A 288,358-nucleotide genomic window follows, 5' to 3' on the forward strand; every position below is an offset into this window, starting at 1 on the left:
TGTTATATGACATTTACTCTCTCTCTCGGGCACTCGCTGCGATGGGGCACAATGATGATCACACTTAGGCCACTATGATTTTGTGCTAATCATCTACAAAGCGCTGCCATTCCAACAAGTTCTGTGCTGCTGCTGCTGCTCTCTCTCTCCTGCTCATTCTAAGCATCTGAACCCGAGTGTTTCCAAGTGCTTTTTGAGTTGTATAATCAGCCCCCTGATACCTGCCAGACTACCATGCCTAGTGCATACCCTATATGTTGACTGACTTGTGAGAGTGCACACGGAGGGAACACAAGGAGCCTCCACCTCTTGTGTCACAATCAGAGCGTTTGCTCCTTCCATGTATCCCATGGTGTCCCAAAGGGATTCACACTCCTGTGCTGGGGCGTGGGGAGAACAGTTCAGCTTTGCATTGCTGCTAACATAGGATGGTGCCTCAAAGGTAATAGCTTATTAAAACAGTTAATTTAATTAGTACTGGGTTTATACATAGCCATGTAGCTTTCCTATAAGCCCTTATGGAAAAGTCATATAGCATTTAACAGAAAAACATACATTTGCTCTATTTTTAACCATCTTAAAGTCCTGTTATAGAATTCCATAGGATGAATCAAAAACTTTATAGCAATATATAGTAGCACTATCATTATCAAATCTACACATTATTTTCTATAGAACAGGGGGTAAGCAATCTTTTCAAACCCAAGAGCCAGAGTAAACAAAACTCAGAACCAGTTGTCAACAAAGAGGTGTATAAGAATGCCCATGTGCATGGCTGAAAATATACAACTTAATATGATTGATAATTGACATGATGATAGCATAAATAAAACATTGTACTCATAGACTTTATTTAATGGGATGTCTGCTGCTGCATCTTTTCTCATATTTCTTTGAAATTCACATCATAACTGGTCATATCCATCTTCATGCATGCATTCAGGTTGCTTTCTGTAAATGTTATGGCAGGGGCTGGAGATGTGGGGTGCAGGAGTCTGAGTTGGGATATATGAGGGACTCAAGGTAGTGGGATGGGATGTATGAGGAGCTGAGAGCAGGAGTTTTGAGTTTATGATGGACTCAGGGCACAGGGTTGTACTGTTTGGGAGTGGGGGTGAAGGTATGGAGGATAAGAAGGCGGGGTTGGTCCTCCAGTGGCCTAATGGATAAAACCTTATTGGTTCCATCCCTATTCATTATATAGGATTTTTTCATAAAGGAATGTATTTAAAGTGTGTAGCTAGTATTAAATGCTGAAAAACAATAGTATGATTGAGATTTTTCAAATACACATAAAGACATTCAAATGATAAGGTGAGTGAGGTAATATCTCCCATTGGATCCATTTCATGATTGTGTATTCCAAACATGTAAGAAATTTCAGATCTTCAACCAGGTGTACCATTTCAGATTTTGGTATGGGGAGGGGCGGTACCTGTGCATGTGCAATAGTGGGGGGAAAGCAAGTGAGGGCATGGTTGGGAGACTTAGGACAGTAGCTTTAGCAATGTTACTAAGTATGCTTAGCACTAGCCAAAGAGCAAATCAGGATAACAGGGACCAACCCTGTCTGTCCCCCCACAACACATCACCTCTTTCCAGGGGTTACTAAGGCACTTGAAAACTCTTATTTTTGACAGATAACTTAGCAATAAGCTGACAAGAGCATGATATCTAATTCCTATACAAAAGAAAAAAACTTAAATAAATATTAGAGCCACTCAGCTCCAACACTAACATGTTCTGACATCTTATGGCAAGTCACTTAAAAATATAAGCCTACCCTGTACCTCTTAATATATATTCTTACTTTGCTACCAACTCTGCAGTGCGAGGCAGACACTGTCAGGACTCTTAGGCTCTATCTCAGTTCTGGAAGGAGAGTGGGATCTGTTGGGTTACTGCATGGGACAGATACATCCGGGTTCTATATAAGAACATCAAAATGGCCATACTGGGTCAAACCAATGGTCCATCTAGCCTAGTCCATCTTCCAACAGTGACCAATGCCAGGGGTTTCAGAAGGATTGAACAGAAGAGGTAAATAAATAAATCAACTGATCCATCCCCTACTGCCCATTCCCAGCTTCTGACAAACATGCTAGGGACACCATCCCTGCCTATCCTGGCTAATAGCCATTCATGGACTGATCCTTCTTTAACTTATTTCATTCTTACTGGAACCCTGTTATAGTTTGGGCCTTTCTATCATTCCCCTGGCAAAGAGTTCTACAAGCTGACCATGAACAAATAATTTTTTGTTTTAAATCTGCTGCTTATAAAATTCATTGGGTGATCTTCTTGTGTTATGTTAGTGAAAGAGCAAAGAAAAAATCCTTATTCAATTTTTCCACATCATAATTTTTAGACCTCACCGCCCTTTAATAATTCCTTTTCCAACCTGAAACATCTGAGTCTTTTTAATCTCTCCTCATATGGAAATTGCTTCTTACCCCTAATCTGTTGCCCTTCTCTGTACCTTTTCCAAATCCAATATATCTTTTGTTAGATGGGGTGATCAGATCTGCATGTAGTATTCAAGAGGTGGACATAACATGACATTATATAAAGGCAATATGATATTTCTGTCTTATTATCTATTCCTTTCCTAACGATTCCTAATATTCTGTTGGCTTTTTAGATTGCCACTGCATATGGAACAGATGTTTTCAGGAAACTATCCACAATGTTTCCAAGATCTCTTTTTCTGAGTGGTAACAGCTAATTTAGATCCCATAATTTTGTATGTATAGTTGGAATTGTGTTTTTCCGTGTGCATTACTTTGCCTTTATCAACACTAAATACCAGCTGCCATTGTGCTATCCAGTCACCCAGTTTTGTGAGGTCCCTTTGAAATGCTTTGCAGTCAGCTTTGGACTTCAATGGATTCATAAAAGATTTTGAAAAGGGAGTAAACAGTGAGGTGAAAAAATTACTCAAAATAGTGAACTGCACTGGTCTCAGTACAGATCCTTGGAGCATACCACTATTTTATTACTCTTTGTTTCCTATCTTTTAAGTGAAATATCCGGCAATGATCATCTAAGGATCCTTCAGTTACAAGAATGACAAGCCTTTTTTATCTTAATCATCCTGCCTCCCTCTGTTTATAAACAGACGCCCTGGTACAAAGCAAAGCTGGGAGCATCACAATCTCTGTAGCAGTTAAGAGCTGCCTCTAGAGTTAGGGCACGTACTTTACGCAGATCTTAAGGATGAAATTCAAGGGTTCAAATGTCAGAGGGCTATAGCCTCCCTAAATGTCCCTGTCTTCAACACACCCCAGATTGCACCTCGAGACTTTATGCAAGTTGGGATTAATTGGAAAAGAGATGATGGTCCACTCCACCAGTTGAGCTGCATGAATGGGCCTTAATGCCAACACAGAATCCCAGTAAACTTGACGTGGAATTGCCAAGGTCTCCATCCATGCAGGGCAGCTGACAGGATTGAGATTCACATCCAGCTCACCATGAATGACTGTAATTTTAAATATTCAAAATCTATTTAAACAGATCAAAATACTATAAAGGGATCTCTGTGTGAAGATTTTCATTAACACATGATGTCTCAGGACTCTGAGTGGGAATAAGGTCCACATATACAGAGCTGCATGAAGGATCAGAGCTTGGTTTTTATGCCTTCTGAAAAGAGCCATGCGAAGGATTTGGTGCTCCTCTGAGCAGGGGGACATTGAAGAAGAAGAAGAAATATGAAGACATCAGACAACTCACATGCAGCAGAAATTGCCAATTGTGGTGACTGGCTGGAAAAGAAGGGAAAAATTAGGGTTTAACTAAGGAATCATGGGAATCCCTGGATCCATCTCCAGGAAAGAGATGTCTGCACTAGGAGTGAGAAAAAACTGGGCAGAAAAAGAGGCAATGGAGATGTCGAGTGTTGGGTTCTTATTTGTAGATTTGCAGACTCTAATTATCATGGCAATTTTGAATCCTGGACTCAGTAACTGATTCAGTGTGGGGGATGAAAACCTTAGAAATGCCTATAACACTAGTAAACCAGGAAAGCCGTATTGTCCAGAAATTGAATTATTAGGGCCTACATTTATATATAACATTTTTAAATGCATGAGAACTTTGGAGGAGTTCTTGCTGGGTCACGTAACTATTAATGGGCTACACAGTCTTTTGCCTCTAGCGCAAAAATTTGACTGTAGGTGAGGTTGGTACTGAATGGAAGTTATAATTATTTAATACACTAACAAACATTCTGTATATTAAATATATGATGGGAAAATACATGAGTGTTTTATAGTTTAGAAAGAACAGTTTGAACTTGTCCCTCCTTACAAGAAACTTGAAATCACTACTTATTTTCTATCAAACATTTAAGCTAAGATTTCACCTCTGGTGCATTTAGAACGTAGCTTACCTTGTCCAGTAGAAAGGCTTCTAAGTTAGAATGTTAGGAGGACTCCTCAAAATTTGGTGGCTCTAGCTCTTACCACTTAGGAAGAGTTCTTGAACAAATGGATTCACAGATGGATGGACATACAGACAGAAAAAGTTTCTAAATTATATAATAGAAGATACATTGATCTTTCATGCCATTAAAAAGAGTTGAAACATATTTGGAAAGACATATCAAACAAAAACATTCATACTGCTTCTTCTGAATACCCACGATTTTCATTTAACTGATGAGATTTAAAAACTCTGAAGTATAATACTTACTTTGCAAAATAATGGGTACCTATTGTTTCGGTGTATGGATGGAAGTAGGAAAAAAAGTATTTGAAAACATACACACAAGCAGATTTAGGACACAGTTCTTGCTATTCTTTCTCCTATTGGCTGGTAACTTTCTCTGAAATCATCAGGTCTACTCTCAATGTGCTTCTTGTAAGGTACTCTGCAATGTGCTGCAGAATCTGGCCACTGGTGAATTAAAGAGCAATACATAAAAATATTTAAATTCCACTATTTTTTTTTAATGCAGCATTTTCTTGAGCATGACTTCACTTTGGAATCATAACACGTTTTAATTGGAGCCTTTAGTGTCAATATGAAATTTTCCCTATGTAGCACTGTAGGAATAGGACAAAATTTTCTTTTAAGTATCAACCATATAAAAATTATGGGATTCCACCTTTTCTAACCAGTATTTATCAACATGAGATACTGCTTGTCTTCATTCAGTATTGATAAATACGATGCTCATCCTACTATTTATCCAATATATCAATTGAAAGATTAAATAAAATGTAAGTAGTGCAGTGGTAGGAAAAAGAACTTGGGCAAGAAACACAATGAGAAATGATTAATGAGTAAAAACGGAGCACCTTTTGGAACAGCAGGTGAGTATATTCCATCAATCCAGGCTGTTGAATTCCACTCAGAAGACTATATGTAGAAGAGCAGTCTCATAGTCAACATGCAAAGATTTTTAACTATAAAAATGAAAAGTTGGACAATTGCTTTAAATTAGCAGACTTGCCCAGCATTCCCCAGGACAGGGAGCTGATAATGATGGGGGGGGTGCAGGAGTCAGGGAAGGGCCTTGGGATGTGGGGGGCTCAGGCCAGGAGGCTGGGCATGTGGGAAGTGTAAGAGTGATGGTTGTGATGGTAGTGGGTTGAGGAGAGGCTTAGGGCAGGATATGGGAATGTAGAAATTAGGGCAGGATGTTGGATGGAGGTGGAGCCAGGGAAGAGAGGCTCAGTGCAGAATGTGGGAGTGACTACAGCTTTTTCTGGGGGCCATGCACCCCTCCCACTGGCTTGTCTTCGGGAGCTGGGTCAGGGTGGGACTGCACAGGCTGATTCCTCCACTTTCTCTCCCACCCAGTCCAATGGGTCTTCTCCCTCCCCTCTGGACCACTGGGCCTTTCTCCATCCGGCAGTGCTTTCTCCCTTCTTCCGGCATCTGGTTATGCTTCCGCCCTCTTCTCTCAGTCTGGTGGAGCTCCTACCCTCCCCGCTGCTGTGACCAAGGGTGGGAGGAAGGGGTTTGCGGCAGGTAGACCACTTACCCAGTCCAGTGGCCAGCAAGATGGCAAGCCCCAGCCCCAGTTGGTACCTGTCTTGATGGTGTGGCTGCCTCCACTAGTCACTCTGCAGTATCACTTTCCTCCAGTCAGCGTCTTCCCTTTCCATGGCATGGAAAGCATTCCCATTCTGGGCAGATCCTCTTTTCCTAGCATAACCAACCCTGACCTTGCTTTAAGTTAGCCTAGCAAACTTTGTGGTACTAGCTCTTATCATTTAGGAGGAGTTCTTGAACAAATGGACTCATAGATGGACAGGCAGACAGATGCCCATTTCAAAAATATATATATAGATTATATACAAACATCAAGTTCTTCAACATTAGTTGTAATTTCCTTCATGCACCATCTTTTTTTCAAAAGAAACTTATTTGTTATGACAAATACAATGCTGCAGCAAATATGGAAAGTTTGATTCTCTTTCAATACCTCAATTTTCCTGTGCCACTCTCATATTAGGACCTCCGGGTCATATTTAAAGAGTGCTTAGAAATCATGTGCCACTTATTGTAGATAGAAGGTAGGAAGTGAGTATCCAGTGCAATGGAGAGATTGTTTATGTATTATAAAAATTCTATTCTTGTGGTCCCTTATTTTAGGTTTTCAAAACATCTACTAAATCCTATGTTTCTCAAGAACTATGCATTAGAGGTCAAAAAGTTACATATTATATTAAGCAGTTTAAATAATATAGATGGAAGAACAGGGGGAGAGGCAGAAAATCAATGTTTTGGCCCCCATGGCCTTCCTTGGACTATACTTCCTCCTTGAAAAGTATGTGTTCTTTTAACCAGTCTCATGTCTATAATTTTAAGCAACTTAATAGGATACATAAGTATTGAGCTTGAACTTCCATGTTCAATTCTTGGAATGCCATATGATTTTGATATCTAGGCTGAAGATTTGTAACTCTATGAGGAATATTCCTGATTCAGCCCTGCAATGCAGTAGGAGCTGTGAACTAATATCACATTTTTTTTAATGGATGGAAGAATGGGTGTTGAACTTCTTTTGATATTTTGGGTATTTTTTGCAGACATTAAGAATGTGTTCCTTTCCAGTAGGAACAATAGCCAGGGATGTGAAGGCAGATGATGCAGGAGAACGAAAAGTGGCAGCATCTAGAGCGATATTATTCTGTAATAATAAAGAGCTGTTGTCTATCCTGTCTTACAGACTTTATAATGTTGTACACAATAACCAGTGTGCATATACCATGTGAAGGAACTATTCTTGGATGTGTGAGGAACTATTCATTCATGGAAATAAGGGGTTCGTAGTTGATCCTTGGCCCATCTGGAAACTAAATTAATGAAAATGTACACAGGGGCTGTATTTAGAAAACACCAGTATGGTATGATATGGTGACTGTACAAGGTTGCAATTCCTCAAACTGATAATTCACTAATATACAAGTTATTTAAACTGAGCATGTTGGCAATGTAAAAATGGAGTTACAATGATGCAGGTTAATCCTATCTTTTTCAAAATGACTTCATTATAACTTTGTGTTATAATAAAAAACAGACTAAAAGTTGAGTGCCAGCTTTTTGTTTTGTTTTAGGCTTTCATGTTGACCTCTGCTCTACAAAAACTTTAAATCTGTTTTACATCAGAAGCTGCAGGGATATGAGAGTACATGGGAAATGGACAGGTCTGGGAATCTATAGAGAACCTGTTAAGTTGGTTGAACTCCAGTGGGATTGATGACATAGTCAAAGAGCAACAAACAGCAGGTAATAGGAAAGATTTAAATATAAATAACGATTCTTTGAAGTTTCAGGTTTTTATTGCTTGTGTGAATATTTTCAAAACAAAGTTGCTGTTTCTAAAAATGAATATAACTAAGTAAATACCCAAAAGGCGAGATAGGAAGAAAAAAGGTATTAGAAGAAAATAAGTACACAGAAGTGCTCAATAATGTTCATATTTATGCACTATTCAAGTAACTGAACTAAATTACCCAATTTTCTCTTGTTAAAAATAACTTAGTTTTTTAAATGTCAGATTATTTAGTTAAATGAAATCCCTAGGACACCCATTAATTTTGATGAGGGAGAACCACTGGCTGGTGGGATTAATACTGGGATCTGCATGTGCAGATCTACTTGCAGAGTCTAAATTTAAGTTCATAAATAATCACATCTAACTTTTAAAATCACTGATGCCACTATGCTGCAAACAATTATCCATTTGTCCCGAAGTGTCTTTTTAAAAATAATATTTAAATATTTGAATTCATGAGTCATCCTTTATTAGCTGATTAGGAATGCAGTCTTTTTCACAGCATTCAATATACAACAGAGGAAGATCATTTGTTTTATCTGGGCATGATTTAACATTGATAATGTTAACCACTCTTTTACCAGTGCTGATGTTTCCCAGTTAAGGTGCCTTTTATTAAATTCTGTCAACTGAGGTCCGAGCTCATGCTTCAATGAATTGTCTGAAAAAAGGGGGTGTTTACAGTGGCAATTAACAAAAGTTGAAGACAACAATCTGAAAAGCTAAAGCTAGTGAAATAAAGTGGTTTGCTGTTAGATCATTTTAAGAGAAACACAGATATTTTCTATCACACCACCAAGCATGGAAAATAAAAATCCAATACGAAGAAATAGAGTGGCAACTCTCTGAAATGCAAGGGAAGAAATCCAACTTAGCTGAACTGAAATGTCACTGTTCAAATGAGGTTCCTTCCTATCTGTCATTCAGATAATTTATTTAAAGATCAATTTAATTGCATATTACAAACCAATCATGCAAATGTAACCACCACAAAGGTTGCTTGAACCTGGGAAGCTGACTAGAGGAGCCTCTACCCTCTTAGCTAAAAGCCAGCTAGCCCCTAGCCAATGCTGTAGAGGTCTCTTGATCTTAACTGTTGCAGTGGTCTAGGTGCCACTTGCAGTATTCAGTAACCACACTAGGTGTGTGGGTTACACAAACACTTAAGCATGAGTATAATTTTATTTAAAGGTACAGGCCCATTCACTGTGAAAAAAAGTTACAGGTTAAAACAAAATGTCCTGTAATAGGAATGTGCAGCAACATATGAATTAATTGTTAAGGCATGATATTTCTAAGAAGGCAACATATTTGCCACTGAAATTAAATTTGTCTGATTCCAATGGTTACTGAAGCTATCAGATGAAAAGCTGGAGGTACCTGTCTTCTCAGAAAGGCAAATTCAAGCTGCTAGTGGTTTGTGTAAAGTAGAAGCAGCCTGAAATTACTTAAAAAAATATACGAAGTGATAAACAGAATTGTTTCATCATGAAGATACTGAAAGCAATATAGGCTGGATTCTACATAGATCATGGTGTGGAGTATTACATATCTAAGCACATAAAAATGGTGAACAGGACAAGAAGAACATGTATGTAAAACAGTAAGAGGCCAACAGATAATTTCTTAAAAAAACAACAAATAATTTGGTAGCACTTTAAAGACTAACAAAACATATAGATGGTATCATGAGCTTTCATTGGCACAGCCCACTTCTTCAGATGACCAGAGTGTTGCATGTCCAGAACTAAAATGGTTTAGTTACAGGAGGCAGGCCTTAAAAAAACTGGAACATTATGGGTTACAAGGCATGAGAAATGGCCTTACACAAAGGGAATGGAAAGTGGATTAAAGTGAATTGAATTCCCATCCTGACATGGTGTACCATACTTCCAAATTTTCCTCCCTAAAATATACAGCTTTCATGAAGTCTTTGAATATCAATTAATTAAAAGATATTACTTTTACCTTATAAAAGCCCTAATGATTCTGCAATGTAATATGACACTTCCACACTTCTGAGCATTTCTAGGTATTGGTTTCTGCCTCTCTCCTTAGGTCTCAGTTCTGCCTTCAATTACAAGGGTACAATTACAAGGGAGGTTGATAAGAGCAAGAGGTGCACCTGTGTAAACAAGGGAAGAATTGACCCTCAAATTCTAAGCTCCCTGGGGGAAAGAAGACCATGTTCTCCCAGTGGATCAGGGATCCAGGGAGTACCAGGAGTGATTAGGACTTCTAAACTGATTCTGTGGTCTTCCTAGGATGTCCCAAAATCCATACCCGACATCAAGGCATCTGTAGGACATAGCACCCACCTTCTCCATGAGTGGTGTCCTTGCATGAAACTGAAAACCCATGGGCTACATCTAGGGTACGTCTAGACTACAAGGCTATGTCTAGACTGCAAGCCTCTTTCGAAAGAGGCTCTTTCGAAAGATACTTTCGAAAGAGCCTCTTTCGAAAGAGAGCGTCTAGACTGCACATGGAACTTTCGAAAGAGCAAGCCGCTTTTTCGAAAGAAAGCACCCAGTGAGTCTGGATGCTCTCTTTTGAAGAAGCCCTATTTACATTCAAGAACGCCTTCTTTCGAAAGAAGCACTTTCGAAAGAAGGCGTTCTTCCTCGTGAAATGAGGAAAGAAAAGCCGTCGAAAGAAAAGCCGTGTTCTTTCGATTTAATTTCGAAAGAACGTGGCTGCACTCTAGACGCAGGTGAAGTTTTTTCGGAAAAAGGCTACTTTTCCCGAAAAAAACCCTGAGTCTGGACACAGCCCAGGGTTTTGTCAATGGAAGTTTTGTCGACAAATACTGTCGACAAAACTTCTGTCGACATAGAGCATCTAGACACATTCAGTTCTGTCGACAAAGCAAGCTGCTTTGTCAACAAAACCCTGTAGTCTAGACGCAACCCTACAGGCAATAACACCTTCTGTCGACAGAACTCTGTCGACAGAAGGTGTTATGCCTCGTAAAATGAGGTTTACCAGCGTCGACAAAACTGCTGAGTTCTGTCGACGTTATGTCGACAGAACTCAGCGGTAGTGTAGACGCTGGTATAGTTTTGTCGACAAAAATCCACTTTTGTCGACAAAACTCAGTCAACACCCCTAGAGTGGCATGATTTTCCGCAAATACTTATAACGGAAAAGTTTTCCGTTAAAAGCATTGGCGGAAAAGAGCATCTAGATTGGCACCAACGCTTTTCCACAAAAGCACTTTTTGCGGAAAAGCGTCCGTGCCAATCTAGACGCGCTTTTGCACAAAAAAGCCCTGATCGCCATTTTCGCGATCGAGGCTTTTTTGCGCAAAACAAATCTGAGCTGTCTACACTGGCCCTTTTGTGCAAAAGCTTTTGCGCAAAAGGACTTTTGCCGGAATGGGAGCAGCATAGTATTTCCGCAAGAAGCACTGATTTTTTACATGAGATCGTCAGTGTTCTTGCAGAAATTCAAGTGGCCAGTGTAGACAGCTGGCAAGTTTTTCTGCAAAAGCAGCTGCTTTTGCAGAAAAACTTGCCAGTCTAGACACAGCCATGGAGTTTCAATCTGGGAACTTTGAATATCTCAGGTCTTTTGGTAGGTTTTCCAAGAGATGATGTGATCTGGTACATATTCATCTGTTAAAAGAATAAACAAGAGGAAAAGATAGTTAATTACCAATGAGTGTAGGTCTGAGTTTCTTAAACTTCATTGCACACCCACACTCCTCCATTTCCTATCTCCTATGTACCAATCAGTAGAACTGATCACCATGTTAAAGTAATAAATTGAACTTCTATAAAGGAAGGATGTGACAGCAGGCACTCTGTCTCTGTACATGCTTGATTGTGCCTTGCCAGAATTTCTTCCACAGCTTCTAAGACAAAAGCATGATTTTCTAGTGTGAAGAGAGTGGTGTTAAATAGAGCTGTCCAAGACTGTAACCATTTTCTCATGAAGTTGGACACCTCTTTCTCAAGTGATTTTTTTCAAGCTATTTTGTTCCCCACAACACTGGGATTTTTATTTACATTTTAACAGGTTTGTGCTTCAAAACTTGAGAAAAATCTAATTATCTATGATTAGATGTTTGAGTAGAATTGTATTTATTATGAATGTATTTATTTCTGCCAAGCAAATGTACTGGTTTTGGGTAGGCAGAAGCAGAATTTCTCCAGTTCTCCATGAGACTAAGCCAATTTCGTGAAATTGCAACCAAAAATAAAAATCTGATGCCAATTTTATTGTCAATATTTTCTATTAATAGTAGTCATAATAAAAAATAACAACAATAACTGATTCAGTGGAAACATATCCATGTCTCTCTAGTAAATTTAATTCTGCTTTTTATATAAATTCTGTAAACATAAAATTTGTTTTATAATTTTTTGGAAGGTGATAACATTCTTATTGGTATTTCAAAATAAAGTTTGATCCATCTTAACTTTCATCATGAGTTGTCATCAGCCCATACTACATTAATAAATCATCAGAGAAGAATTGATCTGCTAACTTATTTAACAGAGTACAAGCAACAGGAACTTGTTTTGGACCTCAAACTTCTATGAAATATTTACTTTTAAAATATTTTATAATTTTACAATTATAGGTTGTCCAGCTACCCAAAGATGCTACAGGAAGAGTTCCTATGCAGGGGCTTTATGCTTTAGTAATAGCTCTGGTTGATATTTATGTTATTTGCAACCACAAGTAGGATATTTTCCCTAAAGGAGTTATTGATAATCTAGTCTAGTTCATATCATAGACCATTTAGCCATAATGGGAGAAAGTCATCCACAGTGAAGGGGAAAACGCATGACCTCTCCTCAAAAAACGCATGTTCCAGTTGCATTGAGGAACTGCAGCTGTCCACATTTGGGCTAGTGAGGAGGGCTTTCATAAGGATAGGCTGTAGATAGGCTAAGGAGAGACAATGGGATTTATGTTTATACAAAGCTAAAATCCTCAAAACTCTGCAGGAATTAGATGGATGGTCTCTGGCCATCACTTAAGCCTGAATGCTTTTGAGTCCTAGTTGGGGGAGTTGGGATGGATTTCACCACCTGAAATTACCCACATTTCTCCTTCCTTGGACTAAGTTATGTTAGTGAAGTGGATTTCACTCAGTGAGTGTAAGAGGACCTCAAAATAATTTGTGAAACAGATACAGAGATAGTATTTCTGCTCCTATAACCAATAGTTAATCCCCATGCTCTGTTGACACTCTCTTTTGCTGATGAATACTTCACTATGACCCTCACAGGGCAATTTATGGTTACTCACTTTCCAAGGTATGAAAGTGACCCCAAAACTAGTGGAGGGCACAGAAGGAATCTCTCTCCGTTCCTGTACAGACATGTCAGGTCTGCTCACTGTGGGCAGACAGCAATGAAGCATGTGCCCTGTAATGGCACATCAGGACAGCCTGTGTTATAATATGCAGCCAATCACCATAGGCAGATGAGGCACTTTAGCTTAAGTTGATATCTCATCTAGCTAAGATAATGCCTAGCACAAATCTTGCATCTATGTCAACTGCCCTGCTTGTGGCATTTATGGCAAAAGTGTGGCAACAGCTACTTGGGTGAAAGAGTGCAAAAGCTTCCATACAAACTTCTCTCACTAATGTTCATTCATAGTCTATGTTGATCAGCCATCAGCAAATTAAACTAATTTGACCTAATCGATTTACCACACTCCTGTCTGTGGTCATCGGGGCAAGCAGATGATGATACTATCAGTCCTACGTCACAACACTGCACTCAGGTGGCCTTGAAAATGATGGTTGTTCTCTATAGAGTAGTGTAGATATGAACCTTCTAGACACCTGAGATAACAGTATGTTTTTCTTCCTACTCTGGAGAAAAGGGGTCCACAAAGGAAACTTACACTTCTTCTGGTACTGGTGAAGGAGATGAACACAGCTGGGAGAAGGTGGAGCAGAGCAGCCTGGAATGGTCACTATGCTTCTCATGGCTCCCGCCACCATTGATAATTGTCAGGGTAGGGCCTAAACTGAGCCAGAAATCCAAATGCATTGCTCCATTACCCAACATACAATATTTATGTGTTTGGTAAATTGTAAGCTCTTGCATAACAAGAATTGGAATGGTGTTACCAATAAGCTCACAAAAACTCACACTGGGACACTTTGGATCAGGTATCTTAACCTGCAAACTAATAGCAGTTCAAGTGCCTCATTCTCTTTTACTAGACTGTTCTCACCTACATTACTGCCCATTGTCTTTTGCGCTTCCCTTTGCTTTTGTCTTTCTACCTTAGGTTACGGTGATGTCACAACCTAGGATAAGTCCCTTCTTGTTTGCCACTTGCCCTCTTTTTATTCATCTCTCTCCTTTAAACTCCTCTTTTCAAGTGCTTATTCCTATATTGTTCTTGGTGGTCATCATCTCACCTAATATAATCTGAGCAGTTGTCTCTTGTCAGTATAACTTGCATTTGTCTGTCTTGTCAAGCTTTTTGGTGCAGGAAGGGTATTTTGTTTGTTTAAATATAAGCATTTTATATTTGTTTCTCGAGTTTATTTTGTGGCTTCCTAGTGTGTTACCAGAACAATTTTATGTTATGATTAAAACAATAGGGTATAATAATGGGAGAAAGTGTCAGAAGTCTGAAGTCCTTTATTTATTTAATGTATCATAATTTATTATAGAATTTGGTGTGTATAGCGTGTACAGTGTATATTGCTGCTTCATAGGAAGTTTCCTGAAAGGCTAACTCCCAAACTACTACATGGAAAATTATGCTAAGAACACAGAAACTGTTGAGTTTAGGCATTGTAACTTTGCTGCCCTTAAGGATGTAATCATGTGGGTGATCGAATACCTGGTACAGCAGTTCTTCTCTACTCAATTATTAAACAAAGCCTATTTTCATTGATGAAGCTGTGAAGCAAAGCAAAGTTCAGATGAAAGAGAAATGACAGAATTTTCATGAATGATATTAGATGCACACCTATGAGGGACTCCAGATTTCTGTATTGATTAGTTGCTTGATTCTGAACTTCTGTCCTCTGCCTCCTAATAATATAAACTTTTTTTTCTTCCACGGATGAAGTTCCCAAAATATAGTCTTCATCCACATTGATTCAACACATCAACACATAATAAAGCCTGTATTTATATCTGCCAAGGGACCTACTGTAGATGATGAAAACAGTCATCACCAAATGGCATAATTCTCTACCATGGTATGTATCAGTATTTTTCTTAATTATTTCTGACATTTTATCTATTACTCACTGAGCTTTCTCAAAGGAATGATATAAAGAGAAAAAATGGTTTACATGCCACAGATAAGGAATATATCTTCTTTCAGTAACTCCCAGTAGAAATCTTAGAAATCTTACAGGGTCAAGAAAGATGCAACGTGGTAACATTTATTACCCTAATGTTTTGGTCATCTAAATTTACAATAGCAGCTGAAGCTGAGAGTCTGTCCTGATTCCCATTAGTCTATAAGAAGTGGAGACAAAGGCAGTGTAGGAGAGGAAAAAGTGTGGTGGAAGTTAGTAACATCTGGAAGATTACCTTTCCAATGTTTCTTATTTAAATGGAGGTCAGTCCCCAAACTGCCTGCACCCCAGACCAATCCAATATCCACTCACTTCTATTTCTGTTCATTGTTTGCTTCAAAAACAACAAACCATGAAACTAGGGTTATAGAGTTATTTACATGAAAGTTATCACCAGACGATGAACACCCAGGACAGGATAGTGAAAATTTCCCACATTAAATGATACGTGAATGTAAAAAATGTGTCTGTTGAGACAGTTTATTTTTGGAAGCCAGGAGGAGTCAGTGACAGCACAGTTAAAATGAAAAGATTTTCCATAGGATGGTTCTGAGTCATGGTTTCTGGTAGTGGTTTACTAGAGACATCAGAGGGGTTAAGTAGAGACCTATGACACTGACCTATGACAATGACCCTGCAGACATTCAGGCTAGGTGAAGTTTTTTCGAAAAAAGTCTACTTCGAAAAAGTAGACTTTTTTCAAAAAAACCCTGTAGTCTAGACACACCTTCAGGGTGTGTCTAGACTACATCCCTCTTTCGACAAAGGGATGTAAATTAGGCACTTCGAAACTGCAAATGAAGCCAGGATTTGAATTTCCTGTGCTTCATTTGCATAATCGCGTCATGGCACTCTTTCGAAAAACTGCTAGTTCGAAAGTGAAACCTCTTTTTTCAAAAGATCTTGTAAACCTCAAGCGTGTCTAGACTACAGGGTTTCTTCTGAAAAAAAATAGCCTTTTTTTGAAAAAACTTCACCTGTGTCTAGACTGCAGCTGCGTTCTTTTGAAAGTAAATCAAAAGAATGTGGCAGTGTTTTCAATCGTGGTAAACCTCATTTTACGAGGAATAACGCCTTTTTACAAAAGTACTCTGCTTGTAATCTAGACGCTTTCTTTCAAAAGAGGCTTGTAGTCTAGACATAGCCTTTCAAAGGTTTACAGGATATTTCAAAAAAAGCTTCTATTTTCGAAAGAACCACGTCTAGACTGTGGTTTCACTTTCGAAATAGCGCTTTTTTGAAAGAGCACGATGATGCAATTATGCAAATGAAGCATAGGAAATTCAAATCCTGGCTTCATTTGCAATTTCAAAGTGCCCAATTTAAATCCCTTTGTCAAAAGAGAGATGTAGTCTGGACGTACTCAGAGAGCATTTGAAACAGATATAGTGACTGGCAACAGTACAAAAGTCAGAACACAGGTTACAACAGACACTGTCATTCTGCTGCATCCTCCAGGTTACCTCTCCAAATCCACCCAGAACCACAGACTTCTTCTGCAGTGCACCCAAACCAATACACAAAAAAATTCAAATCCAGTTCATAGATCCAAAGCATCTCAATACACAGCCTGCTCACTCCCTCCAAATTTTCACCACCATCTGCAGAAGGGGAAAACAGACCGCATTAGTTTTTCTTAAAGTTACAGCCCCCAATTTAGCTCAGATGCAGAGGTGACTCAAATGCATGCCACACTGTGGAAGATTATATCACCAGGTGCATATTAACCTCAACACCGTCAAAGTAATTTTGATAAGAGTAATATAGACAGACACGCTGGGTGCCTATGATTTGTTCTGTATTGTGTAGCATGCAGTACATGACTCAAAGATGACCTTTGGTAGGATGATTTGTCCTTTGAAAAAATCAGTATTATTATTGTATTGTCTACACAGTGGCCTGACTCTAAGAAGGAATTTGTTGCTTACCTCCAAGACACAGGAAAAGAAGGGTGAGTGCTTTTCATGCTCCAGCACTCATTCCAAGCTGTTTAATTTCTCAGGACTGCCAGACCATGGTTTTGTGCTTTGATAGGTTTTGTTATTCCTGCTAATCCCAATTCTGTTGAGCAATGTGCATGACAGCATCTGATGACAATAGAACACCTAATTGTGAATGAATACAAAGTGCCCTGTGCTGTCACATTGCCATTTGCATTATTTTTATATTTTGATGGCTGAGGGGGGGTGTTCAAGTGTTGCAAAGCAGACAGCCCATCTGAGTTATCAAATTTATTACGTGCATGTGCTGGTGCTCTGTGGCTTTCTGCATTGCTAAAGTATCAGCATTCCTTTGGTGTGGATTTCTATACTCCTCTGAATGGTAGGGATGAGCTTTGCTATTTTTAAACATCCTCCATTTACTTTAATGAGGCAGGTTGCAATGTAAAACTGTGGCCTGACTCATGGCTGTGCAGGTTTGTGCACATTTTTGGGAGCCCTTGCAGTGGCTAAGGTCTGGAATGGCCCCTATTCAGTATTTGAGGGATTACTGCTGATACGCTTCAGCGAAAGGCTGTGTCCCATTGTTGAGTAAGCATAGACCATTGTCTACGGCACTACTTCAGTGTGGAACCCAGAATGAGTTTTTGGACCAAGATGCTAAGCACCTTTCATTTCTTAGAACTCAGTACCTGACACCTTATACTGCCTCATATCCATCACCCACAATGCTCACTTTGGGTATGTCTATACTACAAAGTTAATTCGAACTAACGGACGTTAGTTCGAATTAACTTTCATAGGCGCTACACTAGTGCTCCGCTAGTTCAAACTTAATTCGAACTAACGGAGCGCTTAGTTCGAACTAGGTAAACCTCATTGTACGAGGACTAAGCCTAGTTCGAACTTACTAGTTCGAATTAAGGGGTGTGTAGCCCCTTAATTCGAACTAGTGGGAGGCTATCCCTCCCCAGCTTTCCCTGGTGGCCACTCTGGCCAACACCAGGGAAACTCTATTGCCCCCCTCCCGGCCCCGGACCCCTTAAAGGGGCACGGGCTGGCTACGGTGCCCGTGCCAGGTGCAAGCCTGCCAGCACCCAGCCAGCAGACCCTGCACCTGGCACGGCTCGAGCCAGCCACCCGATGCCCCCCAACCCTCCCCCTCTACCCGGGACCAGGCTGGCGGCTCCCGAGCTTGCCCGGGACCACAAGAGGCGGGTACCCGCCCGGTCTAGTGCGGATATCGTGGACCTCATCCACGACCTCCGCACTAGGCACAGGAAAGTGGCCGTCTAGGGCAGGAGAGCTGCCAGCCTGGCCACCCAGGAGCAGGTGTGCATGAAAATCAAGGGGGTCCACTGAGACCCCCGACCCTGAGCCCTGAGCTTACAATGGCCGTACTGGGTCAGACCAAAGGTCCATCTAGCCCAGTAGCCTGTCTGCTGACAGCGGCCAACCCTAGGGACCCTGGAGGGGATGGACCGAAGACAGTGACCAAGCCATTTGTCTCATGCCATCCCTCTCCAGCCTTCCACAAACTTTGGGTAGGGACACCACTCCTACCCCCTGGCTAATACCACTCCATGGACCCAACCTCCATGACTTTATCTCACTTCTCTTTAAACTCTGTTCTAGTTCTAGCCTTCACAGCCTCCTGCAGCAAGGAGTTCCGCAGGTTGACTCTTTGCTTTGTGAAGAACAACTTTCTGTTACTAGTTTGAAGCCTGCTACCCATTCCTTTCCTTTGGTGTCCTCTAGTCCTTCTATTATGGGAACTAATGAAGAACTTTTCTTTATGCACCCTCTCCACTCCACTCATGCTTTTATAGACCTCTATCCTATCCCCCCTCAGTCTCCTCTTTTCTACACTGAAAAGTCCCAGTCTCTTTAGCCTCTCTTCATATGGGACCTGTTCCAGACCCCTGATCATTTTAGTTGCCCTCTCCTCTCCCACCCTCTCTCTTCCCCTCTCCCACCTCCTTTTCCTAGTCTCCCCGAGTTTTGTTCAATAAAGAGAGATTCTATTTTTGACCACACGTTTTCTTTATTTTGTACATCAGGAAGGAGGGCTAGGGAAGGGTAAGTGGAAGGAGGTGAGGGAGGAATGGGGTACGAGCCCCCAATGGGGAGGACTGGGCTGGCTCTGCGGGCTTCTGGGGGTGGAAGCTCTCCTGCAACCCCCCAATTGCCCCCTCTCCCCAGATGGCAGCCTGCGGCAAGTGCAGCCGGTCTGATGGCCAAGTGCTGTGATGTGCCCAAAACGCTAATTCGAACTAGTTTTTTAGTCTGGATGCGTTAGTTCGAATTAGCGCTGTAGTGTAGACATACCCTTGGAGTGATGAGCAACCACATTTCAGTGAGTGTGATTAATAGACAAGAGCAAGTCTTGCTGAGCATTGCCTTGTGGTTTGAACAAACATGGTCAGCGTTTTGCATGAATGAACCCAATGAGAATAAGAACATTCTGAAATTTGCATTGAAGGATGCCCTCCAAAGGAGTGAATAAAATAAATAAAAAGAGTGTTCGAATGAATTTTTTAAAAACTCATGCCTTCCAAAAGTTTCTAGCCAAAGAGCATGACAATTATTTGCTGATTTACTCAAAAGTTTGTTAAAAGTATTCTCATGGTGGGATGGAGCCTTATCAAAATGTTACATGGTGTGGTTTTGGATTCCCCAAATGCCTGATTCTGATTCATCAAAGTCAATATCATAGTTCCTGTCGATGGCAATGACGCAGAATCAAGCCACTAATTACAGGGGAATTGTTTAAAAGCACCCATTTACAAGGACATTTGCTACAGCGTTAACAATGGAGAGATGTGCCATCTCTCCATAATATTGCTAACTTAGAATGTAAGACTATTACACTACAATTCAGGAATATTTTGATTGTGATGGTAAGCCTTTTTGTCATGATGGCAAATAGTTAATCTGTAGGTAAAATCTTAGCCCATATTTGTAACAACTACAAGAACAAGCATTGGTGTCAAAAGAAACAAGACATTGCACATATCAGTTTTGAAAGAGTTTCAAAAACATATTAATCAAGTTGACCCTGTATAAAGCCAAAGACTTGATCATGTATAAGTGCTAAAATCACAGACAGAGCCTCTCAGGTTTAAATCTTACTGTAATTCTCATTTTAAAAACTTTTAAAATTAAAAAGTATTATTTCTATAACATCTTCCAAAAATAATAAAAGAGCCAAACACAGAATCTAATGTACAAGGCCAGTAGAAAAGCTCTGAAGTTGGCACAAAATTGAACTCATTATTGAAATAATTTTTATCAGTTTTTTTCATCTCTTCAAGAACCACCGAGCATACAAAATGTGATCAATTTTAGGTATATCAGATGATAGTAAATATTGACATTGCTGATTAAACTCATTTCAAGGCTGAGTCATGAATTAGTGTATAATCTATGTGGAACAAAGATCTTGTCTTATGCTGCTTATTGTCCATTGTAGGCACAATACTACAGTGAGTTCAAAGAATACTGATGCTATTCTTGACACTTAAGATAGACCAAGAAAAGTTGTAGTGCTTGTCTAAGAGCAAAAGAGCTATGGTGTTTTGCATTTAGAATCTCACCAACATTGTGTGTCTAACAAAGAATGGAATTTCATTCTTAACCTATTGTGAGAGATCTTTTTTTGTAATGTATTTACCACAAGATGTATAGTGGATAAAATTAACAATGAGCATAAAAATTGACTAAGCACCAGGCCGTAGTCCAACTGAGATAGTTGAAAAAGTACAATGGATCTTGAAACGCTGGACATAATCTAAGATAAGGAGAAATGTGTACCAAACACAGGAAATAGATAAGGACCAGAATGATACACAACAAGTGTAAAAAGGGAATAATTACCCCTAAATCACAGGGTAAGTAAGACCATTGGCAGGCTGGACGCAGTCTGTTGGAAACTACAGGGAATGTCTTCCACAGCTGTTTGTAATTGTATGCCTCTCTGTTTATGTGCTGTCTTTACCAACTAGTTGATTAATAAATCCAATCAATGTTGACTTATCTGTGGTTTGTTATTAAACTAATTCAAACTGGAAAGCACACTTCCCACTAAACATATAATCACAGTCAAAATTCCTGCCAATTATTGGCTACTGAATAATAAGCTTTGATTATTCAGAAATTATTGATCTCTGATCATTGATTAGCAATAAATGGTACTCGGACAGGAATCTTGATAGGCAACTATTGATTGGTCTGGCACCACCTTTTGGTCTTGCCCTTGTGCTAGAGGTGTCAGTGTGGAAGCCAATGTCAAGTCTGTCATTACCAGTGCTGAATCAGTGCGTCAGTATTGGTATAATGGCAGCTGGTGTGATCAAATTAAATTAAATTAAATTAAAAGAATTAATTAAGATAAGAAGGAACTATGAACTTAGTCGAGAAGATAAGTCTAAAGCTCAACAAAATACCAATCAGACACTGGCCAGGTTTCTGGCTTGCTACCATGTGTATTAAGAGCAAACTGAGGGTGTTTCTCAGTCTCCCTGCCTTTTATGCCCAAGGAAGCATGAGTCGGCACAGGGTGCATGTCTGACAGCCATCCAGAAAAATCCAGTCTCCATACACATCTATAGTGGGATCCACTCTACTACATGTGCATTACAAGAACAATGTGATTTTAAATATCATCCTTAGATTTTAGTGCACAGTTCTGCACAAAAGGGGTAGTTTATATTGCAAAATCCATGGATAGAGAATCAAAGATTAAATGGGTGCCCATATATAAGATTTAAAACTACTATTTTATATGAATTTAGTGTTTATGGTCATTCATGGATTTACATTCCTAAAGAATGGGACTAACTAGATAGCTTATAGGACTAGTCTGTTGGGGCAATATTGGTATAAATTTCCCACTCTGCACTGCTAATATGCTGACCTAGAGGGATCACATCTAACAGTCTCTTTGTCCATTCATTCCTTTGCTGAGACCACCAAGAAAGGTGCCAGCTACTGTCAGCGTGACGGTGCTTTTGGAAACTGGACACATCCCTGTTGGGAACTGTACTGAGCCCACAAACTCATTTCTTGAGTTGAAAGCCATCAAACAGCAATTGGACTGAATAATAGTTTTTAAAAATTAGTGCAGGAAATGGCAACTTCTCTTGTATAGTCCATTGAAAAGTCATAGAAATTAAAGGTATGGAGAAATAAAACCACCCTGATACTTATGATAAAAACTTTAAACCTGCCTACTGTATTTAAATGAAATCTGTTTACCTTTTATACAGTGTGAATAGATGCTTTTTAATTATTGCTAATTGTTTAAGATATTGTTGTATGCCCCTGAAGATTTAAGCTGAACAAATTTAATTCCTTTAAAACCTCCTTCAGTTACAAGCAATACAGTAAGAAGCCCCATAGGTATGGCAGTAAAAATAACCATAAAAAGTATAAGCATTTAAATGAGAAGAGCATGAAATTCTTCCCACTACAGTGGGGGTTGGGAGTGGGGGTGAGAGAGAAAAAAAGCTGTGTGTTTTGGAGACACAAGAACTAAACCATGAAACAGTTGAAACATTTAGGATGACTGTGAAAAATGTCTATGTTCACTTGTTAAAGAATGCGCTAGGGCAGACTAAAGCATATGAATAGGCCTTTCACAGGTCACAGATCCTATTCAGTCCTTGGACATTGTTATTGTCCGACAGAAATAGATGGGCCTAATTAATATTCTGAACATACCTGAGAGAACATTCTTCAGGAAATCATCCTCTGGTGGCTTAGGGTTGTTTTTTTTTAAACAGCAGACATTAAAAATTGTGTCTAGTTAACATACTCTAAACACAATGAGAGTGTTAAAAGTTTAATGAAGAGCCTACTACTAAATAGACTCTTGCTTATGAAGATTTTTTTGTTTGTTTTGTTTTTTAATTTTAGTAAACAGTTGTGCCATGCAGATTAAAACTGAACTGTACAATCATTTTGCATGTCATTTTATTCCTGGTACTTTCTGAACATAGTTTAACACTTACCATAGCAATTGTAGATTTTATTAGACCCCTCCAAGCAAGCAACAACATCAGTGTTCTACAATTTTAAGTTCTACGATTTCTCAGATGCTAAATCTTTATCCAATTTCAGCAGTCTCTGATCAAACTGGATCATATGTGTTGAGGATAATATGGTTATGCAGGCCCAGATCTTGCATTGTGATCCATGTGGTTGTACTGTGTACTCATGCAGAACCCCATTAAATTTAATGGGACTGTGAGCAGTCACAGCAGTTCACAAGTGTGATCACAATGCAGCATCTGTAGTAAGGAAAATGAACCGTTGATTACAGAGTTAACACTCAAGGGACGGGGCGTGGTCTAGCGGAGAGAAAACAGGGCTGGAACTGTAGAAACCTTGGTTGTTTTCCTAACTCTGCTGTGTAACGGTGGGCCAGTCTTGGTACTTCTGTATTCCTTTTGAACAGTTGTCTATTTAGCTTGTAATCTCATGTAGGCAGGGCCTGTCTCTTACTACATGCTTTGCACAATAGGGCCTCAGGGCATTATTATATCACCAAGTATAATAAATAACAACAACAATACTGGAGCTTAAATCTGCTTTTAAATGTGTCCAATTTGATTTAAAATATTTGAATTTATTAATATCAGCATGAAAGCTCAGCTGGAACTAACACTGCTTTTTGAGTGCCTGATCTTACAGCTTTGAAGTCAATGGAAGTTTTGCCATTGGGTAGAGTTTTTCTGGAAAAACTATACTTACGTCCACACTGCTATTGCATTCTTTCAACAGACAGTTGAAAGAAAGGTGGGTTTTTTCTGACAGCAGTAAATCTCTTTCTATGAGGAAGAAGCCTTTTTCCAAAAAAGTTTTTTCAGAAAAAGGTATGTGTAGACGCGGAAGAGAGTGTTTTTTCAAAAGAAGAGGCCTCCAGAAAAAAGCACAGGTGCTCTGGTGGCCACTCCATCCACAGTAATCACAACTGAAATGCAAGATTGCGTCCAATGAATGTGGAGGCTATCTTTCGAAAAAGCACATGGCTTTTTCATTGTGCTTTTTCTGTGTAGACACTGTCTTTCAAAAATAGTTTTTCCAGAAGATCTCTTCCAGAAAAGCTTCTTCTGAAAGAAGCCTGCAGTCTAGACATAGCCATTGACTTTACAGAAAACAGAAGCAGGCCCAGAATACGGTTTGTCATCAGTTCATCATCCAAGCTGCCTTACATTTTGCCATTGAGTCCTGATCTACACTAGGCAGTTATTTTGAAATAACCCTCCTTATTTCAAAACAATAAGCAGAGTGTCCACACTACCAAATCCATTATTTCAAAATAACAGGCTGTTTATTTTGAAATCTGTACTTCTGCTTTCCTTGGGGAATAATGCTTATTTTGAAGTAGCATTAGTGTGGATGCTCTGCTGCTGCTATTTCAAAACAACTACTCCCCAAGGTATTTCGAAGTAATGCTTCCTGGGGGTCTAAGTCAAGGTAGCACTTCCACAATAACAGAGCCTGCCTTGGACTAATTTCAAAGCTTCCCTGTAGTGTGAACACACTATTTTGATTTTGTAAAATAGGGAGCCAGTAAGTCGAATTTAGTTATTTTGAAATAGTTTCCTAGTGTAGACATGGTCTTACATTCAGGACCTCTCTCACTGCAATGACTTTTTCTTACCTTAAAATGTCTGTTGCACACACATAAAGATAAAAGAAAATGACTAATTACCACACTTCCTCTTGTGACAGGAGAGCATAGACTCTGCTTTAATCAATTGAATAAAGTTGTTTTATAACAGCAATCAGCTAAAACAGAAAAAACTATTAAAGAAAGGTAAATATTTAAATACCTGCAGGTAGTCAAGCAATTCAGCCAAATAGCATGCCCTAAAAAAGGAGCCATGTTTGTACTCAAGCCTCAATATGGCATATGTGTAAAAAAATCCCATTGAAATAAATAGGGCCATTCATTTCAAAGACAGAGAGACTAACTTTCTTTGGCTTGCTACTTTAGAGCCCCTTGATAGCATTTTTCCTTTTCATTGTCTTTTAGATATAGATTGCCCCTGCTTTAAGTATCACAAAAGCTACTAGTAACAAACACCTAAATATATAACAGATGTATAAGTGCATCTTGGGATAAATACATTATGGACAATTAACTGTCATCATACCCCTCAATTACGTTTTCACTCGCTTATGTAGTGTACACCTGTGGCTTGTTAGCGATGCAGTAAGTGTTGTAAAGCAACTCCAAAGTTCAAAGGTAGCTCAGCAAAATCTGTTTTTCTCTTTTTTTAAATGTACTTTACATAAATGTAGAAATAAACACAGACAAGAAAAAAAAACATTATCAAGTATTCCTTGAACCACTAGCACTAATGATCAAATGGAAGTGTTTAATATTCCTATTATAGCATATGTGAAGAAACTTTTGCATTACGTACAGGTCTAGAGTCTGATATAAGTTATAATGGCACAGATTTACAATAAAAGACTATGCAACTAAGCCTGGCCCATAGTGTTTAACATCATTTGAATGTCACATTCCTTAATCATTGGGGGATAATCTAGGAATCGCAACAGCACAAATGTTATTTGACTGAAGCTTTTTAATGTGCATCATTTTTAGTCAAACATTTGGGAAGTCATTAGAAGCAAACTAAAACAGATAGAGAGCTAGGCTACAGTATAATTAACTCTGCAGCTTTGCACAATGGATGCTTATATAAATTAAAGAAGCTATTGGATAGCCTTACTATAATCACACTTAAATCTGTAATAGCTTCTGGAAGGATTATTTGTTATTAAATATGTGAGTGGCATAATTCAGTAAACTTTACATTTGGCATTCTAGAGAAAAATATTACAAATAAAAATAGATTGGCCAAATGGTATTATATCTAATTGTGGTTAGAAAGCAAATCCAGCATAAAAAAAAGTATTTTGTAATTACTATTCAAGTTACATTAATACATTTGAATTGCTAGTCTATTTGTTTATTCATGAGACTATATCCTGTATGTATTAGTATTTTCCTATAGTATATACTTTTTCCAATCTTAGTTATTACATCACTTTTATTAGTATATCCAGTTTCTCCAATACCTTATCCAAGAAGGGGAAAATCAGCAGTAACTGCAACATTTAAAAAAAAAAGTTACTGTTCCTTGAGCTCCAGCTGGAATGCTGCAAACTTCAAGGTGGGGTTATCCCTCTGAAGGTGACACCAATTCTTCCACTAGCCCAAGTATCCTATGACTTTCATAAAGCATATGAAAACCAGAACAATTTCATATAAGGGGCACAGATGTATTTCTGTGCTTTAAGGACCTCTGGTTGGTTAAGGAGATCAAATGATACCAAGGAAGTTGTATCCATCACCCACTGCTCTGATTTTTAGTTCTATCCAGCACACATTGATATGAGTGGAAGTCTTACTATTGACTTGCCACCATGAGAAACCAGAAACAGAAAGCATAATGCTTCTGGTTTTCAGTTATCTTTAAACACCCAGTAAATGTGAATGATTCCAGATAGTCATCCAAACTTTCGGTGATGATCCAAGCTAGACTAAGTCATCAGACTTTTGGCAGCTCACTTTTGGCAGATATTTTATATTTGAGTTAAGAATCATGTATTGACTTAGAGTGATGTTCAACTGACTCACAAAACAAGACTTCCTTTTTGGCCCAATGGAAGTTTTGGAGTTGTGTGTGGGGGGGGGGGGGTTGGGCGGGGGGAGGAGGAAAGTTGTCTTTTTTGACTCAGCAACTAATTTCCAAATAGTTTTCAGCCAAAATCTTCAAAATGAATATGACCTTCTTTGGAAGTATACAGGACATAAATCCATACAAATCTTTAAACAAGTATTCCCTGTCTATTTATACACTTATTACAATGCTCACAACTGTTACTCCCGGAAATGTGTCGGCCATCCCTTTACCTTTTTAAACTTTCTTCTTAAAAACAGACTATAAAGAAGAAGTCACATCACAGGTAAGACAGCCCATCTCTATATAACTCTGCTGCAAGTGGAATATTGCATCTGTGCTAAGCACTGCATGTCCAGAAAGATATCAACAGATTGGAAGGCATTCAGAGATAAGCAATGAAAACATCCAGGGTATTGATTTATAAAGAAAGATTAAAAGATTCATACATGTGTTGCTTGGCTAAGAGATTATTAACAGATTGTCTACAGGACAAACATTTCAATGTGTTCAAACAAAACGGCAAAAGAGTTGAGCTAGCTGCCACAACTGACCAATCAGCATAAGACAGGGCAAGCTATGTCAGATAATCTTGATTAAATGCTGGCCCCAGAACAGTTCAATCACAGCTGAAGTGATTCCAAATACAATTTGCCCTGGTCTACAGTGACTGCTCAGTCATGTCAGGCAACTTTTCACTTTTCATGTTTGAACAAAGTGAAATTTCATCATGCAGACAAGTAAGGAGTGGAAGACAGAGAACATGAATACAAATAATTGACAATTGTGAGCTCCAAGAATAGAATGGAATTATTTAACAGAAAGGGATATAGTTAAAAATAGGCATGCTGTTAAGAAAGTACAAATTTAGGTTAAATATCAGGAAAACTTTCTTGACACATGTGATGTGTTAGACTGTAGAATAGTTTTCCAGCAGAAGCTCCATTCCTTGAGACTTATAAAACTAAAGTGGACACAATATTAGAAAAAATAAGTAACTGTGAACAATTCTACACTAGTTGAGAGATGGTCTGTATGATGTCTTCTGTACTTCTAGCACCTATTATTATTATTATTATTATACCAGCTGAAAAAATTGATGAGTGTTCTACATAGAAAAGTTCACATTCCACTTATCTCAAACCCTTACTCTTTATACAGTAATTGCAATATTAATAAAAACATCTTAAAAGAAAAGCCTCTCAATATTTCAATTGCTTTAATAAACATCTGTATGTGCATTAAAGTACCTTGGGATTTAAAATTGTATACTGATGGTAAAAATCATCTTAATGACTATTGTCTAAGCAATGCCATTGACTACTCAGGGCAAAATTAGTTTCAGTAGCATCTACATTGTTCTATAAATGGTCTGTGGGAAATCCCAAAGCAAATTCACAGGGTAGGTGAAATTCATCTGCTGTTTGTACTTCCTATTTTGCAGATGAGGCAGTCTCAAGAGGCAGAGTAGGCTGAAGACTGGTTGGACAACTCTATACATGAAGTCTCAAGACTCTTGTCATTCTAGCTGTCTAAATTACTTAAACAGGACTCAGAGGGATTTAAAGGGGAGAAACGACATGACAAACAATTATATTCTAACACACTATTTATAACAATGCCCTTTCAGATTATTGTTCCACTCAGACTGACACATCACTGTAATCCCAGGGATGAATCAAGGGACTTAGAGCTAGATCGTGCACAGCTTGTAGGCATTAAAAAAAAAGAAAAAGAAAAAAGAAAAAAAAAGAATAAAGAGCTGACATTCAGGAAATATAGAGCGACTCAAGGATAAATTCTGCAGGGATGAGCTTAATTTATCAATGTCAATAACAACGGTGAACACATAGCAAGAATACATGCATATTAATTGAAAATAATTCAGATTAAATCACTGCAGTTTGACATTTTGAGATAGGCACTTTATCTTTTCAAGAAAGAGAGCACTATAAAATCTTTAATCTGAAAACACATCTTAATTGCATGTTATCACCTCCTAATTGCTTCTATATTATATTAAACATTTTGCTAATTACTAGCCTGATCATGGTGTAAATAGCTCCAGGCTAGAGCTCATATCCAGCTGAAGACAATTGGGCACAATGAAGGCCAGAATGAAGTTTATAACTTTGGTGTAGAATCCTGGACTTTCATCATTATCGCTGCCTATCACTCTTTATCACAGGTTCCCTCATGAGACAGAAAAAGAGAGGCAATAGTGTAGATGAGAGGTTGGGTTGCTTTTCAGTTAATCCATCTATTTCTAGCTCTAGATTTCTAATATTCCTCAGGGACAAAACTTGACTGCCTGCTTCCATCACTATTCCATTGCTCAAAGACGGAGGCCATTGGCTCCACCACAATGCTCAATAATGGCCGTGCTTCTGGACAGCGGGGGGTGCACTCTGCATCTGAAACTAGGGGACAGATGCATGAACTGTGTTGCTGTGAGCAATCTACCTACTTACCTTCATACCCTGAGTAACGTACATGTAATATGTAAGGAAAACAGAGGTTGTACATTGTGAATTCATTTGTTTTATGTTTAAAAGTACTCAAACAAAAAACGCAAGGTGACCTTATAATGAAAACAGCCATAAAGCAACAACTAACAATTTAAGTATCAGAGGGGTAGCCGTGTTAGTCTGAATCTGCAAAAGCGACGAGGAGTCCTGTGGCACCTTATAGACTAACTGAAGTGTAGGAGCATAAGCTTTCGTGGGCAAAGACCCACTTCGTCAGATGCATGTAGTGGAAAATTGCCTCTGGAAATTTCCACTACATGCATCTGATGAAGTGGGTCTTTGCCCACGAAAGCTTATGCTCCTACACTTCAGTTAGTCTATAAGGTGCCACAGGACTCCTCGTCGCTCGAACTAACAATTTAGGCAGTCACAGCAAGCTTAAAACCATTTACACCCTTCATTGTCTAAGGGTGCATCTACACTGCTCCATTTTCCCAGAATAACAGCAGTTATTTCAGAAAAACAATACTAGTGTCCTCAAAGCAATTGCGTTATTTCAAAAGAAAATTGAAATTACTGAGCGCTTTTTCCAACATTGGTAAACCTCATTCCATGAGGAATAACACCTCTTCTGAAAAAGCTCTTTCGGAAGACGGTGTGTGTGGACGTTCCACTGCTGCTGGGTTGAAATAGCTCCTCACCAGGCCCATTCTAAGTTATTCCTCCCCAGTGCCTCCTGGGGCTCTACATCAAGATAGCACATCCACGTTAGGGGAGCTTGCCTCAGACTAATTTTGAGGCTTCCCTGTAGTGTGGATGCTCTATTTCAAAATAAGCTATTCCGGAAGAGATCATCCAAGATAACTTTTTCTGAAATAAGCTTGCAGTGTAGTATACCCGTTGGCTGTGTCTACATTGGCACCCTTTTCCGGAAAAGGGATGCTAATGAGACAAGTCAGAATTGCAAATGCCGCGGGGGATTTAAATATCCCCTGCGGCATTTGCATGAACATGGCTGCCGCTTTTTTCCAGCTTGGGGCTTTGCCGGAGAAAAGCGCCAGTCTAGATGGGATCCTTCGGAAAATAAAGCCTTTTCCGGAAGATCCCTTATTCCTGATTTTAAGAGGAATAAGGGATCTTCCGGAAAAGGCTTTATTTTCCAAAAGATCCCGTCTAGACTGGCGCTTTTCTCTGGCAAAGCCCCGAGCCGGAAAAAAGCAGCAGCCATGTTCATACAAATGCCGCGGGGGATATTTAAATCCCCCACGGCATTTGCAATTCTGACTTGTCTCGTTAGTATCCCTTTTCCGGAAAAGGGTACCAATGTAGACACAGCCTAATAGTATAAGAGAAGCATAAACTTTTACTGAAAGAGGTAGGAAAGACATGATTTTATGGCATTCTGAATTCTGAAGTATGCTAGAGCTTCTCAAAAAGTTAGCATGCTTTCCGAAAAAAATATATTCTGCAGGGACAAATCACTAGCCCAGGATACAAAGTGTGTAACCATTAAGCTCCTCCCACAGCCCATCCTTAGGCAATGCAAATCCTATGAGTGCATTCAGTAGCTACAGAGGCTGCAGCATGGATGTCCTTCATTCTGCACACCATATTAGAAACACACCCCTCTGCTTAGTCTAAGCATTCCCTCAGGGAGGAAGTAGGCAGATTTTTCTCATAACAGGAACACTTTGATGTGTTATTACTTGTATTGTGGGTTGCACCCAAAGGATGCAATCAGGACAGGATCCCATTGTAAAGGGTATTGTACAAATTGCTAGGAAGAAATGGGAGCAAACTGTCTCTAGAGGCTAAATCTAGACTGTAGGCTTCTTGCGCAAGAAGCTCTTATCGGAAGAGATGTGCTTTTGCGAAAGAGAGTGTTCAGACTGCATGGACACTCTCTCGAAAGTAAGCTCTGATTGCTATGCACAGAATGGACAGCAGAGCACCTGTCCTTTTTTCCTCTTTCTTCTTTTTGCACAAAAAAACCCTCTTCCCCATCCACAAACACCTTTTTGAGAAAGAGCTTTTTCGCAAAAAGGTGTTCTTCCTCATGGAATGAGGAATACATACGCCAGAAAATTCTTATGTTCTTTTGATTTTTTTGCAGAAAAACATGCTTGAGGTGTGGATGCTCCATGAGTTTTTTCAGAAAAACGGCCGTTCTTCCGAAAAAAACTCTGTAGTGTAGACATAGCCTTTATGCTCCCAGGACCTGTAGATTATAATTCTCTTCATAAATCATCCCAGGGTTACATAACTCTCACTGCTCCCAAATGTGTGTCTTCCAGGGTTTTACGTATCAAAGGGGTAGCCGTGTTAGTGTGAATCTGCAAAAGCGGCGAGGAGTCCTGTGGCACCTTACAGACTAATCGAAGTGTTGGAGCATAAGCTTTCATGGGCAAAGACCCACTTCGTCAGATGCATGCACTATATGCATCTGACGAAGTGGGTCTTTCTCCATGAAAGCTTATGCTCCAACACTTTGGTTAGTCTATATGGTGCCACAGGACTCCTTGCTGCTTTTGCAGGGTTTTATGGTGATCCTGAGAGAAAGTGGGTAAAACTAAATTATGAAAGGGAGTAATTTCTTTTTTAAAAAAGTGAATTGTGCCCACTTTTCCCCTTTGCATTGTCAATGTTGGGTCTGTCTACAATCACCCTTCCTCTGCACCCCTTCTACTTCATATTGTCTCTTCTCTCCTTGGGTTTTACATGAATCTCTCTCCCATCCAGGTCCTACATCATGCTGCCCTGGAAACCTGATCATTTTGGCATGCACCAACAACAGCATGCAACTGGCAGAAATCTTGCTCTCTGAAATGCTCTATGCCAAGGCTTCAGAAACTGGGCTTCTAGATGATTTTTTTCTGCTGCTAGTATACCCAGGAATGGTATACAACACAGGAAACCTAAAGAAAACAATGCTGCACAGCTCCACGGTTGCCTGGTACATTTCAAAAGAATAGGCCGCTGTCTTTCAGTGAGCGGATAGTATAAGGCCTTGGATTTCTCTCTGCTTCAGAATCATCTCGTCCTTTGCTTCATGTTTCCTCTTTATTTCTATTTCCCTTTCAATTGTTCACTTTTGAATATTTGGGTCTAGGATATGCTTATCCTCCTTTGCCTTTTCTTTCACTATCAGCTTTTAGGGTCTTGCCTATATTAATGAGTCTCAGACCCCTCTCTAGTCAGGATTCCTCCACTCCAAATCCAGAATTTGCCACCTTCTCTACCTTTTAATGATGCCAATTCCTAGGCTATGTCTTCACTGCAATTATCTATCAGAAAAAGGTACACAAATTGCGCTCTGCAATTTGTGTACCTTTTTCTGATAGTTTTTTTGGAAGAGGCTTTTCTGAAATTTGGCCCAGTAAAGATGGGCCAAATTTCAGAAAAACCTCCTCTTTTGGAAGAGCCCTTCTTCCTCATGGGAGCAGGAAAACAGGGCTTCCGAAAGAGTGCGTCTGCTCTTCTACAAAAAAAAGTAGAAGAGCAGATGCTTTCCCTGGATGTGGCGGAGTTTTTACGGGATACCTCCAGAATCCCCATAATGTAGACATAGCACCAATAGCCACCTAGGCTGCATTCTCACTCAAACAGCAAGTAACCCAAGTGGAGGGAAAGGGAGATTTTTCAGCAGACTCAATGTTCTACTATTGTGGATTGGTTTTAAGTACACACAGGAGGCAAAAGTGGCATTAAGAGTATTTATCCATATTATCTTTGAGCATTGGTGATATACACAATTTGAAGGAGATTCACTTATAGGACACAGAATTTTTCCAAATGTTCGTTTCAGTGAGCACATTTTAAACCTACACTATAAACAAGTGCAGTGACATTTGTTTGTATGTGTTATTTCATCCATATTCAAATATATTATCACAACAACCAGTAATTCTTGATATAAATGATGCTAAACCATAAAATATGGTCCATTAACTTGATTTTAAAAAGTATCTAAAATTTATGTAGTGATTTAAACAATAATATAAATTATATTAAATATGTGAGGCAGCAGAGGCTATTGCCTCCTGAACAGAATGAATTTCCCCTTGGAGGAAATTATGATTAGTTCATTTTTCCTAATGAAGCTTTCATTACCTTCAGAAGTTTCTTAGTTATAAAGCAGGTTTTGTCTGTTTGAGAGAACTAATAATCCACAAGTTTGGTTTAGGTGAAATTTCCATTTTGATTCTTCTTCTGTAGACTGACAAGAAATCTACATATGCTAATTATGACCAGTTCTTATTAGCATATTTCTTCCACAAGTATCAAAGCCAAGCATAATAGAACCAGGCTGGTGAGAGGTAGCCCTCTCCTCAACCTTCTTGTACACAATGGAAATATTGAGATGATCTGATGTAATATTTCTGTCCCTACAATATTTCACGGAGGCATGCACAGGGGGAGAAGAGGAGGGACTTAGAGGTGAGCATGGAGCAGCCACATGATACATGACCTCCGGCTGGAAGCTGAGGAGGAAACAGGAAACAGGTGGTTTAAGGGAGGGGACAGGACTTGGCTCATGTATGCCAGCTGCTGGGGTGAGGGGCAGGCAGGCATCGGTATAGATTACACCCCACACTGAATCTTAGTATTCCCTTCCCTGTCCCCTTCCCCCACTCAAAGCCTTTTACAAACAAGGAAAACATCATTATCTATATTTATACTTGAGGAAACTGAGACACAGGTTGCCCAGGGTCATAGACAACTGGTGCCTGCTAGGGTGGGGGTACAGGGAGGGATATCCAGAGGAACAGGCAGAGGCATGAAGGAGCACCCCATTTAGAAACCAAAATTTTGGCAGAGTCACAGTGCATCTCCTGGGTGCTACCATGAGTCGCCTATGCCCAAAGGCACCAGCAATGGCAGATCCAGGAATAGAACCCAGATCTCCTGAGATCTGCTCTAGTTCTCTGTCCACAGGTAGGGTTGTCAACTTAGGTATATTTAAAAATTGGACACTTCAGCAACCATGCTGGACCCTGCCTTATCCTGCTTGCCCCAGCCTAGCCTCCATCAAGGCCCTGCCCCATATTCATTCTTTTCCCTCCCCTTCTACCTGTTGTTTGCTTCTCTTCCCCTCTTCTCCCTTCTTCTCCATGCCCATCTAACTCAGAAGGGACTCACCTGCAGAGCTGGGGCTAGGAGCTGCAGGCTCCCAGAGAAGGTACAAGTTGGCCCTGGGTAAGTAGGGGCTGGTTTAGCTGATGACCTGGCACCCACTGCCTCCACCACCTACAGCAACAGGACTTTTGGTGTCTGGTCAGTAGATCTGAGTGGACATCATCACATCCTATTTTTGATCAGACTTTCCTATCCTCCATGAATCCACACTGCCTCAGATTATGTAATCCACTCCTCCTCTCACTCAAAGCAATGAGAGTATTAACATTGCTGACAATCACAAGGTAATGTTCATTAGACCTGAGATGGCACTTGCTACCCTCCATAACAACATACCACATACTCTCATATAGTTCCAGCCGTCATCCACAAGCTACAGCCCATATACCTTCTTCCCCCTTTGGACTGTCTAGAGCTGCTGCCACTGCTTATTCTCTTGCATACAGTGCAAGTACGTAATCCTACTTTTTCCCCTGTGCAGGCATGTGCAAAAAAATAGAGTTCTCTGCAACCTCTCTCATATACCTTGCACACTCACACAAGAGTGGTCAGAAACTAACAGATTTTGGGGTGTATAGTGGAAATGAAATGAACTGTTTTTAAGATAACTCTCCTTTTACTTGAAAATTTGAGGTTTCTTTGGCAGTTATTTAATACTACATTGGTCATTTACACTATAGTTTAAGAAGTGTCTGCCCCCACACAGAGACAGTATTGACATAGATAGTGCTTTCCACTAAGTGGACTCAATTCATGCTAAATTACCACAGAACTCCCATGAAATTACATCCACGTGATCTCTGATAGAAATCATGATATAATTTATATGTACATGTTGATGAGAGATTCATAATTTAGTAAATTAGTAGAGATTTATGTACTAATAATATTGTTGTGCTCTAAGATCCAGATGAAAATTACCTAAGTGATATTGTATTGACAACCAGTTTTATGTTAGGGCATTTTAAGGAGAAAGCAATATTTCCACAACATCAAAACAGTTTAGAGTGCACATTACTTAGTTAGTAAAAGTTCTTAAATCTGTCCCTAAGGCATGAACCAGGAGTAAAATCTCATCCCTCACACCCACCCACACATGCCAAAGAGGAAATTTAGGCTGGATAAACTCAAGGTATTTGAATAAGTGATTTTAAGTTCACAGTATATGCACAATGAAGTTAGATAAAAACAAGGACAACAAAAACCTCTAGCTGGAAAGTTGCAATATAACACCATGCTACTTCTTAGAATTCAGAAAGATGAATACAAAAGAACTGAACAGCAAGCTACTCCATTAAATGGAGAGGCACAACTCTCCCCACCTTACACTATGGCTGGTTTTCTCCAGACTCACTTTGATGTATGCTTCCCTACAGAGGCCCCCTAGTCTGAAAGCAGGAGTAGGAACCAAGCCCCCATTTCTCTCCATTCAACACTCTAATCATTAGAGTTTAATGATAGCCTTACAATTCACTGTCCTGACTACATCACACTGGATCGTACACTAACACAAATGGCTGAGGAATTGTTCAGTAAGTTGACCTGCTCTGTTACTTGTGTTACTGAAGTATACAAGTCCTATGAAGTCTGCAAGTAGAATTCAGACCCCCTAACATCTGTATGGGGGTGTACAGCAGTAGGTACTTCTTCCATATAAAAATATCACTATACAAGTTGTTTATTTCATTGACAATATGGCCTGAAATATTATGGTAATTGGGTGTGCTAAATGCGGGGGTATTTTTATGACTCTTTCAAAAAGACTTAGCCCATGCGGAAGGGAATATGTACTGTGACTCTAACAGTGACATCTTGTTTTATTTTCTGACCTCAGATACTCAAAGGGAGAAGAAAGTAAGTGAATCCATAATCTGGACATTTTAGCAATTTATTTTACATTAGTTATTAAAGGAAACATTTATGAAATGAGTCTTGGAGAATGAAAATCACTGACAAGATAGAGATTTTAAATAGGAAATAAATACAGGTAATAAAGTGTCAGAGGGCTTCTCTATGTGTTGGGCTAGTGCTCTCCACAAGGCTCTAGTTTCTAAAACTCACTAACCTTTTTACACATTAATTGGTTCATACCAGGCCTTCCAAAGGAATAGGGGGAGAGAAGGGAGCAAGGGGGCAGTTACTTCAGGGCCTGATGATTCAAAAGGGCCCAGGGCTTCCTGACACTATTGTCACTACCACAGCAACAGTGGGGGCCAGAGCCCCAGGGCCTTTAAATTGCCATTGGAGCGCCTCACACCGTGTTCTGGGCAGCTCTCAGGGCTGGCTGGAGGATGGGCGAGGGCATAGAGCACACTCTGTGCAGTGCTGAGGGCTGGCTACTCACCCCGCCCCTTCCAGCCGAAGGCCCATCCCTTCCAGGAGCACAGAACAGCCCCACACACCTTGCCCTGAGGCTCAACAAGTCTGTCAGTCACACTGACCCATGTAGACCATGCTGTTGTGCTCTGAAGGTTCTCTAATATTGTTTGAAACAACACTACATTAGAGAATTCTAAAGCACACTAGCAGGATCTACTCAGACCAATCTGTGTGCAATATTTTGGTGCACTTTAGAAATCACATGCATGCAGAATCCCACCAGGTAGACAAGCCCTTAGATTGCTATTAAGATGTTTGTGTTTTGGATGTTTTTCCCATTTGATTTGGTTGATAAGACTCTTCTGATATTATAACTTAGCCAAATTAGTGCTCATTGTTTCTTGTTTTATTTATTTACTGGGATATAAGATCCTGAATGCATACAGCACTTTAAACATGAAAAAGACAAAGTTCCTGCCACAACAAGCTTGCAATACAATTTATAAATAACCTCACTTAGAAAATCTACTGGGTTATCGGAATGAGTCAGATTGTTTGGAGGATTTAACCAGTGAAATAATTGTTACTATGTGTTAGTTTACGTACTTACTGAGATCCAAAATGCTTCCCCTTTGAGTATTCCTGTTTAGATTAGAAAGGAGACATTAATTTTTTTTGCTGACACATCTAGAATTAATTGTATACCACTAAGTCAAATAGAGAGCAGACTTTTAAGTACTGTACAATTTGGGGTATATTATCTACTAACAAAGCATGACGGAGGATTAACTCTATTCTAAAGAGAACCAATGCCAAATCTGCAAGGCAAAAATTACTGATAGTAATATTGCTAACGACAGCCAGCATGTTTCCAAGCATTTTACCTAGGCATATGCCAGTTCTTATGAAATCTAGAACAACCACTTCACAATATGTAGAATACCTAACTAATTTTCAAAAATCCTTGTTTAAAACCTAATTGAAAGGGGAAAAAATCCTCTCAGTCCTACAAAAATCACTATTGCCAGAGATTAAACTGCTTGATGCTATGTATTGTTCTAGCAGTAGTCAGGAGGGAATATTAATTGAGATATTCCATGGATTACAGTGTGTATTCCATAGGGGTTCACGTGTTTCCTGGTGGTCTTTCCAACAGGAGTAGCACAAATACGGGGAATAAGACAGATCATTGTGAACCATAGTATGTAAGCCATTGTTCTGTTTTGCACAAAAGGTAATGCTTGGTTGATTTGCTATATTTCTGTGCTGTTCTGTTTTTTTTTTCCTGTGCACCCTAATCTCTGCCATTTCCTCTGTGAGTCATCAGCAAGTGGACCTTGTGAGACCACAGGAATTAGTAAAAAGCTCTAATGGTGCTAGAGTTCAATTCTCTGGAAGCCTAGCAAGACTCATGAATCATATGTTACATACTAGAGTTTTATTTCACATTTGCTTTTTTTAAAGAAATCAGCACTCAGGCTTCGTTTTGTCAAATAGGCACAATGGCACATACTATGCCCATATCTATCTGTGCATATTGCTGCACTACACCTAATTCATGAATCTAAATCCCACTTTCAGAAGTTGACTCTTAAGTGCATACATCCATTTTGAAAATGCGTTATAGGCTCTTAAATCAGTTAGACGTGATGCAGATCACAACAATGCAGAAATAGCTTTAGTAATCTGAGCCTATAATCACCAGTATAGCAAGTGTGAAAAGTTATGTAATTTGAATTTCTCTTAAAGAATCCCCTCGGTCTCCAACATTTACACTGAGCAGATTGTATGCACAGATTTCTCTCTCTGTATTTAAATAAATGTTTATTCTCCTTTAGATCTCCCTGGACAGGGGAAACACGGAAATCCTTTCATTCGATCCACACCTCCCAGTTCAATTGATTTGATTAGCTGTTGCCACACACCTGCTGCTGTCACTGTAGTAGTCTGCATGTTTGGTGTAATATCTGCTGTGTGATAGAACAGGTGGATCGCCTAGACTGAAAAGAATGGTTTGAACAGTAATTACCCTCTACCCCTGCTTATTCAATCACAGCAAGTTTTTGTACCATAAAATAAGGAGACTCCTATAATCTGCCTCTAAATAACTAGGATAGTCAGTTATCTTCTTTTTTAACTAAGGTCAGAGCCTTGACTGCAGGAGAGAACAACCTGGTAAGCAGCAATTTACATTATGATGGAGGACCACTTTCCATGGCTTCCTGTTTGCAGAGTCTCTGGGTTTTGTCTATAATACACAGTCTAAAGGCTTTGGAGTGCCCTAAGGGATCTTTCTGACTCTTGGTGGGAGTTTCTTTCCTCTCCTTCAATTAAAACAAGTCAACCTTAACATTTAAAAATGATCCTTATTAAAAGAATGCCTCATAGTTATTATTCTCTGGCTAACATCAGGCCTTCTGATGATGTCTTGCATACTGGTATGAAAGCTTTACTGAATCATAATGTGACACTACTCAAACTGATAGTCGTGACATGCTAAAAGAATCACTGGCAGACAAAAATGCTAGTTCCAGGAAAGAGGGAAGTTTTTTTTATGAAGTACAGTGAACTAGCAGGTGAGTGACCAAAGTCATTTACGTAGATTACATTTATAGGAAAGTTGAAGAAATTAAATAGATGTAACATAATTTTTTATTAATATGCTTGCAAAAGGGAAGTAAAAGAATAGTTATAGATTTGTAGGATTTCACCTTCAAACATTATTCATTTTATTGAATAATTACCATAGATAGTAAATTGGAATCAGAAACTCGTAAACCTTCAATTACGCTTTCTGTAACTAATTTGAATTATTTTGTGATTTGTAACAGTAAAATATTTCTTTGCACTAAAATGACAGTTGAATAGGCAACTTGATTTTAATTTTGTTAGCAAATATTTTTATGAACTCTAATCATAATAGTCATGACTTTTTCTAATGAAAAAAAAATAATTATTTAAATCTTTCACCCAGTATATTCCAGTATAAAAAGTAGTGCATTCAGCTAATTTAAGTGTCAGGATTGTTTATGCAAAATTTGATATCTATAGGTAATCACGACATATGACTTTATTTTGCACAAACAGATCCACCAACAAACAAACTCTTCAAAATAGATAGTCGATTATCTGCTGTTTAACATTTTGATGAAGATTCTGTTTAATGAATGAAAGGGGACCAACTACGAATTAAATCTCTGAATTATCTTAAATTGGTGCTACGGTAAGATCTGTGGAGGTTCATTTCAGGAGCCAAATATATTGTCTGCAGTAAGTCAAAGCTAAGTGTAAGTAGTTTCAGGGGCAATGGCATTTACATCTATTAATCTAACTAATAGAAAATCCTCCTGCAGGAACAAACCAAAAAAGAAAAAACCCTCAGGAGTCTAGACCTCAATATTTCAACTGAGTATGGCTAACATGGAACCAGACCATATAAAACCTCAAGCAGATGCTCAGGTTTCCCATTCACATAAATGGTTGGTATTGTGCAATACCTAAAACACACATTGCTCTCCAGGCTCCAAAACGCCAAACTGTTTTAAATGTTTTTGTATCTCACATGCAGACTTAAATAAATATCCACCACAGGCGGTGTCCGGATTAAGAGTGGACTAATTCTCTGTACACCCTAATGCCAAAACATAGTGCTATTCTCTTGATATATTTTTCCAATTAGATATTGATTACTGGCTACTTGTAAGTCATGATTCTGAGAAGAAAAACCTACAAATCCCTTTGAAGCCAATACAGCACATATTTTCACATGTATTTTGACTGCTTGCTATGGAACAATAGCTTTATCAAAACGCAGAAAGCACATATTCCAGGCAAGCCAAAAGTACATGTAGAGATGGCTCTATTGCAATTGTGAACTTTGGGAGAATCCACAGCATTTCATGGCATTCAACTTCAAACTAGCTCCTGATTAATACTGGTTTATTTTCATGTGTGATCTCTAGAACTATGAACTCAATACTTTCCTTGTATGTTTTAGCAGAACATATTAGTATTAAACAATTATGGCGCTGACAGTTTTCCAGCTCTCAAATACACAAATAGGTTGGGATTAGCCCTGAAGGCTTCCACTTTCTCCCAGTTCTAACAGATGTATTTGTTTTTCAGTAGAAATTGGTTTTGTGTTCTTAAAAATGTTTGAAATAACTTACAGCTGCTCTATATTTTATGCCATCATAAATATGCATGATAATAATTTCCATCACTCTGCAAGTATATGGTGACTTTATACAAAAATGCATGCCGCAATGGTACATTGGATAATTCATCACTTTTTCACTTCTGTAAGGATTACAGACAGTTGCAGAGAGTCCATTCACAACATCACGATATGGCAAGTTTTCTAAAGAAAACCAGTGAGATGCTGTTGCACTAATTCCCTGGGCAAACAGAGAGTCTAACACCACAGTTTCAACTTAAATGTAATGCCCTGCACAAAATCACAAGGGTATTTCACTGAAAGCTGTGTAGTTACGGTTACTTTAAGTGTATCACTCTGTATCAGGACACTCCTCTAGCCTGTCAGGAGGAGAAGGAAGGGACACATAAGTTAGTGACTGTGGGGAGAATGAGAGGACAGCAGTAGTGGTAAAAACAACAAGGATCCTTGTGGCAGCTTAAAAACTAATGCCTTTATTTGGACACAAGCTTGCATGGTCGGGAACCCACTTCATCAGATGCGTGAAGTGGAAACTTCCATTTGGCAGGTAAATATATGCATGCAAAGATGGGTGTGTTGCATTACTATCAGGGGGTATGTCTACACTACAAAGTTAGTTCAAACTAATGGACGTTAGTTCGAACTAACTTTAATAGGCGCTACACTAGCGCTCCGCTAGTTCGAATTTGAATTGAACTAGCGGAGCGCTTAGTTCGAACTAGGTAAACCTCATTTTATGAGGATTAAGCCTAGTTCGAACTAGCTAGTTCGAATTAAGGGGTGTGTAGCCCCTTAATTCGAACTAGTGGGAGGCTAGCCCTCCCCAGCTTTCCCTGGTGGCCACTCTGGCCAACACCAGGGAAACTCTATGCCCCCCTCCCGGCCCCGGCCCCCTTAAAGGGGCACGGGCTGGCTACGGTGCCCGTGCCAGGTGCAAGCCTGCCAGCACCCAGCCAGCAGACCCTGCACCTGGCACGGCACAGAGCCACCCACCCAATGTCCCCCAGCACACCCCCTCTTCCCGGGACCAGGCTGGCGGCTCCCGGGAGCTTGCCCTGGACCGCAAGAGGCAGGCACCTTCCTGGGCTAGTGCAGACATCGTGGACCTCATCCACGATCTCCGCACTAGGCACAGGAAAGTGGCCGTCTAGGGCAGGAGAGCTGCCAGCCTGGCCACCCAGGAGCAGGTGTGCATGAAAATCAAGGGGGTCCACTGAGACCCCCGACCCTAAGCCCTGAGCTTACAATGGCCGTCCTGGGTCAGACCAAAGGTCCATCTAGCCCAGTAGCCTGTCTGCTGACAATGGCTAACCCTAGGGACCCTGGAGGGGATGGACCGAAGACAGTGACCAAGCCATTTGTCTCGTGCCATCCCTCTCCAGCCTTCCACAAACTTTGGGCAGGGACACCACTCCTACCCCCTGGCTAAGACCACTCCATGGACCCAACCTCCATGACTTGATCTCACTTCCCTTTAAACTCTGTTCTAGTTGTAGCCTTCACAGCCTCCTGCAGCAAGGAGTTCCGCAGGTTAACTATTTGCTTTGGCAAGAACAACAACTTTCTCTTACTAGTTTGAAGCCTGCTACCCATTCCTTTCCTTTGCTGTCCTCTAGTCCTTCTTTATGGGAACTCAGGAAGAACTTTTATGAATGCACCCTCTCCACCCAACCCCTGCTTTTAGAGACCTCTATCCTGTCCCTCCTCCATCTCCTCTTTTCTAAGCTGAACAGTCCCAGTCTCTGTAGCCTTTCTTCATCTGGGACCTGTTCCCAACCCCTGATCATGTTAGTTGCCTTCCCTTCTCCCAGCCTTTCTCTTCCCCTCTCCCACCTCCTTTTCCCAGTCTCCCCCCAGTTTTGTTCAATAAAGACAGAGTCAATGTTGGAAGAAACGTTATCTTTATTTTGTACATCAATAAGAAGGGGGGCTAGGGAAGGGTAAGTGGAAGGAGGTGAGGGAGGAATGGGGTACGAGCCCCCGATGGGGAGGACTGGGCTGGCTCTGCGGGCTTCTGGGGGTGGAAGCTCTCCTGCAGCCCCCCAATTACCCCCTCTCCCCAGATGGCAGCCTGCGGCAAGTGCAGCCGGGCTGATGGCCGAGTGGTGTGATGTGCCCAGTGTGGGTACTCCGGGCACTCCAAGCCAGAACTTCTTTGCAAGCGGGGCACCCCTTAGAACTGTGTGTCCGGGGTGGGGGTCGGGACCCTTTAAGCGCAGCCCTCGGCTAGCCTGAGACAGCATCTCCATGCTCTAAGTCCTCCTCTTATGCCCTGCCGGCACTGCTTCCGGCCATCCTTAAGCCCTGTTCAGAGTCCACTCAATGTGGACTTGCTAGTTCGAATTAGCAAAACGCTAATTCGAACTAGTTTTTAGTTCTAGACGCGTTAGTTCGAATTAGCTTAGTTCGAATTAACTAATTCGAACTAAGTTAGTTCGAACTAGCGCTGTAGTGTAGACGTACCCAGGAGGACCAGTGCTAACAAGGCCAGTTAAATCAGGGTGGATGTGGCCTGTTGACAAGAAGGTGTGACTCCCAAAAGAGGGATTGTTGTTTTTGCTGAAACAGACTAACATGGCTACCTCTCTGAAAGTAGTGGCAAATTTAACTATGTTGTCTGGAAATGTCAGATTTCCAGTTAATAGCTGGACCAGAGTAGTTACAACTAGTATGGCAAAGAACATTCACACCTTTAACCTAAATAGAATCCCAGGGTATGTCTACACTAGCCCCCTAGTTCGAACTAGGGTGGCTAATGTAGGCATTCGAACTTGCAAGTTCGAATGCCTACATTAGCCACCCTAGTTCGAACTAGGGGGCTAGTGTAGACATACCCAAAGGATGTGTCTAGACTGGCAATTTTTTCCGCAAAAGCTTTTGCGCAAAAGGGCCAGCGTAGACAGCTCAGATTTATTTTGTGCAAAAAAAGCCCCGATTGCGAAAATGGCGATCGGGGCTTTTTTCACAAAAGCACGTCTAGGTTGGCACGGACGCTTTTCCGCAAAAAGTGCTTTTGCAGAAAAGCATCCGTGCCAATCTAGACGCTCTTTTCCGCAAATGCTTTTAACGGAAAACTTTTCCGTTAAAAGCATTTGTGGAAAATCATGCCAGTCTAGACATAGCCAAAGGGATTACAGTATCACAAGGATGTGAAATATTTGGCGTGAAAACACACTTTCACTTACCATCAATTGAACATTTGTGTATGCACTCTTTTCCAGCTATTTCAGGTACACAGGTAGATATCAACCTATGTTGTGCCATATGAATTTATTATGTTCATTGTTTGGATGCATGTGGAGGCTGGATAGACACAGAGCTGAAAAGGTTTATCTATGTAGATAAGGCAAAAACTCACCAACCATGCTTTTTCTTTCAGTCCTCTTCTCCAGCCAATATTTATTTTTCTTGAAGGACTACATGAAATGTTCCACAAACCCCATGGAAACAGAGACCTTATGGTTTTGGAGGAAAAAAACTGTTCTAACAAAATTTGTATTGAAACAGATTCAGTCCTGCAGGCTACCCAAGGAAGTCTTTAATATCCCTATTAGCACATGAAGACATGAAATAGAGATGAAATCATTCCACTCAAGAAGATATAAGACTTTAAGGGCTATTCTGGCTTACACAAGCTGGCCCTAAATGTTTGGGTAATTTGATCTCTCATTTGAGCATGTCCTAATCGAGGTCTCAAATAATATGGCTCAAGAAGAAAAAGTACATAAAATGATAAAAGGAAAGATTTGTCACTAAATTCAGGGGAAGTGATATTTTCTACTATAACATTACATCTACTATGTCTATACTGGCGGCTTTTTGCACAAGAATAGTTGCTCTTGCGCAAAAGCTTGCCGGGTGTCTACACTGCACACACATTCTTGTGCAAGTAAATTTACAGTCTAGCGTCAGAAAACAGGGCTTCTTCCGGAAGAGTTATTCCTCTTCCCACGAGGAATAAGACCTCTTGAGCAAGAGCTCTTGTACAAGAGGGCAATGTAGACAGGTAACATGACTTTCTTGCGCAAGAAACCCCTATGGCTAAAATGGCCATTAGAGGTTTCTTGCACAAGAGAATGTCCACACTGCCTTAGACGCTCTTGTGCAAAAGCACATCTCTTGCGCAAAAGCACATGCCAGTGTAGATGCGCTCTTGTGGAAGACTTTTTGCACAAGAACTCTTCCGCAAAACAGTTCTTGCGCAAGAAGCTGCCAGTATAGACATAGCCCTACAGTTTACACTTCCAAAAACATTTCTGGTTATAAGTGTACTATAGGTATGTGTTTCAAAAGTGCCAAATGACTTAGAAGCCAAAATCCCATTTTAAAAGTGATTTAGGGGCCAGCTTTTCAAAAAATAGTTAGACACTTTCTACTCATTTTGATGGAAGGTAGGTGCCTAATCTTCTTAGGCATTTTTTTGAAAAGCTTTCTAGGCCCCAATCTGCATCTGTAGGTGCTTAAATGTTTTTAAAAATCCGGCCCTAATTGCTTACGTGCTAAGTACTGTTCAAGTCATTGAAGCTGCATTTCAACAAAAAATGAAAAGGGGGTTCTTAACTCAGATTAAGTAACACAGGTTGAAACAGTAGTGAAGACAGGAGAAATTCTGCTTTCAACTCAGTTTAGCTACTCCAGTTAGGCTACATCTAGACTGCAAGCCTCTTTTAAAAGAGGCTTTTTCTAAAGATACTTTCGAAAAAGACTCTTTCAAACAAAAGCGTCTAAACTACAACCAGTACTTTTGAAAAAGCAAGTTGCTTTTTTGAGAGAGAGCACCCAGGCAGTCTGGATGCTCTCTTTCGAAAAAGCACAGTTTGCATTACGTAGCGCCTTTTTTTGAAAGAGCACTTTCGAAAAAAGGCATTCTTCCTCGTAAAACAAGGTTTTCTGTGGTCAAAAAAACTGCCGCATTCTTTCGATTTACTCTCGAAAGAACGGGGCAGCGGTCTAGATGCAGGTAAAGATTTTTCGAAAAAAGGCCACTTTTTTCGAAAAATCCCTGTAGTCTAGACACACCCTTAAAGTCTATGGAGAGTCTGGTGGTGAACTCAGGCAACTAAGCTGAATTGAGAACCATGTTACCATGTCTTTGCTGCTAATCTTCAGTAAGAAAATACATGTTTGGGGTTTGTTGGAGGGAAGACATATCTTGAGACACTAAGTCCTGAGTCCAGTACTGAGGAGTTTTGAAAATCTTCATTCTAGATAAACTAACAATAAAATGATAGAAATAAAATAAAAATAAAAATTATATTTTGATCTATTATGTCTTAATGATGCTTTTATTTGAAGTCACATTCATACGCCTAATGCAAACCAGACTAATAATGCATATTTAAATACATTCATTTTGTAACTCTCTACCCAATAAGCCATGTTTAAATGTCTTTTTCTCCTCCATGAACTTTAGTTAAGTTTTTACTATGCCTATCAACCTGCAGAACACTTTTTAAAAATTCGCTAACTAGGCAGGTTTTTTCAGTTCTTTCAAATCTCTAAAGTTGTGGATGCAGTTTTTATGCTGCTAAACACTATCAAGTGTTCAGCCTATACAATATTCTAAAGAAAATGTACCCTTGAGAGTTCCAGATGAAGGGAAGATTTCTACCTAGTAGATTACGAGTGAATATATATATATTCCTTATTTATTTTTATTTTACACCATACAGTAAATATATACTATTCAGGGTGCCACATGAAGAAATTATGTAAAACTGAAGATCTGTTCTGTGAAGTCAATCACTTTCATTAAACATCTCTAAAATAATCAAGGGTGAAAGCTATTTTTGGTAAAGTAGAAATTGTACTGAGAATGACTTTATTTTAAAACAAAGTCACATTTTCAAGCCTAGTTTGCAAGCCACATCCTTTTCACATTTCATAGATACGACATGTCATTAGGAAACGGTGTTATTTTTGGTTACATTGGCATGTTATGTTACAGTACATTAGAAAACATGATGTGCAGATATAACCATGCATGACCGTCATCCAAATGACACATTAACTCCTGGCAGTTCAGAGAGAGAGACATCTGGCTTTTCGTGTACATTTTCAACATACATTGTAATCAGTCCATGCAAAATTTAGAAGATGAATAAACTAAAAAAAATGCAAAAAATATATTTAAAATTATACTAGCTTTCATTTAGTCTTTATCCCAAGTTCACAGCATAGCACAAACCAGACTGCACAATGCATTATCATCATGGCAATAACTAATCATATTTTCATAACTGGCCCCATTCTAACTCTTGTTAAACATATGAACAAGATAAATCTTGTAATATCAAAAGATAAGGAAATCACATTTTATTATCTCCCCACTTATTGTATTTGATTTTTCCATTATATTCCTTCTCTTGGCTGTATGTTAACATCTGGGACTCATCACTCAGAATGGCATTTCAACAAAGATGATGTCACCACTGCCAATACTTTCACAAACATGGCTACTGAATAAATCTAAAGAATTGCAAAGATTCAGGCAAATTATGTTTAAGATGAGAGGCAAAATGGATAGTTTATACCACACATTTAATTGAATTAAATATACTCTTTTCAGGGAGAAGATATTGACTGAAAATGGTAGAACTGAGGCATTTTTTTTCTGTAAGATAGTTTGGAAGAGCTTTTGATCTCACAGTGTCTGTCACAACCTCAGACAAGGTTAAGTTAACTCTTTGAACAAACATTCCTACCAGCTTCCCATGCTCATGAACAGAGTAACTTAATCACCAACTAAATGGAATTCAAAATGCTTCAGAGAACTGAACTGACACCACTTGGAGTCGATGATGGGAACATGAAAAAGGACAGGTTTATTGCTGTTACTAATTTTATTCTCCTATTATTTATTCTGAGCACCTTTAATTCCATTTCAGAGGCCTCAGCCAACAGAATTGGTGCAATTCTACTGCATAAGAAGGTAACTGCTGCAGAGGGCTGCAGTGCATGATTCTTGCATATCACAGAAAGTCCGCTCCACCTCAAGCATAAGTTCCCTGTGTGGTAACACTATGGGAGTACAGTGGGGCAAGGGTAAGGGAACCACTGTTGTTCAAATCTTCCCATCCTGCCCCTCTCAGCAAAGGGTGGCTGAGAATACTGTAGCTGAGGGTATGTCTACACTACCCCGCTAGTTCGAACTAGCGGGGTAATGTAGGCATACCGCACTTGCAAATGAAGCCCGGGATTTGAATTTCCCGGGCTTCATTTGCATAAGCGGGGAGCCGCCATTTTTAAATCCCCGCTGGTTCGAACCCCGTGTAGCGCGGCTACACGGGGCTCGAACTAGGTAGTTCAGACTAGGTTCCTACTCCGAACTACCGGTACCGGTGGAACGAGGTGTACCGGTAGTTCGGAATAGGAATCCTAGAAAATAGGAAATTCAAATCCCGGGCTTCATTTGCAAGTGCGGTATGCCTACATTACCCTCCTAGTTCGAACTAGGAGGGTAGTGTAGACATACCCTGAGTGTGTGGCGGGAGTTCCCTCTCTCCTCTTTTACCTAAGCATCTGTTCAAAATCAAGCTGGGATACACAGGATTTGGCCTTTTAAATACTGATTTTGGGGAAAATATTCAATTCAATATTCCCCTTCAGAAATTCATAGAATGTAAATGATTACACCTGCTTAATAGTGAAGAAGACAAGAAACTCTACCTAGCCCAGATAGAACGACAACAGTGAGTGGAAGTGCAAGCTCAGTCATCCTGCCCCAACTCCAGCTCCATGCCCCATAAATCTATGGCCCTTCCAATGAGGCTGCAAACCATGGACCTAATCAGAGAATGAGCTGGAAGTCCTCAACTCCCACTAACCCCAACACTCAATGCTTCCTAGTATAAGGTCCAATACTTCTAATTAGTCATAGTTCCAGTGGGTGAGAGGGACAATAGTTTACTAGGAACTTGACTGATGCCAAGGCATTTTATACAAACCGCAACAACAGACAAAAGTGTGATTATTATTAAACCTGGGTTGGACAAAAATTGAACCAGTGACCAGGATTTATGAGCCATCTACTCATCCTGTTACCAGACTTATGAGCCATCTACTCTCCCTCAATCTCTATTAATAAAATTTAATAACTACTGGAAAGCATTCAGCAGTAAAACCAAGAGGACATCTCATAGCAGAAATACAAAAAGAACTGAGGTTATACAGAAAATATCAAAAATATCAAATGAGCACAAACACATCAGATACAGAAAAGAGATTCCGTTTTTTGCACTATTTAGCAAAGCCTGAATAAAATAGAAGCAACTAAACCCAACTACAGAACAGTTTCAAAAATTAAACCCTGTTTTCAGTCCAACCAGAAAAATTCAGCTGAACTTCATGTTGGTGAATGATTTCTCACCATCAGTTATTATTTTCAGCCCTCCAGTAAACATCTTGTACCCAGAAGCAACAAGAACAGATCAGTATTTTTTTCCACCTATGAACCATTGCACATCGGCAATATCCCTTTATAGTTAACCATGCCAGTACCTGCCATTTTGCTTTCAAACCCTCCTCTAACTATAAAATCTCTTAGCTTAAGAATAAGGCAGTTTTACAAAATGTCCTGATCTTTAGCCCTGTGGAACATGTAATCATAATAATGGAAAACATGGAGATGGCTATTTTCTGAAAACTTCTTATGAGCAATGGACAAACATAGTGAAATAACAATGGCAACTTGTTTGTCTTACTAATTGTAACCAAATGTATGCTGTTCTATCTTAACTTTCTCAGGAGGATGTCAAAAACTCTTCTGTAAGCAAATATCTTGTGTCATCCTTTTACTGAAATGGAACAAGAGTCTTGCATAAAAAAACAGAACCAGAGGAATTCTCACAGAAGTTAATATATATATAATGTATCTTTGAAAATGCATCCTTGGAGTTACATTTATTATTTGCCCCAGCTGAACTTAAAATATTCCTGGCAAAAGAATAAATGTAAAAATAAAATTACATAAACCTTTTTAAAACAAGAACATGTTTCAAAACAGAAACAAAAGGGTACTCTCAGTTACTCTGCTTCTCTTTTTTGCTGTGTTCGGAGAGGAAGCTTTTTTGTATGTGAAATCTCTCTCCTATAACACTACTCCAAAGAAAGCAAAAAATTCAATACCTGATTTTAATACTTCATATTGAGCTGACCATTGTGCAAACTATATTAAGTCCTAGCATTGAGAACTAAACAAATCTTTGGGGGGGAAAAAGGGTTTCTATCTGAAACAATTGGTGAAATTCAATAACATTGAACTTCTAAGGCCATGCACTTTCGCCCCTCCCTCCCATGCCATATGTGGTGAATTTTTAATCAAAACACACATTCAAACAAAGCCCCCAAATATGGTTAAGACATTCAGTTATTATCAAGCTATGAAACATTCCAATGTGCTTTTCTGCTGAAACAACAGATACAAAACAAGCAAAAAATGTTCATATTTGTAACCCAACCCTGAAGATCTTACACATATTTTACTTAGGCAAGACTCACGCTTAATGCCAATGGAAGTTTTACCTAGGTTAGCATTGAGGCTTCAGTTCATTAAAGCACTTGGCATATGTATAAGTCAATCTCTTTTCAATAAAGCACTGAAGCACATGCTTAACAATAAGACCATGCTTAAAGTTCCCGTTTACTTCAACAGGACTTGACTATGTGTTTAAAGTTTAAAGTTAAGCACATGTGTAAGAATTCAATGAATCTGGGTCTAACTAAAAATAAATAAGCTCTTCAAGATTTAGTCAAACATGTTCCAGAAGAGTGCAATCTTGTTCCATTATAGTTAGTGGCAAAACTCACTGATTTCAATGTCACAGGATGGAGGCCTGAATTATAATAAAAGAATGCCTAGGCACCCTACCCCCTAGGGGATGCAGAAAATCCTAAGGACCGTTTTATGAAATGATCAGCAAACACAATGCTGCACTAATGTTATTGGGATTCCTGGGGACACTTATGACAATAACAAGGTCAGGAATAATGTTTTGTAATGGCATTTTATTTTTAGAGCTTTGGCTATTCTCATCCAAACAGACTCACTGAACGATCAGATTTCTCTAGAGAAATATTTCTCTATGGGGGAACTGATCATAGATTCCTCGACACTAGAATAATATGACTGGGAGATTGCTTGCTACAAAAGCAAGCAGTTACCTGTAGGCTTCTCTCTGTCCTGTCATCCCAGAAAGTCTTCCTAACACTGTTTTTAAGAATACTGGGAGCATAGAGAAGGGTGAAAACTGCATCTGGTTATAATCAACACTTCTTAGTACCATCTGTCAAGGAAGGAAGGAAACCCAAAGGATAAGGCACACTGGTTAATAGACAACCAATCCCACTATGTCTCTTTTGAAATCTAACTGAAAGTGAGCAATTTAGTACCATCTGCACTACCAATATTAAGGGCAACTGATTTCTGGGAAATGTTCCTACTAATAGTTCCATTGCCTAGGACTCTGTAAAACTAAGAGGAGTAACAATAGCAGAAAAGTTATATGTACATATTCTGGCAATACTTAGGAACTAGATCCACTAACAAAGGGAGCCCCTGCTCATTAACATGTCTCCATCTGAAAGTGACACATTTGCTTTACTTATAGGAGCTCCCTATTTAAAAAGCCCACAGAATCTCTTCAAGCAGTGCTACCATTGCCATTGGGGTTGCCAGTCTGAAAAAGTCAGTGATACTATAATATTCTTTATCCTCTTCTTCACTTTCCTTCCTCCTTTTATACTGTTCATGATTGTTAAAAGTGGTTTGGAGAAGAAGAGACTGGGATCGTTACTGTTCCTATTATTCCTTCTAAACCAGTTTAGCTAGTCGCAAAAAAGCCACGAAAAAGGAAGATAATTAATGGCCTTCTTCTAATACATGGTATCCTACTAACTAAATTGAAGATTATGGGTACGTCTAGACTACAAGCATCTTTCAAAAGAGGCTTTTTCGAAAGAATCTTTCGAAAAAGCCTTTTTCGAAAGAGAGTGTCTAGACTGCAACCTCTTCTTTCGAAAAAGTGAGCCGCTTTTTCGAAAGAGAGCACCCAGGCAGTCTGGATGCTCTCTTTCAAAAAAGCCCTGTTTGCATTCAAGAACACCTTTTTTCGAAAGAGCACTTTCGAAAAAAGGCGTTCTTCCTCATGAAATGAGCAGTACCGCCATCAAAAGAAAAGCCGCGTTCTTTCAATTTAATTTCGAAAGAACTGTAGTCTAGACGCAGGTGAAGTTTTTTTCTAAAAAAGGCTACTTTTTTTGAAAAAACCTGCAGTCTAGACACAACCTATGAGAAGAACTCCAAGGTAGGATGTCAGAACAGATGATGGTCTAGGGGAAGGTTTGTAGAGACACAGTGATCCTAGGTACATGGGCTCAGGGACCAAAGTACAGTGATGAAGGAGGAGAATTAGAACTAATGGACTATTTTCTCTTCTTGCAATAACTGTGTGTAATTCCCTCCCCTGCCCTGCAATGTGCATGCAACTGATTAATCAGTAGCTCCCTGCAAATCCACAGATATCTGCCTTATATCTGTTAGTATCCACATCTCCGGATGTGGATGTGGATATCCGAGGATCATTTTTGCATTTGCAACTGTGAATGCGGGTACAATTTTGCATCCATGCAGGACTCTATTAATCAGTAAGGTCTATGGCACTTATGCCACAACTTTTTTGGCAGTTCAAATACCAGTCACTTTTACTTCTTTATTCTGTTCTATTTTTGGTTTTCTGTGTTTTTCATCCAGAAGACCAAACTGTGACTGTTCTTATAACATCAGCCTACATGTAATGAGTGGCGTGTATAAAATATAAGGAAGAGAACTTCAATAAGTATGACTCCTTTCAGTACAGAGGGCTTTCACTTTCCTATATGACAAATAACTAACTAATATATATTTTGGAACTTCTGCTAGCAAAATCTAGGAATAAATTTAATGAGCAACTGCTTGAAAAGGGCTTTGGCTCGTCATATTGTTTTTCAAGATCTAGTATTTTATTTTTATTATTTCATACAGTCCTGATGCTTCTTCATTTCACATTGCACAAGAACACCATAAGATTCAAAGGTTTCAGGGGATTGTGCAAATATTTCCTTAGGTTTTGATCTAACAACTTTGCATACTCCAAGTTTGAATATAGGATTTGAAACGAACTTCCAAACTCAAAGCAGCGCTCAGTCAAAAGGTGCTAAAATTGCACATACTAGGAAAAATAGCTCAGTATATAAATTTATATCTATATCATAGAGTCTCCCATTGGCTCTATGATACAAATTGGGACAGTTCCCTGGTCACACTGGATTTCCTAGACCATACTGAGATTAGAATTAATGGTTGTTTACTCCTAACACAGAGGATCTGATCACTTGAGCTGAAGGACAATATCCATTACCCAGATCACTAAAAAGTGTTAGATACAGTAACAAGGGAATGATAATGACATAAACTAAGCATGGCCCCACATTACACCACATGGAAGGCAATGATATAGCTAAAGGGTAGGTAAATTAAAAATACAGTTAATTTAAATTCTGATTTATGTTAATCATGAATTGAATTAATTACAAAATGAAAAGTATCATCTACTATATATTTGACAGAGTTTGTATGTCTCTCTGAGTGTCCATCCTTCAAGAACTCCTCCTAAACAGTAAGAGCTAAGATCACCAGATTTGGTATTCAGCTTCATCTTATCATCACTTAAAGCAAGATAAGGAAAATACCAGGAAAATGGGCTGTGCCTGGAATGAGATTGCTTCTCATAAAACCATAGGGAAAAGTGATAGAATCACCCAAGTAGATGAAAGGCGCTGGCTGGGGGGTTACCCTTCCCTGCAAGATGGCCCCATCCCCAAGCCTCCCACTCCTCAGCCAGCCTTTAGGCAAGGTGGGGAGGTTGGGGGGCTACAGCTCCTTTCTGAATCATATGGGGACAATGCTGGCTGTTCCTTTCATCAGAAGGGAGAAGAAAGTTCGCAGTTTGCTGCATTCCTCACTCTGCCAAGGGAATGCAGGGGAAGACAAACCTGGACACGCCCCAGCCGGGAGATATGTACCCCTCCCAAAGCTGTGCCAGCTGGAGCTTCAGCGACCATGGAGACGTGTTTCTCACCTGACTGCAAGCTGCTGCAGTGACAGAGAGCTGGGGTAATCCTCTCTCCCTGCGTCAACCTGCATAGTGAAGAGAAACTTCTCCAAAAACTGGAATTGGGCCAGGACACTCAGGATAAACTATCTGTTTTGATAGAAAGCATTGTGTGGTCTTCAGTGACTATGAATGTTCAGAGCCTCAGTTTTAAATATCATTTTACAGACAGTGCTGTGTACATGCCAGTGTCCATTGGCACAAGGGTGGAAATTCAGGAAGGCAGGGGAGGCAGCAGCTGTGTGCTTCGGTATGTGGCTTGCTTTTTATCCCGTTCCACAAATGCTAAGGGAGTGAGGGGAAAGTACTTGCATTCCATGCATGCCTCTCACATCTGGCTGGTGAACTCCCTTCATGGAATGCAAGTACTTTCCCCTCACTCCCTTAGTGTCCGGGGAACAGGATGAAAAGCAAGTCACGTCCTGGAGTGCATGGCTGCTGCTCCTCCCTCCCCCACTTTCCTGAAATTCCGCTCTTGCTATGGCACCATGCTGAGCTTTTAGTTAAGTTCTGACTCGAAGTGTGCCACCTAGTGATTCACCAAACCACATTCTGCAGCATTCAGGTGTGTTCTTTGTAGACCTCTCACCTTACTTTGCTAAGAGAGCCCAGACTGAGGAGAGATAGTTGCCATCAATATGAAATGCTCACTGCACAGAATCTATCTTTCGGAGACTCTTGAGATAGAAATTATGGTTGTGTAATGATAATTTTTTTACACTGCCCATTTCAGGCTAAAGCACAAGAGTTCAGACTATAAAGCATTGGGAACAATCATGTGAAAAAAGGAAGTCTGTAGCATGCACCACAAGAGAAAGACAGATTGGTCTATAGAGAATTGTATTGTCATGATATATGAATAAACTCAAAGTGTGAACAAGTATATTTTTTCTTCATGTTATAGTGATGATTGTATTAGAAATGCCTGGATAGCTAGCAAGCATTATTTATTGTCATGCTTATGTAATGGAATTACCAATTAAGATAAACAGTTACATTAAAAAGGGCCTGATTCTGCTACCTTTATGAATGCTTATTTAGTTCCTTGCTCCATAAGTAGTTCCTTTGATCTCAGTGGGATTAATTACAGAATCATGTATTACTCAATGAGAGTAAGAGGGGCAGAATTGGTCCAAAAGCAAATAAAGCTAAATAGTAAACAGATGCACAATAGCTGAATTAGGTGTATTAATTTTACCTTCCTTAAACACACACAAATTCAGCAGCTCTATTTCTTTCTTGGCTATAAAAAAGTTTTCTGTCTCACAAATCCAACTGCATCTCACAATTTCTAGAAATGAAATTACTATGGTAAGCAGCAATCCATGTCTTGTAGTTACAATACATGCTGTTAGTACTAGCCACTGGTTGCACATTATGAAACAAGACTTTCCCCCCTTATTTCATGAACAAAGTATGAATTAAAATCTATTCTACATTCAATTTTATACAATATTAATGAAAAAAGTCAAGCTCAATAAATGGTGATATTTTCCCCATAGTTTTGCTGTATTTTGTCATCAGTATTAACAGAGTGTATCCTTTATTAGCTAGGCTCTGTGTAAATAGTTTGCCACATCAGGCAAAGCCGTTTGCTATCTGCAATACAGTGCAATGGTTGGAATATTCCAACCACAAAGCCCCATAAGGATAAGGATATATTACCAACCACTTGACCAGGATGGTGATAATGATTGTGAAATGCTCAGGGACATTAGAGAGGCTAAAATATAAAAAAAAACTCAGTAGTAACGAGGATTTCAGCTACCGCCCATATTGACTGGGTTTATGTCACCTCAGGGGGGAATGCAAAGATAAAATTGCTTGACACCTTGAATGACTCCTCAGAGCAGCTAGTCTTAGAACCCACAAGGGGAGAGGCAATTTTTGATTTAGTCCTAAATGCAGAACAAGATCTCGTCCAAGAGGTGGATATAATTGGACCCTTGGTAATGGTGACCATAACATAGTAAAATTTATCATCTTTGTGGAAAGGCAAACACCAAAGCAGCCCACCATAATAGCATTTAATTTCATAAAGGGGAACTACACGAAAATAAGGAAGATGGCTAAACAGACATTAAAAGGTACAGTGCCAAAAGTGAAATCTCTGCAAGCTGCATGGAAACTTTTTAAAGATACCACACTAGGTACTAGGGTGACCATATGTCCTTGTAATGAATAAAGGACACCTGGTAAAATTACTCATATTCAAGCAAGTTCAACAGCAATCAATCAGAAATATGCAGTACAAACATTTAAATTAGCATAAAATTGACTGATGGGGAAGCAATGGGAGTAGGATGTGCTCCCTGTCGGGGGGAGGATATGGAGGAGCAGCATGGCTGGACGAGGGTAAAGGGGCACAACAGGGAGAGGACAGAAAGGGCCTATGAGTGGGCAGTAGAGGTGATATGTAATTGGCTGCTGCCTGAACTTGCCAGTCTCCGTAGCTCACACCATGCAGCCAGTGTTGGCTGGAAATAAGATGGGAGGATGGGGCCCTGCTGGCTGGGAGCCAGCAGAAAGTGGAACCTGCACTGATGGACCAGAGGGGAAGCACACAGCCCTGCACACTGCAACTCCACCCTGACACTAGTGTTGCCCACCCACACCCATCATTAGCCATTGGACCTCCTGCTACCTCCCCTCCCCTGCTGTTTGATAGCTATCTAGCAGGGAGGGGCAGAAGGAGACAGAAAATACAGGAACATTAACTACAGCAATGTCCCTGTAAAAATGGCACATCTGAGCATCCTAATAGATGTTCAATTTTGAAAATGCACAGTAAGAGGACTAAAAAAGTACAGTTGTGGCTGAACAACAAAGTAAAAGACACAATTAGAGGCAAAAAACACACTTTAAAAAGTGAAAGTTTAATCCTATTCAGGAAAATAGCAAGAAGCATCGACTCTGGTAACTGAAGTGTATAAATATAATTAGGAAGGCCAAAAAAGAATCTGAAGAACAGCTAGCCAAAAACTCGAATAATAACAGCATTTTAAAAGTACATCAGAAGCAGGAAGCCTGCTAAACAACCAGTGGGGTCACTGGAAGATTGAAATGGTAAAGGAATGTTCAAGAAAGTTAAGGCCACTGCAGAGGAACTAAATGAATTTTTGCATCAGTCTTCATGGTTACAAGGGAGATTCCTAAACTCAAGCCATTCTTTTTAGGTGACAACTTTGAGGAACTGTCCCAGAAAGTATAGAAAACAAAAATAATTAGGGGTGGGGAACAGCTTCCAGGTGAGGAAATATTAATAAGACTGGGATGTCTCAGCTTGGAAAAGAAATCACAAAGGGGGAATATAATAGAGATCTATAACATGATGACTGATGTATAGAAAATAAATAAGGAAATGTTACTTACTCTTCATAACACAAAAACTAGAGGTCATCAAATGAAATTAATAAGCAGCAGGTTTAAAATAAACATAAGGAAGCTTTCACAGAATGCATAGTCAGCCGATGGAACTCTTTGCCAGAGGATGGCAAAGACCATAACGGGTTTTTTAAAAAAGAATTAGGTAAGTTCTTTGAGGTAAGGTTCATCACTGGCTATTAGCCAAGGTGTGTGGAATACAAAACCATGGTCTGAAGTGTCTCTACTCTCTGTTTTCCAGAAGCTGGAATTGGGCAACAGGGGATGGATCAGTTTATTGCTTCATTCATTTCCTCTGAAGCACCTGGCATTAGCTACTGTCTATTAATGGAGATTCTCTATGTTCTAGTAAAGAGGATAGGGTGGAAGATGATTAAGTATGGGTAAGATCAGATGAGAAACAATCAAATGAAAAAGAGTCTAAGCCATCAGGAAATGGAAGACAAATAAATAATAACAAATTTTTAAAGTGCTTATACACAAATGCTAGAAGTCTAAGTAATAAGACAGCTGAACTAGAGTACCTCATATTAAAAAGGATATTGATATAATAGGCATCACAGAAACTTGGTGAAATGAGGACAATCAAAGGGACATACCAGGGCACAAAATATATTAGAAGGACAGAACTGGTCTCTATGGGTATGACAAAACAGAATCTCTATGGGTAGTAATTCCATGCTCTAATAATAAGAATATAGAAGTAGGGATATATAATCGACCACCTGACCAAGATAGTGATAGTGACTATGAAATGCTAAGGGAGATTAGAGAGGCTATCAAAATAAAAAAGTCAATAATAGTGAGGGATTTCAACTATTCCCATAGGGTATGTCTATACTACCCCGCTAGTTCGAACTAGCGGGGTAATGTAGGCATACCGCACTTGCAAATGAAGCCCGGGATTTGAATTTCCCGGGCTTCATTTGCATAAGCGGGGAGCCGCCATTTTTAAAACCCCGCTGGTTCGAACCCCGTGCAGCGCGGCTACACGGGGCACGAACTAGGTAGTTCGAACTAGGCTTCCTAGTTCGAACTACCGTTACTCCTCGTGAAATGAGGAGTAACGGTAGTTTGAACTAGGAAGCCTGGTTTGAACTACCTAGTTCGTGCCCCGTGTAGCCACGCTGCACAGAGTTCAAACCAGCGGGGTTTTAAAAATGGCGGCTCCCCGCTTATGCAAATGAAGCCCGGGAAATTCAAATCCCGGGCTTCATTTGCAAGTGCAGTATGCCTACATTACCCTCCTAGTTCGAACTAGGAGGGTAGTGTAGACATACCCATATTGACTAGGTACACATCACCTTAGGATGGATCTGGTCCAAGGGGTCTCTCTCTTTCGAATGTTATGTTCAATGCTATATTTCTTCGTCAAAGTTGGACGTTCAAGCTCTCCAGCCAGTGAACAGTGTCGCTGGTTACATTGTGAATATCCTCCAATAAGCCAGTGAATTTTTATGTTGGACGTCTACTTGCTGCCACTCAGCTCGCCATAGTTCCTTGACATTGGCCGTGACTTCCTTCATTTGCTGCCAGGGAGGCTTATGGGATTTTAGACGCGATGTTGGTGGCTGATCAAGGTATTTCTGGATGGGAAGAGGTTGGCTGCTGCAGTTGATATGTTGGTATAGCCTGTATTCCTGTTCCTGTCGACAAATTCTTGGTGGGGCAATGTTTGTCAGTGGCGGTAACCATTCTATGGCAGCAAAGTGATAGAGTGAGCACCATAAAGGCTGGGTTATTAAAAGATCAGGCTGTTTTAGGCCAGGCAGAAGTACGTGCGACCAGGTGCTGGCCCTCACAACCACAACTGAAGCAGGCATAGCTCTTGTCGATCTGTCAGCTGCATACGATCCAAGGGTAAATATAACTTGACCACTTGGAAATAGTGACCATAATGTAATAAAATTTAACAACCCTATGGAGGGAAAATCACCTCAGAAACCCAACACTGGAATTTAATTTCAGAAAGGGGAACTACACAAAAATGAGGAGGTTAGTTAAACAGAAATTAAAAGGTACAGTGACAAAAGTAAAATCCCTGCAAGCTGCATAGAAACTTTTTGGACACCATAATAGAGTCCCAAATTAAATGTATACAGGTGGCCCCAGACTTGCGACACGATCAGTTCCTGGGGAAGCATTGCAAGTCGGGGCGTCGTAACTCAAACCCGCATTTATGATAGGTGCCATGTGCCATCGTAAATGCTGGCCAAGGACCTAAGTCAGGGGTTTTCAGCCCCTTCTGCACTTACAAAAATGGTCGTAAATGTAGGGGAGTCACAACTCAGGCTGTCATAAGGTGTGGGTTTCCTGTACTCCAAATTAAAAAATACTGTAAGAGAACAAAAAAAAGTGCCATCGCAGCTTAACAACCAAGTTAAAGAAGCAGTGAGACATAAAAAGGCATTGTTTAAAAAGCACAAGTTAAATCCTAATGAGGAAAATAGAAAGGAAAATAAATTCTGTCAAATTAAGTGTAAAAGTACAATTAAAAAAAACACCAAAAAGGAGTATGAAGAACAGTTAGCCAAAAATAAAAAAGTAATATCAAAATGTTTTTAAAATACATCTGAAGCAGGCAGCCTGCTAAAGAACCAGTAGGGCCCCTGGATGATTGAGATGCCAAATGAGCACTCAAAGACGATAAGATAATTGAGGAAAATCTAAGTGAATTCTTTGCTTTGATCTTCACGGCTGAGGATGTTAGGGAGATTCCCAAACCTAAGCCATTCTTTTTAGGTGACAAATCTGAGGAATTGTTCCAGATTGAGGTGTCATTAGAGAAGGTTTTGGAACAAATTGAATAAGGAAAAGTTATTTACTTGTTCCCATAACAGAAGAACTAAATGGGTCACCAAATGAAATTAATAGGTAGCAGGTTTCAAACAAACAAAAGGAAGTTTTCTTCACACAGAGCATGGTAGGACTATAGAACTCTTTGCCAGAGGAGGTTGTGAAGACCAGGACTCTTAACAGGATTGAAGAAAGAACTAGATACATGCATGGAGGTTAGGTCCATCAATGCCTATTAGCCAGGAATGGTGTCCCTAGCCTCTGTCAGAGGCTGGGAATGGGTGATGGGAGAGGGATTGCTTGATGATTCTCTGTTCTGTTCACTCCCTCTGGGGCATCTGGCATTGGCCACTGTTGGAAGACAGGATACTGAGCTAGATGGACTTTTGGTCTAACCCAGTATGGCCATTCTTACGTCTCTCTAAAACTGAAAGTTAAGAGGGTCCTTTGGGACACGTTCCTTTGAGACTTCGGTGGGGTTTCCCAGTGGAGTTCTGAGTGGCCACACTTACCTAATAAGCCAGTTGTTCTTTATATGTGGGATTCTGGGTTTATTTAGCTGGAGCGTTAGAAATACTTAGAAGAAATGGTTTCAGCAGGAGATAATAGGCTTTATAATTTTTCTCACATTATTCCCATTTCAGTGGCCATCATCTTGTAAGTGACATCTGGCATGATAAGAAACTAATAATTTCGAGTGGCAGATTGTCACTCACATTGTCAAGTACCAAGCTTCCAGGTTGTCCAGGGTTACAAGGATGATTCGTGCCTTTGTCTGCCTCTGGTATTAGGTGTCAGAATTTCTTCATCCAAAATCAAGGTAAAGAATCAGCAACACTAAATACTGCAGGACAGAGAGCTTCTCCTGATTGTGGAGTTCCTGTGGAGATTTTGTGTATGACAGTTTTAGGTTTGTGTGGCAGTCATAGGTGGCTGCCAGAGTAATTTTAATAATTGTATCTGCTCTAGAAGAATTCAGTGTTTGTTGTATGTCCTAGGAATATACCAGAGTCTGTGCTCTCTCTAGTGATGACAGCTTGCTTGCTCCAACATTTTCTGTGTGTAGAAGACCCACTAACCTGCCTTCAGTAGAAAATGTACAGTGCAGATGAGGGAAGGATGGACCATGTCTCAAGCCCACAATCAAGATGAATCTCATTACCTTGCTCCTTGTAAGGCAGAAAAAGCCTGCTCAGGTGCAGAATAATTTCTGGAAGCTTCTCAATAGCTTTCTTCAGAGGTCTCAGAGTCAGTGAACTGGTGGAAGGCAAAGTGTACAGTTATGCTAAGTATGTTTCATAGTAGCAGCTTCACTTTATGCCACCTACTGTCACTTGGGACTGATAGCTGTAGATACCAGGACCATCTCTCCAAGCTTTAGTTCATGTTTTTAATCATGCAGGGAGATACTTCCTATGGGCCATCTTCTACAACATAAAAGCTTACTCTTTCTTCATGTCTTATGCAACATTTCCGTTATCAGGAAAAGAGGAGTGTGGGGAGGGAGAGGAACGGTTGCAGCACGGCAGCCCCTGACTTGAGGAGTTTTCCATTATATACAGAATTTACAGTTTAGTTTAATGGCTCACCACACTCCCAATATAAAAGTTGTTTCAGCATCCCTGAAGTAAAATTTAAATCCCATAAACGTTTTCAGAAAATCTAAGACAAAGGAGACATTGAAATAGCTAAAACAAATTCATGTCATAATTCAAACAAAAATTCAATGAAAAATTGTCAGAATTCATACTATTCTAATTAGTTAAAAGAACACCTTAAATGTCATCTGCCGCTAACATTCTGAATTTTACAGCACTTTGTGTATATCAAGGATCACTGGTATTTTGATATTGCACCTCGTTTCCCACACTTTGAAAATGAGGTCTACTCATTACAAGTAGCAAAAGAGCTGAAACTGAAAATGGAAACATGATCGGGGAGAGAAATAAATAAAGGATAATGGAGGATAGGTTGTTTTTGTGTCAACAAAAGACCATTCTAATCAATTTCTGAGGAACAGATAAATTTTTATTTTTTAAAAAATAACTTAAAAAACGAAAGAAAAAAAATCCAGGGCTTGCTATTTAAAGGGTTTTTTAATCCAAAACCTGATTTTTAAATATTAGCCCATAAAAACACCCAATGACCCTTTAATATTTGCAAAGCTCTTTTACATCCCCGGACAGATGCTGTTTTTAATGATGAACATGAACAAGTTTGACAAGGATAGACTGAAGTGTGAGACAGAGTCAGACTGAAGACTTCTTTCTAACTTGAAAAGCTTGTGTTTTCTCACTAGTATTAGAAATACAGAGACCTATTTGACGAAAACGCAACTTCTAATTTAAACTTGTAGCTCTCAAGCTCCACAGTGGCAACTATTTACGTAGCTGGCTCACTCTTCACAAAATGTACTCCCTTACACTCAGGCTATAAAGCCAAAAAATAAAAGCCATACTACTGTATTGAGCATGACTGAACAAACTACTATATTGGTAAGTATGTGATAAGAGACAGGAAAAGGAGACACCTCAGGCATAAAACAAGACTTTACATATTTCATTTAGAACACTGGAGAAATTGTTATTGACTTCTTTGAATAACTTCCAGTAGTAAACATTGTATCTAGTACTAGCTATCTGCTGTTAAGTGCCAAATTCTGCTTTATGATATAGATGTAGAACACAGTTTCATGTCAGTGGGAGTTATGCCTATGTATCAAAGTAAAATCCCCCCTCCCTTTTTTTTTTTGTTCACTGACCTTATATAAAAGGTATGATTTCTAGGCTTGGTAAGAGTGAATTAAACTGGGCAACATTTTGGATGTATTTGATATCTGCTAAATGAAGTGAGCTTCCAACTCATCACATTTACTCAAGCTCACTCAACTCTAGTCAAAATTAAAATGTTCCACTTAATTTAACAAGATCATTTAAGTCTCAAATGTTTCCTGCTACAAATCTCAATGTTTTTTCACTAACTGAAGATGGAGAATATGTACAGCTTTGTAATTCTTTAGAATGCCCTGAATGCACGATGAGCCAAATTTGTATCCTGATTCTACCCAAAGATCTGCCTTTGTGGAGTTACACTGAAATAAATGAGATGTCACATGGCTAATGTCATAGCTGTTCCCAACTCTGGCACTCCAAGTGCAGAAGGTGGGGGCCCGCAAAAGACCTTAAAATATCCTAATATTAGAGCTATCCTAATATTAGAGATCCTAATTCGAACTACCGTTACTCCTCATTCTATGAGGAGTAACGGTAGTTCGAATTAGGATCTCTAATTCAAACTACCTACTCCGTGCCGCGTGTAGCCGTAGGCATGGAGTTCAGACTAAGGGGGATTTAAAAATGGTGGCGCCCGGGAACATGCAAATGAAGCCCGGGATATTTAAATCCCGGGCTTCATTTGCAACTTCGGTTGCCCTAATTACCCTACCTAGCTCGAACTAACGAGCTAGTGTAGACATACCCTTAGTCACCAAATGCTGGGATGTTCAGAAAAGGCCAGCACTCGAGAGGTCATCGAGTCCAGTCCCCTGCCCTCATGGCAGGACCAAATACTGTCTAGACCATCCCTGATAGACATTTATCTAACCTACTCTTAAATATCTCCAGAGATGGGGATTCCACAACCTCCCTCGGCAATTTATTCCAGTGTTTGACCACCCACAGTTAGGAACTTTTTCCTAATGTCCAACCTAAACCTCTCTTGCTGCAGTTTATGCCCATTGCTTCTTGTTCTATCCTCAGAGGCCAAGATGGACAAGTTTTCTCCCTCCTCCTTATGACACCCTTTTAGATATCTGAAAACTGCTATCACGTCCCCCCTCAATCTTCTCTTTTCTAAACTAAACAAACATAATTCCTTCAGCCTTCCCTCATAGGTCATGTTCTCTAGACCTTTAATCATCCTCGTTGCTCTTCTCTGGACCCTCTCCAATTTTTCCACATCTTTCTTGAAATGCGGTGCCCAGAACTGGACACAATACTCCAATTGAGGCCTAACCAGCGCAGAGCAGATCGGAAGAATGACTTCTCATGTCTTGCTCACATCACACCTGTTAATATATCCCAGAATCACGTACATCCCAGGTAGTGTATCCCTTGAAGATTATAAGGAAAATAAAAAAAAGTCTATGAAGGAATTTATGAAGGAACTTGCTTAGGAGGTAGTATATAAAATGAAAAATTTATCTGGAGTATTTTGATATATGGACAAAGTTTGGAAGTACTCATCAGAGAACCAAAATAATCTCAATATCAACATACTGAGCATTTTCCTTACTGTTGCTTCCTCAAAACTGGGAGAGAACACTGAGGTTTGAAAATCTTCCCTGGATCCTCTTTATCTCTTAGGTCTTGATCCTAGAATCTTAACATAAATCCAAAGAAACAATCAACAACAATAAGTAACAGCAGTAGTCCTTACTTATAGGAATAAAAACATTGAAGTCAACACCTAATTTAATAAATGGTGGTGATGATTTAAGATTAGCCTTATCTGAAACACACAGGCTTACTCACAAGAACCTCTAATGCCCGTTATCCGTGATCTGGCTTAATTAGACATTATCCATGGGCGTAATGTTTTACATAAATGGTTTGATAACTACTTATTTAAGACATCACATTTTTATGGTATGATATTGCCAAAAACATGATCAGCAGGGCCACTCTTTCTAAAAGGGAGAAGTCTTGATTTTGTAACTTACTCCGCCTACAAGGTCCAAAGAAGGTCGAATCTGTTAACTTTTAGGATGCATGATAAAGATTGTAATCAACCAGACCTTTGGTTGGTTGTTGTAGGTCTGGTTTTTTAACGTGGGTGAAATTGCAAGTATTTATCATTTACTGAAGATTATAAGTACATTGCAGAGGCAACTACAATGAGTGTTAGGTGCCATTTTATCACCCTGCAGAAATCACATTAAAGAAAGTACATAAATACAATAGTTTGCTCTTGTATAGGCTAACAGAATAATTTCAAAGCACTTTCCTAGCATTTATTCTGGCTTCCCTTGCAAGGCTTAGAGTGGGCATTGCATGGGCAGCCCTTTCTCACTGCTTTAGACCCGTAAAGGGAGCAGCCTCATGGCTCTGTACGCCAAAATACCCCAAAGAAAATGTCTCTTGTGCCTGGCACATTCTGGTCCTCTTCATGCAACAAGCAGAGTTCCAAAGAATGGTAAGAACACAAGCAGCACCTTGGCACATGACACATCTGCCGCTGTGACCATGTGCACACTCCAAATACTCTTGGAAATATTCTGTACACCTGTGTATTGTGGAAGCAGATTGCCTCCAGGCACTGATGTCAATGTGGTTTTCCTCTGACTGGATGTGGATGATACTGCCATGGCTTAACCATAATTAAGTTTCACAACACACTATGAGGTAGGCAAGCATTGCACCCAGTCTACAGATAGGTGAACTGTATGAACACAAAGTTATTCCGCACAGCAATATAATGCTGGAGACAGGAATGAACTAAACCCAACAGACCTTCTAATGTACAATAAAAAACAATGCAAAAAAATCTCTAATTTTGTTACAAACTCAAACCTAGACAAAGGTTTTTCAAACAATTCACATGCCTATTGCATGAATCTGGGATATTTTAGGGTTTCAAAACAAGAGCAGGTGAAATTCAGCCACTCTGACAGTCTCAGTTTGAGTTTTTATTCAAATCAGAAGCTTAGAGCTGCATAACACAAACCACCAACTTAGAAAAAGGACCAGAGGAGAGGGCGGGATACCAAAGACAATTCAATGAGGCTCCCGGCTAATTGGTGAATAGTGATCATAAAAGCTAACAAGATATGAAGTTTCACAAAAAATGGGATGAAGAATAATACAGATAATTTCAAAATACCCTTATATAAAAAAATGGCATGGCCTCACCTGGAATACTGTGTACAGTACTGATGGTCATCACCTCAAGAAGGGTATTGCAGAGCTAGAGGGAGTTTTAAAAAAGGTGCCAGAAATGATCAAGGGCATGGAAAAGTTTTACATGAAGCTAAATTAAAAAGACTCGGTTTATTTAACTTCACAAGGAGAGGAAGAAGACGGGACATGATGAAAAAAGACTCTAAAACAATTAATTGCCTAGAGAAGGTTGTGAACAAGATGGCCACAAAGGCAATTTACTCAAATTAAAAGATGATGCGCTCAAAGTGACAAAAAATATTATTTTATACAGCATGTAATTAAACTGTAGAATCCAGCTAGTCAAAATGTTTTCAGCGGAATAATTTTCCATCAAAAATTCAGTTTAGTCAAAATTTCATAGGAATGTATTGATTTCAATGAAAGTTTTGGACTACCATGTTGATTCATTTGGTTTCAAATGTTATAATCTAATAAATATTAATTATATTATTTACATAGTAAATAGCATATAAACATATTTACGATAATATAAAAGTCAAACATACTTCAATAATTCTACATGGACATTTTTCAGAATTTTTATTTTGCAGGAAACTTTAGCCTTTCAATCTGCTTCATGATTATCTTAGAAAGTTCAAACTTCCACAGAGATTCTTTTTTCCTTGACTATCTCTACTGTGGAACCCATTGCCACAGTAAGTAATTGAAGCTAATTATTTAGCAATATTTGTAAAGGAACTGGACATTAATAAGAATATTATGACTATGCAGAATTATTATAAGTAATGATAACAATGATTTTGGAATGGATATGAAGCCCTCAATGCTTCAAATATGCTCCGACTATTAGGCTATGTCTACACTACAGCATTATTTCAAAATATCTTATTTCGAAATAGCTAATTCTAAAGAAGTTATTTCGAAATAAAGTGTCTACACACAAAATGCATTTCAAAATAGCATTTTGCTGGTTCTCAGCTTTCCCTGCTTGTTTGCCTACCTCGATGAGAGACAGCAAAGCATTTTGTCTCTGTGTGTTCTAGTTACCCTCACTCGGGACACCACAGCACTCTGCAACATGGAGCCAGAGCTGCCCCTGGGCACTTTAGTGCTTCTCTTGGATGCATTGCCGTGAGCCTGGCTGCACTTTCTGCAGGCTACCATCTGGGATGTCCATCAGGGGGCTGTCAGTATCCAGGAGGTCCTGTGGGAGAGCTTCCACCCTGAGGAGCACTCAGAGCCTTCCTCAGAGCCTTCCCCACTGGGGACTTGTGCCTCATTCCTCCCTCATGTCCTTCCACTTACCCCTCCTTAATCTCACTTTCTGATGTCAAATAAAATACACACATTTTCATGAACACAAACTCACTTTATTTAACAAAACTGGGCAGAGGGGAATGAAACTCTGGTGAGACTTGGGAAAGGAGGCGGGTGAGGGGAAGAGAGAGGGTGAGAGATGGGAGGGGGAAACCTGGGAGGAGGGAGCTGGAAGGGTGAAGCAAGGGGAAGAAGGGAGGGGGAGGGGGAGGGGGAGGGGAAGCTCAGGGCTTAGGGTTGGGGGTCTCACCAGACCAACTTGATTTTCATGCGAACCTGCTCCTGGGGTCTCATGTGGCCTTTGGTGGCCAGGGTGGCAGCTATCCTGCCATAGATGGCCGCGTTCCTCCGTCTAGTATGGAGATCATGGACGTTGGGGGCATCCCCCCCAAACCTGAATAAGGTCCATGATCTCCACCCTGGACCATGAAGGCGCCCACCTTCTCCGGGCCCTGGCAGGCTCCTGGGAGCTGGCAGACTGCACCTGGGGAGCGGTGGAGGGCTGGCTGCCGGTGGCTTGCTGGCTCATGTTTTGAAGCCACTGGGTCAGGGGCAGTGACTGGTGGTTCTGGGCTGGCAGGCTTGGATCTGGTACAGGCACTGTGGCCAGAGTCAACCCCTTTAAGGGCTGTAGAGATGGGGGAGGGAGAAGAGTGTTCTTGGTTGAGGCTGGAGTGGTCACTGGGGCACTCTGGGAAGGCTGGAGGCCCCCTATTTTGATATAAGTGCCTACACAGCACTTATTTCGAACTAGCTATTTCAAATTTGGCGTTATTCCTTATGGAATGAGTTTTACCAAATTCAAAATTAGCACTCCACTATTTTGAATTCATTTTGAAATAGCGGTTTGGCTGTTATAATGAAATAATGGCTGTTATTTCAAAATAACTTTACTAGTGTCTACACAGCCAAACTGCTATTTCAAATTAATTGAAATTAATAAGTAGCAAGTTTAAAACAAACAAAAGAAAAAAAATTCTTCACATGGTGCACAGTCAACCTGTGGAACCCATTGCCAAAGGAGAATGTGAAGACCAGAACTTTAACAGGGTTTAAGATAGAACTAGATACATTCATAGAGGTTAGGTCCATCAATACTTATTAGCTAAAATGGTTAGGAATGGTGTCTCCAGCCTCTGTTTTGCCAGGGGGTGGAAATGTATGACAGGAGAGGGATCACTTACTTGTTTCTGTTGACTCCCTCTGGGTCATCTGGCATTGGCCACTGTTGGAAGAGAGGATATTTGGTCTGACCCAGTATGGCCGTTTGTATGTTCTTATGTTCTATGCACTGTATTAGACTAAAAGGGCGATACTTTCAGGAATACTATTGAAAATGTCACATTCTTGTGAATGGAAGGACCAATAGAAAAAGGATTTAGTAAAACTCTGGCTTCTTATAGCCAAGAATAATTGTTGAGATAGAGAAAGTCGAACTGGAATAGTGGTTTGCTGAACAACATACACTTTCAGTCCCTTTAAAAAGTTGAAAAATCTTTTATTCAGATGCTACAGGAAAAAAGACACACACTTGCATGGAGTTCATAGACTAAACATTACTCATAGCTCTTTCAGATGATGAGAAATGCAGAGTAGGCTGATAAGACAACTCAGGGGATTCTGCTGGGTATTGCAGCATGAAGAGGTTGCCTTTCAAACAAGACCTAAAGTCAATTAGGTCCATGTAACTGTTCAAAATTCATTAGAATGACCTTAGTTAAGCTTTGCTTCCATGCATGCTATGGTATATGATAATATAGCCTACAGCAACAGCAGAAGTCTGGTGGCACTTTCTGAAATATTTCAGTACTTGAAAGCAGTTGGATTTGTTAAAATTTCTAAAAGGATTATATCAGGGTGAAATGGTTTTTCTTTCTTTTTTTCTTTCTCCAAGCCAATACAATAATATTATACAAAGCTTTTCATCTTCAAAGATTTTTCTAAATCTTAACAATTCACAATAACTAAATAGTTGCAAAAATACAATAAAACTCACTTTTGTAGTCCAATATTTGTTAAAATTAACTGTAAATGGCAATAACTTTCTAATTGGGATTGTTTGGCAATTCAAATGTTAAATTCATCGCAAAGGGAGTATTGACAGATATCACATACAGTTAAAAACTGAAATAAATTAACATCTTCCAACTCTCTGCTAACCCAACAAAAGACCACAGAACAGCCTTCTCTTTAGAGCATATAGCTAGTTGATTGCTATTGTCATTATTTAAATCATAAGCAGGATTAATAACAAAAGCAACAATACAAAATGTTTTACCTTATCAGAATAAACCACATCTAATGCCTGTAGCACAAAAAACCAAGAAGAGGCCATTTTCATCATTCTCCTTCTGTTCATTTCTTAACAGCTGCTGTAAAAGAATCTTCCAAGTCTCTCATGTACACCTGGCTAATTCCACCACTTAACATTAATGGTTCAGTCCTGCCAACTAGAAAGAACCCTCTGCTCCAACTGACTTCAAGGGGGGGAGTAGGGTACCCATCAGCTGGCAGGATAACATCCTTCAAGAGTCCATTTAAATAGTACATCAGAAGTCCCACTGATATAAGGGATTTCTCACTGTAAGAAAGGGTATCTGAATCCAGCCCTTAATGAAGTTCTGTGCTCCTGAAAATTCCCAGGCAAATCTGCCTATTTATTCCCAACAACACAGGGAAGCTCAAAGATTGCTAGCCTGATCCTGTAGACCATACTAGTGCAAAATTCTAGTTGATGTTCATTAAAGTTTTACATTAATAAAGTTTGCAGGATCTGGCTGTATCAAGAGCTTTTTGCTCTCAGAACTATTCCAACTGTTCCAGTGCAAACACTGTAATACTACTTAATTATAACTTGTTTGAAGCTAGAGATAGTGGTCAGGTTTTAGGTGACATTACAAATATTTTCTAACTGAGGTCTAATCCTGCAAGTCATTCTCACAGGGTGCATCTAGACAGTATCCTGATTTTGGAATAAGCTACACAATTTGTGCTATGCAAATTGCGTAGCTTATTTCAAATGTATTTTGAAATATCACATTATTTTGAAATCTGGTGCTGTCTACACAGCACCAGATTTCAAAATAATGTGCTATTTCGAGACATCCCTTAACCCTATGGAATGAGAGTTACAGGGATACCAGAATTGAGCAGCCGTTATTTCAAAATCCATTTTGAAATAATAGGAGCATGTAAAAGACACAGAATATCTATTTCGGGTTACCTCCAATATCTCGAAATAGCTCTGCTGTCTAGACATACCCTTACTAGTACTTAGTATTGCCAGTAAAGTTAATGGGACTTCTTGCACAAGTAATTAGGCCTTCAACAGTATTGCTGCAGCAGGACAAAGAAAAGGGTCTCTCAAATGGAATTTGCTTCTTTTAATTTAAAAATTATGAAGTAATTTGCACTTTACAATAACAGAGAAATTATTTAATGCCAGAACATCAGAAATTGTACCTTTTTCTCTGTTGGTTTGTATCACAGTCAGAAGAAGTTTTTTAAAGCTAGAGGATGTTATGTAGCAATGAAAATTAATCTTAATACAAAACCACCAAAGAAATCAAGATTACTGTTGACAATACCAATTACTCTTTTCAGAACACTTTACACCTTCAAAGTGCCCTCTAAACATTAGTTCATACAATATCCAATGAAGCAGGCAAACTTTATTATTCCCATTTTACAGATGGGAACCTGAGGCACAGAGATAAAGTAACTTTCTCAAGGTGGACAGTAAGTCAGAGTCCAAGAAGGAAAAGAAACTCAGGCATTCCTCGCTTGCAATCCATATACCTTTTAGCTTTATAAACACCTTGGAATCTTTGGTATGGCTGAATGAATACCAGACTATATACCTACAATAATAAAGAACAGAAGAGCAGCAGGCCTTAAACTTAAAAAAAGTCTTCAAGCAAAGAAAAAGCAGCATACTTCCTTCTTACAAACCTGGGACATGTTTGTCTGGCAATTGATTCCAATCTGGAACACTAAGGGACAGATTCTGGCCTCCTGATCTAAGTGCTTTATGCCAATCTGTCAGCAAGGAAGCTGGAAAACCATCTAAATTGTCTGCATGGGAATCCCTGAGTGGCATAGGGACTCTATGGTTCAAGGGCATGGGAAGGAACAAGAAGGCATGGTAGCTGCATTTTGGCTATCTTAGTACCCATAGCTACAATTAGGCTATCCTGGTACCTCTAGGATACACTAATGCACACCAAAAATTAGATCAATACCAAGCTGGTCCCAGAAGCCAGGTCTCATGAAAGATGGCACTGAAAGCCCCATGTTTCCTTGAGCAGATGTAGCTTAGGATCTGCATTTAAATGTCAAGTTCTCACACAAAATTCTTAATACAGGAACTGAAAACGTGTTAAGTTTCATTTTAATACTTATGTGTTTAATTTTTTATAGTCACATATCCAGAAAGGAGTGAGACAAGGTTACTTCCAGCATTTAAAATGTATTCTAGATCTTGCTCTGGAATAACTGAACTTCCACCTGCACAAGATTGTTTATTTTTGTGCTATGCTAAAGATTTAAAGATTGTATAGTATACGGAGTACATGCAATAAATTATTGGTAACACAATCCTACTTTAATCCAGATGAAGAATCAAATTAGCAGATTGATTTGAATTAGCTCCTATAATTTATTAAGAGGCAGAGTTCCTTCAACTCTTTCATTTTTGTACCATTTGAGAAGAGAAAGAGTCCTTTCCCTTGGGCCACCTCTTCTCTCACAGTTCCACACTGCATGATTTTTAAAATATTTCATTCTACAGACCACCAGGAAAGACTACTTGAACAACATAGTTAAAATCACTTCACTAACAAGCAGATTTTGTAGTGATAGTCAAGCAGAACTCCCAGTGGAGTAAGTATGGCAGGATTTAGCCTAAAACATCAATAAACAGATATGCACCCAAGAAGGATATTCAGTCTTTTTTCATATTACAAACAAACATTGCCCGGAGACCATACAGTAAAACATCACTTCACTCTGTCAACCACATTGTTTAGTTCTGTTATAAATGCTGCATTTGGTACCAAAACTATAGTAAGCTCATGGGATAAGACTAAAATAAATTAAATTGTCTATGACCTACAGATTCTACTATATGTTTCAGTTTTTAAAAAGCTTTCAAACACTTCACAAACATTATTCCTTTATTTTCCTAATGGCACACAAAACAGTAAAAGTGCACAAATAGTGCAAATAAGCATAATCACGTGTATATTTTAGTACTTATTCTTCAACCAACCTTTGTTTGAGAGGAACATGGTCAGTCTGCTATTTAATTAATATCTAGGCTCAAAGATCGCTCTTTGCTGTTCTTTAATTTGAGAAAAGAAAAGCCTCCTTTCTGGATTAACACAAATATAAAATGGAAAGACTGTGGAACATAAAGGCCATGGGTTGCATTTTGCACTGGATAGGTTCTGGTTGAATGAGATCTGGGATGTGTGCCAAATTAATAGAAAAAAAATCCTATTCTTCCTCTCCAATAGCCACAATGTTCATTATTAAGAAAAGCATATGAACCACAGGATTTGATTTTAATAACACCAATGTCTTCATTAATCTGTACTTTCCATTTAGCCCCATTATTGAGTAAATGCTGAGTTAATGCAGCATCTATTATTGTTGGATTTTCCCTGGAAAAAAACCCTCTTTTCCCTCTTCTTTTATCATTCAGTCAAGGACTATCAGGTGTGTGTGTCATGTTTTTAAACAGGCCGACTGCTGTCAATGGCTGTTTTCTTACCTCAGGTCAGGGAGGCTACTTTAGTAGTGTGTTGTCTACAAAGGGGATGGAAAACCCTCCCAATAAAATAGCTTTTAGTTCAAAACCATATTTATTTGGTGTTGTTTTAAATGCTGTCATGTCAAGAGACCTCTCTCTATCACCTGCAACTGAGCTGATCTTTCCTAGATGTTCTAGGGGCCTCCTTCTAAATCAAGAGCACTGATAGCCAACACTGCTTTGTATCTGCCGAACAAATAGTGGCCTTTTGTCCAGCACAAGTTCCTAAACAAACTTAATCTCTCTAACACTGTGACAGATGACATTTAGATGTCCTTGTTACCCTTAAAATGAGTTTTATTGACAATCAGAGAACAAAAAGAAGGCCCAGATAAAGCCCAATGTTTTATAGGCCTGCTAACAACATCTTAGTTCTTAGTGCAGAGGGTGTAGAGAAAGCCTGAAGTTGCCCCCATTTTCCCCTGCTTTGCTATATCACCATGACAACAGATATAGAAATCACTTAGTGACTCCTAGAAAGAAAACACAGTGACACAGTACCCCTTGTATGGCGAATCAAACTAAAGCCTTCATTCAAATGGCTATTCAGCTTGGGCATTCATGTAGAGGATGGGGTGGATTTTACACAGGTAACAACAGAAAGGCCAGCAAGCACTCCAGCCACAGCATATGGTAAAGTCGCTGTTTAATTAATGCATCCTCAATGGAATTTATCCATTTTAAATTTGTTTTCTTTTACTTGAAACATCATTAATGTAAAGGGCAACATTAATCAACATCTTGCAACTTAAAAGGGCATTAAAGAATGATCTTTTCCCCCTCTGTGCAACAGAATCTTTTCAAGTAGTTTTGCTAACTGCATCTGATTCCAAGCACATTCTAAGAGTTCATCATCATAAGGCAAATCTAGAGAGGCCTCTACTGGCCAGTCTCTCTATGTGCAATTTTGTATTTGTAAATGACTTGGAAAAGCAAGTAGTAGAATGATAACAAGCTTTTATCTTAAAGTTGCACATAGATTACTGATATATTGTGTAAAACACAGAATAACTGCTTTTTTTGCTTATGTCATCACATGCAGTATAAATTTGCTTTATTTTAAAAAAAAGTTTATCCCAGCTGTAATGGCTCTATGACATTTTAAGGTATTTTGGAATTCTATGACTAAAATCAATGGGTAATCATTTTCCTTTGTACATGGCCCTCATGTAACTTTGGGATTTAAAACTGTTTTAATATGGATTTTTTGCACACATATGGCATTTCATATATATATTTTCCCTAGCTCAAGTAAAACATATATTAAAGCTCAGACAACTTAAAAGAGAGCACTAAAAAATAAGTTATTGAAAACCTGGGGAAGCAATGTTCCATGGTGGCAAAACAAAATCCTCCACTTGGATTCCTGTTAAGTGGTATTTAATGTTATGTACAACCATGTACTTTGTGCTAATAAAAGTATCCATACCTGTTCTAGCTCAAAATAAGATTGCATTTCCTTTTGTAAAATAAAATGTGAAGTATTAGACATTTTGTTCATTAAATATTAAGATATTTAGAATTAAATATGTAGACTTCTATTTTTTTAAATTTAGTGGAAACCATATGCCAGGATATAAGCACCCAGGAACTGAATATTACTCATGGGCATAAAAACTGTACAGTAACCACAGAAGATGTAACTCACTGGAGATCAACTCATCATTGTATAGATAGAAAGCTTTAAAACTTATGGAAAATGGATAAATGGACAGAAAAAGACATAACAAGATCCGAACAGTTGAAAGCTGAAGTTGGAGAAATTAAGACCAGAAATAAGGGACACATTTTTCACAGTAAGCCTAACAAACTATTGGAACAACTTGCACTGCGATGAGTATAGACTCCATCACTTGAAGTCTTTAAATCAGTACTGGATATTTTTCTAAAACATACACTATATCCAAACAGTTATGGACTTGATCAGACCTTATTGAGTATATTATGTGGTCTTGTACTATGCAGGTGATCAGATTAGATTATCATAATAGTCCCTTCTGGCCATACTGTCTATTAATACATGTAGTTTAAAAAAGATTCCCAAAAACCATAGCACGTTGTGCATACAGTGCTATTTCTGATTGCAAACAATTACAAAAACTTTAAAAAACTTGTAAATTATATTTGATGTTTTAAAGAAGTTTTTTAAAAATAATGTCAAATAATGAAAATAAGATTATGGCAATAAATATGGTATCCTGTGTTCAACAACCTTCCACAGCTGTCATGAAAATGTAAAAGCACCAGCCTAAAATCCACTTGCCTGTCCTTTACCTCAATGACAATTACAATAATATATATATATGTTTCATTCTCCTATATTTAAAAAAATCACATGGTCTAGATAAATGAGAAAACGAATTTTAACAAGATTGGACCAGCCTGCATTTTCTTCAGAACATCCTGTAGTCAGTGAAGTTATTTTCCACATATCTCTATATAATTATAAACTAAGTTTATCTGAGATTACTTTAATGATACCTCGTCAAAGGAAAGACAAAAGTGGGGAAAGAGGTGTCATATAGTCATCTAGTTAATTTAATGTACACTGCCAAGCATCTTAAAAAAATACACTTTAGGCCTGAGGTTTTCACCTTGCAGTCCCAGCAGTGACACCTACTGGGACAAACAGGGCCTGAAACAGCTATAAATTTCCTCTGACACTGAAGTATAGCGTAAGCTTTACTCTATCACTATAAAGTACCACAAGTTACAGTCTTACAATTTATTTAGAGACTAAACTGCCTCTTTCATTATTTAAGACATAGGGATGGGGAAAAAACCCTGTTAAATCTGATCAATATAACTAGGAAAGTGAAGATGCCAGTAGGAGTGTGAATCGACAATATAATATGCCATAGTCATCTACCAGATGTCACACAAAAATATTACAGATGTTGTAAATCATTGAAAAAATTTTTACTTTCAATAGTTTGCTCAACAGCTACCTATACTGAATATGTCAAATATTTGTATTACGAGAAAGATTTCTTAGGCGGTTTCCAATTAACCTAAATGTTTTAAATATATTTTGATGTCTGATCAGAAGGTAAAAATTCTTATAATTATCACATTGGCAGCACCCCAATGTCCATGCACTTTGCTAAAAAAAAAAATGTCCTATTTCCAGAAGATCTTACTTTATAAGATTTTCTCCTATCAAACATTGATCACCTGAGTAATCCTTATTAATTCAAACAGCTCTGTTGGAATTAGTGGAAGTATTTGGATGAATGAGGACCAATCACAAGAGTTAGATTTAGCAGGATCAAACTCTAAATGTATTGAGTGAAAACTGACAAAAACTGGGTCGAGAGGAACGGTAACATAAATAAGGTAACATAGTTACGTGCGTTTGGAATGGTCTCCAATTGATGACTCTGGAGTTTTCTTGCTTCTTAGAAACATGTTTGCATGATTAGAGGACCTATTCTTTAGTCAGGGTCTTTGTCTTCACCCAGATCCTTGAAGTACCAGCCATTCTGACAAAGGTCCATAAAAATATTACATATTAGTACAGATGGCCAGCAACCCATACAAGCCTCTGATGCCATCCTAATAATAAATAATAATAATAACACAGTTTTACGAATATGGATTGTGTGTATTTCATATAAGAATCTCTGGAATGTAGTAATTTCCTAACAGAAACAGAATGACATAGTCAAGGTACAAGGAGAACATTTAATTTGTTTGATTTTTAAAAAAAGTTGTGTGGGTTTTGGTATTATTGTTTATTTTTTACATTTTTAAAAAAGTTACCAAATTGTGAGCCACTGATCAATACATTTTTAATGTTAAATGAACTTTATGAAATAAATCTCTGTGTGCTATGATTAATGGAAAGCAAACTCATAATTACAACCTAACAAGTGCTCTTGTGCATTTTTGGTATCAGATGGAATGGAAACCTACTGGAGAATTCCACAAGAGACTGCCATTCAAATGACCTGGAGACCTGTTTTCATGGATGTAGCTAGGATAGCATCTCCTGCATTTCCATCATGATCCTGTGACAGATATGCAATGTATTATTATGATGAAAAATCCAGAATGAATCATCTGAAAGTTATACACCTACGGAGAAAAATATAATCACTATTTAAACATTTTCTTCCCAAAACAGCTATAAAGATGTTAAATGCACTGGGCTGAAGATAGAGACCAGCCTAGAAAATGTTTATATAAAAAAAATTATTTATTTTTTAAAAGGGCCACGGGTCTTAACAATAAATCACTTTTATGCTTATAAGTAAAAGTTCTCTCTAGTCTCAGAAAATATTAAATATGCAAGGGAAATATAGTATGCAGGCTATATAGGACATATAGAAAGAAGAACATTTTAAAATACTTTTTCATGATTATTCTCTGAATATGCAGAACTATTTACAAATAAGTTATTTCATATCTAATTTATATTGAAAAGTATGATCCAGTCTGCAGGCATGGTAGGAATGAATCCACAATTAATGTCCGAAGTATAGTACTTTTACTCCATTAATTACATATTGATATATGAGATACCACATTTGCTTTAGGATGCCCTCATATCATAGTATTAGTATGTTAAATGAGAAAAACATAGTAAGTTAATGGCAAGAAAACAGAGCAACAGAATGTAAATGACAATAAAATAATCGAACTAGAAGCAAACGTATTTGTATTGTACTCTCAGTTAATTTGTGGCAAAAATCAAAACTCTGGGCAAAACAAAAGTAAAATGAGGTAACCACAAAATGGATCAAGCTTTCCTGAATACCTGAACTAGTAACACAGTTATTATCTGCAATATCCAGGAAGACTGACTCTTATTTTTTCCCCTTAGAAAAATACATCTACCCTTTTCAGGAGGGATCAGCACAATATAAAGCTCCAAAAAGTCCAAGAGCTGACAGAGGAAAATGGCATCCAGCAGCACAGGGAGGCCTCGGCAGCCCATCAGGAGCAAAACCACATAAGAGAGCCAGTGGCAGCTCCAGAGCTGCCAACACAACTGCCTACAAAAGCTGCCAAGGATCCAGAAGCTGCTTGTGGGAGAGTATCACTTAGTCTTAGCATCTGGGTCCTGTGATTATTATCCAAAGAGAGACAGAGTGGTAAACTATGGTGAGATAAACAGCACCTCATTCTTCCTTTACCACACACACATGCAAATACACAGAACCTCTCTCCTCACCCCCAACTAGCTACACCCTATATAATACATTTCAATTCTAGTTACATGTTGAATACATATCTACAGACACCTTTGGAAAATGGACATGTGCCTGCTCTCTGTGTATAGGGCTATTTGTTATTGCTGTTGGCATGTTTGTCCAGAAATGTATGCATGTTTACAGTAGAAATGAAGTTCCAGCTCTCTTGCAGGCAGTCCTGGGGGAGTCTAAAAGGCTCAAAGGAATCCCTAACAGTGAGGCTTTACAATGAACTTCTGCTCAGGTCCAAATATATTAAAACAGGGTCAAATATATAAATAAGGCAAAGTGAGAATTTGCTTTCTAAGGAGACATATGCCAAAAACCCCAACAACTTTAAGATAATACATAGCCTGGAGAGATATTACGGTTAGTTAATAGGCCCCAACATCCCAGAGTTATGTTCACAGTTGTGCAGACAATTTTGCAGTCGCAAGCTTTTGGATAATGTACATACTGTACATTTCCATAGTCATGCTACATCTTCATTCTGTAGAATAAAATGTTTTCTGGTTTAAAATATATGCTGTTGCCTTTTTACAATAAATGTATGGCTTTTTTCTGCTGAACGTCATTAATAGAGCTTCAGTATAACCTGAGATTTTATCAGAACTGCAAAGAATACATTGCAAATATTGAAACAGATCAGGGCTGTGACTCTGTTTCATTATAAAGAGAGTTCATTTGTATGTGTGATCCCCATAATGAAGTTTGCAACATATCTGCAGAGTGTGGAGTCACAATTCCACATACCACAGTATGTAAAATACAACCATTTGATATGTTTTTTTAAGAAATCAGTTTTGATTAACAGCATATAAAGTCATTAAATAATAAAAGTCAATATTCTGGTATATATTTTGAAGTTGGACAAATCTATATGCGCATGCACACTGATTCAAATTTAATGTTTTTAAGTAAAGATATGAAATATTTTTACATAATGGCAAGTATTGCTAGTGATTAATAAGGGTCTTACATTAAACAAAAACTATAGGAATATTTATGATACACAGATACATTGAAGAGTATAACTATAAAGAAAATATCCAAGTCAGACTAGCCAATAACATAAGAGGAACTATATCCTGGAGTTACTGTATAATAATCCAAGCAACATGGATTCAATGCCACAAATTGGGTTTTTGATTGTTTTTTTTAAATTCTTACCAATAGAAGATACTTTGATTCTAGTGATGGACTCTTTTGTTTGATGTTAGTAGAATGTTACTGAGAGATTATTATTTCTATTCCTTCATAAACGAATTCATTCCACAACCATTTAAATTTATATTATTATTTATATCATTATTGAAAATGGCAAAAATGATTATAAAACCATTCCATCACTTCCCTTTTTACTATATAACATCAAAATTCAACATGATCATTTCTAAATGCAACGTGAGGCTCAGTTCTTAGAGAAAGCTACTATACATATGACTGGGAAAAGAAAAGGTGAAAAATATGTTGTTTTAAAGAAGGAAAGATTAAAATAAATCATTTGAAGTTCCTAGATGAATGCAACTTTAATATTTTTAAAAGATGAGTATGAAAAATTGTATGTGGTACTTCTGAACAAACAAATCATACCATAACATAATGTATATCTCCAATGGTGCTGTGGGTTACTATGTTCTCCACTAAAAAGAAAAAGTAAATAGACATATAAAATGTGTTTAAAAGGCTAGAGTTCAAATCAGACCTGTTCCTCTTGTATGCTTTACTAAGTGTTATTTTTAAAGTCATAGTGTAGTAAAAAAGAAAAGCCAAAGGATTTTTGTTTTTATATAAATATTCCATACATCAGCAGGTTTGTTTGTTTTTTTCCAGTGGGTAAGGTGGAGATGGGAGGGTTCATTTTTAGTATAATACTTTATTCCAGTGATCTTGCCTCCTTTAAGTTTTGCTGGCATGCAGATCGTCTGCATTTTACAATTCCATATTTTATTCCATTTTAGTTACGACAAAGCCTATATGCAAGCTGCATCATAATACTATTTGCCCTTTCTTTTCTGAAAATCTTGCGCAATTTATTTTAATGCTGGAATACACATTTTAATAAGGAACTGTTTAATAAGCCACTCAGGTCCAAATGCTCCAAATAATACATGCCATCTAAATGGTTAATTTCAGTAGTAATGAGGGGTATTTTAGTTGTATACCATTTTATAAACAGCTAGCATCATTTAACTCTTTAATGACTTGTAGTTCCTTTACCTTGGAAAGATTTTTTTTTAACTGTCAAAATTCTATTTAGTTAAGCCAATACAATGTATTCACTTTAAAAAAAAATTGAAAATTGTTTCCCCCCTCACATACATTTACATGTATAGAAAGAATCAGACATTTCTTTTTCCTTAAGACACCAGCTGAAACTATACAGAACTAGTTAGGTTCATACATTCCAGGTTCATCCTGTATTCTCTGAAAGAACTGTCCAAATTGTATTAGGATTCCTTATAATGATGTTATATGATGTCCTTGTTGTGATACCTGCATATGTGGAGAACTTAATATTGATTTACTGTGTCTTTTGCCCATCCTTAAGCAGCATAGATAGCAATTACAGCTGCTGGTGGTATCTATTTTGTCTTTTCATAATTGTCATTTCTGGTTCTACTTAAGATTAAAATATGAAAATTGCATCAAATGCACACGAGCAGCGCATTAGCCAAGTTATCAGCAATATCTTGGCACAGCCATCATTTTAACCACCACATTTTATTTATGAAAACTGCATACTGTAATATAAACTTTTAGGAGGAATGCATCATAGAATGAGCTTCCTTGACAGAAAGTCCTCATCTAGATCATTAATGTATTCCTAAGAAATCATCAGGGATTGTCCAACACCTGTACAACTACACCAGATGTTTCTGAGTAGTTTTGTTTGGCTTGCAGTTTGATATTGATTAGCTGGGAGACTGCTTCTCCATATTGTTATAAAATACTTTGCAAGTGTCTTTTTTTTTTTTTTGGTAGGGTTTTTGTTCACCAGATTTTGCATGGTAGATATGAGATGTGCAATATTTCACACTGCATAGCAGGCTTTCAAATGGAAATGACAGGAACTGTAGACAACTGCTTATGGCTAGTAGTGGTCAAAAAAGTCACATGCAGATATTATACTGTAAGGACAGGGAAATAATTTGTATACAGAAATGGCAGCAAATGTTTACTAACTTTCCAGGTTTTTGTTTTAAAAAATAATTAATTTTTTAACACTACAAGCCTGTCAAAAGGAGGAAAGAAAGACATTTTTGCGTAGTGCTAACTAGGCACTGGTTTTCTTATAGTCTATTAATGGGCAACATACAGCTGAGAAAATGAAAAAGTAAACATTACACGAGCACATCCTTGCAAGCCATCAACCTTATCTATCAATCCTCCCAAGCAGTAAATTTTTTAATTTGTCAATGAAGTTAATGTGCTATTTTAAAATGAAGTTGAACTAAGAAAAATAAGGGGAGAGAAGGATATTTTTTCTACGGGTGATATTTAAAAGATCTTTTTCATACTGCACTTGGATACATTTAAGAACAATTAAATACCATCTAATAATTAATGTATGTGAATCTATAGCATGCATTCTCTTCTTATTAGACTCTGTGGTTTTTTGTTGCAATCTAGCTAATAAAGGCTTTCTTTTACACAAGAGAATTTTGACAGGGTTGACTCCAGACGGCTTTCCAGCTGAGGTCTGGGGCCTTGCTGAACCTTCAAAATTTTCCCATTTGAGCTGCATCAAAGTGAAGGAAATTCAAGGATCACTAACGTCTCAGATGGTAGCACTTGCCCTAACAACCAAGGTTCAGGAATTCTTTGGAGCAGGCTGAGGTCATTTTTCTCCCCTTTTCTCCTAATGCTTTTCTCTATTAATCAGAGCTCACAGCTCAGATTGGTCTTCAACTTCCTCCCAATCCTCACTAAGCCTGTCATTTCTAGCTATTATTTACTTTAATGGACTTTGGCTGATCCCTTATGAAGCTTTGGATCTGAGAATAATAAGGCTGGAGAGTAACGGGCACAGACATGGGTGTGGGTTTGCCTGCAGATTAACCGTGGCAGATGGGCTTTATTGCGGTTTCCTGTGTGCCGAGTGTTGATTGAGAGGATATAATGAGAGAGGTGGTGTCTGCACAATGGCTGCAGCCACTTCATTGCACCTCGCGTCTAAACAACCCCATTTTTCTAAATCTTTGGGTTGTGAAATTTTAGGAAGTCAGAGCACAAGAACAAGTACAAAAACAACTGTAAATAACCATGAATGTTAATCTAACCCTAATTGGTCCCTTCTTTCATTAGAGGTACATTTTGTTCAGTTTTTTAAGTATATTAATGATATGGACAGTTATACATAAATTTGACTTTTATATCAGTTTAACAGAAATTTTGCTGCATAGCAACTTTTTTTATTAATATTAATGTTCCATTAATTTACATCATTAATACTGGCTGCAAAAGCTTACTTTGCAATCATCTTGTTACGCCTTAGGTTTTTGTCAACTAGGGGAAATTTGTTTGAATTAAATTATCTATTGTCTAGAGAATATAAAAAACAAACAGCAGGAAAATTGCTTAATTTCTGGCAGAATGTGCCAAAAGAGTCTGTATTTTATTTAGCAGATCAAATGCAGTTATAATTCTCAACTGCAATCATATGACAAAAATATTTTTATTGTCCAAATACTATCAAAAGATCTTTTACACATTTCCCATTTAAGAGATTTTACTTAATTCCTCCCTTTCACTGATGGATTAAATCATACCTATTGATTCTTTTCTTCCTTTGGGGCTTTACCCATCTGTCTTAACTCTTTCATCCCAGCACCCATTGGTCTGAGAGAAGTGCTCTACAAATGAACTGCTGAAAAACCTGGAGAAGATTCCAGGTCAAGTTTGTGTACAAGAGTTTAAATTTTTAGTGACAGTCTTCCCTTACTGCAGTCTGAAAGTTTCCACACAGCACTGCACATGCTAGCACCGCCAATTATCCTCCTGCTTTGAAAACCATTATCAAGTTTTTCAAAACTTCTTTCATTTCACTGTTGTCATTCGATGAAAAGGAAACTAACCACCATGTCAAGACAACTCAGCTGCCTAGCAACCACAGGCCACGTTTTAATTCTGACTTGCTTCTGGTCTTGACTAATGGAAAGGGACTATGTTAAGCCAGTCAGAAGAGTTGTTTGTCACTTCTGAAATGCAAACAAAACTATATTGTTTTCAAAAATACTGGGTGTGATTGATGTAAAGATTTACAGTAACATCATTCATTTTCCCTTGTGTTTTAGTGGGATTGATGTCATATCTTTTCATGCTTTATTAAATGCTTTAGAAAAGCTCAGAAACTTCACTTTTTTGTCCTAAAGAGTCTAAAGTGTTTTCCCCCTTATTCAAATGAACTAGACTCCAACACTTTGTGAAATTTAATGAACCTATTCAACATGTGTCTGCTACATCAATAAATAATTTAATAAGAAACCATCAGCCATGATGGGGGAAACACATTTCAAAACAATGAAAAAAGAACAGGACAAACCAAAATCAACACTGTAGAAGAACAAAAATGTTAAGCTGCTAAATTGCAGGCATTAGAATTTGTTTTATTAAACTTTCCCACAGTTGTTTAATCTTTTACTTCTGCTACTGAGGAAAATTAGATTGTCCTGTGCACTATTTTTAACTGTGAATACATGCAGATATAAATATAAAACTCATGTCTTTTGCAATACAATGTAATTGGAAACATTACAAGTAACATCAGTGTTAATTATCTTGACAAAGTGTAACTATGACTGATTGTAAACAAGCTGGTTAAACCTATTTGAAAGTCATCTTTTTTTAAAAAAAGAAAAAAGTATACAGTTATTATGCTGCAAGATTCTTTTCACTAAAGCTTTGTCACATTTTCTAAGCAGTTCATTACTGATCAAAAGTGGATTAAAATCTACAAATGATTTCCCTCTTCTGGATATTTTTATTGATGCTTGTCATTCTACATATAGTAGATACACAAGCTATAGAATTTTTCCAAAAATAATGATAAGGAAAAGCAGAAAAGGAAACCACGACTAGAGAGCAACTTATTTTCTATACTATTTCAATAATATAAAGTCAGTCTTTAAAATTCCATTACTCTGTGAGGTAATAAATAATACAATGATAACTGAGATACTGGTCATAAATTCTTGTAAGTATAAATCTAAAAGCATTACTGGTACACCAAACCTGTTTTCCTAGGTTTTCTTTTGCTGTTCTGGCCTCAAGTGGCCACACTTATCTAAATACAATATCTTACTACTGTTTTACACTTTCTAAATGGGTACATTGACATTTTAATTCAGAACACAAATACACGACATTCTGTAATTACAATGGTCTGAGACTTCTTTAGGTTAGGATTAATGGTATAGTATATAAATAGGGGGACTTGGTTTGCAACTCTGATTGGGGCAGTCAAGGGTGCATGTGAGCAGAAAATAGACCCACAATCTATCTTACCTTGAACTTCTTCTACTCTTTGGCCCTGATAACACGAGGCAAAGTGACCACATGCCACGCCACTAAAGCTATATGATCATACAGTCATAACCCTACAACATTGCTGCTGTGCTGAGAACCAATGGGAATTGGCTCATTACCTTTTAAGTAACCTGAATTCACAGTCCAGCTGGGAATCCAGAACCTCACTGACCAGCTTAGTGGCAGGGCTGCCTCTTACAAGCTAGTATTATAATGAAAAACTTCCCCTCCTCCTTTTGTGAGGCAGTGACAGTCATACCTGCCATTCAAACTACCACATATCGTCAATGCCGCTTGGATTCAGGTCCTACAGTGACACACCATTCGCATCACTGTTTCACCTGCTGCCATTGTCACATCTGCACCATTCTCCATACCCGTCCCGAGAGATATCCTGCGAGAGGTGAGAGAGCTGAGAATGAGAACCTTGTGCCAACTAGGCCTTTCAGAAAGCTCTGCTCCCCAGCTCAGAGGACAGGAAGTGGCTTTGCTTCAGGTTTCATTGAGCCTGGACGCTGAGTGGACCCTGCCCCAATCAATAAACCCCCATTAGCTTCAGCATATTCACAATCAAACACACTCAAAATGGTTAAACTAGGAAAAAAAAGAAGTTGAGCTTGAGACTTCAGTTCATCCACAAAGAGAAGAATACCATTACCAGGACAACCAGGACAATCACAGGGTGCAGGCTTGCTTGACTTACCGCTTGCAAAGCAAGACAGAGCACTTTCTGCCACAGCCAAACATGGGGGATTGTCTTCTAGATTTTCCTGTGCGCTGACTAGATCTTCCTAGGGATTTGAAACAGCAGCTGATTCCCAGCACAGAACTCAAATATTTCTTTGTAAACAGTGTTCCCTCTAATTTTCTCCATTCATGTGCATTGAGACATGTGCAAATGTGCACCACCAATAGAAACTCATTGTGCCAGCTGTGGGCAGCTATGAGCACTCTGCCACTCAGCTGGATGGCACCTAAATTTCTCCTGGGCAGCTGCTCATGAGCACAACTTACAGGGAACATTGCCTGGCTGCTGCAGACACCTCACAGCCTTCCTCCTATATAGCCACAAGAGGCACCCTACATGGCAGAGTAAAAAATCAGTCCCTCTTCCAAAAACCAGCGACTGAAGACCTCCAGCAATTGGGAGGGAGAAGGAAGGGAGAGAGGGGGTCCTGCCATGCATGGAGCCTGAGACACTACCATTGATGGTAGCAGCCAGAGAAACTTCAGAGGAATTACTGGCAGTGACGACACAGCCACCTTGATTAGATCACAAATAACTTGCTTAAGTATTCTGGACCCTAAAGCACTTAAATGGAAAATCAGGGAATATATGGATTTCTCCATCATGCTACTTAGGCTTTCAAGTTACGCTCCATGAACAGGATGCATTCCCATAACCAACTGGTCTTCACAATTTATTTACACATTGGTAATTCATCAGGATACATCCACACAGCAGGGTTTAACTTGAAATAAGCTATAAAAATTGAGCTATAGAATCATAGAATCCTAGGGCTGGAAGAGACCTCAGGAGGGCATCGAGTTCAGCCCCCTGTCCAAGGCAGGACCAACCCCAACTAAATCAACCCAGCCAGGGCTTTGTTAAGCCGAGATTTAAAAACTTCTATGCTTGGAGATTCCGCCACCTCTCTAGGCAACCCATTCCAGTGCCTCACCACCCTCCTAGTAAAATAGTTTTTCCTAATATCCAACCTAGACCTCTCCCACTGTATCTTGAAACCATTGCTCCTTGTTCAGCCATCCATCACTACTGTGAACAGCCTCTCTCCATCCTCTTTGGAACCTCCCTTCAGGAAGTTAAAGGCTGCTATCAAATCCTCCCTCACTCTTCTCTTCTGCAGACTAAACAAACCCAAATCCCTCAGGGTATGTCTACACTTTCCCCCTACTTCGGACTAGGTAGGCAAATGAAGCATACCGAAGTTGCTAATGAAGCCGGGATTTAAATATCCTGCACTTGATTAGCATATTTGCGTCCGGTTGCCATTTTAAAATGCCGGTAGCCCGAATTAACTCACCGCATGTAGTTAATGAGTAGTCCGAACCAAAACTCTTGCCTCGAATTAACTGTTACACTTCATTAGCAACTTCAGTATGCTTCATTTGCCTCCCTAGTCCGAAGTAGGGGGAAAGTGTAGACATACCCTCAGTCTCTCCTCATAGGTCATGTGCTCCAGCCCCCTAATCATTTTGGTCGCCCTCCGCTGGACCCTCTCCAATGCATCCACATACTTTCTATAGTGGGGGACCCACAACTGGACACAATACTCCAGAAGTGACCTCACCAGAGCCAAATAAAGGGGAATAATCACTTCTCTGGATCTGCTGGCAATGCTCCTCCTAATGCACCCTAATGTGCCATTAGCCTTCTTGGCTACAAAGGCACACTGTTGACACATATCCAGCTTCTCATCCATTGTAATCCCCAGGCCTTTTTGTGTAGAACTGCTACTTAGCCATTCGGTCCCCAGCCTGTAACAATGCTTGGGATTCTTCCATCCCAAGTGCAGGACTCTACACTTGTCGTTGTTGAACCTCATCAGATTTCTTTTGGCCCAATCCTCTAATCTGTCCAGGTCACTTTGGACCCTATTCTTGCCCTCCTGTATATCTACCTCTCCCCCTACCTTAGTGTCATCTGCAAACTTGCTGAGGGTGCAATACATCCCCTCATCCAGGTCATTAATAAAGATGATGAACAAAACCGGTCCTAGAACAGATCCTTGGGGGACACAGCTAGAAACCAACCACCAACCTGACATCAAGCCATTGATCACTACCTATTGGGCTCGACAGTCTAGCCAGCTTTCTATCCATCTTACAGTCCATTTATCCAATCCATATTCCCTTAACTTGCTGGCAAAAATATTGTGGGAGACAGTATCAAAAGCTTTGCTAAAGTCAAGGTATATCGTATCCACTGACTTTCCCATATCCACAAAACCAGTTACCTCATCATAGAAGCTAATCAGATTGGTCAGGCACAACTTGCCCTTCGTGAATCAATGTTGACTATTCCTGATCGCTTTCTCCTCTTCCAAGTGCTTCAAAATGGATTCCTTGAGGATCCCCTCCACGATTTTTCTGGGGACTGAGGTAAGGCTGACTGGTGTGTATTTTACTGGATTGTCCTTCCCTTTTTTAAAGATGGGCACTACATTTGCCTTTTTCCAATCATCTGGGATCTCTCCCGATCTCCATGAGTTTTCAAAGATAATGGCCAAAGGCTCTGCAATGACATTTGCCAACTCCCTCAGTACTCTCGGATGCATTAAATCCGGGCCCATGGATTTGTGTATGTTTAGCTTTTCTAAATAGTTCCTAACTTGTTCTTTCCCCACCAAAGGCTGTCCACCTCCTTCCCATACTGCGTTGCCTAGTGCATATGTCATTTGCATAGCTTATTTCAAAATTGGGAGTGTCTACACAGCACTTATTTCGAAATAAAGTGCTCTTCCTCTGACTTCCCTTGCTCCTCATACAATGAGGGTTACAGAGGTGGGAGTAAGAAGTCCTTCTGCCTGACAGTATTTCAACATTATTTTGAAATAATTGCCAGCTATGTAGACGCGGAATAAGTATTTCAAAATCACGCTCGTTATTTTGAAATAATGTTTCTGTGTAGACATACCCTTAGGTTGTCTCTAGAGTACACCTCTCTGTCGACAGAGAGATGTAGATTAGGCATATCAAAATTGCTAATGAAGCAGGGATTTAAATATCCCACACCTCATTAGCATAAACATAGCCGCCTCTTTTTTTCAAAAAATGGCAGTCTAGACATGGAGCTGTCAAAAATAAAGCCTTTTTTGACAGATCCTGTAAACCTCATTATTTTAGGAAAAACTCGGTTTTTTTCAAAAAAACTCCATTTAGAAAAAAGTGGTGGCCATGTTTATGCTAATGAGGCACAGGATATTTAAATCCCTGCTTCATTAGCAATTTCAATGTGCTTGATTTGCATCCCTCTGTCGACAGAGGGATGCAGTCTAGACATAGCCTCAGTTTCCAGATCATGCACTTCTGATAAAGAGAAGGTATATTTGTCTTCCATGGGGCTATTTGCAGAGTATTGTGTAACTCTACAAGGACATGGGTCAGTGATTCTAGTCCTGAGCCACCAAGGGAATTTGCAATATAGGAGTCTAGAAGATCGTTTGGACCCCCCATGGGCATTTCAAGACTTTACTCTGGGCTGATGTGAGTGAGACTGCACACCTGGGCTCCACATTGTTTTTGTCTTGGTAGAGTGGCATGCGGAGGCCACTTAGGTCTGTATTTTTCTTACTTAGATTCCCAGAGTGATATAAATCAATGTGAAATGTGGTTTCAGTTTCCACACACAGCCCCAATGCATGATTCCACTGGAGTGACACACATTCACCAGGCGCTCTCTTGCCAGACACTCCCAGTGTTACTTGCTTCTGCAGCAGTGAAAGGTGCCTGATGGGAATTTCTCTTAAACCTTTCGAACATATTTTTCTCAGACAGATTCTGTTCAAAACAGAACAGAAAAACCAGGAAGCCAAAAAGCATAGATAGCCTGATGGTTGGCATGCTCCAGCCTTCCAAGAAAACCATGCTGATCTAACCAGCACAGCAGGAAGCAGCCCCTCCCGCAAACTCTCTCAGCTAGTACCAGTTACACTGAACCTACTTCCTATGAAATTGGCCATCTCTCCCTGATGATTTTCTCCAGCCCCCAACTCCACTCACCAACATTCACAGCCATTGCTCTTTGCATTCTACACATAGGACTTTAATACCAGATGGGATCATCATGATCATCTAGTCTGACCACCTGCACATTGCATGCCTTACCCTCTCACCCACTCATTCCTGTAATAGGCCCAGAAGCACTGGCAAACATAGCTAAAAGTTAATCACTGTGGAATGCTCTGAGCTATGATCTCAAGAGACAAGCAGACTACAGCTATGGTTTTCCCTTCATTTTATTTTCTTTCCCCAGGCTTTTCAGTGGGTTCTCCCTCCCTGTTACATTTTCCCACCCCAGGCCAAAATGGCACAGTGTTTTCACAGAATGTTCTTTGCAGATCTGGGGAAACAAGAGAGAGATTAGTCCATGCAGATTCCAGCCGTCCCCTCCCCCAGTTCTTCCACTGGGTTTGAATTGCCTCTGAGCTTTGCAAGTCCCCTTGTTCCTCTCTCTGCACTGCAAAGTAGAGGGCACCACACAGACCATTATTCTGTCTTATTCACTACAAATTACATCAGTGGTCAATAGAGAACTTTCAAATCTTACTTCTGATTGTTCTCAATCCTAGACAAGGGTTTAAAATATATCCCACTTCCAAGTTAGAGGAGATAATGTTCCTGGCCAGTGTCTAGTCTTCATTCTTGAACCAGTTTTTATTCAAAAGTATAAACAGTGAGAGAGAGAATATTAAATGTATCACTTTGTGCTAGATTGTGAGCTTTCTGGGCCTTTTTCATCTCCTGCTTACACAAAATTTACCACAAAAGGTCCCAATCCCAGTTCTAAACCCACTTCAAAGTAGGAATAAGATCCTCCGGAAAAGGGCTTTTTTTCCGGAGGATTGGGGCCAGTGTAGACGCTCTTTTCCGGCTTTTCTAAAAGCCGGAAAAAAGCGGCGGACATTTTTATTTAAATGCCGCGGGAGCAGCATAGTATTTCCGCAAAAAGCACTTACAGTAGGAGATTTCTTACAGTAGGAAGTCAGTGCTTTTGCGGAAATTCAAGCGGCCAGTGTAGATAGCTGGCAAGCAGCCGCTTTTCCGGAAAAAGTGGCCAGTCTAGACACAGCCACAGGGTAAGGTGAAGCAGAAGAAATAAAGACGTATGAAATCTAGTTCTAGCTCCAGAAACATAATGAAGATCAGATCAAATCCTACATCTCCACAATCTCCTACCACATTGCTTAGGCTGAGGCAAGTAGAAGAAAGTGGGAGAAGGTGAAGCAGCTGCCAAATCTTTACACTAAGAAGAAGCTAGGGCTGGCCCAGAAACAACCCCCCCCCCCCCCCCCCCCCGTTTTCTCCTTTGGGGTTTGAGTCCACATAAACAGGCTTTAGAGGACCAGTAGTGTGTCTGGATGAACAGAAGGTATCACTCCTCAGCAGGAGACTACATCTGGTTTATGTCCTACCAACTGATAAATCAAGCAGTCCAGGTTCCCATGGTCAGAAGCAGTCAGTGCTTGTAGTTCTTCTGCTGTGCTGACAGTAGTGGACTCTTCTTCTGACCCAACAGTACTACTGCCATAAGATGCTCTTCTTATCTCCCTTCTACTGTTTATGGGGAAATAGTAAGTTCCCAGAGAAGGGAGACATTTGAGTTACATATTTTGGGCATGCAAAGCCAGGGAAGCAAGTTTGAAACTTTGAGCACACTGACTCACGATGGCTCCTGCTATGATATGGCAGATAACTTGTTTTCATTAGGATCCCAGAGAATGTCCTCAGCAATACTGATCCTTATAACAGATATACACTCTATATCTGATCCTTCACTCCTTTAAACTAACTGTAAACTCATGCACCTGCATTGCCTTATAAAAATAAATATACATTCATGCAAAATGTTTCTAGTCTGGCTAGGTCTAGATATGAAATCAATGACTTATACCTATGTATCACTGGTCTAAACAAGTTCTCTATTGCCAAGGGGAAACAAAATTAAAAACATGCAAATCCCCTCATTAATTAAACAACATGCACAAGCAGGGCTGGATTACCCAATAGGCAGACTAAGCACGTGCTTAGGGCACCAGCAAAGCAGGGGCACCAAAAAAAAAAAAAAAGAGAGAGATTTTACGGTATAGTATTGTTTTTATTTTGAATTACATGGGGGGGCACCATAATCTTTTCAGTGCTTAGGGCCTCTAAAGGTCTTAATCCGGCCCTGTGCACAAGTATGATGTAAAGCAGTCTCATCATAGCTAGATATACATGCAAAGCACTCCATTAAGTCAACCTCAGTACAGGAAAAGCAGGTGAGAGCTCAGTTCTCCTATTACAAAACTATATAATGTAAAGGCAGAGGACATGAAAAATGATTCATCTGAACTATCCAGAGCTGTGGAGGATCCCAAGAGGCCATGTAGTCCATTTCCCCCAAATAATACACCTACTTGGTAGTTTCTTCATATGGGAAAGGACAGGTGAGTTTGCAAACACTGTCAGCATCTGGTGATCTGAACAACCTCCATTCTGGTGTTTCTGAAGGAACATCCCCTCACCCTATTTCTCTAGTGGGAAACAATACCTGATGATTCTTCCATAGAGGTATAGTGGTGAAAAAATAAGTTGATAAACTAATCTAACCCAAACTCTAAATTCCTCAAATGGCAAACAGGTAAACTCCTAAACTAAGCTGCATATTCCCTACACGGTACACTTTTACTCTCTGTCACATTACCTCTTTTCCATCCCACAATGTAGCAAACACTGGCAGTTGCTATTGCCATCAGTTTACCTTTTGACTGGTTCAAATATATTACACAGATTGTAGCTGTTCCATCTAGGAAAATGAATCTAAATGACTTCTGCATGCTAACTCCTCCCCCTGATCACATGTGGTAGTTTCCATCATCCATAGCATCTGAATTAATTCCGGGAAACCAAATAAAGAGGAATGCAAATATCTGTCATGGTGTTTCTGCAGCCTTCACAGTAGCCAAACAAAAATGAAAATCAAATTCCAAATGTTTGAAATGTCGTACAATTACTCCAGGTTCATGACATTTCATGAATTCAAATTAAACTTCAATTACAAACATAGTTACTCACCAATATTCATCCAGGCTCATCAGGAGCCAACAAATGAGGAAGGTGAGGGGCTGAATCAGCTGGGGTCAATATAATGTCAGGGTAGAGGGGGCAGTGCTAGTCCCCTTCCTCTGTTAAAAGCAGAAGGGAACTTCCCCTTCTAGCACTAGCTAAACAGCTCTTCCCAGCAGTTCTCTGTCCTTCTTGGCTGGTGCAGTAAGAGCTCCCTCTCCTGTTCCAGCCTACTTTAATCACTGGACATCAGTATAAAAGAAAAAAAATCAGGGGAATAAATGGATTGGGATAGGCTGTCACAAACTGGGTGCACCACCGAAATTAGAAACCCTTCATCCTCTAAGCACAATCCCATACTGCTCCACTATAACTCTTAGGAGCTGGTCAGGCCCCAAGAGGTTAAACACCACAAGTGAAAATCTAGGTGCATAGACATCAGTGCAAATTTTGATACTTATCTCGATGGGGTCAGCATTTACCTCTAGGGATAAGTTTGCCTCATAAGGGTGAATATAATTTCAGGCTGTGCCATTGTAATTGTAGTGCAAGTTTCCATTTCAATTGTTGGCCAAGCTTATTTTTTAAACGGTGTTTATACATCTATTTAAATTAACAAAAGGGTGCAACAAGCAACAAAATTTTAGGAGGGCTGGGTAGTAAATCTCATTTCCCCTTGAAGTGACTTGCTTTTCAGTGGAGGGTGAAATGTTCCCACCCTACATATTGTATATCAGCAAATTATATTTCTAGAATGTTTTGGGATGCTTCACAATGAAATACAATGGATAAATCTTAGTCATTGTTAATAATAAAGAAAAGCAATAGTTTTTTTATGCCTACAAGATGAATTCACACTTGGCTTAAACTTGGTACTTTTTTTTAAACTCGGCTTAACTTGGAATTGTTTTAATTTAAAATTATTTTTATTTGACACTTTCATTGTTAAATGGGGAGAATAGACTTTTTTTCTGGCATTCATTAACAAGCATTCTGTTTCAAAACAAAGGGGCGCAATGTTAAAAGAACAGCCAAAATAATCTTCAAAATAAAGTAATTTGGAATAAAAAAGTTACCTGAAAAAATAAAGTTACTAGATTGGTGAGATTTGTTTTAATCAAGCAATTTTAATAAACCACATCTTGCTTCTACATATATCCCTATAGTGTTATTTGCTGCCTTGCAAAATACTAATGCAAAGTCCTACTCCTGGCCAGATTGTGATTGGCATATCAGTGAGGTGGGTGGAGGAGGACACATAACACCTGTACCCTTTGTGAGGTTCAGGCTAGGACCAGTCACAGGTGTAGTTGCTGTCCTTTGAGGAGCTCAGGGATTGCTTGCTCAGTGCCCTCACAAGAAAGGAAAAGAAAGGATGTGTTTATTTGAAACATGCTGGCCAGGGTTTAACACATTTTAAAGATGTTAGGAGGAGCTTACAGTTGACCAGCAAATACTTTAAAAGAACCAAACCAAAAGCCACCATTTTTTCCTAATTAAAATAAGGCCACCTCCACAGAAGTTATTCCCATTCTCCCATTAGTCTTTCACTCTCCATCAAGTCTTGCATTTCTAGGTCTATACCTCTGTCTCATTCTTCTTAGACAACTAACTGCCACCTCAGATTTAATCCTTCCCAAGCTAAATATATTCCTATTCCTCTCCTCCGTAATTCTCCCCACTTCCCTATAGGCAATTCTGCTATCCCTCTTGCTTTCCAGGCCTGTTAACACAGTTTAACCTTTACTTTTTTCTCTTTCTTGCATCTCCATGTCCAGTCTCCTTCACGGCTTCTCTCTTTAATATCACCATCTATCCTTTTCTTACTGTACAACCTGCCAAAGCCCTTGTCCAAACTGTTCTCCTCTAATCTAGTTACTTTAATCCATCCACTGGCTTCTCATCACCAATTAACCCATGATCCACATTGTCATCCTCTATACCTTACATAATCTTTCTCTTAACTACTGTACCTCTCTGCTTTCATATCCTCCATTTACTCCCTAGGATCTTCCCAATCCTTTCACCTTACTCCTTCAGCCCTGTCCTCCATTCCCAGATACATACTTTCTACTGTCAGGTCTGCCGACTGGCGGAGGGAGGGAGTGGAAGGAGGGGCTGGAAGAGTAGGGAGAAGGGAAGGGAAGGCAAAAGTAGCAGTTGCCCTGGGGCACAGCAACTCAAAAGAACCAGGGGCTTCTGGCAGTTGATGCTGCTGCTTCAGTGGTGGCAGGTGCCAGAGCCCCGGGCCCTTTAAATCACCGCTAGGGTGCCATGCTGTGCACTCTGGGCAACTCTGAGGGCTGCATAGGGAGTGGTGGCTGTGGCATGGCACGCTCCAGGTGGCATTGAGGGCTGAGTCAGCCTGCCCCTTCCACATGAGGCTCTGTCTCTTCCAGGAGTGTGGAGTCGAACCCCCTCCCCCATCTTACCCTAGGCCTGGCAAGTCTGTTGATTCCCCTGTCCACTGTACTTATACTGCCCCCTACACCTGGACTAGCTTCCCAATCATCTCTCTTCTCTGTCAGTCCCCTGGCTCCATCCAGGAAATCACTCCTGACTTCCCATGATTAGTATCCCTCAGACCCAGGGATTCTGGAACAATTTGTATAAGGGCGATGCTGAGAGCCATTGACCCAAACTGTAAACCCTGTGTATGATGGAAACCACTTCAAACTCCCTTCCCTTCCCTCTTCCCCCCATTCTAGCACTTGTGCTCAGACCCTCCCTACTCCAGAGTTGTCACACGCTTCATATTGCATTTGTTTGTCTTCATTAGATTTCAAGTCCTTTCCTAGAGGAAATGTAAATTAGTTCTGTTCCATAGAGTGTTATGTAAATTTAGGGCACTATACAAATATACAATAAATAAATAAATAAATAATGGGGCTAATTGTCACCGCTAAATATTTCTTTGTCATGGCATCACTTTCTCTGCCAGATGTTTTGGCATTTATAACACAAATACAGGGGACTAGTTTCCCTTCAGTGTAGGCACATACAACTCCTATTAGCAATAATAGGAATTATATGTGTGCATTGGGGGGGGGGGGGGGGGGGGACGCAACATTAGTCCATAATGGCCATTGTGTTACCTATAACAGTTTTTCTTTACCAGAACCCCAAAGCATGTTAAAAATCTTTCCATCTATGTTGTTTAGAAATCAAAAGTTACAGCAAGCCCCTGAATAAAAACATATTTTAATTAGCTGTAATCACAAGTGCTAATTTTCTCCAATTTGATATACGATTTTTAAAAAACACCCAAAATAATCTTCAAAATAAAGTAATTTGGAATAAAAAAATTACCTGAAAAAATAAAGTTATTAGATTGGTGAGATTTGTTTTAATCAAGCAATTTTAATAAACCACATCTTGTTTCTATATATATCCTTATATCATTATTTGCTTCCTTGCAAAATACTAAACTTCATTTCACTATCAATTTCATGATTCATCCAAAGAAGTTCATTATCTTTTAAATTGAAGGCAAGCCTCCCACAGAGGAATGCTATCTAAAGATGGATGTGCTTGTATATAGAACGATAGCCTTTCTTAGCTGTTTATCAAAAGGGGCATTCATGGACTAGCTACTATACTTCACTACTTTGTAAATATAGAGTACAAGTACTACATATTCTTGCATGGCAGCGGTTCCTTTTTTGTCTTCCTGTTGTGGCAGATTAATACAAATTCAGTCTAAACATTCAAAGTTATGCTGTTAGCAATGTTGCCATCTGTTTTTAATGAATATCTGGGGTCCATTTTTCAGTTAAGCTTTTCTTATTGTGTTTCTATGTTGCTTTTTTCCAAGCTATCTGCATAATTGCTTAAAGATTTTACTGCAAAATTAATATCCTTGCTGTGAATGCGGGAGAAGGGCAAAAACCAGGATGACAAAAGCTGAAATGAGGTGAAAGGCAAATTCAATTTTTCCTTGCACCATAGAAACCTCGTCAGAACTAGCTTTATCTAGTAATCCACATTTAAACTTTAACCTGTAGGGGGGCTTTTTGTGTTAGTTAATGTAAGCATAAAAAGAGTCTGCACCACTAATCAGATTAATCATATTTTGTGAGACTCAAAAGCTTCATTAAAAGGATCTAGTCTCCAAGCTACACATTTCAGAAGGGAGGGGAAAAGTTTACTATCAAAAGTTGAGAGTAGCACTGAAATTCACAAAGATACAGAATAAGTACCTTATGGAGCCAAGGCAAACAGAATAACACCACCAAACTTTTTATGAAATACATCCTAACTATGCTAAAAAAAATAGTCAGGACATTTTACTATTGCATTATCATTTCCCTTCTTTTACAAGGATTCATATGGTGTGCAAAACACAAAGGAAGCTTTTCATTACAATTTTAGCTATATAGACAGGTCTTGATTGTACTCTACTCCTCTGGGGATGTGTAAGGCTAGGAGACAGCATGCAAGGAGATTTCCCCCTTTAGCACCTTTGTGAAAGGACTGGATACTATTGAAGTCCTTGCACACTCCAAAGCACAGCAGGGACGGGTGAGCTCGGAAGTGGCCTTGTTGGCCTCTCTCCCATCTGCAGTGGAGTTAATCTGGAATAGTGGAAATGCACACACTGCATTGTCTTCAAGCGTGGCATGGTCATACTTTTTGGCATTCTACATGTCCTTGTGCTTCTTCCATTGGAGCAGTATCTTAATATTCATTGCTACCTTAAGTTGTATGACCCCCACTGAGTCTCACAGTAAATAGGGAAATACACAAAATTAAGCTAATACAGTCTAAATTCTACCCTCAATTACACAAGTGTTACTACAGACTTCAGTGGACTTACTCCCAATTAGGTGCAACGAGCAGCAAAATTTGGCCCTTCCCCTCAATTAATAAGCAGGAGACCTTATGCATTAATTTTGATACATGCACATGTATGTGTACAGGCAATACTGCACACACACAGTTAGACTATTAGTAAATTTGACCATGAATGACTAAATTTTAAAAAATGCAACTATAGCAACAAATGATAACTATGAATTACAGAGACAACTTCCACTGGAGGAAGGGACCACTTTTAAGGCATCGAAGGACTGCACATAATGTCCTGTCAGGCACCATTCTGTTCAAGAGCTGCTGGCATCTTTTTGTAACCTTTTTTCCAACTGCCATTCTTCACTGTGCAATTTGGCATCTGCATTGAGAAAGAATGGATCCCACACTTCTCTCGCCTGCTCTGCTAACTGCTGTCAGGCCATCCCGCTGTTGTGGCAACTTGCCATTGCATTTGGCAGAGCAGCTGGACAGCATCATGCAGAACTTTTGGATTAGGGAAACCAGTGGCGTAGCACCATAACCAGAATGGAACAGGTAGGTAGGCTCCAACTTCAGGTGGGTGGGAAATGATGGGGGTGGAGGGATAAGGAGTGATAGAGCCACCTTTCCCTCACCCCAGATGGCACTGGAAGAGGGGGAGGGATAGATGCTCCAGACAGGGGCACTCATACAAATGTGTGCCTCCACCCACACCTTTCTTCACTTCCCCTGGCAAGTACACAGGGCTTGCTCTGCTATGCCCAGTCTCCCAGCGGAAGAGTGGGGTTAGGGCACTGGGACTTGCCCTACTCTCCCTACATGCCCAGTGCTCCAGCACCGGGGTGGGAGCAATGTGATAGGGCTTGCTCTACCCCCTGCCCACCCAGCACTCCTGCCAGGGAGCAGGATCAAGGCACAGAAGCTTGCAAGCCCACAACTCTGCTCCCTGTCAGGTCACTGGGTGAACAGACTGGGGCATGCCCCCGACCCCACTCCCCTGCCCTAGCTGGAGCACTGGGTGGACAAGAGCAAGACCCTGCATCCTGGTGGGAACAGGGAAAGGCTGAGGATGGGTGGGCCTGAATGCTAAGTGAGTGGGCCATGACCCACCGAGGTCCACTTATGGCTATGCCCCTGAGGGAAACCAGCAGTGAGTGGTTGGCTCGCATTGTCATGCAGGTGTGGGATGAAGACCAGAGGCTATAGAACTTTAGGAAGTGTAAAGTGACCTTCCTGGAGCTGTGTGCTGATCTGGCCCCCAACCTCCCATACAAGGACACCAGAATGAGAGCTGCTCTCTTGCTGGAGAAGTGTGTGGCAATTGCTGCATAGAAGCTGATAACTCCCAATTGCTACCAGTCAGTGGCAAATCTGTTTGGAGTGGGGAAGAATATCATTGGTGCTGTACTGCTGCAAGTGTGCAGGACAATTCTTCGTCAGAAGACTGTGGCTTTGGGAAATGCACATGACATAGTGGCTGGCTTTGCAGACAAGGGATATCCCAACTTCGGGGGGGTGGGCATAGATGACACACATATTCCCATTTTAGCACCAACCCATCTGGCCACCGAGTACATCAATATAAAGGAAAACTTCTCAATGGTGGGGCAGGTAATTGTGGCTCACTCTGGGCATTTCACAGACATCAATATGGGGCAGCCTGGGAAGGTGCATGTTGGAGGCATCTTCAGGAACATGGGCCTGTACACAAAGCTGTAGTCAGGGACTTTCTTTCCACAAGATTACAGTAGAGGATTTGGAAATGCCCACTGTGATCCTGGGAGACCCAGATTTCCCCTCGCAGGCCTCACAAAACCACGCATGGGACACTTGGACAGCAGTAAGGAACATTTTAACAACACTCTGAGCAGGTGTTGCATGGTAATTGAATGTGTGCTTGGGAGATTGAAAGCAGGATTGAGATCAGTGCTCCCTCTAACCTGTGTGCCTGTGTGGCTGCGCACTCAAAATTTTAGGTCCACCCCCATCATTTTAGGAGCCATGCAGCAGCACTCACTGCTCTCCTTCCTGCTGGAACAGAAGGTGAATGGTGGTGGCAGCAGCAGCAGATGGTTGCCTGATTGGTTCCTGGCAGCAGGCAGCTGCCCTTTTGCTCTACCTGGAGCCAGGGCACGTGAGGTGAGGTTGTTCTGGTAAGGCTGCCCCAGCTGGAACGGACCTTGTGCGTCTGCCACTTTATTCCAGCTGGAGTCAGGGCTGCCCACAGGGACTGGGACTGGGACTGTGATACTAAAAACAGCACCATGGACAGCCTCATCACTCTGATCATGCATTCTGTGGCCTGCCTGGTAAAGAGCTGGATGTTCCTGCGGTTCTTCAGCTCCCTTTCCAAGTGTTGTTCCCAATTTCTGCATTCACTCATTGATTGATGTAACACTTTGTGCATCATATCCTCTCTATTTCTTTAAGGGCACTTCTTTATCTGTTGCAACGTTTCCAACAGTCTGTGGAGGGGCCATCAAGGACTCAGCTGTTCAGCACAATGCACAAAAAGGAGTCTGTTACCATAAAGTCCCACATTGTAACATTTCACTTACAAATCCCTTTTCCAACATTTCCATGCACTTTCCTTCTGAGCCTTGCAAGGAACAAGTCTCTGCAAGCACTGTACTTATGGTGAGTAAGAAGGCGAGGCTGGTTGGTGGCTGTACATATGGACAAAAATAATTTCAGATGGGACTAGAAAATTTCCTTTGCAGGAACATGGTTCTAATTATGCCATACTTCTCCACAGATGAGTGTCACCCTGGCACACAACTCCCTGCTCAGGGTAAGCAAGGAAACCAGGGCACAACTTCTCCATGCTTGTGGCTTTCATCCTGCTTCATATGCAAGCTACCTATGTTCCACTTTGGTTCCTACACAAGTGATTGATGAATGGTATGGGATTGTGTCCAATGAGGAAGAAGGGGACAAACTACACTGTCATGGAACCTGCAGCAGAAAATTAACAAGTACCTCAGGAAAAGTTTCATTTGTCCCTCTCTGCAGAATTCTATTGAGAACACAGCAAGGATCAACACCCTGCTCGGCCATAGAGATTAGCTACTCAGGGATACATGCAGTTCACAGAAACACAGCCCGCCTCACACTTCTAAAGTGTATGTTTGTTGACAACAAAGGGAGGGGAAAAGAAAAAAAGGTCCTTTATGGAGCTGGAAGACTTTGTTGATGAAAATGGCAATTTCTCCCAACAAAAGTTGTATTGTTGTATGAAGGCTTATGCAGTTGTGTTGCCAAAAGCACTTTTCCATCACAAAACTTGCCAGTGTTGACAAAGCCTTAATTTTCAATCCAAAAATTAAAACATATTTCATTTAAGAATGATGTGGATTCAAATTATGTTTGTTAACGCATACAAAATGCTACATTCATGTAACAACTCATAAACTTCATGCTAACAGTGTGCAAAAATATTACGACGACTTGGGATTTTCTTTTAACTCAAATCTCAACATAGGTTCAATAAGGTTGATGAATATTTTCAGTGAATTTGTAACAGTATCGGGGAAACCTAGACTGACTTTGTTTCATGCCAAGATCATGAGATTCTCTGTGGTTTCAGGATGAAACCATATACATACGAACATTTCAGCTCTGTTTTGCTTCAGCTTTTGGCTTCATCAAAGTCAAAGAAAACCTGGGTCTTTTAATCCTATGCAAACTAAATTTCACATACACTCATGAATTATGGTAACACCACTGAACTTCACCTTTTTTTTTTTCTCATTCCTATATATTCTGTTTTCCTTCTCCAGACAAAGCTGTTTGAAAATAATAATTTATGTGAATTAAAACCTTTGTAACACAATACAAACTTTTCTTCACAGGCTTGGGCTAATCTCTAAGGTAATTTACAAGTATTAGTCCCATAAATGTTATAGCACCATACAGGGAATGATCACAATAATTTAATGCAAAACTTATAAACATCAAAACAAAGCCTACATCAAAACTTTCAGCAATGAACCTGTAGAAGTTCAGATGATCCGGAGTCCAACAAAAATTTCCATTTCCCAGGGAGAAAACACTGCTTCTTGTGCAGGACCTGGTCTACAGTAAAACGGAAAGCCAACTTAAGAAACACAACCTCAGCTACATTAATTACATAGCTGGAGCTGACTTATCTTAAATCATGTTTTTGTACTGTCCGCACAGCGGGAGGTCGATGGGAGCAAATGCTCTTATTGACTTCCCTTACTCCTCGTGAGGAGTAGGAGCACCTTCTCAGTTTGAATTAGCAGGCCTTCATTAGACCCACTGATTTGAACCCCAGAAGATAGACTGTGGCAGCGTTGCTCTTCTGCGTAGTGGGAACAAGCCCTATTTTACAAATCTTGGAGATCAGTGATACTCAGACCTCAGCATTTCAGGCGCCAAATTAGCAATCAACATTACTCAAAAGAGCCATAGTAGTGTGAATTCACTGTTTCTTTCATTATTCACACATACACAAACACACACACAAACATGCGTGTGTATGTGTGTATATAAATATTTTTCCCTGCACTGCAAAACTATGGACAAAGTATTCTGCTGTTGGTTATGAATACGTTAGAGGTATCCTGTTTGTCTAATAATTAAATCACACAGTGTTTTAATATCATGTGCTGCAAAGAGCTGCAGGAGACTCATTAAAGAGCCACTTGTGCCTCCAGAGCCGCAGTCTGAAGATCACTGCTGCAGATCTTCATTTCTGTGACAAAAACCCACCTGGGATTCCTGAAATATTGCTCACCACTCTTTGATAACAAGACTCCTCCAAGAATTACTGTGCTGTTGCCATTTTGACTGCATTCACCTGGTCCCTAACTTCCCTCTATCTCCAACAAGAAGGTAGCGTAGAATAAGAGAATGTGGCTGAGTTCAGCTGTATGCATGGATACGATGCTAAGATTTAGGGCTTAATTCTGCATTGCCTTGTACAATAATTTACACTAGTGCAGTGTGAGTGCAAACTGGGTGTGAAACACTTCCCACTTTATTTGGTAGTGTTTCACAGCAATTTCACAGGTCCATAAATGGTTCCATAAATTGCCTTCTAGTGAAGAGTCAACTTCCTGCCCCCCTCCGCTGAAATCTCAAAGACTGCTCAAAACTGCTCAGTGTAAGCATTTTTGTATGCCAAAGAGAGGAACAAGGGAGAAGCTACATTTAGGCTGTGTCTAGACTGGCATGATTTTGCAGAAATACTTTTAATGGAAAAGTTTTCCGTTAAAAGTATTTTTGCAAAAGAGCATCTATATTGGCAAGTGCCTTTGCGCAAAAGCATCTGTGCTCAGTATAGACGCGGTTTTGTGCATGAAAGCTCCAGCGGCCATTTTCACCATCGAGGCTTTCTTACGCAAAAAATTCTTGTCCCTGTCTACACTGGCCCTCTTGCGCAAGAACACTTGCACAAGAGAGCTTTTTCCCAAGCGGGAGCATCAGAGTTCTTGAGCAAGAACACTGACAATCTTACATTAGATCGTCAGTGTTCTTGCTCAAATTCTCGTGACCAGTTTAGACAGCTGGCAAGATTTTGCGCAAAAGCACTTGCTTTTGCGCAAAATCTTGCCAGTCTAGACGCACCCTTAGTGGGCTTCTTTTCCTCTATAATGACTAATAAGAATCTCTTCATGATCCTCACTCTCTCCCGTTTCTTGTATATCCAATTCTCCCATCTGCACAGTGGGGTCAAATTATAGCGGCAGAGGTACAGCTGGGTGCCATGAGTTTCATCCCTTCACTCCCTGCACCAAGCCCTAGCTATGGGGCAAGAATGAATCTGTTCCTTAATAATCTTTGATTATTTGTTCTTTGATAGGATAACGAGCCTTGTGGATAAGGGAGAAGTGGTGGATGTCATATACCTAGACTTTAGTAAGGCATTTGATACGATCTCGCATGATATTCTTATTGATAAACTAAGCAAATATAACTTAGATAGAGCCACGATAAGGTGGGTGCATAATTGGCTGGATAACCGTAGTCAGAGAGTTGTTGTTAACGGTGCTAAATCCTGCTGGAAAGGGATAACAAGTGGAGTTCCGCAAGGGTCTGTTTTGGGACCCGTACTGTTCAATATCTTCATCAATGATGTAGATATTGGGATAGAGAGTACGCTTATTAAGTTTGCAGATGATACCAAACTGGGGGGGGGGGGGGGTTGCAACTTCTTTGGAGGATAGGGACATAATTCAAAATGACCTTAGCAAGTTAGAGAAATGGTCAGAGGTAAACAGGATGAAGTTTAATAAAGAGAAATGCAAAGTGCTCCACTTAGGAAGGAACAATCAGTTCCATACATACAAGATGGGAAGCGACTGTCTAGGAAGGAGCATGGCAGAAAGGGATCTAGGGGTCATAGTAGACCACAAGTTGAATATGAGTCAACAGTGTGATGCTGTTGCAAAAAAAGCAAATATGATTCTAGGTTGTATCAACAGGTGTATTGTAAGCAAAACTCGTGAAGTCATTCTGCCTCTCTACTCTGCACTAGTTAGGCCTCAGCTGGAGTACTGTGTCCAGTTCTGGGCGCTACATTTCAAGAAAGATATGGAGAAATTGGAAAGGGTACAGAGAAGAGCGACAAGAATGATTAAAGGTCTAGAGAACATGACCTATGAAGCCAGGCTTCATGAACTGGGCTTGTTTAGTTTGGAAAAAAGAAGATTAAGGGGGGACATGATAGCGGTTTTCAAATATCTAAAAGGGTGTCACAAGGAGGAAGGAGAAAATTTGTTCCTCTTGGTTTCTGAGGACAGGACAAGGAGTAATGGGCTTAAAGTGCAGCAAGGGAGGTTTAGATTGGACATCAGAAAAAATTCCTAACTGTCAGGGTGGTCAAATATTGGAATAAATTGCCAAGGGAGGTGGTAGAATCTCCCTCTCTGGAGATATTTAAGAACAGGTTAGATAGACATCTGTCAGGGATGGTGTAGACGGAGCTTGGTCCTGCCTTGAGGGCGGGGGGCTAGACTCTATGACCTCTCGAGGTCCCTTCCAGTCCTATAATTCTATGATTCTAACTGTTCATAGCATGGAGGACTGTACGCTGCTACAAGCAGAAATCTGTCTTTTAGCTGAGCGATGCAGAACCCCTAGATACAGTTCTGATCTACCAAGTAGTTATGCTACATAACTGAGACAGCATGAATAGTCCTTGTAAAAGATTCACAGGGAAAGGGAGTACAAAAGATCAGAACAGGTCCCTAAAACTGTCTGGTTTTGATATGGGCTGACCTCCAGTTGTTTGGATTTCTGTTTGATTTGCAAACAGTAGAAGAAAGTTCACTAGAGAAGCAGTTGGTTTACTCTGAGAGTATTATTTCAGCTGGAGAACCACCAGACAAATGGCTAGCCACTTCGCAGCTGTAAATATGTACATTTTACATTTTTTGGGTGAAAGTGACATTTAATCCTTAAAATATAAGAATGATACAGTATATTGTTTTAGCCACAGCATCGGATTAATGAAAGAAAAGAATACTTCTCCACTGCCCAAATTGCTGTTGAACCAAAACAACCCATCTCTACATGAAAAAAATGTTTTTCTAGAGTTTGGTGCAAAACAATTCCTTGAAGATGACTTCTTAGAATATTATCCCTCTGGCCCCATCCACTTTAATTGCAGAAAGGAAGAAAAGACCAAAGCAAAAAGGAAAGAGTCCTAAGCAAAAAATTAAAAAATGCTTTTTAGCATTCTGTTATAGTCCAGCACTCTCTGCCATGCAATCCTATTTCTAAACTACCTTAAGTCAAGCACATACACATGTACAGCAGCAATTTGGCAGTAGTAATGAAGAAATGACTGGGACCTAGTACAGAAAAAGTGTAAATGTTTTTACCAATTCATTTCCATGATTCTGTACTCCAAAGTTATGAATTCCTGTGAAATTTCAAGAACAAGAAAAACTTTAAAAATGACAAATAGTCTAGCAGCACCTTAAAGACTACCAAAACATGAAGATTGTACCATCCTGGGTTGTGCCCACGAAAGCTCATGATACCATCTACGGCTATGGCTACATTGCAAATGAGCCGCCATTTTCTCGCAAGGTGCTTTTGCACAGCAAGGAGTAGTCTACATTGCTCCTTCTTGCGCAATCTCCCCCCTTATTTTCAGACAGAACTGCTCTTGCGCAAGAGGGGGGGTTTGCGCAAGAAGGAGCAGTGTAGACTGCACCTTCTTGCGCAAAAATGGCAGCTCATTAAATATGCAAATGAGGCATGGTGATATTCATTGCCATGCCTCATTTGCATATGTTCTTGCATAAGACTGGCCAGTGTAGATGTAGCCCTCACATTTTGTTAGTCTTTAAAGTGCTGCTAGACTATTTTTTTCTCATTACAGTCTACCTCAGCTACCCCTCTGAAGCTTAAGAATAAGAAAATTACTCATAATGAAACATGGGAAATCTCAGTGGCTGGAGGATAAAATGTCATGTTATCTATGGGAACAAAACCAAGGGATTTTGTCTATGGGAACAAAACCAAGGGATCCTGCCATGGATGGGCCTTAATAATCCTTTACACATTACAAAAGGTATTTTATAATGGAACAGGTTGAATCCTGATTTCACAGACAGGGAAGCTGCTACACCTAATTCACTAGCACACAGAGCCTCTCAGGCACCACCTCACCTTGCAACTGGAAATTAAAATACTGACATCAAATACTGATGTTTGGTTTTGGACATTTTGATTCTATGGGCACTGTCTACACAGCAGTTATTTCGAGATAGAGCACTCCTCCTCTGACTTCCCTTACTCCTTGTATATGAGCTCCTGCGCAAGAGGGCTTATACCTGTTAAAAAAGAGCATAGCTCTTGCGCAAGAAGCCCTCTCTTACCATGCCGTACTGTAAATTTCCTTGCGCAAGAGCAGGCGGGCAGTGTAGACACTCTGCGGATTCTTGCGCAAGAACGGCTATACTTGCGCAAGAAGCCGCGAATGTAGACATAGCCAATATGAGTATGAGTGCAGAGTGTGGAAGTTATGTTTCATAGAGATTTTTGTGATTTCAAAATCTACCTTCATTCCAAATCCAAGTGAAAACTGTTTTCCATGAGGGCTGTTTTTGCGCAAAAACCCTGTAATGTAGACGTAGTGATTCCCATAATAATTTTTCCCTTGATTAAAGTTTCTGTTCTTTTACAAAATGAATGAAAATAGAATTTCAAGATGTATTCTTAGCTGAGATTCTGTTATTATCTCATGTATTTCATATACTGTAGTGCTGTAGCTGTTGCACCATGAATTGAACTAGATTATGATTACTAGTTAAGAACTGAACACACTGCCACTTTTATTCCTGTCTTCCAGTTATTTTATAAATAAATACTTTAAATTACAAAATTGTTCCTGAAGAAATGGGAATTATGTTGAAAGTACCCCATTGCTGCTGTAACAGCCTTCAGATGTATTGAATCCTTCTCACTATATTATAGTAGCTCCTGCTGTTTCACCTGCCCTACAGAAATATCAACCTCTAGCCTTGGTTGTTGTGGGGTTTTTTAAATTTAATGTTTCAAATTGTCTGTAAGGAAAATATATTTTTTCTATATTGAAACTTTTTATCCAAATCTTATCGGAAATGCTAGGAAGAAATTAAACAATGTCCCATTCTCATTTCTAATATGTGACAGTATTAAAAAGAGCCATACAATTACAGTTGAATACAGCTTTCAATTGCACAGAGGATGGGTCTTTTCTATTAAATGCAGCAAGCAGAAGAAGCAAAATGTTCTAACATTTGAATGACTGAAGTGGGAGAGTGAAAAATTTCCCCACCTGCAACTGTCTGACAGCTAGTGCTGTTTTCTGTTATAATAATTGTGAGAATGTTTCATGCACAATTTCTTGGTCTCATTGTCAAAATCATTACAGTGAGACTAGAGGTTCAGGATATTAGCCTAAGTGATACTATGAAGAACTGCTGTAAATTCTACTGCTTGGGTAATTTTGTTATTCTCATTCTTCCCTTTAAACACCTTGAATAACATAGACGGAAATACACAGGTCCTTGATCTTCTTCCATTTATATCTGTACTTACTCACTGAACACAGTTAAAGTATATTGTGGACCATAAGTGGTCTGCCATTAAAAATCTAATTTTAGGAACTCAAGAGAAAGTGAGTTTTTCCTTTGTGAAAGACTCATTAATACACCATTGCTCTTTTTTTTTTTTTTAAAAAAAGTACATACTAATTTTAGTCCAGAAATATTAAAACCAAATGGACAAAGAACAACAGTTAACAGTCATAAGTACAATATAGCAAAATATAATCATATCATACAGATCACAAATAACCCAGTAATAGTTTCTGCATATATCAATAATAAGCCAAAACATTTTTATTATTTATTTATTTTATACTCCCCAAGACTTTACTCATAAACACATGCAAGAAAGAGAAAAAGAGAAAGAAAAATAAAACCACCCTTTTGCTCTTACAAACTCCAGCACAAAACAACATACATACGGCCAAATTTTCCTCACTTATCTAGCTTCAATAGTCCTACTGAGGTCAAGGGCATTATTAACTTGCCTAAACAAGTATGATTGGCCCATAAACAGATCAGAAAGCAAAATGATATTTGATGATAATCCCCAAACAACAAGAGGAATCTGATTTGGTCTGAAACAAAATACAGGACTATATAGCACTTTAAAGACTAACAAGATGGTTTATTAGATGATGAGGTTTCGTGGGCCAGACCCACTTCCTCAGATCACATAGTGGAAGAAAATAGTCACAATCATATATACCAAAGGATACAATTAAAAAAAATTAACACATATGAAAAGAACAAATCACATTTCAGAACAGAAGGAGGATGCGGGGAGGGAGGGAGAAGGAAGGTAAATGTCTGTGAGTTAATGATATTAGAGGTAGAGAAAGGTAGATGTCTGTGAGCTAATGGCATTAGAGGTGATAATTGGTCTGTCTTCTTCACCTGTTCAGAAGGGGATATTAGAAAAAGTTTCCTTCCATACCATATTGAATTTTTTATGTTCATTTTTGTTCTCCGCAAGCTTTATTTACATGAACAAAAGGCCAGCAAAGTCAACTTACATGTAGTGAGTGCAGGAGATATCAGAAAAAAAAACCACATTATATATTCTAAAGGCAAGATATCTAATGGCATTTGAAGGGAAATCTTTGGTTGTGCAAAGCTCCTAAATCCGAATAGCATCAATGAAAGGGATAGCTGCGTGGTGATATTTCAACAGTTTGGGAGATAGAAACTGATTTCCTGCTCAACGTTGGCCACAGATTACTTCAACCTTCACAAATCAGCATTGAAACAGGTTGGGTAGGATATAAAATTATAGATTAGACAGCAATTTTCTTTGTCACTAAGATATAGAGAACGAGCCCCTGGCAGTCAATCCACTCCCCACTGACAGAGTAATGTACAATTTGTGAATGACTTTACACCAAGTTTGTCAGGGGGAGCTAAAATCTGTGCATTTCTTGATACCCTGTCCCCATTTTTCCAGAGGACATTTTCTCCCTATAAATGCCATCACATCCTTTCTATATCCTGTCCCCTATTACCTATGCAAATGTATTCAGAACATTATACACTGTTTAAATTAGGCGTCCACGAGACTCCTGGAAATTTACAATGGCCTAAAGCAGAGAAAAGCTAAACACATATTTGTGTAATTGTAAAAAACCTTGACAGAAAGTAAGCAAATAAATTAGACTTGGAGAGTTCACACAAAGAATGCAAATCTTAAAACAAAAGCAAAAACAAACAAACAAACAAACAAACAAACCACCACAGAATCCCTGAGATAAAAATAATGACCACGCGCTCCACAACTCATAGCCTCCACAAATTCACAACCTCAAAGATAGTAAAAATGAACCTATCATTTTTATTTTATTTTATTAAATGTTATTTATGACAATAAAAATACAGCTTATCATAACTTAAAGGAATATAAGAGTTTGGTTGCGCCAGGAAAAAAGTATGTGCCTGGAATGGGATTACTTCTCATAAAATCAAACAGAAAAGAGACAATCACCAAATCAAGTACAGTCCTCAAAACTGACTTAATTGAACAAATGTTGAAAAAGACTGAACCATGATGATCCAGAAAAATAGGATGAACCTATTTTTCATCCTATGAATCACTTCTCAATAAACCTTAGAGAAAAGAGATAAAATGGACAAATTAGGAGTAGTGGTTTGTTTGGGTCTGGCTAAAACAATAGTTAAGATTTGAAAACTATAAGAAAATATTATTGGAAACCAAATTGATGATAGCTCTTTTTTAAAAAAAATATAGTGAATGATATGAGTTTTAAGGGATGAAGAAAAAATACACTTGATGGAATTCCCATTTTAAAAATAATTAAAAATAAATTCCTAAAAATAACACTGTATTTTTAAAAAATATAATCATTTCAGTAAAGCTCATACATTTTCCTTTTATTTTAAAAATAATCAAGTTAAGAACTCAAGCAATGCTGGGTAAATCTGCTAGCATTCTATAAATGTAATATACAGATGTATGAAGTGCAACATGAGGTTTCCTCCTCCTTTCTTTAACTCTTCCATCTGATTTTAAGAGCCTTAGTTTCCTCAGCTGTACTTAGGGACTCTTAATTCACCATATGAAAGTAAACAGCTTCCCTGAAGGCTAAAGACTCTCATTAACAGCCCTGCTTATCTTGAGTAACTCCATTGGCTTGAAAGGAGTTACTCAGTGTTTGCACCAGTATAACCAAAAGAGTTTGTCTCTGGTTGATTGGGAGTTTCTATTCATCTCCTCTCACATTGCATGAAAAATGCAGCATTCAATGAAATCAAAAGGTGCAGCCTATAGAACTCACTAGCATAGATACCATTAGGCGGTTCCAAAAAAGGATTAGGTGTTAATATGTGTAATAAGAATGTTGGAAGAGAGATACACTGGTCATATTTCATAGTAGAATCCAAACTCTGATGGTTCAGAGAAAAGTTCTCTGGGGACGGGTTACCACACAGCTGCTGACTCCAGGGTTTCTGAAGTACCTGGGGCTGGTCACTCTCAGCAATAGGATAGTGGACTTAATGTACCACTGGTCTGATCCAATGTCGATTTCTATGTTCCTGAGTTCCACATAGGGGCTGTGTCTAGACTGGCAAGTTTTTCCGCAAAAGCAGCCGCTTTTGTGCAAAAACTTGCCAGCTGTCTACACTGGCTGCTTGATTTTGCGCAAAAGCACTGACGTTCTACTGTCCGAAATCAGTGCTTCTTGCGCAAATGCTTTGACGTTCCCATTCAGACAAAAGCCCTTTTCCGGAAATGTTTTTGCGCAAGAGGGCCAATGTAGACAGCTAAAAACTGTTTTGCGCAAAAAAGCCCCGATGGCGAAAATGGCGATCGGGGCTTTCTTGCGCAAAACTGCGTCTAGATTGGCATAGATGCTTTTTCACAAAAAGTGCTTTTGCGGAAAAGCGTCTGTGCCAATCTAGACTCTCTTTTCCACAAATGCTTTTAACGGAAAATCTTTTCCGTTAAAAGCATTTGCGGAAAATCATGCCAGTCTAGATGTAGTCATGGAGTAAACACAGACTGCTGAAGGAGATAATGATTTTTATTAAGTTAAATTCTACCAAAATCAAGTGTATACTTATGATCTTTCTTATAATACAATTTGAGGGCCAGATTATGTCCACTTGTTCTGAGGGTGTACATAAGAAGGACAGAGAGAACGAAAGAGCCAGGAGCATTATCATTCCCTTATGTCCTTGCACCACAGCCAAGTGCAGTTCCAAAAACATTCCCTCCATGTGTCCCCTGCATACAAGACCTTCCAAAGGGGACTGAGAGGGGGAAGGTGGAGTTGGAGTTATATGTCAGATCCCCCCCCCTTTTGTGCTGGGTTTATTCTGGGGAGTATTTTTCACCCGTTGGAACAGTGTAGCACCATGTGTGAAGCCAGTGTAGCTCCTGGCTGTGAAGGAGCTTTGGGTGGAATTGTCCATTCTGACACAGAATTCCTCTAGGGGAAAAGCAGTTTCACATCACCTCCAATGCAGAACTATAACTAAATGATAAGACAGAAACCTGGATGAGATATATTAACTCATCTGTCTTTTCTGCTGCCAAACATACCAGGAGTTTCTGGCAGATACCATCTGCTGTGCTGCCAGTCTATTATTCCACTGATTTCAACAGAGCCATAAAGGAACAGCAGAAGTGAAGGAAAATAAACCACCATGTTTTCTTTATTTGCAGGAGGTTCCTGTCCAAGGCTCTAAGGGTGTGTCTACACAGCAAAGTTGTTTCGGAATAACGGCCGTTATTCCAAAATAACTATGCAAGCATCTAAACATCAATTCCGTTTTTTTGAAATAATTTGAAAATAGCAGATGGCTTATTCTGACTTCTGTAAACCTCATTGTATGAACAATGATGCCTATTCCGAAATAGCTATTTCAAAATAAGGCATGTGTAGACACTCCACTTCTGTTATTTGGAAATAGTCCCTCACCAGGGCCATTCTAAGTTATTCCTCCTGGGGCTCTAAATCGAGATAGCACCTCTATGTTAGGGAAGCCTGTCTCAGACTAATTTTGAGGCTTCCCTGCAGTGTAGACGTGCTACTCCAAAATAAGCTATTTTGGAATAACTATTCTGGAATAGCTTATTCCAAAACAACTGTGCAGTGTAGACATAGCCTAAGTAAAAAACATATTGAAACATATACAATCAAAAGGCCAAACATTCAAAATTCAATGTTTTGCCCATATGATCCAAACAAAAGTCAATTCACAGAACATAAATCACCTAATCAAGCAATCTATCATGAAAACCAATGGCCTTCTCAAAGTCTTTCACATTAATGACAATTTATGCATATAAGGCAAACATAGTCACCCTGCAAAAATGAAATTATAAAATCACTAATTATAATTGTGACCTTCTTGGAATGTCATCTGATGAACTGAGAGTCAGCCTATTCTGCCAGGCTGGGTCCCCTTCACCTGCTCTTGTTGGCCCAGGCTCAAAAGCCTTTTCTGGCCAAGCACACAGGAAGGGCCATAACCAACTGCAACATGATGCAGACACTGAAATTAGCTCTGGGAATACTACTCTTAAGGAACTTGCCACAGCTCCAGGTATTTACCTCCCTTTTGAGTGCAAACCCAGAATTATATGAAATTTGCATCCTTCTACAATGTGGATGAAGGCAAACAATTCTTTCCCCCTCCCATTAGAAATAATATGAATTGCATTATGCTATAACAAGAAATTAGTATTTACCTCCAAAAGGCATATTTTAAATGTTTAAAAAGGTAGTAAACAGAACAAAGCAGATTACTAAGAAAATAAAGCAAAGTATGCAAACTAAGCGTAACTGGTTACAAATAATAATTCTTTTCTAGCTAGATATTCGTCATGTATAGTCCTTCACAGGTCAGATATCTTTAGCCTGGTTCTAGCAATTCTCTCCCTCCCCTCCTGCCACCCACCTCCCTCTGCTGCCCTATACCTCTCCCATCAGCAGCACCCCTGGAGGGAGGCTCCCAGCTCCCTTGAAACTCCATCCTTCCCTCATCAGCAGCCCCCATGGGGAAGACCTCCGGTCCTCCCACCTCACCCCTCACCCAGTATGGGAGGGACTGAACCTTCCCCAGGGCACCATGCCCCATCCCCCCACCACCAGTGCTTCTGGTTTGGGGGAGGAAAGTAGGTCAGATCCAGTGTGGGGGAGGGATGTGGGTTGAGTCCACTTTGAAGAGTTGTCCTGGTCTTTTGGGATACAAGTGGTCCTGAATCTAGTCTCTGTTCCACTCTGGAGAGAAGGACTAGCAAGATAAGTATGAATAAAAACACATAAATAACAAGTTTTTCATACTTTTATATAACAATTTTTACATTTATCCCAGTTCAAGCAATGATAGTAGCTAAGAGAAATGCAAAGGATGAGATAGTATGATAGTTCCCTTTTAGTGGGGGCAGCATTATGGCTGGTGTTTGGCCAGCTTTGGATTTGGTTAGCTGTTTTTTACTGTACACACACACACACACACACAGCCCCCATAAGGCACACACCAGAACTCCTTGCAGCCAGGTCACTTTCTCCACCTGGGTTGTGCTATTTAACACCCGAATCTGGGACCTCTGTAGCTTAGTACATGAACCTCTACCACATGAGCTAAAAGCCAGCTAGTTCTCAACTAAGGTTGTAGAGCACACTCATTATTCTCTCTGGGTATGTCTACACTCCCACCCTAGTTCGAACTAGGGTGGTAATGTAGGCAACTGGAGTTGCAAATGAAGCCCGGGATTTGAATTTCCCGGGCTTCATTTGCATAAAGCCGGGCGCCACCATTTTTAAATGTCCGCTAGTGCGGACTCCGTGCCGCGCGGCTACACTCAGCACAGACTAGGTAGTTTGGACTAGGCTTCCTAGTCCGAACTACCGTTACTCCTTGTGAAACGGTAGTTCGGACTAGGAAGCCTAGTCCGAACTACCTAGTCCATGCCGCGTGTAGTCGCGCGGCACGGAGTCCGCACTAGCGGACATTTAAAAATGGCGGCGCCCGGCTTTATGCAAATGAAGCCCGGGAAAGTCAAATCCCGGGCTTCATTTGCAACTCTGGTTGCCTACATTACCACCCTAGTTCGAACTAGGGTGGTAGTGTAGACATACCCTCAGTAAGTGGTCTTGGTGTCACTGGATAGGACAATACACCACACCCAGAATGTGTGTGAGTTACACTGTGAGGCATCAGGAGTCACATGGGGGGATTCAATTCCTTGCTCTATCATAAACATGAACAAGTCATTTAGTCTCCACAGGGACATTGTTAGGATAAATTCATTAAAGAACACAAGGCTTTCAGATACCATGGGAATGGAAGCTGTGTAAGTACCTCAAAGTTAGGACAATTACAACCTTATAGCACCCACTTCAACAAGTTTCAAAAAAATTCCAAGCTGCTGATTTTCATTGATTAGGGCAAACTTTAGCACAATTCCAACTTTTTGGGGGGAAATCTTCCAGTTAAAGTAAAATAAATATTAATTGGCAGTCCAATTCTGAATGGTGTATATTGTGTTGCAATAGTTGGGGCAGGAAAACTGTCTATGTATTTGGTGGGAGACTAACTAGCTGAGCTATCTTTTATTGACCAATGTCTGTTGATGGAAAGATTAGTTTTTTGAGCATCACACACAGCTCTTTGTCAGGTCTGGAGAAGGTAACAAGCATTTCTGAGGTAAATGCAAGCAGGGACAGATTGTTAGGCATAAGGGGTTCACACATGTTATAGGAGACCACATAATATGAGGTAGGATATTAAAATGTGTTTGATGGCCTGGCATGGAGAGAAGAGAAAGGAGGATGGCAAAGTAAATAGAGGAAGTGAGGCTGTTCAGTGTGATTATTCATGCAGAACATAGTGGTATTCATATCCTAGAAGCATGGTTAGAACAAACACCAATATCTAAACTATTCCCTTATCCTTCCAATGCATTAGACTATATGGAAGTCAATAGGAAAATTCAGTGACTTAAATGGGATCAGGATTTCATCCCATATTCATTTATGGCCCAATTGAATTCTAACATAGAGTCTAATTCTGGAAACACTAACTGCCAGTAATAAGTGTTATGCCCAGTGGTATATGCACAACTGAGGCTGCGTATTGGGTTTCTGACAAAATGGTACCCATGTGGCTACCAGATGCATAATGAAATTTCATTGCAGTAAATGTGATTCCCTCATGTAGCCTTCAGACTAGGGCTTACCCATTTTTTTCACTGCATGTGTAAAGAGAGCTGTTTAAAACTGGTGCTCCACAAAAAGAACTAGTGGTGACTATTTTAAAATGTCATAATTTTTATTCCTGCTAATTTATGTTTAATCAGCACATTAAAAGAGCAAGCTGCAAACATACTCAGAATGTAGAAGGCAACCCTGGACTGTCTATGTTTTTCTCTGTTTTTATTAACCCCAGTTTTCCTCTAGTGAGTATGCTGCACAGACACAGTCCACAAAAACAATAAAAGGCAGAAATTAATTAGATGACTGTATTTCAATCATGGGGTTTTCTTGTCATTCTAAACTAAAGGAATGCAACTCAAGCAGTTTGTAACTGACAGCAGTGCCATGAAATTGCCCTGATAATTATCCTCTTCATTATTTTTATAATATATAGAAAGGAATAAAATACAATAGTTTCCCTTTATTTGCAGTATAATGGAAACAGCTGAAGGAGGATGTTTGTCTTAAAATGTTACAGTTTAAAGTTAGTGTCAAGGCAAACAGTATCACATTAATGATGCACAGGAAACAGCACAGTGAGAAGTCATCCATTATATTATCTTTCTTTCCATCCATAAGCGTATAGTGTAGATACTGATCCAAAAGTTTTGTTCCCGTCTCTTTTTTTCTCCATTTGCCCTTTAACTTGTTAAAAACCATATAAAATGACAACTCAGTATCAAGGAAAATATACTAATCTTATTTATAAGCATTACCCTAGCTTTTGAAAAAGAAGGCAATTAAACCATATATAATGAAGAAGAAAGCTCTTCCAGGTACCGCTACCTAGTTCAGGCAGTAGGCTAATTTCATTCAGTCAGGGATATACTGAGAAATACAAATTATATTAATTCTATAAAATAAAAATGTTAAAATAACCTATGCGTCATTAACAAAAGGCAGGTTGAAATGTCTCAGCTGGCAAAGAGAGGTACTTAAGCAATTTCTGACTGTGACTCAATAAATGTCTCAATACCAATTGGCAAGGGAGTGGAGAGGTTATTGGTATCTCCTGAATCTGGTACATACATTCTAACTCACCAACGAATGCCAAGTGAGATCTCAAGTGAAAGCTGGTGTCACACTAGTCATCAATATATTTGTGAAATGCATGTATAGAGATACTATGTCAGGAGTTACATATATATGCTGAAAACATGTTCTTAAAGTTTGTGTGTGTGTATGGATGGAAGGGTTGGTCCCCAGAAAAGATGAAGTTTTGGTTAATCTGTATATCAGTTTACATATATATCACATATCACCTTGTTTACAGTGGTACCCTATCACCAGTCTGAACTAAAGGCAAATGAAGGATTGGAAGAAAGAGTGTTTAAAAGAATCCAAGAGGAGAGAAACACAACAGCGGGGAGAGAATCTTTTCTTAAGGTGCACCTCAAAGAGAGGAGGGGAAGAGAAGAAACCTGGAAATCCTTCATGGAGGAAGTAAAAGGAAAGCCCTTTTTCTCATGCAAACCAAGTCTCAACCAGGCTTGGTTGAAAACACTAGAGAGCACTTCACATGAAATAAATTTTTTTAGACAAGAGTAAGTTGTTACTACGTTTAATCTCTAGAAAGGATGATATCAGTGTGATTTATGTGTAAACATTTGTTTCTGTTATTCCTACTCACTTGTACTTAAATCTCTGTTCTTTCTTAATAAACACATTCTAGTTTTCCCTATGGAATAGTGGTAGAAATGTAGCCGTGTTAGTCTGGTGTAGCTGAAACAAAATACAGGTCTATGTAGCACTTTAAAGACTAACAAGATGGTTTATTAGATGATGAGCTTTCGTGGGCCAGACCCACTTCCTCAGATCAAATAATGGAAGAAAACAGTCACAACCAAAAAAGCAAATTGAAAGAGCCAAACGAATACCTAGAAACCATCTACTACAAGACAGACCCAAGAAAACCAACAATAGAACACCACTTGTCATCATCTACAGCTCCCAACTTAAACCTGTCCAACACATTATCAATAGATTACAGCCTATACTGGAACAGGACACTAAACTCCAAGAAGCTCTGGGAGACAGACCCATAGTCTCCTATAGACAACCACCTAACCTCAAGATGATTCTTACCAACAACCACAGGACATACCACACTAATACCAACCCTGGTACTTTCCCTTGCAACAAACCCCGCTGCCAGCTTTGTCCACATATTCACTCTGCTGACACCATTATTGGGCCTAACCAAGTGAGTTATAAGATCAAGAATACATATTCCTGCGCCTCCAGAAATATAATCTATGCTATCATGTGCCGAAAGTGTCTGCCTGCTATGTACATTGGACAAACGTCTCAGACACTTCGCCAAAGAATCAATGCCCACAAAACAGACATTAGACAGGATCACAAAGAAAAAACAGTTGCTTGTCATTTCAACCAGAAAGGACACTGTCTGAATGACCTGCTAACCTGCATCCTACTTCAGAAGACATTCAAATCTGCACTTGAAAGGGAATCCTCTGAACTGGCATTCATGCTAAAATTCTACACTCTCCGCACGGGACTTAACAAAGACCCCAGCTATCTTACCCATTACAAAGATAGCTTCCCCCATTATCACCTCTAATTCTATTAACTCACAGGCATCTCCCCTTCCCCACCTCTAATATCATTAACTCACTGGCATTCACCTCCTTCCCCCCCCCCCCCCCCCACATCCCCCTTCTGTTCTGTAATGTGATTTGTCCTTTTCATGTGTGTTCATTTTTTAAAAATTGTATCCTTTGGTATATATGGTTGTGACTGTTTTCTTCCATTATTTGATCTGAGGAAGTGGGTCTGGCCCACGAAAGCTCATCATCTAATAAACCATCTTGTTAGTCTTTAAAGTGCTACATAGACCTGTATTTTGTTTTAGTTTTCCCTATGTAATTCAGTGCTGTAGTGTTAAGCAAAGTGTTGGTCCTGAGTTGAATAGTGCAAGCTGGTATGTACTGTTCCCTTGAGAATAGTAGGAGTGGCAATTCTGTATGATTAGTGGGTAAGAGGCTACACACTGCAGGGAATGTGCAACGCCTATCACTACCTGTACAGAAACAGTGAGGCCTATAGGGGCCTGGAAGGCAGTGCTTGTGTTGCTAAAGGCTATTCTTTTAGGTTATGTCTACACAGAAAAGTTATTTTGAAATAACAGCCATTATTTCAAAATATCTTTACCAGCATCTACACAGCCAAATTGCTATTTTGAAATTAAATCGAAATAGCGGAGGGCTTATTTCGAAATTGGTAAACCTCATTCCACGAGGAATAGAGCCAATTTCAAAACTGCTATTTCGAAATAAGCGCAGTGTAGATGCTTATTTCAAAATAGAGGGCCTCCAGCCCTTCCCAGGGTGCCCTGCTGGCCACTCTGGGCACAACCAAGAAAACTCCTCTCCCTCCCCCTCTCCCTGGAGCCCTTAAAGGGGTAGACTCTGGCCACAGTGCCTGTGCCAGCTCCAAGCCTGCCAGCCCAGAGCCAGCAGTCGCTGCAACTAACCCAGCGGCTCCAGCATGAGCCAGGCAGTCAGTGCCAGCCAGCCCTCCACCGCTCCCCAGGATCCGTCTGCCAGCTCCCAGGAGCCTGCCAGGGGCCGGAAAAGATGGACACCTGCCTGGTCCAGTGCGGAGATCAGGGACCTAATTCAGGTTTGGAGGGGATGCCTCCAACGTCCATGATCTCCACACTAAACAGAGGAACACAACTGTCTACAGGCGGATGGCTGCCAGCCTGGCCACCAAAGGCCACATGCAAACCCAGGAGCAGGTTCGCATGAAAATAAAGGAGCTGCGGCAGGCTTATGCTAAGGCCGCAGGGGGCAGCTCCCAACTAGGGGCAGACCCAGACCCCTGCCCCTATTTTGATACTGTGGACTGCATCCTGGAGGGCTGGATGGTCTGTGCCCCCCCCAAGTGGTCATCAGCTGTGGGGCAGAGCTTCCTGCCTCCTGCTGATCCAGCCCCTGCTGCCTCCCCAGCTACTGCTCCTCCTCCACTCCTTCTCCCCCTCCCACTTCTTCCTCCCCACCCTCCCACACCCCCAGGGACTCTGAGGCCCCCGCACCCACAGTGCTGGGAGACAGTTGGGCAGGTGAGACCCCCAACCCTGAGCTTCTCCTCCCCCTTCCTCCCCTTACCTCCCCTGGCAACTCCCTCCTCCCAGGTTTCCCGCTCCCCTCTCCCACCCTCCCTCCTCCCCTCTCCTACCTTCTTTCTCCAGTCTCATCTCAGTTTAATTCCCATCCACCCCAGTTTTGTTCAATAAAGAGGCATTTTTGTAATGAACACGTGTCTTTTATTGTACAGCAGAGGGCTAAGGAGGGGTAAGTGGAAGGACGTGAGGGACGAATGAGGCACAAGCCCCAAGTGGGGCACACCAGGGAGATTGTTACTGTCTGCAGAACATGCTGCCAGGCTCACATCAACATGGCCAGGAGAAGCACCAAAGTGCCCAGAGGCAGCTCCGGCTCCATACTGTAGAGTGCTGTAGTGTCCTGAGTGAGGGCAATCAGAACATGCAGCGAAAAAAATGCTTTGCTGTCCATCAGCGAGGTAGGCAAGCAAGCAGGGAAACCTTAGATCCAGCTGTCTGGGGGGTCCCTTTAACCACAGGTCTCAGATAGCCTCAGGCAGCAGCCACAGAAGGTAACTCCTGACCTGATGCCCTGTCAGAACCGGTTCCAGCCGGCCCTAAATGCGATTCAGCATCCTATTAGTGTGGACACACTATTTTGAAATAACAAAATGCTATTTCAAAATGCATTTTGTGTCTAGATGCGTTATTTCGAAATAAGTTATTTCAAAATAACACTGTAGTGTAGATATACCCTTAGGGACCTGATCCAAATGAGGCAGAGACATGGCTGCTTGACATTAAGAACAGTTAGTGATGAGTTGGCTCAGAGCCCTGGGTATCTCTTCATTAAATTTCCTCTTCTCCAGCATACTCTTCTGTCAGCTCAATTTTGGTATATGAACAGCACAACTCCAGAAACACAGATTCAGATGAGTCACTCCAGATTACACTAATGCAGCTGAGTGCAGAATCAGACTCACCACAGGTAATACAACCTTGTAAGACTTGTCTACTGAAAATAATTTCAGCAGAGATTGACACAAGTTTGCAATGATGTGAAACATCTAGGTGGCCCTGGAGAGCTATCATCTCCTTTTGGCTCAAACCATGACTTAAAAAAAGTTCTTATTGAATGAGCCTCGATAGAAGACAAGGCAACACGTTTCCTTAATTCAATATCAGTATGTAGACCACAATGTAATGCCCACCCACCTGTTTGATCAGGTTTTTGTGTAATTATTTCTTGTCCCTTCTAGTATACTACAAGGATAGTTTTTCTTCAGACAGTTACTTGAATGCAGCAGTGGCAATGGTTTTTAAGCTAAGATACTAACTTTTGAGATAGTTCTAGATAAACTACTTTGGTTATTTAACTTCTATAAATAAGCACCCAAAGATGAAGACAAAATGTGCTTAAGCTTAAATAACTCTACTATTGTCTGCAAGAAACAAAGAAGGAGAGAGGCTTTCAGATGATCCAAATATTATCACACATTTTAGCTGGGTTTGAGCATAGCCTATATTATGATGCATGGATCTGAATCAGAACTTTCCTACAGGTCAATAAAGTTTTGTTTTTGGGTCTCTGATTCTGGACTTCTCTTACTTGTGTAGATTATCGTCAGGCTATGTGCCTAAATAGGAAAAATACTCTACGTGGAGCCCAGCTATTCCATGGAGTGAGAAATGCTGCTTTTGGTTTAATTCAAAATGTCCAATGTCTGGCAGAAAGACTCTGCTACAAATAAGAAACCCTTACTCCAAGTTTAAAATTAACTCATTGTATTGTGAAAGAAAGAGATTACAGTTTGGCTGTTTGCCCATGTACTGTACTGATAGCAAATAAGCTCCACCCTTAGCTTATTTGAAGGCATGCCTTCCTTAATAGACTTAGCTATCTTAACAAAGGGGTATATAAATAATGAAAAATAGTTTTCTACTCCAAAGGGAATAGTGTAATATACCTATTCAACAAATGTCCTCTAAAATGGTATAAAACGGTGTAAAGTGGTATATAATTACGTATGCTTAGGTAAGTTATTTTGCTGCTGTTCAGTTGATAGCAAAGGGCTTTATGCTGTTTTAAGTGTATAAAGGATGAGGCATGGTTCCATTGATTTTGATCTTTAAAGATCAATACACTTGCACTGACTTCTATGCAAATAGAAAGTGATTAACACATTGTAGGAAATGTTCCGCACTTTGCAGGAAATAGTCCAGCTGAAAACAAAAAATGTCAGGACTGAAGGTTTTATGCACAACATGGAAGTAATCAAACCCTTAAAAATCATTCAAGAAAATGCTTTACTAAGAGGCTATAACTTGAAGTCCTTTGGAGGAGCTCCCCCAACAGGTGAACATTTTCAGAAGACAACCTCTTTCAAAGAGTTAAAGTTCCAAATTTGTAAAAGGTGTGTTTAGTTTTGGGCATCTCAGTTTTAAAGCATGCAAGTTAGGCCCAATTTCCAGAGGCAGTTTGCAATCACAACTGCAATGGATTCACCAAATCGTATACAAAGCTATTTGGTAATTTTGGCATAAATAAGGAGTTTTGATGTCAAAAGAGTAACACCATGAAAGAGCTAATTCTCAAAAATTCCCAACCTCTAAAAGCTTTGAATGTGTCACAAGTCAGGGACCCGAGAACAGAGGCACTCAAAATTGTTAGATACTTTTGAAAATGTAGGCAATTGCGCAACTCAGACATGTGAAGAAAGTTCAAACATATAGAAGAAAATGGCAGATCTATATTTCAAAAGGTTCTCAAATATAAATATGTACATTGCTTGTACTTTCTCAGCCCAGAATATTTTTTTTCCACAGTTATTCAAAAATAACATTTCAGATCAGCAAGATACTTAAGTATATGAGTAGTTCCACTGATTTTGGCATATGCATGGTTTTAAAGTTATGCTCATCTTTAAGTACCTTGCCTTAAAGCATAATGGAGATAGAGACTGTGGAAGTTTCCAAAAGTGAGAGTTTGAAGTAACATGACAGATGCAGCAGCTATATATCAGATTTCTTAATACTGAGACATTGCTTCAACAATGTTGTTTCATCAAAGAGGTAGCCCTGCAACAACATAAAAATATTCACATTTTCAAACAGAGGTATTTTCTAATTTGAACATCCTAAAAAGGGGAAATCAATAAGTGGCATGAAAAACTTCAAAGAAGGACCTCCTGTCAATGACAGAGGTTCTTCAGCAATGTAAACTCTTTGAAGGAGGACTCCCAGTGCTGGGAAACCTTTGAAGTGACAGAAAGCAGACATTTATAATTACAGAAAGGTGCAGTGTCCAGCAGAGACAGTAAAAAGATATAAGTAGGGTAATGTGTGGGGGAAGGTTGAGAGGTGGCATGGGCATTGACTGACCCTGCTCAGTTGTAGCCTCAAAGATTGCAAGGTCAACTCCATATCCATATGGAACAGACAAATGTGTGAAAAAGGAGAGGTATGTCGGGTTTAGAAACCGAATTACAGCTTTCCCATTTCCAACATAAGTTTATTTTAAAAGGCATCTCTCTCTACTGTCATTCTTCCCAGGTTCCAACACAGTCAATTGCAATCCTTAATATCCCCATGGAAATATTTTGGCTTGTTAAGTTCATTGGTTTTAGATAAGTGTTCAAAAATACTGACAAATGAACAATATTAACATTCTCGATGAAGATCCTACATTGTCTCGGCTCTGGAATTGTTTCACTTCTTGGCTATTTAAAAGGGGAAATTTTAAAACTGAGATTTAAAGAAACAGATTCTCCATTTAGTGCTGTCGAAAATGTTCATATTTTTAGCTTGTTCCCTTTTTTAAAAATATCCCAATAAAGTGATTAATCAAAGCTCCTACTGTCAGATTTGACTCAGGACAGTATATGAAATTGGATTGAGAACAAATAAATAAACAAACAAACTGAACCATATTTACTTGTATTCCACAAGTAAATATGGGCCAATTGGTTTCAATGGGATTACTTGTAGGGTGCTATTTGGTGAGCTGAATTGGCATTTTATAACCCATATGCTTGTAATTAGAGTCACAATTCAGTCCCTGTTAACCTTTTGTTCTGTGTTCTGCCCCATAGCACTTTTCCTGAGTATCCCCATCTATAAAAGCTAGCTCCACCTACTTCCCACCCACCAATCCAGTTCCACCCCCTCCCACCACCTGCCTTCCCACACCCCACCCACCTAACAAAGGAGGAAAGTAACTGCCCAGGGGAAGCTACTCTCCTTCTAACTCAAGTCAAGTCAGCCTCATATAAGGCTCAGTATTATAATTTAGCCCAATGTAACTAAGGATGGAACAATATCACCCTTTGTATTATATTACAATAAACAGATAAACAAGGTATTACTAGCTCTTAGTATGTTTAAATCCAGAGCTCTCAAAAGTAATTTACAAAAAAAATGCTGTTATCTCAATTTCACACATGAAGAAACAGAGGCAAAGAAGAGAAATTCAGAATTATATCACTGGAGAAGAAAACTTTGAGGCCTCTTTTGCAAGCATCAATGTTTGTTACTGAAGTAGATTCAAAGTAAATGGCATCATGTCTGGATTTTCATTGAAATAATCTTGAATTGCGACTGATGTCAGGACTAAGAAAATAATATTAAAAAGAGACTCAGTCATGTTGAACTGTACCTTGGCTGACCAGATAAGAGCCAGATAAATAGGCAATTATATTTCTAGGAAGTTCAATAAGGTCAATTCAAGCTATAGTATGTACCATTCATGAATTCCAAGGCTAGAAGGGACCATTGTGATCTAGTCTGATTTGCTGTATAATACAGGCCATAGAACACCCACAAAATAATTCCGGGTTGAACTAGAACAGATTATTTAGGAAAACATCCTATGTTGATATAAAAATTGTCAGTGATGAGGGCTCTGGTAAACTGTTTCAATGTTTAATTATTCAGATCATTAACAATTCATGACTTTTTTCCAATCTCAATTTGTCTGGTTTCAACTTCCAACCACTGGCTCATGTTTTATCTTCCTCTGCTAGCTTTTTAAATATTTGTTCCCTATGGAGATATTTATAGACTGTAAAGAAGTCCCCGCTTCACCTTCTCTGTAAGCTAAATAGGTTGAGTCTATCAGTATAAAGACATATTTTCTAATCTCTTAATCATTCTCAATGCTCTCTTCTGTGCCATCTTCAATATACCAAAGCTCTTCAGAAACTGTGGGCACCAGAACAGAACACAGTATTCCAGCCACATACATCAGTGCCAAATACAGAGGCAAAGTAATCTTCCTACTCCTAGTTGAGATTTCTATTTTATACATCCCAGGATTTCATCACCTCTTTGGGGCACAGCATCAAACTGGAAGCTCATGTTCATCTGATTATCTACCAAAATCTTTTTTCAGCATCAATGATAAAATAAGAAGAAAGAACTGTATTTGTTTTCTCATTTGCATCAATGATTTAGATTTTCTGCTTTTCAGGAGGCTGGCCTGAAGGGAATAAGAGAAAGGAAATAAGAAAGATTATTACCTTTTTTATAACTGTCTTCTCAAAAGTTATAACATCAGTTACATGAGGTGAGTAGTAAAGAAATCCTAAGGTACCAATGGAGAGACCGTATGGCAGTTCAGAAAGCAATTATCAAGCAGATAAAATTTTTAAGAGTAATGATGAAATTAAGTATTGTTGCCAGAAGATATTTGCTACTTAAAATATCTTTCAGGTCTTTCAGAATATTGCTTAGAGGTTTTGGCGTAAAAAAGAAAGCAGATGTCAGATAATGCACAACACATCAAGAAACCAATAATATATTAAGAATTTAAGAGTCCCACTGGTAATATAGGACAAAAATGTGTGGGCAATAGAAACAGATTTTTTTAAGTGCTAAAACAGCATATAGGGCAGGGATGGGGAACCTCAGGCTGGTAGCTGGATATGACCCCAGGCTTGCCTAGATCTGGGACCCTAGGCTCAGGGCTACCCCTAGAACTGGGAAGCCTGTGCTGGTGTTTCAAACATCCCCACCCTGCTGTGCCTGCTGGAGCACACATCATCTGCTAGGCTACCGCCTCCCCCCCCCCCCCCCCCCCCCCCAGGTGCTAGTGTGCAAGCGGACTGTGGGAAGTGTCTTTCTCCTCAGTTAGGGGCCACATCAGTGGGGGAGGGAGGGTTCTTCTTACTTGTGTGTGACCCTGGACTGATTTTTTTGTGGATCAGTGGCTCCTGACCCAATAAAGATTCCCCATCTCTGATACAGGGTTTTGTGCCAGTATGTTAGGCACTAGAGTGAATGATTTCCTCAGAATTCAAGGGGGCTCCACATTATCCTCTGTGCAACAGATCCGAGAACACTATTTTCTGCCTTGTTATTGTCCCATGTGCCTGAAGGAAAGTATGTTCCTCTTGGTGACTGCAGAGGTAACAACTTAATACAAGATTCAAACTGTGCTGATGATGACACATAGGCCTTTGGGACTGAGCTGTTCAAAGTCTTTATTAAAATAACAATCATACTTAGAATTCATATAGTGCTCTACATTTTCCAAAGCACTTTACAGATGTTAAGTAATGAAGCTTATCAAGACCTGTGTGCAGGATTATCCCCACCTTAAAGTGACAAATTAAAAGTCCAAGGCAACACTTTCAACCTTTATTACCAGACGTTAGGTAACTAAGTCCATAATTAGGCATCTAAATAGAAGGATTATTGTTTTCAGAGGTGGGGAGTTTCCCTAGCTCCCAGTGATGTCAGTGGTAACAGATGTTCAACTCCCCTTTAAAAATATTTTACACACCTACATTTTGAAAGTTGTAACATATTCAAGACCATACAGCCACCAGTAGGACAGCCAGGATCAGAGATGAGGAGTTCGTAGCACCCAGCCCTGGGCTTGATTCCTAGTTCATATTTAGAGTCAGTGCCTTCGCAGTTCAGGGGGAAACGTACATCAGTTCAGGCCAAATTAAAACTGAAATTTTTAGGTGAATCAAAAAAAGTTGGAAAAAAATTCTTCTAGTATTGAATGAAACAGTTAGCGTTAGGAATTTTTAGACTTTTTATTAAAAGGCAAAGAAAATAAAGGCCAGATTCACAAACCTGAGGCACTTATCTCTTCTGTGGGAGACACAACTTCAAATCTGCTAGTCTAGAGCAGGGCCCTCAGATGAGAGCCCTAACCACCTGACTGTCCTGGCCAACAGAAGAGAAGCATGGCTATCCTGAATTTGGTTGCTAAATCATAAACCTTTTTCATACTTAACAATACAACCTCATGAGACTATTCCAGCATATAATAGGAAGATGTACAAAGGTACCAGCTTAACAAGTTGTTCCTGGCTTCCAGAATAAGGTTTATAGGATACTTCTGCAGCCAGGTCAGCAGACAGCAAACTTGCAGGTGCAATGGCTTCCCCCCAGAACCGTTGCTCAATGTGGTTTGGGCGTAGCCTATCCCTCAATATACATTTAAGATTGGCAGAGACAGTAGCCCACACCAGACTGTGGTAGAAGTCTTATGAACATTCTATTATTAAGGCAAATTGGACAAACTGTCCCACTGAGAAAATGAATCAGAGGAAAAATAAGATTGCTTTCATCCCAGAGCTATGCACTGCCAATAGCTACAAATATAAGGGTATGTCTACACTACAAAGTTAATTAAAACTAACAGACGTTAGTTTGAATTAACTTTAATAGGCGCTACACATGCAAACCGCTAGTTCGAACTTAATTCGAACTAGCGGAGCGCTTAATTCGAACTAGGTAAACCTCATTCTACGAGGACTAACGCCTAGATCGAATTAACTAGTTCGAATTAAGGGCTGTGTAACCACTTAATTCGAACTAGTGGGAGGCTAGCCATCCCCAGCTTACCCTGGTGGCCACTCTGGGCACCACCAGGGAAACTCTTCTGCCCCCTCCTAGCCCCGGAGCCCTTAAAGGGGCACGGGCTGGCTACGGTGCCCGTGCCAGGTGCAAGCCTGCCAGCACCCAGCCAGCAGACCCTGCACCTGGCACGGCTCGAGCCAGCCACTCGCTGCCACCCAGCCCTCCGCCTCTTCCCGGGACCAGGCTGGCGGCTCCCAGGAGCCTGCCCAGGTCCGCAAGAGGCAGGTACCTGCCTGGTCTAGTGCGGAGATCGTGGACCTCATCCACAACCTCCGCACTAGGCACAGGAAAGTGGCCATCTAGGGCAGGATAGCTGCCAGCCTGGCCACCCAGGAGCAGGTTGGCATGAAAATCAAGGTGGTCCACTGAGACCCCCGACCCTGAGCCCTGAGCTTAGAATGGCCGTATTGGGTCAGACCAAAGGTTCATGTAGCCCAGTAGCCTGTCTGTCAACAGCAGCCAACACTAGGTACCCTGGAGGGGATGGACCGAAGACAATGACCGTGCCATTTGTCTCGTGCCATCCATCTCCAGCCTTCCACAAACAAAGGCCAGGGACACCATTTCTACTCCCTGGCTAATAGCACTCCATGGACCCAACCTCCATGACTTTATCTCACTTCTCTTTAAACTCTGTTCTAGTTGTAGCCTTCACAGCCTCCTGCATCAAGGAGTTCCACAGGTTGACTATTTGCTTTGTGAAGAAGAACTTTCTGTTGTTAGTTTGAAGCCTGCTACCCATTCATTTCATTTGGTGTCCTTTAGTCCTTCTATTATGGGAACTAATGAAGAACTTTTCTTTATGCACCCTCTCCACACCACTCATGCTTTTATAGACCTCTATCATATCCCCCCTCCATCTCCTCTTTTCTAAGCTGAAAAGTCCCAGTCTCTTTAGCCTCTCTTCATATGGGACCTGTTCCAAACCCCTGATATTGTAGTTGCCCTCCCCTGTCCCACCCTCTCTCTTCCCCTTTCCCACCTCCTTTTCCCAGTCTCCCCGAGTTTTGGTCAATAAAGAGAGTTTCTATTTTTGAACAGACGTGTCCTTTATTTTGTACATCAGGAAGGGGGCCTAGGGAGGGGTAAGTGGAAGGAGGTGAGGGAGGAATGGGGTACAAGCCCCCAATGGGGAGGACTGGGCTGGCTCTGTGGGCTCCTCGGGGTGGAAGCTCTCCTGAAGCCCCTTGATTGACCCCCCCCTCTGGATGGCAGCCTAATTCGAACTAGTTTTTAAGTCTAGATGGGCTAATTCGAATTAGCTTATTTCGAATTAACTAATTCGAACTAAGTTAGTTTGAATTAGTTCTGTAGTGTAGACGTACCCTAACTGAAAAACTGCTCAGGTAAAGAATCCTTTTAGCAGCAAATACTGTTGACTGTGTTTAGTGCATATTTGCACATTTCAGTTTGGAGCTTCACAGCAGATAGGTCATTTTCACACCACCCAAAAGTGCACAAGAAGCCCACTCCCTACCTTGGAGAGCTTAAGAATTTACAGCAGTTGTTCTCAAACTCTGGTCCATGGACCGACCATCTTGTAGATGAGCTGTGGGCTCGGGGCTCAACCCCCACCCCTTGCAGCAGGGAGCCTACGCTGGATATGCCAGCCTTGTGCTCCCCACCCCCCAAGGTTGGAGCCCCAGCACCAGTTTCCTGCTGTGGGGGGAAGAATGAACCTTGTGGGCTGGATTTGGCTTGTAGGGGCAGGAAGTGTCTCTGCCTGCTGCCACTCCCCCTCCGCCCAACTGAGAGAATGGCACTGCAGGAAAATGCTCATCTAGAGGCTCATCAAGGTCTGCATTGAGCAGGGTGGGCCATAGGCCAAAAAAATTGAGAAACACCGATTTAAAAGTTAGTCATGGATTGAATGACTATAGCAAATGAGGAACAAGTGGAGAGGATAAGTGAGGTAGGACCAGAGCCAAAATGAGATGACTGTACAGTTTCTCAATTTCAGGATGTGGTTTAATAATAAATAATAATAACAAAAATACTTTAAACTCATATCAGAAGAAAGGAAGTTTTAGTGGGTTCTGAGATTTGAAAGAGGATAGGGTGTGTAAAATGGCCATATGAGTAAGGCATGAAAGCAAGAGTGGGAAAAGGAGATGGAAGGCAAATCAAGATGGATGTCATTGGTAAGATGTCATTGCATGTCATTGGTGTGAAGGAGTGTGAAAGGAGATGATGGCTCTTGAAAATAGTGAAAAGAAATTCTTTAATTTAGTAATGTACACAGTGCAATGAAGAGTAAATGGTAGAATTAAAATGTAGAGAAGTTGGCAGACATAACCAGCATACCATTTTGGTGTTATTATTTTCAGCACACTGGTGGTGGCCAAGAGGAGCGCAAGGTAAGCACCCATGTTGATCTAGGAGATGACTGGGGATTGGATAAGAGATGTAGATGACAGACAGAAAAGCTTTTTAAAAAGGCTTTTAAAGGAAGAAGCAACAGGATTTGTCCATAGCCTGGATATTGCAGGGGGAAGAGAAACAGGAGTCTTATATGACCCTAGGTTCCAATCCTCAGTGATATTCTAGCTTTCCAGTGTTGATAATAAATTCAATGAGTTTTACCACAATGTCTTATTTGTCATATTCTTCTTTGCTATTTTTTCCATGTATTTTTGACAGTGAACACAAGAATCAGCGTTATGAAAAATGTATGCTGTTGTCAAATGCACACAAGTAATTTCTGTGAAATGTTTACTCAGAAGGATTTATCTGCCAAAATTTAACTATATTCTTGTTTTTAAGCATTTTATTTTCATTCTTTTCTAAGAATAATCAAAATATGACAATATACTGTTTTATATCCCAGCTTCGAATATAATAACCTAACCTGAGACAGGACCAATGCTGTGAACAAAATAATTTCCCTTATCCTCATTGGATTTCAGCAACTTATTGAACTTCTGAATCCCTTTTAGATGGTATGGGTGTCTTATAAATACACAGGTTTTTCAGGGGTTTTGTCCCCCCTAAAATCAATCAGAATAAATTGAAGGCTAGTATCTGATGTATTAAACAAAAACATAAGGGCTACATTAAAATGTATAACTTGAAAATATATTAGCAGCTGTCATATAAATCTATAAACATAGGGATTTGTCATTAAACTTCTCCAACCAACATGGCTATACCAGAACTGCATATGTGAAACTTCTCCAACACAGTCTAAACCTACATTTCTCAGATGCAGCCACCAGGCACTTTCTTGTAAACACACCCTCCTGGCCAGTGATCTAGGGGTAGCAAATCAGCAGCCCCACCAGTGGAATTCCTAGCAGGGGTTGGTCCATGTCCCCTTCAGGAACAGACACCCAGCATGAGCTCCCTACCCTCCTGGGGATGGTGGGGCTCATGCTTTGGGTTTCAGATAGCATTGGTGGTAGGCTGTGTGGTGGCAGGCTCTGACCCCCATGCTTTGGGCTCTGGCTCTGGACTCACTCCCCAGGCCCTCTGACAGGGGGAGGGCAAAAGGGGCAACTGCCTCAGGGCCCAGTGATTCTAAACAGCCTGGGGCTCCCGGCCGCCACCGCCGCTACTGTGGCACCCAGAGTTCCTGGCCCTTTAAATTGCCTCTGGATCACAGCAAGGCACATTCCTGGCAGTTCTACAGGCTGGGTGGAGGCAGCGTAACATGCTACGGGCAGAGCTAACGGCTGGCTGCTCTGGCCCCATCCCTTCGACCTAAGGCCCCACTCATTCCAGGAGCACAGAGCAGCCCCTCCACCTTTCCCACGGGCCTGTCATGGCTGTCATCTCTCCTGCTCACCCCCTACATTGGCCCCTGCTGCCTACTCCAGTCCCCAGCTATGCAATGGAACCTCAACATCCTTCCTTGGACCCCCTCATTGCCGCTGAGCCCCATTGCCTCCCATTTAACCCCTCCTCAGCCTGGGCCTCCTACACACCCCGGGCTTAATTTGTTTCCCAGCTTGCCAGGGCTGAGTAAGTCTTCTGTGAAAAGTGACTTTTTCACAGCTTCCCAACTAGCTAGCAAGTCTGCCGTGAAGAAATGATATTAACAAATACACAAATGTCACTTTTCATAGTCAGCAGAGTTACTCGCTAGCAAATCTTAAAAAAAAAAAAAGGAGCCTAAAAATCTACACATGCAAAGCATCTTATTTGTATTTCTCTTCTGTTTAGGCCCAGTAAAGAATAGAGACAGCTGAACATTATTTTAAATTATTGAGTCTGCAAAAAACCTTGCAGATAAATTACAATGATTTGGACATGTATATGCGCATATTTCTTTGTTTTTCCTAAAGTTAAGTGTTTTAGGAAAAATTGTCAGAGCAGTTGCCAGCAAGAGTTGGTGGCCACACTCGGGGGCCATCCAAAAAATTTGCTATGAGAACCCTGATTTTGCAAGACTGCTGCTTTTTCCATTATTTAGTGATTGCAAGTGAAAGTCTATGGCTCAGAGCTGCAAACACTCATTACTGATATAGTGCTATCGCGGATAACAAAGGGAAAGGTGGATGAACGTCTGCCCCCAAAAGCTCACTTTCTAAGGTAGGTCTACACAGCAATTCAACACTTTCAGCCAGCATGTATCAGGTAATGGGCTCACAGAGCTTGGGCTATGGGCTGTAAAACTGCCAGATGTTCGTGTTTGGGTTGGCGCCTGAGATCTGGAATCCTAGAAGTGGGGAGGGTCCCAGAGCTTGGGCACCAACCTGATCCCAAAAATCATGGCCATTTTTAACCCCTCAGCCTGAGCCTGGTGAGCCTGAATCAGGTGACCAGGACCAGCTGCAGGTCTTTTATTGCACAGATCCTACAAATCGCTATGGTAAGGCTACACAATTGTTTGGAGTATCCCAGCCCCGGAGAACAGACTTGAGGTAGCAGGCCTCACACTAGCACTCTAATAATAGCTGTACAGGCAGTGCTTTGAACTTGCAGCTCAGCTGAAGCATAGGGATAGGGCTGGGTTACAGAACCCAAGTCACAACCCCACTAGCTTGAATATGCCAAACTGGGAGCCAAACAAGCTCCAAAAAACTGTGCAAGACAGGCAATCTGAGCTAGTCCTACATGGAGTCTGTGAATGCTGGAGTTGGATTTTCTAGTAGTGAAAAGTTCTGTAGTTAGTGGCAGTGGGAATATGCATGAAGCTAATTATACTCATGGGCATAAATGTGTGCAGGATCACACTGATAAACTAGACTTAACCAGAGCAGGCAAATTCACTGAAAAGCTGAAAAGTTTCAAGACACCAGAAATGATTTGCATATTTAGATAACAGTTTGGGGTGAATAAAACAAATGGGGGAAAATATTTGAAAAAAAAACCCAAAACTGTTCTTTTCAATATTTCCAAAACTATTTTAACATTTAATTTCAAAAAAAGTTTTGTTTGACCCACATTAGTTGGCGATGGGAGGGGGTTGAGAAAAAAAAGAGAGAGAGAAAGAGAGTCAGTTTTTCAAAAACAAACTAGTTCTTTTTTTTCTTCTTCTTCTTCAGATTTTTTGATTCAGCTACCGAATTGAAAAAAAAAACCACTTATTCACTCAACTCTAGACATAAACAAAGGAAAGAGAAGGTATGAAACCGATCATAAAACAAATAAGTTGGTAGAGGTGTATCTTGTTTGGCGCCAGTTCTTTGATTGTGCTGAGTGATGTGTGTCCATTTTACATAGGAAGCAGAGGAATCTTAGGATGGTTTTGGTGAGAAAGAGTGAAGCCACATGGGTCAGAGGGTCAAGGGGGATATTCCAGGCATAAGAGCCAGCATGACATAGATGTATGGGCATTTAGTAATGTGATGGTGGCACATACTATACAAATGCACACATGCACCCACACATACGCACACATGGAGGTTTTCAGCCAATAAGAAATTAGAGGCTTTCATGCTCAAAGACACACGTGAAAAAGGTCCTTATATTACTATCCTTTGCTCTGCAGTTCAGCAGGGAATTAAACTAAAAAAAATGTGGAGCCTCGCCCCAAAAAGGGAGAACAGCTATTTCTGATCTTTTTTCTTCTTTTTCCTTTGGAGAAAAGTTATACTGTCTACAGCCTACATGAGAAAAGGGGATGTACTAGGGATCAGTATATTGTTCCCCCCTCCAGGATAGGTTAGATCCCATGCTAGTAAGAGAGCTTTGTTAATACTGCAAGAAACGGCTGAGTAACTAGCTAGAGATCTGCAAGAAACCATATCCTTAAGTGTATGGATCTCCAACTTTGCCTGGGTTTCAAGGCCACTGTTCCCCAGTTTCTTTCCATATTTAGCTGTCCTAAATTCAGGAGCAGAATCAGTCTAACCACAACACTGAAAAGGTCATGTGTCTTTTAGATTAATTTGTTCAACTCCTTTTTCATTTTTCATGTAACGTTTCAGAAAAAAATTATGGGCTAAAATCTGAAGTTTTTGAGTTAATCTATTGAATCAGTTATTGCATTTTATGTTATTCGCCTACCCCTCCAATTCATAAACTATGCATAGTTAAATGGGCTGGATCGCACCAGAGGAAGCAAGTATCTTTTAGTTATATATTGAATTCAATTGATCCAAAGTTCTTGAAAGGCATTTTTCAGCTCATTTTAACTGTTATGCTTCCCTTTTCCTAGTGCTTGAGGTAAAACTGACGAAGTAAACTTGACTATAAGCTGAAGAGAGATGTAAGCTATCTTATACAAAGGAGAAAACATTTCTGTTAACAGATGGGCTACGTCTACACTGCACCCCTTTTCCGGAAAAGGGATGCAGATTAGACACTTCGGAATTGCAAATCCGCGGGGGATTTAAATATCCCCCACGGCATTTGCATTTACATGGAGTTGTTTCCATTTTCATTATCATTAGCAAACTCCAGAATACTGTGCAAGTAGGAGAGCCAATTTTCTAGCAATGTATTCCTCAAGTACTGATTTATTGTTCTGGTTTTACAGGTAGTTGTATGTAATGGCAGCTGATTTACAAAGTTACATCCTTACCATTTGACAGGAGTCCCTTTTTCTATAACAGAACTGGAAAGTCACAATAGTTGGTACAAATACTAGGCAATTTGAAGTAGGCAGCACATTTCTCCAGATGAGGGTATGGTATCTGGACCTCATGGCATAGTCCTACCTCTCACTCTTTAAAGTGATCAAACATTGGCACTGTGAATAATCACTTAATATATAGTTTGTAATATAGACATACAACTATAGTGATCGCCACTGAAAAGCCAACATTTGCTCACACACTAGTGTCTGAAGTTGCAATTACTTTCTATTCCATAAAGAGAAAAAAAACAGTGGTATGTCATGCTGTTTGTGGTATCTGCTGGCAAACGCTGTCCTTATTGTAGTAACCATTACATATGGCTGAGATGACATTAAGAAAACAAATGCATAAGTTGAACAACAGAGGAAGTGAACAGGAGGCGGCTTTGGAACTGCATCGAAAAGGAAATGGGATAAATCCCATTGCATGGAACATTTAAACACAATACACTAGGAAATGTTGTCTATGAATGGTCTTATATTGGCAAGGAGATGGACTCGTGTTAAGTCATGTTTATATGTTTACACCCAGTCCTGCAGCCTTTTCTCATAAAATGACTCATTATATCGACAGCGCTATCTGGGTAAAGACTGTTCTCACAAATAAGGGTTTGCAAGATTGGATTCTATAGCTAGTGAGTGGGCAAATTATTGGATTATTTCAAACCAAGGATTTATTTAATCACAAAAAAAGTAAAATGTCTGATGTGATATAGACTGATTTTTGCTAGAGGTGAGGTTGTGCCTTTAAAGCATAGTTCGGTATTCCCCTGGTGTGAGCCTACTGCTCCCTGCCCCCACTGGGATGTGTCCTTTGGCAGCATGTGGACAGAGCAGACCCTGTACCTCCCAATGCACTGAGACAGACTCCATCTTATCCCTTACATAGCAGACTTGCAGAGGGACAGACCACTTGTGCCTTTACTCCCTGAACATTCTGTGACAGCCAGACATGCTGCATGGCTAAGAATTTACATTTTTGTAAATAAATTTATGCTACATGTGAGCATGATGCTAAGCAGTGAAATCATTATTTCAGTTAGGCAAATCAATATGGATAATTAATAATATTTTCCTGGGTGCCCCAAATTTTGCTGGCTACAAAGTTTATGATTTTTCCTACAGTATAAAGGCATCTAACATTTGGAGATGTTTCACATACATTAGTTTTGGAGAGAAAAACGCCTCATAAACTATTATGGATTTAAAATTAAACCACAATTCCAGGCTCATTGAAACTGGCCCAGTCTCTGATATGTAGTACTTAATGCAATTCTCTAATTCTCTAAATTTCTACCCTATTACTTTATATGCTCTAATAGCTCTTAGTAAATTGTAAATATGGCTAACCCCTGCAGAATTTTTTCGAAGAATACTTTAAAAAATCATTTCAATTTCAGTCCTTGGAATATTAATTAACTTCAGCATTTGGAGACTGCAGTTTCAAGAGTAATTCATAGCACTTTGGCTTTACTTGTAGTTTATAGACTTGAGTCATAGTACAGGGGAAAAGGCAATTTTCTTTCTGCTCCATGTTCCTTTGGCATACAAGCTAATTTGTAAAAGCATTTTGTTTGCCTAAAATGGCAGTGTAGTCCATGTATTAGCTTATGAGTGTCAATATGAGCCCAAAGCAAACTCATAAGCATTAAGATAAGATATAAGGCAGAAATGCAAGAGCCCTGCAGGACTAAACCTGTAAGAGAGTAGTTTAAGCAGCTGGCATAAGGATATAAGATCTGTCAACACTGGCATAAGTAAATTGTTTAGCTTATCACTGGTAAGTAAATTAGCAGTGACCTTAAGACACAAGATGTCATAAGACATAATTTCGCAATAATAATCCTGCTGAGATTCTGCAGAATGCTCACAGGTTAGCTGCAAAAAGGCAGTTGATGCCAGTTTGGAACATTTTGAGATAAGCATCTGCTGATGAAACTAACCACAGACATGTTATAGTAAACAATTAGCATATATGCTAACAAGTTTTATATAATTAATATATTAACCTACTAAATAAGGACAACCAACAGTACAAGGGTAAGGAAGTGAGTTATGGGCAAATGAAACCAAACATGAATATTCTCTATAATAGGCCTGACCACAAGCTAGACCAATGAGACCTCAACCAGTGGACTCTATGGCTAGAGAGAAAAAGAAGAAAGAACCTTCATAGCTCACCACCTGCCTCACTATCCTAAGTCTCCATCAGGATTGTGTGAACATGCATATCATATGCTATGGGATGTAAAATGGATATTGTATTAAGGCAACCATGATGGAGTGTACTAGCCTGCACCAGCGCTGCTGCAGAGGATATGGAGGAAGAACCACGGAAGGAGTCCAGCGGAGACTGGTAGGAAGTAGCCTAGGGCAGGAGATTGTATCCTGAGGAGTTGAGTGTGTTGAGGTAAGAGTTCTCTCTGAGCTAGCAGTGAATCGCGCCACTGCTAATCGGGCGGTGGACTGGGACGTGGTGGACTAAGGAGGGCCTGGGTCCCCTTACCACTTCCCTTTATTCCCAAACTGTGGGGCCTGCACTTGCTGCTATTGACTTCAGCTATTAGGCCATCCTGACACAGAGCCTGGGGTGTTTAATATTGACTCCAGCTATTAAGCCACACTGCCCCAGTTTTTAATATTGACTTTGGCCATTAGGCCGCACCCCCGCTCTCCCCACCGAGAGGGGTTTTTCGCTATTGACTTCAGCTGGTAGGTTGCACGGCCCCAATGAGAGGGCCTGGTGTATAGGACTGAGGAGGAATTACTGAATGTGCAGGGTTGGGACATAATTTCAAGAGCCCTTGGGACTCAACTATGCCCCCTAGAGGGGGTGGGGATGAGTGTCTCATCCTGTGACAGGGGCATTTTTATTTGTGGGGAACTCTAGTGTGTTTAATAACTCTGCAATTTAAATATAAAAAAGAGAAATATCTTTTGGCTGACATATGACCACTGCACCACGCACACCAGGGTTTACAATTTAATCATAGAACTTAACAAATAACTCCAGGCCTAATCCTGGAACTGAAACCTGTCAAACCACACAGGTTTCATTTACCGTCTTTTAGCGAATATAACCTGCGGGTTGTATCCGTTTTTACAAACCCCGCACCACCTCGCCTGCGGGCTATACTCATGCACGAGGTATATAGGGGTTTTTTTTTTTTACTCAATGGAAGAGGATCCCCTCCCCCCTTTTCACTACCTTTGCCGGACTGGTGTTAGGCTCCCAGCCCTCGACTGAACAATGCGGGGAAACTTACAAGGGGCGCAGCAGCCAGGAGCGCTCCAGAGCCGGGGCAGAGGCATCGCCAGCAGAGGCGCAAGGCGGGAGGCTCCCAGCCCGGGCGGACAAAGGGAAGGAGCCCGGAGCAAGTTGCTCGGCGGCCGGGAGCAGCGGCGGGAGTTTGCAGGTGGCCACGGCTCACAGGAGCGGGGCGGGGCAGGGTGCTTGTTGCTCCTGCGCGATCCAGCCGGGCGTCCTTCCCTGCCTGCAGCCGCCGCCGCGCGCCAGACCCGCTGCCCGCTCGCTTGTTGCGCCTCGCCTGCCCCGAACCATGCCTCGGTCCAGGAGCAGCAAGCGCGGCATGGTTCAGGTTGGCGGGGCAGGCGCCGGCCCGGGAGCAACAAGCGAGCGGGCAGCGGGTCCGGCGTGTGGCGGTGGCGGTGGCTGCAGGCAGGGAAGGACGCCCGGCTGGATCGCGCAGGAGCAACGAGCAACAAGCACCACGCCCCGGCCCTGCTCCTGTGAGCTGTGGCCACCTGCAGACTCCTGCCGCTGCTGCTGGCCGCCGAGCCCCGCGCCCGCAACTTGCTCCAGTCTCCTTCCCTTGTCAGCCCGGGCTGGGAGCCTCCCCCCTTGCGCTTCTGCTGGAGATGCCTCTGCCCCAACTCCGGAGCGCTCCCGGCGGATGCGCCCCTTGTACGTTTCCCCCCGTTCTGTCATGGGCAGGGAGCCTAACCCCCGCACCGAAAATATACCCCGGGCACGGTCTTGTATACCCCGCGGGTTATACTCGGGTGTTGGGTAGACAAGATTTTTTTTTTAAACTGGAATAGCAAAGACCACGGGGTATATTCAGGTGTGGGTTATATTTGGGTGTGGGGTATATTCGCTAAAATACAGTATGAACTGGACACTCCTAAGTAATCAATACAACCTCAATAGATCAGGCAACAGCATCAATTTAAATGTTCGTTGTTTCTTTACTGATGGGGGCAATAATTTATTAGATGCTGTGAACATGTCGTACATAATAATACCCAGAAGAAAAAAAATAAAAACTGATGTAATTAGATCTATTGGAAACTATCAGGATTACGTAGAAAATACAACATAGAAACCATACTAACTTAAAATACAGTTAAAGGCTGTATTTTAATTACTCTGTCAGAGGAAAAACAAATTATAAAACTTAGATTTAAAAGAACCCATTTGCACAACTCTAGTGTCATCTATTGCACTTATATATTGGTTATTATGAAGCGGAAAATTGTTAGGTTGGAAATATTTACTTTTAAATATAGTTTATGCATAAGTAATACAATTTACTATATGTCTTGCAGTACTCTGCCTAAGTGCTCTGCTTTTACAATTACTATATACTGATTTTCTTTTAAGATACATAGATTGATATGTGCACATGTTATGCTAATAAGAAGCACGTGGGATTTTTTTTTACAGAGGGGGAAAAAGGCAATATGCCACTTTATTGCATATACAGTATAGAAATCAGCATACGCATTCACTCACTCACACACACACACACACTCACTCACAGGTCTTGCAGATGGTTTCATAATTACTACTCTTATTGGTGCTCATGCCAAGCTTAGTGGCCAATTAGGCACAAGGAAGAAGCCGGAAGGAGCTGTCAAACATGATTCAATGTTCTGAGGTATTGCAGGAATGAACACACAGCTTCATGGCTTCACACCCACTATTACAGTTTTAAGTCCCAACTTTAGTCTATGGGTTTTGCAGTGTCATGCTAGAGTTACTTAATTTTTAATTGGTGTTCACCGCAGGGGTGCTTCCAGTGTCATACTCCATCAGATCCTGGGAGTGACTGCAGTAGATTTATCTCACTCACTATCATGTTCACAGGTGTTTGCCTTTGCTTCAGTCACCAATTCTGCGCCTCTTTGGCCACTCTGAATTTGACCAATGCCTGAGTTCACATCATCTTATTAATCATTCTGACCGTCTGATGCTGGCCTCTTCTATCTCTTGTCCTTCCCACATTCCTCACTTAGACAAAGGACAGTTCATTTCAGAGAAAGCAATGTCTCTTACACAGAGGCAGGATTTCTTACAGACTTACAAATTTCTTATATAAACATTTTCTTACTAACTTATAATACCTAATACAAAATATATTTTAATGCAGTCATGGGGAACCTAAGGCCCGGGAGCCAGATGCGGCCCCTAGCTTGCCTGGATCCAGCCCCTAAGGCTCAGGGCCCTCCCAACATTGGGGAACCCACAATGGTGCTCCAGCACCCCCGCCCCGCTGCCCCACCATGGGGCTGGAACACAGAAAATCTACTAGGCTGGACCTCCTCAGGCTCATTGTGTGAAGGGAATGTGGCGAGTGTCTTTCTCCTTCTCATTCGGAGCCACATCAGTGAGTGGGGTTTGAGGGTTTTTAGTATGCGGCTACTGACCAAAAAAAAGTTCCCCATCCCTGTTTTAATACCTAGCAGCTGCTATAGAACAAAGCTTATGAAACAAAATCTACATAATTACACTAGCTGGACTTACCAGGCATTGCTCAGGAAACCAGAGGAACAAAATTTAGGAAATTTAGGAAAGGAGGAGACCCTGAGCCAGGGGAACCCTCAGAGCCATAGACCCTGAGGGCTGATGGCTCCTGGCCCACACCTGACCCTCTGAGAACAACAGGACCCTCCTCCTCCCAGCAGGGCCGGCCTTAAGCCGATTAGGCCAAATCGGGCCCCGCGCCTAAGGGGGCCCCACACCCAGAAGTCAGCTCGGCCAGTGGAGCTCACTGCCCTTACCTGCGCACGCTGCCAGCTGCTGCTGCTGCCGCCACCATGCAGGTGAGCGGGGAGAGGCCCGGGCCTGGGATTTTGAAACTGCAAAGGTGGCGGCGGCCCCGCAGAAGGTAGAGGAGGGGGAAACTAGGAGGAGGGTTGGGAGAGGAAGAGGCTTAGGTGGAGGGGGAAGAAAAGGGAAGGTACCAAGAGACAGGGATGCAGGAGAGACAAATCCCAGGGGGCCAAGTGCAGACAATGAGGGAAAGGGCAGGAGGGGAGGTGTCAGTGGGACGGGGGACAGGGTGATGCTGGGAGAGGAGAAGAGAGGAGAGGAGAAGGGCATTGGGAGCTAGAAGGGGGTGGGGGAGCTGGGAGAAGGCTTGAAAGAAGGGGTGGGTATGCGAAAGGTGGGGATGGAGCAAGGCATCTGTGAGGGCACAGGGGCATGAGGGAAATGGGGGCAGAGAGTGGTGAAGGGATGCGCATCAGGGAAAAAGGAGGCAGGGGCAGTGAGGGAAGGGGGTGGCATGAGGAGGGTGCAGGACTAAGGGAAGATGCAGGTGCCAGGAGATTCTGGGGGTGAAGCAGAAGGGCAGACATCTGCAGGGGAGGAACCAGCACCAGAGGAGAGAGGCAGGGCAGGTGTGTTGAGGGAGGTGTTAGAGGGGTAGCTCACATGATCAGAGTGGGGCTACTGGAGGAGTGGGCACGGGGGAGAGAAGGGCTGGTGGAGGGAGGCAAGTCGCAGGAGTCAGGACAGCAGAGGAGGGTGAGGAGTTGGGGGCAGCAGGCACCAGGGGAGCTGATGGAGCAAGGAGAGGAGACATGGCAGCAGAGAGAAAAGGGAAAGGTTTATAAAATATTTCTAAATAACTTGGTATGCTGCCCACGGCCAGTTTGTTTGCGTCCCATGGTGCAGTTTGGGATTATGTGGGGATCAACGTGTGGCTGGCGAGTGGGAGCCAAACCAAAAAAGTAGTCAGTGGAAAGATTTCATATTGTCATGTATGATTCCTGGTAACCCACCTCAGATATGAAAAACTAGGTTAATACCTGTTCATATCAGGAGCTGTTGAATTCAGTTCACCATTTGCAGTATCTCATTAGGATGTTTAGTTAGAAGATATTGTTTTCTTTTTTTAAATTTATATTGTGGGCAAAGTATGGGCTCACAAGAATTCCTCCATCGTTCTACCATGAGTCTCAAAACATTTATGTGTTTTTCTAAAGGCCTGGAGTCAATTGATTATGTTGGAATCTCAGCTGACATTTAAAAAAAGTTCTCTATACTTCTGGGCCTTCCAGCTAAGGAGGAAAGCTTTAAAACATGAACCCTAAATATTCAAGAAACAAAAGGCCAATACAGATCCAACATGTTTTATTTTTAAAAAATCTTATGATTTGTAGACCAGTCTCATAACTTTGTGTAGTCGTTCCTTGTGATTTTGGGGCTGGCAATTCTGCTCTTTGATTGGTGAATTTAGAGAGGTCTCTCCCTTCAGTTTCCTTTTCCATCCTCCTTTTTTGTCACAGGTCATCAGAGAATCATAGAGACAATGGAGAGTAGGGTGAGTCCATGACTATGGTTAATGACTGGTCAGGGTGACTATTATCAGCCAGTGGTCTGAATGAGCTATCTACTGCCATCTATTAATCAACTGTAGGAAAAGGCCTCACGAGCAGACCTTATTTATATAGACAACCTACTTTGCCACAGAGATCCGTAGACACACTTGCTGTGTCAAGGTGATCAATTTTGGCTCTTTTGGGTTGAAATTCAATTAAGACTTGAAGCTGGGAGAATGAAATGTTGTTATCCATATTGTATGATTAAAAGGTTAAAAACCTGAACTTAATATGACCTGGCTTAGGGTCTACCATAACTTGAACACTAAGCAGAGTATAGTGAGTCACATCTAAGTGAAAGTAACAGAAGATGGAAACAGGTTTTATTTCTGGTGGTGTAGAGTCTATTTGGGAGCTCTCAATTATATCTGACAATTTTCATCCAGGCTGTGTCTAGACTGGAAAGTTTTTCTGCAAAAGCATATGCTTTTGCGGAAAAACTTCCCAGCTGTCTACACTGGCCACTTGAATTTCCGCAAGAACACTGACGATCTCATGTAAGAAATCAGTGCTTCTTGCGGAAATACTATACTGCTCCCATTCGGGCAAAAGTCCTTTTGCGCAAAGCTTTTGCGCAAAAGAGACAGTGTAGACAGTGTAGACAGCTCAGATTTGTTTTGCGCAAATGGCCATCGGGGCTTTTTTGCGGAAAAGCACATCTAGATTGGCATGGACACTTTTCCACAAAAAGTGCCCTGCCTTGGTAAGCAAAAGCTCAGAGCTCCCGATGGCTGGAACCAGACCCAGAAGAGCCTCACTCACAGTACGAACAGCAGCTGGCTGGCTTCACAGCAATGTAACACACAAGGGTTTAACCCGGCCCCTCTGCCCTGTGCTGCAGAAGGCACACGGATTCCTTCTGCTCGGATAAGCCCAGCGAGGTGAGCAGAAAGGCTGGCCAGCTTTGGTTTTGGTTTCCAGGGGTGGCAGGTGGGGAGCAACTCGGGGTGGAGGGGAGGTTACATGCCCGGGGCTGCAGGTTCTGCAGGGGGCAGGGCAGGACCCCGATCGGCTCTAAAGAACCTTTCCTCCAGGAGAAGGTTTTAAGGTTATCCCATGCAAAGTTTGGTTGCAGTAGCTCTTATAGTGTCCAAGTTATTAGCGCACAAACTTACAAACATTCTCCTTTATATATTAGATAGAGTGGTACTTGGACAGATGTGGTGGAAGAAAATCAGATTCTCTGTCTGAGGGGCACAGGCTAGCAGTTTGGGAGGTGGCAGGGGAGGGGTGGGGCGGAGCATGGCGCTGTCTATCTGGGGCACAGGGTGGCAGTTAGGGAGATGGCAGGTAAGGGAGGGGTGGCAGCATGCAAAAGAGCCGACCCCGCTCCTCCTTCCTCCTTCTCTCTCTCTCCCCCTTGTGTCTGGCCCAGCACTGATTTTAACAGTCAGTGCCCTTTTCCACACCAGCATCCCAGCTCTCCCCGGGTCCACCTACCTGCCGGTTTGCATGCCGGCTGAGGCACGCCTGCACCGTGAGGGCGGTTCTCCAAACGCTGCCTCTGTGCAAGCGCCACAGGCCCAGAACAGCGGCGGCCTGGTTTGGATTCAGGTTGGAGCAGGCCCACTTATGAGGGCTGGGGGGGGGGGGAGGTGTGGTGCACTCCAGCCAGTGCTGTGGGCTCACTGTCCTAGCCCTGTCCCTTCTACTAGAGGCCCTGCCCCTTCCTGGAGCGTGGAGATATGTAGACACAATCTACAGAATCGACACCATCACAGGACCTAACCACATAAGCCACAACTTCAGGGGCTCATACAACTGCACATCCTCTAATATGTTATGTGCCAGCAATGCCCCTCTGCCACTTATATTGGCCAAGCTGGACGGTGTCTGTGACAAAGGATAAATGGATATCAGAAATGGTAAGACACTGGTCACCAACCAGTAGAATCTACTGGTAGATCTTGGAGCCTCTGACAGGTGATCCTGACTGGTTTGGCCAAGAGGCTATCAAGTGCTGGCACCTCAGCTGCACTTTTCCCCACTGCTGTGCATCTCCTGCCTTTTGCCTTGAAGCTAGTCTCTCTTGGGAGTCTCCTGCTTGCTGGGCAGGGAAGGGAAGGGAAAGGAAGGGAAGGGAGAGGAGGGGGCACTGATGTCAGGATGCCCCCCTCCCACCCTGTACTCCATCTCCATAGAATGGATGGGCAGGGCACAAGGCTTGGGATGGAGGAGTTTGCTGGCTGCTTTTGAGAGTGGTGCAGGGTCAGGGCAGGGGTGAGCCTGCCTTAGCCCCACTGCACCACTATCCAAGAGCCACCTGAGGTAAGCAGTGTTCAGTTGGAGCCATAATCCCAAACCCCTGCCCCAATCATGAACTCCAAGCCCCTACCCTAGCCCTGAGCCTCTTGGGCCCAAACTTCCTTACAGAGCCTTCCCCTGAATCCCCTTCTGCACCCCAACTCCCTGCTCCAGGCTCAACTCAGAGCCCCTCTCACACTCCAACTCCCTTAGCCCAAAACCAGAGCCTGTGTCCCAACCCTCTGCCCCTGCCTGGTGAAAGTGAGGGATGATGGGAAAGGGAGGGAAGACGGAGTGACGAGGGGTAGGGCCTCAGAGAAGGGGCATGAAGAAGGTGGAGCGAGGGTATTTGGGTCTGAAGTAGATCCTGGATTACACTTAAATTCAAAAAGTGATCTCATGCTTAAAAAGATTAGAGACCACTACTGTAGAGAAACATTTTAACCTACCCGGTCACTCAATCATGGATTTAAAAGTAGCCATTCTTCTACAAAGGAATTTCACCACCCAATTACAGAGTGAGACTGCAGAACTGGAATTCATCTACAACTTTGACACTGTTACCTTGCACTTGAATTAAGACATTAACTGGTAAATGGATTACTAAACCAATTTCCCCTGCCTTTCACATCCGCATTTTCACATCAAAAGCTATTAGTGGGGCACATACAGCTCACTTAATTAGCTTCATTAACACAAATCCTACAATTGACAGGTATTTCTTTTGCTGTTATATATCTTGGATTCTGTTATTTTCATTCCAACCCATCTGAAGAAGCGGGTTTTACCCACAAAAGCTCATGGTATTATATATTTTTGTTAGTCTCCAAGGTGCCATGGGGCTACTTGTTGTTTTTAAAGTTGCAGACTAACACAGCTACCTCTCTGAGACTTGTAATCTTACAATTTACTGCTGTAGGATTATCTTTTGGTTTATTAGGGTGCGTCTACACTGCACCAGTAGCTCGAAATAAGATAGGCAATTTGAGCTACACAAATTGCATATCTTATTTCAATCTAATTTTGAAATAGCTTATTTTGAAATTTGGCACTGTCTATACAGCGCCAAATTTCAAAATAAATTACTATTCCTGCAAATCCCTTAACTCTCGTGGAACGAGGTTTACAGGGATGCCAGAATAGTGTACTTGTTATTTTGAAATATATACAGAGAAAGTAGATTTATTTATAAACACAAAAGGTAATTAAATTCATTATGGTAAATTCATAATGGGACAGATCATCTCCCTTTGTGGAAAACGATGCAGAGGGCAAAATCCTCTGGAAACTCCACTTGGTTCTCTTGTCAATGTTTTCTCTGCTCAATGGTGAGGTGTTTGGGGAGGCAGGGCAAGTGGCCCATCCTCACAAGTCTGAAACAGGGACACAAAGATTCAGCTCCAATACTCTGCTCTCTTGCTGCCTCTTCAGACAGCATTGGTTCCTACAGACTCCATTTTCCATACCCAAAGAACAGAGCTCTCTCATCAGTCCAGAATCTTTCATTTTAGATTAAAAAAACCACAGAACTGGAAGGCATAAAAATGAAGTCTCACTGTGCACACACGAGAGAAAAGAACGCCTATCTTCTCATAACTTGTTCATTCAGCCTCATTCAAGGCAAGCCTCCCTACAATCAGCCAACTCTTCCAAACTTAAAAGTGGAATACATTTTATACAAAACCAAAACAGTTATATGACTAACTATGCTGGGGCATCATTTGGGGAAACAGACTAGGTATTTTACATACTTGTGTAACCAACTGGAATGCAAGGGATGTCAAAAGAGGCACAAGATAGGACTACAAAGGGATGAGTTGCGATGCACCCACCACTGTTTCCTGTGGAGTGGAGGGTGGAAGAGGGGTTACAGAGACAGTGACTTGGTCATCTTAAAGCTGTAAGTGCAGCTGCTGAATGGCACCTCTGCTTCTCTATGGTGTGGCAGAGAATTCCTTTACATCCACCCAATACCCACAGATCTCCACCAGGAAGCTGAGCTACTCAAACTCATACCCAAGGAGGAGATGGCATCTAAGCCCATAACATTTACAATTAATGTTCATACAATTGATCATCTTAAGGTTTTTTTCCCTAGGTTAGTAAATATCTGACTTCTAGTTTCTAGAATCATCTGTTTATTTGCCCATTTCTCTGAATTTTTTTCTATAAGAATCAAATTGTCTTAGTTAAAAAAAAAAACTTTTGAGCATGAGGTGAGCAGAACAGAGAACAGCACATAGCCTTTACATACTTTGGGATGCTCTTTATAAATTGTATGGGCTCTTATTTTATTGCAAGCTTTTTGGCATAGATGGAGCAGGAATCTTGTATGTCAGCCACACAATCACCACAAGACCAGGAAGAAAAGAATTAACGGCCTTCAAAAATTGAAAAGTTTTCCAAAGAGATATTTAAAAGGTTTGACACGCAGCCAAGTGTTAAATGGCAAATACAAGTTTAGTCTCTTAATGATGGAAATGTAGTATCATAATTCAGCAGCACCGAATGGGACCTCTTACTGGGGGAGGTGAAAGAAGAAAACTGAACCAGTACAAAAGGAACCCCCTCTAGGGAAGATCTCACACATTTGGGCCTGGAGCCTACTTAGAGTAGGCCAAAACCTGATACTTTTATCTCCAACCTTTGACCTTGACATCTGGAAACTTAGTTTGAGTCAAACACAAGGAAGTTTTCTTTTCTATTTCAAATACTTAATAGAAGAAAAACTTCTACATTCAAGCTTGTTAGTACAAACTTCTTTTATTTGTGCACTTGTAGTGAACTCCAAAATATGGAACATTTGTGCAGGAAATGCATGCATCAGAACTTTTGGGAAAAGAGCAACTTGGCAAGACTGGCACATTGTTCAGTGCTTGTATGGGATCCAAATAATAGCCCAGATAAACATCTCCAAGGGGGTGCTGAAGAGTATAAAAGGTCCAATTCCTTTGATGTTCTTAGATGTTCTTATTTAATAGATATGTGCCCAAGTGCCAGAAATAACAACATGTTTAAAGCATTCTGTATCAAAACAGAAATTAAATTCATTTAGCGTAACCTGTCTTTCCAAAGTTCATTTTCATCTTTAGCTGGAACACTAAGTGTGATGTAACTCATATTCTTCCTGGCAGTTATTTTCATTATTATGTTCATTACTCATTTAAGAGACTTTTTTGAACAGGGGGATTAATGAATTTAGACTGCATATTATAACATCAAAAGCTTCAGTGTCAAATAAGCCCATGTGAGCTATAGGAGATTTTCTCCTCTTATACGAAGCTAAATAGCAACTTCAAAAACATATCTCTGTTATAGCATTATTTTCTAGTTGACTGAAGTCATGGGTTTTATGTTATCCTGCTATATTTGCATATAATAAATGACTAGTTATTTGTATTGTCCTAGTAACTCCTTCAATCCTCAGTCTGTTTAGAAGTCAGATACTTACCAGTTCTCTCCTCAAAGAGATTTCTGAGCCGGCAATAAAATAAAATAAAATAAAGCTCTTTCTATACTTGTCATCATCCATGCAAAATCTGAACTACCGTTTGAAGAAAATTATTGAAATCGATTTATCAAGGGAAAAATGTTTACAATATTGGTTTAAAAGGGCAACCATAATGCTTGCTTTGGCTATTATTAAAATATTATAAAAATAAGAATCAAAATAATGTATTAATACTAAATACTTTAAAATGCATTTTCTTAATCAGACAGAGTCTCTTCTGATCTCTGAGTCTTCTGTTTATACGTTAAATGATTGTTCTCCCAATACCAGTTAACTGCAAAGGTGCAAACTAGCATCACACGTGCATGAGGAGCTCTCATTAAAGTCAACTGTAGTCTTCACGGGGAGGCAAATTTGAGTAAAAGTTCATGATTTAACAATGTTATTCAATCTACACATGAAGATCTGTGTAGGTTACTGTACCAGAAAACCTAGAATATTTTATGTGGAGCAAAATATGGCAAATCAACCCAGGCAAATTGCTCCATAGTTCTTTAGGAATAACGAGATTTTTAGCAAGTGGTATAATATATAAACTGAAGGACACGATCGTCCAACCTCTGCATAGACAGGACTTCATTTATTTCAATGGAATATGCACATACAGAGGACCCCAAATAAAGAATCAATTTCCAAAACACCCACTAAAAATCTATGCAACATGATTGATTTGTTTCTTGTTTACAAATGGTATAGCAGTTTGTGGCTTGGGCATCCTGTGTTTATGGGGTGTGTGTAATTAAATAATACTAATTGTTCATTCTGGGGAAAACATTCAAAGTAGGAGATATGAAAATAGAGAACTTGGGCTGATCTGTTTGATGGGCTTTTCCCCCTAAGTTCACTGATGGGGTATGTCTCGACTGCATTCCTCTGTTGGCAGAGGGATGCAGATTAGGCAGGTCGATATAGGAAATGAGGCAGGGATTTAAATATCCCGTCCCTAATTTGCATAAAAATGGCCGCCACGTTTTGCCGACTCAGCACTTTGTTGGCAAAAGGTGGCAGTCTAGAGGGGGATCTGTCAAGAAAGTAAACCTGTTTCGACAGATCCTGAAAACCTCCTTGCAGGAGGCATAAGGGAACTGTCGAAAAAGGCTTTCTTTCTTGACAGATCCCCCTCTAGATTGCCACTTTTTGCCGACAAAGTCCTGAGTCCGCAAAACATGGTGCCCATTTTTATTCAAATTAGGTGCAGGATATTTAAATCCCTGCCTCATTTGCAATGTTGACCTGCCTAATCTGCATCCCTCTGCTGACAGAGGGATGCAGTCTAGACATACCCATGGGCTGTGTCTACATTGGCACCCTTTTCCATAAAAGGGATGCTAATGAGACACTTCGGAATTGCAAATGCCGTGGGGGATTTAAATATCCCCCGCGGCATTTGCATGAACATGGCTGCCACTTTTTTCCGGCTCGGAGTTTTGCCGGAGAAAAGCGCCAGTCTAGACGGGATTTTGCAGAAAATAAACCCTTTTCTGGAAGATCCCTTATTCCTACTTTCAAGGGTTTATTTTCTGCAAGATCCCGTCTAGACTGGCGCTTTTCTCCAGCAAAATCCCGAGCCGGAAAAAAGCGGCAGCCATGTTCATGCAAATGTCGCGGGGGATATTTAAATCCCCCACGGCATTTGCAATTCCAAAGTGTCTCATTAGCATCCCTTTTACGGAAAAGGGTGCCAATGTAGACACAGCCATGGTGTTCCCCTGCCTCTCTTGTCTGCATTATCCAATCCAATAGTTGTACTATGAACACAAACAACTCCACACAAAATGGCCCAGAAGAGGAAGGCCTCAGCCTTGCACAAAACATTTATTCCACTGGTTAGGGTATTTCCCCCAGGGCATATGAGATCCCATTTCAATTCATCCCTCAGTCTGATGAGTAGCAAGAGGTGAAAAATCCCAGTTCAAATTCACATGTGAACACCCTAACTGCTGGGCAGTGCGGTATTCTGATGCAGGGTTCTCTCAGTCCATCCTCATGAAGCTATCCCCTTTTCCATAAATCGTTAAACCTGCATCAGGCCAAAGGAAGTGAGAATGACTCCTCATCTGGCAGAAGGGGAAACCGAACCAGAGTTCCCTTAGGGCACATGCATGCCCTGATCACTCCTTCCCCTGCTATTGTGTATGGAGTTAGACGTAAGTCGCCATTGTTCTTGCAAGAACCAGTTTACGTGCCTGACTCCAGGAGGCTTCTCAGCTATTGACCCCAAGTAGAGAGACAGACATCTCTCTCCTGCCCTGAGTCAAGCTATACCCTCTCACTGATGTCTATTATTGACTAGGTTAGGCAGTTCCCCACCTAGTATCCTAGCTCTTGTGGATATCCTTCTTAGGCGCATAATGCATTGTACAGGGGTGCTTGAGAGCCTAGCCTAGAGACTGTGGATTCTAAAGTTGTTAGTTACCTAAAAGTTAGGCACCAAAATGCCTACGTTGCTCTGTGGATCCAGGTCATTATGCTCAAGACTAAAGTTGGCCAAATCATAATAATTTCATGGGTTAAATTACTTTTGAATTCAAGTTCAATTTGCTATCATTCATGAGATTTATTATTCACAAAATCTGAAGTTGTACAGATATTGAAAACAAATGATTGTTTGTCTAAGAAGTCCTCCTGGAAGTGCCTTATTAACTATTTACTATTATATTTTCATTAACTCTCCTTTAAAGTACATACACTCCAGAAAACTGTGATTTACACATAGACAAACACAACTCTCCAACAGCCCCTAGGTTGAAAACATTCCCCACACTATTTTATGTTATTTATGAGTAAAAGTGTTCAAGGAAAGTATTAAAAGTAAAAATGGAATATTATTCAAAATACATTATTTCACCAGTGAAACTCCTAGCATAGATTTAATTATGCAGGAGATATTAGACAAAAGGACACACATGCATGAGACTGAAATTAACCATGGTGGGGTGAAGGGAGAAGGTGTGACTGATCACATTGATCAGGTGGGTCTTTCCATTTCCTAAAATTTCTTATATTATTAACTCTGTGCAGGTTGTACCTCCCTTAACTAGGACTCCATGGTCAGGCATGAACCACAGATGTTCCTGGACCACAGAGCCCAGGAACAGGGAGGCCTGGCAGTGGAGCAGGAGTGTCGTAGGGGGCACCAGTGACTCAGCCAGGAGCTCAGTGTCAGGGCAGAGGGTTTGTGTGGACGGGCAGCATGGTGGGGAGTTCTAGCCCCAGCAGAGCTCCCTGGCCCCAGTTGCCAGGGAGCTCTAGCCCAGTAGTGGCCGTGGAGCTCTAGCCACAGTCAGGGAGCTCCAACCCCAGCAGCAGTCAGGAAGCTCCGGCCCCAGCCACAGAAATAAGCAGCTGTAGGGCTCTGCCCTGGCTGTGGAGTTCTAGCTGTGGTGCTCCAGCCCTGCCAGCAGCATGTCTGGTGGCATCTAAAGAGCCCTGAGGGGCTAGGGCTGCAGCATGGACAGGCTGGAGCCCTAGCCTGGTGGCAGCATGGGCCACAAAGGAAGGGACCTTCCCTGGTCTGGCAAAGCCCCTCATTGGGAACCAGTAAGGCCCTGAGGGTGCCAGACCAGCGAGGTCCAACCTGTAGTACAATAAGGGACAGTCTCCACTTGAAGCACATATCAAACTAATATCAAACTAACATTTATTGGCATTACAGCAAAAAGGAAAACCTATATGTAGCAATTTATACAGCTGATTTTTTTTTCTATACTGTAACTGCAGGATTATATACCAGAAAGCACCAAAATTTACTGTGTGATTGTAACTGTTAAAGAACCCTGGAAAAAGAAAAGAAGAAAGGAAGAATTTTAAGCAGTTTGTTTTTCTTTTGATCTATTTTCCTTTCCCTTTTGGGGACCAAGTCAGTGTTTATGTTTAGAACTGTGTGTTTTATTGTGCTGCACTTCTTGCCAAGATTCCTTTGCTGGTTTTTGATCTTAGGAATTCATAGGTGGCATGAGTTCAAGATATTTAAACTCTGTCAAAGTTGTACGCAACTCCAAGAAGTACTGCACTCTTCTGAACTTTGATACCTTCTGATCCCATGCATTAATATACACATCTGGCTCTTATTACTTTATGCAACATAGCTGTAGCAGTGACCATTCCAAAATACAAAATATTATAGAGAGAAGGTGGGTGAAGTAATATATGTTACTGGACCAACTTCTGTTGGAGAGATTCAGTGCTGTACCTCATGTCAGGGAAATGCTCTCCTAGCATCACAGCAAATGGCAGGACGAAATAGATTGTTTAGCAGAAGTATTTAGCACACTTTATAAGAGACCATTCAAAGTAGAATGGCCATTTAACATGTCTGAAGTCCTTGGACAAAAAGAGAGGGTTAGTGAGTTGCAAATTGTTGCAATAAACTACAAATCCAGTCTCCCTGTTTGGTCCATGATTTTTCACATCTAGCAGAGTTATGGATTTGAGCTCCCCAGCTCATTTTTTGAAATATTGTGCATGTTTCCTTTGGGGATGAGGACTGACAGTCAGATTTAGGCCAAGTCTACACTGGAAAGTGACTGCACTGCAATCAGCCCCCAGCACTGTAACTTTTGTGGAGTCCACACCGGGAAGGCCCTTAGCACACACTAGTTCTGCAGTTAGAGCACTCTAGATAAACCACCCTCATAAGAAGTGTAGAGCCTGAATAGCTCTGAATAGTTCACTAGGGGTGTGTCTAGACTACATGCCTCCTTCGACGGAGGCATGTAGATTAGCCAGATCGGAAGAGGGAAATGAAGCCGCGATTAAAATAATCGCGGCTTCATTTAAATTTAAATGGCTGCCCCGATCTGCCGATCAGCTGTTTGTCGGCAGATCGGGGCAGTCTGGACGCGACGCGCCGACAAAGAAGCCTTTCTTCATCGGCACAGGTAAACCTGGTTTCACGAGGCTTACCTGTGCCGATGAAGAAAGGCTTCTTTGTCGGCGCGTCGCGTCCAGACTGCCCCGATCTGCCGACAAACAGCTGATCGGCAGATCGGGGCAGCCATTTAAATTTAAATGAAGCCGCGATTATTTTAATCGCAGCTTCATTTCCCTCTTCCGATCTGGCTAATCTACATGCCTCCGTCGAAGGAGGCATGTAGTCTAGACACACCCTAAGGTGCCAGTGTGGACACTGTATTACAGTACTGAGTCCTGACTAGCCTCCAGCACCCTTGCCACAATGCCTTTTCTGGCCTCTCTGGGCTGTTTGGAATCCACTGTCCTGTTCAGGTAACCAACCAGGTGATCAAGACCTGCTCTTGCGGTCTTTTTGAAATTTGAAAGCCCCCTTCCTGTTTGCTTGGCAACACATGGTGAGTTCTCAGCAAATCTCTCCAGCTGGCCATGCCTGCTCCACATACCTAAAGATCCCCAGTTTGCAGCCAGGCCAAGGTTCTAGATCTTGGAAGCATTGGGGAGAGGAGGCAGCCCAATCCCAGCTGCACTTTGTGCCATAGGACTTAGGATATCTATAGGCACATCTTTAGGTGCATGACCGAAAGGGGCCATGACCGAGACACACTGCAGTATAAGGTCAAAGTGAAGGAGCTGCAAAACACCTACCACAAGGCATGGGCAGCAAACAAGCACTTTGTAGTAATTGCAGGTTGTGAGTGCAGCACCAAACACCTGGATGATGTACTTGATCCCACATTCATTCTGAAGACCCCCGTGCATACCTCTGAGGCTCAGGGAGCATCTGGTAGTGGACTGAGGCAGGAGGAGGAAGTTGTGGCAGAATGGACTGAAGAGGGTGTAGCCAGACAGGAACCCCCCTGTAACATCCATTTTTGCTTGCCTGGAGCATACAGGGCACACAGAGCAGTAAAAGCCTTGAACAGAAGGCCCGGATATGCAGGCTGCTGTGACCCTGGATGGCCGTAAACATAGATACGCCAATCGCGGACCAAGAGGCTGCAGAGGAGTGTCCTTGACTGAAACCTATATTGATACGAACACACACTGTCCGGGGGGAGGAATCTCCCGCCCAGTAAAAAAATGTCCAGTACTCACAATTTAGTTATCTCTCGTGCAAGTGTAAATTAAGTTTAAACTCCCTTGTAAGAACTGGCATCACAAAGATGGACCAACACAATTTGGCACCATAGATAAGAAAGAGGATACGGGCCCCTATGGGTATAAAGAGGGGTCCAGCAGCACATTTACTCTGAGTGTCAATCTACCATCTATCTGCTGGTCGGGTTAAGTGTTTGACCCCCCGAGGTTCCACGGGGACGCCCAACTCGTATTTGTCTTTCCTAGGAATTGAGGGACCGGCCCTGGCCTGATACGCTGGAGTCAAGAGGCACAGAAGGGGGTAAAAATTGTACCTGGATGTGTCCTTTGTCTTAAGTGTACACAGATTTAGAGCTCTTTAAAGATTAAGCTGTCGCTTGGTACCATTATTTCTATTTTCTATCTTTATTTTCTTTGTAACCATTTTTAAGACTATATTTGCTAGCAGTTAAGAAATAAAGCAATAGCCATTGTAACCATATGATTTATAAGCTTCTTTAATAAACCTGTAACTGTTTAAGCTTTAACCTGACTCCTTCAGTTGCTGTAACAGAACCAAGCACAATTTAAAAGAACTTCAGCCGGTCATAAGGGACAGATATAGGAAGAGCTGGGGCATTTAGATCATGTCGCTTCCAGAGGACAGATCCGTAGGGGCAGCTCTCAGTCTTCCCTAGGCTGCCCGCTGCGAAGGGATCCTGTAGCCTAGCAGCTAAAATCTGAGATGTAATAAGCTCTTCCTATAAACTCTGGGGCGTCTGTCAGCCTGTTGGCTGCCCTCCGCAAAGGGATCTCGATCCTAGCAGACTAAGACACGGACGTTAAACTCCTCGGGGCACCCGTCAGTCTCTCCTAGACTGCCCACTGCGACGGGGCCTTGTGTCCCAGCAGTTAAAGACTCAGGTGTAACACACACACACACACTGCCCTGACCATCAGCTGACAGAGGGCTACATCTAGACTGCAGGCTTCTTTTGGAAGAAGGTTTTCTGGAAGAGATCTTCTAGAAAAAATTTATTCTGAAAGAGAGCGTCCACACTGCGATCTGCTTTTTTGAAAGATAGATAGTGTCCACACTGAATGGATGCTCTCTCATATTTAAGCTGTGATTACTATGGATGGAGCGGCCACCAGGGGACCTGGGCTTTTTCCTCTTTCCTCTTCTTTCGAAAGAACTCCCTCTTCCCCCTCCACACATGCCTTTTTCCAAAAGAGCTCGTTTGGAAAAAGGCTTCTTCCTCTTAGAAAGAGGCTTACCTATGTTGGAAAGACCCCTCTGTTCTTTCCATTTTTTTTTCCAAAAGAACATGAATGCAGTGTGGACATAAGTGAAGTTTTTTCGGAAAAACAACTGTTTTTCAGAAAAAAACTTTGTTGTGTAGACATAGCCGGGGAGAGGGACCCAGAGCCAGAGGAGGATTCAGCATCCAAAGAAACTTGCAGTTGGGAACTGCTTTGTACCCCTGAGGAGGCAAGTTACTCAAAGCCCTCCACGCATGCAGATGATGCAACTGGTAAGCAGGTTGGGAAGCACTCAAGCACCTTGTCAGGAGTGGGAGGGTTATAGAAAGAGGCTGGGTTCCCTGTGATGCTGCTACAAGCAGAGGGTTCATCAGATGGGTGAACAGTACCTTGATGCAATTACTTATGTCTCGGTAATCTGCCTCACAGACCTCATCAAAAGCTTCATGCAGCTGTTGTGCCATCATTCTCCTCAGATTAGCTGGCAAAGCAAATATAGTATTCGACCCCTGAAGGCTGGTATTTCCTCCCCACTGTGCCATCATGGGGAAGGACTGAGGACCATTGCTGCACAAAGACAAGCCGCATATGGTCCCCAGACAGAACCCGCAGGTGAGTGAACTTTCTTCCCCGCCCAGCCATACTCTCCCCAATTCACACCTGTCCAGAACACAGTATGGCCATGTGCAAATGAAATCCCCCTGCCCAGCTGCACCAAGGGATTCTGTGGCAAGGGGTTCCCCTTCCCAGCTGTATGAAGGGATACCCCTGCCCATGCCACCACAGCAAGAGTTTTCCTGGCCCTTTCCCCACCCCACTGCAGCTAGGGTTTCCCTTGGTACTCCTGCAGACCATCTGAGATAGACACGGAAACACTCAAGAAAAGACTAGAGAGGACTTTGTATGAGGCGTCTTGTGACATGCAAATGCCAAACACAAAAAAAGTGCAGGAGTGGAGGGACAGTGACAGGAGGGAGCAGAAGGAGAGCATGCAGCATGGAGTTGCAAGTGAACATGATGGAGGTGCTGCTAGCACTGTAGATGGAGCAGCTGTGAGACAAGCCACCCCTTCCCACTCCCCTTTCCCCTGCAGCCAGTGTACCAAGACTTTTTCCAATACACTTTCCCCACCAAAGCAATTTGGGCACCATCCTGTTCCGCCACACACCATACATACCTATCCAACCTCCATCCATGTGGACTCCTGCAGGCTGCTGATGCATTCAGTGCCAATCCACAAGAAGCTTAGCACTGATGAACTGCAGCACCCTTTACACTGCACAAACAATGAAGCAGCAAATGAACCACCTACATATACAAATCTGTGAAAATCTCAGGGCATGCCTCACCTCCTGCTTCTCCCACCCTCTCTCGCTGTCTTGCACAGTGCAGATGTTTCTTTCATGCTTCACAGGTGTCCTACATTTACCATATTTAATAAATTAAATTTGTGCGTTTCAAATAAATCTTTATTCTACTAAATGAAGGAAAACAAGCAAGCATACGGTCACTATACCACTAAGTGCAACCCTCGGACCAATGAGAGTAATCTCCTAGCAACACAGCCACTGCACTCCCATGCATAGCAATAAATTTTACTGACTTTCAGCTCCAGGCATCCCTAATCCTTACGGGCCCATGCTGTGGTCCTCTAATAGCCCTGTCTCAGGCTGTCTAAACTCAGTCTCCAGGTGCAGTGCCTCAATGTTCCAGTCCTGAGTAATCTTTCACCCTTCCATCCACAGATATTATGGAGAGTATGGCATGCAGCAATAACCATAGGGATGTTATCTTTGGCTGAGTTGGGCTTCCTGTACAAACATTGCCAGCGGAACTTCAAACAGCCAAAAGCATACTCCACAGTCATTCTGCATCTGCTCAGCCTGTTCCTGAACCACTTCTTGCTGCTGTCAAGGCTCCCCTTGCATGGCTTCATTAGCCATGGTATTAAGGGTTAGGTTGGGTCTCCCAGGATCACAGTGGGCATTTATACTTCCCCCATGGTGATCTTCTGGTCCAGGAAGAGTCACAACCTTCAGCTTCCTGAACAGTCCAGTGTTCTGAAAGATGAGTATCATGCACCTTTCCTGACTAGCTTGTACTAATGTCCATGAAACATCCTTGATGATCCATGAGCATCTTGAGAATACCTCTTCTGGTTAATGCACTCCTTGGCTAGGTGGTCTGGTGCCAAAACTGGAATATCTATTGCCCCTCTGTAGTTTGGGAAGCCAATCTGTACAAAGCCATCCAAAATTTCATGCACACTGCCCAGAATCATTGTCTGCAGGGTGGGGGTGAACTCAACACACAGTCCCATGAAAATGGCTTTCCTCATCCGAAAGTTCTGCAGCCACTGCTCATCACCCCAGGCTTACATGACAATGTGATCCCAGCACTCAGTGCTTATTTTCTGAGCCCAAAAGCATCATTCCCTGTAGTTAGCAGCTCCATGAATGCCTCAAGAAATCTCATGTTGTACGAACACTGCTCAGACTCTTCATCATCACTTTGCAGCTTCAGGAATAACTCAACTGCCATTTGTAGTGACACCTATCAGAATTTTCATCAACAGCTGAGGATCCATTCCTGCACACTGAGGACACAAAACTGGTAGTACAGAAACCACTGAAAGCCAAGTGCTCACAGAAGCATAGGGTTTGAAGGGATGCAAAACAGTGCACCACGGGGCATTAGGAAAGGACCCAGGATGCCCCACACCGCCTCACAAACCTTTGTGGCAGAAGAGATAGCAGCTCAGAATATACCAATCCAAAAGTACTCAGTAACCACACTAGGTGTGTGGGTTACAATTGCAAGTGTCACGAGTGTGGTCACACTAATGCGCTGGCGGCTCACAGTGTGGACACTTAATAGCATTTTTGCTGCTTCTCTCCATGTACACTGTTGTAACTGTCAGCACTTTACAGCTGCCAGGGTAGAGATGGCCACAGAATTATCACTTTTTGGTGGAATTCTATGAGGGACTCCAAGATGTCCATACAGGATAACAATATCAATGTATCTCTGGTATATCATTGGTGCACTAATCCAGAAATTCTTCAAGATGGCCTATGAAGAGACTGACATTTTGTGGAGCCATCCTAATACCCATGACTGTTTCCATGATTTGGAAATAGTGTTGTTGAATGTAAAATTGTTATGGGTGAGGATGAAATGCTGGATGAGTTTGGAGATGTGTTTAGGGTGGATATCAAAGGACTGTCCATTGTCTTGTATATATGTGAGGCAGGCAGCTATGTTATCATTGTGAAGGATGCTGGTGCATAGGGAAGTGACATCCATGGCATTGTGGGTGTCCTGAGGGAGGTTGTTAATATCACTACTTCATTATTCAAACCCTAATGATTTAATCTTTCCCCTGACTAGTTATAGTTTGAGGATAGTTTTAGCCATACATTTTCCCTGGTTATCTGAATTGTGAGAGAGATTTAATGCAAACAATTTGAAGATTATGGTTCTCTTTAATAGCTCGTTATTATCCATTTTCACTAAAAGTGTTAAATATTATCTCTTAGAGTCACACAGTCTCCCTGAAGACACCTAATCCTTCAGCTGCCAATGCACAGTTTATTTAGGGGTTGGGTCCACTCACTAAGGGAGATGGTGCTGCATGTTCACTACTCAATGGGTGTTTCTCTCCATGCTTAGCATACCAAATTCTGTTTTCATGAATGGATGGTGTGGTGTGATGAATGTAAGTGGAACAAGATGGTCAGATTTAAGAACAGTCCTTACTTTGTGTGAGACCAGGGGTGCAAACTGCTATGGGTATGTCTACACTACCCTCCTAGTTCGCACTCGGAGGGTAATGTAGGCATACCGCACTTGCAAATGAAGCCCGGGATTTGAATTTCCCGGGCTTCATTTGCATAAGCGGGGAGCCGCCATTTTTAAAACCCTGCTGGTTCGAACCCCGTGCAGCGCGGCTACACGGGACTCGAACTAGGTAGTTCGGACTAGGATTCCTATTCCAAACTACCGGTACACCTCGTGGAATCCTAGTCCGAACTACCTAGTTCGAGCCCCGTGTAGCCGCGCTGCACGGGGTTCGAACCAGCGGGGTTTTAAAAATGGCGGCTCCCCGCTTATGCAAATGAAGCCCGGGAAATTCAAATCCTGGGCTTCATTTGCAAGTGCAGTATGCCTACATTACCCTCCTAGTTCGAACTAGGAGGGTAGTGTAGACATACCCTATGGGTGTGTCTAGACTACATGCCTCCTTCGACGGAGGCATGTAGATTAGCGAGATCGGAAGAGGGAAATGAAGCCGCGATTAAAATAATCGCGGCTTCATTTAAATTTAAATGGCTGCCCCGATCTGCCGATCAGCTGTTTGTCGGCAGATCGGGGGAGTCTGGACGCGATGCCCCGACAAAGAAGCCTTTCTTCATCGACACAGGTAAGCCTCGTGAAACCAGGTTTACCTGTGTCGATGAAGAAAGGCTTCTTTGTCGGGGTATCGCGTCCAGACTCCCCCGATCTGCCGACAAACAGCTGATCGGCAGATCGGGGCAGCCATTTAAATTTAAATGAAGCCGCGATTATTTTAATCGCGGCTTCATTTCCCTCTTCCGATCTGGCTAATCTACATGCCTCCGTCGAAGGAGGCATGTAGTCTAGACACACCCTATCAGACTAACACAGGTTTCTCACCATGTAACAGTTTCTCACCACGTAACATTGACCTTTTCTACAACTCTTCCTGACAACCATATTATTTATTGCTAACTAAACAGATAGCATGATACATAGTAACTTAAAGTGCTCATTCCTACGCTTTCCAAATCTTTTTAGTATGGAGGTCATTGCTTGCATCTAGAACCAGAGAGTCAACTACTTGCTCTCATTATACCATTCTCATTTTGTGTCCAACTTTAAGAAATTAACAAAATACTGGTCAGACTGACAAACTGCCAGCAAGGTTAGTAAACTATATAGAAACATGTTTGAATTACAAAATGATCATACAAAATTTAACAAAATAATAAAAGTTTCCTTGTGGAAGCTCTGCAAATCCAAGCCAGCTCTGTTACTAAAAGAAAACACCAGAAATAGCAGTTTGCATTTTAGCTTTGATTCAGGTGAAGGGACTCTATGAAAGAAAAAGATGTTAACTGAGGTGTAAATTAAACACTATAATAGGTGCTCAATCATAAAATCTGTTTAATTGGGACATTTCCCAGGGAGCCAAATAAGGCTAATGATATTTAATGGTAAGGAATGCTGCTTAATTGGGGAGGTAATTCCACTTACTTGGGAATTCTGTAGGTGAGTTAACAGTGCTCAAAAAACAATACTGTATGATGTTCTGATCTGGATGGTAGGCAACTGTGGGTGATGTAAAGACATTTGAAATTCATTGTTAAGCACTCCAACTGCAAAAGGACATCCTGTGTTACTTGGGAATGTCACTTCAACAAGATCAAAGGATATAACTGTGACAGACCCCCCCCCCCCCTCACACACACACCCATACCTAAAGCTTTATGAACTGGACTCATGGACATGAATATACATATCTCAAAAGTGTTTTGAGAGAATTATTTCATGAAACTCATCGATCTTCATGTAATGATCTGCTGGTTCTGTTTATCTTACTCTGTTGTATGTATCATTTATGTGTGGAAAATTAGACACATGGAATGGGGAATACTTGGTGAGTTTCAAATGTATGAACGGGAGACATGGAGAGTGTTACCTGCAACTTCTAGATGAGCCACTGTTAAACAATCTTTTGTCCTTAAGTCTGAGCAGTGCTTGGTAGGGAGTGGCCTCAACTCCTTAACAAAAAGAATAGGAGAGGAGAGGCCTTGGTCTTTTGGCTGGGCTGCACCTGAAGGAAGGGGCCAGGGACCCCAGGGCGTGGAAGACAGCCCTGGTTTAGAGTGGCAGCTGGAAAAGAGGTTTTAGGGTGAGTTTAAGTCTGCAGTAAGGTTTCAGTGTAGAATTAGCCAAGCAGTTTTGTTTCTTTTGATTTGTTCCCTACTTTGCTCTGCCTACTTTCACTCATTAGTACTTAAATCCTACTGCTTCAACTTAATAAAACCATTTTTATTTCTATCAAACCCAGTGTAAGCGATTGTTACCTGGGGGGCAACCAGTGTGCACATTCCCTCTTTCATTGCTAAAGGGGGCTCACCTAATTCTTTGGGGTTTGATCCCATCTGGGAAGTGCTCTCTCAGGAGGCTGGGCCCTAAATTGCACTCTCCTTGGACCTAAAGTGGTTCAGTGTCTGTACTGCTTCTCGGTGGGGGAAGGGACCTCAGCTCGGGGCCTTGGCTGGGGGAGACCAGCAGAGTTGGCCCAGCAGGATCGGGCGGTGAGGAGCCCCAGAGAGCAGGAAGGCGAGTGGCAGTGGCCGTGTCAGCACCCCAGGAGGCACCCCCGAGGGGTTGTCTGTGACCGCACCACATCACAATAACAACTCAAGAAATAGCTGTAAAACACTAGCTTAAAAATTACCAAAATTAGTAAAGAACAACAGTGTAGGAGTTTGCTATTTATTGCTTCATATTTTGTTGTAATCTACTATATGCCAAAAATATGGTATTTCCTATGACTACTGAATTACACTCAATATCACTCATGTTTTTAGATTCCATCAGAGGCCTTAAGGAACCCAATTGCTAAAGAAAATCAGGCTATTGAAAAGCTTTACTTGTAATGTTGTTTTCTGAGGTATTGGTTAGTCTTATAACATAGCAGTGGTGACTTTTTCAAAACATTTCTCAACTGAAACATTTGAGCAAAACAAATTTCTGCAGAAATTTGTGGTTTTGGTGACAAATGGCTTTTCAACAACAACAAAAGGTTAATCAAAATGTTTTGACCAGCTCTAAGCATGTCTGGTGCCACTTCTTTTCACTGCCACTTAAGACGAAGGCCAGCAGCAGCACTCTCGATGTGGTCAGGGGAGTTCTACATATGTACATAATTATTTTCTGAACAAATTTACTTCTTTTTTTTAGTCCCACAGTAAGGTATGATATGTGTTCTCTTGGTTCAGAGCTTTAAAGTGAAGAGTTCCACAGTTAGAAAGCAGACTCAGAGGATAAAATATTATCCAATAAATTTTTGAGCACTGATGTCAAATTTTAGCACTTAGGACTCTGTGTTCTCAAGCATTTATGAGCTGCGCTTATATTTGAAGTTGCTACTGTTAGATCATGAGGCAGCAATACGAAAACAGCAATTTAAGAATGAAAATAATTCTTTATGTTCATTATACTGCTGCGTTTAGGAGCTCCAAAGCGAAGGTGCAGCATATTTCCATTTTATGACTCAGAATTTTATTCCCCTTAATCCTTATGATTTTGCATTTAGCAAACTTACCTATAGGACAATGACAACTTTAGCAACATTTGCAAGAAACTTCTCCGGACTTGTTTTGAAACAGAGAGAACCAAACTATAACCTATGCTTTGGATTTTAAATCTTAGTTGACAACCTAGCCTTAATGAAGTTACTGGGAGTTTTGCCATCAGGATTTCACCCTTTTCACGTGTGTATGAGTATTTATATATACACACATATTTGAAAGTGGCCCCATAATAAATAGAATTGAGAAGCAAGTGTTTGAAAAGTTAAAGTTATGCTTTTCAAACAAATCCTTTTTAAACTCTATCACTCATAATACTTAACAGCCTGTCACCACATCATCTTAATTTTACAGAGGGGAAACTGAGACAAGTGACTGCAAAAAGATTTGCCCAATCTCACATAGCAGGTGTTGACTATCAATCTATTATTAGTACATTTTACTGCACTGGATGTGTTTCAGCTGACATTCTATAAAGAGTCAACCATATTGTTTGCAGTAATCTTCTACTGATTAGAGGATCAAATAAAGAACAATCTAACTACAGAGAAGTAAACATATTCAGGGAAAGACTTCAACAGAAACAATTTTCTGCACCGATGTTACACTTGAATATTACAGATTCTTCGCAAAGCTTATCATAAAATATTCACAAAACTAGAAGATATCAGTAGTACTAAATTATTCACAGACAAACATTAAGTAGAAGTAATAGATTTTCTCCCTCTTCAGAGCACCCTGAAAAGTGAAAAGCAACATATTAGAAATTTAAGAGAAGGCTCATCCCATATGTGAGACCATCTTTGATCCAGCCTATGAACAGCAATCTGCACCTCCTAAAGAGCCTCTAAATCAGAGGGAATCAGAAGGTTGCAACCAAACACTCCAGAGGGGGAAACATCTCAACCAAGTGAATAATAAGCATCTGTTAAATTATTAATAGAAGCAAGGGTGTGATTTTTCTATTGAAAGTTCCTGTTCAAAATTTTCAGCTGATTTCCACTGGCTGGCAACTGCTGTAGACTTTGGAACAAAGAAGTGGGTCTGTGGGTAGGCTAGTCTTCTAAAGCTACTGGCCTTCCAATTGGGAACAAAAGAGCTTAGTATAAGCTAACAGAAATTAGTTGAATGATTCTAGTTGACTTCAATTTCCATTATGAAATTATATGAAAATACAATGAGTTTAAATAAATAAATGAAATAATAATAGTGATGAAGGTGTATTGTCAAACCCTAAACAGTGATTAGAAAGAGTAAAGATTGTTTAATTTTAGAAACTGGCATTGCAATAAATAAATTCTAAGGACTCTAAGATTTTAGAGTCCCATGAAACCCCGGCATAAGACTGTGCTGAGGACAAACCTAGGGGTACAAAGCAGCTTTAAGAAGGGCGAGTCAATTGGTAGAAACACACTGGAGGCTGAATCACCAAAATCCAGGACTCTCTGGTATGGCAGATCAGAGAGCCACAGTACCCAGGAATGCAAACTAGCTTGAAGCCTCGTCACCAGGGAGCCCCAGCCAAGGGTACCAGCAAGCCCCATCCCCAGAGAGCCCTGGATGGGCAGGACAGCAGAGGGATTGGCAAGCCCTGCCCCCAAGGGAATCCTGGCCGGGTAGAGCAGCGGTGGGGCAGCCAGCAGCAAAAGCAGGGCAGCTGGCAAGCCCCATTCCTGGGGATTCCTGGTTGGGCAGGGCAGAAGTGGGGCCATGGCGGCTGGGGAGCTCCATCCCCACGGAGCCCCAGTGGGCTGGAGTCCAAGTCCAAGCCCTGAAGGCTAGAACCCAGTGGGGCCAGAGTGGAGCTAACCACAGGGAGGGGGAGCGTCCTGGAAGGCCCGTGGCAGGGACCTCCACATATCCAGCAAATTCCCTCATTCGGATGGGTCAGGTCCTGAGGGTGCCAGATAAGGGAGGCCCAACCTGTATGGTAATTTATGCTCAGAGCTGTGTAAGCACTTGATCCAACACAGAATTTGAGAGCCACTCTCACCTTCTGTGTTATGCCCGCTGAAAGGGAAAGCTCAGAATCTAGGCTACTGCACTTAATTCTTTCACTTCCCCAAGTGTAGATCAGGAGCAATTCCAGTGAAATCAATGGGCACGTGCCTATATAAAAAACACCAGTGAGAGCAGAGAATCAAGTCTACATCTTCTTGCTTCAGACAGCAGGGAATCTTCATGTCTAATCTCTTACTACCAAAGTTTTCACTTAATGCCCTTTATACTCAGATCCAGTCCCTCTCATCTACATCTGAATCTGCTCTCTATTCTGATCCTAGATCTGTTTCAGCTGGTACTGCAGGTTTTAAAGTCCAGACCCAATATCAGTTCAAGTTGCCCCGGGGGGGCTGAAAAGCTCTCCTAATCAGTGGTGCTTGAACAATTTTTGCAGTGTGGGTGCTTGGAGCCATTGAACCAACTTGTACACTTTGTACATAATGGAATCTACTTCAAGCAGGAGGTATGGAGCACCCCCAGCACCTGTAGTTCCAGCACCTATGGTCCTAACAGAGCTGAAGATTTCTACATGACTTGCAATCATGAGAACTAGATTCGGTTCTCTGTCCACTCCACAGATTTTCCTGTGATGTTCAACTAGTCACCAGGCCTACACATAAAGAGACCATAAGAACACTTACTGCACTTTTAAGATACTCAGGTGATATATATGTTCAATATTAGCAATAGTATGAAAATTGAGACCAATGATTTTAATTTGTCATTATAAACATTTTGTAAATCTTTCCTCAATAATATTTCTACTAAATGCTAGTCAATAGCCACACTCTAGGAATGGATCTATAATACTAATTAATGATACAAATAAAAGCTGAATCAAAATGACTTCATGAATATCCAAAGCATGAGACGCTACCTGTAATTCCACCCTCCTCTGTCTCATCCACTTCAGCTACCATTGAATTATTAGTGAAGAGTGCTACAAATTGTCATATCAGGAAACATTGTGTCTCACTGGCAAAACCTAACATTATTATTACTCAGAAATATCAGCAGAAAATTTAATTTCTTGTTGAAAGGAATGTTCCATTTAGCAGTAAGGTATGCCACAATTCAGGCGAGGCAGTTTTTAAGTAGATTTGGATTATTTAAATATCATTTTCAGGCAATCACTACTGGTGCCTTAGAAAATACAGGAGCATCCAACATCTAATTATTGTTGGAACATTTTACATCCTACGCCTCAAAATATTAAAATGAACTTCTATTTGTCTCTCTTCAAATACTGAATGTTAGGATAAATCAGATTGCACTAAAGTTTACAACAGTCAGGTGCAGGGTATTATTATGCTAATTCATAATATACAATTCCACTCTTCTAGTGTGATGAATGATCTTACTAATGATGACTATATGATAATACATCCACTAATAGATACTACATGAATTTGAGTTTATCAGTTACTCCACACTGAGGGTATGTCTACACTGCAAAGTTAGTTCGAACTAACATTCGTTAGTTCGAACTAACTTTCCTAGGCGCTACACTAGTGCTCCGTTAGTTCGAACTTAATTCGAACTAACGGAGCGCTTAGTTCGAACTAGGTAAACCTCATTTTACGAGGATTAAGCCTAGTTCGAACTAGCTAGTTCGAATTAAGGGGTGTGTAGCCCCTTAATTCGAACTAGTGGGAGGCTAGCCCTCCCCAGGTTTCCCTGGTGGCCACTCTGGCCAACACCAGGGAAACTCTATGCCCCCCTCCCGGCCCCGGACCCCTTAAAGGGGCACGGTCTGGCTACGGTGCCCGTGCCAGGTGCAAGCCTGCCAGCACCCAGCCAGCAGACCCTGCACCTGGCACGGCTCGAGCCTCCCACCCGATGTCCCCCAGCCCACCCCCTCTTCCCGGGACCAGGCTGGCGGCTCCCGGGAGCTTGCCCTGGACCGCAAGAGGCGGGCACCTTCCTGGGCTAGTGCGGACATCGTGGACCTTGTCCACGATCTCCGCACTAGGCACAGGAAAGTGGCCGTCTAGGGCAGGAGAGCTGCCAGCCTGGCCACCCAGGAGCAGGTGTGCATGAAAATCAAGGGGGTCCACTGAGACCCCCGACCCTGAGCCCTGAGCTTACAATGGCCGTCCTGGGTCAGACCAAAGGTCCATCTAGCCCAGTAGCCTGTCTGCCGACAGTGGCCAACCCTAGGGACCCTGGAGGGGATGGACCGAAGACAGTGACCAAGCCATTTGTCTCGTGCCATCCCTCTCCAGCCTTCCACAAACTTTGGGCAGGGACACCACTCCTACCCCCTGGCTAAGACTACTCCATGGACCCAACCTCCATGACTTGATCTCACTTCCCTTTAAACTCTGTTCTAGTTGTAGCCTTCACAGCCTCCTGCAGCAAGGAGTTCCGCAGGTTAACTATTTGCTTTGTCAAGAACAACAACTTTCTCTTACTAGTTTCAAGCCTGCTACCCATTCCTTTCCTTTGCTGTCCTCTAGTCCTTCTTTATGGGAACTCAGGAAGAACTTTTCTGAATGCATCCTCTCCACCCAACCCCTGCTTTTAGAGACCTCTATCCGGTCCCCGCTCCGTCTCCTCTTTTCTAAGCTGAACAGTCCCAGTCTCTTTAGCCTCTCTTCATCTGGGACCTGTTCCCAACCCCTGATCATGTTAGTTGCCCTCCCCTCTCCCAGCCTTTCTCTTCCCCTCTCCCACCTCCTTTTCCCAGTCTCCCCCAGTTTTGTTCAATAAAGACAGAGTCAATGTTGGAAGAAACATTATCTTTATTTTGTACATCAATAAGAAGGGGGGCTAGGGAAGGGTAAGTGGAAGGAGGTGAGGGAGGAATGGGGTACGAGCCCCCGATGGGGAGGACTGGGCTGGCTCTGCGGGCTTCTGGGGGTGGAAGCTCTCCTGCAGCCCCCCGATTGCCCCCTCTCCCCAGATGGCAGCCTGCGGCAAGTGCAGCCGGGCTGATGGCCGAGTGCTGTGATGTGCCCAGTGTGGGTAGTCTGGACAATCCAAGCCAGGACTGCTTTGCAAGCGGGGCACCCCTTAGAACTGTCTGTCCGGGGTGGGGGTCGGGACCCTTTAAGCGCAGCCCTCGGCTAGCCTGAGACAGCATCTCCACGCTCTAAGTCCTCCTCTGATGCCCTGCTGGCACTGCTTCCGGTCATCCTTAAGCCCTGTTCAGAGTCCACTCAATGTGGACTTGCTAGTTCGAATTAGCAAAACGCTAATTCGAACTAGTTTTTAGTTCTAGACGCGTTAGTTCGAATTAGCTTAGTTCGAATTAAGTAATTCGAACTAAGTTAGTTCGAATTAGCGCTGTAGTGTAGACGTACCCAGAGTTACTTGTTTTAATCACCTAAGTATTATTTTCTCCTAAATTGTATTTCCCTTTCTTTTGTACCCTCCTTCCTCACAAAAAGTCTGTTTACATGTGCTTCACAGAGAGCATCTTCACTGAGGGATGCTTCCTGGACTGGGCATCTGTAGGAGAAGGACACCTGAGAGAGGCCAGGTTGTGGGGGGTCAAGCAGATGTGGAGGTGCCAGGGAACGGACAGGCTGGGTGTGTGTGGAGGAAGCACCTGAAGAGATGAAGAGGAGGGTCACAGTAGTGAGGAGGGTGAATGACACCCAAGGGAAGAGTCAAGCTGGTGGAAAAAGGGCAGTGAGCAGCATCTGGTTTTTCTGCTCCATGGAGGTATTTGGGCCCTGCTCAGGCTTTTTGCACATACCCGCTCCCCACCATCATGACTTACAATGTGAGTAGTAGGATGAGCCATACTTCAGTGACAGGCATTACAATCCAGTGTACAGGGCTGCAATGACACTCAGGTTTGGCACCTTAGACCAATGCACAGGCAGTTCTGGTGCCTTAGGCAACTGGACCTCTGCGTAGCACTCCCTGAGATGGCTATTCTAAGTTACCTATATAATAGGGGGCTCCCAGGAAGGGACCAATTTCTCAGTTCCCTCCTTGGGGCTCAGCTTATCTGTCACTCATTTTGTCTTCTTACTGGAGCTGGTGTCATGAACCATCAGAACTAGTGTCCTCTTCAGTGTCTCAGTAGCCAGTCATCCCAGCACTCAAGTCCACCCTTCTTCCCATGGGGAAAAGAACTGGAGTTCTTCATTGTTCAGCTGATAAAGCCAAATCCCACAGTGTCTCAGAGTCAGTCCCATATTTGTACTGATTCCAATCAAAGTTTTTGTCGCGAACCAGCGGTGACTCAATGCCCCTTTGCCCTGAGAGCTATGGAGGTTTCCCTTTCAGCCCAAAATGTACTTCAAAAGGCAGCAAAGCATCTCTGGCTCAGGTCCCCAAAGTACAAACAAACTTTTCTTCTCTGATTCGTGCATGAGGTGTTCAACAAGTTCCCTTTTCCCTGCGGCTGTGGAGCTAGCTGGGCATAGGTGGAGTTTGTTTCAACATCGCATTGCATAAATACTCCCGCGTGACTAGCCTACTTGCCAATGCTTCCCAGAACAAAAACAAAATAAAATGAGTGTTTTTTAAATCAAATTGCTCGATGTATTTAAATAGTCAGATTATTAATAAATAGTCGAGACTATTAATATGCTTCATATTTGATTTTTTAAAAAATATTCCTTGATCTGATAATAAATGTCATATTTATAGCCTGCATATCATATCCTCTATCTAGTTTAAGGAAGGTGGCTCCCTCCCCGCCCCACATTTTCCATGATGCCAAAGGTCCCAATGTTGTTTTAATTCAGTCCTGGCTTTTCTTTCCAGGGCTGGGCTCAGATCAGACTCTACCCTTATTACGTACAGCACTCACCTGGAGCCACCTTCTCCAGCAAACTGTAGCTTCCCCAAACTTCTGTGCTGCTAAGGTTGCCGCCATCATCATCATCATCATCGCCAGCACCATCATCATTACCATCATCATCTAGAATGCCTATCTAGAATACTCCTTCTAGGAATACCTTGTTCTGGTGAGTTCACCTCAACAGCTTCCTAGCTTTAGGAATTCCCACAGATGAACCCTAGTAAAATGTCATCAGACTTATTAGCTAATTAGCTGCCAATCGGCCACTTAAGGATTTAATTACTTCCATATGGGTCTGAGTTGGCTCAGTCTCCCTTAAGGGAGCCAGTCGCAGGTAGCTTGCTTTCTGACTCCAATGATAGAATTAGCTCCTGGTGACATGGTGTTATTGGGTTTCTTGTTCTGGTAAAAGCTATCACATGTTAGAATAACATCCATTGCTCTGCTTTTTCCATTCATCTTTTATTCTCAGCTGTATCCCAATGCAAATTCTTAGGGGGAGAGCCAGAGCTCTTCAAAAAAGCAATACTTAGGAAGAGGCAGCAACCGGGCATCATTAGAGAAGTATTTTGTCAAAAGCTCTGGTACACTCAGAAAAATGAGACAGAAGTCAGAGCTTGTCCTCATCACCATGGCACAATGTTCTTCTGCCCAGCCTGTCTCTAGGGTTGAGAGTAACACAGCAGCATTCAGCAATGTAAGCCTGCAAGATACTGAGCTTCAGTGGGATTCTATTTATAAAATACTAGTAAATGTACCCAGCAGGTCCTTAACTGTAGTAATATTTGGGGAGGAGTATTGAGGGAATGGGGTGGAAATTAAAAGGAAGATGCAAATGCTGTATTTAAATGATTGTATAGGGCAGGGCATTGGGTGGAGGGGTGACTGAGGGCAGGAGGTGGGGATGCAGGAGTCAGGACAGTGGGCTGGGAGTGCGGGGCTCAGGGCAGGAGATAGGAGTGAAGGAGTCAGGGCAGGGGGTTGGGTGGTGGGGCAGGCTTAGGGTCTGGGGGGTGCAGGATTCAGGATAGGTGATGGGGGTTTGAGGCCAGAGAGCTCAGAGGTCAGGGGGTTGGGGAGCCTGGGGGGCTCACCAGAGCCACCTGCGGCAGTGAGAGCAGTGCTGCTCCAGCAATGGCAGCTCCATGGGATGTTCAGGGCCTAGCTGCCTGGCCAGTGGCTCCATCCAGGGAGGGCAGAGATGTACTGTCCGGCTCCAACCCACATCTCCTCCTGGCTTGCTGTCCAGCCCCGGCCAATGACTTATTCTGGGGGGGAGGGGTTTGACGTGAGGGCTTCGTTGACTGGCCCTGGCCTGTGGCTCCTTTGGAGGGTGGGAGTGGGGCTCTTCTGGCAGGGCTGGCCTGGCCTGCAACTCCTCGGGGAGAAGAAGTGGGGCTCCACTGCCCAGCCTGCAGCTCCTTGGGGGAAGGAGGCCAGGGCTGTGCTGCCTGGCCCCGTTGCTGCTTTTTGGGGAACCATGGCAGTGGGGCCACTAGACCCTGGGGCACCCTCCTACCCAGTGCTGCGGACAAGGGCCAGAGGGAGGGATTTGGTGCAGGGCAACCACTTACCTTTGACTGATGGCTGGCAATATGGAGAGCCCCAGTCCCAATGGCTACTCTCTTCCTGGTGTGGTTTCCTCCTCTGTGTCACTCTACAAGATAACAGCCCCCCAAACTCTCTGCCTCCAATAGTTACTGGGGAGCATAATTGTCCCTGCTCTCAGACCCCTCACTTTACATGTTATGGAAAACAATCGCATTCCAGGCACTTTCCATTTACTTGGCACAACCAAACTCAGACCTTGCTTTAAGTTGGGATAAGAGGAAACTGCATACCAAATTTGGTGGTCCAAGCTCTTTCACTGCAAGCTCTTATTTATTAGGAGGAATTGTTGAACAAATTCACAGTCAGATGGATAGACAGACTCATAGACAGACAGATGCACAAGCATTCTAAAATATAGATGTTAAGTAACTGCACTATTCAGAGACACAAGATTCTGCTTTGTTTATACACTACAGGCTCAGAGCAAAGTATGGCTGAGCTTCACTAAGAGCTGGAGGTGCGCAAATGGGAGCTTTGCAGAAGCTGAAACACTGAGAGGATTAACTGCCAAGTTTGGCAAACCCATATGCATTCTCAAGTTCCCCAGTATGAGGTCCCTGGGCACAAGGTGCTGGGGTTTGAATTAGTAATAGGTATAATCTAATGATGATTGTCTCATGATGCCAAGCTCACAATGCTTGGTTCCAATTCAGGAGAGAATGGATTTGGCTGGTAGAGATAGGCATGAATATCTTTCCTGGCCATATTTTGTATTATTCTTTTTGTGGGCATAAGGGCAATAGTTTAGGAAGTACGCGGAGAGATGAGATTACAGCATTATCATATATGATTATAGCAAGAGAGTCTATATTGAAATGATGTGAAATGTTTGCTACTAAACTTAATGAAACTCTTCAAAACTTTCCTGGTTTTATATGTTTTGCTATAAAGATGCTATGCATAAGGTTTGTGAAAAGGTTAACGTTAACAATGAAACCAGAACAAAGTTATGTTTTGGGGTCCCATCTAACCACATATCACAGCCCTGCTTCATACCCTGGTCAAAACTCCAAATTTCTCTTCATTCTACACTTTTCTTCAACCCATAACACAAAGCAAAATCTAACAAAGTGATCTAACAAAGACTGCAAACATTTCATTGGGGTTCAACAATCTCTATAGAATTACCTCACAGAGCTTTACACATCTCTGTTCTGCTAGTGCAGTCCTGGTCATAACTGGTGCTCCTATTATCTTAAAACAAAGATAAATTCATATGTGACAACAAGAAGATGTTCACATTATTTTGTGTTATTTTACCCAAAAAATGCATTGTGGGTCTCCTGTGTTTGCAAACAGCTGCAAATCCATTAGAGGACATTTGCATTCATTATCTTCCCATAAGGCCAGACAACATTTGTAGAAAGCATTCAGGATTGATTAACCTTTCCCTAGGGTCTCCATTCAGACAGTTCTTCTGTAACCCCTCACTCCTACAAATATTCAGCTACAAAAATGTATCTGCCAGGTCTTAAGATCTGTGCAATATTCCTTATTTGCATATAATTTTCCTAGTCCACCCCCAATCAATAATACTTACCTTTCTGTTATAGTATTTGATAGCTCTTAATCCACCCAACAGTATCTCATTGAGCCTGCTGCTCTGGATGTGTGCTGATTTTAGAGCTTGTCAGTCCCTGAACGTATTCCAGATAATTGTTTGATTCTCTTCCTAAATCCACTAGCACTTTTGGAAACCTGCATTACAAATAAAATTATAAAGTTCCTTTAGCTTCAAAACTGCTGTTACTAATTATTACCATGGCAAATGTTATTTAGTGACTTAGGGCCCGATCCTTTTTCTATTGAAGTGAATGGCAAGATTCACATTGCCTTCAATGGGAATAGGATCAAGCATTCACTTTCCAAAAGGCTTAATGCATCATTAGTAGAGTTTGATTGAACTTTACAACATGAATTCTGCTTAATTCAGCCATCCTGTAAGCAAAATTCAAATTTAATAGGGATGGAAGAAAACCAAACACCAGGACAAAGTTTCTAGTTATTTTACTGTGTCTGCATTTTGCAACATGCATCAGAACTTAAAATGTTAAGGAAAGCCTTAGGAAAAAAAACACCATTATGAACTTTGAGGTATGGCTTGGAACTGTGCAAAACTTCTAGAAAACTTTACAAAACGTCAACAGTACATGTGGAATTTTAGAGTGAGAATATATAGACTTTTGTGAAACATTTTAGCAATATGGGTCGAGTGTATCCCAATTTGTTCCCTAGAGCTCATGGAAGACTTCCCATTTCCATTAAAACGCTATCATCCACCCACTAAATAAAGAGGAAAAAAAGCTTTACTATACATCCATGTATTTTTATTTGAATTTGGTGGCATGTCTCTTAAGCCCTGATCTTGGAACAATTATTCTCGTTAATTTGAGCTAGGTAGGCAAATGAGGCGACCAGAATTGCAAATGAAGCCCATTCCACGAGGAGTAACAGTTAATTCGAACTAAGGACTTATTTCGAATTAACGTGTCACTGCCGCATGCAGCCGTGTGGCAGTGAGTTCGGGCTAGTGAAATTTCAAAATGGCAACCAGACGGGAACATGCAAATAAAGCCCGGGATATTTAAATCCCAGGCTTCATTTGCAATTCCGGTCACCTCATTTGCCTACCTAGCTCAAATTAATGAGCTAGTGTAGACATACCCCTAGTTGCTTGACTTTATGCACAAGTAATATTCTTGATAATGTTATGCTCAATACATCACATGCAGAAAAACAAAGTAGTTGACTCGACTATTGTTCACAAAGTTACTTGTGCAAATTTATCTTTGGGGAAGCAGGTATAATTCCTTTTACTTTATTAGTCTGATTCATCTGGTCTGAACCAGGCCCAATAACTAACATGAAACTTGATATTTAAGCATTGATTTGAAAATTAGATCTACACATTTGGACCCATGAACTCACAGACAGCCCAGCTGGACTGTGACCATAACCAGCATATTCATGAAACATAAAGCCTGATCTAGCTCCCATTAAAGTCAACAAAAAGAGCTCCATTGACATGAATGTCTGCTACATTTGTGTTGTACAACTCTAAAACAGCTACCATCACTTCAAGTTTATAAAAAAAAAAAAACCACTTCCGTACTTTATGAAACTGAAGCCTTTTAAGTCCAAGTGTTCAGATGGTCTTCAATCCAATCACTAATATGTACACATGAACATAATTTATTTTCCACCTTTTATGTGGTATGACTCTTTTGTACAGTGAAACTAGTTTGGGCACTTTCACTATTTGCTATTCATGCACTTATGCAAAGATGCTATATATAGATTTCTAAGTCTGCACTACAATATTCAAAGTCCTTCTGAAAACCATTTTCATGGAATTAGAACAAAATATGAAGACATTTTTATTTTCATTTGGTTTTATGAAAACTTTCTTTTACTAAGTTTTGGGTCTAAATTTGACGACATCCCTTTAATAGTAATTTTAGAAACTAATTTGACTGGATACTGAGGGTATGTCTACACTAGCTCATTAGTTCGAGCTAGGTAGGGTAATTAGGGCAACCGGAGTTGCAAATGAAGCCCGGGATTTAAAAATTTGCATGTTCCCGGGCGCCGCCATTTTTAAATTCCCCTTAGTCCGAACTCCGTGCCTGCAGCTACACACGGCATGGAGTAGGTAGTTCGAGTTAGAGATCCTAATTCGAACTATCGTTACTCCTCATTCCACGAGGAGTAATGGTAGTTCGAATTAGGATCTCTAACTCGAACTACTTACTCCGTGCCACGTGTAGCTACGGGCACGGAGCTCGGACTAAGGGGGATTTAAAAATGGCGGCGCCCGGGAACATGCAAATGAAACCCGGGATATTTAAATCCCGGGCTTCATTTGCAACTCCGGTTGCCCTAATTACCCTACCTAGCTCAAACTAATGAGCTAGTGTAGACATACCCTTAGGCTACGTGTATACGGCACACTTCTTCCGCAAACGCTTATGCAAATGAAGCATGGAGTAGAATATTGCCATGCTTCATTTGCATAATTAATATGGGATCGTTTTTGTGCAAGAGGCTTTTGCGCAAAAAGGAGCTGTGTAGACGGCTCCCTTTTGCACAAACCCCCCCTCTTGCACAAGAGCCGTTCTTCCTCATTTTTTTCAGGAAGAATGACTCTTGCGCCAGAGGGGTTTTTTGTGCAAAAAGGAGCCATCTACACAGCTCCTTTGTGCGCAAAAGCCTCTTGCGCAAAAATGGCCCCTAATTAATTATGCAAATGAAGCTCAGTGATATTCTACTCCGCGCTTCATTTGCATAAGCATTTGCAGAAGAAGGGTGCAGTATAGATGTAGCCTTACCTGACAGTTCTTTAAAATGCCATGATTTGCAAATTGGTGGGGAGGTCTTGGTTTGGCTTTTACCCTCCAGATCCTCCCCACAGAATCAGAGCGTAATTCTACAATAATGATGGAAAAGTTCTTTTATCGCTCTTTTTATTGCAGAAAGCTTTGATATCCACTTAAATAAATGTACATTGTTTGAATCCTTTACTTATCCTTGGTTCTGACTTCTGACCCTTGCTGCTGAGGACATGTTTGTTTTATGAACAGTCATAAAACTAAACCAAAGAGATGACTGGAAAATCATGTTATATTCTTTAAAATTTTTAAATAATATTTACAATGTTTTTGTTTTTCTTATTTTGCTTTTCAGGTTTTAACCATCACATTCAACAAAAAAGAATGTTTTCATAAAACTATCAAATGTTCTCAAAAAATTCTATTGAAAGTTATTTGACCATCTTCACTACACTGACAATCCAAAGCTCATTTACAACAATATCCAATTTTTCACCTGTGAAAAAAGGAAATTTGTCATCCGTGATTAGATTTTCCTGCCCTAAAACCAAGACAATTCTTCAGGCACCATGTTTTATAATATTTGTTCATCTTTTAAATCCATCTGATACTAATACAGGTATGACCTCCCTAATCCAGCATCCTCAGGACTTGAGCAGTCTCGAACAAGGGAATTTTCTGTACCGGGGACCTCAGGCATCCAGGCTCTCCTGGGGCTCCCTTCCTGGCTGCTAGCCCTGACCATCATGCTGCCCCAGTCCGCCAGTCAGGATCCACTGCCCCTGTCCCACAGGTGGAGCTCCACTCCCATCCACCAGCCCTGTGGGCTTCTGGCTGCCGGCAGGACTCTGCTCTTGCTTTTGGCCTGCCTGCTGGGCTCCTCTCATGCCTGCTGGCCCGACATGCTACCACCCAGCTGATTGGCTCTGCTTCCAGCCACTAATGACCTCTGAAGCTGGGGCTCTCTGGTCCAGCAGAATCCATGCTCCTGCCAGACCACAAATGTTGTTTGACCAGAGAGTCCCAGACCAGAGAGGTTCAATCTTTACCTCTATCCAAGGACCTTTGTAAGCAGTATGATATTTTTCCAAATTTCAGGCCTGGGCATGCATACCATACCTTTACTCATTATTCCCTAGATCATGTATCTTTCCATATTTTGCCTTTGGAATCTTGTCACAAAACCATTTCCTAATTACATTTCTGAATAACAATGGAAAGACCAAATTAGAGTCTTAAATTAGTTTCTGCCAAAGTGAATACAGCTTTTTATCTCAAACTTATCATTAAGAATAGAAAGTTTTTAGGGTTTTGTTACTGAATTTTTAGCATTAACAGTTAGAACAATAAATAGCAGGATAGCCTCTTTGGTAATATCATGAACATTTAGTTGACGGTATCCCATAAATCCTCTTAAAAGCAATCCTCCTGTGAAGACCCTGATTAAGGAAATAATTAATTTCTGATTCAGGATGCATTTTCACACATTATTCTCAGTCTCTAAAACCCAATTTGTAGAGCTCTACTGGTCCTTAAAGTCTCCCAAGTAGTGTTTAATGGCTGACACGACTATACCCCTATCTCCCATTGGACTGGCATGGGAAGTTAACAAATATGTCTCCTGTTTCTGAAGATTTGGTGATAATCTTTCCTCAATGCACAATTAACAAAATTGTTGCTTATCTTAATCCCAGACATCTGGTAGGCTCAAAATTTGGCCCTCTTAAAACATTCTTTTCCTGGTGATTTTAGAGCACTAATATGCCTCACTCATGAAAGTGATTGCTTTTAGTTCATTGCTTCCTGCTCAGTTTGATCAAAAATGTATCCAATTCTTTCTCACAAAATGAAGAGTAAACATATTATACTTCATCATGCTTAGGACTTAAGCTTCATCACTAGGCCTTGCTGTCACAAACTCTATGTTGCTAAACCATTTCCTTCCTCTGAGAACATAGCAGGCCATGATATATTATACTAAAAGACAGTGCAGTGCCGAGAATGAAAATGGAAACTGAATTTCTGTATTTTCCCAGTGTACTGTGGGTGTTAGTTCAATGTCTATAAAGTCATGTGCCTATACTATTATCTATCCACGTATTGACTATTTCTTCATGTCCAAATTAGTGGTGTTAAGTAAGAAGGGTGCACAAAGGAAAGGCTTAGCAAAGAGTATCATTAGTTTCATCGAAACCCACCTTTCCTCCTCTTCACCACTACTCCCTCTTCTTTGGCTTAGTATATTTATAAAAGTATTATGATACATTTATAAGAAATCTCTCTCTTCTCTCCAGGTTTATAGGGTGCTCTCATCTTTTGATGGAATGATACCAAATACTGTAGTTGTCAAGTATAGTATAGTACAGTGGTTTCCAACCTTTTCCAGATGGGGACTCATTTTGACAATTCAAGAAGACTTGGTGACCCAAGGCAATTCAAAAATGGGAGGAGGAGAGGGGCAGAACCACCTGGGGAGACACTTGGCGACTCTTTTGAAATGTAATGGCAACCCATATTTGGGTCCCAACCCATAGGTTGGGAAACCCTGGTATAGTGGTTCGTGTATGAATGTGCAATGCTGTCCAGTAGGCGATTCCATAGGCACTGTACTGTAGCATCACTGAGGATGACAACTACCACAGTGCAGAGGGCTCAGACAAGCAGTATATTAGGGATATAGGTGATCATTAGTGGCCTTGCTAGAGATGGCGTACCCAAGCACATGTGATTTATAACTGAGAGACAGTGCTTTTCCCAGCTCTGCCTTATGACCCGGGGTAGGCCACTTCTTGTCTCTAGAACTAATCTTTCCTATTGTCAAATGGGGAAATTAATACCAAACATTGCAAAGTGAGAAATGAGAGGATTTTTATTATAATGAACTAATGTAATATTGAATACATGAGGTTGACAAAGTTAGTTACAGAGAAAAGCCCTCAATTTACAAATAGAATAGAGGGATCCAATGTCATGAGACACTGACTGCTCTCAAACTATTCTCCTCCCAACCCCACTGCACTCCCAATTCAGTGTGAACTGTGCACACAGAATTTTTCAGTAGGCTTTTTGCACCTCACAGGATTGGGTCCTTGGTAGTCTGTGATAATTGGACAGAAAATACACAGGTAATTTATGACAATTTAATTGAATTTTGGTAAAATATTATTTGCAGTTCTTCCCATGTGTGGCAGTGATGGGAGTCCTTTAAAACAAACTGCAGAAAAGTGTAATTACATTCTAGCTGTCAGTATAAGTGACAATATTGAACAATTTAGTGATTACAAAATCCTCCATAAATATGGGTAGCGCTATTTCATGACAATAATTATTGTACAATTTTCCCTCACTAGTATAATGATTAATATTTACTTCTGCATCATTTTTGTGCACGGGAATTAAAAAAGCACCATAAGAGAATTACCATCCAATTTGAAACACAGAACAAAACTAAGCAGCAAATTCAGCTTTGTTTTGCTGCTACTGTCACCCAAAAATAAGTGATGCAAATGGTGCTTTACTGGTTTTAAAAGTAAAGCCAGAAATTATGTGGAGTTGGGACTTTTGAATAATGCATGAGTTCTGATTGAATGGGATCATTATCTCTGGTCTTACAAGCTAATAAATACTGTCTAATGCCTGGATACTGTTTTGATCTAATAGTGTCAGGGAAAAAACAACTGGCTGCTTTTTTTGCAAACTAGAACCTAAATTAGGGAGGAGTTCCTTGATGAGTTCATTGCAGGAAGACTCTGGGTTTTGTTTTGTTTTGTTTTTCCCCGCACACAGAATACAGGGTTCTGTTTGCGGCTCTCTCTCTCATTTTCTGCAAAGGAATTTTAACATGGTCATGAGAGCAAGATGTTGCACAGTGGTATGTTCTTTATTCATTCCCTTGCTATTGCCACTACTCTTATATCCTCCTCCCTTCCTCCCCTATTCTCTTCTATCACACAACACACCAAAACCAAAGTATTTTCCCAGGCTATGTCTAGACTTCAGGCTTCTTTTGGAAGAAGCTTTTCAGGAAGAGATCTTCTGAAAAAACTTCTTCCGAAAGAGAGCATCCACACTGCCAAAGCACATCAAAAAAGTGATCTCCTTTTTTGAAAGATAGCATCCATTCAATGTGGATGCTATCTCACATTTAAGCTGTGAATACTATGGACGGAGTGGCCACCAGGGCACTTGTGCTTTTTCCTCTTTCCTCTTCTTTCAAAAGAACTCCCTCTTCCCCATCCACACATGCATTTTTCTGAAAGAGCTCTTTCGGAAAAAGGCTTCTTCCTCATAGAAAGAGGTTTATTAGTGTCGGAAAAACCCTCTGTTCTTTTGATTTTTTTTTCTGAAAGAATGCGATTGCAGCGTGGACATAAGTGAAGTTCTTTTTGAAAAATGGCTGTTTTTCTGAAAAAACTCTGTAGTGTAGACATAGACCCAGATGCAGATTTTGGCACAATAATTGATAATGCTATCTAATCATTTGCCTGTAAGCAGTCAAATAATGTTAAAATTACATAGTTCTGTTTTTTCTTCCAGGACTGATTTTCAAGAGTACACATATCTTGAGCTTAATATCTCTATAAACCAAACATAGTGCATGGAACCTGAATTAAGGTTATGCTTAGAAAGCTGTCATAGTAAAAAGTGAGTTTGTTAGAAGCACAGAGCTAAACTTATTTGTTAAGTTTCGGGGGGGAATATTAAATTAAAATTAGAACTGGCATGCTTCATTAGATAGTTTTTAAAAAAGTCTCTCACAGGATCCTTATAAAATAGCGCTTGTTTTATTGAGGGGGAAATCATTGCAATGTTGTTGAAATTTAAAATCAGGTAGGGATTAGTCATTTGGGGTACGTCTAGACTACAGGCTTTTGTCGACAGAGGCTTTGTCGATAGATACTGTCAACAAAGCTTCTGTCGACAAAGAGCATCTAGACTACATCCAGTTCTGTCGACAAAGCAAGCCACTTTGTCGACATGAGAGTGTAGACGCAAAGGACAGTGTAGATGCAATAATGCCTTCTGTCGACAGAACGCGTTATTCCTCGTAGAATGAGATTTACCACCGTCAACAAAACTACTGAGTTGTGTTGACGTTATGTCGACAGAACTCGGTGATAGTGTAGACATAGCTGTAGTTTTGTCGACAAAAGTCCACTTTTGTCTACAAAACCCTGTAGTCTAGACACACCCTTGGTTTTCATATGATTAACCGAATACAATCCATTTTTCTCTGAAGTAACCAGAAGTCTATTAGCAACATGAGGTCATATGGAAGTTTGATGACTGAAAGTTTTCCATAAAACTGCTGGCTGGAGTCTATCCAGCATATATGGGGTTTTTTGGTGAATTTTTTTCAACAGCTAACATATTACTTTAAATTGGGTAATTTAATTAAGGATTTTTAATAAGAAGTATAAGTGTGAGAACCAGGTAGTAGGAAAGATTTCTTAATAGTGCTTCAGCAACAGTTGTCTCTGCTTTTTTGCAGTTGGCATCGAAGGGAATCTTGAATATCTGCATCTTAAAGACTAAATATCTCTAAGCATGTGGCACATTTTAAGCTTATGAATGCCTGGATTTATGGTGGTGTTATTAAAATCTTGCTAAATGCTTAACTCCATTATGATATAGATATGCAGAGAATAAGTGATAGAATTGCTGTTTATACACACAGCTCATAAACAATAGACAAGGAAGAACAGATATGAGCTAACTTATTTCTAAAAACCTTTAGCTTTCGAAGTCTGTCTATTCACTAGAATCACTCTCTAAACAGTCTCTCTTTTTATGTATAAAACTGCAGTGAACATGCTAAAATGTCTTTGGTGTTCTTGTTATTACATAGTGATGTGACCTTTTTTTCCCACATTTTCTGTGTATGATGCCAGTCAAAGAAGCCAATGAGACTTTCAGACATTAGCCATTATCTGTCAAAGTCCTGGACCAAAAGAACAAATAAGATGCCGGAGATGATGCAGTTTGTACTGCTGGTCTCCCTGTAAGGCATATGCCTAGATAGACATAGATGAGAGGTGATTGCACAAAACTGTGATTGCAAGATGACTCAGCAGAACCCGTGATGATGTCCTAATGGCCTCCTGCTGAGGGGAACAGGGGTAATTGTTTGTCAAAAGAGGGAATACATCTGTAAGAAGGCATCCTCTGCAAACCAAGCAACCATGTGGAAAAGAAAGTAAAAAGCACAGTGCATGGAGGCTGCATTGTAGAAAAATCTCCACTTGAGACTAGTAAAAATGAACCAGAATACTAAAAAAATGACAAGTTTAGAAATATGTATCTTGTGTTTTCTGAGTTAAAAAAGAAGCAACCATTTTGAAATTGCCAGGATTAATTTAATATTATAAAACAATCTTTATTGGTATATATATACTAATGAAATTGTGAAACATTACACATAGCAATGGGGAAACAAAACCACAGTCCCATACAGGAAAACTGTACATAATGCATGTCTTCTTACAGATTATAGACTCATAGAACACTAGAACTGGAAGGGACCTCAAGAGGTTATCAAGTCCAGTCACCTGCCCTCACAGCAGGACCAGGCACCATCTAGATCAGGCCTGGGCAAAATATGGCCTGCAGGCTGAATCCAGCCCACCAAGCCACCAGATCCAGCCCACGGAGGCAGCAGAGAGCCCCATGCAGGCTCCTCAGCTTGCCCCACAACCCCGCACACCGTGCAGAAACTTATTGATAAGATCATGCAAGACTGTATGAAATGCTTTACCAAATTTTAGGTCGGGAGTGTCAGGTCTCTTCACATATGTGTGGCTATCGGGCCACGGCCCCTGTGTGGCACGCAGCTGGAGCCACCTGGCCAAGGGTCCCATGGCACGTGCACAGGTGGCTGTGTGATCCACGGGAGGCATGGCCCATGCACACGGTCCCTGGTCTCCCTCTCTGCCCCCTCCTCCGGGTAGGGGACAGTGCTGGCACTTACCTGGTATGGCCTCCCTGGACAACCCTGCCGACTCCGGTGCTGGGACAGCTGGTGGTGACCCCTCTGCTGTGTCCGGGTCAGGGCCCTCAGCTCCTGGCTTGCTGCTCCCTGGGCTAGCACGGACCGCCCCGCATCCCCAGGATTCAGTCAAGGGCGGGGAAGTAGGGGCAAGTGGCAGCCCCTGCTGCAGCGCTGCCCCTGGTGGCCCTGGTGTACGCCTGCCGCAGCTCCTTGACTTTCAGGTGCACCTGCTCCTGGGTGAGCCCGTGGCCCTTGTGGGCCATGGTGGCCGCTATGTGGCCATAGACGGCGGCATTCCTCCGACTGTTGCAGAGATCATGGACATTGGGGGCCTCCCCCCGACACCTCAATGAGGTCCATGATCTCCACACCAGTTCTGGCGGGCACGTGCCATCTACAGCCCCTGGCTAGCCCCTGGGTGCTGGGGGACTGGGCAGGGGACAGCTGACAGCCACTGTTTGCCATTGTGCAGCCACTGGGTGAGGGTCTGCGGCTGCTGGCAGGCCTGGCTCTGGCATGTGCCCAGTGGCAAGACTCTACCCCTTTAAGGCCCCCAGGGCTGGGGGAGAGAAGAGTTTTCCTGGCTGTGCCCAGAGTGGCCACCAGGGGAAACTGTGAAGGGCTGGAGGCCCCCTGTTTTGAATTAAGTGTCTACAAAGCACTTAATTCAAAATAGCTATTTTGAATTTGGTGTTATTCCTTGTAGAATGAGGTTTACCAAATTTGAAATTGTGGTTTGCATGTGTAGACTCTACTGAAATTAATTCGAAATAACTGCTGTTATTTCAAATTAACTTTGTAGTGTAGACATACCCTGAGATCTTTGCCATTGACTTCAACTGACACAGGGTCAGACCTGAGGGTATACTCAGGAACCTCTTCTATACTCATTCATAATCTTCTATTTGACAAGGAATAATCTGGGGGAGAGGGGGAGGGTGAAAAAAAAAGGCATAAGCCAATAATTCCCCCTTTCCTTGGCACCCATGTCTAATTCAGGATAACTGAGGTTCTACACAAACTTATCTGAACAAGTGGGTTTTACTCATGAAAGCTCATAATACTACATATATTTTTGTCAGTCTCTAAGGTGCCACTGGGCTACTCATTGATTTTTAAGTTACAGACTCACACAGCTATTCCTCTGAAGTGCTACTGTCAGTAGAAGTTGTCTTTATTATAAATAAGTCAACCAATTAGACGCTGACCTATTGCAAAGAGTGTAAAAATTCTTAATACATTATAGAAGCATCTGTGCTCCAGGCCTAGCTGTTTTATTTTACTGATAGTTTGCTAGATGGTATTCACAGGCACAATCCAGCAAAATTACCAGTGGTATCTTTAATCTTGTCTATCATCCCATTGACTTCAATGCATCTACCACTATTTTTTGAAGTTTTAGCGTATTTCAAGGCATTTCAGCACTTTATCATAATAAAAAACCTGCTAATCAGACCCAATTGTAATCTAAAGAGAGTCCAACACAATCTGCAAGCAACTAACTAACTTTTTTAAATAAAGATGTAAGTTAAAGTTAAAACATCTCTCTTTAATAATACAGAATAATATACAGGAAATATAGTTCCATTACTTTAATTCCTAATTGGAGCTCTTGCCTCTTGAATTGAATGGGAGTTTTGAACAAGATACACTTCCAGGGATAGATCTTCTCTTCCTTTCTGGTTTAAAAACACACTCAAATAATCTGATGAGTAAACATTCAGACTTGCTGCAGGCCCATAACATTATCCCCTTTAAGGAAGAGATACACTGCAGTGTTTAGGGGCATGGTTATGGCACAGGACCAAAAAGGGAGAGAGGCATTCTTGGGAGCCATTTCTTCCCCATTAAGCTCTTTTTCTAATGCCATTTCTGTGGATCTAGCCCCTTTTTCTACAGGACCATGATTTACTGGAACTATGCAATTGTTATTAATTTGTTTTATTTATTTATATATTGCCCCAAAATATGCTGGATAATCTATGGGCATGTAACAAACCAAGTCCCTCCCCCAGATGCCAAGTCCAGTGCAACTCCACATGTGATATATTTTGCAAATTATTTAATGGAATATTTTGAATATTTGCCTAAAACCATAAACTTCAATTTAACACATTTTGTGCGGCTTTATTGGTGATGAAAAGTATTGGACTATTTAACCATCAGCAAGGAAATTCCTGAAAGGGGCCTCCCACACACATGGCAATAGTCCAGCTCAGAAAAAGAGAAGGGACAGTCATTTCAACAATGATGTCAGGGTCCTCAAACCAAAATTATACAGATTAATAACAGATTGGAAGATACGACTAAAGTTGGTAAAAAAAGTTTCTATAAACTGTTTGCTACAAAATTGTTTTTTTGACAAAACTTCAAGTTTTGTAGAAAGTGTCAGCTAACCATGGAAAATTACAACATCTCCTTGCCCCCTACAACCCCCAAGAATGGTTTCTTTTCCTTTGTGTGATAAGTTTTGACTTTTTGATGAAAAGTCAAAGTTTTCTATTCCAACCAACTCTTTACTCAGTCTCCAGATTCACAGCATAATCCTTCTTCACTCCAGTTACTGGAGTAACTAAGGTCACATGAAAGCTTACTGTTGGAGAGGGAGGCATGACATAAACTTTCCCAATGAGTTACACATTGAACTGTCAAACAAACCCGCAATGTTGTGTATCAGAATTCCTAGGGTCTGTTCCTCGTTCCAGAGGTAGGTTGTGGTCTAGTGATAGCATAACCAATGTAATGATATTTTGTCTGGTATATCTGAATGCACAGAATCCAGGACTGCTAAATAGTTCTCAAAAAGATCATTTTTTCAGTTTCATAGGAAACTGTGACCACATCTGCCAAATACATATGAGTCAAGAAAGTTGAATGACATTTAATTGCCCTGAAGAGTTGCATTCTATATAGTCACCATGCAAATAATGAGATTGCAGAAAAGAGATATAAAATAACATTGCTCAGTCCAGCTTTTAGTTTCTAGTATACTAAACTTTCAAAATTTATATTTAGATTCTTTATCTTTCTACTATACTCAGAGTACATGGAAATTTACCATCCCTCTCTACCTCTTCCATGTCTGTACATATTTTAGTTTTATGCAACTATTAAACCTTTTGTAATTCTTCGGTAAAATGATTTTTGCATAATTAACAAATCTTGCATCTGAATATATGATTTAAAACAAAATATGGGTAAAAGTTTCAAGAGCTCTTAAGTTTCTCAGGAGCCCAAAATCCTGTTCCAAAATCTTAGTTCACTAAGAAACTCTTAAAATTTTTACCTTTAGATCCTAAAATATCATTTCTAGAGGACTTGTATTTTAGTAGCTTTATTATTAAAATCGTGTCCCTGGGTGTGTTTCTATTGTACCACTGAAGAATTTACATTTTGATTACACAGACTATCAAAGAGTGTTCTAAAATTCATAAAAAGGATTAAATAGACTTAAAGTAGTATCTTTTCTACATAAAATAGTAAACTAAAAGTAAACTGGCAGCATAGCTCTGCTGAAGTCCTGTTTCGTTTCTTCAGCGGTGCACATTCCTTTATTGGCCATAACCTGGAAATGGAAGATTTCTAATTATGCTCTCATGATTTTCACTTCACAAGTGTCTGCATGAATCTCATCTTTAGGAATTGCCTTCTGCAAGGAAAAAACTGTAGTGTTTATGAAGTAAAAGAACAGAATCCTATTTTATACTCACCATATATTTCTGGAGGCAGAAATAGCAGTGGGCAACTTCTGCCTGTGAAGGCAACAGCACCAGTGGATTGTTGAATGTTGGAGTATTTATAACAGAATTCTTAGATTCTTACCCATGTTCTTCTTAAGAAGTTTTTGGATATTTCATTACTAATAGTTGTTGTGCTTCATAAATATAAAATGGAATTAGTACTCTGAGCAGTTTGTCTAAACAATAGTGACTCATGTAGCTGGATAATGGTACTGCTATTTTGCAGGTTTGATTTAACTAACTGTTAAAGTTCAGTAGAAAATGTTAGGTTGCTCTTCTAGTTTATACCAAGGTAAACCCATTTAAAAAAAGATAACCCATACCATGCTCTCATGCCCTACAATCATCTTCCTGAAAGAATTCAAGGTATGTCAACTTTGGTCTCATACTTCAGAGCAAGGATGTTAAGTATCAGGTAACTGACTAATTGAATAGTCTTATAGAGGCAGCAAGTGAGGGGAAGCGACAAGTTGACTATCCTGTCAATTAGTCGATAAGCATTTGCTTATTGGATAGTTGACTGGTCAACTAGTGCTTCACATCCCTACTTCACAACATAATCAAGGCATGGAAGTTTACAAAATCATGCTGTATCATGCTATTATTATTTAAACTGTGGTGGTTACTTTACATGATGGCAATAGTCTCTTCTTACTATGAATGCTAATCTTTCAATGAGGAAAAATGTGTGTAACTACAAAACAGAATGCCAAGGTTATGCCACTCCATGGCATACTCTTGCTTTTGATTTATGAAAGACATCCCTAAATAACAGGCAACTGTTCAATTTACCGTGGTCTTTCTCAGTCTGATCCAGCATAACACTGTAGCACCTTCTTCAGTGTCTTTTAAATCCTGCATTACTAGATTATTTTGTCACATCACTGCACCTAGTCAAAGAAAAAGAAATAGCTGCTTATCTAGACCAGTGGTTCATAACTTTTCCAGATTACTGTACCTCTTTCAGGAGTCTGATTTGTATTGCCTACCCCAAGTTTCACCTCACCTAAAATCTAGAGGTATGTCTTCAATGTAGTTTGGTCTTTGGCTTTCTGCCCTGGGTCCCAGTGAGGGGGTTAACACTAGAGCTGGTGACCACATTAAAATGAACTCGTCCACAGTTGGAGAACTGCTGATATAGTATATATAACAGTATAAACAAAACATTGTGTGAAATGTTAGTTTGTAGTGAATTTGCTAGTGCTTTTATGTTGCCTGCTATAAAACCAGGCAAATATGTAGGTAAGCTGAGAAAGCCCTGAAGATCTCAAACCCCCAACACCCGGTACCCTTGGTTGAAAACTAATCTACACAAAGCAGCAGCATCCTCAAACATTGATATCTTAGCAGTTTGATATTAGATTTTTTTTTGCACCACTGTACTTGAAATATTTGGTTAGCCATCTCTCTCCAGCCTCTGACAAACAGAGGCCAAGCACACCATTTTATCCCCTGGCTAATAGCCTTTTATGGACCTAACCTCCATGAAATTATCTAGCTTCTCTTTAAACTCTATTATAGTCCTAGCCTTCACAGCCTCCTCTGGCAAGGAGTTCCACAGGTTGACTACACGCTGTGTGAAGAAGAACTTTCTTTTATTAGTTTTAAACCTGCTACCCATTAATTTCATTTGGTGTCCTCTAGTTCTTCTATTTAGGGAACTAATAAATAACTTTTCTTTATCGGCCCTCTCCACACCACTCATGATTTTATAGACCTCTATCATACCCCCCCCTCAGTCTCCTCTGTTTATTTATTTAACTCGTGTACTTACTTATAGGCACTATCCAAATCTATAGGTAGTTTTATTTAATTAAAATATTTAGATTCAGTAAGACCACAAAATACATAATGAAGTCCCACCAGTGGTACATACAGAAAGTAGAAGTAGTATTCCCCATCCTCACTAAAAGCCTGAGAACATTACAAAAATAAAGAAAGATGGGTTCCGCAATGGGCTCTACCATTAACAACTGTGGGCTCTGTCAGGCCAGTGAGGCAGAAGTTCGAGTCAAGAGTCAGTACATAAAATGTTTTGCTACCTTCTCCCCTCCCTTAGTTAGTATAATTCCTTGATCATAGTGGTCAGTCTGATCTCAGAGATCCTAAGCACCTGAAACACCTACTGACTTCTGTTACAGCTGTGAGTCCTCAATACTTCCTCAAATGAGGCTCAAAAGGTTTGGTCTTGTAGGCAGGCAAGTCTCAAATCCTTTAAAGGCTACTTTTTGATACCCTTGTTCACACAGAGCAGAACCTTAGGCCAACTGAAGTCCAGCCAATTTCATTAGATCTACTTGTGTTTGATCTATTCAGTGGGAGTAAGGAGACCAGAATCTGGCCCTGAGTGATTGTCACTTTAATACAACAAATGGTCTGGTAGCACTTTATAGACTAACAAAATATGTCACTTTAATATTTGGCATTTCTGTGGCCTAAACAAACTGTAGGAGACATTTAGGAACTAATGAAGAGATATTTTTCTCCTAAATCTTCTTCCCTTGAATAATGAAATAATTACCCTTCCGTACTTGTGGAAATATTTAACTTCGAATTTTAAATTGAGCTGTTGTGAGAAGTGGTAGTGAGGCTACATAAGTAATCATCATGGTAACATTTGGAAACTGCACCATTGCTAAGTCTGGAATATAATTTTGCCATTTTCCCAAGAACTCAGCAAGAACCCAAGGCTGACTTCTTCAAAGGTCTCATACTGACGAGTGAAAGTTAAAATTTTCTGGGTTTTTTTTATAAACTGGGCTAAACACACCAGCATCTTACAACATTCTCATAGGAGAAAGTTTTAGAAAAAGAACCCAACAATCAATACATTCTTAGTAATTTAAATGGAATTATTTTATAATGGGATATTATAGTTTGGTTTACTCTCTCTACTTTGATCCAAGATTCAGCCCAAAGGAACAACATGGCAGAACTAGCAAGAGAATTTTGTGCCTTTGTAGACATATGACTTAGCTAATGAGCCATTCCAAAAACTGGCAGAATAGTTACTTTCCTTATGGTAACTGTGGTTCTTTGAGATGTTCTGTTCATGTGCACAAGATCGGGAACTTTTAACCAGCAGTGCCTGTTGAAGACTCTTATGCACATGTATGTCTTTGTGCTACCTTTTCTAATGGCATTCAAGGGCCGATGACCCCAACCACCAGTCAGTCCCCAGAAAACATATTAAAAGTCTCCATATTCACAGGGAAGAAGGCCAGGTCCTGGGATCCATGTGGACCAAACTTCTTGAAAAAACACTAAGACTCTTAAAGGTAAAAAAACATTATTTCTTCTTCAAGTATCTTTCCATGCAGAGCTTTCTTTTACTAATTTGTAAGCAGTTAACTCCTTAAGGAGGTGGAAGCAACCTAAATAATGACTGAATGGCAGCCCAATCAAACAGAGCATCACATATAGAAGCTGACACCAATTAATAGTGTTTAATAAATGTATGAACCAAGCTCTACAAATTTTAGCTCTGGGGACCCTGCTAAGGCATGTGCTGGAGATTGTACATTTGCTGACATTAAAGCTAATTCTCCCAGAGCTCAATTTGTTTAGATCATAAGAAATCCTGATACAATCTGAGATCCAAGAGTTTTTGTAATGAAATAGCCTGACCTCTCTATCTTCTGCCAAAAGCTAAAAATTGTCAGACATTTACGAAGCTGTTTTGTCCTATGTAGATGAGATAGCCTGAGCCCTGCAAATTTGCAGATATCTGCTTTATATCCACAGGCATCCACATCCGTAAACAGTTCATTTTTTGCAGATACATATGCAGATGCAGCTATGGATGCAGGGCTCTAAAGATAACAATGTCAGTACGTCCAAGGTATGGAGCATTGCTTCCCCAGAGGGTGAATGAGGCTTAGTGAAACATATGGTAAATGTGTATACTGGTTTAGATGTAACTCTGAAAAACTCTGAAATCACTTTTGATATACATTTTGGAAGAGGTCTCAGCCATTCAGTCTTCATGAAAAATTGCAGACAGAGCCCCTTCCATTAAAAATGGAACAGCACCTGAATCTTGTTCTTTCTTTGTGTGGAGGTGATTGCTACTAAGAATGCCATTTTCACTGACAATCAATACAAGGAACATGATGGCATTAGTTCAAAGAGATACATTCTAAAAGAGAATAATTCTAAGTTCACGTCCCATGTGTGGAGAATCCTTCTAACTAATTAAAACACTTTTGTTTAATCCTTTTAGACATTTCTATACAGTAAGTTCTCAGAATATCATGCAATTTTGAATTGGCTGGTGACAGGCTACCAAGTGAATCCTCACCGAACTGAGACATCACAAAAGACAATATTCCAAAATATCAGGAATGGATTTCTCCCCCAGTTTAAGCAATATTGAACAGCTAATGGGACTTAGCATGATATGGCAGTCTAGTGGGTGGTTTCTTATACTAATAATCAGTATATCTTAAGACCTTGAAGAAAAACTTCTATACACTGCAGTCAACCATCCAGAATTCACGCCATCAGATGCAGGGAGGAAGGATCTTAGTGAAAGAGTAGTCTGTGCTTTTATGAAATTATGTCTCAAAAGTTTGGTAGGGTGATGTATGATTATGCCAACAGATGCACTAGAGCTAAGCTATGTAGTGGAACTCTGAGAATCAGCTGGGCTTTGTCTTATCTCATCTTCTAAAGGAGAAAATGTTGGAAAAGTTGTGAACTACTCTATGGAATAAGGAAAATATCCAATATGGAGTCCAAACTCACACCTCCCTACAGCAAAAGAGATGAGAGGACTTGTACAAGAACCATCCCTTGTAACTTTATGATGTAACTGCTCAGCTGAAAGACTGACTTTGGCCACTCCTCAAAGTATATGAGCAAAGCCTTGCATGTGGTGTTACAACACGAAGCCATGTGACCAAGTACCTAGGAGTTAAGGAGTGTGCCTGGAGATCAGCTATAGCTTTTATAAAATATTTCTTAGGGAAGGGAGGCCCTTGCCACCTTTGAGCTAAGGATTGTACCTATGAACTCTGTTGACTGAACATGAATGAGGCCCAAATTGCTGTCCATCTTGAGGATCAATGAGGAAGTGAATTGCAGAACTAAGTGCAACACCTTCCATCTGGCAGAGCTGATTTTCTCTGAATCAAGCAATCATTGGACTAATGTTAAATATGAAGACTTGGCTTCCTTAGAAGAGCAGTTATTATTTGAGACCAGTTTTGTTTGAGAGATCATAGAGAAACTAAAGCACTCGGAATTGGTAACATGTCTCTGATACCATGAAACAGACACTTTCTGTGAGCTGGATGGATAGACACATGAAAGTAAACATCTTGTAAGGCAAGAGTTATGAACCAATCTATGGGATCTAATGAAAATATAATGGAAACAATAGTCATCATTCAGAACTTGATGTGACAGATTAATCCAATGAGATGCCTGAGATCCAGAATAAGCTGCCAACCTCCCTTCTTTGAAATTAGAAAATATGGAGAATAAAATCCTTTTACCCAGAACTCTGGATGCACCATCCCTTTCACACCCAAGTGAAGCAGAGAATCCACCTCCTGATACAACAGACTCTTGTGAAAATAGTCCATGAAAAGGGATGTGGTTGATGGTGAGGCAAAGATAGGTACTAGATTTGGAAGAGAGCCCTCCTGCACAACTTTGAGGTCCCATTGATCTACAGTAATCTCAGTTCAAGGTAAGAAGTACTGTTGAAAGATAAGAAGGTGGTATTAACAGGCGAGGAGAAGGTGAGCTATGTTGTGATCACTAGGCCTACAAATTTTATCATTACTCATTTCAGCTTTGCAAATATATGGAGGCTGGGATCTGTCAAAGGTCCTTGGTTGGGTCCAGGGTACCTCTATTAACATGCATTAATTAACACACCTCTTATGACTGGATGTAAAATGTCAAATGTTTGATATGCTCATTTTTTTCTTGGACCACTTCTAGAGGTGGTTCCAGGGTTTTGCTCATCCTTCTCAAGATATTCTGAAATTATCTACTATAGATGGACCTCGTAGAACGTCTTTTTTTTTTTTTTTTCAAAAATGAAATAAGAAAGCCAAAGGGGCTGAATAGGTCCCCCACTGGTCAAAGTTGTCATCTCCTTCACTCAGTGACTGTGGTCTGCCTTCATCCTTTCTCTTTGAAGTAAATGAACCTATAATGGGGCTTGGTTTATTGGTGGTGTGTTTCTTGGTCACAACTTTCTCCCCTCTCTAGAATCCTTTGCCATTGGTTTCTCTGATGTGATTGTAACGTGGCCCTCCAGCCAGGTCATCACTGAAATCCACCCCTTTCAGGGTAAGAGAGTACAGAAGTCTAATATGCACCACAAGAGCATTTCAAGTCCAACTCTAGCCACCCCTAAAACACTTTATAACCTTACTTCAGGGCTTACAATTTTCTTTTACAATTTTTGTTCTGTTGTACGTGGCTAGTAGGAGATCCCAGATCCTTGCTCTCTATGGGTATGTCTACACTACCCCGCTAGTTCGAACTAGCGGGGTAATGTAGGCATACCGCACTTGCAAATGAAGCCCGGGATTTGAATTTTCCGGGCTTCATTTGCATAAGCGGGGCTCCGCCATTTTTAAATCCCCGCTCGTTTGAACCCCGTGCCGCGCGGCTACACGCGGCACGAACTAGGTAGTTCGGACTAGGCTTCCTCATTCCACGAGGAGTAACGGGGTTCGAACGAGCAGGGATTTAAAAATGGCGGCGCCCAGTTTATGCAAATGAAGCCCGGGAAATTCAAATCCCGGGCTTCATTTGCAAGTGCGGTATGCCTACATTACCCTCCTAGTTCGAACTAGGAGGGTAGTGTAGACATACCCCAGGATACTTTGCAGAAGTTGCCTCACATTTCACTACTCCCACTATGGTGCTGTTAGACCTTTGCTGAGAAGATGAAGCAAATGATGATTCTCTGTGTGAATTCTGAGGTACAAAGAGAGAAAACTGAAGTTGTGAGGGTCTAATTTATAAACTACAAATCAAGTTCTTATGAGCTGGTCCTGGATTCTGTTTATATTATTAATAAAATTACAATAAATGAAGCAGTTAATAATTCAAAACAAACATCAGGAAAATTCTATGTTTGGATCTATAGTCCACTGCTTAAGAGAATAATATGTTAAAATGAAATTCTTATTCATGCAACAGATTTTTATGGACACCTGGATTTTTTTTCTTTTGTAAAGTGTATCTGCATAATATCCCAATTAAGGTCATATCCCATTTACAAGAGGAAAAAACCCCTGTATTTACTTCAGCTTGATTTTTAAGTTTTTATCTCATTATAGACAGATGATTCAAATATTCCATATTTGGATATAGAAGAATATAAAGCTTTTGAAGAATGTATAATTTGCTAATTAACATTTCCATTATTTCTATTTTATTGATTTTGTTATGCCAATACCCCCATTTTGGTAACTGACTGACTGAAAACTGTCCCAGGTAAAACACACTTGACAGTCTCATTTTTTTTCTTCCTTTTAGTTTTGATGTTCTCTGAAGTTCACAGAAAATGAAGACATTCCTTTTCGCTGCTCCTTTATCAAGTCTTAGAACTGTGTATCTATATATGGTAATAAAAGGCCCCAGATCTAAAGATAATGAAAGTCATGTGACACACGAATGAGCCAATTGTACACAGATCTAGGATCCATCAGTGTAAGGTTAATGCGCTCCTTGTTGAAAGCATATAATCATTTTGAAGTATCTTCTTTGTGGTGCCTTTTTTTAAAGAATGTAAAAAAAAAAAAGACTAATTTTATGTGCCTGGGAGTAGCTATCTAAGCTTCAGGCAATACAAACGCTGCTATTACTGGGGAGTAAAAGCTCTGCATAATTAACAAAACATCATCAGCCTTACAGTTCCTGTAGAATATAGTAAGTTCCTTGCCTGAAGGCTGCTCTCATCCCAGTAAGTCTGTTTACCCTGTCCAAGATTAGATTAGTTTAATTATTATGAAAAAGGCTGCTAAGATCTTACAGCCTAATTATGCAAATGTTTCTAAATGTTCACAAAAGTAATTTATTTATTTGGAGATAAATGAATCTGTTTTGTCATAAAACAGATTGCAGTCCTGGCAATGTACAAGCAGGGTTATATGCCCTTAGGCAAATCTTTCACCACAAATATCAGTGGGATCCCTGGATTACAACATTTATAAATACATAAATGTTTTTAGCGGGTTTTTATTGTTTTTGTAAATTAAAGTAATCCCAGAAAGAACTATCACAGGTTTAATATTCACCAACCTTGTTATGAAAACACAGTTTCTCAGAAGAAGCATTTACAAGATGCTAACAGCTAAAATATCCCTGGTAGACCTATTAAGATGCACCTGTTTTATTATGGTTTGGAAAAGTGTTCTTTCCTACTTGTAAAGACTCTTGCTCCAGAAAAGTACCTTTATACAAAATAAAGTGGCCTCCTTTCATAGCCTAGACTTTAAATCTAACATTAAACAATCCCATTTTATAGAAGGAATTCTTAGTTTGGCTTATAAACTTTATTGTGAGTGACAGACCTAACTCTTCATACTGGTAAATGAATAATAAAATAAGTTCATCTATACATATAACAAATGCAGAAAACATCTCTATTTTTAGGTACATTTTAGTTTGCATTGCTACTAACATGGAGTAACATGTAAGTAGCATATTCCCTTCTTTCATTAATTTATATTCAATTGGAGGCAGGCCTGTCAAATTTCACAAAGGCATGATCTATAAATCATAGCTCTGAGCATCTACAAAAAATGGTGACCTCAGGATGTCTTACTATATGGTAACGTGCAGCAGGACATACATGTAATCACCATTATCAAACATGCAGAATTTATGCTTAGTTGTACAAAGCACAAAAAGATTCAAAGTGACATAACCATCTGTAGATAGGTGGCTACTCCATACAGCCACTTAAGGCTATATTATTGGTTCTCAGACATATCAATTTTGCAGCATCCTCAAATAGGTAAGCTCCTCTGAAATGACAAGCCAAAAAAAAGTTTAGTTTGATGTTAACATTAATAGCGAATCAGGTAAAAGAGAATTCGCATCTGGCTATTACATCTGGGCATATTAAGAAGTACTAGCCAAGTTCATTTACCCAGTTAATATCAGTTTGATGCCTCCTATACATGATGTTTATTTTCCATCCAAGAGTTAACATGATGTACTTTATTAGAAATATATTGCTCTAAGAACAATGCAGATTGACTTCTTGATTTGTTTATAAATTAACTGGTATTTAAATAAGCGGAGTAATGGCTCTATATGGAGATTATACCTAGAGTTCTCCTGTGTATTAAATGGACGATGTGAGCGATGATTCTAACTAGCTGCTATGACATCACAATTATCATGGATATTCAAGACATTAGAAGCTGCTTGCTGTCAGTTAAATGATCACATCGCAAGTGCACCTGCTTTATAATTATTCATTTGGAGCTAGAACATTAACATATTCCTTAAGTCATTTACAGGCAATTTGACTCTACATTAATGATTTTTTCACTCTTTGTAACAAATTAATGAGAAATATATAAATACATTGGTACAAATGAAACTCATACACTTTGTACCATAATTAGTGTACAACAAAGGTCCGTAGGTTGTTTCACTTGCTTCTCTCTAGCAATATTTTCATTTCTTAAAAATTACAGTACTGTATAAGATTTGTCTGAAAGAAATATAGCCGTTATTGTACTTCGCCTTCACTAGTGGCAAAGACAAGAAAAATTGAAAATACTGGTATTTATTGTTTGTGGACCAAGTTCAAGAGTTTTGAAATAATGAAAGTAGATGAGCAGACTGGCTGGCAGATTTATTCAGTTATCTATTCAATATATAAGCATTCAATCCCTGGAAAGCTTGGTTCAAACCTGCTGCAGATCACAAACACAATAAGTCTATCAGTGTTAATGAAATAGGTACCCACAAAAGGTAACTCTCTTAGAAACAGAGATTGACCCATCCAGTTTCCTAAATATGTAATAAACAGATTCTAGTTTAATGCCCTTTTCATATGACCCACTGGTTATCTTTGCCCTATGAGAATAAATATTAAATGTTAGGAAGTAATTTTAGGCCTTTTATAAATTTGGCAGACTGGCTTACAGCATTCCTGAAAAACAAACAAACAAACAAAACCAGCATTCATGCAAGACTATTCTGACCTTGCCTTAGCTCCTTACAAAACACAACATAATATCTATCAAGAAAGGGTAATCTGAGGAAACATCAGTGCTAAAATATGCAGGTGCTAAATTATAGAAGTCCCCCAGAGACTCCATGTGGCATGTGTGCTCCAATACTTGCATCCTGTTTGGCCATCTCTTTTCTTCATGCAAGAACTGGTGGCCTATAATAATGATCTGCTGTGTTTTCATAAATCAGTCTGGGTAGGTCTACACTGCAGTTTTTTCAGAAAAACGGCTGTTTTTCTGAAAAAATTTCATTTATGTCCACACTGCATTTGTGTTCGTCTGGAAAGAAATTGAAAGAACACACAGGTTTTTCCAACATTGGTAATCCGCATTCTACGAGGAAGAACGCCTTTTCTGAAAGAGCTTTTTCGGAAGAAGACGTGTGGACATGGAAGAGGGAGGTTTTTTTTTGAAAAAACAGGCCTCTAGGAAATAGCACAGGTGCCCAAGAGGATACTCCATCCGTAGTAATCACAGCTCTATAGTTCCTGTCTCCAGTCAGCTCTTGAAGCTGTAGGCTCCCAGGACAATCCTTGTGGCAGGAAGCCAGCTTCAGAGCAGCACTCTGATGGCGCGACTCTCCCTGCCACATGAAGTAGGAGCCATGGCACAGCCACAAGCCCACCGAGACACCTCTGGCCAGCACAGGGAGCACCAACAGGGTTGTGAGCCCCCACCCAGGGGCACCAAATGCTGGGCGCCATCCTGGTTGGGGGGCTGAGAGCCAGGCCCTCCAGGAGCTGTGGGGCAAGGAGTCATCCCTCCAGGATCTCCGTTCACAGCGCAGAAACATCAGCAAGGGCACACACAGTCCAGGGAGCGCAGCTCTCACTCCAGGGCAGGACCACACTACTGCCCCTATTACAAAGAGCTCTACCAGATACTGGGTGGTGGGCAAGCCTTGTCCCCAACCAGTCTGGTGGACTCAGGGTTGAAGACACCCATGGTCGCCTGGCCTGAGTTCCTGGAGGAGGAGGAGGGACAGCAGCTGTATGAGGAAGAGAATATCAGCAGTGTCGTTGCCCTCAGCCTTGAGCTGGTACCCGAGGTCATGGACATCTCCCAGGCATCATCTGATGCTGGAGAGGGATCAGCAGGTGAGTGCTGTCAGGTTGGCACACACATAGGGCAGGGGATACGAAAGCACAGGGGATGGGGCGCCATCATCGCTTGGCATGCTCAGCCTGGACAGCATGCTGCTGTCCCTGCACGTGCAAACACACACAGCGGCAGCGTGCACCATGTGGTCTCAGGAACCGTTCCTGGAGCACACACAAGCTCCTCCTCACAGGCTGGGGGGAGGCCTTACACACGTCCAAGCCCTGGGAGGGATGTTCCCCCCCACACACACCTGCCATTGCTGGAAGCAGGCTGGGCAAAAGGATGCACGCACAACCCCACACAGACCAAGGAGTACCACACATACCACATGGCCATGCCTACACACGTGAGGCACTAACTGTTCTTGCGGACAGTGCTGCCATGTGCAGGTGTGTGTGTGGGCCCCAGGGAGGGCCAGGCTGCTCCAGGGCCTTCTTCCTCCCTTGGGATCTCACAATGGGAGGACACTTCCCTGGTCTGCTTGTCCAAGGGATGGGGAAGCAGGCAGCATGGAGGTTAAGTCCATAAATGGCTATTAGCCAATATGGGTAAGGAATGGTGTCCCCAGCCTCAGTTTGCAAGAGGGTGGAGATGGATGGCAGGAGAGAGATCGATTACTTGTTCAGTTCACTTTCTCTGGGGTACCTGGCATCGGCCTCTGTCGGCAGACAGGACACTGGGCTGGATGGACCTTTGGTCTGACCCAGTATGGCCATTCTTATGTTTCTGTTTATATATTGGGCGGCTCAATGCTGTGGTGTGCATATCGGGATGTGGGTCCCATCAATCGCTCCTCCGCAGTTCAGGAAGCCAAGAGCAGCAAATCTGGCTATGATCAGGTCCAAGTCTCCAAGGTGGATGACCCTGTGCTGCAGGACGGAGTTGATAGCCTGCACCACCTGAAGCAGGAGACACTGAAACATGCAAAGCATAGAATGAGAGCGGGTGCCAGAGCCCTCGGGAGGTGCCCAACCTCCTCCTCTCCCCCAAACACCCCAGGAGCCACTCCCTATGAGGCCACCCCCCCCCCCCAGTAGCAAGGCTGTGTGAGGACAGGACAGCACAACTCACCCCGGGGACAGGCCTTGCCCTCATCCCCACTCCACCCTCCTTACTCCTGCTCCCCTTTCCCAAGGGTCTCGCTTTTCAAGGACTGCCCCCTACAGGGAGTACACTCCGAGAGGGCCTTTCTTCCATGAGGAGGACCCCGACGATGGACTTCCAATGCCGAACTGGTGTCCCACTGAGCAGTAGCTGTAGGAGGTGGCAAGCTTCTCTACAGCAATTGTGACCCACTTCTCCAGAGGGATGGCAGGCCACAGGTGGGTGTCGTGTCTTCGGAGGATAGGGGCGAGCCAGGCACACAACTCTAAGAATGTGGCCTTCTGCATGCAGAAGTTGCTGAGCCACTGCTGGTCGTCCCACCGTTCCATAACAAGGCAGTCCCACCAGTCGGAACTGGTGCCCAGCCTCCAAATTCGTCTCTCGGCCGTGGGCTGTGGGGGTAAGGGCATTGCTCCTGAATCCAGGCAGAGGGACTCAGAGATGATCAGGACTGTTATAATGGTCTGCTGAAACTGCTAGAGAAGCTGCAGCATGACAATGTGGGGCCATTGCATGCCCACGGGCAGCTCTGGCTCCATGGCAAAAAGAGAAAAGAAATGCTCTGGTGTCCAACAAAGCTGGGCAATCAAAGCACGCACTGCAAAGCTTTGCTGTCCCTCAGAAAGGTAAGCAAGCAAGCAGCAAAACCTGAGAAATGGCTGTCCAGGGGGTCCCATTAAGCACGTGTCTCAGATAGCCTTAGGCAACAGCACCCAGAAGTAACTGCTGACCTAATGCCCTGCCAGAAGTAGTTCCGGGTGACCTTTTATGCAAGAGAGCATCCAATAAGTGTGAACACTCTCTTTCGAAAAAGCAGATTGCTTTCCAAAAAAGCTTCTTTCTAAAGAAGCTTGCAGTCTAGACGTACCCTCTCACAAAAACATTCCCCCTTGTGCCTGGATAAATCCTGAATCCTAAGAGTTTACAAAGAGAGATGGTAAGAAATTGAGTAATCTACTCAATTGTCTTTCTGTGTTTTCCTGTTAGAACAAGCTCTCCCCCTCATTAACCATAAGCAAAAGAAGAAAGTAGCTATGTAACTAGTGGGGATGGGCTGGGGGAGCTCCAGCTGGGAAACCCCAATAGCAGGGCCAGGTGGCAGCCAGGGAGTCCCAGACCCAGCAGGGTAAAAATCTATCATCAGTGGAGCCAGGAAGCATCAGGGAGCCTTCACTCTGACCAGGGAACCCGCGGTGTCAGTGGAGTCAAGTGGCCGGAGAGCCCCTGGCAGCAGGGCTGGAGGTAGCCGGGGAACCACAGTGTGACGGGGTGCCCCCGCCCCACACTGAGGACCGACCCCGAGAGGCTCTCTGGAGCTGACAGGCCATGGAAGCCCGGCTCTGTCCGGGCGGCTCAGACGCTGCCCAGTCGGCGCTGCCTGGTGACATCACACCCAGCGCCGGCGGCAAGAGGTGGAGGCCGTACCACCATGGCAACGCCCAGGCCGGGCAAGGGAGAGGGGGCAGGGCCCCGTGAGCATGGCCGCACAGAGCCCTCTCGGAGCGGGGATTGGTGCTGCGGTCCCGGCGTGGCGTTCAAAATGCGCCGGTGCCAGGACGAAAGGGGGTTCATTCGCCAGAGCAACCCAGCAAGAGAGGAAAGCCCCGGCGGAGTCAGCCAGGACCCTGGATGCCCTCAGCAGAGGGCAACCCATCGCCCGTCCTGATACTCCGCGGCAAGGCAGGCATCAGGGACAACGGGGCGGGACAGGCCTGAGGAGGAGGGAAAGGAAGTAGCCCAGGGCGGAACCCCGGAGCGGTTGGCGGGCTGGCGAGTTACGGTGTACAACCCATCAGCCGGACCGGATCTCTCCCGATCCGAGTCCTTAGGGCCCTGGGTTGGGGCCCGTGAGTGAGGGCGGGCCCGGGCCCCTCTTTCCCCCATCAAAGAGTGACGAGGAGTAGGACGAGGACTACAATAGGGGCACGATCCCACCGCCCCAACTGCGTACTTGATGAGAGTGACTCGCAGGGACGGTCACACCCAGGAAATCCTCAGCAGCAGCAGGGCTGGCAGCGGCTGGGCAGACCAGAGCTGGGAAACCCCGAGGAACTGCCAGAGGTAGCAGGGCTGGTGGCAGCCAGGCGGCCCAGGCTGGAGGACCTCTGACACAGCTGGCAGGCAGCTGGGAGGGGAGCCTCAGCTGGGCCAGTTTTAGCAGGGCATAGAAGGGCTGGGAGTCCCAACCTTGGGAGCTCCAGGGAGAGGAGCCATCAGTGGGGCAGCCAGCAGGGGATCCTTGACCTTCCCTGATCCATCAAATTCCCTGGTCTGGGATGGCTCAGGTCCCAAGGGTGCTGGACTAGGGAGGTCCAACCTGTATCTCAAGAGAGATTCATCCACAAGTAGAAAATTCATTTCAAACTTCTCTTTAATTTTGTGGTTGAGTTTTAATAAGTTCCCAAGGTCATTTGAAAGGCTCCACCTGCACACAGTCAAGGTCCTGAAAGTTGCCCCAGCAAGGAGATCAACACCACTACCCCATGGTGAGGATTCCATTAGAAGTGTCAAAAGTAACCTTAATAAGAGTAGCTGCATACTTATTCTGCATGTTAGGATGACAGCAGTAAATAACTGCACAAGGGCATGTGAGAAAAGGGGACTTTGGGTGAAACACATGGCACTATATGGTTAATCACAGAATCATAGAATACTAGAACTAGAAGGGACCTCAAGAGGCCATCAAGTCCAGTTCCCTGCCCCCAGGACCAAGCACTATCTAGATCAGGGCTACTCAATTTTGGAAGACCCAGGGGCCACAATGACACTCACAGCACATGCTGAGGGCTGCAACTTAAGTGTGGTTACATATACATGCAAATATGTGTGTACATATATGCAAATAGCTTCATTCACACTGACAGGCATGTATACAAAGATTAAGGCAAGACTACACAACACACAGGCCCCATTTAAGTCAGTTCTGCTGATATTAATAAAATGCAATATTTACCTGATTTCCACCCCTATGACAGCACTTTTAATGAGCAATGACAGTCCAGGACTTTAACTTCTAAAATGCATATCAACAGAAGACCATTATATTGACTACTTTTTTGTTTTGGCTCCCACCTGCAGGCCACGTGTTGAGCCCTAAGTAAACCCAAACCACACCCAAACCCAAACCTCATGTAGCCCACAAGCCTCGTGTTGAGTCAACCTGATCTAAATCATCCCTGACAGAGGTCTAACTAACTAGTTCTTAAATATCTCCAATATCTCCAATGATGGAGAGTCCACAACCTCCCTAGGCAATTATTCCAGTGTTTAATCATCCTAACAATTAGGAAGTTTTCCTAATGTCCAACCTAAGCCTCCCTTGCTTCTTGTCCATTGCTTGTCCATTTAAGCCCATTGCTTCTTGTCCTATCATCAGATGCCAAGGAGAACAATTTTTCTCCCTCCTCCTTGAAAACTGCTATCATGTCCCTTCTCAATCTTCTCTTTTCCAAACTAAACAAGCCCAATTCTTTCAGTCTTCCCTCATAGCTCATGTTTTGTAGGCCTTCAATTATTTTTCTTGTTCTTTTCTGGACTTTCTCCAATTTCTCCACATCTTTCTTGAAAGGTGGAATCCAGAACGGACACAATACTCCAACTGAGGCCTAATCAATGCAGAGTGAGTGGAAGAATGACTTCTTGTGTCTTGCTTACAACACTCCCGTTTATGCATCCCATAATCATGTTTGCTTTATTTGCAACCGTGCCACACTGTTGACTTACCCCAGACCTCTTTCTGTAGTACTCCTTCCTAGACAATCACTTAATATACAAAAGCAAAATAATTCATATTTTTCTGCAATGCTATCTGCTTTAAACATCCAGTCTAAAATCTTGGCCCCCATTAAAGTCATTCGGAATTCTGCCATTCATTTCATTACGGCCAAAGACATAGGTCAGTGAAAGTGACTCTATGACGTGAGAATATTAGAAGCACTGTGCTAGTATCTTTGTGTATTTGTGATTTTATAACCCTAATTCCATGCAGGAAATTATTATTCTCTCAATGGAAGAAAACACTTAAAAAAAACTTTTGCCACATATTAACTACAGACTTACAGTATGTCATGTAAGCTTCTAAAAATTAAAAGAGTCATGAATAATGTTGTAATATCATTTGTGGGGCAGAAAGGGGCTAATTATCATTATTAGAAGGGCATCATGAATCAAGAAGATTTAGACTCTGGGATTCTGAACAATAATAACCTGCAAATTATGTGGTGTATATGATAATGACACAGAATAGCATAGAGCCATGATGGCGGAAGAAAACAGAAGTAGAGTTCTCTTCCAATGCTTTTCAGCATACAAAGTCAGCACAGCCAGGAAATTATAATATTGTATAGCCTTTTTCTGCCCCACAAATGATATTACAACATTATTCATGACTCTGTTTTAATTTTTAGAAGCTTACATGACATACTGTAAGTCTGTAGTTAATATGTGACAAAACTGGTTACCTGAGGTGTTTGTACACTAATGCAAGAAGCCTGGGCAACAAACAGGAAGAACTGGAGGCCCTGGCCCAGTCCAAGAAGTATGATTTGATTGGGATAACAGAGACTTGGTGGGATGACTCACATGACTGGAGCGCTGTCATGGAAGGGTATAGACTGTTCAGGAAGAACAGGGAGAGGAGAAAAGGAGGAGGAGTTGCACTATATGTAAGAGAGCACTACGATTGCTCTGAACTCCAGTATAAAGAGGGAGAAAAACCTGTTGAGAGTCAATGGGTTAAGTTTGAAGGCGCAAACAACAGCAGTGATGTTGTGGTTGGTGTCTGCTACAGGCCACTGAATCAGGTGGATGAGGTAGATGAGGCTTTCTTCGAACAACTGAGCGAAGCTTCCAGATTGCAGGCCCTGGTTCTCGTGGGGGACTTTAATCACCCTGACATCTGTTGGGAAACCAATACGGCAGTACACAGGCAATCCAGAAAGTTTTTGGAGAATGTTGAGGATAACTTCTTGAAAGTTCTGAAGGATCCGACCAGGGGCCGTGCACAGCTTGACCTTCTGCTCACAAACAGGGAGGAACTAATAGGAGAAGTGGAGGTGGGTGACAACCTGGGAAGCAGTGATCATGAGATGGTAGATTTCAGGATCCTGACCAAAGGAAGAAAAGAGAGTAGTAAAATACACACCTTAGACTTCAAAAAAGCAGATTTTGACTCCCTCAGAGATCTGATGGGCAGAATCCCCTGGGATGCTAACATGAAGAGGAAAGGAGTCCAAGACAGCTGGCAGTATTTTAAAGAAGCCTTATTGAAGGCACAGAAAGAAACCATCCCGACGTGTAGCAAGAGAGGCAAACATGGTAGGAGACCGGACTGGCTTACAGGGGAAATCCTTGGTGAACTTAAGCACAAAAAGGAAGCTTATAGAAAGTGGAAACTTGGACAAATGAGCAGGGAGGAGTTTAAATGTATAGCTTGAGAGTGCCAGGGGTTATCAGGAAGGCGAAAGCGCAGATGGAATTGCGACTGGCTAAGGATGTGAAGGATAACAAGAAAGGTTTCTACAGGCATGTTAACAAGAAGAAGGTGATCAGAAAGGGTGTGCGGCCCCTAATGGATGAAGGAGGTAACCTAGTAACAGATGATGTGTGGAAAGCTGAAGTACTCAATGCTTTCTTTGGCTCTGTATTCACGGACAAGTTTGGCTCCTGGACTTGTGCGCTAAGTGACGCAAGATGAGATGAAGATGGACAACCCGTGGTGGGTAAAGAACAGGTTAGGAACTATTTAGAAAAGCTAAACGTACACAAATCCATGGGTCCAGACTTAATGCATCTGAGGGTACTGAGGGAGTTGGCAAATGTCATTGAGGAGCCTTTGGCTATTATCTTTGAAAAGTCGTGGAGATTGGGAGAAATCCTGGATGATTGGAAAAAGGCAAATGTAATGCCCATCTTCAAAAAAGGGAAAAAGGACGATCCAGAGAACTATAGGTCGGTCAGTCTTACCTCGGTTCCTGGAAAAATCATGGAAGGGATCGTTAAGGAATCCATTTTGAGGCACTTGGATGAGAGGAAAGTGATTAGGAATAGTCAGCATGGATTCACAAAGGGCAAGTCGTGCCTGACCAATCTGATTAGCTTCTATGATGAGGTAACTGGCTCTGTGGACGTGGGAAATTCAGTGGATGTGATATACCTTGACTTTAGCAAGGCTTTTGATACGGTCTCCCACAATATTCTTGCCAGCAAGTTAAGGGAATGTGGATTGGATAAATGGACGGTAAGATGGATAGAAAGATGGCTAGAAGGCCAGGACCAGCGGGTAGTGATCAACGGCTCGATATCAGGATGGCGGTCGGTTTCTAGTGGAGTGCCCCAAGGTTCGGTTCTAGGACCGGTTTTGTTCAATATCTTTATTAATGACCTGGATGAGGGGATGGATTGCACCCTCAGCAAGTTTGCAGATGACACTAAGCTAGGGGGAGAGGTAGATACGCTTGAGGGCAGAGTTAGGGTCCAGAGTGACTTAGACAAATTGGAAGATTGGGCCACAAGAAATCTGATGAGGTTCAACAAGGACAAGTGCAGAGTCCTGCACTTGGGATGGAAGAATCCCAAGCATAGTTACAACCTGGGGACCAACCAGTTAAGAAGTAGTTCTGTAAAAAAGGACCTGGGGGTTACAGTGGATGAGAAGCCAGATATGAGTCAACAGTGTGCCCTTGTAGCCAAGAAGGCTAATGGCATATTAGGCTGCATTAAGAGGAGCATTGCCAGCAGATCCAGAGATGTCATTATTCCCCTTTATTTAGCTCTGGTGAGGCCACATCTGGAGTATTGTGTCCAGTTCTGTGCCCCCCCAATACAAAAAGTATGTGGATGCATTGGAGAGGGTCCAACGGAGGGCAACCAAAATGATTAGGGGGCTGGAGCATATGGCTTATGAGGAGAGGCTGGGGGAATTGGTTCTGTTTAGTCTGCAGAAGCGAAGAGTGAGGGGGGATTTGATAGCAGCCTTCAACTTCCTGAAGGGAGGTTCCAAAGAGGATGGAGAGAGGCTGTTCTCAGTAGTGACAGATGGCAGAACAAGGAGCAATGGTCTCAAGTTGTGGTGGGAGAGGTCCAGGTTGGATATTAAGAAAAACTATTTCACTAGGAAGGTAGTGAAGTACTGGAATGGGTTACCTAGGGAAGTAGTGGAGTCTCCATCCATAGAGGTGTTTAAGTCTCGGCTTGACAAATCCCTGGCCAGGTTGATTTAGTTGGGATTGGTCCTGCCTAGAGCAAGGGGCTGGACTTGATGACCTTCTGAGGTCTCTTCCAGCTCTATGATTCTATGATTCTATGATAACAATCCCTATAATATGGGATATATATATTTCTTATGATCCATATTTAAAACAATTCTTAATTATATAACATCTAAATATTTTAAAATATGGATTATAAGAGATTGTTTAGACCTTTAATTATTATATTATTATATTCACTCTGCAGCTGGTGGACAGTTTATGCCCAAAAGTTTGGTACATTCATAGAATTTGAAGGACAAACTGCAAACTAAAAAAAATGTATGGTATGAGGAATTCTGTAGTTTGAGTTGGCAGAAGTCTTTCTGAATAATGTATTCACTTTTCATGCCCCAAATTGAAAAATGTTGAAAAACACTTTCAAACAAACCATTAATTGGCTTATGTTGTTGAAAAAATGGTCTAAGAAACCTCACTCGTCAAGTTCTCATACCTTCATGAAACCATAGATATAGAATACCTGGGCTGAGCTTCAAACCTGTAATGCAACCAGGCAAAGTCAGAGTGACCATGTGTCCCTGAAAACCAGGAATGTCCCTGTCCTACAACATCTATTGATTATAGCATTTGAGATACTCATTCAGGTACTAAAGTGATGATCCCTATGTAAATGCTTAGAGAGATGGTGGACTGGTAGGTAGAAAACCTGCAGAAGAACTCTGTTAGCTTGAAAATGTTTTCCCACTTTTTGCCAACAAAAGTGGTCCAATAAAAGAAAGTTATTACCTCACCCACCATGTCTCTCTAATATCCTAAGATCAATATGACTACAAAATTGCAAACAGACAACACATGACTGTGTCTGTTATATGTTCTCAATTTACCCTTTCAACCTTCACAAGGCCTCCCAAAGAGCCCCTGCCGTGCACTAGTCTTCAAACCAGCCTTTTCTGGCACATGTGAAGCATCACTTGACTCAGGAGCAGGAGCTGACAGATTAGGTAGTTTTTTCCCTCTCCCTCACACATAGTCAAAACTAACCTGTGCACACCTCCCTGACCCACACCAAAACAATGCCTTCTACCCTTTCCCTTGGACTTGAGAGTTGTGTCCCCCTTTGCTACTTATAAAATGTCCTCACTCCAAGTGACTTTGGCATGGACGGCGGTTTTATTGTGAGCATTTTGCACATCCCTAAGTAGGAACCATGTAGAAGGGAACAGCTTTTTAATGTTTTCTGTAGTCTGGAAGAACTGTACATTTATTCAGCTGAAGGCAGTAATGGTAAGGAAAAAAAATATTATTATCAATCCTTCGTTCACTGCACCATTTCCAAGATGGAGCTGGAAGCATCATTTACAGTCTGCTACAAAGCAAATCAAGACATACATTTAATATCTGGATCGTGCACTACAGCAATATGGAGAAAAGAGAAGAAACTGCTGATTGTGTAACTCAAGACTGGGCAAAAGAACATGCTGATCATGCATATCAAGTAGCAGCAGCCAAATGTTGAAGTAACATTATTCTCAGCTCACTTAACTTGCCTTTGTGTTGAAAATTATATAGCTGTACAAACATTACAAGATACTAACTCATGATTGAGGTCTCTCACTCTCATTATAACAGTAAGGCCTATGCAAAAAGATTTTTCAGCAAGGTTTTGCAGCTAAAAACTGGAAAATACTAAAGCAGTTCTCCACAAGATGGCACTCTCTCTCTCTCTCTCTCTCTCCGATATGTTTAGACAGACTATACAAAAGATACAGGCATTTAAAAAAAATGTGGAGAAGTTTCGCTGCCTCTAATTAGGGACAGAGATATTCAACTGCATTAGAGCAAGCTTTTTAATAAACAAGGATTAACAAATGTCCTAAGTACACAGATTGGCAATGGATCAGTGAGTTTGGAATGACTATCGAAAGAACTCTAAGGCCATGTCTACACCAGGAAATTATTTTGAAATTATTAAATTCAACTTAACTCCTGATTTAACAAATTCAAACTAGTCTGTCCTTACCTCGGGGAAGCCTCAAAATTAGTTTGAATTAGTCCGAAATAGTGCGTCCACATTGAACAGAGCCTGCCTGGGACTTAGAGCATCCAGAAGCACTCTGGGAAGGGCACCAGGAGGGCAGATACTTCTCTGGATGCATTTCACAAGCCACTCCTCCACTGCCTGCCCCCTCACGGGACAAAAAAGAGACACCTTCTTGTGCTCTGGTTGCCCGCACGGACACCACAGCACTGACACCATGGAGCCAGAGCCGCTATAAAGGTGCCAGGCTCATGGGCTTCGTGCTGCACCTCATGGCGCAATACTTCCAAACTGCCCTTGAGATGCTCCAGCAGGACGAGGATGAGTAGGATGAACCCCAGCATGGCCTGCAGGCCTTGCACACCCAGGTCTTGGTGCACCTGCTGCTGCACACCCCCCTCAATCCCCTGGACACTGTGGAACACTGCTTTGGGCAGAGGGAGATGAGCTCAGACTGCTGGGACCGCATCATCCTGCTGGTATTGGATGATCAGCAGAGGCTGCAGAACTTCTGCATGTGGAAGGCTACCTTCCTAGAGCTCTGCAAGTGGCTCACCCCTGCCCTCAGACAACATAACACCCACATAAGACCTGAACTTGTGCAGAAGTGCGTGGTTATTGCCCTCTGGAAGCTTGTCACATTGGACAGCTACCACTCACTTGGGAACCAGTTCAGCATGGGGAAATCCACAGTTGGGGCCATGCTGGTGCAGGTAGCCAAGGCCATCCACCATGTGCTGCTACAGAGAGTTATCACTCTGGGCAACGTGGACACCATCGTCGTTGGCTGTGCCTCCATGGGCTTCCCCAACTGTAGTGGGGCCATAGACAGCGCACACATTCCCATTCTGGCCCCCAACCACTGCACCTCGGACTTTATCAACAGAAAGAGCTACATCTCCATGGTATGTCTCCACGGTGCTGCAGGCCCTCGGGGATCACAAGGGGCGCGTCACAAACATCAGTGTCAGATGGTCGGGAAAGGCACACGATGTCCACATCTTCCGGAACGCCTTCCTCTTCTGAAAGATGCACACCGTCACTTTTTTCCCCCAACTGCACCATCAGAGTTAGGGAGGTGGGCATTCCCATAATGATCCTGGGCAACACAACCTACCCCTTGCTTCCCTGGCTCATGAAGCCCTACCAGGGCAGCCTGGATCCCAAACAAGGAGGAGTTCAACACCAGGCTGAGGAGGTGCTAAATGGTCATGGAATGTTTGTTTGGGCATTTAAACGGGAAGCTCAAGAGTCTCTTCATCCATCTGGAGCTCAGTGAATGCAACATCCCCTTCATGGTGGTGGCCTGTTGTGTGCTCCACAACCTGTGCAAAAGCAAGGGGGGAGATTTTTCTACCAGGGTTGGGGGCTGAGGCTAAGCGTCTGGTCAGGGAGGGGGTTGTACTCATCAGAGAGGCCTTGAAGGAGAGATTCATGCAAGGGCAGTTGTGAGACTCTCCCCTATGGCTCTCCACAAGTTGCTCCAGCATTCTCTGTGTGTGCTTTATCCCCCACCCCACCCTTCCCTTGCCCTCCTTTCCCAGCTTCTGCACCTCCCTTGCAGAACAAACAATAAAGACATATTTTTTTAAAAAATAACAGGACTCGTTATTTGGAGAACATACAACAGGGGAGGGAATGGGAAAAGAATCTGGAATGGGGAAGGGGTGATCAGGGACAGGGCTGGGAGTGGTGCCTGCCTCCAGGTGGCCGGAAGGATCTGTCTATCCTAGAGGTCCCACCACCTTGGTGATGGAGTACATGGTGTCATGCTAGTGCACCAGCTTGTCCCAGATGACCTTTCTCTGCTTCCAGATCAGCCCAGTGCTCTTCCTAGTCAGCTTGGCACTCCTCCCAGTTGATGGCCTGCTCCTGGCACTCTTTGAGTCACTGGACAAAGGACTGCAAGCTGGCCATCTGCTCACTCATCAGATCCTCCCTGGTGCATTTCCACCTGCAGATCCCGCTGAGTCAGATAGATGGAGTGGGAAGTGGGGAATGCACTAAACTCACAGGTGTGTAAAAAAGTTACAAGGGCAGTCATCCCAGGAGACACTGTATGAAGCCACCTCTAATCTCAAATTTCTCAGCTCAGACGATGGTGATGTGCTTTGAGCATGGCCATAAACTGTAGACAGTAGGCATTTTCCAAAAGGGGCACACATGGCCCACAGACAAGCAGGCATGGGAAGGTGCCAGCCAAGCCAGGCACCTGTGGGTAGGAGAGGAGAGGGAGCAGTTCAGCTTCTGTGTCCCGCACACATCAGGTCCGGCACTCGTGGTATCCCACAGAGAGAGAACTTCTAACTCTGCCTGCTGGAGGAGATGGGGAGGCGTTGGGGAAGGTGTATATGAACAGCAGATGCTGCTTGCTAGAGAGAGTGCTAATGGGTTCCCCTCCTCTTCCTTCTCCTGGCTGTTTCCCACGGACAATATCAGTCTCCTCCACATCACCGGGAGTGAAAGCTGACTGAGTGCAGGCATGAGTGGGTTCCATGACCCATAGCGGTGTTCATATAGTGTTCATATACACATAGCGGTGGCTTGTCATGAGAAAGTACCCTACCACGGAGGCTGGAGTAAGGCAGGCCTCTCCAAGAAACTTGTGAAAAGGACTGAGAGGTTCCTATGTGAGAGAGTCATGGAGATGAGTGCTCCTGGCTGGCACTCCATGTGCACCGGCTGTTGTGCAACCCCCATGCCGAGGAGGCCAAGAGAGGAGCATGCAGCCCCTCGTAGCCCATCACCTGCTCCACTTGTAGACAGGAAAAAGTTATAAAACTCACCTGAAGTGCCTTCCCCGGGTTCCTCAGAAGTCTGGGAGATGTTCTGGGAGGGGGGCACCAGCTCCAAGGTGAGAAGCAGCTCCTGGCTGGTGGACATGGTTGCCTGACTGGCCTCCTCCTCCTCCTTGACTATCTCCATCATCCTGCCCTTCTGCTGGCTGACACCAGGCATGTCCTGGCTGCACTCAATGAAGACGGTGGGGGAGGTGACCAGCCACCCTCTCAAGATGGCATCAAGCTGGTCATAGTAGCAGCAGGTGTGCAGTGCTACCCCAAATCATGCGCTCCGTTCCCTGGTCTTGCGATAGGCCTGCTGAAGCTCTTTGATTTTCATCTGGCACTGGTTAAGGGTCCTTGTGTGCCCTCTCTCAGCCAGGCTGGTGACGATCCTGCCATATATGTCGGCATTCCTTTCCTTGGTGAACAGATCTTGGAGGATGGAGTCCTCCCCAACACCTCAGTGAGGTCCAGAATCTCCACACCAGTCCAGGCTAAAGCTTGTCTGTGTTCCTTGGCAGTGGAAGCTGTGAGAGCAGCAGAAGTGCTGGCAGTGATAAGGGTCCCCAAGGGGATGTTGGGGTTGCTCATGTCTCCCCGTGGTGCTCTCTCATACAGGGCTTGAGAAGCTGGTCATGTGGGACAAGCCCTTCTCCTGCTCCCAAGACTTTTACAGCTCTGCAAGAGGAGGAGGAGTGGAGATGCCTTGTGTGGCCAGAATGGTCAGATCTGAAATTGTGAGAGGTCTCCAGAGGCCAATTATTTTGAAATAGTTGCTCCGGAGGGTCCACACTGCCATTATTTCAAAGTAACTATTTCAGAATTAGCATTAGTCAGGAGTACAGATTTTGAATTTTGTAGGCCATTATTTCAAAATAACAGGCTTGGTAGTGTGGACATTCTGCTTATAAATTCAATGTTGGGGGAGGTTATTTTGAAATAAAGTCGTAGTTTAGACCACGGTGAAGATACAACTGAAGTACATCCTGCTCTGAATCAACAAGATGTCTCCCTTATATGAAAACCATCTGAATTTCTAAAATTTCCAGAAACCACTTTAATTGGCCTTTGTATGTCAGCTATGAAAACACTATCTTCAGTGGGGGATTTTATATAGATTATAACTATTATAAATGTCTATTTTATGGGCTATGGAACATTGAATTTGACCATGACAGTGTAAAATTTATTTGATTAGAGCAATCATTCAAAGATCTTGCATTACGCCACTGACTTCAAATGGAGCTATGGGAGCTAATCTGGCTGAGAATCTGCCAGGATTTGAACAGGAAGATCTTTTAAATTAGTTCCACCAGCAGAAATTATGATAATTATATTTTTAAAAGAAAAACATTTTAAAAAAAAAGAGACACAGAAACAACCCAAGCTGTAAGCAATCAAGTACCAAAACCGTGAAAGCCCAGTTACTTTTTGTTTTAAGACTTTTGTCTCTTTTATTTTAGAGAATTTAGTGCCCAATGAATACAGTGACAGTTAGACAACGATGTAATGGAAGCTTTTTTGCAAGTTTCTCACATGTCCCAAAGCGCTGATTACAGGGCTGGATTAACTCTTCCAGGGTCCCAGGGCTAGTAAATTTTGTGGGGCCCCCGAAGCTCTGGGTTGGGGCAAAAATAAGGGTTTTGGTGCGTGGGAAGGAGCTGCCAGGGAGAGGAGTGAGGTTCTGAGTAGGAGGGGGCAGGGGATTGGGGCACTTACCTGGCGCAGCTCTTGTTTGACAGGAGGGTGGGGAACTTGTGCAATGCTCCCTTGCAGGCACTGCTCCCCACCATTTCCATTGGCTGCAATTCCTGGTCAGTGGGAGCGGCAGGGGAAAAGCCTGCAGGTGAGTGCAGAGACAGAGCTCCAACCAGGGGGAAAGGCAGACAGCAGAGCAAGGAGTCACTCCTGCTCCTCACCAGGAAGAGCCAGTCCAAACATATCACACAGGGGCTTTATTAGCTACATCCTTGGGCCCTGGGCTGAGTCCCTTTCATAATCTGGCCCTGTCTGCTTGGTGCAGAAGGTAGTAGGGAGCTGGCAGATAGTTTGCTCCAGCATCCTGATTCTGAGAGCAAGCCCTGAGTCTGACAAAATTAAAAACTGATGCTGTGCCACTCCAAGTTGCATCCCTGATTTAACAGATCCTATGCTAGTGGGGCATGTGTGCAGTGTAGTGGAATTCCACAACACTCCCACCTGCTATGCCAAGGGAGAAGAAATCACCTGCCGCAGAGATGGAGACCAGACCCGGCTAGCACTCAGGAGACAGTTCTACCCAGGAAATTTGGTGCTCAATCGAGAAACTCTTTTCCTCTCCCTGAAGAGTTTTCCAGATTCTTACTTTTTTCTGCTGTCATGAAAAGACCTGAAACCTCACACATATTGAAAATACCCATGAACTGGTCATTAGAAAAAAAATTCAGAAGGGATCTTCTGAAACTGTTTTTGTTATCATTTCAAATTATTTTTATTTAGATCTTTTTAACCTTTACAACTTATTAAATATACATTAACCACAATTTCTAAGCAAAAAGTCAGAAGACAACAAGACGTAAAGACAGTTTTGAAACATCTTTTCAACGTTAATGTTTAACCATGAAACTCTTACTCACTACAAACCCTTTCGTGCAAACTTATGGTTGTTACCAAAGTGACACTTTGCAATGAAAAATATTTAGTTGGAAAATTTCCAACCTGCTCTAGTGCAAAGCATTTGCACAGTTTTTTCCTTTTACATCTCTGGAGTGTCAATGAAGTTATTATCTTCTGAAGAGAAGCTGGTATATTAGACTTCAGCACGTAAACAGGAACAATGCCCACGATTCCAAGGAAAATGAGGGAATAGCACTTCATGTTCCTTAAGAGATGCACGCAGCACGTGCTCCTCCAAGCAGAGGCCTTCAGGTACATAACCCTGGCCACAGTCCTGCACATAAGATTTCAGTGCACCACAGCAGCATTAGCCTATACCTTTATCAACACACAAGGATTGCCAGTATTCAGCTGGATCTGTGAGCACACTGGAAGGATAAGGCACGCAGGCTCGCTTTGCTCTCTATCCCCATACAAGAACAGCCACAATTTGATCCACATCATAAAAGTATTTTGCCAGGAGATTTGGGAACAATGCCTCTCTTTTCCTCTAACTGCTGCCTGATACTCAAAGGCTACGTCTACACTGGCACCCTTTTCCGGAAATGCTTAAAACGGAACAGTTTTCCATTATAAGTATTTCCGGAAAAAGCGCGTCTACATTGGCAGGATGCTTTTCCGGAAAAGCACTTTTTTTCCGGAAAAGGTGTTGGCCAGATAAAAAGGCTTAGTGAGCCTGCCTGCCCTAGGTGGTTTAGTGTAAAAAAAATTAAGTCACGGGCTTCTGTGACCCAGAAATCACACTGTGGAAGACCGGGGAGTGTATTGAGTGTTAAATTGGGCTTGAGGAAGCAGGTTAGGGTTCTGTTTTCATGAATGCCCCCAGCCATTAGTTTCCAATATTCTTTCTTTAATTGCCATTTGAATCTCTGATTCTTTGATGATAAACTTATTTCTGTTTTCACTATAAATATTCCCAGGTGCTGTGCATCAAGTGCTGATCTTGTGGTAAAACAAGCCAGCAGGTGTGTATTGCACCTTTGGGAGTAGAGAATCCGAAAGTGTTCAGTGTCCCAGGGACTGGGCATACCAGAAGGACACTTGGGGATTGGTGTGTGTGCCTAACACTGGTGTGCAGTGAGACAGCAGAGCATGTGAGGGCTGAAAGGTGAGTACTTGTGTTGCCTATGGCTGTGATTGCCTGGGAGCTGGCTCCTGGTAGGTGTAAATAAGGTTCTCTCATATTAAGGGCAAGTGGTAGGGGGATGCTTCACGATCAGAGGTACACTTCAGAAGTGTCACAGTTTCCTTTACATATGTGTAACTGAACTGAGCCATGTTATATTGACAATTTTAAGTGCTACTCTTCATTATAGCCAAAGGGAAGTGCCATTTAAAAAAGGATGGTTTGATATAGCCCACTGACTTCAATGAAGTTAGTATTCATTTACACCAGTGTAAGCAAGATGAAAATCTTACTTTAATGCATGCTTAGCCTCTTACACAGAACATATACATCAAACTGAGAAAAACCTAGCATTTTCTATTGTCTGGGACTCATAGAATAATAGAATACTAGGACTGGAAGGGACCTTGAGAGGTCATTGAGTCCTGACTTCATGGCAGGTCCAAATACTCTAGACCATCCCTGATGGACATTTATCTAACCTACTCTTAAATACCTCCAGAGATGGAGATTCCACAGCTCCCCTAGGCAATTTATTCCAGTGTTTGACCACCCTGACAGTTAGGAACTTTTTCCTAATGTCCAACCTAAACCTCTCTTGCTGCAGTTTAAGCCCATTGCTGCTTGTTCTATCCTCAGAGGCCAAGATGAACAAGTTTTCTCCCTCCTCCTTATGACACCCTTTTAGATACCTGAAAACTGCTATCATGTCCCCCCTCAATCTTCTCTTTTCTAAACTAAACAAACCCAATTCTTTCAGCCTTCCTTCATAGGTCATGTTCTCTAGACCTTTAATCATTCTTGTTGCTCTTCTCTGGACCCTCTCCAATTTCTCCACATCCTTCTTGAAATGCGGTGCCCAGAACTGGACACAATACTCCAACTGAGGCCAAACTAGTGCAGAGTAGAGTGGAAGAATGACTTCTCGTGTCTTGCTCATAACACACCTGTTAATGCATACCAGAATCATGTTTGCTTTTTTTGCAACAGCATCACACTGCTGACTCATATTCAGCTTGTGGTCCACTATAACCCCTACTTCCCTTTCTGCTGTACTCCTTCCTAGACAGTTGCTTCCCATTCTGTATGTGTGAAACTCATGTCAACCTCTTCTCTTTTGGAGTTTGTTTGCATTTGGGACTCATTCAACATAGTACTACTAGAAAACAGTCCTTTTCAACTTTCCCCTCAAAAGACTGGATTAAAATTTTTGTCATTCTATTTGAGGCAATTTTGCACATTTTGCGTTTCCTTTTTTTCCATTGGGTTTTAGGGAAAAGGCTTCTCTTTCATCCTGAAAAGTGCACATAACCAAGTAGAATCATTCAAATGAAAATAGAAAAGATCTTTCATTTTTCTTGGGGGATATTTTTAACACATGATTTTCCAAAAGACAAAGTGCATGCCACATAGAAGCAGTATATATGTAGAAAACTCATTGTAATATTCTGGGATCCAATCCAAGCCCATCACACATTTAACTGAAGTCAGTCTGTTGAATTCAATAGGTTTATGATGTGATATTTGATGCACAAGGGGCCAAGCTTTGAAGTCAAAAGAATCAGAGAAGCTGATCATACACTCCTCTGCCTCCTTTCTCAATTTAATAGCGTACATGCCACATATGATTGTTGGGCCATTACTATCACAGAATGACATACAGCTTGATGCTGATACTGTACTGACCTGTTTCAGAGAGGTAGCAGTGTTAGCTTGATTTAGCAAAAACAACAGGAATCCGGTGGCACCTTACAGACAAACAAATTTATTAGAGCTACAACTCACTTCCTCAGATGCTTGAAGCAAAAGAAAGGTGGGCAAACAGAGACGGGAGTGTAACATCAAATGCTCATGAAATTAGGGTGGATGTGGCTCACAGTGAAGTAAGTGCCAATTTTCTCTCCATGGAGCTGACATGCATATACCTCCCAGTGCAATGGAACAAATATTCAAGTGCTAAGATAGATGTGCAGCTTCATCTACATGGTGTTAGAGTAATCTAAGTTTGAGGTGACTGAGACATGGAAAATTTTAGCAAGATCAATATCTGGGGATAGCTCCTGTCCTAAAAAAACACTTAAGTGCGCAATACATTGAGACCACACCAAACTGATTCTAATACAGAATACAGTAGCCTGCTTATTAAGCAGTGTTTCATTCTGGAAACACATACTGGTGCTTTAGATTTTCCACTGGTTGCCAGTAAAACTAGACTAAGACTGGAACTACATTTTCTTCTTTTTGACACATATATTTTGATTTGTTTTATTAATATCTGTGTACTATAGTTTTTTAATCAGCAGCACAACTTTTTTTACTTGAAATTCTGAGGCTGAAGCACATGACTATTAAGCTAACTTGGCAATATTTTGGATATCAAACTACCACAATTTCTTCAACAATCTCTAGTGTTGTCCTCTTATTCTCGGTCTAACTCCATGTAATTACCATATATGGAGGAGTTGTTATATTTGTCCAACCACTGCATGGGAACCAAGTAGGAAAATATACAGTCCTTATCAATGCTGAAAACCTTCATATGGTAAGAAAATTCCCTAAATGCTGGAAATTCTTGTAAATGATCATTCACTTCACTATGAACTGAGGAAAACAGATTTGACCCTTTTGCTAGCAGTGTAACAGCTTTCTTAACAAATATCTTCAAGCTATTACAGCTAACAGATACTGTATTTGCAAGATGGCTAGGAATAACTGATTAGGTTTGGTATGGTTCCAGTTACGAAAAAAAGACAAGATTGTGCTATTGCAATCTCCTTTTTCCTGTTGCTGTTTTCTTGCATAACAAATTTTTTCCTTATCATTCCTCATTTTAATGCAGAGCATGGTTGAATATTTTCTATGGTCAGTGGACACTTTATTTTAATTACTTCAAAGGTAAATGTGTTTTGAAGGCTTTTGGCTACAATTTCAGGGAAGAGAAACAATATAATTGTCACAGAACTGAACAGGAAAAAATGTCAAAACATAAGCAGAATGTAACTGGAAAAATGGATACATTAACATATTGTTTACCTTCCTCTCAACCTTTTCTAATGAAAATATTAACACAGTTGTGCCAATGAGTTAGTTTCATCACAGGTTAATATGTTACTTTATCAACAGTGACAATACTAATACTTTGTTGTAGTAATATGGCACTCTCCCTCTTACTCATGTGACAACTATACTTTGCTCTCATGTTTCCTATACTATGGCCTACTTAGCTTTTCAATTATTAATTATTATTATTATTATGGCAGTATTATCTAACCAAACCTGTAAAGGTGGGGTCCCTCAGTTCTAAGCACCGTATGATCACAAACCAAGAGACAGTCCTTGTTTTGAAGACCTTTAAACGTAACAACAAATGGGTGAAACAAACAATCTGAGACGGTGGAATGGGAAAAGTAACAATGCTAGGAACATGCAATTTATAGATTCAGTATGTCCATACTTAGATAGTCTAGAGTCACTTAAGGTCAGTCTAAAGTAAAAAAAAAAAAAAAAAAAATGGTGGTAGTTAGTTTCAGAGCCTGAGGCTATTTCTAGACTACAGATATATCGGAAAAAGAAAATTGCAAATTGCGTATCTTTTTCCAATTTACTTCTGAAAGAGGCTTTTCCAAAATTTGGCCCATCTACATGGGGCCAATTTTCAGGAAACAAACCCTCTTTTGGAACATCCCTCCTTCCTCGTAAAACGTGGCTTACAGGAATGCTGACAAAATGCATCCTTTTTTCTGACATTTTTTTCGGAAAAGCGGACACATTCCTTGGACGCGGCAGTATATGTCTAGGCTGCAGAGGTATCCCAGAAAAGCTCTAAGTCTAAAGATTCATATGTGTGGGGTGCAGTAGATATTCCTGGTTGGGCTCAGAAAATGGGGTTGATTTCAGAGCTCAAGCTCTAATCTGAATAGGAACTCTCCTACTAAACTAAAATATTTCTTGTTAAGGGAATGCGAATAAAAATATAATGTTATTCTTCTCAGACCCTGTTTTGAAAAATATAAAACTTTGACTTGTTAGCCAGGAAATGAAAAAGGGTCTCTAACTGAATCTCTTATGGTTAAAACTGCTAGTTCTTTACTATATTTCTACACACATGTTCTACTGCATCCTTCAAATCCATTTCTGAGATTGCATTAATGATTCCTCTTTTCCTTATCACTCCCCAAACTCTTCAAGAGCATTGCTCAATAAATATATTTTAATTGCCTTAAACAGCACATTAATAATTCCCTCTAGCTATTTTACATTGTCTCACCAAACTAGAAAACAACTAAAAATGCAGCCATACACTGTGTTGAGTCTCATATTTTAAAAAAGTTATTCCTGTGAACTGGCTTTCTGTCCAATAGGTAAGAATAACTGAGGTAATTTAAATATGCTTGAACACAGGAACAAATGCTCAAGCTCTGTTGCTCTCTTTGTTGAAACTCATTCTTTCGGAAAATCATTTTCTTTACCCGTTGGACAACAAAATGCATTGTCAAGAAATTTTATAGCAATAATTATAAAAGATGTCCATTTGAACCCATTGAGGTCTTACTGATTTTACAACACCCAGCAGACCTCCCTGCAGGAGAACACTATATTTATGTTAGCAATATATGCGAGAATTGAGATCGTAAAATTAAATGACCACATAGAACTGTCATTTATATGATGAGCACCTACATATGTGAAGCCTGGTTTATTTTGTGGCATAGGGTACTACTAAATGGTCCACTCACAGTGACTGTTTTTAATCACACATTTCCTCACTGTTTCTGAAATATTACATTTGAAGGACTGGTAAGCAGTTTGCTGTGAAATGTTAAATGGATACTAGCAGTAGAATCCTGATAGCAATGCACACTAAAATAGAAGTACAGTACATATTGTATGCAATTGTTTTATGAGAGACATTATGGTTACTAGAATAACATTTCACTATTACCAACTGCTGAGAGAAAAGTCATTAAGATATTTGGCAAACCAGTGTAATTTTTCAGCAAAACTATAGTACAAGACCTGAGAATAGCTTCTGTAGAAAAAGGCTAGCAGTCTCAAGAAAACAACTTAAGTCTTCTATGTCATTTTATTCATAGGGTTTTATTTTCAGATTCCAATGAGAAAGTTATTGCTTCTGGAGAGTGAACAATTGAGCCTTAACCCTTATTATAACAGTACAATTTCAGAGCAGTGATAATAAATTTTGCTGTAGTGTTTCCATTAAAAATCTCTTTTCTAAGGAGTTTTATGGTCTATACTGTCACACAGCATAGACGCCAACTCCATGGGTGCTCCAAGGCAGGAGCACCCACAGGGGGAAATTACTGGGTGCGGAGCATCCATCAGCACCAAGCTCTCCTCTGTGCCCCCTCCCTCCCAGTGCCTCTCATGCACCAGCAGCCCTGCACTTACCAACTCTTCCCCCTCCCTCATAGCATTTCTGAAGCGCTGCACACAGCTGATTAGTAGTTCAAGCTCCATGAGGCAGAGGGAGGAGAAGGGATTGGGTGCGCTCAAGGGAGGAGGTGGGGACGAGGAGGAGTGGAGGTGGAGCCATAGTAGGGGCTGGAGTGGAGGGTGGGAGAGAATCCCTTTCTCGGTAACAAATACAGTTGAGCAACTCCCAGGAAGATGGGAAGTCTATGCCTGTGTCACGCAGACATATTCTGAGAGATTTTGTTTTTAAAATATGGTTTTAAAACAAAAGGAATTAAAGGTGCATTTAAGCACTGTTAAAGGCTGCACCAGAAACAAACAACAAAAAATCTGCAGAAAAATCCAATTCAGAATTTGCAGCCCAGCTTTACCATGTAGTTGTTCATATGTATTGCAGCAATATTAATGCAAACCATTATACCCTTCATGAACACAGTGGGATGAGTTCTAAAGGCATTACCTCTCTTACAGCAATTTGTGACAGAATCCTGGAATTATTTAACCTGCCATTCATGTGTTAGAATCTGAACTACAGTTGTCACCCTGCCATCAATGCTACCAGTAAATATAATTTTTAACCCTTCCTGGCCTTGTACTCTAACGTTGTGATAAGGTATTGCAGCTTTAACGTGCAAACACTTTCAACAGAAACCATCACTATTCATCACCTAACTAAATCCCTTTCTCTGAAACAAGAACAGTAATGACCTATTACAGTATTATCAGAAGGTAACAAAACATAAGTAATGAGGCCCAATGCAACCTTACTCTTCAAGTTGTCAATGTTTGCAGTGGAAACGATGCCTTCTGGTTAAAGTGGCCTGACAAGAAATCTCACGAAGGGCCAGTAAATGATGCAGGAGACAACTAAACAAGCTGCTATTTTATTCCTGCTGCCTGCAGGTCTAAACTGTGACAATCTCAAAATGGTGACAGATTTAAACAGTGGTGTCATTTATCTCATTTATTTATATCATTTGAAAGAAGATTTTTTTCGTATTTCTTTTTATGTCTCCTATCACATATTACCAAGGCATGGGAGTTAACAGCATATTCAAGTGAACTAACTTCCTGAATGGCTTCTCACTTCAGAAAACAGATAAATGTGCCTGACAGGTTCATTTGCTAACACTAGAGTAACTCCTTCCAAGTCACTGGCATTAAATGATGGAAAACCCACATGTCATTAGTGGTACCTGGTATATATGTCTGGGTATGTCTAGACTACATGGCTCTGTCGACAGAGCCATGTAAACTAGTTTACACGACATAGTCAATGAAGCAGGGATTTAAATAATCCCCGTTTCATTAAAATAAAAATGGCTGCTGCACTGTGCCAACAATCAGTTGATCTGGCACAGCGCAGGAGTCTAGACGTGGATCGGTCGACAAGGGAAGCCTTTGTCTACTGCTTCCTTATGCCTCATGAAACACAGCAGGACCAAGAACCGTCTAGATTATCTCTGATAGATATCTGTCTAGCCTGCTCTTAAATATCTCCAATGATGGAGATTCCACATCCTACCTAGGCAATTTATTCCAGTGCTTAACCACATGCACAGTTAGAAAGTTTTTCCGAATGTCCAACCTAAACATCCCTTGCTGCAACAAGAAGTCCTGGGGAACCTTGAGACTAACAAATATATTAGAATATATATTAAGGATATATTAAAATATATATCAAGGACTGCTCATTGTTTTTAAATTTATAGACAAACATGGCTACCTCTCTGAAATTGTTTTAACTGAGCTATATTGGCTTCCCTTTTTATATATTTGCACACATATCAATGATAAACTTAAGATGTTTTTGTTTTCAAGGCTCATGTGTTGTTGTTATTCCACAAAGGCTTGCTCTTCTGAACTGTGCATCCTTGTATCTGATTTTAAAATATGAAAGCTTAGAGATTTTTCTTGATAATTTCTATGTTTATTTAGGGCCTAATTCAAAGGTCATTGCAATCAATAAGAGTCTTTCTCCTATTGTCTTCTAGCTTTATAACAATCCCTTACACTCTCTCAAAAGAATATTCTAGACATTTAAAAACAGGTAATGAAAACTCACATTATTTTTTTATTTGACAGTTTTCCCCCCAAACTAAAACTTAAGCAAGGTGGAATATTTCATCAGGCACATATAAACCATCATGTTAATATACTGTTGTAAAAAGTTAAGCATGTCCCTAGTGCCAGGGTCTTAACTTTGAAGTTGATGAGACTACTCTGTTAAATGTGATTACTTACATGCTTAAATTAAATATGTGGGCAGGGCCATTCCTTGAGGGGTGCGGAGCACAGGACACCCCCTCTACTCTAGGCCCTGGCCCATCTCTTCCCATGCCCTCACTCCACGCCTTCCCCCAAGCTCATGTCCTGCTCCCACCCCACCTCTTCCCTTCCCTGCAGCGCCCCCTTCTGCCACCATTGCACTCCTTCCCCCAACCCCATTCCCCTGAGTGTCATGACCTAGGGGATTATTGGGGGGGGCGTGGCATTAGCAGCAGGGATCACCCTCTCCCCCAATTCTCACCGCAGAGGCAGGAAGTGGAGCGACCCAACCCCAGCATGATCCATTCGCCTGACTCTCAACCATAATGCTCAGGGGAGTGGAGAGGGCTGGGACCAAGTCACTCCACTTCCCACTATCATGGTGAAGTGGACTGACCTGGCTGGGAGATGGCAGATCAAAGCAGGCTGGGGGTAGGTCATTCTGCTTCTTGTGACACCCACCGCTGCTGGTGAATGCAGGGGTGGGTCTAAACCCTGCTGCTGGTGATAACCCCATCCCCTGGCAGTTCCACAGGCTGCCCTGTGTGGCCCTGAAAAATGAGAGGCCCAGACAGCTGCCCCAAACAGTCCTATGGGCAGTGCAGGGTCATGGCTCTGGTGCAGGGTTATGCTGTGACAAAAACTTTGCATAAAAGGTGTGCCTTGTAAGATACCCTTTGAAAACTTGTAATTTGATGGTCAGTACTGTCCTGATCAAATACATGTGGCAACATTACATATGAAGTTGGAAGGTTCCCCAGTATGCTTTATTAACATGTTCCAAACCCTATTTGGGCAGGATAGAGGAACTTGGAAAATGGGTCTGTCCTAAACACAGGAACACATGCTTTGCTTAATTTGCATTTAAGCAGTAAATGGAGTCATCAAGCAGGCAGAGAAGGCAAAAAGAAGCTCAAACAGGTGACAAAAACATAGAAGCTTTATCACCTCATTCTCAGCTGGAAGTGTTTTTCGAGAGGGGGACTGAAACAATGCAAAGGATCGACAAACAGATCAAGGGATCTTTCCCTGCCCATTGCAGTGACTGCACTTGAAGAGACAAAGGAAGCATCAGATGGACTCTGGAGGAGAGGTACTAGCTTGATAGTTTGGTCACTCATCTGTTGGCGCATGCTGTGAGACATTTGCTCACATATAATACAGTATGCTTATTATAGCATAGATGTTAGCAAATATCTTCTCTTTATTTTTCTTGCAACCATTCTGACTTTTATGCCTCATTATTTGTACTCAAGGTTACTCTCTTTGTAGTTAATAAACTTGGCTTATTGTTTTGTCTAATTCAGTGTGCTCAAATTGACGTGTCTGGTTAATCCATTTGGTATAACAAGCTGTGTGCTTCTTATTTCCGTAAAGGAACAATGAGTTAATATATTCATACTGTCTCGGCTGGTGGGAAATCTGACACTGGGAGTATTGTGGGTTCATCCTGTGGTAATTTTTAAGGCTGAAGAATCAAGTTGTGGCTGGCTGGCTGCAGTACACACAGACATAGCTGAGAGTGAGGCTATGTCTAGACTATGCTGAAGTTTCTTCCGATCTCACTTTTGAAAGTGAAAGTAGTCAGGATGCGTTTTTTTCAGCACCCCCCTCCCTTTTTTGAAAAGCCACTCTTCCTCAAAAAATGACATTTACGCGGCTTTTCAAAAAAGGAGGGGTTGCTAAAAAAAACCTGCACCCCGACTACTTTCACTTTCAAAAGTGAGATCGGAAGAAGATATGCAAATTCCCACGTAATCTAGACAAGCCCTGAGTTACATGCTGGAAGTGGTTTGTAAGTAGCAAGTCATTGTATAGGGCACCCAAGGATTATAGGGTGGGGATCTGGGTTGATCAGATGTCCCAATTTTATAGGCACAATCCTGGTATTTGTGGCTACTCATTGGTCTGAATTATGTCCCAATATACCACACATGCACCTTAATTTATTTTTAAAGTATTTTCAGAACATAATAAGTGAATCCATAGTAAGGATTAAACATCTGAAAGAATAAAATAAATGCTATGGCTGAGCCATTTGAATGTCAATGCTGCCAAGTGTCAAAACTTTAGTTTTTACAAGTTTCAAATCAAATTGATAGAAGACAATTGTTATGTCAAAGAACTTTTTTTTTTAACCAAGTTTCATCCTGGCAGACATATTTTTCAGAGTTATAAAATCCCAAATATAGTACGTAGAACCAAAGAGGCAATTCATCGCTATCATGCAAACTACAGTAGTTAAGGAAGAATTTAACAAAATGTACAGTACAATCGAAAACAGAGCTACTAAGTGATTAGCATCTACAGTGTTTTGTGAATATTTTGTCGGGCAGCCCAAATATCTGAGTCAGATTCTGGCTTTATTTACACTGGCGTAAGTCTAGAGTATCTTTAAATCAACAGAATTACTATGAATTTGTACCACTTTAAGTGATACTGAATAGGGACCTGTGTCTTAAAAAATTCTGTTATGATTAAAGCCACGCAATTCCCAGTCTCCTTCTGTGAGCCTTAAAAAAGGACACAAAACCAGAAGCAAACAAAAAAATAGACCCAGAAGTTCTCTTTTCATGGTTTCAGCAGCCTTCTTTCATAGAATAACAGACCTTAGAAGTGGCAAAGACCTCGGGACTGATTCTCCCCTCTATTATGCTATTTTTATGCACCATTAAAATCAACTGATACTCAACAGAGGTTAATTGGTATGAAACAGTGAAAACAGTGAAAAAAACCGGGCTCCTATTATGTATTTAATCCACCCCTCCGGCCATATGTTGGGAGCTTTATTCAGTTCATATTCAAAAATTTTTGAATTTCCATAGCATCCATTTCCAAGGAATCCAAAGTGTTTTTTCAAACATTAATTCATGAAATTCTTACAACAGTCTTATGAATTGTGAAGCATGATCACCTCCAGACTAACGATGGGGAAAGTAAGGCATAGATATTCTGAAGGTCACACAGGAATTCTGTGGTAGAGCCTGAAATAGAAATAGCACCTTCTTATTTGTGACACTGTTGCAAAAAAAGCAAACATGATTCTGGGATGCATTAATGGGAGTGTTGTGAGCAAGACATGAGAAGTCATTCTTCCGCTCTACTCTGCGCTGATTAGGCCTCAATTGGAGTATAGTGTCCAGTTCTGGGCACCACATTTCAAGAAATTGGAGAAGGTCCAGAGAAGAGCAATAAAAATGATTAAAGGTCTAGAGAACATGAGTTAGGAGGCAAGGCTGAAGGAATTGGGTTTGTTTAGTTCGGAAAAGAGAAGACTGAGAGGGGACATGATAGTGGTTTTCAGGTATCTGAAACGGTGTCACAGGGAGGAGGGGGGGAAATTGTTCTGCTTGGCCTCTGATGATAGGACAAGAAGCAATGGGCTTAAACTGCAGCAAGGGAGGTTTATTTGGACATTAGGAAAAACTTCCTGTCAGTGTGGTTAAACACTAGAATAAACTGCCTATGGAGGTTGTGGAATCTTCATCACTGGAGATATTCAAGAGAAGGTTAGACAGACATATATCAGGGATGATATAGATCAGTGGTCACCAACCAGTAGATCAGGATCTACCATTAGATTCTGGAACCTCTGACAGGTGATCCTGACTGGTTTGGTCAGGAAGCTTATGGAGCACTGGTTCTTCAGTTGCCCCTCCAACCACTGTCAGGGGGCTCCTGCCCTCTGCCTTGAAGCTGCCCCCCTAGAAGCCTCCTGCTTGCTGTGCAGGGGGTGGAAAGGACAAGATGGAGAGCTCTAATGTCAGTGTCCCTCCTACCCCATTCCTGTACTCAGCCTCCACACAGAGAGAAGGGAATGGAGGGAGCTTGGCAATGCAAATCTCTGTCACTCTCACACACTGTGTATGTCTGTCATTCTCACAAACATACACTGTCCTTCACTCTCATCTCCTGACTCAGCACATACATGGGAGGTTGTTGCTTCTTTGTTTACTCCTTGCAAAGTGAGTTGTGTTTGGTTTTTGACTGGTCTATGCATTTCATAATTTTCATTTCTCTCATGCTTAAATTTAATTATTTGAGTAGTGAATTCTCAAATGCCTAACCTGCCATGGCTGGAGTAATTATCCCTACAGTAATTGCTGCTCCTGGAAGTGGCTGACATGTCCCTGCAGCCCCTGAGAAAGGCAGAGCAGGGGGTCTCCACATGCTGTCCTTGCCTGAAGACACCACTCCATTGATCAGTAATAGGGAACTGTGGCCCATAGAAATTATGGGCTCAGTGCCTGTAGATGAGGGGCAGCACATGGCACCATGGAGCCATTACTGTACACGCCAGCTGCTTTCAGGAGTGGTGCATGGCCAAGGCAGGAGTCAGCCTGCTCTAACTCCACTGCTCCACCACCCGGAAACCATATTAAATGGTGCCCAGCCAAAGCCTGCTTCCTGAACCCCTGTCCCAGCCCTGAACCTCCTCCTACACCCAACCACCTGCCCCAGATATGAATCCCCCTGCACCCAAACTCCTTTCCAGAGCTTATATCCTAAAACCTCTCCTAAACCCCAATCCCCCATCCTGGGCTAAGGCCAGAGCCCCTCCCACATTCCAAACCCTTTGGCCCAAGACCAGAGTCTGCACCCAACTCCCTATCCCAGGGTATGTCTAGACTACATGGCTCCGTCGACGGAGCCATGTAAACTAGTTTACCCGGCATAGGCAAAGAACAGGGGATTTAAATAATCCCCTTCCAGTTTTAGTGTTCTATGATCCTATAACTTCAACTCTCCTGATTAAACAGATCCTTCCCCCAGAAGGAATAAGGCTTCCACAGTCCTGTGGAGATGATCTCACAGACATTCACCATCAAAGAATGAGCTAGCGTCACACATGCCTACAAATAAAATCACCTTCAGAATAATTTTTTATTGATGTTCCAAACTGCAAAGAACAAGTCCCTTAAGATCTAACTGCAGCTATCTCAATGAGTAGTCCTGTGGCACTTAAGAGCAGATCTCTCTTAGCATCAAGGAAGGATTTTTTTTCCTTCTTAGGCAAATTGTCAGGGAGAAGAAAGGGCTGAGTTCTCCTTCTTCACAGCATCATGGAGACCAGTTTTAGGCATTTTGATTTGCAGCCAGTGTCTCATATGGAAGAGATCCTGGAATATGGCTTGGTAGCCTAGTAGGCTTTAGGACAAAGTGAGCACGTTACAGCTTCACAGTGAGAAACTGTATCCTCATTCCTTCTGGTGAGGGGAGGGATATGAATCTTCAAAGGGGCCTAATTTGTTTGTTACACATTGTGAAGCCATTTAACCTCACACTAAATCCAATGAAACACCGAGTATTGAGTGGATAGAACCAAATAGCCTTCCTCACCCCTATCGGTTAAAGTTAATAAAGTTGACACCTGCTGCTTTCATAGCCATCCCCGTGAGTTTTGTTCACTTCTACAGCCTAATAAAATAATATTCCCAGTAATATCACATTTAATACCACATGGGCATGTAAAGTTTTAAGCCTGGAAAGCTATGAACATGTTATTCAAAGACATTTCAATGTTTGTTAGTTTTCAAAGAACTTGTCCTATTATTTTACGTTCTAATTTTTTTAAAGTATTTTCTATTGGTATTTTCACATTTTTGTGAATATACAGTATAGAATATCATTTAATAATCAGTGAGTTATCGACACAGAAAAAGATTAAAGTCATAACAGGGACGTTCTTAGATATTTTGGGATTCAATTGTTTTTGGATTGTAAATAAAGTTTTTAAAGTATTATTCAGAACAAATGCACCAGAGAATACTTTAAACCAGTTTCTTAGGAAGCACTGTGTTTAACAGAGCAAAGTCTTAGACTTAAATTATTTGCCTCCAGTGACCCCTGAAAAAAGGCTTATTTTTGTGGTCTGAATTTAAAAAGGTCAGAAATGCTAATCATTTCATCTGGAAATCAAAATGGTAAACTGTTAGATTAATGAATGTTTCCTGTGAGCTCTCACGTGCAGAATAGTAAAGACATTGTTAGCAATTTATTTTGACAAAAGTGATTAGAATATTTATTTCTTCTAATGCTTTCTGTACACTGGGACTTAGAAAATGAAAAATGTTTGAGTTTAATTCAGTAATACACAATTTTTTATTAAAATACAGATTCCTGCTAAGTTAATTATATGATATTACTAAGAAAGGGGATAATCAACAAACCTTTACAAGTTTGTAATCTGAAAGGCAAACAATGCTTCACTGGTCTGACCTGCAGGGCCGCTGAAAGCTATTTTAAATGCAATTGCTAGTTTTTAATATTTATTATTAAAATGGAAAAAAATTCAAATCCTACTAATTAGGTTTTTTGGCATTTGTTTCAGTCTGCTTTGATTGCAAACAGTGCTCTCTAAATGAGAACGAAGAGACATTGTCAAGGATATTTTTATAGTATATTTTTCTTTTTTGTTGTGATCTCCATGATTTGTGATAATTGCTATGAATTTTGAAAATAACACTTTTCCTTGATGGAAAAACTGTATGTCCTTTGTTTGCAATTAAGTTTAAATTAATATCAGGGAAGGGCATGTTCTTACAAATTTACAACAGGCTACATTCTCAGCCCCATTTTTGAACTAAACCTCAAGGTTGTTCTCTTTTGCTATTTTATTTTTCTTTTATACACAAATATAATTATTTTAATACAGAAGAAACAGTTAGATATGGGTACATACCAGTGACAATATTTCATATATTTTAAAACAGAAGAGACCTTTATGATCATCTTGTTTGACCTTTAACATAAAATATGCTATGGAATTTCATCCAATATTTTCTGCATCAACCTCATAACTGCTATTTGAACTATAGTACATCATTCAGAAAGATATCATCTAATCCTCTTCAAAAGTGCAACTGATGGAGAATCCACTACTTTTAGATAAGTTGTTCACCAATAATTATTCTCTCTTAAAAATAAAGTTACCTAGCCCGCTGCATCCACACACCCCTGCACATTGCACATGGGCCCTCCCTCCCACCTCTGAACCATCCCTCGCACCTGGAACTCCTTCCCCAAGACCCCCACACTTGAATCCCCACCCTGCTGAGCCCCTCCCCACATACCCAGATCCCCTGCTGAGCCTCATCTTTCCCACCGTAGTCTTTCAAATCTAGAAGTCAAACTATGTTAGTGCTAAATATTCCAATGTCAAACTCAAATGGGCTATAATTTACTTAAGAATAAAAAATAACAAATAGTCTAATAGCACCTTAAAAACTAACAAAATGTGTCTTTCAGGTGCTACTAGACGATGTTGTTTTTTAAGTTTTTCCAGTTACAGACTAACTCCGCTAACCCTCTGAAGCTTTATTTTCTTAAGCAGACATTCTTAAGCAATGGAAAGGTATAAACAAGAAATTTACGTTTCCTCACAAAGATGATTCAACCCTCACAGACACAAGAGACTACTTGTCACCTGGGCCCCAATTGGGAGGTAATCCTAAAAAAAGGAAGGGAGATATAACCTCCAACTTACCTCTCCTCCTCCTGTCTCTCTGCTCGTGACATCAACTCTCACAGAACTTCTTTAAGGGGGGAGCCCAGCCTATGACATTTACAGAGGCATACGGTGAAACACAACCTTTGCTTTTAAGGCCACTTAACTTGTTAAGTTAAATATTAGTTTGCATGTTACTCCAACTGGTTTCTGTAACCAATCTTATACATCAAAAACTGAAATCACTTAAAATCTATCTTTCTAATGCTACTAAGCATTGTGATGGGTTGGGTCACAGAGGTCCCCTTTAGACTGTCACCTGATGGGCTGATCATTCCACTAAGTCCACCAACCTGCCCTTTGGGATGCACCATCATGCTGTCCTGCTGGGCCAGAACCTCAGGTTCCCCCTCCCCCAGCAAGGCACAGAGTTGGGGTTACAGCCTATAGCAGAGTAACACACACTGGGACAGATCAGCTCTGGGAAGACTCAGTCACAGGGACTTAACACAGCACCCAGGCGCTCAGCCCCAATGGGATCAAATCCCCAGATAACCTTCTTATTCCGTATGAAAGTTTTACACAGAGCAAGCTCATAAAGTTTGCCCCTTTTACCAATGAAAGACAGATATGAACAGCTGTTCTCCCCCCATAATAGTTATTGACACTTGGTTTAATAATAAACAAAAGTGATTTTTAAAGTTTAAAAAGTAGGATGCAGTTGCAAGTGGTGACAGACAAATCAAAGTAAGTTACTAAGCTAAAATAAAACAAAACATGCCAACCAAGCCTAATAGAGTAAGAGAAATAGTTACAAATCAGAGTTCCTCACCCTGTTCTTAATTCAGGTAAAGTCATTCTCAGGAAAGAGCTGATTTTTTTTAACTTGGGTCCAGCAGCTTCTCTCCAACCCAGTCATTAGAGAACCTTTGTTTCAAGGTGTTTTCATGTACCCTCTTGGGGTGAGGAGCAGTTTGTGAAGCCAACTGAAGACCATCACTGATTGTTTACCATTCCTTATATAAATCAGGAAGTCTTTGTTCAATTCCCCCCCACCGCTGTGGAAAAGTACAAAATTCAAGATGATTTTCAGCATCAGGTGGCATGGTCACGTGCCTTTGTAGGACCAACCGTAATCCAGGCTTATAGAAAAAACAAGAGTGTACACTAGGCCATTAAGTTCCTTGAGTACTTCTAATGGCCTTCCCTAGCACATCTAGATTAATAAACAGGCTTATAACTACATATTTCTAACGTCAAATACAGAAATGACACATGTATGCAAATAGAATTCAGGGGATTACAAGCTCTCCAATGATTGGTCACATGCTCCATTTTGCATAAAGTATATTGGAGTTATGCATATTCATATACACATTTCCATAAAAATGTCAGCACAGCATTACAAGCTTATCTTAACCATTGTGTTTGAAGAAGAATGAGGGGGAAACTCCATTTAGAACAACAAGGCTGATGTATACATCTTTTTCTCTGATGAAACGAGGGTCTTTCTGTGAGCTTTCATTTTTCAATAATGTTCTAAGCACTAGGATCAATGCTGGAGTTAAGGGCATGGCTACACTATGCAGCTTTTAGCAACAAGGCTGTGTGTATGAATGCTGTTTGGTTAACACATCTGCAGACACAATACTTCCAGCCCTACAAGCAGCTTTCACTTTGTCAGAAGGAGAGTGATCCTGCCGACAAAGCAGCATTCACATTTATGCTGTTTTGTTGTGGGAAGCAGTCGGGGGTGAGGGTTAAGCACCCATGAACAACAAAGGTGTTGTCAATTAAGTGCAAGTGCAGACACAGCCTAAAGATGTGCAGGTGTTGCCCTATGTAGTTCACGTGTGACTGGTCAGAGTTCTCATGTGGTTAGCTGGGAGTGAATTTACATGGTGAAGCCTGTGTGAACAGGCCAGGTGTGGCTGTTCTGACAGCACAGCAATGTCAATGGCACCCCAGGCTACAGATTTAAAGGGATACCCTCTTCAACAGTTCAGATTGTACCTTGGGGAATGTCTCATCTCGGCCTAAACTATTTCCTCCCACAATATCTGGAATGGGCAGCCAAATGCCACACCACCCTGCCACTGTGAGCATAAAGTACTGCAGTGAGATGTGGCACTATACATCATAGGATATGTGCTCAGATAGCTTGCCTCTCCTGACCAGATATAGTGCCTGTGTGAGTCAAGGGCATGTCAACTGTGGGCTGATATCAACACTGCTTTTGCTCTAGTGGATTAGGCAACCATAGGTTGACTAACCTGCAATTGTTAAACGTGGATAGCCCGCAGTGAAGACCTATCCCTATATTGGTATCAGAGTGGCTTATTCAATCAGTTTAAATTAAACTGGTAAAAACCTGGTTTAAACCCAAATAACAGAATCCGCACAGCCCTTTTCATTCATTTCACTAAAGTTTAAAATCATGGTTTTTGTTAAACCAGTACAATACTCTTGCACAAGCATGATTTTAAATGAATCCTATTTCTCTGGCATCTTGTTCCAAAGTCATTTGAAGAGACATTATCAGATTAAATAAATCACACTTCTGTCTGACAATGTTCTGCCTTCTTGTTACAAAGTAACATCTCCGGTTACCGGAAATTAAAGGGAGGAGATAGTATGTGCTTTTTCGGTTTTTCAGCTTGCTGTGTTTTGCATTTGACAGCACTGGCTGTATTACATTTCATGAAGGGTTTCACTATTTCAAAATCTGGTTTCATTCTAATTCAAATCCAAAATCAATTATTTTTACACTCTCTGCAAAAGGGGATAGCCCCTGTTTCTAGGCCATGTGTTTCTAGGGCATGTGGCCTGGCAAGCAGCCCAGGAGCCACAGACACGAGAAGCCCTGGGGTCCCTGACTGAAAAGCAATCAGTGTGGCTGGCTGCCCATGGATTTAGAAGACATGGGTTCACAGCTGCCCTCCAGGAGAGTGGCTGAGAAGCCAGGCAGGGAAGCTGCCAGGAAACCAGACAAGTTTCTGTCAGAACCTGGTCCAATTTCCAGAGGAACTCTGTCAAACCTCATCTCTTGTGTGTGCGCATACACACACACACACACACACACACACACACACACACTATTCAATTGTAACAATCTACAAGGCAACTAGAAGCATGCTTCTCAGCACAGGCAGACAAACATGCTAGCTCTATTTACTGTGAAGGCTTGCCTAAGCTATCACCTATGTAAGTCTGGGGCACAATCATATTTCTAGTAGAATACACCAAATAGAGCTAGAGATTGTCTGCCTCTCAGCTGCAAAGTAGACATACACTATCTGGGTCATTCAAATGGCAAAATGAAAGAGAATATATTTTTGAATAGGAAAGTGTGATTGTAAAACTGCACTCATTGGCAAGGATGGACTCAGGGGCAGGAACTACCATAAATTAGTGAATATAGCCTGCGGGTTGTCTATGTTTTTACCTACCAGAACTCCCCCCGCAGGGTATACATGTCCGCATCTTATGCAATTTGATTTTTACTCATTTTACAAGAAGAAAAGATCAACATAATAAAATCAGCATCTTCAATGTAATAATTTAATAAGAGCGTCAATGTTAAAACGTTACTTATTGTGAAGCTACTAAATAAATACATGTTAATACATACGATACTGCATCTTTAAAAAAATCCATCCTACGCATTGTCATAAAATAAATAGTATATGCTGCATGCTGAATAAGTTTATTCTGCATCACTTGAGTCATAACTAGCAGCATCCTCCTCAGCATCTGAATTTTGAAAACCGTCAAAACTTTCATCATACTCGCTGTCTTGAAAAACATCCATAACCTCAGCTAGGCGTGCTTTGTTGACAGTTGAGGCCTGTGATGCTGCATCTGATTCACTGTTGTAGTCAGATTCAGAGCTAGACGAGTTGACTTCCGGAAGAATTCCACATTTATGGAATCCATTGTGAATAGTAGCCAGTGTTATTCTTTCCCAAGCTGCCAACAGCCATTTGCAAACTTCAACGTAAGTTGCACGGTGCTGTCAATCTGCCGGAGTGAAGGTGTGCTCCCTGTTTGTCATCCAATTGTCCCATTCCTCATGGATGAAGTACTTGAATGGGTGGTTGACAACTACATCAAGTGGTTGCAACTTGCAGGTCAGTCTACCTGGAATTACAGCAATATGTGCTCCGTGGCATTATGGGCAGCCAAGGCATCAAAAAGTAGCAGAGATTTGGGTTTAAAAAAACCCATCTTTTCAGGCACAAAAGCAGCTGTCTGTTCATGTCTTCATCACCTCTGTGTTCATCCAGCCCTTCTTGTTACTGACCACAGACATGCCGGCTGGTAGTTTATCCTCGAGGCATCGTCACCCTCTTAAAAATTACCATTGGTTTTAATTTCTCACCATCTGCCATGCATGCCAATACGACCATAAAACAGGTGTGTTCATGACCTGTGGTTGCGACACCGACTGTCTTCACTCCAAGTGCAGCAACAGACCGAGTTGTGGGTATATCGAAGGACATGGGCACCTCATCTATGTTAATGACATCATTTGGTTTCAGGCCCAACTGGTTAACTTCTTTATGGATAAAATCTTTGAAATCATCCATCTTTTTCTTCCATTCATCAGGAAGCCGTTGCCCAACACTAGTCCATGCTCGAACTGAAAGGATGTTTCATCTCATAAATTTGTAAATCCAGTTACCTGAGCCTCCACGAAAATCATTGATTTTCATCTCCATAGCCATAAGTCGAGCCTTGAGTTTTATGGCTACACTTGACACCACACATTGGCTATACCTCTGTGCAAGAACCCACTTCACCAGGTTTTCTTCTAGATTTGGCCACTTGGCTTTCTTTCCTTGGCACACTCTTTTGCAAGGATTTAATTTCTCAATCTCTGTTTCTTCTTTTCTCCACTCGCAAACAGAGTTTTCATTAACGGAAAATTTTCTGGCTGGTGCTCTATTGCCATTTTCTTTTGCATATGTAACAACAGATACTTTAAAATCAACTGTATATGATTTGTGCTTAGGCATATTTAAAAATATTTTCTTGGACTATATTTGTTACGAACTGAAAAAGTTTTAAAACGTTGTGGTTGGTGTAGGTCTTATATACCGGTAAAAGGGTAGTGATTATTGCTTTTTATAGCTCAGTGGCCTCAGCCATGATTCATTACCAGTATAACAAGACCCAGTATTATCGGGCTGCATGACGTCGTAATCTTCAATCTTTATAGCTGGCAAGTGGCAACCACATCAAAGACCACCAGATTCTTTTATGAAGGCAGCAGAAATCTCTGCGGGTTATGCACATCTGAAGGTATTCTAATATGTTTTTTACACATGACAGAAAAACTGCGGTAATACATGAGTGCACGTTATACTTGGACACATGTTATATTCGCTAATTTACGGTACTTTTAACTGGTTTTAGAATGTCGAGAATTAATGTTCATCACTCCCATTAGCTTTGATCAGGCAGAATAAATTTAACAGTTTCCCCCACAACACTTCTAAACACCTCCTTCTTAGAAGTTACTCTATCTCATTCCATCTTGCTTCTGACTCCCAGTTTCATCCTTGTGTAAGCTGCACTTACTGTGGCCTCCTTCCTTAATACCTTCTCGGAGGGCTACATTAGAGAAATCAAATCTATGGACTGTCAGTTGATTGACTTAACAGCCACAACGCAATATTATATATATTTAAAAAGGTTTTTCCTGCGAGACAACAGAATGATGTCATCAAGTCACTCTGCATCCTGCCTGTCTCCTCCCTCCCTTTCTCTCCCCCTTCTTCCAGCTCAAGCCCAATCTCGCTGCTTCCCCTCGCCACTTAGACTTGCTATTTTAAACCAAGCCCCTACTCCCCTTCCTCCAATCCCACCCCATAGGGCTTTCAACACCAAGAAACATGGGACAGTAGTCAGCAGACCCCACATCGCAGCCATGACAGCACAGGGTGGTGGGGGAGAGGGTACAGTGCTCAGGACAGCAACCTAGGGACAGGGGCTAGGAGTGGGGCTCCCCCACCGCCAGACTCTTAGGGAGCCAGAGCATGGTGACTGACCGCCTAGTGTCTGGTTTCCCCATGCAGATTCACTGCCTCCCCAGCAGCTGCACTTACTGTGGCTGCCAGAGCACCCTGAGAAACCCGGAGGAGCCGCCGCACCGACCTGTCTGCTCCTTCGCTTCTGCTCCCAGTAGGCGAGCGGGTGGCCCTGGGCAGCACAGCTGGGACTGCATGGGGGAGAGGATAGGAAAGTGCTCCCCCCCACACACACTGCTGCTTTCCTCATCTCAGCAGGATGCAGTGCCCTGGAGCACCACATGCACAAGGCACTACCTGCACCTCCCCAGCTGCCAGGGTTAGAGCCAGGCCTGGCACACATCACGGCCAGGAGGAGGGCGTTAGTGTTGGGGGTGGAGAGAAAGGGCCTGGGCTGGCCAGGTGACGGACAAGAAGGGACCCTGGCTGGTGACAGCAGGGGATGGAGAAAGGGCCCAGGCTGGCACGGCGGGGGAAAGAGGAAAAAGGGGGGGCCTGGGCTGGTCTGGCAGGGGAGGAAGAAAGGATCCTGGCTTGTGGAGGAGGCGAGGGAGAAGGAGCCCTGGTTCGTGGGGGAGGGGGAGGTCCATGCTAGGGGAGAAGGGACTCGGGACGGTGGGGGGGGGGGGGGGGAGAAGGGATCCTGGCTCGTGGGGAAGGGGAGAGAGAGAAGGGGCCCTAGCTCGCAAGGGAGGGGGAGGGAAAAGGGCCAGGCTGGGGAAGAAGGGACCTGGGATGGTGGGGCAGGAGAAGGGGCCCGGGTTGGCGGGACGGAGGAGGCAGAAGGAGAGGGAGGGAAGGGATGGAGGGACAAGGGAAGGAGAAAGCACCTGGGCTGGTGGGGGAGGGGTTAAGAGGCCCAGGCTGGCGGAGTAGGGGAGGTAGAAAGGACCCAGGCTGGCATGGCTGCAACGCAGCCCTCCCTGGTGGCCAGTAGGAGCGGGGGAGGGGTGTTTCCTACCCACCGCAAGAGGGGTGCTGGCAAGTGCAGCGAGCGTGTGGCACAGCTCCCTGGTATTTGTTAAAATAAATAAACGAGGGCATTGATGCATCGTCTTGTCAGCTGTAGGAAACATTGTAACTTGCCCTATATGCACTTGTTCAGGAAAATTAAGGGGCATAAAATGCCGCATTACTCTTCAATGCTGGCTACTTATGCTGAGGATAGCAATGTACAGGCAGGGAGGCAGTGTGGCAACCATAGAACTGCTACTCTTAATCCTGCACTGTTGAGAGCAGAGATGTTACAACCATGACTCTACTGAGAGAAGGAGAATGGCAAGAAAGGTCAAGATCCTGGAAGCTTAAGTAAAAAATGGATCTGGCAACAGAGACTAGCCATGATGGAAACAGAGAAAGAGACCTGGGGATCTGAAAGAAAAGAAGAAAACTGAATTAAGCCCTAGAAAGTGAGGGAAGGAATGAGATTTGAGAACTGGGAGATGAGACTGTGAATATAGAAAGCAGAGACCAAAGAGCATGATAAAGGTATCTAGGAAGGTCTGTCTTGCTGAGAGAGCTGCACGTCTGATATGAGTTTTTTATTTTTAAAATATGCTGCCCTAAAATACATGCAAACTATTTTAAGTATCAAACAGTCTTGACTTTCCTTTGAAAAAGCTGAGTCATTCCAAGAACTTTTACAACTTTTCCAGGGTGTGTTTTTCAGAGTCAAAGGATTGAAGCTGTAGCAACTCCTCAGCCTGCCCACCAGTGCTGCATCATCTTCAGCTCCCTTATCGGCATATCCTGCACACCTTGAAACCCATGCACACCCTCCCCACTCTTACAGGCATAAGCCACACACGTCTTTTCCCACATGCTGGCTTATCAAACTTATCTCCTAGCTGCACTCGAAATGCGTCAAAGGACACACTCCTCAGCTTGTTTCAGAAGCACTCTTTGCAAGTAGCCACCCCATGTCCACACACACTCTTTATCCTGTCACTCAGGGCACCCCTTGCAAATGCCCTCCACCTACATGAATTCTCTCTTCCCAGCCACTTTATATGTGCCTTCCTCCATGCACAGTGCACACTCATTTTTCAACATGGTTCCCAATTCCAATCCTAGTCACAGCTCAGGCTGGCTTGGCCAATACCATATACCACACAATCAGGATAGGTACAAAACTCCTTGTAATTCTTCATCCTTCTATCTGTACTGTATAGCAGGCATGATACTGTATTTTCAATTCAGATGCTACTCCAATTCTAAAGCACATGCAGTGTTCCAGTGAAAATGAATACTCTTGTGGCATCTTAGGGTACGTCTACATAGCAGAGCTAACGTCGAATTAAGCTATGCAACTTCAGCTACATCAATTGCGTCAAAATAGCTGAAGTCAAAATAGCTTAACTTGGCTTTAGGTGCTGGCTACACAGCAGGAAGTCAAAGGAAGAGCACTCTTCCTTCAACTTCCTTTACTCCTTGTGAAATGAGAGTTACAGAAGTCTAAGTAAAAAGTCCTTCAGCTTGATATTATTCTGAAATAAAGGCTTGCAGGGTAGATGCACTCTTTGTTATTTTGGAATAACATCAGTTAATTAAAAAATAATGCTGGTGTTTAGACGTACCCTTAGAAATCAACACAAATATATAATATAATGAGCTTTTGTGGGCAAAACCCACTTAATCAGATAACTTCAGAGGGGTAGCCAAGTTAGTCTGTAACAGGAAAAACTTAAAAAACAAATAGTCTAGTATCACTTTAAAGATTAACAAAACAGATCAAATAAGTTAGGGTGGGAGTCATAGGACTACTCGTATTTAAAGTTACAGACTAACACGGCTACCCCTCTGAGTCCTATATCAGGAAATTTTCAGCATGAATATGCTCTAAAAGTGGAGTTACTTCCTACTTATTGTAATCATACTGCTAGAGGATGATGAATTCTTCTCTCTGAACTAGTTTTGGTTGTCATTGTCTGACCTCATTCCTCATATGTGACATTTTGTTGGGCAACTCTTCACTGATATATTATCTATCATTCAAGTCATACTAATGTGCGTGTGTGTGTGGTGGAAATTAAGGGCTTTAATGTATTGCTGATTGAGAACTGAGAAAACATCATTTAAAAGCCTTTTAAATTACCATTGCTTCCTTTTGATGCTAAATTTTTCTTTGTTTTGTTTCATGCAGCTGGCTGAATGATGACAAAGTGGTTTGCAATTATCTGGGTGACATTAGATACCCGCTGAAATGGACACTAAAGGAAGAATTTAGCATTCTGTATATATAATTCCTACACCATTTGGCATTGAACCAACTTAACAAATATACTTTCCTTTTTCTCCCCAGTAAATCCCATGGCCAATGAATGCTGCTATGGCAACGAAAGCCTGGAAAGCCAGGGGGGTTGGAGATAAACAGAGTTTTTGCAGAAGAGTCCTGATTCAGAATCACACAAACCTGTGGGTTCTTGCAAGCCCACAAACAAAACCGCATATCAAATGTATATATCTGTGACACAGAATTGAGCTTCAAATGGCTACAGAATTTTTAAGGACCCTAATTACTCTGAGGGAGGTTCATTTTCAGTTATTGTATGGTTCATTCCAATCACACAGGTACAATGCCACCAGCTCTATGAAGCTTCCTAAAATAGACCAGTAGAAACTGTGCACAGCTGTCAAAATAATGTTATTGTTTTCCAGCATACGTTTCTGAAGATAGTTATTCCAAAGAAATGTAAAAGTTATATTCTTATATTAGCACACTAAGTAGTTCATACCAGTTTAGTAAATCAAATATTCCATACTGCTAGCTTAATAAGATGGGGAGTCATACATGAAATGACTGCCAGGTTAATGACACAGGGAGCCATGCATGGCATGCATTTGCATATAATAGCACAGAATGTTCTCCTAAATCCTTTAAATTACTCATCAATTCTTAAATAGGCATTTAACTAAGTCCTCGTTCAGAATCAAAAAGAAAGAGAACCACCTACAATTTTAAAGAGTGATACATAAGGACTAAACAAAACCTAAAATGCCAGCTTGTTGGAAGAGCATAAACAAACAAAACCAGGATACCTAGAGATAAAAGTAAATAGACCACACTGGTTTCTGTGTAGTGATTCTTAATGAAACACCAGGAATGGGTTTGTGATCAACTGTCCCTCCCAGAGAAGAAACAGAAAGAAAATATTAAAACCTTAAAACCCAACTTTAAGTGTGACCTGACAAGTAGGCAACTGGAGGAAAAATTATGTTTGTGCCCTTTTCTTCTTTGTAGAGAAAGCCTGAGTGGTTCTAGTTAGTTTCGTTCTAAATATTTTTCACGGTCTGTTTCTACATTTTAAAGTAGAACAATCAGTTCTGGTCTACCCCTCCATTTTGATTCACCTGCCCCCCCCCTTCCTTTTTGCTGGGAAACTCAGGAGGACTGATAGCCACTTCAGGTCCCAGAACAAGGTGTGTGGGGGAGGAGGGGAGAGGAGTGTCTCTGTGCTCCTGGAAGGGGCAGGGCCATGGGCAGAAGGGGCGGGGCCATGGGAAGCCAGCCCCCAGTGCTCCCTGAACCATGACATGCCTCCACTCAGCGCTCGGAATTGCCTGCAGCAGCACTCTGGAGCTCTGGCGGCAATTCAAAGGGGCCCAGAACTCTGGCCACTGCTACTGCGGCAGCAACAGCAACCAGAGCCCCAGGCACCCTTTGAATCACCAGCCCCAGGGGCAACTGCCCTCTTTATACACCTCCCACCCATCAATGGGCCTGGGGGAACTCTATGTTTGCTTTGTGTCCAATGGGATTATAGCATCATACTTGACAAGAGAGTGAAATCTGAGCAACAGAAGGGAAATTATTTAAGTTTTATTGGACAGATAGTGTGGCCTATTGGCCAGCGTACTGGGCCAAGGTAATTCACCTTCAATCTCTCTAGGTTTTTTTCATCTCCTACTAGGGTTGCCAAATTTCTAATTGCACAAAACTGAACACTTTTGCCCGATCCCAACCCCAAGGCTGCACCTCTGCCCTACCTATTCTCCAAGGCCCCACTGGCACGTGCTCCTTCCCCCACTCATTGTTCACACTCCCTCTCCCTCAATCACTTTCACCAGGCTGGACAGGAGTTTGGAATGTGGGAGGGGGGAGAGTTCTGGTTGGGAGTACAGGCCTCAGTCAGGGCCAGAAATGAGAGGTTCAAGGTATAGAAGAGGCTCCAGCTTTGTGCAGGAGGTTGGGATGTCAGAGAGGGTTGAAGGGTGTGGGTTCTTTGCAGCACTTATCATGGGTCCTGGAAGTGGCTGCTAGGTCCCCGTGATCCCTATGCACAGAGATGCTCCTTCCACGGCCTTCACGCCCACAGTTGCTTCGTCTGCAAATCCCATTGGTCACAGTTCCCAATCAATGGGAGCTGCAGAGCCAGCACTCCACATGGTGACCTCACCCTGCGTGATGGCTCCACAGCTCCCATTGGCCAGAAACTGCAACCAATGGGAGCTGTGTAGTAGCACCTACAAATAGGAGGGCAGTGCACACATGGAGCCTCCTTGTGCCTATGACTGCATGGACTTATCAACCATTTCTGGGAGTCATGCAGAGCCAAGGCAAGTAGGGAGCCTGTCTTAGCCAGGACCATATAGCATTGCCAACTGGGTTTTTAAAGGCTGAGTCAGCAATCGCAGTCAGAGTTGCCAGGGTTCCTTTTCGACCTGTTGTTCCAGTCAACACCAGATGCTTGGAAACCCTACCTATCACTTCTGTCTGTCTTATCTATTTAGACTGCAAGCACTTCAAGGCAAGGCCTCTCTCTCACTATGGGTATGTCTACATTAGCCCCCTAGTTCGAACTAGGGAGGCTAATGTAGGCATTTGAAGATGCAAATCAAGCCCGGGATTTAAATATCCTGCGCTTGATTTGCATTTTCCCAGCTGGTCGCCATTTTTTAAGATTTACAAGTCCGGACTAACTGCCCGCGTCCACACGCAGCAGGGACCTGGTAGTTCGAATTAAAGCTCCTAGTTCAAACTACAGGCAGTCCCCGACTTACGCGGATCCGACTTACGTCGGATCCGCACTTACGAACGGAGCTTTCTCGCCCCGGAAGTCGGGGCGAGAAAGCCCCGTTCGTAAGCTGCTCCGGTGCCCCTGGTCTGCTGGAGACCGTCTCCAGCAGACCAGGGGCACCGGGCGGGTTCCCGCGCTTCTGAGGCTTTGCCAGAGCAAAGCCTCAGAAGCGCGGGAACCGCTGCTGCTGCCCCTTGAGACCCGGTGCCTGTGGTCTGCTGGGGACGGTCCCCAGCAGACCACAGGCACCCGGACTGAAGCCGCAGCCGCGGGGGGTCCCGCGCCTCTGAGGCTTTGCCAGAGCAAAGCCTCAGAGGCGCGGGGAACCGCCGCTGCTGCCGCTCCAGTCTGGGTGCCTGTGGTCTGCTGGGGACGGTCCCCAGCAGACCACAGGCACCCTGACTGAAGCCGCAGCCGCGGGGGGGTCCCGCGCCTCTGAGGCTTTGCCAGAGCAAAGCCTCAGAGGCGCGGGGAACCGCCGCTGCTGTGGCTTCAGTCAGGGTGCCTGTGGTCTGCTGGGGACCGTCCCCAGCAGACCACAGGCACCCAGACTGGAGCGGCAGCAGCGGCGGTTCCCCGCGCCTCTGAGGCTTTGCTCTGGCAAAGCCTCAGAGGCGCGGGACCCCCCGCGGCTGCGGCTTCAGTCCGGGTGCCTGTGGTCTGCTGGGGGCCGTCCCCAGCAGACCACAGGCACCCAGATTGAAGCCGCAGCCGTGGCGGGGTCCCTGCCTCTGAGGCTTTGCCAGAGCAAAGCCTCAGAGGCGCGGCACCCCGCTGCCGCTGCGGCTCTGCTCCCCGTGTCCCTGGTCTGCTGGGGGGGGGGGGCGCAGCTAGTGTGCTCCCCCCCCCAGCAGACCAGGCTTTTGTTTTGGACTCTGGGGCAGAGCAGCTGGGGCGCTGCCGATTGGTCCTGCAGCGCCCGTGGGCACTACTGGACCAACCCGGCAGCACCCCAGCTGCTCTGCCCCAGGTCCTGATTCAGCCGCTGCTGGTCAGTTTCAGCAGCGGCTGAATCAGGACGTCTGGGGCAGAGCAGATGGGGTGCTGCTGGGTTGGTCCAGTAGCACCCCAGCTGCTCTGCCCCAGGCGTCCCCAAGTCAGCTTCTGCTGAAACTGACAAGCGCTGACTACAGGAAGCCCCAGGCAGAGTTGCTCTGCCCCGGGCTTCCTGGAATCAGCTGCTGATCAGTTTCAGCAGCAGCTGACTTGGGGACGCCTGGGGTTCTTAAGTTGATTCTGTATGTAAGTCAGAACTGGCGGTCAGTTTCAGCAGTGTCTGAATCTGGACGCCAGTTCCGACTTACATACAGATTCAACTTAAGAACAAACCTACAGTCCCTATCTTGTACGTAACCCGGGGACTGCCTGTACCTGTTAAACCTCATTCCAGGAGGAATAACAGGTAGTTTGAACTAGGGGGCTAGTGTAGACATACCGTATGTGTCTGCACACTGGAGCCTTAGCAGTGGCTGAAGCCTCAATATGCTACTCTAAAACAATAACAGATTGATTTTTTTCCAAACACCTATTAACACTAAGGCTCTGTCTAGACTGCAAGCCTCGTTCGAAAGAGAGCGTCTAGACAGCACGCGGAACTTTCGAAAGAGCAAGCTGCTTTTTCGAAAGAAAGCACCCAGTGAGTCTGGATGCTCTCTTTCGAAGAAGCCCTATTTACATTCAAGAACACCTTCTTTCGAAAGAAGCACTTTCGAAAGAAGGCGTTCTTCCTCGTGAAATGAGGTTTACCGCCGTCAAAAGAAAAGCCGCGTTCTTTTGATTTAATTTTGAAAGAACGCGGCTGTAGTCTAGACGCAGGTGAAGTTTTTTCGGAAAAAGGCTACTTTTCCCGAAAAAACCCCTGAGTCTGGACACAGCCAAAATGACAAACACTTAGTGGAAAACCGTTTACATGTGAATGCTCCAGACCCTCATTCCTGCAATGAAGGGCTGAGAAAGCTCCTACTCTGTTTCTCCAGGTCTCCATGGGGTATGTCTAGACTACATGGCTCTGTCAAAGGAGCCATGTAGATTAGGTTTCTAGATATAGGGAAATGAAGCGGCGATTTAAATAATCGCTGCTTCATTTAAATTAAAATGGCTGCTGAGCTGTTTGGCAGCACAGCGCAGTAGTCTGGATGCTCCGTGTTCGACATCAAAGGCATTTGTCAACCTCCCCGTTATGCCTCATGGGATGAGGTTTACCGGGGAAGTCAACAAATGCCTGCCTTTGATGTTGACTGCGGAGTGTCCAGACTACCATGCTGTGCCGCCAAACAGCTGATCGGCACAGCGCGGCAGCCATTTTAATTTAAATGAAGCGGCGATTATTTAAATCGCCGCTTCATTTCCCTTTGCCTAGTAAACAAATCTACGTGGCTCTGTTGACGGAGCCATGTAATATAGACATACCCCATGAGTTTGTTCTCCAGTAAAAAGGATAAACAACTATAGTTGATATTGCTGATATTTTTACTGAGAAGAGGGACATGAGGTTTACAAAAAGCCTTTCCGTCCATCTTTAAAGTTATAAAAACTTAAGACAGGGCCACATTTTTTCCTTTGCAGATGATACTTAACAACAACAACAACACAAAATATAGTAGTGTTTCAAGTCCTTTATGTTCTGGCAAGGTATTGAGATCTGCTTAGACTAAAACAGCATAGAAAGTATACAGCACCTGCCACACACAGCATAGCCAAATTGATTTTTGTGATGGAACAAATACCAGTGCTGGAACAGTGGGGAGGCCATCTCTCATTCAGGCTAGGTCTAGACTACGGGACTTTTTCTGATCGCTTTTGCGGAAGAGGCTTTTCCGACATTTGGCCCAGTCTAGATTAGGTTGTGACCTAGGACAGGGAATTGGGTGCAAGAGGGGGTGAAGGGTCTGGGAGGGAGTATGGGTGGAGGAGTGGGGGTGCAGAGGGTATGGACCGTGACCTAAAGCAGCAGTGCAGAAGAGGAGATAGAAGGAGGGTGCCAAGTGTGAGCTCTGGTCAGCAGGTGCTTAGCTTAGGCAATACCTAGCCAGCATTACAGCCTCTCAGGCAGGCTCCCTGGCTGCCGTGCCCAAGCATGTTGCTCAAAGTGACTGGCGGCAGGGGCCATGTGCACGCTGCATGCCTTGAGGGGGTAAGGGCCCCCTACATGCTGACGGTGCTGTAAGCATGGCCCAGGCAGCTCCCAATGGCCGTTTCTGTTTATTTGTGAAAGGTCAAATCCCTCAACCCTTCTTCAGGTGAGATTTCAGGCATTAAGTTTCCCTTTTCAGCTATTTTCCTAGACAAGCGCAGTGAAATGAAATATAGCAATGAAAACCCATAATACATCCGTATCAGTAGCTTTATGGTTAAAAAGAAAGTGTGGGGGAAAACACATTACGTTATTACAATAACTGTGAGTTGTCCTGTTCTAATAAGTCCCCTGAAGTGGTATCCCGCAACAGCAGTCTTCCTATAAAGCCACAGAATGTAGAACTCTTGTGTTTGAAAGCAAGTGAAGCTAATGACAATTTGGGCAAATCTCCTGATTATAGTAGTCAGTGGGAACCTCCAGTAACAGATTAGTGTAATTGCCACACTTAGCACATCTTTATTTGAATCAGTCTTTTCGGCATGATAGTATACATTTTACAATATACATTTAGGGCCCAATACCAACAACTTTCTTACAATGAGCAGAAATGAATATTAACAGCAATATACTAAGAATCAGTGGAACTGATCCAAAGCCAAAATCTGACTTTAGGTTCATTGTGAGTAAGGGTTGCAAAATCTTACTTTTCTAAACAAAGAAATAAAGAGTCACCATTCACATGAAATTTGTCCCAAGTCTCTCCACTGATTATAATCTTACCATTGCTATATGAAAGACCAGCACAAACAAAAGGAGAAGATAAATTAAAAGCAGATTCCAAAGGAAAAAATAAACATTCCCTGTATAAAGTGCTGTCAAGTGCACAAAGTAAACTGAAAACAGAAGCTGCTAATCTTTTTTCCCCTCCAATAGTCATCTTGGTACCATAGTAGGTGGACATTTGCAAAGAAGAAAAAGGCTTAAGATTCTCTCCATTTCGAGAAGAGACTTTTGGTAACTATATACAAATTATTTATTTCTATAATTCTAGGTGTAAAGCTTTTGTGATTTGAAAGGATTGCAATAATGAGATTTTTTTTAATCTGTCGAGCAAAGCTGTGTGTCCTTTTTCTTGTGATTTCCTGCCCCAAACTACATTCTCATTTTGCCAGGAAAATGTAATACTCTAGCTAGGTTGGGGGTTTTTTTGTGTGTGTTTCTTTTGCTAAGGAGGATGGTCTTTTATGTTAAGGCTAAATGTCAGAATCATTAATTATGTATCTTTAATTAGGCATTGCTAAAAATCAGATGTAACCTGTTTTGGCATTCCCTTTGAAGAATGTATTTATACATTGCATATGACATTGCACATGAGCATTTCCAGAACCTGAACCAACAGAATGACCATTATGTGCAGAAACCAATAAGCCATGACAATGTAAACAAAAACAAGGAAGAACACAGCTGGAGAGCTGATCAACTTCAGTTTACAGAAGTCAAATAGTGTATTAACCAGTATCCTCTAAAAAGCTAAAATGACGTTCTAGAGCCAAAAAAAAGCTTTGACTTAGAGGAGAGTATAATTAAAGAAGAAGAAAAAAAGCTGTGTTTTGGTGACTACTGAAAGTGCTCCTCTGAAAGTCATATTTAAAATTATTTAATTTCCAGGAGGTTTGACTATACCTATGTTTTTTCCTACTCATGGGGGATAAATTGTACCCTCAAGTACAGCCAGAAATTTTGGGTGGTGCTCAAACTGCACAAACTTAGGAACAACCACGGAGGTATTGTGCCTCAGATACAAAATATGCTTTTCTCCCACAGAGGCAGAGATGACAATCAATCCCACTGTTAACTGTGAAGTTAACTAAGAAAAATAGTACTGCACAAAACAAACATGTTGGAGGATGAAAGCAAACTCAGATGTGCCTTAGAAATATTATACAATCATAGGAATTTAAGAAGATACACTCTACATAAGAGGTACTGCCAACAACCACCTTCTTTTTTTAAAAAAAATGCTCCCACGTATGATAAAACAAGTGAATTTAGTAGTAATAATAGCAATGAAGGCTCAGGAAGAACTATGCATGTTATTTTTGTAGGACAAGGACAAATGACTGGAGATTAATGTTTCAGGGACTACATAAATAATTTAGCCTTAGTTGATGGACCTCAACACCACCGTTTGCATGAGATTGTAGTCAGAAACAGTGATTCAATGGATCTGCTTCTTCTATGCTTTGAGTCATATTTGATACCTCTGCTGACATTACATGTTGCTATGAATGATGGTACTCCACACAAATAAAGCTCTAGGAGATTCTTTTCTGTCTCATCATGATGATTTGATTTTGGTATATAGTCAGAGTCCCTCAATGGAGGAGGTGCTAAGGTGCATGAACTCAACAAAAAGCATTTTTGTTGAAGTAAAAACTACGCTTCCTGAGTGCCTGAAATCAGGAAGAGCTTGGGAACTGCATTCACTCTCCTCTGTGCCCAGCAGGCCCCTCAAGAGAATGCATAGGCAGCAACACTAGCCCTACTGTCTACTTGTGCTCCTTGAGCATGACATTTGTGGTAGTTGGCCCCTACATCAGGGCTACGTCTAGACTGGCCCCTAATTCCAGAAAAGTCATGCAAAGCAGGTAAGTCAGAATAGGGAAATCCGCGGGGGATTTAAATATCCCCCACGGGATTTAAATAAACATGTCCGCCGCTTTTTTTCCGGCTTGGGGAAAAGCCGGAAAAAAGCGTCTAGACTGGCACGATCCTCCGGAATAAAGCCCTTTTCCGGAGGATCTCTTATTCCTACTTTTCCCCAAGCCGGAAAAAAAGCGGCGGACATGTTTATTTAAATCCCGTGGGGGATATTTAAATCCCCCGCGGATTTCCCTATTCTGACTTACCTGCTTTGCATGACTTTTCTGGAACTAGGGGCCAGTCTAGACGTAGCCCAGCAGTAAGAAGGGGAAGATATTCCTTGCAGGAGTCAGGCCCCACATTGTAAATACTAGCAGTTGGGTAGGAAAATCCAGATTTCATTTCCAAACAAAGTTTCTGAGACTGTGACCCTGCTATCACATTTCCATTTTCAGTCACGCTTTACAACAAAAGCACATTCTAGTGTAGAGTGTCTGTCTGTTTCATTACCTTTGCACAAGTCAAACACAAAGAGCCAGATAATCAGCTAGTGAAAACTGGCATCACTGGATGGAGTGATGCCTATTCATATTAGCTGAGCTCTGGTTCATGGGGAGAAGACAAGTGCTCATGGAGCATGCTCTGCCTCGTACCCATCTGCAGGCTCTCACTCGTGCTTCCTAGTAATTGGTCTTGGGCCTCTACTTCACCCATGAGGGAAGTCTGTGACAGCTACTCTTATACTGAGCCCTAAGTTCAACATCCACCTTCTTACAATGGCTCCTGTAATGGGGGAAATTTGGCTTGGGTGCTTCAGCAGTGTTCTCTGAGAGCTATGTAACCCCCTTTTTCCTCCCGGGTTACTCAGGAGCAGGTCACACTCCCAGGTATGCCTGGGCGCCTGATGGTTTTAACCCAAAAGGAGATCCTGAGCACCCCAGTGGTGATGGTGTTTAGTTGGGGAAAGCCCTATCCACCCCCTTGCTGCAGTCCCTTGCTCGTAATGAATGTACAATGGTGGTGCCTCCACCTGGCTGGCTTTGTACACACTTATTGGTGTGCCTTGAGAGCCTCCAGGAATATACTCATTCCAGCTATAATATGGATCTAATTCCAGAACAACAACAACAAATCATATACAGTACAACTCCATTAGTCTGGCATCCAATGCTCCGGCACTCCTGATGGTCCGGCACCATCAGGAACCCGGAAGTGCTCAGGGCAGCCAGACAATTGGAGCTGCTCTGCGACCAGCTTCCCCGATTCAGCCTCTGCTGTAACTGACCAGCAGCTGAATCGGGGCAGCCAGGGGAAGAACAGCTGAGGCGCTGCCGGGTTGGCCCCGTAGCGCTGCCCCTTGGGGCTGCAGGACCAACCCAGCAGCACCCCAGCTGCTCTTGGGGACGCCTGGAGCAGAGCAGCCGGGGTGCTGCCGGGTTGGTCCCACAGCGCCAAGGGGCGGCTGATCAGCGGCTGACTCTGGGAAGCCTGGGGCAGAGATGCTCTGCCCCGGGCTTTCCCAGAATCAGCCGCTGGTCAGTTTCAGCAGCGTCTGAATAGGGGCGCCTGGGGCAGAGCAGCTGGGGTGCTACCGGGTTGATCCCGTAGCGCCACCCCTTGGCGCTGTGGAACCAACCCAGCAGCACCCCAGCTGCTCTGTCCCAGGCGTCCCCAAGAGCAGCTGAGGTGCTGCCGGGTTGGTCTCGCAGCGCCGAGGGGCAGCGCTATGGGACCAACCTGGCAACACCCCAGCTGCTCTGCTGCAGGCGTCCCGATTCAGCTGTTGCTGAAACTGACCAGCAGCAGCTCAATCGGGGACGCCTGGGGCAGAGCCAGACTATCGGAAGGGGGTCTATGAGGGGTCTGGGGTGGCATCCCCCAGCCCCACCTTCTGATAGTCCGGTATATCTGATAATCCAGCACCCTCTGGGTCCTAAAGGTGCCGGATTATCAAAAGTTTACTGTACATCTAATAGATTACATTAAAATAAACAATCTTTACTTAACTTAAATATACAGGGTTTAGCAGATTAACAATGAATAGCATTAACAAAGTGCACAACAATAAGTGGAATATATATATATATATATTGCATTTACACTGCCAATATTGATCCCACCCCAGAGTTTGCACACCCCTGGATTCACAGTCCCAGACTCTTGCTTGCGTGGGCGCACTTGAAGAACTGCAGCTGTAGTGGAGATTCAGTCCAAGCTAGACAGCAGCTCTATCCCAGGCAGCACTTTCCCAACAAGGCCCAATTACTTACTGCCTCATGCTGTGCCTATCAGAAGCAGCCTGCTAGATCCCAGTTCCAAAAGGCATCTAGTCCCAGTCTGTAGCTGCACTGCAACAGCCCCAGTGGATCAAACTCCTCCACAGCAGCCTGACTCCCCTTCAGTTCCAAACTCCAAGGGCAGAGTCCCAGACCACTAGGCCTCTCTTTTCATGCACATGGAGAGCCTCTGATGTCCCACACCAGAGTCACTTCCTTCCTGTTTTTTCCAAGGGCTCATGGGAATTGTAGTCTGGATCACAGCACACACGGTCTTTCCAGAAAAAAAACAGAGGCCCCTTTAGTAGGGGGACTACAGCTACATAACAAGGAAAAGTCTGCAGCAAAAGAACTCAGTGTTTTCAAAACAAAGTGTTATTTAATAGTCAACAAGAAATCAATAGAAAGATTAAAACAACTAAGATTAAAACTTAGATTAAAACAACTAAGAAGACTGACCTACACACACACATTCATCTTACCTATATTTCTTAGTTTCTCTTTGGTACGTTAAGTAAGCCATGCTGAACCCAGGCCACCTTCAGTCTGGTGTTGGAAGTGAGAGTATGCAGATCTGTTGCTCCTACTTCTGGCTCTTAATCAATGTTTCCCAGAGTTTGTCTCTCTTCCTTGTGGCAGGGCCCTACCTCTAAGGTCTTAGTTCCTGATTTCCTCCAAAGTTCCCAACTTCAAGTTCTGTTGTTTGCTCATGGTCTGGGCAGAACCAGTTCATTCCTCACCAAGGATAAAACTCATGTTTGGGAATACATGTATTATCTTTGACACAGGGTGACTGGTCTTATCCAAAGACATTATCCAGACTCTGGTATAAAGAAACATGAGGAAAACTCTGGTATAGAGAAATATTACTACTGGTTGTAACTACAGGATTTTTGCCTCTAAAACCAATGCTCACCTACAAAAATACTGAAAAACCTATTCCTGTGGTTTTCAGTACCCTCTGTCTTAAAATGTTTGCATTACAATACATTATATAGACACACCAAAGAGTAATTGAGATGTATTTATAATGTGTATAGAGTAAAACATTAACATGTAAAACACCAGAACATGTGAGTGAACTGGGGTAAATGAAAACACAGCTCATTTTTAGCGTCCACTTTTAGAGCACCCTGTACAAAAGTGAGATGAGGGTAAAGGAATGAGAAAAATATATAAATGGCTCATCCATAGGGAACATGTCTATTGGGAGCAAGAGACTATGGTGTATATATATTGAAATGTGGCATTTTAGATGACCTCAGTCATTTCCTGTGTTCCAGTATCTATATTGGTGCTGTGGTCCAGCAGTACTTCATTCATTCAAAGGGCTATCACCAAACTGCTTATGAGAACATTGTAATAAAAAATGGCAAGAATATTTTATGCCATAGAGCACCATAAATTAGCCAAAAAAATCCCACAAACTGGACAAAAGATAGCAATGCTTAAATTCAAGGTAACATGAAACTCAGCTGTGGAGACTGCTCTATATTTCAGAGTGTGAGAGTTACAAGAAAGATGCTTATCCCCTGAGAAGTGCGTTCTCAGTGATTGCAAAATGCATGGGAAGAATCTGTCCCTGAAAATCATGGCTTTTTAGAAATGCCAGACCATCTAGAAACAGATGGCCACTCCTGGTGGGATATTGTCTTCCTTAGGAATGCTGCACAAAGTTCTGCATCTCTTCCAATTCAGCTCTGAGGCAGATGAGGCTTTTAGCAAAGGTAAGGAAAGTTAGAAATGGAACTGAGCCAATCTGTGAGCATAAAAGCTCTAAATTCATTACTCTCAATTAAAATGAATGAGGATAAGGATTGCTTCCAAGTATATCAATCAAAGAAAGTACTTGCAGCAAGAAAACAGAAGACACTGGTGTATACATAGATGAATTTAACGTGTGCTGGGTAAGGTGTATAGAACTGGCCATTTATTACTCTTTCAGTATGTTGTAGACTGAGGTCTTTGTTGAAAAAAATGCCAGTGTGTGTTTGTGTGAACACATCTGCTTTTATATAGTAATTATATACCTATGTTCAATATAATTGATAGATGCATGCTCCTAAAAAGGTGCACAATAATCAGCCTACACCTCTTAAAAATGTGGCCCTATGTATCATTTGCGTTCTTTCTTGCAGCAGCATTCACTTTCAGGACAATTCTGTGAGGTGATGTGCACCCTCAACTCTCATTGAAGCCAATAGGTGTTCAGCATCATGGAGGAAGATGCAGTATGACAGGGTAGGGGATTGTTCAGAAAGCTTGTGGTTAATACCTATTGCAAACTTGATTGCAACTCTTTGTTACTAGCATACATCACATTTTTAGTTTGGCCTCACATTTTTGCCAGTTCCACTGTAAACAAAGTTATGTTATCATACAATATGTCCAGGTTGAAGTATTTAAGTATTTGCACATACTGGACTTCTTAATCAACTCCCATAGGTTTTCCAACCTCTTTTAAGCAGTTAGTGCTGTCAGAAAGTCTTGCAAATGTAATTGTTTAATATACTGAGAAGGAGAACTTGAGACCTTGCAAGTAATTATTCCATTCTACTCCCTGCTGATTAGGCCTCAGCTGGAGTTAGGTTCCACATTTCAGCGAAGATGTGGACAAACTGGAGAAAGTCCAGTGAAGATCAACCTTGATCTTAACATGTCTTGGGGGGGATTTACTATAGTGATGGAAAAACCCCTTCTGTCACTTTAGAAGGTGTCTATACTACAATGGCAAAGCTGCAGTGCTTCAGCTATGCTACTATAGCTCTTGTAGTGTAGACAGAACCTGGGATTTTCAGAGAAGTTCAAAGGAAGTTAGATGTTGCTTTGAAAATAGGCTAAGATAATTGGCTAATTAATTTTCTGTAGCACTGAAATGTATTTTTGTAGAGTTCATAGGATAAGACTTTCAAAAGTGCCTGTGCACGTTAGGAGTCCAGTTCCTATGAGGTCCCACCGCACTAAAAGTGCAGCAGAAGGTCAAGCATGAAAAAGGGATTAAAGGAGGAGACCTAGCCCTGATTAGGGCTGCTTGGGGCTCTATTCCTCCTATGTGAGAGAAACTTGTTTGCAACCCAGAGACTGAGCCTGGAACTCTACACTGCAATTAAACAGCCCCATAGTCGCAGTCCTGTGAGCCCAAAACAGCTGGCACAAGCCAGTGGTTAGTGTCTAACTGCACTAGACATACTCACAGAGCTATTGGAAAGAAAAATGAGATGGATAAGAGAAAAAAAAGAATAAAACTCATGAAAGAGCAGGGGAGAAAGGAAAACAAAAAAGCAGGAATATGCAGAGATGGAAAGCAAAAAAATAAATAAATAAAGGAGAAAGATAGAAATGTGATAGGAGAAAGTAAATGAAGAAGAATAGAAAAAGAAAAGTGAGAGGCAAAGGAAGAAAAAAGGGAAGGAACAAAGGTACAAATAACGGCAACACAAAAAAGGCCCCACATATGGGAACTTAACACCAATCTGCATACTGAGCCATTTTGAAAACTGGAACAATTATTTTGCGGCCTAAATGGGAGCCGAGCTCTTCCAAAAATCTGGTCCCACCGGAAGACACTATAACTAGCATACGACACACAAAGGCAATGAGGAAGGAAAGTGCCAGTGCCTCCTTCCCAAGTACAAATCATGGAATTAATAGCAGAAATTTCTGATATAACAGTTTTGTTTGCATATAATTAGCTACCTGTAATAGCAGATTATAATACAAGCTATGGTGCAAAATTCCAGCATTACCTTTGCAGAAATAAGTAGCACATAGGTTCTTTCCTACCTCTGACAAAGAGATTTCTTATTAGCTGGTGCAGAATAGTTATCAGGGCCAGATAAAGTGATAATAGATAGAATTTGCACCATGGGGGTAGCTGGGTAAGTATCAACATCCAAAGAAAATATGAAGAATATAGAGGTGATTTAGGACCTAATGTTTCAAGGTGCTGAGTAGCTACTTGAAGATTCTGAGTGCCCTAAGCTACCACAAATTTGAACAAGGCATTTAGTAGTACAGGGCTCTGAATGTAAGGCCTGCTCTGACAGAAGTTTTGGGGATCTGGCAAGGTATTTAAAAATGAGAAGGACTATCATATAGTTAAAGCACTACAGTTGAATTCAGTAGATTTGGGTTCGGTTCCTGGCTTTGTCACAAACTTCCTGTGCAATCTTGGAAAAGACACAGTCTCGCTGTGCCTCAATTCCTCCTCTGTAAAATGGGGGTATGTCTACACTACCCCGCTAGTTCGAACTAGCGGGGTAGTGTAGGCATACCGCACTTGCAAATGAAGCCCGGGATTTGAATTTCCCGGGCTTCATTTGCATAAACTGGGCGACACCATTTTTAAATCCCTGCTCGTTTGAACCCCGTGCCGCGCGGCTACACGCGGCACGGGGTTCGAACGAGCAGGGATTTAAAAATGGCGGCGCCCAGTTTATGCAAATGAAGCCCGGGAAATTCAAATCTCGGGCTTCATTTGCAAGTGCGGTATGCCTACATTACCCTCCTAGTTCAAACTAGGAGGGTAGTGTAGACATACCCTGGGATAATAATCTCTCTCTCTCTCTCTCTCTCTCTCTCTCTCTCTCTCTCCTGTAAGTTCTTCAGAGCATGGATTGTTGCTGACTATGTGTATATTCGGCACCAAACACAATGGCTGTGTCTACACTGGCACCCTTTTCCGGAAATGCTTAAAACGGAACAGTTTTCCGTTATCAGTATTTCCGGAAAAAGCGCGTCTACATTGGCAGGATGTTTTTCCGGAAAAGCAATTTTTCCGGAAAAGCGTCCGTGGCCAATATAGACGTGCTTTTCCGGAAAAAAGCCCCAATCGTCATTTTTGCAATCTGGGCTTTTTTGCAGAAAAGACTACTGTGCTGTCTACACTGGCCCTTTTCCAGAATAGTTTTTCCGGAAAAGGACTTTTGCCCGAACAGGAGGGGCTCGTCTACATTGGCCCCTTTTCCAGAAGGGGCATGGTAATTTTTGAAATCGCAATAGGGAAATGCGCGGGGGATTTAAATATCCCCCGTGGCATTTAAATAAAAATGTCCGCCGCTTTTTTCCAGCTTTTAGAAAAGCCGGAAAAGAGTATCTACACTGGCCCCGATCCTCCGGAAAAAAAGCCCTTTTCCGGAGGATCTTATTCCTACTTTGAACATTTACTAACAACTATTTCATATTAATAACATTATAAGTAATTCATACTTGTGACAAATAAATAGACAAAGTATATATTAGGACGTAGTGCCCTTATTTTAATGTGAATTCCCTCCTCCCACCCATTTATTTGTTGATTTGTGATTTTCACTTTCACTAGCAAAAGTAAGTGGGGTTCTAATATACAGTTGGAATAGAAGTTTTAAGAAAATAATCCTTGACTGTAAAATATTTGATGTCATAAGGTTCTAAGAACACTAGATGGCAATAACTACTGTATGTGTATTGTATATGAAGGGCTTTTTTCAGTCAGAATTAGTTTTACTCCTGTTAAGATGCTATAATATAGTTTTTCAGTTAAGATTCTTTATAAGATACAGTATTCTTCATCTTTAGAGCAAATCAGAGCAAATCAGACCTAAACCAGACTTCCTCAAAGTATTTATTTTCAATTCTGGGGCTTTTGAAGCTATGCACAGTATATTACAATTCAGTGTGAATTAATTAGTAGATTTGTTACTGGGCAAGAAAGTTACTGTATTAACAACAAATAGTATAATTGTGATGAATTATTATTTTTCAATCCCTGTAAATCTTATTAGATAATGATACATAGAACAAATTCATAGAACACACAAATTAAGACAAACTATGTACTATCTCTGATGAAGTCTCTAAAGGATATAATAATAAGTAGTTTAATGCTTTACATTTGCATAGCATCTTACATTCAAGAATCTCAAAACAATTCATAAACATCAGGTGGGTATGTCCTACAATATCCCTGGATGGCAGATACAAGTAAGTATTAATTTCCTGTTAGGAACTGGTGGAGTTAAATGACTTGCTTAAGGCCACACAGTCCCTTTCAAAGCCAGGTTTAGAATAAGTCTAAAAAACTAGGCTCCTGTTCTAACCACAGACCATGCTTCTATTTAATAATCTAACTTCAAGAGGGATATCAGATGTCCAAGGTAAACTGACTAGCAGAAATTATAAAGAAAACTCTGAACCAAGTTATTTAGTATGTATTATTTGTTTTACCATAGACTGAACCTAGGAATCCTGGTAATAGACTGGACCCCGCTGTGCTAGACTCAGTACAAAAAAACAGCCCTTGCCCCCAAGAATATATAATCTAGATGGCAAATTTGCTTGAAACCTCTTCAAGGGATTTGTGTTCTCAGAGAACCTCTCAGTCTTCTAAACATTATGACCACTCACCCAAAAACACATGTATTTAGAGTTTTCCAAAATACTTGATGGCTTCTGTGTGGCATTAATTTAGCTTTTGTGGCCTAGTTCACATTTTAGAGATGTGTGTGGGAAATTAAGAGTAAGCCTGACAGAATTAAGACCAATTTCTTCCAAGAGCATTTTGCATATGGGATCTTCAAAAGAGCTGCAGCTGGAGACTGTGTTCCCTATTCTGCCACTAACTTTCTATGTGACCTTGGATAATTCACTTTACCTTTCTGGTCCTCAGTTTTTCCAATTATAGAAGTAAGCTAATGATACCTTACTGTGAAGGATTATGAAATCAAGGGATGAAAATATTTTCTATTCATGTCTTTATACCATGCCATCTACACACCTAGGTTTATTATTATACCTGACTGGGCCATTCAAAAAACTGTTGTAACTAAGTGGCAGTCTCCAACAACACTACATCTGGCAAAAAATAAGTTTTGGAGAACACTATACTGAATCTCATACATAACACCTTTCCAAGTCAGTTTGTATGTACTGTAGTTGTCTCAATTTCTTCTCACTTGTTCAAAAAAGGACAGTACTATTTGCAACAAATGCAAAGAGAGAGAGATTAAAGACTAAGTATTTGAGATAAGTTTTTTCTGATGTCTCTGAAGGACATCAGCTGACATTAAATCATATAATGTTTTAAGGTCTATAGGGAAATAAAATGAACTATGTTTCAGTTTCATATTTATAGAATCAAAAGTTCTCCATGGAAATTATTGCCTTATAGAGACATCTACTGGCAGAGTGAGGACTCGAACAAACAAAGATTTTCCAGTCTTATTAGTGCCCTCTGAGTCAGCAGAATTTCTCTGCTTCACATAGTATTGAGCTGCTAAACTATTCCTTTAAAAAAAAAATCTTTTTAGCGTCTTAGCCTTCTCAGTTCCTCATAAACCTCTTGAAAGCCTTATGTGCTTTCCTCCTTCACCTTTCACGCTGTAAAGATCTAATCTTGTTTTTATAAAATTGATCATGATTTATTATTACTCAAATGTCATGCCTTATAAGCAGCACACGGGTGATATTGTGCAAATTGTCAAAAAGTGAGCTTTTATCTGGTTAGTTCCCTTTTATGGATTTGCATACTAGAATACCCAACTAATTTTGAAAGGGTATGTCTACACTACAAAGTTAATTCGAACTAACAGCTGTTAGTTCGAATTAACTTTCATAGGGGCTACACATGCAAACCGCTATTTCGAACTAGGTAAACCTCATTCTACGAGGACTAACGCCTAGTTCGGATTAAGTAGTTTGAATTAAGGGCTGTGTAGCCACTTAATTCAAACTAGTTGGAGGCTAGCCCTTCCCAGGTTGCCCTGGTGGCCACTCTCTGCCAAACCAGGGAAACTCTCCCGGCCCCGAAGCCCTTAAAGGGCCACGGTCTGGCTACAGTGCTTGTGCCAGTTGCAAGCCTGCCAGCACCCAGCCAGAAGACCCAGCACCTGGCACGGCATGAGCCAGCCACTCACTGCCACCCAGCCCTCCGCCTCTTCCCAGGACCAGGCTGGCGGCTCCCAGGAACCTGGCCGTGGCTGCAAGAGGCAGGCGCCCACCTGGTCTAGTGCGGAGATCGTGGACCTCATCGAGGTTTGGAGGGAGGCCTCCAATGTCCACGATCTCCGCACTAGGCACAGGAACATGGCCATCTACAGCCGCATGGCTGCCAGCCTGGCCACCAGAGGCCACATGCAGACCCAGGAGTAGGTCCGCTGCAAGATCAAGGACCTGCGGCAGGCCTACTCCAGGGCCACCCAGCCAGGAGCTGACCCAGAGGCATGCCCTCATTATGAGGCCCTGGACTGCATCCTGGGGGCTCACGCAGTCCATGCCCCCCGGGTGGTGATCGACCCCGGGCAGAGGGACCCCTCCCTGACACAGAGGAGGAGGAGGAGGAGGATGCCAAGAGCCAGGAGCCTGCAAGGAGCCTGCCCAGGACCCAGGACCCAGGACCCCCGAGGCACCCCACAGAGCACATCGGCTGTGTCGTCCGAGGCCAGGGAGGGCTCCACATGTGAGTACTATCATGTTCCCCTTATGTGTATGGGGCGGGTGGGGGGAGATGGAGCCCCTCCACACTGCTGTGAGATGGGAGAGCCAGCAGGACCCCCAACCCTGAGCTTTTCCTTCCCTTCCTCCCCCTCCTCCCCCTTGCAGCTCCCTCCTCACAGGTTTCCCGCTCCCCTCTTCCACCCTCATTCCTCCCTCCCCCCACCCCAGTTATGTACAATAAAGAGAGGTTTTGTTGGCAAAACTTGTGTTTTTATATTACATTAGGAAGAGGGGTTAGGGAGGGGAAAGGGGAAGGAGGAGAGGGTGGAAAAAGGCCCCAGAGAGCATGAAGGGAGAGTGCAGGGCTTCCCGGATCTGGACAGCCTCCACATTAATGTCTGTGAACTGGCCCGGGTGGTCACACACTGCCTGCAGGATCACGGAAAAGTATCCCTTGCGGTTGATAAACAGGGAGGCCTGGTGTTCCGGGGCATGGATGGGGATGTGCATCCCGTCGTTGGCCCCCCCGCAGTTGGGGAAGCTGAGGGTGCTGAAACCCTGGATGACTGCGTCCAGGTCAGCGAGGCGGACCACCCTGTGGAGCAGCACCCGGTTGATGGCCTTGACCACCTGTAGAGAGACACACAAAACTGTGAATCACTGGGGTTCCCCGGGTGGCTGGGAGTGTTCGATCCTGGCCACAGCAGGCGGCGTGTAGTATGGCCGGGACAGACCGAACCATCCCGTGCAGGGCACTTTCGCCTCCTCCACCCCCATTTTCCCTGGGGTGGCCCATTCCCTCCTTGCATTTCCCCTCCCCCTCAGCCCAGTGGCCGGTGAGTGCCTTACCTGCATGAGCACTGCTCCGACGGTGGATCTCCCCACGCTGAACTGGTTCCGACGGATCAGTAGCTGTCCGGCGTGGAGAGCTTCCATAGGGCAATGGCCACACACTTTTGGAGGGGAATGGCGGGCCTCATGTGAGTGTCCCGTCGCCACAGAGCAGGGGCGAGCCACTTGCAGAACTCTAGGAAGGTGTCCCTCTTCATCCTGAAGTTCTGGGTCCACTGTTGGTCTCCCCCGCGCTCCAGGACGATGCAGTCCCACCAGTCGCTGCTGGTGTCCAGACACCAGATGCGGCGGGGCACACTGGCGTCCGGATGCTGCTGCGGCTCCTCCATGACCCCCAGGGAAGCCAGAGGAGAGGCAGGGGGCTGACATGCACCACATGATGCCAGGCAGCCTCCAGCCATTGCTGGCAGGCTTGCAGCAGCAAGTCCAAAAACTGGACAGCATGCCCAGGGCGAGCTCTGGCTGCATGGTGCCAACTGCGGCGGCGTCCCCAATAGGAACCACCAACATAGGCAGGCGGAGAGGAAAACACTTTGCTGTCCCTCAGTGAGGTAGGCAAGCAAGCGGAAAAGCTGAGAACCGGCTGTCCAGGGGGGTCCCTTTAAGCACGAGCCTCAGATAGCCTCAGACAGCAGCCACACAAAGCAACTACTGACCTGATGCCCTGCTGGAACCGGTTTCAGCTGCTCTTAAATGCGACCCAGCGTCCAATCAGTGTGGATGCACTATTTCGAATTAGCAAAACACTAATTCGAATTAGTTTTTGGGTCTAGATGCGTTATTTCGAATTATCTTATTTCGAATTAACGAATTCGAAATGAGTTAGTTCGAATTAGGGCTGTAGTGTAGACATACCCAAACTTCTTTGAAATATGCTTCACCAGCTCGGAGATTTTCTTTTGGCTTGATTTTCATTACATTGAAAATCTATAAAATATGTTAGGTATTCTCACCTTTTCATCCACATGCACCCTGACTGAATTAGCTCTGATGTAACACTCCCATCTTTTATCCCTATTATCTGTTTCTTTTTCTTTCCGTTCATGCATCTAATGAAAGCTTCTGCCATTCATGAAAGCTTATGCCATAATAAGATTTTTAGTCTTTAAGGTGCCACCAGACTCCTTACTGATTTTGCTGAAACAGACTAATACGACTGCCTCTGAACCCTGAAAATCTAGTTAGCTTTTTCTTGTTTGTTCTCCCTGAAGTACCTGTTTGCCAATGGAAACATTCTGAAGTTAACAGGACTACACTAGAGCTAGTCAAAAATGTTCTGGAAAAATTGGTTCCATCAGAAAATGCCACTTTTTCTAAATAAAACCTTTCTCTTAGCACAAGTTGAGAAAGCATATATAGAGAGTCAAAACGTTACTTTTTTAGCTGGAACTTTTCAATGTTTTGTTTCGAACAAGTTTTTAAATTTTTTAATAATATAATTTATAATAATTGTCTATAAAGATTTCAATTTTATTGAAATAAAATATTTTGATGAAACTCAAGGTGAATATTTTAAAAATTGTAAGTGATTTGGAATTTTAAAAATGTCAGTATCACAGAATTTTGCAAGGACATTTACAGGATCTGTCGAAAAAGGCTTTCTTTCTCGACAGATCCCCCTTTAGACTGCCTCTTTTGGCCGACAAAGTGTTGAGTCGGCAAAAACAGCAGCCATTTTTATGCAAATTAAGCATGGAATATTTAAATGTCCACTTCATTTGCAATGTCGACCTTTCTAATCTGCATGCCTCTGCCGGCAGAGAGATGCAGTCTAGACATACCCCTAATGTCCAACCTAAATCGCCCTTGCTGTAATTGAATCCCATTGCCTCTTGTTCTAGCTTCAGTGATTAAGGAGAACAATTTTTAACTTTCCTCCTTGTTACAATCTTTTATCTCTATAAATATTTAAAAAAAACTTTTCCCACAGGACAACAGAGTGACATCACATCACTCTGTGTCCTTCCTGCTTCTTCCCTCTCTCCCCACTCCCACCTTCCCAACTTGAGTCCAACATCACTGCTTCCCATAGCCACTTGGAATTACTATTTTAAACCAAGCCCCTACTCCTCTTCCTCCACCCCCACACCACAGAGCTTTCCATGCCAAGAAACGTAGCACAATGGCCAGCAGCTGTGATAGCCTGAGATGGACAGGGGAGGGTGTGGTGCTTGGGACAGCAGCCCAGGGATAGACATTAGGAGCAGGGCTCCCAGCTGAGCTTATGTGCCAGCAGCAGGCTTTTGGGGGCTCCCCTGCTGCCTGGCTCTTGGGGAGACAGACTGCGGTGCCTGACTGCTCAGAGTCCGGCTGCCCCTGCGGAGACTCGCCCCCTCCCCAGCAGCTGCATTTACTGTGGTTGCCAGAGCACCCTGAGCTGCTAAGGGGAACCACTGTACCGACCTGTCTGCTCCTTCTCTTCTGCTCCCGACAGGTGGTACCAGCAGCCCTGGGTTCTGTGGGCAGGGCTGGGGCGGTGAGCAACACAGGGGACTACACAGGGGAGACGTGGAGACAGCAGGTTGCAGTGCCCCGGAGCACCATGTGCACACGGCACTACTTGAGCCCCATTGCATCTATCGTGGGGTGGGCAGGCACCACTGTGGCTGGGAGGGGGATTAGGGCTGGGAGGGAAAAGAAAGGGCGTGGGCTGGTGGTGGGAGAGGGAGAAGGGGCCCAGGTTGGTGCAGTGGTGGGAGAAGGGACCCATATTAGCATGGTGGGGAGAGAAGGGACCCAGGCTGGCATAGCCACAGCCCAGCCCTCCTCGGTGGCTGGGAGGGAGAGGTAGGGTTGCCTACTGCCCCAGAAGAGTGGGGTAAGCAAGCACAGAGAGCTGGGGGCACAGACTCCTAGGATACGTCTAGACTACAGGCTTTTGTTGACAGAGGCTTTGTCGACAGATACTGTTGAAAAAGCCTGTCAAAAAAGAGCATCTAGACTACAGCCAGTTCTGTCGACAAAACAAGCCGCTTTTTCAACAGAGAATCTAGACGCTCACTTTTGAAAAAGCACAGTGTGGATGCAATAGCCCCTTTTTGGACATAACTCTGATGAGAAAAGGTGTTATTCCTCGTACAATGAAGTTTACCACCGTCGACAAAACTGCCGAGTTCTGTCGACTTACTGTCGACAGAATTCGGCGATAGTGTAGACGCAGGTATAGTTTTGTCAACAAAAGTGGCCTTTTGTCGACAAAACTATACCTGCGTCTACCCTGCCGCTGAGTTCTGTCGACATAACGTCGACAGAACTTGGCAGTTTTGTCGACGGTGGTAAACTTCATTGTACGAGGAATAACACCTTTGTCAACAGAGTTCTGTTGACAGAAAGTAAGTGTGGACGCAGGGAAGATTTTTATGTCGACAGTAAAGGCCTCCAGGAAGAACCCTGGTGGACACTCCTGCCACTGCTTTCAACTCTATTGTTCCTGCCTGTAGCCATCTTTAAAAGGCACAAGCACCCAGGATCAGCATTCTGGCAGCAAGCCAGCTTCAGACAAGCCCCTGACTGTGCAGCTCTGTTTTTGGTCAGCCAAGTCGGAGTCATGTCCCAGGGACAAGCACCCCAAGACCTCCCTGGCCCTTCCAGGGACACATCCCCCCAGGAAGCCAGGGGCACAAAACGCCGGGCACCCTCCTGGTCAGGGCCCAAGATCAAAGCCCTCTTGGAGCTGTGGGCCGAGGAGGAAACTCTTCAGCTCCCACAGTCCAGGCACAGGAACGTGGACATATATACCAGAATGGCTGATGGCCTGGCCAGGAAAGGCCACCACCCCCGCATGGCACTGCAGGTCAGAGCCAAGGTCAAGGAGCTGAGGCATGGGTATATCAGGGCCTGTGAGCACAGCTCCCGCTCCAGGGAAACGGCACACCATTGTGCCTACCATGAGGAACTGGACCGGATCCTGGGGGCAGGGGAATCCCTGCTTCCCGAGTGGCTTGTGGAGTCTGGGCTGGAGACTCCTGGTCAGCAGCAGCCAGATGACCAGGAGCTTCCAGAGGAGGAAGAGGAGGAGGAAGACAGCACCAGGAGCACCCAGGAGCAAGGTGCCCATGCTCAAGAGGTCTCGCAGACAGCCTCGGACACAGGGGAGGGAACATCAGGTGAGTGCTGTGAGGGTCCAACACACACAGGGCAGGGCAGGGCAGGCGGGAGCCAACTAGATGGTGCAGTGCTGTGACATGTCATGCTGATCACAGTTTGGGAGGTGGGGGGGCACACCCATGGCCGCCCTCAGGGAGGGCAGTCCTACCCCTGCACCCACACGGTTACTAGGCACCACCTGCTCTTGCAGGCAGTGATACCAGGTGCAGGCATAGGTTGGAGATGCTGGGACTGCCTCACAGCTGCAGGCCTCTCAGTACTCTGCGGGAACCCCAACCGTGGCCTGACACTTGTCTGTGCTGCTTGGCCATGGAGTGTATGTGAGGGGGGGCAGGATGGCAGCCTGCACACCTTCTGGGCTCCAGGGAGGCCATGGCTGTGGGCCAGGCCACACCATGCCTTACTGAGCATCCTCTGACCCCAGGAGGGGGGTGCCACACCTGCCCCACCACCCAGAAGGCTGCAGAGAACCCATCGACACTGGCGCACATATCTGGACCTGGTGCGCCAGCACATCTTGGTCCTGCAAGGGATGCAAGACTCCATGAACCACAGGATGGAGGCAGAGGCCGAGTGGTGCAGGTGCTTGCTGGAGGAATTGGCCCAGCAGCACACCATTTGCGCTGCAATCTGGGAGGCCATGGCCTTCCCCGGTCCTGTGCCTGTTCCTGCTCCTCCTGATCAGCCTACCCCCCACAGCCCCTCCCCCACAGCCCCTGCCATTCCAGACCCAGGTACAGACCCACCTCCTACCCAGCTCCCTACGGTCCCACCTCGCATGAGCAGCTGTGTGTGAGAAGGCCTCCGCAGCCAAAGAGCCAGGGGCTCCTCAGCCAGGCAGCCCCCTCAGCCCTGAGCCTCCCTTCCCCCTTCCAGATTGACATTCCCCCTTCCCACCTGTGAGAGTCACTGAGGGAAGCACTTTATTTTGTTTAAAAACGTTCTATTTTCCCTGAACAAAAGAGTTCTTTATTTTTTCCAAAAACCAGCAGTGAAATAAACTGTTCACATTTTCTCACCAACACCTGTCTCTGTTGTCAGTGTGTGATGAATGTGTACAAGGTGTGAATGCGGGGCCGGGAGGGGCTTTGGGAAGGAAGGCACCAGGGGCATGAAGCAATCCCACATTTGGAAGGCCCTGGGGAAAATCATCATTTTCCTTGGGAGAATTGCTCACTCAGGGCTTCCCAAATGTGCAAGCCCAGCTGGTGGGCTTGCTGGATGGCAGCTGTCTGGGGCTGCTCAAAGTGCCTCCTCTCCACATGAGCCCATGTCCCCCATGCAGGGAGGAAGGCCTTCCCTTTCCTCTCTACCAGGTTATGCAGCACACAGCATGCTGCAACCACATCGGGGATGTTGTGTTCCCCCATGTCCAGCCGAGCAAGCAGGCATCTAAATCTGCCCTTCAGCTGGCCAAAGGTCCACTCCACCTGGAAGTGAGCCCGATTCAGGCGGGAGTTAAACAGTTCCCTGCTCACATCTACGTGGCCGGTGTAGGGCTTCATGAGCCAGGGCATAAGGGAGTAGGCCGTGTTGGCCACGATGCACTAGGCATCTGCACATCCCCGACTTCATAGTTCCTCTCCAGGAAAAATGCCCCAGCCTGACGCCTGCGGTACAAGTATGAGTTCCGGAATACGCGGGCATCATGTGTCCGGCCTCAAATGTCTGTGAACTGTCCCCGGTGGTCGACCAGGGCCTGCAGCACCATTGAAAAGTAGCTCTTTCTATTAATGTACCGTGCTGCTCGATGGGGCGGTGCACGGATCGGGATGTGAGTCCCGTCGAGTGCTCCACTGAAGTTTGGAAAATCCAGCCCCACAAATCTAGCCAAGATGGTAGGCAGGTCTACAACGTTGACGGTCCTGTGAAGCAGCTCGGAATTGATGGCCATCACCACCTGCAGAAAGGGACAAATACAAACACACATAACAGGACATGAGAGGAGTTGCGTGAGCTGGTGTGAGGTGCCCCTTCACCCATTCCCTCCCAGACCCCGAGAGCCCCCGCTCAGGCAACCCCTACGTGGACCCCGCACCTCCGCAGGGTGAGGCCAGGCAGGCTTCCGCCACTCCCACCCCATCCCCCATTCTCTGTGCCCGGTCCCCTTCTTCACCTGCCCCCGCCCCCGCCTCCACCCCCACGGACTGTCCCCCGAGAGTGACTTACCTCCATCAAGATGGCCCCGACAGTAGACCTCCCCATGCCAAACTGATGTCCCATGGAGTGGTAGCTGTCGGGGGTGGCCAGCTTCCACAGAGCAATAGCGATGCTCTTCTTCAGGGAGATGGCGGGCCACAAGAGAGTGTCCTGGTGTTGCAGGGCTGGGGCAAGCCAGGTACAGAGCTCCTGGAAGGTGGCCTTCCGCATCCAGAAGTTTCATAGCCACTGGTCGTCATCCCACTGCTGCATAACAAGCCAATCCCACCAGTCGGATCTGGTGTCCAGCTTCTAAACTCACCTCTCCAGGAATAAGTTAGGTGGCAAGGGCAGTGGGGCTGCAGCCTGAGCGGGGGGCTCAAAGCTGGGCTCTGAATCCAGCTCTGCCACAAACATCATGATGCTCTGATGAGCAAGCAGCAGAACTTCCAGCAGCACGGTGCGGGGCCATATCCTGCCCGGGGGCAGCTCAGGCTCCATGGCCAAAAACAAACACAAAAGCAAAAACCAAACCTGACAATAAACTGCTGTGGTGTCTGAGGAAGCAGGGCAACCAGAGCAAAAACTGCAGGGCTGTGTCTAGACTGGCAAGTTTTTCCGCAAAATCATCTGCTTTTGCGGAAAAACTTGCCAGCTGTCTACACTGGCCGCTTGAATTTCTAGAAAAGCACTGACGATCTCATGTAAGATCGTCAGTGCTTTTCCGGAAATACTATGCTGCTCCCATTCCGGCAAAAGTCTTTTTCTGAAAGACTTTTGCGCAAAAGGGACAGTGTAAACAGCACAGTACTGTTTTTCGCAAAAAAAGCCCCAATCGCAAAAATTGCGATCGGGGCTTTTTTGCGGAAAACCGCGTCTAGATTGGCCACGGACACTTTTCCGCAAAAAGTGCTTTTGCGGAAAAGCATCCTGCCAATCTAGACATGCTTTTCCGAAAATGCTTTTAACGGAAAACTTTTCCGTGAAAAGCATTTTCGGAAAATCATGCAAGTGTAGACGTAGCCCAGCAGATTTGCTTTCCCTCTAGGAGGCAGGCAAGCCAGAAGCAGGAGAAGACCAATGGCTGTCTAGGAGGATCCCCTGAAGCACGCATCTCTACAGAGAACATGCAGCGATGCCTGAGCTTGAAGGCCGCCCCTGTGACCTTCTACAAGCACATCTGGGTGCCTTCTTTTTTCGACAGAGCGTCCGCCAGTCTGGACGCTCTTTGTCAACAAAGCGGATCGCTTTGTCGATCCATGTTATGCAGTCTAGTCGCTCTTTATCGACAGAAACTTTGTCGACAGTATCTGACGACAAAGCGTCTGTCGACAAAAGCCTGTAGTCTAGACGTACCCCTAGTGTACTTGAAAATAGTTATCATGTCTCCTCTAAGTCTTTTCTTCTCCAAACTAAATGCACTCATTTTTTCAATATTCCAATATAGATCAAGTTTTCTAAACCTTCAATCAGTTTTCTTGCTCTTCTCTGAACTTTCTCAAATTCGTCCACATCTTTCCTGAAATCTGGCAGCCAGAACTGGACACAATACTCCAGCTGAGGCCTAATCAGCACAGAGCAGAGTGGAAGAATTACTTCTTGTGTCTTGCTTGGAACACTTCTTCCTGTTAATACATCACAGAATTATATTTGCCTCTACCCCTCCTTTTTTCTTTCTTTTCTTTTTTTCGGCAACGATGTTACACTGTTCACTCATGTTTAGCTTGTGAGCCACTCTGGCTCTTGGATCCTTTTTCACAGCATTCCTTCTGAGGCAGCCATTTCCCATTTTGTGTGTATGCAACTGATTGGTCCTTCCTTTGTACTTGTTCTTACTGAATTGCCTTTTATTGACTTCAGGCCTTTTCTCTAGTGTATGCAGGTAATTTTGCATTTTAATCCTCCAAAGCAGCTGCAACTCCTTCCACCTTGGTGTCTTCTGCACATCTCATAAGTGTACTCCCTATGCCGTTGTATAATAGGATAGTCTAAGAACATAATTATTAAAGTTCTGATTCAGGAAAGTGTCCTTATTATGAACAGCACTTAAATGCTTATGCTTAAATTCTATCTTGTGTAGGGTTTAATTTAAACGCATGCTTAAGTGCTTTTCCAGACTGAGGCCTAGCTACCTACAGATCCTATTAATAACAGGTTTCACTAGTTCTAAAGAACACATCTTCTAAGATCTGAAAGTTTAAAAAGCCCGGTAAGCCTTATAGGCACAAAAACTTCAGATTATACTTGCTCACCAATAACCTCTCTTTTAGAGGACTCCTGGAATCTCCCTGAGAAAGTATGCCAAACCCACCCCTAGGCCTGCACAGATATACAAACATACCAAGCCCCTCACTTTATGAAAAACATTTGATCTAGCCCTCATCCTTCAGAAACTCCCTAAACTGACAATTTATCTTTATGATTTTCCCAGTGGTAATTTATTAGAGCCCGTTGGCATTGACATGTTTTAACATGCTGGACTCATCACTTTCAGTTAATTGTTTTTCTTCTCTTCCCAATGAGCCAGCAAGACAAACATGACAACTCTCAGATCTGTGAAAAGAAAAAGAGAGGAGAGGATCTGTCTGCCAACTCAGTCAAGCTCCTTGCTAACTTTAGATTGTGTTGAATAAAAACTGAACTATGCAGGCCATGCATGGAATTGGATGGCCTCATTGTTTTTATGGCAGAACATGTTTCATTTAGAAGCAAACTTTCCTAGATATGCTCCATAAGACTTACTGGACCAAAACTGAGCTTGCCTTGTGCCAGGAAACAAAATACTAGGCCATGATGTTACAGGAACATAGAACTAATTCTGATTCTCTCAAAAATATCCGGAGACCCCACCCTGTGGGGGACTCTCTGACAGGAGACTAGTACATGACTGAGAGGGCAGGATTCTCATGTTTACACATACGTAGCTGCCATGCAATGCTCTGTACATAATTTATTGCTACATGGAGAAGATACAGATTTGCAGGAGAAGGACTCCCTTGAAAGTTGTGGAGAGCCAAAATAAAGAATATCACTGCTGCTTTCACAGTGAGCATCTGTGCCGGTTCTTAAGGGTGTACTGGGGCATTGATAGAGCATTTCTTCCAGCAGCCTATCAGTATTTGGCTCAGAACTGCTTCATGAGCTTGCCTGGGTCATAGTCTACAGCATGTCATTCAAAGAAGTGTCCCCTCTCCCTGGAACTGTTCACTTGAAGTTCATCCAAATCCTGCTATGTTCTCACAGCTAACTATGTTTGTTTGTGAAAGAAGTACACTGAAAGGCGAGAGCACAAGCAAAGTGGAAATTGGAAAAGAGACACTCTCATTGGCACATTCATTATAACCTCTCCCCAGTCACCTCCTCGGGTTGCCAACTCTCCAGGCTGGCCCTGGAGTCTTTAGGAATTAAAGATTAATCTTTAATTAAAGCTTATGTCCTGTTATAGCACCTCCAGGAATGCATCCAAACAAAACTGGCAAGCCCACCTTTCTCCTTTTCTGTTGGGTACTGCCCCTTTTCTGTGCTTTTCCTCTTCTGCCCACTTCATTCCCACTCACCCTCCTGGTACTGCTGCCCCGCTTTTCTTTCCCTCTTCCTTAGGAGTAGCTGGGCAGAGTGTGGCCCTCGGGCAAGAGAAGATTTGTTTTGGGAGGTATTGGTTTTGGTTTTTTTAAAAATGGAATTGCCTATATTTTTTATGTAAAATATAGTAAAAAATCCATAATAAGAATTTATTTGGCTATAGCTAAATGCCATTGGGTGGTCCTATCCCATACATCTGTGCAGCTTAATAGAAAGGACTCCTTATATTGTTTTATGCATGGTTTGCTACACTTTTCACTATTCAGTTTAGTTAGTCACAATAGGCAACACAGTTTACCTTACTAAAAAAAACTTATCAAATGCATTGTGCATGTGATAAGTGCAATTATAAATCGCTTATTACTTGATCACATCAAAGTCTGTTTTTCACTGAAACATTCAAAGGCACATCTCCAAAATGAGCTCTGCTTCCATGCAAAATTTCAACAGCCACATTAGTGTCACAGCTGTTTAAAAAAATAAAAAGGGAACTTTTTGTCATAATGGGAAAAATGTATTTTCCCCACTCTGACAGTCTTGCCTTGATCTTTAAAAACAAAAACAAAAATATCTATCTTTGAAACAAGATCATGGTTGGAAAATTTTATCTTAAGATGTGTAAGTTACAGCATATTATCAAGGACTCAATCAGGAAGTCAGAAAGGAGATATTTAGACAAACTTTGCTGTAGGTGTTGATAATGGTCTGTCTATCACACATACCTTAAAAGAGAAGGGAGAGTAAATAAAAAAGTCAAAGATACTCTGTAGATACACTCAGTGAAGCAGAAAATAATGACAAAATATTACAAGGTGCTATGTTTGCTATAATTATATAGCAAACCAAAGGGATCTAATTTGAGATGTCTGCAGCCATAGGTATCTGTAGCAGATTGAGCATTTATAGTAGAAATTTAAAAAACAGAATTTATGTTCTCATTGCCCAGATATGCAGAATTTTAAATGTCAGCCATGCTACCCAGGAACCTGTCATGAAAGATGCACTGGGGCAGAGAAAGTGTGGACAGAGTCACAAAAGGCAGAGAATTAGAATCTGATCAGCGAGTATCAAAATGACATTGCTAGTTTCTTTCTTTATTGTATCTCAATGACTCCAGATAAAATGGAGCTTCAGACTGATGATACTGGTCAGGACCACAGACTGAAATTTCCCTCTTTAGGATGAATTAGTACTCCTTTCTCTTCTCAGCACTCAAAACAGCTGGAAATCATCCCAGGTCACCTGAGAATTTACAGCAGTGTTTCTTAAACTGTGTTCTGGGGCACACCAGTGTGCCCCAAGGCAGTTGGAGGTGTGCCGCGAAGAACAACAGAGTTCAAAATGGCTGCCCTTAAAGGGGCAGGCGACCTTTACTTTTGCTCAATAACTTTCCCCTCAACCTTTTTTTTTTTTTTTTTTTGCGCTCAACAAAAAATCCTTGGTGTTAATCATAAAAAAAATTATTGTTTGGTGTTCCTTGGTCTTAAAAAGTTTAAGAAACACTGCTTTAGAGCCTTACAGAGCATTGTGGGAATGTATGAAATCTGAAGGAAGCCATGAACCCTTTTCCTGGAGACAAGTCAGTACACTTTGATTTTTCTTTAGCATTGCGTCCTGTGTTTGGCTTTGAGACAAACCTGGGAAAAGAACCCGACTGGGAAAATTTGTCTTCAAGCACTGCTGCTTGTATCTGTAGAGGAGAGGTTGCACTCCTAAAAGAAAGAATGGGGAAAGAATATCCTGGAAGGGGAGGTTTGATAGGCCACAGCCAATATTCAATATTATACTTTTTTTTTTGCTTTAATTACATTAACTCTGGCTTAATACATTTGGTCAGGAAATTCCCTCCTACAGAGCCATAAGGGAATAGATCGTGAATATTTGTAAAGCACTGAAATCCATGCATGTAGGTGCAACCTAAATGCAAAGTATTAACATGAAATAATTAATATCTCTCTGCAACAATGATTTATTGATGGCTACATTCCACTGAACTACGAAACCACCAACCAGTGGAAGACACTCAGGAGATGGGCCCAGACTATTTAACTCACTACTAGAACAGATAAGCTTGTCAGTTAACCTCATCATTTTCAAAAGGCGCAATCTCAAGCCCATCGAGGCCAATGGAAAGAGTCCCATTAATTTCAAAGGTGTTTGAGTAAGAATCTATATCCATACTTCATTTTTTGATTTTGCTATCCCCCCCACACTCCTTCAGGGATTATTACATTGTTTTAAAACCCCATGATCTAATGAAGCAATTTATTCCTACATGCTGGGGAGGGAAAGAAAGAGAGAGTGAGGCTGTTATTTCTCTTTAAATACTTGCGAGGCACTTACACAAGATGGGGATGTATGCAGGATGAAACCCAATTACATGTTCTCTGAAGCAACACTTGTTTAAAACCTAATTCAGCAAGTATTGTCATCACCATTTTGTTACTACTCAGCGTGGGAACAATGGCGCTGATAGCTAACATTAGTCCCGTGAAGACACGTAGTAGTAAGCATTTAAATCTAACCATTCTGTAAATACGGTTTATTAAAAATAAAAAGCTCAGCTCCTCCCTACTCATGTGCAGCTGTTATAAAAATAAGTTTCTCAAGCAGATCTCTTTAGAAAGTATTATTTTGTTGCTTTTTCTCTTTTTAAAGTTGCAGTAATTAGAACACATGAAAGGGTCCAGAAGCACGGAAACTGATAACTTTAAGAGAAACTAAGAAGCGATACATGACCTACAGTATTTTACATAAATAAAATGTGGGAAATAGAGGATGATATTAGTATTGCAAAGTACAGAATAAACTACAAAAATATTTTAAATTATTTACCTTTCTAGTTCAGCACAAATGTCCTATTGCCAATTATCATGAGATATTGCCTGGAAATTAACTGGTCATGTTGTGTTTCTGTCTCTAGATTTACAATTAGTAATGCTATTAATGTGGTTCCTGTACTAAGCGTTACTAATTATATTGCTATGAACTAATGGTGGTAAAAATAGCAATAGCCATCAACTACCAATTAATGCTTAATGAGAGCATATAAACCCTGGCATTGTAATGAATTTCCAAATTATTGTTTCTTATGTTACTCTTGAAATCATGCAAACGAGTGCAAGCAGTGAAGTAGGGCAGTGACTGAAAGCATATTTATCACATCACTTTTTTAGACACACGTACATAAATGGAACAAGAAAAACAAAGATCTCTTGGAGAAACTATACCTATTACTCTGCAAGCACTTAGATACCGAATGTATATTGTTAAATGGTATGTCTCTGATTCTGAGGAATCTGAAGAACAACTGAATTGTTTAAGTCTCAAACACAATAACTAAACCTCACACAGATTCACAGACCCAATTCAGAAGGGGCCATTGCGACCATCTACTCAGACCTCCTGAATAATATGGGTTATAATTCCTGTATGAACTGAGTATACCTCTTAGTTCCATACAGTAGAGGAAGACAGAAAAATTGTCTTTGTGCTGACTAATTAAAATGTAGGCTCCTTTCCACTCCCTTTATGTATTTTAACCATCTACACTGATGTTTTTCATACAAGTTCTATCCCGTGTGTATACAAGTGATAGACTCCATCACTACTGTGTGTACATTCAAAGTTGCATGAGCAAGAACTGAGGGTAAAACGAGGCTTGAATGTCAAAAATCAGACCTAACAGAGCAAAACAAAGGCAAGAAAGACATAGCTTAAACTAAGGGCATTTTAAAATTATAATTAGCATTTCCAGAGCTTGCCTCCACTTCCAGGTTGAAGTCATGAACTGGAAAAATATCTCTGATGATGGGTGGGACAGATAAGAGTAACATCCCCCATTCCTTTGACTTTTCCCCTAAGGATTCAGCTGGGGAATTGAGACATGTCCCAGCCTTTGACCAGTGCTCTGCCTCTGGCAATGCTAGTAGGAGAGTGTTTTGGAGAGTTGGGGGGAAAGAACTGAGGGCAGAGTGGAAGAGTAGAGACAGATTGGAGGAGGAATCTGACAGGTGGTTGGACAATCATTTTCCCCCTCACAGTGGGATGGAAAAAGGGGGTCTGGACTTTTGAACTAGCCCAGGATTAAAACCCGTGAAAGAAGACTGCTTCTTCCTCTGGTTAGCTATCAATTTTGACTAGAGGCAGGGGGTTTTCGTAAAGGAAAAAGGCATAACATTTTTAGCTAAAATAGGGTTTTGTCAGTTTCAAGTGATGTGCCTTCATACAGTTACTTTATTAGCATATTCATAGCTTGGTTCAGGAGCTATACTATTTGCATTTCTTTCATATGTTTTATAGTACAATATACACTAAGTAATTAATCTTTAATTCTGGATAATGGATCATAGAAGAAATGGGAAAAGTCTATATGTAATTCTGGTTAAAAACAATCTAATCAAGAAGCCTTCAAATGGCCCAAGTTCTAATAATACTGTAAGTATAGCCATACGTGCATGTGTTTATGCACAAACACACAGTGAACCTGATGCCAGATTGTCTCATCAATATGAAGCTATTTAGATATCCAGGATAAAGTGATTATGGATTTATTTAAAAAGTTCCTAAAGTACATAAAAGTTAAGGCTGACTACTTCAAAATGACAACATATTTTGTTAATTCAACATTTATTTAGAAGTGTTGTCATTCAACATACATTGCAGGCTTTACATTATGATATGAGATTCAAATGAGTATTGCTTTAGTAGACCATCCTAAAAGCAGGGTGGAATTGAACTATTTCCCCTTGCTATTCAAACTGGGAAAATAAGAGCTTCAGATTTGTGGATTTAGTCCCTCTTCTGTGGTAGATATGCTCATTGTTGTGAATGTGAATGTGAATGTGCTCACTACTTTTACAATGAAGCATGAAAGCCGAGAGCAAAGCTAGATGAAAAACGTGAGCTCCCAAACCAGTGGGAAGTTTACATTTTCAGTCAGCATTAAGCCCACTGGAGCTCTTGAAATGAACGATGACATTCAGGACTGAATCCCTGCTGCATGAGCTCATTCTGAATGTGGTTTCTAAGGGATAGATGAGGTGAGATCACTGCCAGAGTGGTGACAGTACTGGAGACAAAGAGAAGAAGAACCAGGGCATGGACTAGCACTGGTGTGCTCCGTTTTCTCTTTCCAATGTGTAAAAGGGAAAGCAAGGAAATGGGAAGCTGCAAGGAAGAGTCTTTTTCATTAATTTCATTAGCAAAATCTCTACAAGATCAGTTGTAAAAAGGCTGAAAATTAAACCTCAGGGCAACACTTATGTCATTTTCTTTTTTTTCCAGAAAGGATTGAGTTTACTCAAAGCAAAATGATCTTCTGTCCTCGATATTATTAATAATTATCATCATCCCTGAATATATGTATGAAGGCAGCACATATTAGCCCCCCTCAGGGATGTACCCCTGCAGATCTAAATGCTGTACTCATGTATAACAATTATAGTCCCTGCCTCAAAGAGTTTCCAATCTGCACTTGTTACATGGGTAGAAGTTTCATGGGTGTCATGTCAGCCAGAGTTTTCAAAGATAACACATTCAGCCAGATTCTCTAATGACTTCTGGTTTGTTTGCCTGGCTCAGGGGCCATAAATTTCCAACAGATAATTCCTCTGGTGCAACTCTCCTAGAAGTAATGGCTGGATGGGGGACTGTGGTTGGGGACCTTTCTTCATAACTTGGGAGCATATCAGAGAGAAGGGCAAAGGTCTGGTGGAACTCTCCTCTGTGACAGCAATCTTCCATTGGCATTGAGTTCATGCTGACCCAACAGTAGCTGAGTGGCATTGTGACCTATACCCAGCTCCTGACACCCAGGCTACGTCTACACTGGCCCCTTTTCCGGAAGGGGCATGTTAATTTCAGCTATCGTAATAGGGAAATCCGCGGGGGATTTAAATATCCCCCGCGGCATTTAAATAAAAATGTCCGCCGCTTTTTTCCGGCTTTTAGAAAAGCCGGAAAAGAGCGTCTACACTGGCCCCGATCCTCCGGAAAAAGCGCCCTTTTCCGGAGGATCTTATTCCTACTTCAAAGGAATACTTTGAAGTAGGAATAAGATCCTCCGGAAAAGGGCGCTTTTTCCGGAGGTTCGGGGCCAGTGTAGATGCTCTTTTCCGGCTTTTCTAAAAGCCGGAAAAAAGCGGCGGACATTTTTATTTAAATGCCGCGGGGGATATTTATATCCCCCGCGGATTTCCCTATTACGATAGCTGAAATTAACATGCCCCTTCCGGAAAAGGGGCCAGTGTAGACGTAGCCCCACTGTATAAGCAATGTAAATGGATCTTAGTGTAACTGAGAGTCAGCCCTATACCACCAAATACTGTATGCCCTGGGCAACATGTGGGGGAGGATGAAGGGTCACATGCCCCCAAAATGCCACAAGGGGAGGGATTAGGGGCCAGCAGTTGGTGTTCACTGTCCCGTTCATTGGATGGGTCAGATCAACCTTCCTGGGCCCCACACTTTCAGAGGTCCCATGACATCTAGATGGGCCCATAGGTTTAACAGGGGGTGGATACCAGCAGCAGGGGTCAGGCCCACTCCTGCACTCACCAGCAGTGGGAAACGGTGCAATCCCGATGCAGCCTTCTCCGCTCCCCCATCCCCTAGCCATGTTGCTTAGGGAAAGAAACTTGCAGGAAGGGGTGGAACACTCCTAGAGTAATTGTGCCCTGGGTCAGGGGTGGTGCAGGGAGGAGTCACCTGGGGGTGGTGCCCCCTTTGTGCCCCTCTCCTCTTGTCGCTGGTAACCCCAGCTTGGTGAGCACCATGCATGGTGTACTACAGCAATTTCGCTCCCTGGAGAATATTTCCCAAGTGTGCATGTGCTCACAGAACAATGCCTGCCTTTATTCATGGAAACCCATTTGCTGCTTTAATCAGAAAGAAATCCCATATATCTCCCTAGCCATGCTAGACAGATACACATACTGGGGTAATTGCATGCCATTACATGCTATTCTATGTTTCCCATGCCATTTTGCCTAGCTCTGCAAAGAATGGGAGATTGTGTTTTTACATGTAATGAAGGTACTGAACACTGGTAAGATCTATACTGCCTATACAGCCAAATACTGTATGCCCTGCGGCGATGCATTGGGGGGAGGGAAGGGAGGATGAAGGGTCAGATGCCCTCAGTCTCTGTTGATTTACTTCTGTTGCAATATGACATTCTGGAAGATATCCTAAACACTTGCTATCCCCAATGCTCATTATACTTCTTTTGGGAGTCCTAAAAGATCAGTGTTTTGGGCCTAATCTCTGAAATCCCTGTTAGGCAGCAGCAAACACTACAACTTGTGTTCCTCCCCAGTGAGCAACCTATCTTGATTTCAATGTTTAGACACTTCTTTACTCCTTGCTTGAATCCAAGCCACTTGTTCTACTAGAAGAGTTATGTTGTATTGATTTTTATACTTGAGCATAGTTGCTTCAATAGCTTCTTCCTATTTTCAGTGATCTTGACATTTGAAACCACTTTCATTCTCGAGATAGGTGGTCTCACTTCCTTTGCAACAATTTTCATTTTGTCTACAGAATAAATATGCCAGACACCATAAAGCCAAATTGCTCACTTTGTCCCGTTAGATCGGGGCAGTCAACAGTTTTGGTCTGAGGGCCACATCGGGATATGGAAATTCTATGGAGGGCCATGAATGTGGATGTTACGGAGGAGGGGAAGGAGGAGTCTATGGGGTGCAGCATGCGGGACTCTATAATAGATAGTACTGAGGTGGGGGGAGGAGGCTCATGAGGTGTTGCATGAGGGGGCTCTACTGAAGTGGCACCAGGGAAGCAGCCAAGTAGTGAGGGTAAGTTTGTGTAAGTTTCTGACTTGCTCCCTGCCCCATGCCCACACTGCCCAGAGCACTGGGGTAGCTGAGGCTGCAAGGGAGAGAGGCAGGAGGGGAAGCACCAGGGGCTAGAATCCCCAGACAGCCAGTTCCCTAGCTCACCACAGTGGCCGGGAGCTGGGCTGGCTCCTCCCAGCACAGCTGCCCCGATACTGATCCTTGGCAGCAGCTCTGGATCTGACAGACTGGATGTGGCCTGCCACCTGTGTGCTGTAGTTTGCCCCTCACTGTGATAGATCCTAGAAAGATAAGCTGTCAGTGTAATTATGAAATGTCTTTTCAGTATTTGTACTCCTGTAGCACCATTGGGTATATATTCATTTACTCTGGAGTGTCTTTTGAAACATTAGATTGATTCTCTTGATTCCTAAGGTCATTTCTGTGCTGCTTCATGTTTCCCCATCTGTTACAGTGATTTGGCCAGCACCAATAATGATGTCTCAAGGAATCATCCAATTTTCTTCCTAGCATCAGCATAATATATACACTGATACAATAAAGTGCACATTTTGCTATGCTTCATTTTGGTCTGAAATAATTTTGGTCCTGGCTTTCAAAGAAATGATACATTTTTCTTATGTATTGGATTCTGCACCAGCTTGTGAAAAACCTTGTTGATATTTACCCAGCTTAAAAATGTCTCTGCACTTTTGCATCCATAATATCCTTGATGTGCAATGCAATCTAAATGTACCACCTGTTAGCCTGTTTTGCACAAGGTAATTGAATTTTTTGAACTTTTTTATGATGAGGCAGATTTCTCTTGGTAAATGAGTGCATCCCAAAACAATTAAACTATTTTTGATATTTCATGCACTGCGGTCACCTACCACAGAAGAATTCTCAATCAAACTCACAACATTAGCCTCTCCATTAAACAAAGCATCAACTTACCATGCCAGTTCCGGATCCATGGTGGGAAAAGCAGACTTTATCTTATGTAATACAAAGGAGCCAAAGTAGGACTGATGGTATACATCTGGGAAATTCTGGGAACACATGCTGGGAATCTGGGAACAGCAAGGAAAATACATTGCAGATGTGGACTGACAACCATTAGGGATAGTTTACATGGTTCATGGCAAATACCCAAAGCATGGTTGCATAATTACAAATATGCACAAACTCCATAAGCATGTGGTATTCACTGCTGAGCACCATGTTAAGTTACGTCTCATTCTCTGGGTTCAAGGTACTAATTCTGAGACTTAACCACTCCATTATGAAAGGCTACAGTCCTTTGTTAAGTAATTGAATGGTGTGGTTGATCTCAAACCCGAAGATCTCAAACTTACTTTTTGGAAATGTATGATTAGTGTATTTTTAATGGCTCTCTGTTCAATGTTGAGTCATGCTTCTATAAATGTTCTTATAATCTACAGACACCAATGACACAATAACTCTCTCAACACACCCACAAAGATCCAACCCCCTTCCTCCCAGAGTTCATAATTTAAGAACATATGGCAACATATGGTGGTTGGGGAATCTGTTTGTTCATAACTTAGATAAAGCAAAAACTGTTCATGCCAAAAAAAAAAGTTACACAGTTTGGACCTCTCTAATCTGGGACTCTCTGGGGGTATGTCTACACTACCCCGCTAGTTCGAACTAGCGGGGTAATGTAGGCATACCGCACTTGCAAATGAAGCCCGGGATTTGAATTTCCCGGGCTTCCCATTCCACGAGGAGTAACGGTAGTTCGAACTAGGAAGCCGAGTTCGAACTACCTAGTTCGTGCCCCGTGTAGCTGCGCTGCATGGGGTTCGAACGAGCGGGGTTTTAAAAATGGCGGCGCCCCGCTTATGCAAATGAAGCCCGGGAAATTCAAATCCCGGGCTTCATTTGCAAGTGCGGTATGCCTACATTACCCTCCTAGTTCGAACTAGGAGGGTAGTGTAGACATATCCTGGTTGGGCAACATCAGTGGTCCAGCCAGACTATGGATGTTCCTGGACCAGAGAGCCCTGGCAGCTGGGAGACTGGTGGCAGTAGGGCTGGTGGCTGGGTACCCTGCCAGGGTCTGGAGCCTATCCAAGCTGGCGGCAGTGAGGCCAGAAGCCCAGCTAGGCCAACAGAAGCGGGGCCAGCAGTCGGGAGCTTTTCTGGGCCAACAATAGGAGGGGTCCAGTGGCAGTAAGGCCGGTATCCAGGATGGGAACTTGGGAGCATTGCCTGGAAGCCCACAGGGAGTGACCTGTGACCAGGGGAGAGCCTGGAGGCCAGCAGTAGAGGCATTATCATTGACCTCCCCTGGTCCAGGAAACTTCCTGGTTCAGGACATGTCAGGTCCCAAGGATGCAGGACCAGGAAAGTCCAACTTGTAGTAAAAAAGGGAGTCTTACAATGTGCCCTGTGATTCATTCCACAGATCAGTACATCTACACTGCATCCCTAGTTCGGACTAGGGATGCAAATGGAGACGACCGAAGTAGTTAATGAAGCGGGGATTTAAATATCCCACGCTTCATTAACATGATCTTGCCGGCGCGCTAGTTCGAATCACAGCTGATTCGAACCAGGAAGAGCGCCGGACGCATTAGTTCGGACTAAAGCCCTTAGTTTTAAAACATTTTTTGAGGAGTAACGTTAGTTCGGACTAAGGGCTTTAGTCCAAACTATCCCGTCCTGGCGCACACTTCCTGGTTTGAATCAGCTGTGATTTGAACTAGCGCACCGGCGAGATCATGTTAATGAAGCGCGGGATATTTAAATCCCCGCTTCATTAACTACTTCGGTCATCTCCATTTGCATCCCTAGTCCGAACTAGGGATGCAGTGTAGACGTACCCATCCTGGTCACATGTTTCATCCAGCATTTTGTTTTTAGCCCTGAATTGCCCCAGAAGTGTAGACCAGCCTCAATGGGCCTTGGAGATGTGGTTGGCAATGTAATGTCATGGTGAGTATTTGCTCATCATTGGCAATAATGAGTTCACAATCTGGGCCTAACTAAATATATTTTCACAAAAACTGAAATATTTAGCAATTGATTATTTTTCTCAACATAAAGGCTTAGAATCCTAACTCTTCCCTCTCCTATTTACATCTTATAAAAGAGTCAGAGAAGTATCCTCCTACAGTGCAAACACTGCTGAAGCCAACCTTAAGGCTGCTACCTAAGGTCTCTTTCTGTCAGGACTCACAAAGGGCTGGGCAGAAGTCATGCCTGGGAAAAGAAAGGGCATGTTGATGATGAGGCAAAAGCAACCACTGCTATGAACATTTCAAGCTTTGCTGTGGCCTGTAGGGCAGACCAGAAGGTTTCTGTCATTTACATGTGCCTACAGGGTTGCCTAAGTTATGCCAAGACCTCCCCAATCCTGGGAACAACTCAGAAGTGGGAAGGCCCAAATGATGGCCATTTGAGGCCTCATTCCAGATGTACTGCAAATTTTATGATGTGCTTCTTAGTGGCTCAGCACAGACTCTCATGCAAAATCAGGCAGAGCATGGGTAACCCATACCATCTAGTGGCTGGTTTTCATAAGAGAATAGAAGCTTATTACTACTGTTGCAGCCTATTACAATTATTACATTACTCTTTTAGCTCAAAGTTGTTATAGCCCATATTTTCAAATTCTGCTGACACCCCATGGCAGCAGGAGTTTGTCATTGTACCTAGTACAGCCTGAGCCAACAGAAAAATAAAAAGGGACGAAATTTTCTTGGGAAGTGGATCTGGATAGACAAACATTTCTTAAGCAAGCACAAGAATGAGGACAACTGGCTGGCTGTTGCAAGCGAAGTTTTCACCATTGCTTTCTTTCCTCACACTTTCCAAGATCTCTAGACTTTGCACCAAGTCAGAAAAGATCCATTGGAATTCCTATATATGCTTGAATTGTTGGAGGTTTTTTTTCAATCCACTGATAAACTTGAAGAGCTACCAAGAACTGACTTGGGAACAAGTGATAATGAGCAGATCCTGTGCCATCCGGAGACATGATGTGAAACCTTGCAAGCAGCGATCCCTCTAAACTGTGCAACAACCCAGCCCCACAGCTGCTTAATGAACCCTGCCCAGCCAGGACTTGCGCATGGAGAGACACCTCCCCTCCCTACCAGACTCACTGCTCTGTCTTCAGCAGGGAGCTGCTGCTGTCGCTGAGGGAGAAGTGCCCCTCCCCCAGCCAGGCAGCTCTGTGTGCAAGTCCTGAGCCCCTGACTAGGCAGGGTTCACTAAGCAGCTGCAGGGATGTGCTGTTGCGCAGCTTAGAGGAAGCACTGCTTGCAAGTAGTGAGCTATAAAAGGGTTATTTTGAGCCATCGAATCTTGAATTTGCCTTTTCCAGGTGAAGAACAAGAATGCATTAAGAATATAAGAACAGCCCTTCTGGTAATACAAATGGTCCGTCTACTGCAGTGGTCTCCAACCTTTTTACACCCAACATCACTTTTTAAATGACAGACCAAGCCAAGATCTACCGCCCCGCCCCTTCCTTGAAACCCCACCCTCTCTATTCTCCTCCTCTCCATCACTTGCTATCCCCAATCCTTATACTGCTGCTTTTTAAATAAAAAAAAAAATCTTCTGTAGGAAGAGGTTTTTCCAACATTTGGCCTGTCTACACTGGACCAAATGTCAGAAAAAAGCCCCTTCTTTTGGAAGCCACCTTATTCCTTGTGGAAAGAGGAATATAGGGGTGACTGACAGAGCCTGTTTGCTCTTCCACTAAAAAAGCGGAAGAACAAACGCAACCCTGGATGCAGAAGAGTTTTTCTGGGATTTCTCCAGAATCATGAAAAACTCCTGCAGTCTAGCCAGACCCTCGCTGGGTTGAGACAGGATGTGTAGGCTCTGGGGTGGGAATGAGGGATTTGGGTGTGGGAAGGGGTGAGAGGTGCAAGCTCTGGGAGGAAATCTGGATGCAGGAGGAGGTGGAGAAGGGGACACATGCTCGGGGAGGGGGCTCCAGGCCAGGCAGTGTTGGGATACTAAGCAAGCCACAGGCTTGTGGATGTGAGGGTGCAGGAATTTGTATTGGGGTATTTGAGGGGCTCAGGGCAGGGGGTTCCAGTGTTTGATAGGCTCAGATCTAGGGTCTGGGGAAGGGGGAGCGCAGGAGTGGTTGTGGCCAGATGGGGGCTTGGCCCCAATTGCGAGTTTGTTGGCCAGGCTTCATTTTTAAATAAAATATTATGTTAAACACAAAAAGTTTCTGCATTGTCTTTATTTATGAGAATGGCAGGGAACCTACCTTGAGTCAGGGGTCACTGACCTATAGAAAAGTCATTCGGGAGAAGGGGACACAGTACTGGGGAGGGGGCTAGTGGGTTCTGGAGCAGGGAATAGGGTGCCAGTAGGGGCAGGGGAGAGGGGGCAGGGTGCCAGAAGGACAGGTTTCTGCAGCAGGGTACAGGGTGCTGGGGGGGGGCAGGTTTCTGCAGAGGGGAGCAGGGGGACAGGTTTCTGTAGTGGGGAAGGCATGGGGACAGGTTTCTGCAGTAGGGGACAGGGTGCCAGAGGGAACTGGTTTCTGCAGGAGGGGCAGGGTGCCAGGGGGCATGTTTCTGCAGAGGGGGGGCAGGTTTCTGCAGCGGGGCTGGGGGGGCAGGGGAGAGGGAACAGGGGGCCAGGAGGGCGGGGGACAGGTTTGGGGCAGGGAAAGGGAACAAGGTTGGGGGCAGGCAGTTCACTACACCAGCCATGGAGGGAAGCCTCCGTCCCGCACTACCTCCGGGCTGTCTGCAGGGCAGCTGGGCTGGAGCCAAGAGAATCGGCTTCTCTTCGCTCCCGCCTGGCTGCCCTGCACTCAGCCCAGGGAGGCTGTGCCTAGCTCCAGCTATGCTGGAGCAAGCTTCCTGGGCTGAGCGCAGGGCAGCCGGGTGGGAGTGAAGAGAAGCGGCTGCCCAGCCAACTGGCCATGGTACTCAGCCAGGATGCCCCACGCTCCACATGGGCAGGCGCAGGGGCAGATGAGAGCGCCACGGGGCCACGGGCAGCACCATTTTGCGGGCCCCCCCTGTTGACATGGCGTATGCGTGGGGCTTCTGCAAGTGCAGGGCCCAGGGCAGCCGCCCGCTCGCCCTGCCTCAAATCTGCCGCTGGGCAGGTGCAGAGGAGAAGCTGCCTGACCAGCTGGAGCACCGGGCAGCCTCTTTCAGCTGAATGCCACAGCCAGCTGCCTGGGGTTTTTCAGCCCTTCCGACCTCCCTGCTCCCACCATTCCGCGCAGCTATTCATCTGTGTTCTTGCTCGGTGAGTAGCTGCTCCTCAAATGAAGAAATCAAATTTAAATGTACTACGCAGGCGCTCAGTTCAGAGAGGGCTCAAGAGCGACTCTTAAAGCCCCTGAGATCGACCGGTAGATCGCGATCTACCGGTTGGTTACCACAGATCTAGCCCAACCCTGTCTCTGCCAATGGTCATGACCAGAGCTCTGGGGGTGAACATACACAATGTTGCAGCTGGAGTGATCTACCCAATGTTCCCTTCCCAGCTTCTTACATGTAGAGATTTAGGGTTGCTGTACAGTGTTGCATCCCTGACCACTTTAATTAATAGCCACTGATGGATGCATCTTCCATGAACTAATCTAGTTCTTTTTTGAACTCAGTTATATTCTTGGCCTTCACAACATCCCATGGCAATATGTTCCATAGGTTTATGTGCACTGAACAAACAGACTCTCAGACAGATGGACAGACAGATGCCCATTTCTAAAATATATAGTAAGATGAGATAGGACAATCAGAACTAGACATATTATTTAAGGTGCAGGTACAAAATGGATTTCTATAGCGGCACTATGATTTTTTCTATAATTTTCCTAATAATTCCTAAGTTCTTAATATTGTTAACTTTTTTTACTACAGCTGCCCATTGAGCAGTACTTTCTATAGAAAGATCCATGGCAACTCCAAGATCACTTTCTTGGGTACTACCAGCTAATTTAGAACCCATCATTATATATTTATAGTTGGAATTACTTTTTCAATGTACATTACCTTGCACTTATGAACATAGAATTTCATCTGCCATTTTGCTGCCCAGTCACCCAGTTTTGTGAGATCCTTTTCCATCCTATTGCAGTCTGCTTTAAACTTATCTTAATAATTTTGTATCATCTGCAAACCTTGCCACTTCACACTGTTCACTCCCTTTTCCAATCATTGAGTATGTTTAACAATTGCTTAGGAGACCTCCCAGTGTTTACCTCTCTCTATTGTGAAACCTGACCATTCATTCCAACCCTTTGTTTCATATCTTTAAAACAGTTACCTTCCCCCTTATCCCATGACTGCTTAATTTCCTTATGAGCCTTTTAGTGATGGACTTTGGTAAAAGCTTTCTGACAGTCCAAGTGCCCTATAATTTATTTGTTTACCCTTATCCACCTGCTTGTTGACTTCCTTCAAGACATCTAAGAGATTCATAAGGCACGACTTCCCTTTTTAAAAGCCATGGTGACTCTTTCCCAACAAATTATTTGTGTGTATTTGGCTGATAAATCTGTTATTTAGTATATTTTCTACCAATGCGGCTAATAATGAAGTTAGGTACACCAACATGTAATGGCCAGGATCATCTATGGGGAGCCCTTCTAAAGAACAGGAACTACATTAGTGACCTGTCAGTCACTTGGTACAGATATTTTGCAAAGGAGTATGCTGCTGTGGTGCATTCCCTAATGGTTAGCATGTTGGTGGCTGAAAGAGAAGCATGCAAAATACATTTAAGAATAATAGGGATACACGCTACATTTTTTAAACCTTGATTCAAATGGTTCATGATAAATGCAGGTATAATACAGCCTCCAATCAGTTACCACGGTAATACCCAATCTGTAATCAAAACAGATCAAATGGACATTTGAAATATACACAATGAGATCGGTGTATCAGACACATTAGCTCCTCTACCCATTTTTGGCACCTAAGTTCTTTGTTCTTTTTATTGTCTGACTATGACATAAGCACTGGTGATATTGCACTATACAAGCACAGCTAGACAACACTATTTGCAAAACAAATGCATGCCTCAGGTTTTATAGTCAGGGTCAACTATTATGGAGCGATGTTCATTTAAGCAGGTGTCACAAGGTGTGATAACTTACCAACACAAGGTGGTGCTCTATTCTTATGAAAGAGCTATAAGTCTGGCTTGCGAGTTGAAAGCAGAGGTCAAACATTTCTAGAACTTTGACCATTTTTTTAGTTTGCTTCAGGTTTATTTTTAGCAGAACTGAAACGTAAAAAGGTTAATTCTTTAAACAACAGTGAAGACTTTTTTTCAGATCCCGTTTTCTAATGCACATTTTCTGTGTGAGTTGAGCTGTCTTACTGTGTTGGTTCATTTTTGTTTTAACAGCAGCACACGCTTAGAGATGGCTTCTGCCCACTGTCTCTTTCTGTCTGAGTTGCCTTGTGATACCAGCTGGATGTCATCAGGACCCTGGCTTTCAGATGGAGGGCAACACCACAAACAGCTCTGTAGGAAGCTGGTGAAAAATCCATTTAGTAGATTGGAATCAAGCAGTAACTGCAAAACACAATCTTCACTATCCTCCTCCCAGAAAACATCTGAATGAGATCTTCACAGTTCACCTGGTCTCCACCAGTGGGAGTCTAAAATTTAATTGTATTCTAAAGCCTGAGTTTTACAATAGAAGAACGTTGAGGTTGATTTGATACTGGAGCAGCAAAGAGCAATGAAAAGCATTACGTTTGAGGTGGCATCATGATTTTCCTCAGAAAAAAAAGTAGTGATAGCAAGAGCAGGTGCAAGTACAAAATTTTGATCCACATCTATCTGCAATGTGCAAAAATGGTCAGTTGATATCCATTGACACAGGAACTAGAGCTACAGGAGTTGCTGCAATGCCTCTAGGTTTTTAGCCGAGGCAGTGCTGCCATCCCTATGCCCTGGTGCCACACCTGGGGTCCCGGTTGCTTGTTCCTCTGCCCCCAGGCGCTGGCTGCCAGCCCCCAGGTCTCTGCTGCCAGTTGCTTGCTTTCTTCACCCCATAACCCTGGGTGTGGTTGCTAGCCACAAGGCTCTGCTCTTGGCCCCAGGACAGTTCAGGAAAGGAGGAGGGACCAGAGGTAAGGGGGCTGGCTCTCAGCACCCCACTCCTAAAAGTGTTTCCTCATCACCATGATATCTGCAGATTTTCAAAGCTTTAATGATAGGCCACTAGGGCCAAATTTTAGAAAGTAGCTTCCAGGATTGCAAGCATAAGATTCCTCATATGAACTTATATACAAAACTCCAGACTGATAACACAAACAGATTCCATGTTCAGATGCAGACATGGATACAGAGTAATAATGACAGTGAATGGTACTAGTCAACACAAACTTTGGAGCATGCTAAGACCAAAGGTTTTTTCCTTCAGCATAATTCAGATGCATAGCTCCCACTACCACTGTTCTGTATAGAGCTGCATGCATAGGACATAAAAATCAAAATCGATAACGATAAAATAATAACCTGTCATTCAGAGTACTAAAAGATTTATTTTGAACAAATCAGGTGTTTGAAAAGGCTTCACCCAAACCCCCTAACATGTGGGAACATTGTAAAATTTTTGTATATCCAAAATTCAGAGATGCAATTGCAAACCATTGATTTAGATGAGTGTGCCCAACTCCATGTGCATTTAGTCAGTGTTGCAAGCACGCAGCACATCTGGGAAAAAAATCAAACCTTCCATTTTTATGTCTCGTTGCTAGAAGGAATTACAGGCAGTCCCCGGCTTACGTACAAGATAGGGACTGTAGGTTTGTTCTTAAGTTGAATCTGTATGTAAGTTGGAACTGGCGTCCAGATTCAGCCGCTGCTGAAACTGACCAGCGGCTGACTACAGGAAGCCCGAGGCAGAGTTGCTCTGCCCTGGGCTTCCAGGAATCAGCCGCTGATCAGTTTCAACAGGCTGAATCTGGACGCCAGTTAAGACTTACATAGGGTATGTCTACAGTACAGCGCTAATTCGAACTAACTTAGTTCGAATTAGTTAATTCGAATTAAGCTAATTCGAATTAGCGCAGCTAGACCTAAAAACTAGTTCGAATTAGCATTTTGCTAATTCGAACTAGCATGTCCACATTAAGTGGACCCTGAACCGGGGTTAAGGATGGCCGGAAGCAGTGCTGGCAGGGCATCAGAGTAGGACTTAGAGCGTAGAGCTGCTGTCTCATGCTAGCCGAGGGCTGTGCTTAAAGGGACCCGACCCCCACCCCGGACAGACAGTTCTCAGGGGTTCCCTGCTTGCAAAGCAGTCCTGCCTTCGAGTGCCCTGAGTGCCCACACTCGGAACATCACAGCACTCAGCCATCAGCCCAGCTGCACTTGCCACAGGCTGCCATCCGGAGGGAGGGGACAATCGGGGGGCTACAGGAGAACTTCCACCCCGAGCAGCCCGCAGAGCCACCCCAGTCCTCCCCATCGGGGGCTCGTACCCCATTCCTCCCTCACCTCCTTCCACTTACCCCTCCTAGTCCCCCTTCCTGATGTACAAAATAAAGGACAATTGTGCTCAAAAATAGAATCTCTCTTTATTGAACAAAACTGGGGGAGACTGGGAAAAGGAGGTGGGAGAGGGGAGGAGAGAGGGTGGGAGAGGGGAGGGCAACTATAATGATGAGGGGTTTGGAACAGGTCCCATATGAAGAGAGGGACTTTTCAGCTTAGAAAAGAGGAGATGGAGGGGGGATATGATAGAGGTCTATAAAAGCATGAGTGGGGTGGAGAGGGTGCATAAAGAAAAGTTCTTCATTAGTTCCCATAATAGAAGGACTAGAGGACACCAAAGGAAAGGAATGGGTAGCAGGCTTCAAACTAATAACAAAAAGTTCTTCTTCACAAAGCAAATAGTCAACCTGTGGAACTCCTTGCTGCAGGAGGCTGTGAAGGCTACAAGTAGAACAGAGTTTAAAGAGAGGTGAGATCAATTCATGGAGGTTGGGTCCATGGAGTGGTATTAGCCAGGGGGTAGGAGTGGTGTCCCTGCCCAAAGTTTGTGGAAGGCTGGAGAGGGATGGCACGAGACAAATGGCTTGGTCACTGTCTTTGGTCCATCCCCTCCAGGGTCCCTAGGATTGGCCACTGTCAGCAGACATGCTACTGGGCTAGATGGACCTTTGGTCTGACCCAGAACGGCCATTCTAAGCTCAGGGCTCAGGGTCGGAGGTCTCAGTGGATCACCTTGATTTTCATGCAAACCTGCTCCTGGGTGGCCAGGCTGGCAGCTCTCCTGCCCTAGACGGCCGCTTTCCTGTGCCTAGTGCAGAGCTCGTGGACGAGGTCCACGATGTCTGCACTGGACCAGGCAGGTGCCCGCCTCTTCCGGTCCTGGGCAAGCTCCCAGGAGCCGCCAGCCTGGTCCTGGGAAGAGGGGGAGGGCTGGGGGGCAGCGGGTGGCTGGCTTGAGCCGTGCCAGGTGCAGGGTCTGCTGGCTGGGTGCTGGCAGGCTTGCACCTGGCACGGGCACCGTAGCCAGCCCGTGCCCCTTTATGAGGTCTGGGGCCGGGAGGGGGGCAATAGTTTCCCTGGTGTTGGCCAGAGTGGCCACCAGGGAAAGCTGGGGAGGGCTAGCCTCCCACTAGTTCGAATTAAGGGGCTACACAGCCCTTAATTCGAACTAGTAAGTTCGAACTAGGCTTAGTCCTCGTACAATGAGGTTTACCTAGTTCGAATTAAGCGCTCCGCTAGTTTGAATTAAGTTCGAACTAGCGGAGCGCTGGTGTAGCACCTATCAAAGTTAATTCGAACTAACGTCCATTAGTTCGAATTAACTTTGTAGTGTAGACATACCCATACAGATTCAACTTAAGAACCCCAGGTGTCCCCAAGTCAGCCGCTGCTGAAACTGATCAGCGGCTGATTCCAGGAAGCCCGGGGCAGAGCAACTCTGCCTCGGGCTTCCTGTAGACGGCGCTTGTCAATTTCAGCAGCGGCTGACTTGGGGACGCCTGGGGCAGAGCAGCTGGGGTGCTGCTGGGTTGCTCCAGTAGCGCCGCTCCTCGGTGAAACTGACCGGCAGCGGCTGAATCAGGACGCCTGGGGCAGAGCAGCTGGGGTGCTGCCGGGTTGGTCCAGTAGCGCCCAGAGCTTCGCTGCGGGACCAACAGGCAGCGCCCCAGCTGCTCTACCACAGGCGTCCGGAGAAAAGCCTGGTCTGCAGGGAAAGGGGCGCGCACTAGCTGCGCCCCCCCCCCCCCCACTAGCAGACCAGGGAGACGCGGAGCAAAGCCGCGGAGCACGCGGCCAGCGGGACAGCCCAGACGCGCCGCGGCTGTCCGGCTGCTGGCGTCCTCCGAGGCTTTGACCCCATCTCCCTGGTCTGCTGGAGACAGCAGACCAGGGAGACGGGGAGTAAAGACAGCCGTG

This window comes from Pelodiscus sinensis, chromosome 10 (genome assembly GCF_049634645.1).
Source record: "Pelodiscus sinensis isolate JC-2024 chromosome 10, ASM4963464v1, whole genome shotgun sequence".
In the NCBI taxonomy this organism is placed as follows: domain Eukaryota; kingdom Metazoa; phylum Chordata; order Testudines; family Trionychidae; genus Pelodiscus; species Pelodiscus sinensis.